General features: G+C 42.2%; 4 protein-coding genes across 21 annotated transcripts; 2 read left to right on the forward strand and 2 right to left on the reverse strand.

The window, feature by feature from the left end:
- The first annotated feature begins 4,334 nt into the window (after positions 1-4,334).
- LOC117053884 (apolipoprotein L2-like) lies at positions 4,335-25,802 on the forward strand. 4 transcript variants are annotated; one of them, XM_033162196.1, is made up of 6 exons: positions 4,476-4,484; positions 16,224-16,299; positions 17,134-17,215; positions 17,901-17,940; positions 18,799-18,928; positions 24,239-25,802. In XM_033162196.1, the coding sequence occupies exons 3-6, from the start codon at positions 17,210-17,212 to the stop codon at positions 25,122-25,124; spliced, it is 1,062 nt and encodes a 353-aa protein (XP_033018087.1). In that variant the 5' UTR covers positions 4,476-4,484; positions 16,224-16,299; positions 17,134-17,209; the 3' UTR covers positions 25,125-25,802. The 4 variants fall into 4 exon arrangements, with proteins under 4 accessions (XP_033018084.1, XP_033018085.1, XP_033018086.1 ...); XM_033162193.1 differs by lacking the exon at positions 16,224-16,299 and having other exon boundaries at positions 4,335-4,484; XM_033162194.1 differs by lacking the exon at positions 17,901-17,940 and having other exon boundaries at positions 4,338-4,484.
- Positions 7,646-12,103, reverse strand: MB (myoglobin). Its single transcript, XM_033162197.1, has 3 exons — positions 11,918-12,103; positions 9,575-9,797; positions 7,646-8,944 (listed from the first exon to the last, which is right to left on the reverse strand). The coding sequence occupies exons 1-3, from the start codon at positions 12,010-12,012 to the stop codon at positions 8,798-8,800; spliced, it is 465 nt and encodes a 154-aa protein (XP_033018088.1). The 5' UTR covers positions 12,013-12,103; the 3' UTR covers positions 7,646-8,797.
- A 3,295-nt stretch (positions 25,803-29,097) lies between the features above and the next one.
- Positions 29,098-39,510, forward strand: LOC117054106 (apolipoprotein L6-like). 2 transcript variants are annotated; one of them, XM_033162583.1, is made up of 3 exons: positions 29,098-29,177; positions 36,017-36,112; positions 38,542-39,510. In XM_033162583.1, the coding sequence occupies exons 2-3, from the start codon at positions 36,096-36,098 to the stop codon at positions 39,434-39,436; spliced, it is 912 nt and encodes a 303-aa protein (XP_033018474.1). In that variant the 5' UTR covers positions 29,098-29,177; positions 36,017-36,095; the 3' UTR covers positions 39,437-39,510. The 2 variants fall into 2 exon arrangements, with proteins under 2 accessions (XP_033018474.1, XP_033018472.1); XM_033162581.1 differs by lacking the exon at positions 29,098-29,177 and having other exon boundaries at positions 35,950-36,112.
- A 12,829-nt stretch (positions 39,511-52,339) lies between these two features.
- Positions 52,340-222,031, reverse strand: RBFOX2 (RNA binding fox-1 homolog 2). 14 transcript variants are annotated; one of them, XM_033162568.1, is made up of 14 exons: positions 221,798-222,030; positions 189,583-189,633; positions 116,694-116,918; positions 97,757-97,900; positions 87,435-87,488; positions 77,825-77,917; positions 75,141-75,201; positions 71,103-71,156; positions 70,890-70,982; positions 69,648-69,780; positions 65,860-65,899; positions 56,181-56,269; positions 54,317-54,389; positions 52,340-53,737 (listed from the first exon to the last, which is right to left on the reverse strand). In XM_033162568.1, exons 1-14 carry the CDS (start codon positions 221,966-221,968, stop codon positions 53,693-53,695), a joined length of 1,326 nt encoding a protein of 441 aa, XP_033018459.1. In that variant the 5' UTR covers positions 221,969-222,030; the 3' UTR covers positions 52,340-53,692. The 14 variants fall into 14 exon arrangements, with proteins under 14 accessions (XP_033018459.1, XP_033018457.1, XP_033018465.1 ...); XM_033162566.1 differs by having other exon boundaries at positions 97,757-97,903; positions 221,798-222,028; XM_033162574.1 differs by lacking the exon at positions 77,825-77,917 and having other exon boundaries at positions 221,798-222,031.
- Between the last annotated feature and the right edge of the window lie 9,603 nt (positions 222,032-231,634).

Raw genomic sequence — 231,634 nt, forward strand, 5'->3', positions numbered from 1 at the left:
AGAGACAGGCCAGCTCTCACGTAGGCAACAGTCAGGGCCTGAGATACTTCATGGATTCAGGCCCAGTAATTTTCCACTCATATGAGAACACAGAGGACTGAACTGCCATGGGGCTGTCCAATCTCAGTTCCTTTCCTTGGCAATGGCAGGTAGATGAACAGTGTGCAGTTTTCCAGGGGCACCAGTTCCTGAGGGCTGAGCAGCTTTGGGCCCTCTCAATATCTTTTGGGAGCTGGGGGACCCCAATGTTGAGGAGGCAGCGAAGGCTGTGCGCAGAGTCGAGCGCGGAGCCGAGCATGACAGAGGAGGAGGAGGGTGGGAGCAGCCTAATGCCAGTGGTGGCACCAGGAAGAGGAGGAGGAGTATGATGTCACACGCAATGTTGGCCCCCAGCCATCGCCCTCACAAGCTGGCACCTCTGGAGGTTTCTAACAGTCAGGTAATGGGTACAGAGTGCGTGAGGGCAGAAAGCATTCTCTGTCATAAGCAAGATAGTCAGAACTGAGGGAAAGCGAGTGGCTGTCTGTTAGAGTCAAGGGGGGGGGGATGAAGTCCTTCATTGCACAAGATCTAAGTCATTTGTGGAGTTCGCTGCCTCCTTGATAGGTCTATCAATGCCTCTTAGAAATGAGAGGGACCAAAGAAAGGAGATACAGGAATCAACACAAAAATTGAGATAAAACAAGGGGGTGGGGGGTTGCTCAGGAAGTACCATATTTTTCTTGGGTTGCTTCCAGATGGGTGCTCATTGTGTGATGGCTGCTCTTCATGCACGCATGCATGCAGGTTTGCTTGTTTGTTGCAATATCTACAAGTCCTTAGTATCAAAATGCCTGTTTGTATAGTGTTCCCATTTAATATGGATTTCACCATTTCCTGGGGGAATCTGCTGTATAAGAAGCCTGCACCAACAACCTGTTTGCGATAAGAAGGAAGTTAAGAAGAGTCCAGCGGGATCAGATCAAAGGCCCATCTAGTCCAGCATCCCATTGCACAGAGAGGCCCACCAGGCCCCTCCGGGAAGCCCCAGGCAGGACGTGAGCACCACTCCCCTCTCCTGCTGCTGTCCCCCAGCAACTGGCATTCAGAGGCATCTTAACTAGTTGTCATTCATAGCCTTAGCCTTCATAAATTTAATCTAATCCCCCTTTAAAGCCATCTAAATTGGTGGCTGTCACCACATCTTGTGGAAGCGAATTCCATAGGTCATCTGTGTGCTGTGGCAAAAAAGGTATTACCTCCTGGAATTTCTCAGGGAGCATAGGCCAGAATGTTGCTTTAGGACCAGTCTTTGCAGATCACGGGTACCAAGAGTAAGAAAGAAGCCCTAGTGCAGGGGTCAGCAAACTTTTTCAGCAGGGGGGCAGTCCACTGTCCCTCAGACCTTATGGGGGGCCGGACTATATTTGGGGGCGGATGAACAAATTCCTCTGCTCCACAAATAACTCAGAGATGCATTTTAAATAAAAGGGCACATTCTACTCATGTAAAAACACGCTGATTCCCAGAGCATCCGTGGGCTGGATTTAGAAGCCGATTGGGCCAGATCCGGCCCCCGGACCTTAGTTTGCCTACCCATGCCCTAGTGGTCCCCAGAGATCAATGAAGAGCAAGGCAGGATCAGGGCTGCTGGAGTGAAGGTCAAATGCAACAACACATGGTCCACTGAACCAAAGCAAGCATCCAGCCACATTGCAAGGAGGCCTGGCTTCTGTTTCTAAGAATTTATTTTGAGAGACAACATACTATTTACCTTTGTTTACATTTTCTGATGCCCAACTTCTGCTCATCTACGAAAGCTCATACCAATAACAAACTTAGTTGGTCTCTAAGGTGCTACTGGAAGGAATTTTTTTTATTTTGTTTCACAAAATAACATTTGCTTGTATATACTAACTAACTCTTTGGCATGGTGCTGAGAGGGTTCCCTTCAACTCAAGTAATGTGAGAACTGGCCTTCAAGCCTTGTTTAGGTCGTATGAAGGTGGTTTCTATTTCCACTTGACATTTCAAGCCCTGGGAATCACACAAAACTTTGCCAGTGCATTTCAATCCATGAGTTTAATGGTCAAGCGCTATAGTCCTTGCAGTGTGTGTGTGTGTGTGTGTGTGTGTGTGTAACATGCTGCTCGTCTGAGCTAGCACCATTTTATGCCCTGCTTTTTCATAGGTCTATAGTTTCAAAAGCAAACTGAAGTGCAGAAGAGAACACAATCGTTTCCACTGCTACCTTTATGACTTTGTAGTAATCTCAAATCTGGCTAATTGCCCAGCCATGACTCAGTGTTAGAGCTATCGCAGCCTGTGAAGCTGATCTCGAAATGGACTGGAGCCACACTTAGAGGTCATCTGTGGTGCCTCAGAACTAGCTTATTTGGGTGGGTCTTGAAGGAGAAACGAGCAGAACAATTTCATTTTTGGGGACACGTTTGTTTGTTTGTTTGTTATTTATGAAGCCATTTTTAAACCACCCTTGATCAATCAAGGTGCAGTACAAATAAGGCCAAAATTCTCATGCTACAACCATAGAATGTAACAATATGTAATAAACCATAAAGGATAATGAAAGCATTGTTAAAAGGCAGTAAAAACCACAATACTATAGGAATAGGAATAGGAATAATTTATTATTGGCCAAGTACATTTTCCAACATACTTGGAATTTGTTTCGGCTACATTGCAATGTAAACATACAGACACTGTTCCTCTCACAATACAAAGAAGCAAAGAAACCCCACCCATATTTTACCTCCCCTTAAGCTATACAACTACGAATTTAACAATTTAATGGCACAAGGGAAAAAACTATTCTTGTGCCTGGCCGATTTTGTATATGAAGTCCTGTAGCGACGTCCAGGTGGAAGTAAATCAAGCAGATGATGACCGGGATGTAAAGGATCTGCTACAATTCTCTCTGCTCTCTTCCTAACTCGGGTAGCATATGTAGTCTTAATTGTGTGCATAAGCTTGATGGAATAGAAAAGTTTTCAGCTGGCATTTACCAGTTGAAACAGAAGGTGCCTGCTGAATTTCTCTTGACTAAATATTCCACAAAATTGGGCTGATGACACTAAAGGCTCCGTTGTTGTTGTTGTTGTTGTTGTTGTTGTTGTTGTTGTTGTTGTTGTCAAATGAGCCTCACAAATTCAGAGAACAACCAATGGTGCTCTAGCAGATGATCTCAAGCTCAAATGAAAGGATTCAGACAATCCTGGACCCAAGTTGTTCACGGTTTTGTAAATTAATACAAGGGCTTTGAACTTGGCTTGGTAGTTGATAGGCAGCCAGTGCAGATGCTTTAACAATGGTGTCACATGTTGTCACAAACAATGAGAAGTACCACAGTGGTGCTAAACAGCAAAAGTAACAACAAAACCACTGCACATCGGCTGAAATAATAATGACAATAATAATAATAATAATACCAAAGATATTGTAATGAAAAATCACCAAAATCAATACAAAAGAACCATTCAGCTTGAGATGTATTCAAACAGCTCAGTGCCAACATAAGTTTTCAAAAGTTCACTAGGACAGAAAAACAAAGCTGTCGGTAGTGGGATGTAGTCATCTTGAATTCTTTCACAGAGGGGCACTTAAGAAGAAGGAAGAAGACCTGCCTTCCGGATTACAACAGGTTTCGCAAAGGAAGCTTCATCAGTTCTGTGTAGATAATGGGTCAAACAATCATAACAGACTGTACAAATTATATAATGCCATATATTATCAAAATATCGAACATACCTTCAAGTATATATGATTAATCAAACATACAAATGATGTAGGCACAGCTTGGTCATATACGTTACATGTATATAAGTGTATTTGGTTCCATTGTTTGATTTTTCATTACAGTATCTTTGGTATTATTATTATTATTATTATTATTATTATTATTATTATCATTATTATTTCAGCCGATGTGCAGTGGTTTTGTTGTCACATGTTGTCAGCCAGGTGCGCCCATCAGCAATCTGGCTGCGGCATTCTGCACCAGCTGGAGCTTTCAAACCAGGCCCAAGGGCAGCCCAGCACACAGAACATTACAGTAATCCAGCCTTGAGGTTGCCAACACAGTGGTCAGGCTTAGCCTAATGGTTAATCCAGCCCTGAGCGTATGGAAGAGGTGCAGGGGATTGCAAAAACAGCTGCTGACCTCCACATTATACAACAAGGACTACAGCGTGCAACCCTGCTGCTCACAATGTATAATATTCTTAATATAGTCACTCCTACGTGGCGGCTGCCCCATTCAGACTGACAAGAGCAACTGCTGTAGGTGCAGAATTTAGCTCGCTTGCAAGCCGAGGCCTGCATCCACAAGGAGCAGCTGCTCTTTCATTCAGGGAATGGTATTATGTTGAGCGGACAACAGCAGGTCTTTATTTAAGGCACAGCTCCTTCAGCAACAAACAGCATAGCAGGGAGGCAAAAACCGGCCATCTGTCAGCAGTGACCGGGAGAAAAGTTGGAATGCAAAAAAGGTAAGGTGACAATTTTATTGAACTGGGTTAAGTCAGTGGTGAAATATGCAAGCCTCTGAGTTACACAGAACAACAGATCAAGTGAAATGAAGGCATTCTGGCAATTTGATATTTATTTTCCTTTCCCACCACCACCACCATTCCCCCTTGGAGAGGCAGCTGGAATCTTTTTTGCCAAGCCTGTTAAGATAGGGTTGCCATATGTCCGGAATTTCCTGAACACAGCAATCAGAAACAGTTTCCGGGCAGAAATAGGTGAAATGTCCGGGGAAATCCAGATGTCTGGCAACCCATGTTGGAAGTCTCAATTATGGTGGATTTCCTTAGAAATGACTCAAAAAGAGATTTTGCCCAAAACAGCTCAAAAAAGCTCCGGATTTCCACTTTTTGAAATATGGCCACCCTAGTTAAGAGCATAACAAGAGCCCTGCAGGATCATACCAGAGCCTATGTAGTCCAGCATCCTATTCTCAAACTGGACCTTAGACAAGCCCCTGTCTTCTCAGAGGGGGCTGCCAGGCCTGTCTGTTGCCTCTGCTCAGAGACCAGCAACTTTTGGCCCCTCCGCTCCTTGAACTCTTTCAATTCTGGTTGGTTATTGCAAGAACTCTGTAACTAAGGTCTAGAGCTTGTCGACACTTTGCTGTACCTAGAAAGCATGGGTCTAAGCAGTTTCCCACCTGGCCCACTCCTTTCCACTCTTTTGTGATAGATCAGAACAAAGGACAATCCAGGGAAAACCCAAATTGACGTTTGCTCCGATTCAGCGCTAAAGAGCAATTTTCCCCAAGGGAAAGCAGGAGGACCAGAGGAAGTGTGGGCAAGTCCCTCGTTGTTGTGTTTGCTGTTTCTCTCTCTCCTCCTCCTCCTGCCCAACCTCTTTTATTATGGTGACCACATGTCCATCTTGCCATAAGGCAGTCCTCTATTGAAACAGTCCTCTCTCTGAAGGGCCACCTGGTCCAAATCTGGGTTATAGATTTTTTTTAAGTCTACAAAGTTAGAAGAGGGGCTCTGAAGTTGTCCATCAAGAGCAGCAGACTGAGCAGGTGTATGCAGTCACCTGGTCACAGTCTTCCCCACAGTAGTGGAGATGCATAGTGTTTCTATTCAAGTTATTACAATTCTTTCTAAACTTGCCATCTGTACATATAAATCTCCAAGCTCCTCATACGGGCTTTCTTTAAATAAGAAACAAAACACAGACATTGAGGAAATTTGGTTTATTCAATTAAAAAACACACCACTTGCCACTCAGTGTATCACATACTCAAGTGTGTAGCAACTCCCAGGGATTAGGGGAAGAGATACTTTTACATACAAGAGATACTTTTACATTTCATTAGCAGGGTCAGCATGGAAGACCTTGAAAATTGACTCCTTGTTCTTATACATGTCTACTCAGAAGTTAGCCCAGTTGATTTCAATGGGACTTATTCCTAGGTAAGTAGGTATAGGGTTGCAGCTTAATTAAATGGAACTTAGTCTGAGTAGACATGCATAAGATTGCATTAATGGAGCTTCTCTATCTTTTTAGAACCAATGTACTGAATCCACTGAAAAGCCTCTCCCCCAGGGCTGCATTTTTATATTATTATTATTTTGATGATTTGGTCAATCAGTTAAAACCCTTTTGGATCAGCTAAAGGATGCCTGCAATTCTTTGGCCAGATTTTTTTTTAAATAAAAGGCTTAAGTTATTTTTAATACAGCATTACAAACTACAAAATAACACAACCAGCTGGCGCCATCTTAGAAAACGCATAGTGTGTTGTCTCGCAAGCAGGAGAAAATGCTTCTGCTAAGATGGGGACTGTTACAGTACATACTGGTACATGTGTTATCTTAAAATAAAGTAGGTTTATAGCCTCAGAACTCTTGTTTTTATCCATATCCAGGTATACAGTTTACTCATCTGTTAACCAATTGACTGAAATACATATGGATAATCAGCTAAAATGTCTTGCGTGATACCTTTAACTATTATTCCTCAGTGTTCAGTGTTGCTTGCTTTCTATAGCTCTCATCCACCTAAGGCAGATATAATAATAATAATAATAATAATTTATTTGTACCCTGCCCATCTGGCTGGGTTTCCCCAGCCACTCTTGGCAGCTTCCAACAAAGATTAAAAATACATTAAAATGTCACACATTAAAAACTTCCCTAAACAGGGCTGCCTTCAGGTGTTTTCTAAATGTCAGGTAGTTGTTTATCTCTTTGACATCTGAAGGGAGGGCGTTCCACAGGGCGGGACACTTACCTTTGCCTCATATAGCCCCAAGTTACCTGATGGCCATTCTTGGGGAATTCAATAGTGTTGACATGCCAGAGAATTGGTGCTCCAGCCTCCCTGATATGGCAACCTTCCCTGAGCACTGTGACATCATATGATATGATGACATCATTAGGACACATGTGAATGGCAAGGATGTGGGCAGCACCTGCAGGATCAAGACCATGCAGGTAAGTCTTGCAAGGAACATCACACACCCCATTCCTCGTTTACCAGAAACAGGCAAATCTGTGGATTAATATCTGAATATATCCACAATTTTCTGTATCAAATGGCTGCAGAAAAAAAAAATGCTGCTTGAAAATGTGAGTTCTCTCTGAAGGCACATGCAGACGGGCACCAAGATGCTGGTCCACCCCACTCACATAGTTCCCCCACCCCCAGCCACTTTGCAACTTTCTTAGAACAAGTTCACAATAGGTTGACCCCAGCCCCTGGTCAGTCTAAGAATAATTAGTTAATCGGTTCTAACTCGGGAATTCCTCTCCACAGAGGCTCTCAGATTTTGACCTAGTGATGTCATCCATTGTTTAGCAACTCTCTTCCCTCTCCCATCTGTTGCCAGATGGAACTGGGATCCTGTTTGGTACAGCAGGGAAGGAGGATGAGTGGGAGGGTGGACCATGAATGAATTCTACCGGGAGCAAATCCTGCTAGTCTTTCTATCTCAAGAGTTATTAAAACAGCGAATAGTACTGAATCTAAGCAGGAACTGGCAACCCTATCTTCTAACCGCCTTCTGAACAGCCTCGCCCAAACATTTTTTCACAGCTATTACTAACCACAAGGCGACCTTTCTCTATTATGACATCAGACGGAGGATAATATCTCGGCGGATTTCTAACAAAGACAACCATCTCTTATCTCTGTTGTATATAATCTTTATTCTACTAAGCCCAAAATTACAACGATTTGTGCTGAAGATTAAAAAAAGAAGAAGCCTCAGTTGACAGCCCAAGCTACACATTACAGTGACAGAACTTCTGACACCATTCATGTATTATGCAACAGTGTGATTTAAAGAACCAATAAGCAGGGGGTGTTGAACTTCCCACCCACTCCCTGTCTATCTGACCATACCTTTTGCAAGAAAGGATCATTAGAGTTTGGCAACAGGGCCTAGCTGAAGGAGGAAAGGACTCTGGTGGACGGACCACTGGGCAGTAAGAGTGTTTGGCATGAGATGATTCAGCATTTCATGCCTACATGCCCATTTGGTCTTATAAACTTCACTTCCAACCTTCAGCTTTACGTGACTTCTTCTCTATACAGCTTTCGGTGAATGCTGAAGGTACACCTCTTCACCCCGGCTTTTCACATCTGAAATGTGTGCATAGGAGCCAACTCCTTGGTGCTGAGGTCCCCCCCCCCCAATAAAATATTTGAAGGAACTGCTCCCCCCCCAAAAAAAGTTGATGGTCATTGTCATTCAAATTATGTGCGTGCTACAACTTGTGATCGTGATTGATACAGGGAGGGGCTTACCTGCCCCAAGCAATATTTTATTGAAGTCAGCACCCCTGAATGTGTGTGTTTTCTGGGCCTACACTATTCCTGCGATTATAACCTGTTTTAACTGTTTTTAATTTTTAATTTTAAACTGCTGTAACCCACCCTGAGACCTGCCTGTGAAGGGCAGGCAATAATAATAATAATAATAATAATAATAATAATAATAATATGAATGAGAGGGTTTCTTTTAAAGATGTGGGTCTTCTGTCATGGTGTGTAACTTGAGCCTTATATAGCGAGTATATTTTTTTCAAGCTGGTGCATAACTAATTTTCTGCCATGAAAGGAGAATATTCTTCTGCTAGATTTATCACACACCCAAAACATGCTGCTTTATTTCTCTTCGTGACAGGGATGAGGAACCTGTGGCCCTCCAGATGTTGTTCGACTCCAGCTCCCTTTGGCCCTCGCCAGCGATGGGAGTTGTGGTCCAGCCACATCTGGAGGGTCACACACAGGCTCCCCATCCTTGCTGAAAGGGAACATTGGCCCCCCACGCTCACTATTAGCCCTGGAAGCCATGCTCCTTGTATTTGCTGGCCATGTCGTTGCGGAACAGCTCCAAGGCCTTCCTCATTGCCGCTTGCGAATCAGCCCCAAAGTCTGCAGAATGTTTTTCAGCAATGACGCCAACAATTATTTCGCAAATGAACTGTGCGGAAAGAATGGGAGGGAAAGAGAAATGTAAAGCTGGCAGCTTTCAAGGAAAGTACGTCTGAAATATCAAAGCAGGGAAGGTTATTTTCTACATTTCGGTGGGCAGACGTCGGATTTTTGGATCTACTTTGGCTTTTTATGAGAACCCCAAGATCTACCAACCAAAACCAAGAAGAAGAAGAGTTTGGATTTGATATCCCGCTTTTCACTACCCGAAGGAGTCTCAAAGCGGCTAACATTCTCCTTTCCCTTCCTCCCCCACAACAAACACTCTGTGAGGTGAGTGGGGCTGAGAGACTTCAAAGAAGTGTGACTAGCCCAAGGTCACTCAGCAGCTGCATGTGGAGGAGTGGAGACACGAACCCGGTTCCCCAGATTACGAGTCTACCGCTCTTAACCACTACACCACACAAGTACAAAAGGAATGGGAAAGTTCCCTGTCTGAAACTCTGGAGAGCACATGGACCAACATTCTCACTCAGTAGAAATCAACTTCCTATAACCCAATGTTTGTATATACAGAGAGAGCAGAAAAGAACCTCCCATCTCTCTCCTGCTTTTATCCTGGTCAATCAAGGGCATTATTCCACTACCCCCCCCCATACAGACATACACTGCTGCCTACCTCAAGATACTTGACCGGGATTTTGTGTGTGTTGGCGTGGGTCTGTGACAGGGGTGCAAGTTCTGCCTCGTGGTTCCCTTTCTGCTTTAGGATTTTGCCCAGGGCTGTGAGGACAGTCGTCCCATGCTTCTTGAGCTCTTCTGAACTCTTCATGTCATCCACTGTCTTCAGGTTTTTGAACTTGTCAAAGCGCTCCTGGGTCTCCGGGTGCTTCTGAAACATCCTGAAACAATTGAATTGAATAGCCCAGTAAATGTGGAGTACCGGTAAATGAGTGGCGGTGATTAAACTGGCTATCCATCAAAGATGCCACCTGTAAGACACCCATAGCTACCTGTATCATTTGTGTTCCCTGGTATCAGAGTAACTGGGAAATTGTGACAGGGTGAGAGTAACCCCTTCATAGGAAAACGGGAGTTTCAATCTTCAGAATGTCATTCGAATAACATTGCTGGGAATCTCCTGCAATTTAATGGGGCCACATTCCAAGCTTTGTTGGAAGAGAAATGCCCAGTTTCTGCTCCAAAGCCCTTAAAAAAAACCAACATGGTCATCTCCCTATTTAAACTACTATTCATGTGCCTTTGAAGACAACCTAAAAACTGAAGCTAGTGAGGAATGCAGCCACACAGCCATATTAATGGGCACTTCTGCATGATGGCAGGCAACACCAATTTTGCAGGATCTACCTATATGTTACCAGGCAGGCCCAATTCAAGGTGTTAATACAGAAAAGTCCTTAACAGCCTGGAACTTACATATTTCTTGCAGTGCTTCTCCCCATATCAGCAAGCCAAACCCTGAGAACAACTGGGTGGGGGATGCATACAATCCCACCGATGACTGTAGGACATCACACAGGGACCCAGAGCAGGGCCTTTTCCCTGGTTGCACCAAAGCTAGGGAACCCTCTGTCTACAGACTTTGACACAGTTGGGATTTTGCCCTATAGCAAATATGCTCTTGTTCCCCCAGGCTTTCAGAGGCCATGTTTGCCTTGTCCGTTTTTGTCGTTGTCGTCTTCTTCTTCTTCTTCTTCTTCTTCTTCTTCTTCTTCTTCTATCACTCATAGCCAGTAAGAATGTCTTATTCCTCTGTTGATTATAATTGTTTTATTGCTGTGGTTTTAAATGGCATTTTAGGATTTGTACTTCTGGTGTTCAGATTAGGCACACAGGAACATCGGAAGCTGCGTCGTATCACAGCAGGTCCTTGGCTCATCTAATTCAATATTGTCTACACTGACTGGCAGCAGCTCTCCAAGGTTTCAGACAGGAGGTTCTCTCAGCTACCTGGAGATGCCAGGGATTGAACCTGGAACCTTCTGCATGCAAAGCAGATGCACCACCACTGAGCTATGGTCTTTGAATAACACATGTAAACCACTTTGAGGTCACCTTGTATCTGGCTGGCCATGATGGGGAACCAGAATGTAATCTAGATGGACTTTGACCTAATCCAGCAGGGCTCTTCTTAAGCTTTGATGTCAATACTGCCTCCAGTGCCAATGGAACCAGGATCTTTCCTTTAACCCCAAATTTTTGTCACTCACCCTGCTTAGCTCCATTTCATTACAGGTATTCCGATCATCCAAAGCATCTTTGCTAATAATAATGGAACTTCATCCTCAGGAAATTGCTTACAGGTACTTTGTTGGATCCATGGCTTCCTCCTGTTTTGCTTGCACAAAGCTTGCACAGCGGTTAGACTCTCCCCAGTTTTTATTGAACATTCATTCTGATTTTTTTTTTATCCTAATGTGCCTGTGGCGTGTTTTCAATTTTTTCCTGTTATTCATTCATCCCACATTTTTCAGTGCATTTCCTAACCACAAAAAAATTATGTTTTCTTTCATTTTTAAAGTGGACATGTTTGTGCTAAGGCCACACAGTCCATTAACTGTGCAAACATAAATGTGCAAAATAAATGTGCAAAATAGAATCCCTCCTGCAAAATAGTAACTATCTGGAGGCATACCATATATCTGAACAATTTTCTGTGCCCTTTTCCAAAAACCTCAGTTGGTTTGACATTCAGGAAGTAATAATGCAACTATGGTTCTAATCCTCTCTTTTATTGTGTGTTAATGACTCAGTCAGTAATGTCAATTACAAAAGCAACCTATATCTTATAGCAGCAGAGATCTATTTTAAAAGCTGATAAAAAATGGAGGCCAATAGGAATTAAAGCGTTCAGGTTTATCTGCAGAGTTATCTTCCCCTCTGTTCCACCCACATAATATAAGACACTTTGCAACGTTCCTAAGCTGATTCTTAAAAATGCCACTATGCTAACTTTGCAAGAAAGCTGCTTCTCAGATTTCGGTCACCGGCTTCTGCTTACCTAATGATAACTTCTTGCCCATGAGCAGGGAGGTCTGGTTCCACTTTCCCCCAGATGTCTATGACCTTCTGCCATTCCTGATCGCTGAGCCCCATAATGTCGCTGCTCAGGAAACAATGGAAAGTGAGCAGTCCGGCTATATAGATACAAGCAGCCTGTGCGTCCTTCCTCAAATGAATTGCAAGCAGAGAGATCTGTGGGCTTAAGAAGCTGACCTACAGATTGGCACCTGTCATTTGACAGCTCAGGTCTAGGTCACTCTGGTCAATCCCTTCCCTCCCTCCCTCTCTCTTTTCAGTCAGGTGCTATTGTGGCAAGCCCAGAAGATGAAATAATTGCTGTGTCTGGTACTGGGCTGGCATAGATCCCATGCCCAACAGAAAGGGCATCGACAAGGTTCACTGCCAAGAACTCGTTTTACTCAGTTTCCATCCTGAGGACATGGGAGATGCCACAATTTTGAGTTGCATATTTGAGGACCAAACAACAGATTGCATAGCGGCACTCGGTAGTGTGCATTTAAATGGTTCCCCCCACCCCCACCGTGCCTTTTCCCATACCTAAATCAGACCCTAAGTTGTTTACTAGCTTTATTGTGGCGTGTGGAGCATACAGATACTTCACACTCACAAACGCACACAGAAGGGGCTAATAGCAACATTTGATGAGGAAAATTTGCGCATGAAGAAATGGGTAAATACCCGCTATGTCAGAGCCTTTGCTCCGAGAAATGTCAGGCACTTTGCAGCTACTTTTAATTAAAAATAAAAACTTCAATCACTGATCCCCTGCCCTCAGAACTAGAGTTTCAAGAGTGCCAAGATTGCCCATGCTCTTCAGCAGGCACCCACTTGTCCTTGAGTGCTGTCTCAACAAGGACTGATAGAGTGAGAGTTCCCATCCTGTGTGTTTTTGCCAACTGTGCGTCACCAGCCACATTCACACCATACATTTAGAGCACTATGATGCCATTTTAAACAGTTGCGGCTTCCCCCAAAGAATTCTGGGAGCTGTGATTTGTTAAGGCTGCTGAGAATTGTTAGACCACGATTTCCCTCACGGAGCTACAAATATCTGGAGCGGTTTAACAATCAATCCCTTTTTCCAGGAAGCTCTGGGGCCTGTAGCTTTGTGAGAGGACATGGGGAAAACTCTCAGCACCCTTAACAAACTACAGCTCCCAGAATCCTTTGGAGGAAGGCCATGACTGTTTAAAGTGGCATCGTAGTATTTTAAATGTATGGTGTGAATGTAGAAAACTGTCAGAGGAGTAAGACAACAGAAGATCAACCTTGTGTACTTGGTAGGTCTAGATCTGCATTCCCGCTCCTGAGCCAACACCACAGTTGGCCTCTTGTTTTTTCAGAGGCCAGTTGCCAGTTGCCCAGGTGCCTCTGTCATGATTAGCAAGCCTCAGGAGCAACTACAAAACGTTTCCTCTTCCTTTGAAAGGGGTGGGGACACCAGTACTAAATATATTTAAATCAGGCATAGGCAAACTCGGCCCTCCAGATGTTTGGGGACTACAACTCCCATCATCCCTAGCTAACAGGACCAGTGGTCAGGGATGATGGGAATTGTAGTCTCAAAACATCTGGAGGGCCGAGGTTGAGGAAGCCTGCTCTAGCCCCTGATCCATGGTCAGGGGCAATGGAAACTGGAGTCTGGAGGGCCACACATTCCCTGTTGCTAGAGGTACCCTAAAAACAGTCTTGAAGCTTAATATCTACAGGCTATTGTCTTATTGCTGCTAATCCCAGTTTTGCATCTGTACATGATCTACTGCCATCTGGCGGCCCTAAGGGGGAATTGCAGCAAGTGCAGACTCATTTTCGTTCATTGCAAAATTCAGCCTAGAATAATTTATGACGCCAGTCAGCTATGCAAAAAGAATGTTTATGGCTGCACCCTGTGGTGTGATGAAAGGCTGCAGGGCTAGTATAAAACACTGGAAGCAATACAGTCGATCTATATCCGCTTCTATGAACCAGGAGGATCTAAAGTCCAGATTGATGGAAAGTCAGCAAGGGAAGGTAGCAGGTGGGCTAATTAACATCTGATTAACAAGATGCGAATTGCTATTAGCGTTAACATTAATTATCCCTGAGCAAATGTGTACATGTCAAATGAGACTGGGTAGCACAGACCTTCGAGTCAGATTTGTATGCAATAGAAGCTTAAATGTGAAAAGCCCCCTAATATTTCTACCTGGGAGAAATGGCAGGGAAATGGTAGCTATTTTTAGTAGTCCATTATGCCCAGCATAAATTCTTCTAACCATACTGCATCTAGGTAATCTGTTGAGGAACCACAGGCCTTCTCTTTTTATATTTCTACCACCGCCACCCCTTTCATCACTCTCTCTCTCTGTAGCTTGAGTAGGGCTACAGATAAGCATGGCTTAAACTGCTTCAGCTTTTGCCTCCATACATTCACAACACTTTCTATTGGACCCCCTTTCATTTCTAGACATTTTACCCATTATGAAGAGGCCTGCAGGATCTCTCCCAAGTATCGGGGGGGCAGACAGTGTGGCTGGATGCATGCTGCATACAGCCTAAGCACTTGTCTGATCAGCCAGAATACGTTTCAGAACGAAGAGGTGTATTATATAAGCAGCTTATTGCATTTCTCATTGTTCCCACTCACATATGGAAATTACTCACAGAGTCATGACATACACATTTACTGTACTGTAATTACATGTCTGGCAATTTGCTCTGTAAGAAAAATTAGCACACCAGTGATAACTTGGCCAAACTGGGTTCTTTTCGTTCTGGATATGTCATCATTTTTTCTCCTTTTTTCTTTTGAATGGGGCTCTCCCACGCACACATGCGCAATTGCCCTCCCTTGCACACGTCATCTTGGAATTATCTTCTTGACTCTTGCTGTGGTTTTTGTGCTCAAGGTTTAAACAGAAACATTCATAAGGAGATTATTTCTCCCCGCAGGTTGCTTAAACAAGCAACTCTCTCTCCGTGGGAATCCTTCCATCCTGCAACCTAGCAAAAGCTGCATGTTGCGCTAAATCAGAGGTAGCCAACGTGGAACCTTCTTCTGCCTGTTTCAGGACTACCACAAAGCCCAGTTCATTGGCAATGTTGGCTGGGGCTGATAGGAATGGGGTTCAATAATCACATTGGCTACCCTTGCACTAAATGCACAGCATCCAACTATGTCTGTTTCCTTGCCTCTTTAACTATAGTTGCAGGACCCCCACAGGTTTAAAATGCACAAGGAAGGCTGAACCCTTTGCTCCCCAGTTGTGATCCTTATAGCATTGTGCCTTGCCTCCGCCCCTCCCTGTGTTGCATTTGGCTTTGTGGAGGAGAGTTCCCACTGGCGTCAACTGAAGTGTATTTTTCCAAGCCTCATTGCTGCTCAGGGGGCCTGTCTTTATCATCTTGGAAGGGGTGGGTTATTAACTCTCCTCACCCCTGGGTTGTGATCCCAGTAAAAACCACCCTCATTGTGGCATACACGACTCTGCCCTTTCCATATTATCCTACAACATCCCGTGAGATGGACTGGGCTTGAGGGTTGGTGTCTGTCCCAAGATCATCAGTAAACTTCATGGATGAGTGGGGGTTTTAATCTGGGTCTCCATAGTTCTCGAATGACACTCTAACCACTACACAACACTGCCTCTATTTGCTGGTAGTCACAAGAACTGCTATATGTGCAGGCTGGTAGCTACCTCCCCCTTTTACTGCAGGATTGTTATTTAGGGACGGGGGAGAAATTTAATTCCGTTCACTTTTAAAGGTGAACTTGCCTGATTTTAAACTTACCTGATTTGCACTTTCGGAAATACTATGTGAACTGAAACCCTTTGAAATATTTGCACTTAGGTGAATTTTGCAATGCAGTTCTTCTCTAGCCAAGTAACATATACAACAATGCATATAACTGAAAAGTATGCATATATTAGTGAAGATAACATACAAATATCCATTATACCAGGGAAATTGTTTTGTGTAATGTGCATATATTAGGGAAAATCACATACAAAAATGTGTGTACTAGGAGAAACTCACACTAAATGCTGTTGAACCTTCATAAGGCTATTTTAAAAATAAATAAATAAATAATAAACTCGTGTGAAAATGTGGAGAACCAAACTCAAGAGTCAAAGAATGACAGATTCAACCCTACTGGAATTAAGAAGGCTAGTACTGGCAGCCTAATTGTATTTTTCAAACCTACTGCATCCTCCTGTGTCTGACAGGCCTTTGATGGCACTCAGTTGTCTGCTGTTTGTGCAAACTGCAAATGTCAATATTCTCATCTACTTATTAACCAGGAACACACCTCCTCCGGCTACTGCTAGACTGCTCTGCACATCACTTTAGCAGAAGTCACCCAGGCAAATCAGAAAGGTAAGCCCGAGAGGGTTGTCTGGGTCCCGTTCTGTTGATCTTGTCAACCTAACAGCCAGCAAACAGATTTGGTGTTGCCTTGATATCGTCCAACGGACAAGAGGTACGGAAAAGGGCAATCAGAACGATCAGGGGCCCGGAGGGTTTTCCATGGGGAGAAAAAAAGCTATAGAAGACAGGTGTCCTAACCAGGTCTACACAGAAGTAAATCCATTGCTCAGCTGAAGAAGTGCATTGCAGCATTTGGATAAGGGCCAATTTAAGATAGCTCTGTTTTGGTTTGCATATTGTTTCAGAAAATCTGAATGCCTTTTTGGAAACTGGATCAAATTTCTGCTCCATCCCTAGTCTTAAGCCTCTCATCTAGTTCCTCCATAACTTTAGGATTTATTCATCTTAGGATGCCTATGCACCACCATCACAGTTAAAACTTATTTTTTTCCCCAGTTTGTCTGCTCTCCCTCCACTGTTGGAGGCAGTATACCTCTGAATGGCAGCTGTTGGGAGCCACGAGGTGGCAAGAGAGTGCTCTTGTGCTCAGGTCCTGCTGGAGGGCTTCCCACAAGCATCCCGTTGGCCACTGTGAGACTAGGATGTTGGACTGGATGGGCTCGTGGCCTGATCCAGCAGGACTTCCTACGTCTCACAGATACAGCTGGAGTGTGAGGAATCTCCAGGTTCAGATGTGTGCAAGGAATGCCAGAGACCAGGCTAAAACTGAATTCAGTAATTCAATTACATTTAAAAATGGTTGGATGACAATTCTGCTATTGCTGAAATTTCAACATGATCTGCCTTCGTTGTCATTTTCTGGACTCTTTTTTTCCTTCCCAGGCTTGAAATATACCAAAGTCGAGAGGTTTTCGCCACAAGATTCCTACAAGAATGGCCTCTGAAGGATGTCGGATTTATGAAGGTAGGTCTCTTTGGGGGGGGGGAGTATTAGCTCAGGGATGGTAGAGAAGATACTTTGCATGCAGAAGGGCTCAAATTCAATCCCTGGCATTTTCTTAAAAGGATCAAGTGATGGCAAAGAGCTTTCTCTGCTGTCAGTCAGAGCAGGTAATACTGGGCTGGACAGGCAAATAGACTGACATGGTGTATAGTAGCTTCCTATGTTTGTCTTTCTGTTGGGGTTCTGGTTATTTTCTTTGCCTAGACTGGGAGGGTGTGAATGTTCACAACCTCCTGAGGCCAGAGAGATTGAGTTGCCCCACCCTGTCACCCTGATCTTATTTGACTCATGTCAAAGGCAACAGGGTTTCACAAACATTCCTCTGTTGCAAACAAGCCATTTGTGCAAAGAGCATGAGGAAGTGTCAATTATTAGTAGTACAAGTGGGCACGGCAATGAAATGTTGCAGTGTGGCATTCTCCTGATCAGAATTGCAGCTACAGAATGAAGGGGTCTGTCAGTTTCGATTCTCTCATTTTCTCCATTTTCCAGTCTCCTCATTTCTGCAGCGATATGTGATTCTTTTCTTTAAAAAAAAAACTTCATGAAAATTCACCAGCATTTTATTGTGAATTTCTCCTAATAAACATATTTTTGTATGCAGTTGTGACTAATGTACACATTATGTTTTTATATCTGTGGGAAGCCACCCAAAGTGCTTGAGTCAACCCAGTCAGATGTGCAAGGTACAGATATGAGGATGATTATTATTACAGGCAATTTTCCCCAATGTAAATAATTTTTTGTGTTATTTTCACTAATACATTAACTCCCATGCGAACTTTCTCCCAATATACGCATGTTCATAAGCATTGTTTGGTTGGGAAATGGCATCACAAAATTGAGAGAAATGCAAATTTTGTAGGATGGCTGTGTTTTGATTCCCATATTGCTCCTGGAAGAATGAATTAGGTAGGTTTGCCTTGAAATGCAAACTGAATCAAAGTTACCCCCCATCTCTAATTGCAGCTGGCTAGTCCTACCCTCTCTCAGAGGAAGGCCTTGCTGTTCTCCCACAACTTTTAGTTAGAATCTATTGGTTGCTTCAGTCTTTGCACCAAACTTCCCTTTGCTGTGCTTCATGTGGATTTGGAATGGTTTCAGCCACTATGTTTTCAGCTGGTTTTATTTGTGTGTGTCTTTTGCAGACCCTTTTGTTCTGTGATTTATTTGTAATTACAGTGGTACCTCGGGTTAAGAACTTAATTCAATCTGGAGGTCCGTTCTTAACCTGAAACTGTTCTTAACCTGAAACACCACTTTAGCTAATGGGACCTCCCGCTGCTGCTGCACCGCCAGAGCACGATTTCTGTTCTTATCCTGAAGCAAAGTTCTTAACCTGAAGCATTATTTCTTGGTTAGAGGAGTCTGTAACCTGAAGTGTCTGTAACCTGAAGTGTCTGTAACCTGAAGCGTCTGTAACCTGAGGTACCACTGTCTTTTTATTGTATACTAGTTCCTCCTAGACTTTGTAAGTTGCAATGTGGTTATGATGACCCTCTGCATAACGAGCGCTTTGGCTTTTCTTTTTTGTCCTCATTTAGAAGATGCTGAGGGCGACAACCACACCATGGGAAGTGCAGAACTTTGGCCAGACAGACTAGATTATGAGGAGCAGCAAAGTCATCTTGATGAAGGTGAAGACTGCATGGAGAACGTGGCCGAAATTGAGAGGTAACCCATCAATAACATATATGCTTGCCACTCTCAGTATTGTTTGGTGTGTTAATCATTGGCCATGATTGCAAAAGTATTTAACAGGGGTGTTTTTCCTTGAAAAGGCATTTAACAGGTTTAACTACACACAAGCAGATAACACCACATGGCTACTCCCAGTCATAAAGTGAAAAGAAACTGTTAAAGTCATTAGGCAGCAAACAACCAGAGTAATAAAAATGTTTACTTTACAGACTTTACAGCAACTACTCTGGGGTAGGGAGACACTTTTAGAAAATAGCATGAAATGGAGGCAAACAACTCCACCTTCCATTTTATTGGGTGGCTCTGTGTCCTATTTCACAGTCATCCATCAGAATGGCTGTCAGATGGCAGTCCTCTGTCTGACAAAGAGGCAAGTTCCTTGTTTGTTGTGTATGTTGCTCCTCTTGGCAACTGTTATACTGCCATATGATCGGGCACATTCGGGCACATGCTTCTTCTCCAAAGACTATGGCAGGGATGGGAAATGTGGGGCCCTCCAGACACCATCAGACTACAGCACTTGTCATCCTGAACTATTGGCCATGCTGGCTGATGGGAGCTGGAGCTGAACAACTGGAGGGCCCCACGTTCTTCATCCATGGTGCAATGAATTCAAAACAAGGGCAGCAAGGGGAAATGACTGCAGAAGTGGCAGGACAAGGATGCTAGATAAACTGCTAAAATGCAGCCATTGGCAGTACATCCTAGAACATGGGTAGGCAAACTAAGGCCTGGGGGCCGGATTTGGCCCAATCACCTTCTAAATCCTGTTGGTCCAGGAATCAGCATGTTTTTACATGAGTAGAATGTGTGCTTTTATTTATAATGCATCTCTGGGTTATTTGTGGGGCATAGGACTTCATTCATTATTATTATTTTCAAAACATACTCCGGCCCCCCACAAGCTCTGAGGGACAGGGACCTGTCCCCTGCTGAAAAAGTTTGCTGACCCCTGTCCTAGAAGAATTCAGTGAAGGGCTGTTTGGCAGGTTTGGCTCAGAGGCTCAATCCAGATGAAACCTTATCTGAAGTTGTATGCTCAGCCTTGGTCATTATTGGGCTTTGGTCTATATGGGATGTTTCTGTGCATGTGACTCATTTTGTTGTGGAATCCTGGCCTATTTCATTCATTTAGTTAATTCCCCACTTCTTTCAGTTCGGTCCAAATTAACTCAAAAGGAAACTCAACAAAAAAAACCTGCCCAGCTGAGCTTTGGAGAGTGGCATTTAATTCTCCGTGGTATCCAGCTCCTAGCAAGCTACTTTTAGGTGGCTTCTTCCCATTTGGGTCTTGAACCACTTTCCTATCCCCACTTTAGAGAGGATTATAGGATTAATTTCAGCTCAATTAATCTCTTAAGAACCAAGTGCTTACACAAATACGTGCAGAGCAAGGAGGTGGAATAACTCAGAATTTTTTTTTTTTAAGTTGCAACAATCCTTATTTTGGTTTTACACTATTTCAGGAAGACCGGAAGCATCAAAATGCCTGCTTTGAGGGGACTGCCTATTATGCAGCATAACAAAGCATTTCTTCATGTATTCCACGAATGTCGTCAGCTAAGTGACTTTGACATTCCTTTGAACTGATAGCAGTGGCAGTTTGCTGATGATAACTATTCTGCCAGGCATATAACTCCCTGGTAATATCCCAGAATGCACTCTGTTTACTCTTGGAAGCGCCCTGGGACATCCAAACTTAGCTGTATGTTTTGATAAGTGTGATCCACCTGCACAATCTCTCCCAGTAACAAATCAAGTTGGGAGAGGGGACAGATTGTCTTAGCAGTCTTTGTAGAAAGGGACAGTTGAGTAGGATAACACGGGTGTCTAAAAGAGGCACAACAACAGCACTTACTGTTATTTTTAAGCATCCTATGTGAAGACATGTTTACAAATGTACTGCCTCCACTGACTGTGGGGGGGGGAGGAATAAAATATACATTAATTGTTGCCATTAAGTAATTTTAAACTCTCATCTAATGGGGGGGGGACCTTTAGACAACAGTGGCTTCTACCTGCATTGGAAGGAGAGTGGACTTGATTACTCTTCCAAAGTTCCTTCCAACTCTATGACGCTACTTCAAAATGTAGAAGCCATCCCTCCTGCATGTGGGAGCCCTCAGGAGCCTAAACTGTTGTGTGGGGCTTTAGAGGTCTGCCCCAAAGTCCTGCCCTAACAGCAACACTGGGGACATCCAAAGCTCTTAGTGCTGCCATGGCAGCAAAATTGTCTTGCACTAGAGTCCAGTTAGCATGGCCAGCGCATTTGAATGATTCAAAATGAGCCACGTGTACCAGCATTCCATCTCTTCCAGAATACATATTGGAAAGCCCGTGTGGTGTAGTGGTTAGATTGTAGCATGAGGACTGGAGAGATCCAGAATCAGGTGCTCGCTTAGCCACAAAACTCACAAACAACCTTGAGCCAGGCTTAATCTCTCAGGTTACCATAATTTACAGCAGGGATTGGCAAACTTTTTCAGCAGGGGGCTGGTCCACTGTCCCTCCGACCTTGGGGGGGGGGGGCAGACTATATTTTGAAAAAAAAAACAATGAACAAATTCCTATGCATACTGTGCACACCAGTCAGGCCCCACAAATAACCCACAGATGCATTTTAAAAGGACACATTCTATGCACCAGGCAGGCCAGACAGTATTATAGATGATAAAAATTTAAATTAAAAAAAACAAATCTTACCTGCACTGATGATAGTCATTGTTTGGATGGGTGGTCCTCACCTGGGTTTGGTGCTGCATTGCGGCCTGCTGCCAGCACCTCTTCCACGCTTCGGGGGTGGGATGGGGGCCCTCCCACCGGCAGCGGAGGCAAGATCACCACCGAACCAGCAGTGGAGTGAGCTGTGGACTGCAGGAAGGTCTCCAGAGGCCTTCCTGCAATCCAGAGCCCTCCCGCCAGCAGCAGAGGCCAGATCGCCGCCACGCAGCCAGCTGGGAGAGCTCTCAACTGCCCACAGGAGCACCAGGGTGGCAGCAGCGGTGGCGGAGGGACAAGCAGCATGAAAGGGAGGGCTGGCTCCGGAGAGGCGCTGTTCAAAATGGCACTCAGCCAGCTCAGCCCAGACCCCTTCCTCCGCTACGCAGGGTGGGGAGAAGCCGGGAGGAGGGAGGGAGGAGGCACTGCAGTGTGAGAGAGGGAGGGGGGAAAGGTGCCAGAAAAAAATGGTGGCACCAAAAAAAATATTAAAGAACAGAATCCCCACACTGATCCACGGACCGTCCACAGGCTGGATCCTGAGGGCAATTAGGCCAGATCCAGCCCTCGGACCGTAGTTTGCCGACCCCTGCTTTACAGGGTTGTAATGAGAATAAAATTGTGTGTGAGTGCACCGTGTATAAGAGTATAAGATGGCTGCTGGATCAGGCCAAGGGACCACCTATCTGATAGTCCAGCATCCTGCTCTCACAGTGGCCATCCAGACACCTATGGGAAGTCTGCAAGCAGGATGCAAGCACAGTAGCACTCTCCCTCCTGGAATTCCCAGCAGCTGGAATTCAGAAGCCTACTGTTGTGTACATGTCATCTTGGCCACCTTGTAAGAAAAGCAGAATACATGGCAATAGAATAAGTAACAATAAATATTTACCCACAAGAAAAATATCATGCAAACACATACCTGCAAAGGAGAGACGACAAGAAAATGGGACATTTTTATTCCCCTGCATAGAGCCACCAAATAGCCCCATTGAAGACACTGATAATGTTCTGTGGTTCAGGGGAAACTTGGAAGATGGGAAAATTGGAACTGCTCTGCTTGGAGGGAAGAGCTTAATGGATCCCCTGCCCTCCTTTTAAGAGGAAAGATACACTGAAATATTTTGTTGCAGGTCCCACCTAGAATACTTCTAAATTCACATAGTAGCACACAGGTAGGTTCCTTCCTTCCTTCCTTCCTTCCTTCCTTCCTTCCTTCCTTCCTTCCTCTCTCTCTCTCTCTCTCTCTCTCTCTCTCACACACACACACACACACATACCACCTACCCCCTCCCCAATGTTTCCTCACATGCTTCCATGTTTTCCAAACAAGTTTGTGTGCCACTCAGGGCAGACTATTGCTTTAGAAAATACATAAATGTTTATATTGTATTATATTCCCGCATATGGGAGAAAACCGCATTTTTTGTAGGACTGCCCTGAAAGAGCATTTCCCAGAAAAGAAATGGTTGAGTAGTTTTGAGAGTTCTCCATGTTTCCATGAGGTCATTACATTCCTATCCTTCGTGCAAGAAAAACTTTGCTATGGAGACATCAGGCTTTTTGTGGAAAAACAAAAACAAAAAACAGCAGGTGCCTGCAATATGCATTTTTATGATTGCAGCTGTTCTCCAGAGTAATGAACACTTACCTTACTAAAGAAGTTAAACACAACCATTGCTTGCACTGCCTTTCTTGTATAATCTCAACCACATTTGCAAAGTTCCAGCAAACACGAGTTGGTGGGAGGGGAAAAAAATTATGACCCTAGACTTCAGTTTTGCCTTCAGCAAATCAACAAAGCCTCACAAATCTGTGTGGGACTGTTCATAAATTATTATGGAGTGAGCATCTCTCTTTTCAAAAGAGCGGCAGCTGGAAAAAGAACCATCAGTTGTTCCTGAGGTTTTAAAAGAGAGAAAAGCTTAATTCTACAAGCAATTACCCTTCACTTGATGAAGCACATATGTAATTTATACTTGGATACGCATAGAAAGCGAACATGAGAAGTGACATTTATTTAGCTGTTTGTAACTACTTTTCTATGGCAGAGCAGTAGCAGAGCTTGATATTTTTCATTGGCATCATATTTGTGACTCTGACATTCCTTTTATTTGACAGTGGTCATCATCTTACCCTTGCAAGCAACATGGGGCATCCACACTCAGCCATGTATTTTGATAGGGCTTGCCTGGCTCTATAATCAATTCAAAGAACAAAAATGATGCAATGAGATGTGAAGTTGTCCAGCTGATTTGGAGCTCTTGCAAAACAAACCCACTTCCCCCAAAGATCAGACTTCTGTGATATGGAAAGTGACTGGAAAGGGCACTGGGAAGTGTGGGATAACCCTTGCTTTGATACATAATGTGATGTCCCTACAAACAAATCCGAACAAATGCTCATTAAATGGGCAGCATCATCTAATCTCTGCAAACAAATCAGACTGAATGCTCATTAAGCAGGCCATCCAGAAGTGACTTCAGACAGACTTGTGCAAAAGCAGTCCTCCTAAAAATCAAAAAGGTGTCTGTGTTTAAAATGTATTACTTTAATTTTTGACAGATTGGAAGATGTGCCCTGGGAAGAAAGAGACAGTGAATATTTTGCCCGATTTCTGAATGAGTTCCCTACCCAGAGAGAAGAGATTGAAAAGTGTATCAGATCCCTTCGGGAAATGGCCGATGACATTGACCAGACCCATAAGAAGTGTACCATTGCCAACATTGCTGCCAACTCTACCAGTGCCTCCTCTGGCCTCTTGACCATCCTGGGACTCACCTTGGCCCCCATCACGGCAGGTGGGAGTTTGTTCTTGACAGCCACCGGGATCGGTTTAGGGGCAGTGGCAACAGCGACTGGCCTTTCTGCTAGCTTATATGAGAGCGTGAATAATTCACACGAAAGGAAAAAAGCTCAAGAGCTGATGAGTGAATGTGAGAAAAGTCTAAGAAAGGCAATGCATCCCGGTTTCTGTTTTGGATCGCCCCCAAATAGCGGGGCTGTGGGGGAAAACATGAAACAACTCGTTTCCAATGTTGCCGGTCAAGTTCCTGACCTGTATAAGGCTGTGAAGGGAATCAGAGTGAATGTAAAGGCATTGAAGCAAGTCCGCGCCAATCCCAGCTTGAAGGCTTTAGCAAAGCGAGTCACTGCTGCAAGTAGCAGATCCCGGGGTACAATCCGAGGAGCCAAGCACGCCAGAAAAGTCTTTGCAGGAACCACCCTTGCCATGAGCAAAGGGGCCAGGCTGCTGAGTGCTGCATCAACTGGGGTGTTTCTCCTATTCGATGCCTATGGCATTGTTCAGGATGCTAAACATTTGACTGAGGGAGCCAAGGCAGAAACGGCCGCAGAGATAAGAGAGAAAGCTAGCAAACTGGAAGAAGAACTTCGTCACCTTGGCAGGCTCTACGAGGAAATGAAAGGCCTTGTGTGCGAATCAGAGTGAGCAAAGAAACAGACGGCATGTGCGTGAACTATGCAATTCTCTATTAGTTTGTATTTGGTCGTGGTAAATATGTGGAATCGTTTCTGACTTGCAACTTTCTACTTCACATTTCTTCAAGAAACTCTGGCCCAATACAGATGCCCATTTTGCCATGTGTCAACATTTTCTACCATAGATCTGTATGGTTGTCTGAAATAATGAAAGCATGTTTTGTGTGTGGTTGTGTGTTTGCCCTGCTGTAGATTCTAGTCTGGGGGCCTTATGAGGCAGTAAGTCTTGCCCACATTAACCACTCAGTAAGCTGGTCATCTATATTAGTGGTAACATTGACAGCCCCTCCAGGTGCTGTTTTTATTGTGCATTCATGGTGATTTGGACTTATGATGGTATTGGGAGAGTTATACATGATCCCACTGTTTGTGCCTGCAAAAATTGGGGGCGAACATATTGCTTCATTTCCAATTGGTGCATGTCCCATACTGCTGCAGTCCTGTAACTTATTATACCACAAATGTTCCAGGGTTTGTTTTGCTTGTTTGTTCTGATTTTGCTGCATTTTGACACAAGATTCCACACCAACACCCTGATGGCAATAATGCAGTAACATTGGGGAGGCATCACAGAACAACTAATAAAATGGAATGATGGATGGGTGGACCAATACATACCCACCAATAATGCATTATTATTGCATCAATGGCATGTTGCAGAATATACACTTAAAAAGAAGAAGTATGAAGTGGCATTAAGTAAGGAAGGTGTTCCTACTGAACAAGTTTCCCATGGGTGGGGCTGTCTTTCAAGGAACAGCTTTCCTTTCAAGCTTTAAGCTTCAGGTTTCTTTTCCAAGTGTTGCTTACATATTTTGAAATATTTTAATATCTGCAGTGTTTCAGTTATTATTTAATAATCTTTTTTTAAATAAAAATTTATTAGGTTTTAACAATAAAAATACACAAATAACAAATACAAACACTACATAAACTACACAAAATAGACACAAACAAAACAATTATTTACTTCACCTCATCTTCTTTAAATCCTAGGCTTGGGACTTCCTCACATCCTCTGTTTTGCGTTCATTTCTAATCTTCTTTAGTAACTTTGTAACATTGTAAAATCTACTTTCTTACTTCTAATCTTAATTTCAGTTATTATTTAATAATCATGTATGCAGTGGTGTATGAAGGGCGGGGCATAGGGGGCGGGCTGCCCCGAGTTCCAGGGGAGGGGGGTGACACTCCCTGGCCCCTCCCACCACCCCGTCCGTGCATGCGTAGTGCATCCGAGTCGGCGCTTCTGTTCCCACGGCGAGCCAGCGAACGAGCGGTGGCTTGTGGTGCTGCCCCGGCTGTGTTGCTTTACAGACGGGGCAGACCCACGAGCCAGCAAGTGGTGGCTTGTGGGGCTGCCCCATTCGTAAAGCAGCACGTCCAGGGCAGCCCCACAAGCCACCACTTGCCAGCTCGGCACAGGAGCAGCAGCGCCGGCCCAGATGGAATTTCTGGGCATGCGCAGTGCATCTGACGTCGTCGTGACGTCACGATGCATGCGTCACGTCATGACGCCCTGCCCATGGGGGGTGCCTCCGCTCCGCCACCCCGGGCAGCGAAGAGGCTTCCTCTGCCACTGCATGTATGTTTGGGTGTGATTTGATAGGAGCATCTTTTTCATAAATAAATGAAACCCATTCATTATTGGGGAGTAAGAAAACTGGCTGTTTATTGGTGCAATGCACTGTTCCTTTCCCCACGTTCCATTTTAAGACTGGAATCTGATTTGTAATCTACATCTCATATTAACCTCAGGACCTCTCTGGATGAGATGCGATGAAAGCAGCCGAGTTTCCAGTAAAAATGCTAGCATAGACTTCAAGACTAAGGAAATGGTGTGTCTTTAGTTACCGGTATATCCAGACCTGGCTGCTGCAACATGTTCATTAAGGCGGCTATTTTATAACTTCCCTGGGCTGTCATTTTGGCAGGAGGCAATTCGAGAGAAAGCACTTACACCCCAGTTGGCCTGGGGCCATCTTTCTTATCTGTCCCAGGCAAAGGTTTGTCCCATATACCCCAGTTTTGAAGGGTTAGAAGTTAGTTCTGCTAGTTAAGTATTGTGTTTGCATTTCTACTCCAGGTGTTTCCATTGTTTGATTTAATTTATTTCTGCAGTTTTTATTGCTATTGGGTTAGGGCTTCCCTGGCTTTTTATAGCTGTAATTGTTTTACTGCATTTTTCATCATCCTGTAACACTGCTTTTATGGATTGCGGTTGCTGCTGCCTTTATACACTGCTAGAAAGGCAGGGTATATAAAATCTTTTCCGTTAGTTAACAAATTGGCCTACACAGCACCCATTGGAAACAGCTGGATGAACTATCTTCTAAGTCACTCAAACAAATTACATCAAGGCAAAACAAAATATAAAAATTTCTTCCAGTAGCACCTTAGAGACCAACTAAGCTTGTTCTTGAGCTTACATGTGCATGCACACTTCTTCAGATACATGCACACGAAAGCTCATACCAAGAACAAACTTATTTGGTATCTAAGGTGCTACTGGAAGAAATTTTTATATTTTTTATTTTGTTTTGACTATGGCAGACCAACACGGCTACCTACCTGTAACTACCTCAAGGCAGTCAAGGGTGTCTTACGGTGAGCTTCTGCCTCTTTGAAGAGGCACAGGTTATATCATGTGACCTTTGAAAATGGTTTAGGCCTCTAGGGCAGATGTGGAGAAACTCAAGCCCAGTAACCAAATGCTGCCCACCAGGCCTCTCTTATCTGACCCATGTGACTCTCCCCAGCCCATACACCTGCACACCAGGCCTACTTGATGTGCATCTTTAATTGTTTTTACCTAGTTACAATGTGTCCTTGGAATATCTGACTTTTGGAAGACATCTGAAAAGGCAGTCGTGTTTAAGAAAGTTTTTGATGTTTGGTGTTTTATTGTATTTTAAATATTTTGTTGGAAGCCTCCCAGAGTGGCTTGGGAAACCCAGCCAGATGGGCGGGGTATAAACAATACATTGTTGTCGTTGAAAAGGTCAGGGATAGCTGATCTGAGCATTTTTCCATGGAAAATACAGCAAGCAAGCAGTTACAATCATTTTGCCAGTATCCGTCTCAAAAAGACTGAACAGTAGGTTTGCAACACTAAACTGCGTTCTTGAATCAGGTAGGTAGCCGTGTTGGTCTGATGCAGTCGAAAGATATATAAAAAATTGTCCAGTAGCACCTTAGAGACCAACTAAGTTTGTTCTTGGTATAAGCTTTCCTGCACACGAAAGTTTATGCCAAGAACAAACTTAGAATCATAGAGTTGGAAGAGACCACAAGGGCCATCCAGTCCAACCCCCTGCCAACTTAGTTGGTTTCTAAGGTGCTACTGGACATTTTTTTTTTTAATTTTAAAAATATATTTCGACTGCGTTCTTGAATGTTGGAAGTGCTGTCAGGAAATGCGCGGGGGGCGGGGAATGGCGGATTTTCCTGTTGGAATAAATTGGGATTTCAATCTCTGCAAGTTCGCCTCGAGGAGCCGCAGCGACTTCCCCGCAAGAGGGCCGCTCCTGTGGAATCCGTGGGTCCTCCTGGATGCCCATTTGTGCCCCAGCACGGGTTTTCCCCGCGCCTCCGACTGCGCACGAGCAGGCAGCCTCTCCTCTTTCGCACCCGCTGCATCCCCCCTCATCCCCGGGCTCTCTCCCTTCATAAACTCGTCCACCAACCTCCTTCCCTTCTCAACTGAGTTTCCTGCCCGCCCCACACTCTCGCGGAGACCCTCTCGTCTTTCAAAACAAATACTGTACAAGCGCACCGTCGACGGAGCTTCTGCTGCTGGACTTAACCCCCCTCTCCTCCCTGCGTCCAAACGGTAAACATCTCCTGCCATTGGATTCCTCTCGCGTGTTCACGTGTGCCGACAAGCCCAAAGTCCCTCCGCGTTTCAGTTTCGGTTTCCCCTCTGACCCTCTCTTGTTCTGATCTGCCTCTGACAGCTTTGAACCTCCGTGTCGAAGAAAACAGGCATCCGGAAATCAGAAAGGTGAGTCTAATAGCATATTAAGTTTTCGAGGAGAATTGCATGACTATCCGAGAGTTGGGAGATGAGGGGAACCTGCCGCAAAACGCTGCAGGACAGAGCCCATGGTTGGTTCTTTTTCATTGCGCCAGCCAGCTATGCCTCCTCCTTGGAAACTCCATTTCCACACGCGTACACACAGCTTTGTTGTTGTTTCCCATCCAACAATCAAATCGAGATTACATGCTCGTTTCGCATGCTTAGTCTGTCGCTTTTGGTCCTTCTGCAAACTTTGTGACTCCCCCCCAAACCTGCTGGTACCTTACTCTTGTTGTGTGCTGGGGGCGCAATTTGGCTTCATGGGAATCCACACCCTGCACCCCGAATTTAGCAGATTAGGGTGATTGGGCGACAGTCAAGAAGAGCAGCCCTTTGTGTGTGTTTGCTTTTGTCTTTCCTTGTTCCTATCAGCAGCCACCAAGGATGAGAGGGAAGGTGTATGTATGAGAGAGACAGAAAGAAAAAGAGAAAGAGAGAGAGTGAGAGGTGTTTACTGGAGAGAATTTGAGATAAGCTTTCATTTTCTATCAGCAAAACCGAGAAAAGGGTTGGTGAGTTGATCCACCTCCAGCTTTCTTATAGGCAGGTGTGGCACCTGTGAGCTTGTTGTTGTTCAGTCGTTCAGTCGTGTCCGACTCTTCGTGACCCCATGGACCAGAGCACGCCAGGCACGCCTATCCTTCACTGCCTCTCGCAGTTTGGCCAAACTCATGTTAGTAGCTTCGAGAACACTGTCCAACCACCTCATCCTCTGTCGTCCCCTTCTCCTTGTGCCCTCCATCTTTCCCAACATCAGGGTCTTTTCTAGGGAGTCTTCTCTTCTCATGAGGTGGCCAAAGTACTGGAGCCTCAACTTCAGGATCTGTCCTTCTAGTGAGCACTCAGGGCTGATTTCTTTGAGAATGGATAGGTTTGATCTTCTTGCAGTCCATGGGACTCTCAAGAGTCTCCTCCAGCACCATAATTCAAAAGCATCAATTCTTCGGCGATCAGCCTTCTTGATGGTCCAGCTCTCACTTCCGTACATTACTACTGGGAAAACCATAGCTTTAACTATACGGACCTTTGTCGGCAAGGTGATGTCTTTGCTTTTTAAGATGCTGTCTAGGTTTGTCATTGCTTTTCTCCCAAGAAGCAGGCGTCTTCTAATTTCGTGACTGCTGTCACCATCTGCAGTGATCATGGAACCCAAGAAAGTGAAATCTCTCACTGCCTCCATTTCTTCCCCTTCTATTTGCCAGGAGGTGATGGGACCAGTGGCCATGATCTTAGTTTTTTTGATGTTGAGCTTCAGACCATATCTTGCGCTTTCCTCTTTCACCCTCATTAAAAGGTTCTTTAATTCCTCCTCACTTTCTGCCATCAAGGTAGTATCATCAGCATATCTGAGGTTGTTGATATTTTTTCCGGCAATCTTAATTCCGGTTTGGGATTCATCCAGTCCAGCCTTTCGCATGATGAATTCTGCATATAAGTTAAATAAGCATGGAGACAATATACAGCCTTGTCGTACTCCTTTCCCAATTTTGAACCAATCAGTTGTTCCATATCCAGTTCTAACTGTAGCTTCTTGTCCCCCATAGAGATTTCTCAGGAGACAAATGAGGTGATCCGGCACTCCCATTTCTTTAAGAACTTGCCATAGTTTGCTGTGGTCGACACAGTCAAATGCTTTGCGTAGTCAATGAAGCAGAAGTAGATGTTTTTCTGGAACTCTCACCTGTGAGCTACTGGGGTTGTTTTATTAGGAACACCTAGGCTGCAGCCTGTGGGTTCTTGGTGGATGTGAGAGATCTGTTGCTCTCCAGGTGCCATTGGCCTACAACTCCCACCAGCCCTATCCAGCACAGCCAACAGTCATGGATGATGGGAGTTGTAGTCCAGCAACATCTGGAGGGCATCAGGTGCCACATCTATGCTATAGGCAAGTGGACCAGGCTGGTGGGAGAGTTTAGGTTGGCAATCAAGTTCATTGCTACACATGTAATATCAAACTGCACCTCCTTAATAAATACAGTAACCATTTCCACATTATTTGAACAGGTTGGGGGGGAGTGCATTCTGTTTATGTACTGAGTTATCAACCAAAGCTGGAGCTTGTCTCCCTAACTTTTAATTTTGTAGGCCAAAACAATGCTCTTTGAATTTTGTAATTCTGAATATGATAGTATTTTGAGTGAGATGCTGGGATACAACAGAAGAGGAGAAATATATGGCAGTGAGGCTGAGTATGCTCAGAAATGGAATACATGGGGAAAAACAAGGAGTTCCACATTTCTTTGTGTGGGAACAAAGTGTGGCTTCCTTGTTTAACTTCCTCAGTGCCTATTTTACCTCTATTTTCCTCTGTCAGATGCTGAAGCTTCTGTGTCTTCTGATTCCAGCAGCCCGAGGCTGGGAACGTAGTTGTACCTGCATAGCCGCCACAGCAGCCCACCCTGTTACTCATGCCAGGGCCTCCCACTTGTGATGATTCTCCCATGAAACATGCAGCCTGGCCCTCTTCCCTCATAGAGATGTGAAGGCCTGGAAAAAAGCCAGAAAAATTCGGGGGGGGGGGCGGTTTCCCCCCAGTTTTTTCCTGAAGCCTTTTTTGTTTTTGGAAAAATAGATTATGGCATGTTTTATTTTAACATGATGAATAAAATTTTTAAGATAAGGAGTTCAAATATTTTATAAATCATTTCTAAAAAAAATTGTACGGTATCAGATTATTATAATTTCTGTGAGGACAAGCAAGTCCTAGGTTACAAACTCAACTCTCCAATACAAGAACAACATATATTTCTTCCTTTAGGAGGTGCTGTTGTCACCAGAAAAGAAAAAGGTTTCAGTTTTGTTTTTGCATGCATGTGGTATGCATTGGTTCTGTTCCTCTTCTCTAGGCCTCAAAGCACTGGAAGAAAATATAGAACAACAAAAAGGGCCTGAAAGTATATACTTAATTACAGCTCAGAAAATGATTCTGATTAAATTTCATGCCCATTTATTGAAACTTAGTCCCACTTCCTTCTTCAGTTCTTTTTATGAGAATTTTTTTTAAATATTGTGGAGAAGAAATATGAATAATTGTTTCTTCTGGATTTTTAAAAATTGTTTTGTGGAGTTTTTTTTGGTTCCACATAAACTAGTAAACAGTTCAGGAGATTGTTGCTCCATTTGTTACAAATACAAATAAATACTATTTTAAAAGTAAATTCTGTTTGTAATAATTGTTTGGATACACTATATTTTTAATATGCTAGTTGTGATAATTTTATGCCCATTAAAATTGTCCATAGTTATATTTTAGATTTCTAAAGTAACAGAATGACTTTCAATCTGGTAAAAAAAAAGAAGAAGTGCTAATGCAGCATTTTTTTCAATTTTTCCGAAAAGTTTCGTTTCCCCCCCGGAAAAAATGTTTTTTTTTCTGAGCTCCTGTACAATGAGGCCAGCCATGCCCTCCCCCAGAGTACTCCATTCCATTCCCCCTCCCTGCTGATTTTACATTTTTTCCCCTTTAAATGACAGTAATTTTTCTGTGCTGACTGGCCATGATCATTTGTCATAGGGCTGTTTATGGAATTTCTTGCTTAGCCCCCCTCCCCCTTTTTGTGCATATTTCTAAAAACTTCACCACCATTTTGCTCATAAGTTGATGCTATGGCCAGTCAAATAAAGTTTGAATTGACTGACTGCTGATAAGTTCCTCCTGGGCATGAGTGTTGCTGTTTTCACAACATTAGCATGGGCACCCTCCCCCGAGTATGAGAAATGGAATATAAGAAATTTGGCACTGATCTAAACCATCCTGGCCTCTCCACCCATCATTTGAGGCTTCTCTTTGTGTGCCTTCTCCATGTGAGGTCTGGAAGATGGCAACACAAGAACAGGCCTTCTCTGTGGTGCAGGCATAGGCAAACTCAGCTTTCCAGATGTTTTGGGACTACAACTCCCATCATCCCTAGCTGGTCAGGGATGATTGGAGTTGTAGTCCCAAAACATCTAGAGGGCCGAGTTTGTCTATGCCTGCTGTAGTGGCTCTCTGTGGAATGCTGTACCCCAGAGAGTTTCACCTGGCACCTTCATTATATATTTTTAGGCGCCGGGCAAAAGCGTTCCTCTTCAACCAGGCTTTTGGCTGATTAATATTCTACAGCCTTTAAAATTTGTCTGTGGGGAGGGGGGTATTGTTTTGCTGTTTTGTTTTACTTATTTACTTGTTTTTATCCTGTATTTTATTCTGTGCACTGAATGTGATGTCGGGTGTGCAGCAGGTGGGCATGGTTTGGGGAAAATGGCTTCACAGGTCAAACTAGGACTCATGCTGGGCCAAATTTGGCCTGTAGAGCAGAGGTTCTGCGCACCTGCTATAAATGTTTTGAATTATAACTCCCTTCATACCCAAACAATAGCAACTGGTGCTAATGGGACTTGTTGTCCAAAACTTATGCAGGCAGTAGTTTGGAGGCTTTCTGGGGTATAGCTTTTTAGGTCCATTCCCCACCTAAAGCCTGACATTCAGTTTGACATGATGGATCAAGTAAGATGTGAACAAATTGTAGCTGAGCTGCACAGTTATTATGACACTTGTTTCGAGACATTTAGATCCCTGCCCTAAGATGTTGGCCTTTGACGCTACTCCCCATGAATTCACTCAGTATCTTCTGCCAGTTCTTAATTAATTTCCTAGGGATTATCACTGGTTTAGATTGAAAGTAAAACAGGAGCTTTGGCAACAACCGTTTTAAGTGTGTGGATTTGCATGAGCCACATTAGCTTTAATTTCCCCCCACTCTGCCTTAATAGATCTAATTAGCTTAATGCAATTGTTTTCTAAGAGATCGGGCCTGGTTGAAATAATGAGGATTCCTCCTAGGTACTTTCATTCTGTGTTTAAACATTTGCACTGGCATACTTAATAGTTTCCTGAATCCTAAAAGAAAAATTGCTTGGCTTAATTCTTGATTTTGTGCAAGTTACCTTTGAACCCAGATGTTACGTCATACAGTGGTACCTCCGGTCACAACAAGGGGCATCTACTTCCGGGTTAGCGGAGCGCGTAACCCGAAGGATTCATAAGGGGGGGACGGTATATAACACGAGGTACCACTGTACTGCAAAAATGAAAGAGATGCCAGCAGGTCTATAGCATTGTTGGCAAACAAACTGATTTTACTTCATACTGCCCATGTGGACACTCCTTTATGCTAGGATTCCCTCTTAACAGTGTTTGCAAATGGCTTTACCGATAAAGCAAAGAGCACTGGGGGCAAAGGATAGCCCTGTCATTCCCTCCTTTGCATGGGAAATATCACTGGGCTGAAATACTAGTCAGTTAAATGGGTTACATAACCTTCTCCAACCAGGGGAGAATTTTGGACCTACTGAGACTGAAGGGAGATATAGTTCAAAACAGGTATACTACCTTTGAAAATCTTTAATAAAAATATTAAAAAAAAACAAAAACAGGTATAGAGCCTCCCAAGCTGGGGGAGTCTGGGTTACATGATTATGTTTCCAGTCAGTCTGTAGGCTCAATTTCCCAATTTTAAAAGTTTTGACCTTTAAAACATATCTCAATGTGGGGCCCAGATACTTGAAGGACTGCCTGTGTCCCATGTGGTGTAGTGGGTAGGGAACAGAGGGCCTTCTAGAGTATTGGCACCTCAATTATGGTATGTTCACATTCTCCACCTAGCACAGATTCCATTGTCATTTTGGTACCAGGAAAAACATTTGCTTTCCTATTTTTTCAGACATACAGTGGTAACTTGGGTTACAGGCACTGCAGGTTACAGGCGCTTCAGGTTACAGACTCCGCTAACCCGGAAGTAGTACCTCAGGTTAAGAACTTTACCTCAGAATGAGAACAGAAATCGTGCGGCGGCGGTGTGGCAGCAGCGGGAGGCTCCATTAGCTAAAGTGGTACCTCAGGTTAAGAACAGTTTCAGGTTAAGAACAGACCTCCAGAACAAATTAAGTTCTTAACCCAAGGTACCATTATAGTTTTAAACCTGATAGCCCCTCTCCTTTCCTTTTATATTTTTAAAGATATCATTCTGCTTTCCCCCTTTGTTTTTATGATTATTTAAATCTTGGAGGAAGCCAGTTAGTGATCCCCAACGGCTTGGATGCATGGCTCGTATGCACAAGGAACTGCATGTTTCTTATTGTGTGCCCAATTTTATGAAACTTCCTTCCCGTTGAGGTCAGACAAGCTTCCTCCCTACTGAACTTCCAGTGACTTTAATTAAAATGCCTGCTAGATTTTTTTTTTAAAGTCTGAATTTATGGTTTTAACTGTTTTATGTGTTGTGTATTTACATACCACCTAGAGACCATTGTAGGTAAGAGATACAGAGGTACCTTGGTTTACAACCATAATCCGTTCCGGAGATCTGGTTGTAAACCAAAACAGGTTGTAACCCAAGGCGCGCTTTTGCCAATGGGGCCTTCCCCCCCCCCAAATGGGTTGTAATCCAAAAAAAGGGACATGCACTTCCAGGTTTGACGTGGTTGTAATCCAAAATGTTTGTAAACCAAAACGGTCGCATACCAAGGTACCACTGTTTATAAATTGTTTAAATAAAAATAAATTTGCATTTTAATTGCTTTTGCACACCCCCCCTCCGAAAACGTACCATGGCAATTCTTACCGAAGTGTAGTGCAAAAATATTGATAATAAATGCAAATTTTGGTCAAAAGTATTTTCTAGCTTACAGATATGGCCGGAATATGAAGTTCAAGTTAGTTTCATTGGGAGATTTCTTATCTTGGTTCACCTTCATCCTTACTATCTAGTTGTTTTCCTTTCCAGACTAAAGTACACTCAAGCTGAGAAGAGTGGATTTACCATTTAGTAACTGTGAGGCACCTGCCAAAATTGCTTCTGGAGAATGTCAGAATTCCAAAGGTAGTTCTCAAGCTGCTGGTATTCTAGTTACCTTTGTTCATTGCATATAAAAGGAGCCCAAAGCATCTCCCAGAATCCTCAATGATACATTGGGCAATAGATATTGGTCATAATATACAGTTGTACCTTGCCTTTTGAACATCCTAGTTCTCAAACGCTTTGGCTCCTGAACGCCGCAAACCCGGAAGTGACTGTTCCGGTTTGCTAACTATTTTTAGAAGCCGAACATCTGGCGGGGCATCCGATTGGCTGCAGCTTTCTGCAGCCAATCAGAAGCCGCACTTTGGTTTCTGAACGTTTTGGAAGCCGAACGGACTTCCGGAACGGATTCCATTCAACTTCCAAGGTATGACTGTAGATATGGAAGCATGGGAACGATTGTGGAATATGGATATAAAATTTATAGCATGCTGTGGTCTAAGAAAAATTTATATGAAAATGATATATCGTTGGTATCTAACACCGAGTAAGTTGAAACAAAATAAAAAAAAACCCTTCCAGGAAGGATTTTTAAATTTTTCATTTTGTTTTGACTATGGCAAACCAACACGGCTACTTACCTATAACTGGAACTGAGTAAGTTGGTAAAAATGTATAAATCTAAATCAAGTAAGTGTTGGAAATGTAATGAGAAAGAAGGTTCTTTTTATCGTATGTGGTGGTCTTGTAGTAAGGTCAAAGCTTGCTGGGAAATGATATATAATGAAATGAAAAGGATGCTTAAAATAACTTTTGTTAAAAACAAAACAAAACCAGAAGCTTTTCTTTTGGGAATTATAGCGACAGAACTACCTAAAATGTATAGAAACTTATTCATGTATGCTACTACAGTGGCAAGAATGTTACTTGCCCCAAAATGGAAAGAAGCAAAAGTCCCGATAAAGGAAGAATGGATACAAAAACTTATGGAACATGCAGAAAATGTGAAACTTACCCAAAGAATAAGAAATCAAGATAACAATTTTTTAAAAAATAAAATAATGTAAATGGTTTATTGAATATTTACAGATAAATTATAAACAGATAAAAACATTGGCAGGATTATTGTAACAACCTGCAGTGTTAATAAGCGTCTATATTTAAAGAAGATGAATAAATGAGCAAATTAATTTGGATATGCAGAAGAATAAATTTAAGGAACTGCAGAAAGAGGGGGATGGAAGTCAAGTTTTGAAATGGCAAAATGAATGTAAAACTAGTGAAATGTATAAACTTGAAAAGTGTGTGTGTGTGTGAGAGAGAGAGAGCGAGAGAGAGAGAGAGAGAGAGAGAGAGAGAGACCCAGTAAACTAGAAAAAAGAGTAAACGGAGAAAGACTATTATCTGATCCTGTTTTGAGTCCTGCATACCAGGGATATTGTGCAGAGGAAAAAGAGGGCAGCCCCTTTCCCCATCTTCCAAGGGGTGTTAGCAGCCCCATTTAAGGCGCACACTATGTAGTGCCTGTACTGCTTTTATACTAAGAATAGAAAGAAAGCAGATCACAGGCCATGTTCTATTACAATATATAAGTACTACTACCCTGAAAACTTTGGCACCCACTTCCCAATCTTTGGCTGGGTTCCCCCTCCCCCCCCCAAAAAAATGCTCTCCTCAGATTTAGATCAGCTATAATTAAAAGCCCACACCAGTAGCAAGCAAATATGAACTAAAACTCCGAAGTGGACTTCCAAATCAATACAAGTTAACTCAAGTGGCTGAACCCCTGCCATTAAAACACCAGGCGAAATCAAAACAGGAAAGTATAACAGGGGGCATTTATAATCATTCCAAATTGCATAGTAGCACGCAGGAGGGCACCCTGTTCACCAGGTGCTTCCGTGTTCCTCCAGACCATGCTAGGTGGGACATCCCAGGGACCATAGCATCAGACCCCACTCTTTTGCAGATAGAATGGGAGACCCAGCCTCATAGATCTCCTCTCCAGCATTTCAGAAACGCCCAGAGCATTAAGCTGCTCTTATGTCAGGATGTGTGCAGGGAACAGATTGGGGGAACATACTGATCTAAAGGACTCGTAGCTTACCCACTCTCCCAAAATAAGCCCCCAAACAGGAGGGAAGCAATGCCAATTCTGGAGCTCATGAAGTGAATTTTGGGGGGAAATTAAAATGCAAAACAAAACGGGAGATGAGCACTGCACCACCGTCACTTCCGCCTTCTAGCAAAAGCCCAGCAGAGCATTGGATGTATTGGGAAATCTGCCTTTTGTTCTCCTCCCCCTGCCACTTTTTAGAATTTCAGCCAAAAACCATTTTCCATGTTCAATTAAAATACTGGATTCTACATGTTTCTGTAATTATATACATCATACACATTAGTTTTATGTCTCAGGAAGCACTGATTTGTAGGGGATGCAGGAAATTGGGTTTTTTTTGGGGGGGGGGGCTATCTTTTAGCCTCCTTTTAATATGTATTTATATTTGCAGAAATGCAGGAAACATTCCTTCAGAGAAAGCTCTTGATGAAGCTATTGCTCATTTTCTCAAAGAATTCCCTGTCAAGAAAGAAGAGATTGAGGCGTGCATCCAATGCCTTCGGGAAAGGGCAGACGACATTGACAAGACCCATAAGGATTGCACCATTGCCAGCATTACTGCCAGCTCTGTAAGTGGAGTTTCTGGTATCCTGTCCATCGTGGGACTGGCTTTGACCCCTGTAACAGCAGGCGCAAGTTTAATCCTGACAGCCACAGGCATGGGCTTAGGGATAGCGTCAGGAGTAACTAGCATTTCTGCTGGTGTGTCCGAGCGCATTATTCATTCAATGGAGCAGAAAAAATCGCAAGAACTGATAAACGAATGTGAGGAAAGCCTAAGAATGGTGCTGAGCCTCGAGAAAATTGGTTTCAACTATCAACTGCCCCCAGATGACGCTAATCTGGAAGTAGCCAAAGCGGCATTCGCTTCGGGTTGTGCTGTTGTTAAGGGCATTCCACGTGTGGTTGACAAAGCGACAGACCTTGTAGCACATGTAGAGGCATTGGCGATAGCTAACGCCAATCCTGCTTTGAAGGCTTTGGCCAAGAAAGCAAGTACAGTAGAGACTGTAGCCAGGAATGCAATCAAGGGAATTGATCAGGTTGATGAGGCATTTAAAGGAACCGCCCTCGCAGCGAGCAAGTCTGCTAGAGTGGCAGGGGGTGTGTTGTCTGGGTTGTTTCTTGCAGTGGATGCTGTCTGCATTGCTAAGGATGCCATACACTTGTCAAAAGGTGCCAAGACCGAAAAGGCAGATGAGCTCAGAGCCAAGGCTAATAAGTTGGAGGAGATGGTGCAGAATCTGACAAAGTTCTACATGGAACTGAAAGAAGAATGGGACTGAAATGGACCCCAACCACATTGTGTTAACCTCAGCCCAGGCAGCAGACATGATTATTCCTCCTTCTGGATAGTAATAGTAATAATATTTATACCCCGCCCATCTGGCTGGGTTTCCCCGGCCACTCTGGGCGGCTTCCAACAAAAAATTAAAAATACATTAAAACATCAGTCAATTCAGAAGGAGGATGGGGAATCCCCAACATAGAAGCATATTACAGTGCCAACCAAATACGCCATATAATCCCATATATACTAGAAGATGAGACAAAACAATGGATACACCTAGAGCGGGACACAATTGAAAATATCTGTACCACAGCATACCCACTCCTCCCAAACAAACTAAGGAAAATTCCCACAACACTTAACAGGTACACACAAACCATGTTCAAAGCATGAAAACAGAAACAGGCAAACTATCCCTAACCCCATCCCCACTAACACCCCTGGCCTACCACCCATTATTCCACCATGCAGCACAAAACCTCCAAATAAAAACCTGGCAAACCAAAGGCCTATATTGCCTAACAGACTTCTATAAAAATAACAAACCCTTATCAACACAAGAAATACAAGATAAACTAGAAGACACCCAAATGCCCTGGTTAACACACCACCAATTACATGCCCTCTTAAACAATCCAGCAGTAAAATCAGCAGCAACTAGACCCCTGACAACCTTCGAAAACCTCATCCTAATGACAAAGGGACACGGCAAAGGGATGGTATCCGCAATATACAAAATACTACTCAAAAATCCCACGAACTCCCTAGACACAATCAAAAAACAATGGGAGGATGACATAGGATATGAAATCAACCCCACCCAATGGACCAGAATGTGGTCTAAACCCCCCTTCAAATCCATATCAATGAAAAGAATTCAACCTGAAACTAACCTACAGGTGGTACCTAATGCCAAGAAAATTAGCGCTAATATACCCAGGAACCTCACCAAAATGCTGGAGAGGGTGCACTTCCACAGGCACATACTTCCACATGTGGGAGTGCCCCAAAATCCAACTATTCTGGACAACAACCATACAAGAAATATGTAAGATAACCAAGCAAGTGCTAGAAATCACCCCAGAATTGGTCTTACTAAACATCTTCCAAGACAATAGTGCCCACTTACACCACAAAGAACTCGTAACTCACCTACTCTCAGCAGCCAGAAACATTATAACCAGACACTGGAGAGACCTGTCATGAATAAGCATGGACCAATGGTACCAAGTAGTATGCGAAACAGCCCTACCAGAAAAACTAACCAGTAAGCTGAAACTGACACAGGGACAAACAGAAGAAGACGCCTTCACCCTGGTATGGCTCCCCTTCATCACACACACAGCCCAACAAAACAATGACAAAAATCTACCGACAGCATACAAATCAATATGGCTAACCTGATCAAAAACACTCACCCAACCCACTCAGACAGGAAACCAAAGACCACCACAGCCAACCACAAATGAACAATCGCACCCCACGCCAACCTCTACCTCTCTCACCACCAAAGGAGCACAAGTGAACAACAGAGAACCTGCACGAACCACGCTGACACCAAACCCTACATATATTAAGTAAAATAGAAACATCACCCAATGTATGTCTTTCAAGACCTGTGTTATATGGTCTTGGCAGCCTCTCCCAGTCACCAGTCTCGCTGATGCATTCTGGATTAGTTGTAGTTTCCAGGTCACCTTCAAAGGTAGCCCCATGTAGAGCGCATTGTAGTAGTCAAAGCAGAAGATAACCAGAGCATGTACCACTCTGGCAAGACAGTCTGGGGGCAGGTAGGGTCTCAGCCTATGTACCAGATGGAGCTGGTAGACAGCTGCCCTGGACACAGAATTGACCTGCGCCTCCATGGACAACTGTGAGTCCAAAATGACTCCCAGGCTGCGCACCTGGTCCTTCAGGGGCACACTTGCCCCATTCAGAACCAGGGAGTCCCCCACACCCGCCTGCCCCATCCCCCCAAAACAGTACTTCTGTCTTGTCAGGATTCAATCTCAATCCGTTAGCCGCCATCCATCCTCCAACCTTTCCGCTTCCAGGATCATCAGGGAGCTTGAAGAAGCAGTTCAGACTATAGCTAGAGAACAGTTCTTAAAACAAGGTCAATTCTAACATCATGCCCCATCTCTAAAATTAATTCCCCAGACATTTTATCATACCTGGTGGATGTGTATAAAAGCTAAAAATTTATGGATACAAATGCATACACACAGAGAATTTTGAAGGTTAATGTTCAACTGAAACCAGAGCTCCTCCTGCTGGGACTTAGGGATATACAGTTAGAAAAAGATGATAAACTTTATTTCAATGTATGATTACAGTGTGAGACTTTTAAGTGCACACAGATGGAAAGAATAATCATTACATACAGTGGAGGAATGGTTGTTAAAATTATTGGACTTAGCTGAAATGGCAAAGTTTATGTGTTTAATCAGAGAAAAATCAGGTCAACATATACTAAAGACTGGAAACTTCTCACACACTTTTTGCATGAAATAGAAAATGAACTTATGATATCTGAGGATTTAAGATAATATTGGTTTATAGAAAGTAGATTTGCAGTCTGTTATCTTGGAGTAGATATCTTGAATACATTTCTACATACAGATGAAGAATTGGATGCTCTTTTTCTCTTTTCCTTTCATCTTTTTCCCTTTTTGATCTGTGTTTTTATTTAGATTAGTTTTTTAAGCTTGGTAAAAAGATACCTGATATTAATCTTCATATTTTCTTTCAAATTTAAATAAAACATATTGAAAATAAAATACCGGTAAACCCCCAGCCTTTTGCCCGGGGGGCGGGACGAAGAGATGGGACACCTGGTGAAAAACCTTTCCCCCCAGGCCTTTAAGGTGTTCTAGTGTATAGATGAGGGTTTTAGGCTGTTAATTTATTTTAGGCTGTCCACTGCAATGTATTTTCCTGTGATTTTATTAATGATCTACTGTTTGGAGTCTGCCATCCTGAAGGCTTTAGCTGAAGAGTTGCTAATCAAACGATGGAAGCAAATAATTACGTGACTGGGAACAGTAAGAAAATACAGCGATACTCCCAGCATGAGCTTTAACATGTTCATTGTAAACTTGTTCAAAACTGGGGGGAAATAAAATCATGTTTTGATAAGTTAATTGGTATTGCTGAGATTTTTTAATTTATTTATATTTTTGGGCTGCTTAATGCCAAAATAGGCTTCTAAGCAGTTTACAAAGAGTTGTGAAGCAGAAACTGTCCTGAAGAACAGGGTAAGTAGGGTTAGGCTGGCAGAACTATACACAGGAAGCACTGAAGACAATCCAAATGTTTGTGGACTACAATTCCCATCACCCCTAACAATGAATGGACCATGCTACCCGAGGCTGGTGGGAGTTGTGAGTCTTTAGCATCTGGAGCACCACAGCATTGCACAATTCCCACAAGCAAGCGCTTCTTTGTAGGCGGAAAGCATGAAACTTACAGGTAGCTCTCACCATCTGATCTCAGTCCATTGGTGCAAACAAGAATTGGCTCTGTACTCCAGCATTCTGCATCCATAGCTCAAACTTACAGGAGTTCCCCACCAAGTAGTATGTTCAGCTGGTCATATTCATTTGAAGCACGTGGCTGTAGTATCCCTTGAAGGAGGATATTGGTTTCAATGGCCACTACTAGTGTTCAGGGGCAGCAACTTGAGGTTAATGCCTAGTTTTAGGGAGGAGGCACACTTCTGTAGTAGAGTGTGCCTCCTCCCTACTACTACTACTACTACTAGTACTAATAATAATAATAATAATAATCCCTGTAAACAGAAGAACACAAATTGCAGGTGATCATAGTATCAGTCACAGGTGGCATAAACTATTATCAGCATAAATTGCATAAAACCAGGCTTCACGTCTTGAGAAGACAAAGGGCTTACTTATTAGGAAACTAAGTGCCCCTTCCTTCAACTGGGCTCATTTCCTTTTAACCTCCCAAGAGACACTCCCAAGCTTCCAGAGTCACCGAGTACATCTGATACAATTTCTGAAACTAAAACAATGAAGGTGTTGAGAGAACAGCCAATATAGGCAGGGGAAGCTGGCTGTAGCATTTTTTTATAAAACCACAGGTCACTGAAGGCGGCTGGGGAATGCAAGACCAGGGGGTGTTGCTGGGACATTCTGCTCAAAAGATGCTGGGTCCCCCAGGGACAACTGCCAACTGCTTAACACGCACAGTTGATCAATTCTGTGAGATATTTATGGAAAGCAAATCCTTCCATGTGGATGCAGGCAAACCAGGAGACTTTGGAGACAGCACACTATACACTATTTGCCCAATACCACTGTGTTATTAAGAGCATGGGCCACATACCATGTCATGCCTCTGGGTCAAATGCAGTGGTGGCCCTGGAGAAGTGTGGGAAGCAAAGCCAGATGCTGGGGCAGGAAAATGAAAAGAAGGGGAGAGGAACATAGAAAGCTGCCACATACTAGGTCCATTGTGCTCTGTGTTGTCTCTATACTGACAAGACAATGGCTCTCGGTTTCAGGCAGACACTTTTCCAGGGCTACCTGGAGATGGCAAGGATTGAGCCTGGGAGCTTTTGCATGCAAAGCACACCTGCAGCCCTTCCCCAAGTTTGTAAATGGCTATTTCTGAATAATTTGGCTGCATTTCTTTTATTTTTTAAAAAGCGACACAATAATTTATATTGAGTTGACACATAACTGAGAAATCAAGAGAATTTAAGCATGGGAGTTGGTAAAGTGAAGTGTTAAAAGCATGCACTATGAACTGGGAGACTTTGGTTCAACCGACTGCTCAGCTGTGACTACTTTGGTAAAGGTAAAAGACCCATGGACAGTTATGTCCTGTCAAAGGCAACTAGGGTGCGGAGCTCATCTCGCTTTCAGGCCGAGGGAGCTGATGTTTATCCGCAGACAGCTTTCTGAGTCACATGGTTTGCATGACTAAACTGCTACTGGCACACAGAGGACCGTGACAAGTGCCAGAGCACATGACAAGTGCCAGAACCCTTTACCTTCCTGCTGCAGTGGTACCTATTTATCTACTTGCACTGGTATGCTTTCGAACTGCTAGGTTGGCAGAAACTGGGACAAAGTGATGGGAGCTCACCCCATTGCGCGGATTCGAACCACTGACCTTCCCTCTGCTGTTAATATACTAGGTGACTATAGGTGTGATCCACTATCTTTATATCTGTCTGTTTTCACATGAACTTGCCCATTAAGATATTCTTCCAAGGGTCCCCATCTTCAGAGATTAGATGGGTGAAGACTGGAAGCAGGGCTATACCTGATGGTTCTAATAATGACCACCCAGTTGAGAGGAGGCATCAAATGGAGGTGGTGTCTCAGCAGAGTGGGCCCTGCTGCTTCCCATGACTTTCTGCCACAGGTTTAAGACACTAGATGCATAAACAGGAAGCTGCCACTGGCTGGTAGTAGCCAACAGAAAGGCCCACTTTGTGGTGGAGTGCCAGAGGTTTTGGTCTTGAGATCCAAGGACTTATGGTCCTGTGCTGGAGTTGGCACAGCAAAAATGGAGGAATCCATCCATCCTACCTTCCACTAAGTCAGGCATGAGCTGTTGTGATATTATTACAAGCCGAGCTGCAAAAGCCTCAGCAGCGAGGCTCACATGACTGTGTCTGTTTTATTCTGTGGGAAAGCCACTAGTCCTTCCAGCTTTCCCACACACATGATGTTTTTCTACTGTACTATTGTATTTTACTTTCAGTTCTGGCTCAAGAGATGCTGGACATATTTTGCACAGCTCTGACTTCATGAGCTGGCAAGCAGAGACATACTCTGCATTTTATGTGCAATAAAGTAGGTCTTAGCCTTAATGGCTTGTGTGTGTTGTTCTTCACGCTGGAGAGCAATCGCATATTATCAATGTGCCCCTGGACTCGAGTAGCCAGGAGGGCACACAGGCTTCGTCCCTACCTGGGGGTCAGTCTCACAACTTGCCCCCCGGGACGTTTCATAACATGAGCTGGCCAGCCCTGTCACTCCCCTCCTCCCTGGCATCATTTAAAATTGTTCTGCCCATCAACAAAAAACAACTACACTGTAAGGTGCAGGACTCTCTTGCTTTAGGGGATAATATTTTCATGCTGTTCTTGCGTCTTTGTTGCTGTTAATTGCAATGTGTTAGTCTCCTTTTACCGCTAGTTTACTTGATGCTTGTTGTTACATGCAGTTTTAATTCTTATTGTTAGCTGCCTGAATACTGAGGCATAGTTATCTTTTAAAATAGGTAAAACTTCAACCCACCTCCAGCTGCAATATAAAGTTACTACTAGTCTGGTCATAAGAACTAAAGACTATGTAATTTCAAACAGTTTGAGCCTGTAGGGATGTACTATATAGATATATCAAAAATTAGTGTGTTTTAGTTGGCTGTTTCTAGAGAAAATGGATTTGGGTGATTTATATTTCCATCCATTAATAAAAAATCTGGTATAATCTAAGAGTGTAGCACTCAGCATGCCTTAAAGAAAGCAAAATGAAGCTGGGGGGCGGGGAGGGTGGGTTATAAAGGCCAGGAAGTCTTGCCCTGGCTCACACAGGAGAGAAGATACAAGCTGCAGAGTCTCCAGACAATTCTGATCATGGATTTGCTCATAGCAACAAGAGAGCCAACTATCACAGCCTCTCTGATTAAAGTTCTGCCTTCTGCTATAGCACGTATTGAGAACTGGCAGTGCTACTTCATAGGAAGAAAAACTGGTTTCTCTATCAATTTGGGGGAAAACAATAAGATTTAATACTAGGTTTAGGAATAAAGCAGTTTCTCTTGGTGCTTGCACTTCACTGTGTTTATACAACCACATAGCACAGAAAAAGTCTAATAGTAATAATAATAATAGTAATAATAATAATAATAATAATAATAATAATAATAATAATAATAATAATAATTTATAGATAGTTATATCCCACCTTTTTCCCTGACAGGACTTAAGACTGCTTACAGATAAAAACAAGGCACTACAGTAAAAGAGCAAGGATTTTTGTAATTGATGGTTAATGTTGGACTGGCAATAAGAGGCAAAGTGCTGACCCTCATGGTCCCTTCCAACTCTATAATTCTATGATTCAGTACACCATGGAGTAGGCTACAACTGACGTAGAAATCCCAGTGCAGAGATGGAAGCTACATTTCCCAAGGAATGTTTGGGAACAGCCGATGGGATCAAATGCTAATTGTATTTCTGTGTTCTTAGAAACACACACACATGGTTTTCCAATGATAATCCCAGCAGACAATTTTTAATTACATCACATTTCTGGCACCTTATTTGAAATTTTAAAAGCACCATAATTTGCATTAGGTACACCAATCGAATTCACAAATTCAACAATAGAAAAGACAGATAGTGTGAAAGCAGCCGGACATTCAACTGGCTTATGCCAACAGCTCTGCTCACATGGAAGCAATGTACATAAAGATTTGCAGCTCCAGAAGGGGGTGCACCTCTCCATCAAAAGGCATATGGCTCAAAAATGCATGATGGCTACTATGAATTTCGGATCTGAATTGGTACCATGTAGTCTGAGTTTGTGTGGAGGAGCCTCCCTTGCTGGATCAAGGCTCTTATCATGCAATCTAATCCATAATCTTGTGTTTCAAATTATGGTGCTTTAGGTTTCTTGAAAAAAATCTCTTTTTGTTGTTGCTACATCTATATTATGCTTTTTTTCAAAGTGACTGATCCAGCAAATCCATTCTTCCAACCCAAGTTTGTCACAGACCCCAAACTATTAACTAAAGGAGGATATGCTATCTATATCTAATCAGCCACCATGTGGCACTGCTACCAAGCTCAGTGCACATTGTAAAGGATGGGCTAGCAGTATCTCCGGTAATTGCAGAAATAATCCTGCCTTAAAAGCAGTTTCCAGGAGTGTAATTTGCTCTTGCTTTCTAGTTATTAAGCTTATCTACTTGCAAAATGCTAATGTTTTAGAGACTAATGCTTTATAGCTGAAAGTACCTTCTACCTGCTCATCTCAGACCACCTTGCAAAATGTAAACGCATTAACCTTCAACAACTGTTTGCAAGAGGTTAAATGCATGAGAGCAGGGAATTGACTCCAAAGCTTTTCCAGGACATAAATCTCCTCAGAATTGCTGATCTCCATACCCTGTGTAGTCATTGCTAAGCGCTGAGGTGGATTCACTTAACTTTTTTGAGACACAGAGGCTGTTTATCAACTCAACAAAGGGCAATCTTAGCAAATGCAGATAACCAGCTATTTGTATCATCCTCGCATGCAATGAGACAAGCATTTCCAGAGTCCCATTACCCCATATTTCAATTGTGATGTGGAGTCAGACATGATCGTATGTAGTTGCCACATAGAGGGAGAACATTGGTCTTTCTGGTCCAGTAATGCAAATGGCTCTCAAAGGTCTCAAGACAAACGCCTTTCTCCATCCTGCTGCCTGAGACTATTGAACAGCAGGTGCTGGGAAGTGATCCTGGGTCCTTCTGAATCAAGTGCTTTGCCTATGCTTTACCATTTGAAGCGTAGACTCTTCACTATTTGTTCTTCACATAGTTGCAACCGCCCCACCATACACAGTCAATCTACTGCAGTAATGAGATTTGAAAAGGCCCCCGAAAACCAGCTCAGCATCTCTGATCCAATGGTGTAATGCCATAATAAAAGGATAGCTTGAAGAGTCAAGTTAATGGCAGTTGTCAGGATTCAAGAGATGCCAATGACTAGTGCCAGAGGAGGAATGAAGTTCATCAAGGTTCTGATAACTTGACAAAGCACTTAACAAAAGTCAGGCAAGAAGCCTTTTCCATGTGTCTTGTGTGCAAATTTAATGGTGTGGCACTGCTGCTCTCACCCAACTTCCTCATGTTGAGCATGGGCGTCTGAAGACGGGAAGCCCATGCATATAGAGCCCTATATAGGCATCCCCTTAATTGCCCAAGAATTCCAAACTGAATGGAAGCCCATGTGAGCAGCCTTCCACATTTCAGACATCCAGGCTCAGGGAACAGGGAGGCATGCAATGTTGGGTGGTAGGGACAGCAACAATAGCTCATTTCCCCTTAATTTCACAAAGGAGACTAGAGCTTCGTTCAAATCCTGGGAGTATCCTTAATGATACTGAAGCTTCAACCTTTAACTGCTGATGGCACTGTTGTGTAAAGGTTCAGAAACAAGGAAATACCAGGATATGGTTTACAGTGATACTAGGGAACAAACCACTGAATAGCTCAATGGCTAACAAACATGTTTCCTCTATCCCTGCACCTCTTTCCTCTCATATTTTCTATTTTCCTTCCAAACTGGAAATGCCAGATGTTTCAGAGCATCAAAAATTAGCAAGCTGAATCATCACAGAAACATATCTGATTTATTTTGATTGCATAGTCTGGCATTCTGTCAAAACCTCGTATGTACTGTATGCTTGTCCATTTTGTCCAAGTCTGGCTTCTCTGAGCTTCACAATTCATTCCTTAATGGGATCGGATTTGCTCTTTAGATCAAAGCAGAAAAATCCCTCCAGATGTTGCTGGATTACAACTCCCGCAATCTCTGACCATTGGCACAGGATCCCCATCACTGTCATAAATGGAAACAGGAAGTGGAGACTCGTATATGAAATCTATTGAATAAAAACACTTTAGTCCAGGAGTGGTGTTTCTCTCTTTTATTTAAAAACAGTGCTTCATTACCATTTGCAAAGGGTGAAGAAGGGCTCCTCCCTTGCTTAGAGTTTATAAAAGCCAGCAACATGATCAATAATTTATACACATGGATAGTAATACAAAAAAAGGAATAAAAGCTAAAGATCTAACTACTCCGACCTTCACAATTCCAGCTACTTGATAATAATAAGAGTAACCCAATGAATACTGTATGGTTTGAAAGCTACTGTACAATATGATACTTAACCAGGGGGTAGGGGTAGGGATGTTAGAGACTTCTACTTCTCCAGTGTCAACAGGGAAATGAGACCCTGGACAAGCAGCTTGGGCACCCTGGGAATTGATCCAGAGGAGGGTACAGCATCTAACTACAATGCATCCTATGTCCCAAGGTGATCTGGCAAGGGAGAGGTGCAGGAGACACTGCAAGAATGGGCAAATCAGTTTGGGGCATTTCAGGCCTTGCACTGAAGAACTCCAAGTATTAAATCAACTTGGGCAGTTGGTAAACTCTAAATTGTCTTGGTACTGCCCTACAGTCCTGCCTGACATTTGCCACTGGGCCAGGGTTTTGCCCCAGCTATTTACAATTAAAAAAAAACAAACTAACCCAAATTATATCTCCAGGATTACTTTTATCTCTTTTAGACTTTAGGCAGGGTGAGCTCCCCAAACTGCAATGCATGACTATTTTGAATATATAACTAGATTCCTTGACAAGTTGCTTATTAAAGCAGCAAGAACTGGACTCCAATCTTCCGCCACTGAAAGAGAGAGAACAAAGCAAGATGCTTGCAATCATTCCTTTAAAAAAAATGGGGGGGGGGACCTATTAGCTAAGTGGCATGATGAAGACTACCAGCCAAATGAATACTCCAGTGGACGGCTTTGGGGCGGGGGGACCTTGGCAGGAAAGATGGCAACTGCTGATAGGCAGTTGCTGTTTTATTCAATTTCCAGTCCTCCTCAACTGGCAGTGTTTAGTTTCAATTTATCTGGAAGTCCTCCTAATATGTACCTGGCCACAGCCTGGAAATGTCAACTCGACAAAGTTACTGCAGAGGATTACATTATTCCTAGTGTTTTCTTTTTTCACCGTTAGTTATGGCAGACAGCTCTGAAAACTGACATCTTACTGCGGTTTGCTTCACAGAGGAGAATCAGCGATGCACTGTCTGTCTTGGGAATAAACTGACCAGGGGAGGGTGAAGGAGAAGAACACCCGCAAAATACACGGAAAAGACCAGTTTCACTCGACAACCAGAAATCAGCTTGCCTCATTAACTGGAGGTTTCATTTCTTTTCATTACAGAATAAAAAGCAATTTCAAAATAGGAAAGGGAGGCAGGGAATGGGCAGAGAAGGGTGGGCTGTTCAGACAATATCATCATCAAAATAGTGTTTTATGCAACAAAGAATCAAGTCACACTGGTGTATACTACAAACATGTCTGACATTCCCAAGAGCATGACAAATAAAAACACACAAACACAAAAAACCTTTACACTGGTTCTTCACCTTGTTCGTTAGGGTTTTCGTTTTCCTATTTTAAGACCAGTGCAAACCGGCAACACCCTATTTTAGTCTCCTTGCCCACCAACCCCAAAAGAGCTAAGGATCTCTCAGATGCTGGCATGCTGGAGCACTGACAAGCAGCATTATATCTCCCAGATTCCCTTCCAACTCCCTCTTTAGGAGTGGGACACAGCAAAGGATACTTCGGCCAAATTTGGTTTCTACCCTTGAAATGTGAAGTGTTCCTCCACGTCTATTCTAGTATTGAGGGCTGCTCTTAGGAAGACCTGCAAAGCTTTAACTTTGTACCCACATCTAGGAAGGTCAACAGTATAGTATCTTACTAAAAAGCTGCAATACAACAAGATCGGTTCGTTAAGATATTCTGAGGCTTCGGAGATACCAGTGGATGGGAATGTATTGTCAAAGTGACATCACTGACAAGCACAGAAGAGGGGAAGCCTTGTTCTTTCGTTTAACAGGGAAGTGCCTTGATCAAAATCAGATTTCAGGGCATGCACAGCAGCTTAGATAAAGGTCAAGGTGGCCGATGCTCAAACCAGGAATTATGTGTAATGGGATGTGCTGGTAGGTCCACTTGGCCTTTCATGACCAGCACTCAGTGGTGCTCAGCTTCCTTAATGGAAGAATTACATAGCCTGGAAAATCCATTTGCATCCAAACCATTTGATATTTCAAATGCAAGAGAGATATGCAAACTGCATCTTTTCTCCTTAATGCTAACAGAAGGCTCCCCTCATATATGGCTGGTAATGCAGTTCAGAGGTATTTGCTGTGTCTCATTCCCCTAGCAGGAGCCCGATCCTAACCCCCTCCAACTCCCCCCCCCCCAATCCACTTTGTGATGGAAACAGACTACCGGAGAATATGACACTAGAAAATTTATGCAAGTTGTAAAACCTGACCTTCCTCTTAATTTTCCTTGATTTCATGTTAGCCCTGACACCCCACTCCCCTATTCCATATTTTCAACCTAACTAAAATATTTATATACAAAAACCAACAGAAATTGTCATAAACAGCAACAAACCAAACTTTGGCTTGAAAAGCAAGACAACAAAAACAAAACAAAAACAAAAAGTGGCCAATAGGCTGGCAGTTTGGTGTCGCCTTGTTCCAGAGAATCAATATGGTTAAGAGTCTCTAGCTTAATTCAGATCTCTCCTGTCCTTCTTGCTTCAGGAATCCTGTTCAGCATACTTGGTGCTCTCTGGCAAGCGCTAAGAGAGGAGTGGGAGCAGAAGATGCAAGTTATGTGTGGGCTGGGTCAGCGAACCTCCTCAACAGCGGCAACAAGGTGTCTCGGTTCCTAAGCTGGCATCACTGGTGGTGAGCAGATGATGGCAGAAGTTGAGAAGGCTTCAGCTACAAGTCCACCCCTAGCTGCCCTTTCAGGGGCGAAAGGTCACCCAGTACCAATGTAGGCAGGCCAAGGAGCCAAAGGGAATTGTGCTTCTCTAACATGTAGGGTTTTTTCAGGACAAAACTGCAGAGAGTCTGCAAGAGGTGCTGAGAGAATCAAGAAAGCTTAGAGGGCAAAGCAGGACCTCATCTGCCCCTTTTAATTTCCAAATGTTGGTGGCAGATATTTGGGAGCAGAGGCTTGGTTGTCATCATACTCATGGTTCTATAGCAATTTACAAGATAACCCACTGCATAATAAAAAGGACATTCCATGATATTAAAAAAAAATGTAAAAGAGGGGGATCCCTGGGCTAAGGGTCTTTTTGAAGACTTCACAACCTGCACTTCATATCCAAGCTGAGCAGTATGGACACAGATTTCTTTCCAGAGAGGCAGAAGATGACCCACTAAAGGCTCTGTGTTACATAATAAGTCAGAAGTCTCTTCCATTTATAAATCATGTTTTGAAATATATTTCTGCTTGTCCCCAGATGCTGAAGCTATACAAGGATTACTTTAAGTATAGTTTTGCAACACAAAATATCGTTCCCACTGCCTCTGCTGCTTTTCTAGGTTCATAATCCAGGCCACATTCTTCTCTTCATGCAATTTTTTTGGTGGCATACTTGCAGCAAAGCTAAGTATCTTAGGGTGAAAAGAAGAAGTATCTTGGACACTGGGTGACTGATTAGCTCAGAGTGGCACTGGTGCAAGCTCCCCCCCCCCCCAATCGTTCTTCTATAACTTCAGGGTGTGCACAACATGGCCATCAGATTCCTTGTTATTGAAGATGTAACTCTCCACCATGGCTTCAAGTTCTGCAGTCGTTGTCCCACATCTGCTGCTCCTCCAGAAAAGAAAAGGGGGAGGACAGGAAGAGAGGAAGACCATAGCAAGTGAAAGAAACTAAGGACAGCCTGGGTAGTGGACGTCAATCACTAAAGTGGGTGGGGCTTATGTATAGAAGCAGTAAGATCACAAATGTATTTCAAGTCTTGTCCCCCTAAAACCATTAACAGACGAAGTCTTTGGGCAGTTTTGAGGAGTCTTGTCTTGAAAACTCTTAAAATCTTGACACTTCTAGAACTGTCCTGAGCCCATGTTTGTCAGGTGATGATAAAATGGGAACATTTTACGTTTCCAAACAGCATGCAGGTTCCAGCTGCAGCCAATCAGCACTGCCCTTTGCAGGCAGAGGGGCTATTCCTTGTGTATCGCAGGCCTCAGGCACCAGACCCAGGTAAAATAAAACGTCTGCATGTTCCTGATTTAGTTCCATGATATTGGTTCCTAATGGTGCTCCTTAGCACTATTCATTTCTTTTTATGATTGGTAGGATAAGCTATGCATATACACACATGGAAATGCATTATGTTTACCACAGTTTAAAAAAAAAACAAACCAAAAAAACCCAAAAAATGCACAATCTTTGGAACAAAAGAATTAAAGGCAGAAATTTAAAGGAAAAATACATATTCAAAGAACATAGTGAGGTATAAAAAAGTATTTCTCTTGTTTTTTTTTCTTTTGTTTTCCTCCTCTTCTTGCTATAGAGTTCCTCTACTAGTAAATATTGCAATAGCCAGGCCTCATGAACTGGGGGGGCTGTCCCACTTGCAGGGGGCTCATGTCACTTCAGTAAGGGGCGAATCGGCTGTAGCCACCTCGGTATAAACTTGCCTGCAGAAGATAACAGACAGGGGGAGGGGAAAGATGGTGGTTAGGTGGCAGTCTCCAGCATGCGTCTATGAATATTAAGCCCCATTTACACTTCTTAGATCAAGAGCAGACAATCTGTGACAATGATAGACCCTGCCCTCCTAGCCTCCTAGTTTCTCTTTATTGTTGGTCTGTGCTCTTCTGGTTCCTAAGCCAGTTCCTTTGAGCGTCACAGCATGGATCTCTGGGAGCCAGCATACAGAGCTGAGTCTACATGACTTTAAAAGCTAAACCAAAACTTGGTCTCAAGGAATGGAAGATCATGAGCAGACAACTTGTATAAAAACCTGGGAACGCTTGAAAGCAGAAATAAAGGAAGCTGGGGGCTGTTATAGCTCAGCTTCCAAACAAACCATTAGGAACAATTTACAGCCCCTCTGGCAAACACAACTCAATAAACCAATGTTCTGTTTGAAACATGGTACTTCTGATGCTTCACTTACAACACATGACATTATCTAGAGACACTATTGCAGGCCAAGGTCTCTTGGTAAAATAAAAAAATTTAAACTGTGAATGTGAGAGAAAGGGCATACTCACCACAGCGCCAACTCCATAGCTAGCGGCAGGGGCAAGGGCGTGGTAAGGGTCTGCTGTGTACACCCTGCCATAACTGAAGAAAGAGAAGGGGAAGGGGGCAAAGTCACTTCATAGACTTACAAGACATCTGCTTCATCAGAGAAAAAGGAAGCTGTATGGTCCCTTTTCTCAGCTCTCCATATCCAAAGAGGCAACTTATTTCAAGAACGAATTCTTGAGTTGATACACGAGACCACTAACTCTAAATACTCAGAAATAATGAGCACCCAAATAGTAAAATTAAATTAAAACTTTGTCCTTAAAAAAAGTCATTCTGGACTGCTTTTGCCCACGGTAAGCATGTGTTTTGATACCTGCTATGAACAGTTGCCTTTTGTTCCAACATGAGGGGGTCATGACTTTAGATTTCAAGAAATCCTTAATCCTGCAACCCATATAACATGGCTATAACTGATCGTTCAGGTAGGTAGGCAGGCAGGCAGGCAAGTGTGAGTCTTGCAAGGAATGAGGCAGACACCATGCTTGGCATCTTAAGACACCCACCTTAAGTGGGTTCCCAAAATTCAGAGCACACACTAATGCAAAAGAGGTGGCATTTAGGCACATGTTGAAGGAGTGCCAAACAGGGCAGTGCAATGGGAGCTTGAAGTAAAAGGTACAGAATAAGAGTGAAAATTACACAAATTGTACTTCCAATGCAAATGCTTTGTTACTTTGTAAGCCACTCTTAATTATGAAAAATTGCTCTGTCCTAGCACATAGTGCTTATGATCCAAGGATCTTTAACCACTTGACAACTTGCAGCCATCCCACCAGCAGAGAAATGGAGGCATGCAAAAGAATATTTTCCTATCCATTTAAAACTAGCTGATGGCTAGTGAAGCCACAAAATGGCTGCCATTCTTCTCCGCTCCCCCCCCCCCAATGCTGCTTCATGCAGGACTTGCAGGGGGCAGGGGTGAAGATACATAAACGGCCTGTTTCAAATGACAAACAGGTTGACATTTTGAGTCTGGTAGCTAATAAGGAAAGTGATGAAATAGGAGGGTTGATCCACACCACCATGTTTTTATAGTGACCTCTTGCAATCAACACAGAGCAATAACACAATCGTTTTGCATTTCTGGTGATCTTTAAAGAAAAGAAGCAAGCACCATGCACAAAGCACTATCTGTCATGGGGAATGAAAGGTCTGATAATTTTCTACTGCAGACCAGGAATTCAAAGGAGGATAGAGCTGGGTTGCTGCAACTGCACAATGCCTCCCAGTGGCTATCTGGGCACAATCTAGGGACAAGTCATTTATTTAGTCACAGACAGCTATTCACAAAAACACATGAGAACCCACCCCTGAGATCTCTCTCTCAGTACCTGCAGTGTTTCCCATCCCATCCCACATCTGGTCCAGGACACAGGATGAGGGTAGCAAGGCTGGTCACCAGTGGGGCTAAAGCTGGGCCTGATTATTGTTCTCCTTCGTTAGTACAACTTGCGTGGCGTCCACAATGCAAGCAATATAAACTAATGCACCCTTGCACAAATTACCACTGTCCTCTCCAGCACCCAACACATGACAATCACAAAGGCCAGTGCCTTGCCAAAGGACTAGGAGCAGAGTTGGCTGCTTTGCTCCTGACACAAAGCCTAGCTGCCTCTTTTGGAAGAGGGAGGAAGTGATGATGCAGAACTATATGCTTAGAATGCACTCGTCACGTAACAGCTGCTAGCTACGCTGCCCAGTTGGAAGTGGTGCTTTTAAAGTTTGCATCCAGGGTGTGTTGGGAAGCATGGGGCAATGGAGGGCTGGGATGGAACAATACCCTTTGATCCCCAGGTACACCGGAACCACCCGCTCCTTACATACCCATCGCTGTAAGCCGCTGCAGCGGCTGCAGCAGCAGTGGCTGCCGTTGCGGTAGCAGGCTGTGCATATCTGTAGGCTGCATATCCGCCCTGCAGGAAAGAAGAGAACTGACTTTATAGATACCTATCCCCTCAAACAAAGTGGAGTCATACATACAACACATAGAGAGGAGGTGTTTCAAACTGCATCGACTCCGATGTCACATTAAATCATGGGAGGCTGCCCAACCTCCTTGCATATTTTGTCGTTCCCCCATTCCCCAAGTGGCAGAGGGGAAATTCCGTATCACACATGTCTCTATCAGACAATTCAGATGGAAGGGACTCTGCTATAGTAGTCTCTGCAGGAGGATGAATCAGCAAGAAAAACAAAAACAGATGCTGTCATCCCACCCCATGACATAACCACTGTAAAAAGAATTCCTTGGGAGGGAGCAAGTGTCACAAATTGTTATCATTTTAACCAGAATAATGCAGAATAGCTCAAGAGATTCTCCTACTTTATTGCTGTTAGTTTGAGGAAAGGGGAAAGTTTCAAGCCCAGATCCTCAAGAGAGGCACCAAGATGCACACCACCAGCTTCATGGCCCTAATCTTCTGGGCTAGCCAGAACCGAAAGGGTAGGTAACCCAAGAGACAAGCAACCAACAGTCATCCCTAAGGGAAGCAAACGTATAATGCAAACTGCATGGACACACACACACACACACACACACACACAAGAATTGTCCCCAAGTAGGTTTGCTTAAATTGGATGGAGGCCTGAAATTCATCATTACAGGCACATGTACAAGGTAACGTCAACATTTGAGAGGAAAATTCTATACATGAAAATGCATGTTGAAATGAAATCTCAAAAGCAGACAAGATCAAGCCCTATGTGTCTCCAAAGAACTAAAATGCCATCATATTGATAGACTTCCTTCCTGCCATCTCATTCTCCCTCATTTCTTCAGTCAATTCAGAATACCTGTGTGTGTGTGTGTGTGTGTGTGTGTGTGTGTGTGTGTTTTATCCAGTCTCTTCTTGCTATGCCAAAGTCTTCTCACTTAAGTCTCTGCAGCAGCACTTAGGACAAATACTATGACTGAGTCTTAGCTTGTAAGACCCTCCACTGATCCTTTATGAACTACCATATCTGTAACACACTGTCTTCATCAATGAAAACCAGCTTGCTTTTCTTATCCCTCCATTAAACCCTCCACAAATCCTTTACATCTTCTATAAACCATTTCCTGGACTACCACTACCCCATCTCTTCTCTGTGTCTGCTGCTAGTCACATTTAAGCTCCCCTTACCAAGCCTCATAACCCCATTTTCTCTCATTCATGCAACTACCTGCCCACACCCCCAACTTCTCCCTTGCACAAAACTGCCTGCCTATCTTAACCTTAAGTCTTTAAAGAGGGACTTAGTTCATGACTTCGTGTTGTACAGCCACATGTTGCTACTGTTACTAATATTAGTACATATTGCTTAAGAGTAAGACATTATGAAGAGTTACAGGTAGGTAGCCGTGTTGGTCTGCCATAGTCAAAACAAAATAAAAAATAAAAAAATTCCTTCCAGTAGCACCTTAGAGACCAACTAAGTTAGACACTAACTAACTTAGTTGGCCTCTAAAGTGCTACTGGAAGGAATTTTTTAATTTTTAATTTTGTTTTTACATTATGAAGAGACATGTTTTCTTTTAATGCGTGGCTCAGCTGTACAGTATGATTTTATGGAACATTTGTGCTTTGCTGCTGGATCTTTTATTTTACTTTAAATGTTCTTGGAATACAATTTAATTTTTAAAACAGTAGCATGTTCTGGGCCCCCATTGCAATCATGAGAAGGAAGCTTCTTATTGCATCTTTTTATTTATCATATTTATCTTCTTATTGCAATTTTACTGGACCAATGACATAATTAAGACAAATGATGTAAAAACGGCTTGGAAATGATATCCCATGGAATGGAGAGACCTGCCTCTTTTCTGAAAGTTCTACCTCAACATTCACTCAAATGGCTTATAGAGAACAGAAATTATAACAGCAAATCATCAAGCTTGAAACTACTGTCACCGAGTTAAAAAATCCTCTGTGTAAATAAAGAAGATATTGTGCAGGTTCTCAAGCTTGCATTATGCCAATAACCCAATAATGCCAATAACTCAAAAGATTTCGGAGAAACTAAAAAGAATACTAACATTGCTGCAACCAACCTAGGGTTCATTCAATAAAAATATGCTATTTCACCTCACTTGTACTTTATGTTCTCTGGGATCAAAATGGCAACTACTAGCAAAAGCCAGGTGCATGTTTTGTCCCATCTATTGCATAGTATCCATAGCTGTGCAGGGACAATTGTAATTTTCATTTTATACTTCTGTCTTTTATTGGAGTTACTGTATTTCGAAGTGGGGGGGATGCAAGGAAGAGGGCAGCCTAAAACAAAAGAATGCAGATGTGTTAAAAGTATGGAACAGATTTATTATGAATGCAAATTCAGTATGAACATAATAGTATCTCCTCTCCACCTAGCTATTACAGGCAGAGAAGGTCATAGTAAATATTGCAAATTTTTCAGTTGTTCCACTTCTGCAGTGTACAAACCCTTTGGAAATGCCTAATCTTCAAAGCTCTATTGGAGGGAGGGAGGGGTCCTTCTCCCTGATTCACATGCAAGTTGCTTTACCTATCTATGGTGCATTAAGATAATTCCAAAAATAGGCACCAAAATAGTGCTACAGCAGAGTGGAGAATTGCTCTATTGCATCTCCCTAAATAGGGAAATGACATGACACTAAGCCTCCCACAGTAGCTCTGTTTTAATTCTTTGTTAATCCCATTGTGCTGCTCACCAGCAGCTAAGAGAGAAATTTACAGTGAGCAGCAGATCAAAGTAAGCTTTGATACACATTCGCAGCAATCATCCCTTTTCTTCCCTTTTTCAAAAATCAGGCTGCAGAACTACCAATGCATCTGATATTCAGGAATGCTCAGATTTAGCCATTTCCGTCTTTGGCAACAGTGACGGCTGAGCAGCTTGCCTCAAAATGTGCCCAGCGCGCTCCTTTCCCAAGTTATTTTTCTACTGACATTTCAGATAATCAGTTGTTGTTCGGCAGGATTGTGAACATGAGGACAAGATGCAGTTTGAAAAGAAGGAAAGGTTTTCCCCATTTCAGTCTCTTTAACTTGCATTTCTTGTAAAGGAACAAAACAGAGCGGAATCAGGGTGGGAAAAGGGAATGGTGTAACATTTATTAATCAAATTTGAGAAAGAAAATGAAAACTAAGCATGCCGACATTTGGAACTAAAAAACAACCAGCAAAATCACCACGTTCAGACTGATATTGGCTAGTTCTATCTATCCCAGCATTCTCTTGGGACAGCAGTTTGCCCTAGACTCTACCACAAGCTTGGTGAAGTACACAGCCTCAATAACTAGAGCGTGCAGCCACAAAGACCTGCTATTACGGAAACAGTCAGTCACCACTGGAGTTAACATTGCATACCTTAAACAAGTCCCATATACACCCCAAATAAATAAATAAATAACCCACCCTGACCCTGACCCACACCACAAATGTTAATAATTATAACAAGCAATAACCCATCTGTTATATCAGAGAAGGGAACAGAGACTCCACTGAGAGATTTAGAGCGAGATCTTAACATTTCTTCAGCTGACAGCACAACGAATGAGGGGGAAAGGAAAAATAATTCAGTGGGAAAATGAAGTTTAAAAGTCTTGATGTGTATTTTCTGGTAAGCATGCACTTATGCAGAGGTGAAATTGTTAATACAAAATGACGGATGTGTACGTGTGAATGACTGCATCAGTGTTGATGCAAAGGACTGCAAATCCTTACTATGGATGTGTTAAATGAAGTCCAGAGCTGGGATTAAATGAATCTCTAACATGCCCCTCACTGAAAAGGTAGGAGCATGTACAAGTAGCTGTTTGTGTTGATGGTGCTTGCTTGAAATTTAGCAGGCCATGATGCAACAAGGAAAAAAAATAGGAATGTTTTAGGTGTGTGTCTGTGAAACAGACAAGTAAAATCCTGGTGCAAGATTCTTCACGCAGCAGGACTTTCTGGACTTTTGCACTACTCTGAAGTTATTTGAAATTCCCTAGAGCATGCATAGGGAACCCTGCAAAACACCACCCTCCTACAATTTTATGGCATGTCCACGGCTCTCCCAGAAGAGGCCTGCTGACTAGATCACATAGTATTATCCTGTTCTCCCCACCTCCTACCCTCAAATATTATTTTACACTTCTCTGCAGCTACTCACAAATAACCCTAATCATCACAGGACAGCCTTAAAAGCAATATTGAGTGTTCTTGTCAACCAGTGAAAGGGACAGATCATGACCAGCTGTTCCATATTTCTCTGCAGCTGGGCAGTAATGAGCATATGCTTAAAATTATTTAATCTCAATTTCTAGGTGATTTGCGCCAAATCCTCCAAATTTCAATTAGGTAAAGAACATAGACCGCATTGTCATCACCTTCAAAACCAATTGAGTTTAACTGTGAGTATGCGATGCCAGATTCCCTTCTGCCATAAGCAAGGCAGCCACAAAGCCTCTATCGTAAAGAGGAAGCAAGGCAGGGGAGGGAAGCAATATGGTCGTGGCTGCTTAATGAGCAAGTGTATGTTAAAGGAAAGGCTCTTCACATTGTATGGCTTATCTGCTTCAGCATGAGGTCATATAAATGAGAGCAGCAAGGACAGGTGCTGCTTTAACAAAGTGGGAAGCTGTCTTTAATTATGCTTTCCCATCCCATGTATACATAAAGAGCCCTACAAACTTGGGTTGTAGGGTTCTCATCTATCAGTCACATGGGATATCCTGAGCAATGTGGCAAAAATACACCAAGCTCAATTATTCTGCTTTCTCTGGAGGGCAACTGAAAAAGCAGGAATATAAACTGCAGCTCGGCAACCAAAGGCATAACGAAACATCTCTCTGGATTTTTGAGTACCCCCCACAAAACAGCTGTGTAGTTTCAGTGCCTTTTTCAATCAATACAAACATTAGTTCAGCCAAACCAAAGTTTCAGTGAATACTGAAACTATTATAGGGGTTTTTGGGTACAGTAACAACTTTGCCATGTTAACTTTTTACACCTCTTCACTTTACAAGTGTATGGGACAGGTGCTTTTCATAGAAAAGTCAGAAAATGATGCAATCGTTTATTTTGCCAATATGGAAGGAAGCTTTTAAGTTGAAGAATTGTCTGACAAGGACCATGCTTTTACACACACACATACTTCTTGTGATTATTTTTGCAGTGTGGACCCTTAAGGCCTAGTATAAACTACATGGCTCCAGAGTTGATCACACACTGATATTCATGACATTGTAGAGAAACACACACACAAACCACAACCATGATCCAAAATATTATTTCCGCTCCTCTCTCCTCTTGTCATGTCTTACTGTACCCTCAAGACAATGATGCTATAAGAATTTTGCAGATACTGGTGCTTTAAGGTTCTGGCATACTTGAGCACCATCTTCTACTTCTTTTTTGTTTTCAAATAATAGTAATAGATTCCTTGCAACGCCAAAGCTGCACGTAATACATTCTTTCATCCATGTGCACAGTCATGACCATTCCAGAGTATGTGCCCATGTGGAAAAAAATATAATTTGTGAACTGGAGGTCACACCATCTGCATACAACAGCAGCAATTCCTATGAATTTAGCAGCAGTGGGTGGGGCAACCTATTGCGACCACAGGAATTGCCTATGACTCTATCTGTGAGCTGTCAGGGCATAACTTGGGAAAGCTGAGGCTGCTTTCGTGGAGAAAAACGCTGAGTGTAAAGTAGCTTAAGCCATGTTCAGATACAGCATTTCACCTCCTCTGGGACACTTAATCCCATTTGTAAGGTTTTACGGAGTTTCAGAAATGTATTTACAGCTTGGTAGTGGTGGTAACTTTCCTGACAAACCAGAGCCATAGCATCAAAATCTTAAGATGACAACAATGCAGTCGCACCTTGTGTTACGAACGCTGCGTGTTGCGTTCGTCACGGGTTACGAACCCGCAAGTACCGGAACAGGTTACTTACAGGTTTGGCAGTTTGCGCATGCGCGAAAAATGACGTCACGTGCATGCGCAGGCGCGACAAATCGCGTTGCGCACATGCGCAGACGCGGCGCTTCCAAGTTGTGGACCTTTCAGGTTACAAACGGGGCTCTGGAATGGATCCCGTTCATAACCAGTGGTACCACTGTACTCTGCAACACAACATAAATGTGAAACTAAGTGAACTGGAGACAATCACTCAGGGTAAGCAGCAAAGGACATTTGCTGGAATTCTATTATGTGAACCAGCTTCTTGTCTCTACGGCACCACCAGGACACCACTTATGCTGTTGACAGTTGCCAAATCTCAGAAAATAACTCCAGCCAATTGTTTTGATTTCCTTCCTTCTTTCTTTCTTTCTTTCTAACCCTCAAACTCAAGTGTCTACTTTCAAATTAAGTATCAGCTAACAGAATGGGATGTAACCAATGCCCAGCTTTTCTTGCAAAACAGTCAGCAGGTATTCCCTGTATGAAGCATGATTATAGAACAGGAAAAAGAGAATAAAAATGTGCTTCTGCTGCACTGGTTGTGTATGGGTGATAAAGAACTTGCCTGGTTGCTAGCCTTCTACAGTGGTGCCCCGCTAGACGAAAATAATTCGTTCTGCGAAAATTTTCGTCTAGCGGGTTTTTCGTCTTGCGGAGCGGCAATGACAGCCGCGCTCCGCAAAACGAAAAGAAAAAAAAAAAGACGAAAATTTTTCGTCTTGCGAGGCAGCCCCATAGACTTTTTCGTCTTGCGGGGCAGCCTTCCGCTAGACGAATGCCTTCGTCTAGCGAGTTTTTCGTCTTGCGAGGCATTCGTCTAGCGGGGTACCACTGTACTTTGGTTTAGGAAAGTTGCCCTATTTGTTATGAATGTATGGTTTGTGCAGCACTGAGATGTACTGGAGTTTTGATCACATGCTCACAAATGTATGTTGGCCTTAAAAAAAAAAAGACTCTGTTCCCATCTCTAATTTGATGTTGGAACTGTTAGTATTAATTCAAGGTTGTTGTTTTTTCACTGCAATCCACAATCTGATTGGTTGGCAGGTCACACTGGCACTCCTACCTGAGGTATTTTAGCGCTAATGATTGGTTCCTGTAAGACTATTCTATAACAGAACACAGGAAGAGCAGTTCAAAAACACAGCTGTGGAAGGAAATAATCACACAAAAAGCCCAAAGGGCTTACCAGCCTTTTCTTTCCAGAGGATGCAAGCACGCTTTTCATATATACGATTGGTCTTTTAAGTCAGCTGTTCTTGCAAAGTAAACCCATGCTAATGGAAGCTGTTACTTCTCATACCTATCCTCTGCACCCTGGGGCTAGTTACCTGCATTTTTAATGCCAGAAAGCAAGAAACCTTGTGGGACAGCCTTTATCATGAAAACAAAGTAGCTAAGCAGGATGATTGCCTCAGAGGGAAAAAAAGGGGGGGAGAGGAGAAGAGAAAAAAGGACAGTAAAATTTGGGAACAGAATGAGAAGCCAGTTTTCTCTATTTGCTCTTCTCTGCCTTTGTATCATCCCCTCTCTTCCTTCTTCAGTTTGTTGCCACCATCTAAACTTCACGGGGGTGTCTTTGCAGTCCAGTGTCCAAAAAGGTTTCCTTCACTACCTTCCTAGAACAGCTGCACAACACTTGATACCCTCGTCATTCCCCTTACAATAGCCATTTTCCCAGAGGGAGGAAAATGAATAGCTAGCAAGTTGTTACAAGTAAACAGCACTCGTTTTGATTCATGCCAATTAAGACAGCAGAAAGCAGATTGCTTAGAAGATATGACTGAGATGTAGCCATACATTTCAGTTCAGCTGGCAATGAAAAGCAATGGGAAAAGCTTGGTTAATCTACCTTGAGAGACTTCATTTACTCTACTTCTGTTCTCTTCCTCAACCCCACAAAAGTATGGAATCTACACTGTCCATAGCTAAATGACCCATCAATGCCATTTTAGGCCTCAGGCATATTTCAGTGCCAAGGGTACTATGCAATAAAAAGAGGCGTGCAGATTCTATATACTACTAAAATAGCTGCCTGCCAAAAACAAGTCAGGTTGGGGGGGAAAAGCCTTTCAACAAGAGTGGGGAAATTACCACGCCTGACACCTTTCTTGTCATTCGCATCTCTGGCTGTGCAAGGGATGATGCTAAGCAAAAGATGCTATTCATTTGCTTGTCTCCTCACTGCGTGACTAGTATCCAGCTGTCTCCTCTGTATGTGACAGCAATTTAGGAGTGCTAGCGGAAACCCGGGGTCATCCTTTTGAATTTCTACACAAATTACATATAACATAATCTGGCCAAGGTAGGAAGCAATGTGTACATAAGATCCACATGTAAGTGATGCCTGCATTGAGTTGAAATATCACCATCAAAATAGGATTTTCTATGTTTAGCCAGAGTGTATCCCATTTGCTGTAGCTAGCCTACGCAGGACAAAAGTCACCTCATGAAGTTGACCAGAAGCAACTGAAGGCTGCCCCATCCATCACCAAGGGATACATTTAAACAATGACATGATTTTAAAAATGAGGCTATTTTCTTTAGCAGGAAAAATACTACATTCTCCTGTCCTAACTATACTATAACTACAAGGTCTCTGTGACATCAAAGCTGGACATATGCTGCCACTATTCAAATTAATACAAAGTGGGTGATACTGGGCTAAGTTTTATTGTCAGCAGCTGCATACGGGGAGATTATTTTAACCTCTCTTATAAAGTGAGTGAGAGAGAAAGTACACCCCTAGTTATTCTGTTTATGAGCCAGTTATCTTTGAGCTTTGCCTGAGATGCACATGTAAATCAGAGTCCAATAAATTCTGTGGATCAGGCTGGCTTCTTGAATCACATGGAAATGCAAGACATCACATAAGTAATGAAAAGTTTCAAGAGGTACAGTAGGATGACGACCTTTTACCTAACACTTTTGCTCAGGGGAACTACAGACAACAAACTATGGGCCAGAAGGTACCATTATATTCAAGGAATGAAGGAGCAATGCTACCTTTAAGTTACCCTGATACTGGTCAAGGGCAAACATTCTCTAAGAAGGCTTAGCATTCACATTTCTACACTGCGTAGGCTTTGTAAACCTTGAGTTTTCTAGGCTCCCTAAATCAATAAAACATTCGAAAGGTCCCAAGAGGGGAATGTAAAGAAGTGATGGAAAGGAAAGATCTGAGGCCCAATCAATCCTGTTATCTATTCATTTTTTATTTTAGGGTTGAAATTATGCCAATTGGAGATGCACAGACAAGAAGTTTTAATTTGGTAATCATCTCTCAGGTTGATTAGCAGCATATACCATACCTGTGTGAAGAGGACACTCAACCTTGTAAATTGACCCTGGCAATGGTTAGAAAACCTAGAGGCACAGCAGGTCTTGCGCCCAGGGGCAAGTGCAGTGACAGAGAAACATGCTTGCATTCTTAAATATATAAATGTATATATCCACAAGGAAGAAGAAAATAAAAGTAAATTATATTTGAAAAACAAACTAAAAACATCAACAACAACAACAATAACAAAAAAAAAGGCTGGCTTATCAGGGGGGTTGGGGATGAAAAGGTTCCGGTGTGTGTACTTACATAGAGGTCAGCACCGTAAAATCCGTCCTGGTAAACCACACTGCAGAAAATCCACACAAAAACAAAACAAAAACAAAAAAACAAAACAAAAAGAACAGAAAACACATTCCGGTTATTGAGGACGGCAGCATGCACATGCATTTTACACAGGCAGGTGATGTATGAAACCATAACCTGGGCTTTCGGGCAGGAGCAAATCAGCAAGAGATTGTGTGTGCGCACGCACGCTAGACAGCTCCATGTCATCCTCCACAGCATGCAGGCGGGCAGGGCAGAAGGGGAGACAGTATGCAAAGGGGGGATGGGGAAAGAACAATCCTTGTATCGTCATACAAAATAGAGTGTTGTCTTTCTTTTCTTTTTAAAGGACCCAGTGCCCTGAAGATGAGAAACACGACTTGAGAAACCTTGCTTCTAGCTGGTAACCTGGACCAGGGTTTTAGTTAACCCTCTAAAACACATGGACAAACTGGCTTCATGTAATGGGCTTCAGATAGTACCAACAAGTTCTTTAGGAGGAGTTCATCAAGGGCTGGAGTCCACCTAGGTCAGAAGCACACCAAAAGTTGCGTATAATTATGCATCTTGCACCCTTGTGCGATCACTTTCTGATATCCATACATCACCTGTTATATACCCTGTACATTAGACATGCGAAAAGATTTGGCTGATCACACAAGCATGCAAAGTACTTTAAAAGTACTGATTTAACACCTGGGGGGGGGGGAGAGGGGGAAGAGAATCCAAATAAATAAACTCTTGATCCAGGCAGGCTCAGCTACATGTAACCAAGAAAGAAATACCCACAATGCATTGCTTTCAAAAGCGGAGATAATTAGGCGGCTGATCTAAGGTCCAAAAATTGAAAAATAAGGGGAATCCCTGATAGTAACGACACATTCCACAGCAGAGAGCAGCACCTGGAGAGTTTAGGTGAACAGAAGATCTCATCTAACAGCCACTAATTAGTTTCTCCCAGCACCTCCAGAAGCAAAAACCCGGAGATGTGAAAGCCCCAACACTTACTGCAGTATTCCATAGAGGTAGGGCAGGGGACCAGGGGAGGACAAGGAAGGAAAAGAGGGTTTGCCACAGCCCTGGTTATGAATGCATGCTTTAGCATTGCACAGCTTTCTCCTGCTTTGTTCCTTTGGATAAGCTGTATGCTAAATCACTCATATTAAAAAGCATTAGTTCTCCATATTTGAGATCCTTGGGTGCATGTCTCTGGCTTACCAGTTAATGTTATCACAGGCTAGGAGGAAGGAGGCAGTGTTACTTGTAATTTTTTCCATATGCCGACTGGAGTACAAAATGATGCCAAGATTCTCCCACTCTGATCACAACATACCCACCTACAGGAAGTTACAAACAACAAGGCCAGTATAGCTTGACTGTAAGTCTGCCTTATGATCATCAGGCTTCTACAGTGATGAAGGTTTAAGTGATCAGGTGGTATCCAGACTCATTATGGTCATAATCCATTCCCTATGGACAAAGTGGCACTTTGATCTACAAAAACACAGCTGATGTGGACAAACAGGCTTGATGACACTAACTTAACCAAGAAAGTAACACTGACTCGGCAGCAAGAAGAAGGCCATATGGTAACTACAAGGAAGAAAATCAGGGGCCTTTCATTGCTGGGTTGAGTTTATCAGATCCATCTTGTTAACAAAGTATGCTTATGGTTATTTCAACGACACCTTGTATAAGTGTGAGTTACAGAGACTCTAGTGGTTTGCTAAATTTCAACAGTTTACCAGATGGATAAAAACACTCAGCTCTTATAAAGGTTCATTTCAAAACACTTGGGGGAGGAAATAAAAGTTATGTACTACCTAGCAGCAAGTGATTGTGCCCACAGAAAAAGCAACTTATTTGCTTCACTAGCAAAGCTGTCTCTCCCTCCCTGGCCTGGTATACTGAGACAAATTGTACCATCAAAAATTCTCTTTTCTCTACCAGAAGGAACCAAAACTCTTTCTTTGTCATCTGCTGTACAGGAGTTTCCTGATTACAACCACGACAGAAGGTGAGTTATTGGCCAATTTTACAAAATTAACTAGTACAGTTATGGGCAGTTTGAGGGAGCAGCTTGCTTACTATTGTCTTTCCCCAACCAGTGTATAATTTAACATCACTTGAATAGATACAGTTCTATCTATATCCTGAGACCCATTTTGGATCGGAACTGTAACACTGTGCTGGATTTAAATATTCAATTTAAATCTTATTGAAATCTTGAAAATGTTATCCCATGTACTACCAGGGACAGCATCTTTTCTAGGAACATTCTAGCCGTTACTATCAGGGATAACAACAAGCACAGCAAACGACCTACACATGAATCAGTGCAAGAGGGATGCTACAGGGTTAATTCATGGGGGAAATATCAGAGGACTGCTCTAGAAATTCTTCCTGTACAGATCAAGAAGGATGCTCTACACAGGTATTTGCTACTAATGAGAGTGGCACAGTAAGTAAGTTTTAATTATACCATCTTCTATTGTAAAAGAAATGAAAATCTGGCAACTGCATATTGCTCCCCTTAACTCATTTTAAATTCTGGGCACAACAATCCAATCTTGTCAGTTATTAAGATGTTCCAACTAAACTACCATGACCCAGAGCATTCCTATATATCACTATGACAGCAGACCAGGAATGGGGAACTTTTTTCTGCTGGGGTCCATGTTTCCTCAGTTATAATCTATGCTAGTGAAAAGAAAGCAGACTCCCCATTTTTCCTACTTCCATTCCCAGTGTTTCCCTTTCCGTGCCATTGGCCGAGTTACATGCATTTTATTCAGCTGCAATTGCCCACCTCTGAAGCAGGCTATTTGGTATATAACTGCTCCCAGTCAGATGAAGAGAGGAACAGGCTCTAACTTGCCCTGTCTAGGTGGTTTCTCTCCTGCTCAGGTTTCCTCTGAGAAAGGGTTTTAATCTGTGAAAGATGCTTGGAGAACAGCATTACAGACAAAGCAGCCTCCTCAGGGTGCAAAGTGAAATCTTACAACAAAAATGTCTGAGCTTCTGGCATCCTGTCAAGGCTAAAAAAAAACCCCAACAACTTTATTTCAAAGGTGTGGGCTGCTTTACTTTTTAAATAACAACAGAGCCGATGGTTGCTACAGATTCATTATCACACTATAGGAAATAACCAAAGGCCAAGGAAGTAAGGCCACACATTAAGACACACTTTGTATCAATGCTTTTCGTTTTGCTTTTTTAAAAACTAGACTTTATACACTTTTCGGCCCTTCCATTATCCTATCTTAAAAATAAGATTTGATAGATCTCTATTTTAACTCTTCTCAAAATGTCTCCAACCAAGAAAGCAAATCCATTGTGGGTAACTGAATGTCTCTTCTGTGTTCCTGTTTCCCGTTACCTTGAAACTGAGAAGCAATGCTTGCCACTCCTGGATAACAACGATACTGGACTTTTAGAGAGCAGAAGCTGCCTCACTCCAGACTCTACACCCTTTCCATAACTCTTATAGGCATATTACTTTACCAATGCAGCCAAACTGCTACCACATGATAGTGGAATTGACACGTTAAGATAAACAGCTGCCCTTCACTGACGCACCCCCAAAAGACGGTTAAAGTTTTTCCCAGTCACAAATGTTAAGATTTTGGACTGCAATTGGGTGCAGAGTGTTCTGGTGTTGGCATATCCTGACTCTCACCATCCACCGTGTCTCATTTCCCCCCCTCTTTAGGGGTTCAGCAGAACTCCCAGGTTCTGCGAAGAGCTGTGTGTTGGTATCCAACCCTTACCCTGGGTAAGCTGGGATGGCTGTTGGAGGTACTGCTCGCACTGCGCCATACACTGTCCGCCCTCGGCCCCTCAGATGAGCTCCCCTGAATGCGGCTGCTGTGGTGGCTGCAGTTGGGTAAGGGAAGCCGGGAACTGTGAAGACAAGACAGACAAGGAAAGATATGAGAAGGATCACTACGTCCGCCCAGTTAACCACAGCTATCTTTGACTAGAACGATACGCAACTCCAGAGCTGGAGAAATGTTCCGCACCTGTCCTGCAAAGGAGCATGCTTTGAGCCCCAATGACATTGCATACCTTTCGCTACACCATGGCCTTGAAGGGGAGGCAGGGTTGCAGAGAGGCCTGGCATGCAAGGGATTAATGCTGTGTCATGCCTCATTCATCACAAACTGCAAACTGTTTTCCTCCTCCTCCACCCCATTTTAATAATGCCATGCAATCTGGTTAGAAACAGTCCGAGAAGCACAGAGAGTTGCCACTTACACAGGCAAGTGACTCTTCCGCATACTGGGGGCAGGCAGGCTGGCTGGCTTTAAAAGTCTGTTATTATGAGCCTCTTAAACTGGTGGGCTGACAACGAGATTGTGCGCGCGCGTTGTGTATTCTTCCCACACTCAATTTAAGTACAGAGAGGACCTAAGAATCTCCTGTAACACAGCCAAAATTGATAGCGATGTGCCAGTTTACCAAGAGCCCACCTTCCGGCATAGGTGACCATTAAGTGGTTTTGTATATATTGGGCCCTGTTTTATTACACTTCATGCTGGAGTAAACTGGCTCAGGGCAAAACATGTCTAAACCTCAGAAGGCAGCTGGGAACACAAGGCGATGACAGAAGGCGCCAGTCAGTCACAAGGCACAAATCCAACCCAAGGTGCTTCCAGGCGCATGCCACAAGGGGGCCTGAGATGGACTCGCAGTTTAGTAGCTTGAATAATATGTACTTTGGAGTGCAGCCTGTTTCACTTCCAGTTCTAAAGCAATTGGTTCCTTCATGTACATTTCCTCCCTTATGATTTACAGCACTCTTGTAACTTGGGGAAAGCTCAGTCACAAGCAGGCTTGCAGGTGTGTTGCAAGACGGAAAGGGTCACGACCACTGCCCAGAGAAGTGCTGTCACTTTCTAACAAGGCCCATCCTTTCAAGTACATATTATACAGACTGAAAATAAGAGGACTAACAGATCACTGTTTACTCAAGCACAGTAACAATACAGGGGCCAATAGGGGCTACTTACTGATTAAAGGAATGTAAGTGTTAATACCCCCCCTTCCTGACAGGGGCACTGCAGCGTCATTGCCCAGCGAGACATCTGCTTGAAAACTGGATGCTAATTTAGTTTTAAAAAGAATAAAAAATGTAAAAAGGTTATAAAGAAACAGCAGTTTGAGAACACAAACAAACACCACTGCAGTTAAATAGCAGAAAGAGACGCATCAACGTTTTCTACCTGCATATAATTCAGGACCATACACTGCTCCAACCACAGGGCTCAGCTTCCAACCTGAAAGAATAAAGACAGAGTGAGCATCAAGATCTACCCCAGGGGAAGAGCAAACAGCTCAATATATGCAGTGTAGCTTCTGGTGCATATCCCCCTCTTGTTTCCATGCAGATTGCTGCTGTGTATAAAGACAGGCTAGGTTTTCCCAAATTCTCACATTCTGGACATAGATGGAAGAAGCAGAAAATCAACTGATTCCTTCTGGAAAAAAATATGTGCAATTACTTCCTGCAGTTCAAGTATGAGTCTTGCAGTGCATTAACAGCCTTTATTCTTTTTAAGGTAATGGCTGGAGTAAGGGAGCAAATGAAAAAAGATGAAGTCTAAAGCAACTATTACAAGCTGTTTTACAATAAGAACAAAACAAACGATTTGTGAAATTAAGGCCTGGGATCTTTGAAAACCTGGTGCTGAGCTCCCAGTGTCAAGTATGATGAGGAACATTTGAAAGAAGAGAAATGCCTGTCCTAATAGATCTGGCTCACAATGCAGTTGTGGGAGCTAGCATTTGGTGCAGACGTACAGCACACTGACTTAACTGGAAAGGGCCACCTCTCAAACCAGGCTTTTAAACTATGGGGGTGTCAGTTTATGATTGCTGCTGCCATGCAGCATATGTTGGTTAGAATCATACAAGTTTCTGAAATTCTGCACTATAATTCCTTGTGCTAAACTAGAGACGCTATTGCCTCAGAGCTCCTCTACCAAAAAGATTTACCATTGTACCTACCTGAAGGGTAGATTTGCTTTCCCAGTGTAGCATCACTGGGTTGGGTTTACTTATGCCTCTAGTGGACTTGTTTCAGTGGCTCAAAGGTGGGTGGGGTCATTCCATACCAAGTGATCCAACTTTTTTAGCTCATGTCATACAATCTTCTTAATATTTTGTGCAATTGTTGAATGATCAGAACTAAGTTTAAATATGGATTTTGTTGTACTCCATGAAATGAAGTACAAACCAGAATTCTTTCAAAGTGTTAATTCTATAATGCAATAGCAAGCTATCACCTGGTTCAAACAGCATTCTACAAAATAATGTAGCAGAGATCAGCTGCTAACTCACGCTATGTTCCTATAAACTGAATGAAAACTTATGGGTCAGAGCTGTGCAAATTATGTGCAGTACACATAGTAGTACAAATTTGAATTTGGAGTCTGGCTTGTTTTTATAATACTAGATTAGTAGATTTATGATGTAATGCTAGAGGCCAGGAGGGGAATATATCAGTAACCCACACAGTCCCATACTGCTACCATTGAAGAGCCACACCTGTATAATAAAGCACACTAATGTTCCATATTTAATGTCAAGAAAGTCCTCAGCCAAAGACTTGAGGAACTGCTACTATTCAATGTAAACCATACTGTGCTGGATGGACAAGGGAATTCTTGTACATCTTTGTGGGGAGGAGCCCCAGCTCCGTGTTGGGAGGACATGAACTACAATCATGACTCATCCTTGATATTTCCAATTAAAAATTCTTAGCAGGTAACACAGCTGGAGGAAAAAGGCTTGTGCTGAGCTCAGAGAGCCATTACCAGTCTAGCTCAGTACAAAATAGTTCCTTATAGCAATATTATAATATTAGATGCAGGGGGGGAAACAAATTTATTTTTAGTGCAGGTAGAACACAGTTCTGTCTATGGTTCACAAAGTGTGAGGCAGCCTTCCTATGAATACAAGAGCATTTGCACTAAACACATCTGAGCTCCTACCCCAATCGCTTCTAGTTCAATCTGTATGTGCAGAATGCTAGTGCCATCTGTCCTTTCTCCCATTAACCAGTGTAGTAAAAGGACGGAGAACACAAGCCAATGGCCTTTGCAAGTTCTGGCTGTTTCTCTGTAGTTCATATCTGTAAGACCTGCTGTTAGGGTTTCTTTGCCTCCAAGTGACATACTTTATTTTTCTGTATGGCTGTCACTACTTTAAATGGGAGAAGCTGTACAGTGGTATCTCTACTTACAAACTCAATCTGTTTTGGGGTGCCGTTTGCACCCTGAAAAGTCCATAAGTAGAGTATCGTTACTGCATGTGCGCGAAGCGCGATAGAGCGCTTCTGTGCATGCGCGAAGATCGCTTCTGCACATGCGGCGAACCTGGAAGTAAACACTTCCGGGTTTGCCGTGTTCATAACCTGAAAAGCCGTAATGTGAAGCAAACGTAACACGAGGTATGACTGTACTGCAGACTGCAACCCATTTACTTTGTCTAATAGGACTTAAATGGGAACCAGTGAGAAGTGAGCAGGCCCTAACATTTCATCTGCAGAGTCTCGTTTTGGGTTTCCCCCCCTTTATGTAATGAAAGTATGTATGATGAATGTGGGGAACTGACTTTCTTATATAGATTACAAATAGTTATATGTGCACATGCACAAAATCATTATTTTATTTTTAACTTAGGAATGCTTGCAATGCTATTTGAGAATGTATAACTGAACCACAAAGGCATATTTTCTAAGTAACCCCTATTTCACTGTAGTTTTTACAAGATTCCATTTTTATTCCTTGCTAAAGTTACTTACACTTCAAAGATCTGCCATTCTTGAGAATTTATATTAGGCTACTGGCAGGGGTATGCAGCTATATCATCTCAGCATAACTAATTAACATGCCGTTGCAATGCATTATAATATATAGCACACCTTTGGAACAAAGCCTCTGTGCTGTCACAACAAGAAAGCTGGTATGACTAAGGGCTTAACACAAGAAAGTGGGTAGACAATGTACAGCTGCATTAAAACTCAGCTTTTACAATTCTGTGACAAACACAAACACCATCCCTATCTAACCGGACAGCATACAGATTTAGCAAATACACACTTATCAATGAACCTTGTTTAAAACATGCTGTTATTCAACCCAAATTGGTAACTAGCATTTCTCACTTAATGGTGATTGAGCTTAATGGTGACTAAGCAAGACCAAGAGCTACTTTTAGGAGACAGCAGGGGTGAGAATTCGGACCTTTTTGCCTCCAGTTTTGTTTTAGCCACCTACAAGTGCTTTTATATTGGCTGTTGTACTATGGACTTATAGGTCAACACCAATTATTTTCAGGAAGATCAAAGTTCATGTGTTTCATCTCATGCCGTCTCTTGAGAATTAGTATAGTTAAACGGCAAGTGCTAAAACAGGTGTGTTGCCATTATCAAATGTTGCTGAGGTACAATATTTGGCAATAAGCTTTCGTGTAACACCGACATGGTCAAATAAGAGCATTATAGGAAAGGTTAATTCACACAAAGAGACTGGCAGTCAACGGGCAAATTCCTTCTTTGTAGGTTTTGTAAACCTTGCTAGGACAGAAAAAACTGGACTTCACCCTTCTAACCTAGCATTCTATGATTTCTCCCAAGGTCTTTGTGGATATGTCTGCATGAAGGATAAGGGAAAATAAAGATTTTTATTTTGAATTACAGATCTGCATGTGTATTTATTAGGCCCTTTCCTTGTCCGCATCCTTTCCCACTATTAAATATTGGGCCCACTTTTAAAACACCTCCCCATTCTAAAAGCAGTTTGCAGGTTTGGTGAAGGAAGCTGCTGGGCAAACAAGTGGCTAATAAATCTGAAATGTGCATATTATCATTTGTTCACGCATATCAGACTGCAGTCACTGCCTTCCAGTGATGGAACTTTTCATGTTGATCATTTCCCACTAATTTACCAGGGAATAGCAAGGGCAACGTTTTTGTTATTCCCTACAGTTTGACTTGTTAATCTATATTTAACATTAAGTTTCCTTGCTCAGAACTAATTCTAATACCATTAAATAGCAGCTGTCGGGTACTCTCTTACCCTTTGAAAAGCAGGCATCTTACTTCAGTGTTTATACACACCAGTCACAAAAGATTTTGAAGATGCTATTCCTCCAACAGAGCTTTCTATTATGCTGAAATCCAGGGAAGAAAGTACAGTCCCAATAGCTTAGCTCTTCCCCCAGAAACCTTGTTTATTACTAGCAGAATTTCCTCTTACCGTTTGCATACGGTGTGACCATCTTCTTATTAGTCATCACACGGGCGGTGGCATTATTAACCTAAAAGTAAAAAGGGGGGAAGGGGGGAAGAGGGGAGGAAGCACAGGACTTTAGAGAAGATGGTGAAAACTTCGTGTTGTTGTTTTTTTTAAAAAAAAAACTTGTTTAAAAATTCAGCACATTTAATTTTACTTTTGCAGGTTGCCATTAAATTAAATATTAAAATTGCAAACCAATCTAATTCTGGCATTAAAGAAAAGGCCAAAAAGAGCACATTTTCTCAGGCATCCCTGCTACCTTTGACTGAACTGGGCTTTTGAGGCTCACTGATCCAAAGGGCAAAAACTCCCCCTATTGCTATTTTCTCCACGTCCAGCTTGACTGTCTCATATTTTAGTAGCCTTTCACTGAACTGCAGTGGCCTACTAATATTACAGAGGAGACATCTATTCAGGCGGAAGGAGAGCTTGGATATCCCAGGTGCCTTGGACTAATTCCCTCTACTCTGGATTCCTAAAGCAAGGCTGCCTGGCCTACATCCCAGTTTCAGGATATCCTGAGTTACTGATGGACCCATCTCCAATTGCTGACTTTTGAGGAGGAGGACAAAACAAACAAACTCAATTTAGAAACTGATAAGGTAGGTCTCCTGATTTCGTAGTGCACTCACCCTCATTTCTGAGCTCTTTATAGCCCCAAGCCTTCTAAGCACTGCAGCAAGTGTGTGTTACAGCAGAAATGGTGCTAGAAAAAACATGGGAACGGTGGGCAAAGCCAAATTACTGCAGCCCCGTGTCAGACACAGCCTCAGAGCTCTTGCAAAGAGGGTGAAGGCTGAGCTAGAATCAGTGACATTTCAAAATCCTAAGCCATAACAGAAGAAAAAGCCACAAGGCCGATTTCAAGATCAAGTCTTAGATGCCCTCTGACGTTTAACAGAAGAGTGAGCTCGGGCAGGGAAGAAGGGAGCCTGGAAACCCATTACTCTAATTTTAGCCCCCAAACAGTATAAACATCATACATTTAAAAAGAATGGGAAACAACAACGATGAGACTGAGAGCATGCTGTTAAAACACACATAAAAAAAGAAAAACAACAACAACAATCGATTAATGGGGCTAGGGAGGGGAAGAGGGAGGAGAGGTCTCACAGACAATCATTAAGATGGAGCGAGTGCCTGAAATCAGCTGCTACAGCAGAGTGCAATACAAGCACTTAAAGGAAAAATGGCCAAAACCAATCAGAAACCACCAGTCAGCAAAGAGAGACCAACAGCTGCATTTAACTGAGTGAAGAAGAAAAAAATGGCAAGGGGAGAAAGGAAAAATGAAAAACAATCACAGGTTTGGAGAGAGGCAGAGCAAGAAAAGAAAAAGGGGGCAGGGAGAGAATAGAGAGGGGAAGGGCATGGGTGCATTAATAAAAACCAGCCAAACTGGAGTTCAGTAACTCTGAGTAAGATGTGCAAGGGAAATCACCAGGAAGTCAGTAATCAAACAGCTCAGACTTATACAAAACGGTATGTACATCCAAAGTCCAGGCGGCATTACTCAACAGCATTGAAAATAAAAAGGGGTGGGTGGGTTGGGGGTGGGAAGGGGAAAAGGAAAGGAAAGGAAGGGGGGGGGACAACAAGTCAAATCACATTTTGTAGTGTTAATGTGAAATGGCAGATGGATTTTTTTCTTTCTTAATTTTGTTTTGCATTAAAAAAAGAAAAGAAATAAGCTTCTCCTCTAGCACTTTTGTTTCACTTACCGCCAACTCGTACCATCGCCAGCATTGTGTATAGTTACCATGGAAAGAGTGAGTCAAGTGAAGGGCCCTAAACACTAAACCATTGAAAAGGGAAATAAAACAACAAAAACAAAACAAAAAAACAAAACAAAAAAGCAAAATATGCAGACATCTTACTCAAAACGGCGGCTTTAAGTTTCCCCCCCTATATTTCGTACTTTTTTTTTCTTAAAAAGGGAGGGAAAAGAGAAAGGGGCCAGTTAGCCTTCAATATGAGGGAATATATTTTTCTCCCCACTAATTAATCAGTTACTTCCCACGTGGATAACAACTATTCAACATTTATCAAACTCTGTGCACATTGTAAGAGCTAATTTTGAGTGCATATTTACTTACTGAAATCATCTCCAGAAAAATTATTCTAGCAGCCCAAGGAAGTTTCTTCCTGTGTTGTCAATCCCTTCCTGCAATTAATGTAATGTCACACTCATATGAAGGAGAACTGGCCTCTGAGGAAAAGGGCAGATTCTGGCTGGCCCCCTTCTTTGTTGTTAAGACACAAAGTTACAAATTGGACAGTGCTCTTTTCGTTAGTTTTGATCAGGATTGGCAATAAAAAGTCGGAGCCTCATAAACTGAAGCAAAGGAAAATCAAGACAGCAGAAGGTCAAAAATTTGGAGTGGGTTGGAAACAAACTTAAGAGAAAGGAGAAAAAGAAAAATACCTAAAGTAACAAAACATATATAGATATATATTTGAGTGGGTGTGTTATTTTTATACACCTCAGTGCAGGGGGGCAGGGGGAGTGAAAAACACAGAGACACAAACACACGCACACGCACACACAAGACAGGAATCCAAATGTGAAATAAGTGAGGCAAGACACAAAAAAAGAAACAAAAGAATAAATATAAAGAAGAAATTGAATTACTGAAGACATGCACCTCGATTTTACGGCCCTCTACCACGGTGCCGTGTAATTTCTCCCTGGCCCTGTCTGCATCAGCACTATTCTCGAAAGTTACGAACCCGAATCCCTGCATGCAGCGGGAGAAGGGGGGAAAACATGCACATCGTTATATATTGAAATACTGATATCTAGATAAATAGAGAAAAAAAATATCACAGTATGAAATTGACATCAGCACAACTTAGCAATACTCTCCTAGAGTCACATTTTTGGTTCATGCATGTTTCATGAAATAAATTTAATTTATTTTTAATAAAAAAAAGTTGTAATCAGATTTAAAATAATAACAAACATAAAGCAATTGAGGCCAGACCAAAAAAAGTACAGTTACTCGAGACAAATTTTGAAAAGTAAACTAGCTCCTAGTTTGACAGAACGAAATTTATTAAATCCTAGTTGGAAATTCTCTTGCCACACGGAACCTTACAAAGGCATGACTCTACAACATTCTCAGTAGTTGACTGTTTATGGCAAGGATACACACATGCAGGTGCTTTAAACAAGCCACTACAAAAAGGGCGTGTGGTCCTACAGTTTAATGCTGTGCAAGAAAGTCACACGCTTTGCAGCAGTTCTGGAGAAATTGCCGTTTTGGACTCGTCTTTTATCAATTACTGCATACCTATGTGATATTATCCACCTTAAAATATATAGATTGTAAAGCTTTACACTATACAGTGGTACCTTGGTGCTCGAACAGCTTGGCTCCTGAACAAATCGGCTCCCAAACACCACAAACACAGAAGTAAGTGATCCGGTTTGCGAACATTTTTCAGAAGCCGAACGTCGGACACAGCTTCCGGCTGAGTGCAGGAAGCTCCTGCAGCCAATCGGAAGCCGTGCCTTGGTTTTCGAACGCTTTCAGGACTCGCGAAACGGATTAAGTTCAACAACGAAGGTACCACTCTATATGCTCCTATAAATGGTAGAGCAACCAGACCTGGCAGAAACCTTGTTACGATATTGATCCATTTGTCTTTTCAGTTCAAGCTTTGCATTTCCTTTTCCTGATGCAAAAGCCTTACAGAAGCTATCTCATTTAGTTGTAAAATGAACATTGTTTAAAGAAATGCCGCAGAATATGCATACGTCATCATTAAATGGGCAACTACTTAATCTGAGGGGAAAGAATCTGGGAAACATTATATGGGAAAGAGCACCAAAGCTTGGGACTGATCTGAAGAACTGGGTAGCCACCTATTTTAGCACAGGACAGCTTAACTTCATTTCACCTAATTTCACTCCTTTCTATGTTTCGGTCACAAAGCAGACCATTTCCTAAACTTAAGGTACTCATTAATGGGGCTGAACAACACTTTCACAGGGACCAAGCTAGGAAGACTAAATTAATTAAATGAGAAGCTAGTAGAAAATGATACCATCTAAAAAGTAGCTGAAATGATTTATTTATTTATAGCTTACTTTAGAAAGCTCAGAAGTAGTTGAGGATCCCACTGGTCTCCTCTCCAGGAATTGATCGCGTCTACTTCCATTTAGCTTCAGCAGTGTGGTCTGACCATTAGTTGCTCCATTCACAAGAATGTAGACATTTGGCTTAGCCCATGGCTAGATAAAATATCATTGTGGCAGTTTTACAGCCACATTTTAAACACAGTAGTTTTCCCTTAATCTTTTCGAGTTCTTTCACCCCAGAAACAGGGAGAAAGTATATGTCAACTATAATGGAAACTGCTGATACTGAAACAGGAACCTAGGTAATGAAGGCTGCAATCCTGTACATACTTACCTGGAAGTAAGTCCTACTTAACGCAACTGGATTTACTTCTGAGTAGACTTGCCCAGGACTGTTTAGGTGGAGCAGTACACTTACACTTAGTCTGAGGGAAAATCTACCTTGGCTTTACATGAAACATGAGATGCAGTGGCTAGAGAGCCATTTTAATTTTTCACTAAGTTAAAGTAGTAAGTGGGTCATCATTTTAAAGTGCTCTTGAAGATGTTATAATGAGAACCTGTTAGGGCTCAAGCCTTTTGCCATCCCTGAGGCAACTGTGTGAAGGATTTATTTCTCTATTTTTGCTTCACAGCTGGGTTTCGTGCCCTGTATTTGTAGAGTTCAATGGGAAGCTTATTCATGGGAAGGAAGGGATAAAGATTTTTTTTTATAAAAAAAAATCAGTTGATAAATTAAACTGGGTCACTGGATTCTCCAGCAAAGAAATATTATTACCGGATATTTAAGCAAATTCTTCTCAAAAGGGCTTATCCAGACATGCAAACCCCAAACTTTCATGCAATGTTTTGAAGGTGTTAGGGTTGAGGGTGCTGACAGCAGCTTCCCCCCATTCTCCTGCCCTCTAGGAAATCTCGGCCCCTGACAGACATGTGGTCAGTTCTGAAGCTGTTCTGTGGCTGGCAATTGCAACTCTACCTTCATGGGCAATTTTGTTCCCCACCCCCCAACTGCAGTCCCTTGGAGGCTGCTCTCAGAAAGTCTACTTCTGCTCTAGTGCTTCCCCAGTCACATTCCATCCTACTAGGAAAACAGACTGATTTCCTTCAAAACAGGAATTGCTGCTTGTTGGGGAACTTGCTTTTGCTAAGAAGCTGAGATTATATTGGATATGCTAGCTGGGGCGGGGCGGGGGGCCTAATCTGAGTGTTCCGATAAGGTATCTGGCCAAACACACATATACCAGGAACTTAATGAATACCATTAATTAGTTTTTAGTTTAGTTAGTATGCCATCCTATACACGTAGATCTCAAGGTGGTTCACAACAGGAAACTATTATCTGCACAATGAGATAATCTTCTCCAAAAGGATAGTCCAATGAATGGATTCCAGAGTCCTTTGAGGAGGGGCAGGAATCACATATTATAAACAGATGTACATACTAATCTGTCACATTTACAAACTTTTTTTCACTGCAATTGTTTTAATTTGTTATTAGTTTGTGCTTTAAAGAAAACAAAACACCACCAAACAGCAAAGAATATCTGTCCATAAGCATGAATAAGTTTCTTATGAACTGATATTTTGTGATGTTTGAAGGACATCTCAATTAGTGAAATATATGCATTCCTTTATTGGGTGAAGATTGCCCATGTACATCACATGATTGGCTTTGCTACCAATTTTAAAGTTCAGTTGTCTGTGTGTGGGTTTCACCCCCCCCCTGGTTTTTTTAACAGCACTTGCTTTTACTTTTTATTATTACTGGCTGAAAACTATCCAACTAATGCAACTGTAGATTACTAAATGCTCATAAAGAAATCTCTCCTATAACCTGAAACCACCTGCAGCCCAGGGACACCCCCATTTTCTTTAAGGAGCTGTTCAAGGACCCAAAAGACACGCAAGTAACCATCACCCTTTTAGTCTGGCCTCAGATTCTGCAATAAATAACAAGCAACAGGATGAGCAGTGTAAAAATAATAATTATACAGAGTTTTTAAAAATGTTTCCATCTCTGAAGAATGAGAAAGAAAATTTACCATGTAACCGTAAAGGGAGAAATCAAAAGCAGACGATTCTCCTGGGTGTGGCCAGAACACAGAAATTAAGAAAAAATAATAATAAAACCAAAAAAATAAACAAAAATAAATAAAAACCAAAGAAAACTAAACGGAGCCCCTTGAAACTCATGCATTGTTAACCCTTTTTTTTATTATGTTTAGAACATTCACCTCAGAAGCAGCATCTTTATCTTATGGTGTTGGGACGGATTTTCCATAATTTCATTTTTAAAATATATCTATATATACACAGACACACTTTAAAGACTCAGTCAACAGCCAGAAGCCTGGATAAATAGTCAAAAAGATTCCAGGCATTAGGGTTACTTGCTTCCAAAACTTATATGCATCTTTAGCCATCCTTGATAATCCATCTGAGATGAGTGATTGGCGTGAAGTTCCAGGTGGGTGAGGGAAGAAAAAGGAACCCTACCGCCTTTTAAAGTAAGGATCCTACTTTCCAAGACCTGTAGTGAAAAGACTGGATCTCCCATCCAATACTGCACTGCACTGATTGAATTACGTGCTGCTGTAAAGCTATTTCATTAGAGTGGTGGAAATAATTCTGAAACACACTGGGCTTTGACGGTGTTGCTTCAGCTGAAAGCAAGGCAACGTGAATACCGCATAATCAAAGGAAAGTGCTTCTGCTAATGCAGACCTAACATTAGCAGAATATAAAAACACAATTGAAATCTGCAAGTGATGAGGGAAGCAGAACTTCACCAGGGGCATAGTCTGTTGCAGCAAAATCCATAGTGTCTTGTAGCACCTTAAAGACTAACACATTTTTAATGTTATAAGCCAGGAGTCACCAACCTTTTTGGAACAGTGATCACATTTTGAATACTGAGGGCCCCAGTCAAAAAAAATGGCTGGCAAGGGGGCATTACCACAGCACAAAATAAGGAAAATCCCCACTCCTGACATAAGAAGTCAGCTATGTCCTGATTGTGGAGCTTGCACACACTCACAAAGGGTGTTGCTGTCTAATAACAACAGGGATCATTCCTCAGTTACCAGGAAAATATACAAGATGGCCACATCACACACATTCTCATTTCACAGAAATTGCTTATGAGGTGCCTGCACTTTTGTTTTTTTACTTCTTTAGAAACTTTATTTCTAGGAGGACTAGACACTCAGAGATTGGGTAACCCGCCCTAGGGCATCAATGAAAGCTCTCAAGGGTACCATGGTTGATGGAAGTTTTAATCTCTTTTTAGTCCGTTGTTATTTTAACTTTTTGAAAGTTTTAAACTATGGTTGTTCATTTTTCTTATTAATAATGCTATTGTTTTAGCTTTTTTCTAAGCCACTTTGAGTGTTTATTTTTAGAGTCATGCAGTGTATAAATTTTATGAAACAAGGGGAATAAATAAACCCCTCCTATAAGGTTTCGTGGAAAACGGTCCACTTCATCAGATGGAAAAAATGTTATCCTGATTCACAGGTAACACATACCAATTGTGGAAGGTGGAATTATAAACAGCGAGGTCGGATGGAGATTAAGTGCAGAATAGTTCAGGCTGAGATGATTACGTTAACAACAGTAGTTTGTTCAAAGAAAGCAGTTGTTAACTTCACCGTTTACAATTTCACCACCACTTTTTCTGTGGGGTGTGTGTGTGTGTCAGAGAGAGATTGTCATGGACTAGCTGGATGCAGAGGCATGCTGGTGGGAGGCACCAACTAGGGAACCCCAAATGTAAGAAGGCTCAGAACCAGGAGATTGGTGGTGGGACAACAATGACTGGTCAGAGGGAGAAGAGGTATGAAGAGGGTGGAGCAAAGTCAGATAAGGAGTCAGAGTCTCTGACTGCTTGGGAAGAAGACAGAGAGATGTGGGAAGGTGGGGACCTTCAGTCCATGCAACTGTCTCATTGGGGCAAGATATATTGGGAAGGGTTACTGTACTCACTAGGCCTGAATTGTTTTGGTTCTTTGAATAAACAGTGAACTTCACTGGCACCTTGTGAGTTACTGCTGACCTGCTCTTGACTCCTGCCTTGACAGAAAGAAACTCTTATGCCATAATAAATTTATAGTCTTTAAGGTGCTACAAGACTCTTTTGTTTTTATTGTATCTATTTCAGGGGTAATATTGACTAAACTAGAACGCAGCTTAGATGTATGATGAGGGAAGATTATCACTGTTGCTTATTGAATTTGTCAGTCATTTTATCTTGCCTAGGGCAAGCCAAAGTAATTTACAACGAAACAAGTTATGTTATTGAACCAACCCAATTAAAAACCCTTGAGCAGAACAGTGCAAGATCATTTGTTTCCCTGTACTAGATACTTTCCATAAGTAAAGAGGCGTACAACATATCTGTTGTATCTTTACTTTTTTATAAAATGACTTGAGCGTAAACATGCCTATGCCCCACATGCTATACTGCCCGATTACATCAAATTATCAGTAATCAAGGTAAACTGGTCTGATGAACTCTCATTTGATGCATGCAACAAGCTGCAGGAAGGCAACCAAGTAATTCTCAGGCATGGTTAGAAACCAAGTAACATGGAAACAGGAACCATGGCACAACAGTTTTTATGAAGCCACAGCCTTTACTGAGCAAGGCTAAGCCATCAGCACACAATGCATCCCTACTAGTCATTCTCTGGTCATGAAATACACATGGACCAATCTGAATATTCAGAACAGTAGTCCAGCAGGGCCATATATCTTGCACATACATATTTTTGGTTTGGTCCAATATACATACAGTAGGGTTCTGTCATGTGTACAGAACCTAAACAAAAGCTACTATTTTAAGTAGTGCTAACAGTGTCTTGCCAGTCTCTCATGCACTTTTTGTACAACATGTAGCATTAGAAAGAATTATCCAAAGCCAAATAATGATTGTTCATTCATAATTACCAGTGGGAGATGCAATTACCTGACCCTGTCAACTTACATCTTCACTGGGCCAGGGTATAGAATATCAACACATTTTTCCTTTCCAATTAAATATAGGTGAATGCTAGCCACATTTAATTGCTTTATTGACTTAAGCAGGTTCATTATGACAAAGTTTGAGTGTTCTAGATCTAAAGAAATTTGGATGTTTCAAAACCTAGAGTAAACTGAGGAAAATCAAACTTATTCTCATGGAAACCAAAATATTCATTTGGGAGGAAAAATCAAGTGTTTTCATTGGCAAACTGGAACAAACCAGCATTTTAAGACACAATGGCTATGATTTCTGGTAGGCACATTACCAGGGGAAGTTTAACAAGCGGAATGAAAATTACTAAAACTATGAGGCACATTTGGCTGAAAACAAAGGAAACTCTTATTTCAATTGTTCAAAAAGTTTTTTTCTTAAGAGATCTTTCAATACTCTCCTCCTTAATTGTGCATATTGTATAATTCAAATGTTTGGTGCTCCTGTGAAGCATCAATATTTATACAGTAAAAGTGTGCATAACTAGGTTCTCTCCAGTGAGAACCAGTTTTTAATAAGATTTAACACATGCATGAAACCTTCTCTTAGCATGTCAGCTTAACAAGAGAAAGAAAAGCTATCATCTCATCTCGGATGGACCAATGGGTAAGATGCATTTTTTTTCAGAAACTTCCCAAAATTTCACAACACTGGAACAATTCTGGCAGAGGACCTTTGCCACAGTTATGAAGGGATAAAGATATGCTCAGCCCGTGGAGGACCTTCCCAATTACTGGATGGGGACACACCTAGGGTGATTTGGAATTTACATATTCACCTTTTTAACATTCATTTATCAAATACATATTCAAAAATATACCCTTTAGAAACCCAGGGGAGGGAGGGATAATATTGAGAACACAGCACAATGCAGGCAGCAGGAGCATCTGCTTTCCGATTCCCAAGAGAGAGGAGGAGAGAGGTTCCATATCGTTAGGTTAGAACAGAAACCACAGGGTAGGAGAAAGGCATTCAAGTTTTGGCATACTTTTTGCAGAAGAAAGGGGAGTGACAAGTGAAAGGGCCCTAGATATATTTGTGTTCCACCACTGGGGATTCTAAGCTACTGTTTTTTGTTGTTGTTGTTTTTGGTTGGTTTGTTTTAAAAAGAAGGGCAAATCCCAGGCATCCCAATTCAATATGCCATGACATAACCAACAAACATTCTTTGAGAGTTTTCGGAGTCTCACTTAAGCTATTCGCCATCTTTGAGAGAACAGGCCCCAGCTTGGAGCCAACTGATAAAAGACTGTTGTGAATCCGACAGGCAGGTGTTAGAAACTCTACCATCAAATACAGAAGAAACTAGTTGGGCTAAATATTGCCTGGATGAAAGAAAAAGGGGCAAATACCCATAAGTTAATTCATAACTAACAGCTCTTGTTTTAACTGAAAACCAGAAGTCTTGGTTTTTCTTGGCTGCACTGTTGAATAGTCATAATTAGAATTCTGTGATTTATAGAAGATTCTGGACATAAGAACAGAGACTGTCATGTAAGTTTATATAAAATGAGTAAGATTATCACATGTGTTTATAAAATTAAAGCACAGTATCACATGAAGGCCTTGATAAGTGCATTGTTCTTTCTGACACGCTTGCTTTAGGCATTTAAAAGAGATCGTATATGGGAGTCAATTTCCTCAAGGCTGACAATAATAACTAAAGCACCACTGATTCATAAACAATTTTGGCCTATGCTAACTTCAGAGAGGAGAGAAATATATTTAGAGATGCAACCACAGCAGATTGCTCATGCTCTATTAAGAGTTGCAATGGGAGGGTGCTTATTTTGCAGGAGGCTGCATTACACAAATGAAATGCCTGTGGTTCTCTTTCCAGCTTGTTAACTCTTCTCAATAGTCAAGTGGCCTATGGCTAATGAGGGGCAGTAGCCCAGCACTGCATCCCTTCCAGTTCTGAGATCAGGCAAACATGTGAAATAGGTAAAGAAATAAAGGGCTCTATGCCGCCCACTATAGTTCTGCACCTCTCCACAAGTTCAACACATGTTGTGTTGCATTTATGTTATATAAACTGAGCTCAAAGATCATTTGCCATGAAGGGTTTTAATTTTGTTTACAGAATTTACCGAAGGTACGCAGAATATTATAGTGGTTAATATTTAAATATCATCCCTTTTCTGGTTTTCAGATAACACATAGAAATGAATTTTAACATGCAAATTTGAACCCAAATATAAAAATCTAAGTGGGGCTCTACTATACTGGGCCATGGTTTTTTTAATATAAAAAAATACTAGGCGGTACACCTTTGAACTGTCATGTGATGGGGTGGGGGGGATGGGACAGATGTTCATTTTTAATTAAAAGTGGAAAACTTAGCATTGATTAAGTCAAGCATAGTATAGACATGCACTGTGCAAGCTTCCCCCACAGAGCTCTGCCAATGCACCTTGCTCCTGACCTGCAACACTCCCTGCTATTCCAGTGCTGGACCTACTGGGCAGAGAGAGAATCACATCAATTCTTCAGTGAGGGGACAATGGTTTCATGACGAGAACCAGTTAGGACAAGTATCACTCAAAATTGCTGCACTTGTGACCTAATGTTTGCAATTTGTTCTCTAGATAGTTCAATTAGTAGTAAGCCTGAAAAACTATCATTCAGATGCATCTTGAATAGCTACACAAGTAGCCGTTCCAGAAAATTAGAAGCTTATACAGATACCGTAATTTGCTAAAAGTCAACATTTTTTCAATGTTGAAGGGTCCATTATGCTAGCAGAGTGGGTGGAAATTTTTCTTTTACACAAGATGAAAGCTCTTATCCCATATAATTTATTTATAGATTGTTATTTTTAAATGGACAGAAGCCATCTGTCCCAAACACCAGGAACTTTGAGAAATCAAAGGAAAATCTGACTCTTGATAGCTTCAGTGAACCCTTTATTGCTAGAAATTTTGGGTGCTTGATCTTTCTAAAAGAATATTTTGAAAGGATTTGGGAAGAACTCTATTGGCTACACTCAAAACCTGCAATAAGGTATGGCAATTTTTAGGCGACTACATGACGACCAGTTCCTGTTCTGCATTATTCTCTATGCAGGAAGCTGTCCTATCTTGTCAACTTGGGGCGGGGGTGGCAGGGGAGAGGGGAGAGAAAGAGAGAAACTGGGTATAGAAACAAAACTTACCTTGGAGCCACGTTCATTAAAGATTATCTCTACATCAAGGATTTTGCCAAATTGCTGTAAAGACAGAAGAGAACATTTACCCCTTGTCAGCTACTGCATTTATCCTCCTTTCTAAGAAAATCTTCATTTCGCTAGCAAACTTTCCTTTCTAATATGCAGTTAAGAATGTTCAGTTGTTGAATTTCTTCTGGTTGTCAGCTTTTATTTAAACCCTATTCAGCAACCACCCAGAAGCATGTTGGCAAGAAGGGGGGGGGGGAGGACGGAGATGCATGACCATACTGTTCTGGGGTCTTTCTTGAGGAAGGGAGGACTATAAATCAATTGGATGGATGAACAAATGCTGTCTCCATCCTCAGCATCTCTGCATGTGCCAGATCGCCTTGCACTGTGAGGAAAAGCTTATAGGAGTTTCTAAGCACATTCAGCTAAATGCACTTATGATCAGTAACACTGCATTATTGGGGTTCCCAATCGAGAGGAGGATTCCAAGCTTGTTCACTTGAACACACTTAGAATTAGATCTCCCCTTTCAACATGGGAAAGGTGTGAAGGAGGGCACAGGTGGGTAAGATGTGGGTGGGGGCTGCTGGTTCACCCTGCCCCCTCCTCACTTTTAAGCCCACATGTTGTTGTTCAGTCGTTCAGTCGTGTCCGACTCTTCGTGACCCCATGGACCAGAGCACGCCAGGCACGCCTATCCTTCACTGCCTCCCGCAGTTTGGCCAAACTCATGTTAGTAGCTTCGAGAATACTGTCCAACCATCTCATCCTCTGTCGTCCCCTTCTCCTTGTGCCCTCAATCTTTCCCAACATCAGGGTCTTTTCTAGGGAGTCTTCTCTTCTCATGAGGTGGCCAAAGTACTGGAGCCTCAACTTCAGGATCTGTCCTTCTAGTGAGCACTCAGGGCCGATTTCCTTGAGAATGGATAGGTTTGATCTTCTTGCAGTCCATGGGACTCTCAAGAGTCTCCTCCAGCACCACATACTTTGAGGCAAAAGCCTGAGTAGGACTTTAGCTGAAGCAGTTGACTACTTAATATGCTTTGAGCTAGTTGCAAGAGCAGAGATCTATAAAAGCAATCTCATTTCACATTCCAGGTTAAGATATTGCAGAGGGGTAGCCAGTTTGTCACTGTAAAACCATTGAGTCTTCCGGTAAATTAAAGATGAATGGGTTTATTGTGGCATAAGCTTTTGTGGACTAGAGTGCTACGGGCAACATAGTACTGTAGTGTGGAGTGCTCCTATTCCAGTCAGTCTAGCCCTCCCCCTCCATGATACTCCATTCCATTCTGCTTCCCACAGGTTTTCTGTTTTTCTCCCCAGCAGTCAGCAAGCCACGGTCAAAGAGCATGCTCAGTTCCCAGAGTCAACTGATACCGGCTTCTTCCACATGGGTGGTACTGCTTTAGCATGCACAGAGAACAAGTGGATGCATGCAACACTACATGGGTGGGAATGCTTCAGAGCTTTTGTTTCTGGGGCAAGAGAGTGAAGGAACAGGTAGCTGCTGTTGGGTGGTGAGAGTGTGAGGGGACAGGCAGGTGCCTTTTATATATGTCTCTCTTCCTGCATCCTCCTTTTCCAGCTACTCCACTCCATAAATTTTAGGCTGGCTAGCTTAGCATTAGTTCTAGGAAAACTGGTGGAAAACACTATTAGAGGCAGAACTACAATGCGTATAGAAGGAACAAGTCTCCAGGGCTCTTCTCTGAGGGAGGCTTGGAGGATGATGACAAGAAAGAGGGCCTTTTTAGTTGTGGTTCTCTGTGTCTGTGGAATGCTCTCCCAATAAATTCTGATTGGCACCTTCACTGACATCTCTGCAGTGACAGCTAAAAACTTACCTTTCCCCTCAGGCTTTCTGATAAACTAAGATGATGATGGGGTTTTTTGCTGTCAGTATGCTGCCAAAGCTTCCTGTGGCTGTTACAGAGAAGAACGTTTTGTATATTTTTATTAATTCTTTCTCTCTCTCTCTCCCTCTCTCTCTCTCTGTGTTTTAATGAATGTATTGATAGTATAAAGTATTTATGTTTACATTAAGTATGTTGCAACTTGCCTGGAGACCTTACGACAGGGGTCACCATACTTTATGGACTGGGAAACATTTTGGATTTTGAAAGAGTGCTGTGAGCATCAGTCACAAACTGGCTGCCACAGCAGGCATGATATAACATAAAACTAGAGAGACAATCACCCTTGGCATCCTTATGCTTACCATGGGAAGTCAGCTATGTCCTACTAGTCTATCAAGCTGACATACTGACATGTAGCTCAGTGGCAGAGCATCTACTTGGCAGGCTTTGGTTTAATCCCTGGCATCTCCATACAGGGCTGGGAATGTCTGTGGCCTGAAACCCTGAAATAGGCAGTGTGCATACCCAATGGCATGACTCCGTATAAGGCAGTTTCCTATGCGCCTGTATCCTTAGGCTTTGTATGGGTTTTTCAGAGCCAACCCAATTCAATTAGCTCTATGTTTTCCTCAGGCTTCTCCCCCTCCAACGTTCCTTTCCCTCAGGTTTTTAATTTTTGTTCCGTTCCATGCTTTGCACCATTTCTTCAGTCACCCTGCTTCTTGTTTCTCTTCCTTTTAACTTCCCTACTTCATGGGACCTCTTTCCTGTGAGTTTTCCAGCCTCCTTATTTGCATTTCTCTAGCCATATGTAAAGGAACTTTTAATTCAACTTAAGTTGAATTCCACCACTATCAAGTTCCCTCAGCTGAGGGAGTGCTGATGAACATTCTAATTATCACATTAAGCTGAACCAATGGAGGCCAGATGCTTTATGCCTCAGAGTCTCTTAGTGTGTGGGTTACAACAGGGCAAATGAATGCTACGGTAGTAGTCCCCTTGGTATTCAGACGTTCTTGCACGACTTCCAGATGCTGGTGTGGCTCTGCCATTTTTAAATTGCTTCTCCATTAAACACAACCCTATGCGCTATTTCTTTTACTCAAATAAGCCACACTTCCTATACTCCACCTTAAACCCCCGACAGGCATTAAAAACAGGGTTGTCCTAATAAAAATGCTTTCTTTAACATATGTAAGGACAGTACAGATATAGTTCCATCCTGACAGTGCAATTCTATAGATGTCTACTCAGAAGTAAATCCCACTGAGTAATTGTAGGCCTCGTTTCTTATCCAAAGGGGATATGAGCATATGGTGCTTCATTAAGCATAATGATTTCAGAACTGACTGACTGACTCAAAATGTATGAGTCATAGCCACACACAAAAAAATAAATAAAAAGAGGTCACCGTTGCCTGTCTTATAAGCTTTATATCTCTCTCCACCCCCAAACTCCCTGTCCATCTGAATGTAACTATTACCGGCTTGTTGTCAACTCTTCTAAATTTTACAGTAAACAACATGACTTTCCCTAGAGGCATTGAACTAACTAGGCCAGCAGTATTCACTGTTTGGACAGTGCTGAATTAGACATTGAACTCATACAGTAAGAAAGTAGTAGCTAGATAGTGGGGTGGGGGTGGGGGGTCCCTATGGCTTTAATACTATCAGGCAAGTGCTGGGTGCTGCCTTGCCAGCTTAAAGCAGGACCCCAACCCCGCCCTGTCGGACAGTTATTCAGGTGCTAGCCCCCTAAAGTGGGTTTAATGTGTTGTCCTTAGAGCTGGGGCCTATGTTCCGAAGGAGACCATTCAGCTGCTATTTGGCAACAACAACAAAAGCGAATTTACCCATTCATCACTTCAGCAATTCAATAGTAATTACAATGGAGCAAATTTTGAATGCAACTATTTTCAGCTCCACATCTGAATCATAATCTTCAGATTAATAAGTGCACTCCTTAGATGACCCTGGTGGTCCCTTCCAACTCTACAATTCTCTGATTCTCTCATTCGCTTGAGGCACGGTACACTGTTTCCTCTACAATAGACCAGTCCACACCGGAAGGCAAGGTACGATTGGAAGTTTTACAAATAACTGAGATGACACACAGCCTGTAAATACGGAAGTAGTCTCAAGTGTGTGAAAACAGCTTAAAATTCTTGCTAGCTTCAAGTCAAATAAATGGTATATTTCCAAAGGTAAGGTAAGAACGTCGTAGATAGGACCCTAGCTTGTTTTATTAGACACTGGGTTGTATTTTCACATAGCTTTCTCAAAAACAAATCTTGTCTGTATATCTTGTCAACAAACATCATTAAGTCTTAGGGCTCTCAACACCTGGGACCAGAATTTTATACCTCTGAATTTAAGTGCATCCTAGGGTGGATTACATTAAATCAGGGCAATTAAGTCAATGATTTAAATAGATAAGAGTGCAGAAGTCAGATTTAAATGAATGAATTGAATCTATTTACCAATTTTTAAATTCATATATTTATTGAACAAGCATATATACTAATTGGTTCATATATTGACTGAACGTATCAGCTTGCAAATAAATACAAATTTTACACTACTTAGGAGGAGCATATTCCCAAACCTTTGGTCATGCAACCCACATTTTGTGCTATAGAATTTATAAATGCCAACAGACATGTGAAATCAAGTGTTTCTGTTTGTGCATATGCAAAGATACTAAGCAACAGAACTTATCTGAAATAATACCCTAAATTTTCCAAAACCAAGGACTGATACTTAATGGGTAGAACAGTGTTGCTTCATGAGATGAATAATAGGCCTAAATTTGCAAGCAATTTCATCAAGAGTCTAAATAAAATAGTCATAGTTTGCATCATAATAATAATATAATTTACTTTGCCTTTAAAAAAATTAAAACTCAGGTATTGTTGCTCCCATGTAATTGTTTTAAATAAAAAAGCAAGCATTAATGTGATGCTTGCATTCCTTTTCAGTAAGGCTTTCAACCTGAAGTTTTAGATAGTGTGGCTGCCTTTAGTGGGATGTGTTAGACTGCCTTTTTGTATGTGAATGTTTTTAGCTTTCATTTTGTTTTAGTTTTCTATTGGTTTTAATGTTCGTACTGTTGATTTGAGTTTACTTTTCATAAAAAGTGACTAATAAGATCAATAAACAATGAAATTGATGGTGAGGATTACTTGTTTGACAGTTACCTCCTGCTCTTTCAAGGAGAATTTGACTACATCTAGAACAACAATTCCTGAACACAAGAACCACTCACCAACAGTGCCTTCATCTTACAATGGTTTAGTCTATTAGCCCTCATTGAACTCAATCCTGCCTCCAGGCCTTGATCTGGCATTTGATTCAAACAGTATGGAGCATCCTGATGACATTGTGCTCCAAATTCTTAGATGGCCACTTTCAACAGCTTCAGATACAGATGTTAACCTCAATGGGAGACAAGAGGGAACCATGTAGGACTTCACAGCTCAAGAGCCAAAGACTGAACAGAAGTCTGCTTATGCCATTCCCTTGTAGCATCCCTTCAAGTATGAGGGGAACCACTGTAACACTGTACCTCTGACCCCCAAGTCACAAAGCAGCTCCTGGAAGATACCAACAATCAAGAGTACCAAATAGTCTGCACTGATGATGGTGAGAACTCCCTGCAAAGGTGAGGGCCCAGTTAGAATGGTTCCACAGTTATGGAATTAAGGGATTCTTAACTGCTCTAGGGGATTTTCCAGTCAACATGGCTGGTGCTCCCATCAAGGCCCTAGTTTCAATATGGAGTAGCAAAAAGGAAAGGACCATTTAATTCCTATGTGTGCTTTTCAGCATTGTAGAGACTAACTGGCCCCTTGCTTTTCTGAGGAGCTTTGCAACTAGAGCAGGGGTGGCCAACTCCCAAGAGACTGTGATCTACTTACAGAATTAAAAACTGGCAATGATCTACCCCCTTTTTTGGGGTTCAGGTCAAAGTTGTTGAGCTTTTTGGGGAGAAGGAAAGCCCTGTTTTGGGGGGGTGCAGGCCAAAAAATTGAGCCTGTTTTAAGGGGAGCCAGTGATCTGCCAGTGATCTACCACAGACGTCCAGTGATCTACTGGTCCAGTGATCTACTGGTGAATTTGACTGAACACAGGTGTGAGCACATAATTGTGGCTACTGTGTGCACACGGTGGCAAAGAAGCCCTGCTTTACCACAATGAATTGTGACTTCTGGCCTACAGTCAGGAACATCTGAGGCTTTAGAAATCAGCTGTGGAAAATTTGCGGAGCACTTTGAGATCAGCCATCATTGTCAGTCCTGATGGTCTTTTTTAGATTGCATGACAACATAAGCTGATGCTTTATGCTCCAGGGCAAAGCTGACCTCCAGGTTGTTGCTCGATCCTTCAGGGACTTTTACACTCCTCCCATGTAATAATATTCTCTCATGGCCCATTTTCCTGCTAACTACACAGTTTCTCTCTGTTCATGTATTTTTGGAAAATTCACTTGAGGCAAAGGCCTTAAGTCTTTCATAGATGACATTGAAACAATTGAACCTGACACTGGGAAAGGCTGGGAGGGGGGATATTCTGCCACAGACAGCAGAAGCTGCAATCATAGGTCCCCTACAGGATAAAGGGCTCGTTTAATATGATTCACCCAAGGGAAAGCTCTCTTACTGCAGTAGCAGCGGTAATAAGAACACCACAACCAGGGTAAATATTTCACTGTCCCATTTTATAGTTCCAGACTGTTTTTATGTTGTTCCTGCTGGACGAGCAGGAAATCAGAACTGAATTTCTGATTGCTTTCTTGCTCCAAGTGTAGAGCCTACCCCAAGCTTCAAAATGGCACATGCTCATGCATGTGTACCTAAGATGTAAAAAAGCAGTTTTAGCAGGCTCTATCCCTGTGGCTGATGTCAGAGCCAGGAAAACCAAAGCTTCCAATTAAGTAAAAGGAAAGATGAAACCCACAGGCACCACAGTTCATGTGCACTTCCCCTTTTACTTTTATGCCACTGGAATAACCTTCCAGACAAAACATTTATCCTAAGTAGAATGACGGTAAATGGTAACCAGTAATTTGGTGGAGACGGGAAATACAAAACATTTTTCTAGTCTAATGTAATCTGGCATTGCTCGGGCATTGGTTTAGGACTTTCCTCCCACCTGTGAATGCTAAAGGTAATGTGCTACTTTAAGGCTCCATGAAACATGCACATATTTATCAGAATAATTTCAGGTGATGGCTAGGATAGACAGAGAACATTAACAGGTGGGTAGCCGTGTTGGTCTGCCATAGTCAAAACAAAATCGAAAATTCTTTCCAGTAGCACCTTAGAGACCAACTGAGTTTGTTCCTGGTATGAGCTTTCGTGTGCATGCACACTTCTTCAGATACACTGAAACAGAAGTCACCAGATCCTTAAATATAGTGAGGGAGTGGGGAGGGGTATTGCTATATTTAAGGATCTGGTGACTTCTGTTTCAGTGTATCTGAAGAAGTGTGCATGCACACGAAAGCTCATACCAGGAACAAACTCAGTTGGTCTCTAAGGTGCTACTGGAAAGAATTTTCGATTTTGTAGAGAACATTAAATTATTGAATTTCATTCCATCTCTTTACCAATATACGATCACTTTTTTCAGCCTGAGAGGGAGTAAGGATGCACTGGGACTCATCCTTAAGCTACAACCGATAGGCACAAAGAAATCCCAGAGGCATCACTATTGCTAAAAAAAAGCATGGTCTTTTCCTTGAGCCCTGACCAATGAGGCGAACAGGGAACTGGGAGGCAATATCAGACAAACTGTAAGGGTGCCACATACCCATTGTGACAGACAGGGGGGAATAAGTAACTTTGTCAGGCCAAGAGTGAAATGTCTCCCCAACATTACTGCATTAAAAACCCCCAACCTCAAACCTATGTCCCCAGGTATCAAAAATCTGGAAAACGTTGTGGCAGATAATCTTTGCTTTCTGAATGCTGGGGAATTTAAAATATTGTCTATATTCTTTTAGTTGTATTTCCTTAAAGTGGGAGCGGGGGGTGGGGGTGATGGTGGGAGAAGTGAGACCTCTATGCCTGCTACAATATTTCACATGAAATTGTTCACAGAAATTTAATACTTCTGAGTCTAAGGATCTGGCAACTGAGTGGGGAGAGCTGCATATATGTATAGGGGAAGTTTGTTTATCTGCCTTCCTTGGTGAAATCTCCTAATTCTGATATCATTTCATTTGAGTCAAGAAAATTATATTCTCAAGACTCCTCCACCACACAGGACCGTAAAGCTCCACACCCATTTAGCAGTGCAATGTTCTGTTTAGTCATCTAAACAGAAAGTAGAGACTCAAATGAAGGACACATAGAAATCAGAACTGTAAACACTTCCAAAAGCAGCCCTTCACTTGTGAATGCACTAACCCTTGGGACAGCATAAAGAATATGTCAGGCTTTGAAATGCTAGCCCAAAAGTCAGATAAAGACTATATTCTGCCCATGCCTTATAGGTGTATGAATTTACAGTGACTATTGGTAACACACAAGGCAGCCCCAAGACATACATTCCCAGTAATATATTGCAATGTCAATCATAGATATAAGGCATAACTCATTGCTGCTGTAGGTCAAGGGGCTTTAAAAAAAACCCTAGACAAAAAATATAAAAGTTTAGGCTTAGCAGCCACAGCAGCCCAAAATATATTCTGAGAAGGCAAACTATTATCTCCCAGATCCTGAGAACTAGAAACCAGTGTTAGAAACTGAGTTATGAAAGCTAGGAGCTAAATGGCACCTTAAACCTAGGTTATGGGCCAGGCGCGCTTCTTTAATAAAGCTGAAAATGAATGATCTGCAGCTAAAATATTATGTTCATTTTTCACATGGTCTAGTCCTTCCCCTGCCCAATCCCCTAATATTCTTAAGAGGGTATTTTCTCCAGCCTTAAGAGAGTAGCTAGAAGTGGGGAGGCTGAAAAATGTCCTCCTTTCCTTCCATTCTGTAGTTTTAATCTGAAATCTTAGGCACAGAACTGCACCCAGAGCTCAGGAACTGCTCGTGTTAATGAAAGTCCCTGTCACAAAATGCGCCTAGAACAATGGGAGTTTTGAACACTGCTAGGAACTGAGGATGGACCAGAGCACTATGCCCAACTGATGAACTTCGCTACCAACAGTGACCCCTAGATGCTGGAAGAAGAAGAAGAAGAAGAAGAAGAAGAAGAGGAGGAGGAGGAGGAGGAGGAGGAGGAGGAGGAGGAGGAGGAGTTTGGATTTGATATCCTGCTTTTCACTACCCGAAGGAGTCTCAAAGCGGCTAACATTCTCCTTTCCCTTCCTCCCCCACAACAAACACTCTGTGAGGTGAGTGGGGCTGAGAGACTTCAGAGAAGTGTGACTAGCCCAAGGTCACCCAGCAGCTGCATGTGGAGGAGCAGAGACGCGAACCCGGTTCCCCAGATAACAAGTCTACCGCTCTTAACCACTACACCACACTGGCTAACAGAACGCTGATCTAAATTGAGTACTCCTCTGACCCAACTTGGTTCATCTTGTCTGTCTGTTATAAGGATTTTGTAGACAGGATCAGCAGCAGCAATTTTCTCCAGAGACACCCATTTCTGGGACTTTACTGTTGTAACTCCTCACTACTGTACAGTGAGCACCATTCTGGTGTAGTGGTTATTGGCGGAATAGGACTGGGAGACCCAAGTTCAAAGTCTGGCTAAGCTGTGAAGCTCAGTGGGTGACCCTGAGCTAATCACTGTCTCTTATCTTACACTCTCAACCTTTGGTGAGCAACTTGGTCAACTGTACTTTAGAAATTCAGTATTTTTCAACAGCATTTTAGAAATCCAAGTGTATGACATTCAAACATTCGTTCTCCTCTCTCTTTCTCTTTGACATGGCATGAATTTCTACATGTTTAGAAATTCAATTATTAACACTACTTTTTTATTGCTTGCTAAGGACAAAAGCCATCAGGTTCAGGTTGGTAGTTTAAAACAGACATGGCTGAAACATGCTTGCAGCCTGAAAGCCCACCATCCCAAAGCCAAAATATGGAAATTAGGGTATACTCTTTTTAATTGGATCATAAGGAGGAACATAATTATCAGGAAATGATTGTGTCCTTCAGAAGGAAAACATTAACTCCCGGTTACATATTCACAGCACCTGGATCCTCCTTGTTTTATCTCAAAGAACCGGATCCAGACCCCTGAGGAGAAAGGGACAGAGTGCACACCGGGGGAATTGCACTTTGCCAACTGAACACACCTGAGGCACAGGTGTACTTAATTCTTCTCTGTTTGACTGCAGTGACTTTGAGGGGGGGAAACTGCAGTCCCGAGGCACCCCCTGAACCCAAACAGGGTGGGGCCTCGTGAGACTATATTATGCTTTATGTTTTAAATTGTAACTCATTTTAAACCTTCTGGGCGGAGGGGGGGGAGATACAGCGCTATATTAACATACCCCAAACATCTGCCGGAGATCAGGATCCCGAAAGCGGAAGGGAATGTTGGAGACATGCAGCCGCTTTGGAGTAGATTTGCTCTCGGTACTCTCGTTGCTTTGTGTCTGTGACGGCTGGCCATCCGTCTGTGCCCCTCCTTCTGTCTGCTGCAATTAATTTAAAAAAAAAGTGGAGAAGAAATCACAAAATTCAGCCAAGATTCATCCGTTTATTAGTTCATGTCTCAGGTATTTACACCACCCTCCTTGACCTAGTATCTGAGCACCTTTAAAGTATGTTTGATAATAACAACAAAGCTCAACAAGCAATCCTTTGTTCATGCAATGGTTGAGAGAAGAACAAAAACAGTAAGACAATCTCCACAGAGCAGGTTATTGGGAGATCAGTTGCATCAGTGTAATTTGGATGTGGATTGAAACAGATACAGTGCCAATACATTTACTGCAGAAGTAGATATCTATTAAAAATTTTTAGACCAAACCTTTCTTGAGGCACTACTTTCAACCTGTGGCATTTTTTATATATGGATCTAATGTTGCACCCATATTAGACATGTCCTGCTTTCTTACCTTTAAAATCCTCTTGCCGTGCTTCCACTAGCATTTAGCTTTCAACATGTCAACATTTCAAGTTTTTAATTATAGCAAACAGAATCGTCAGTACACAGAACTTATACGGCACTTTAACATGGTCACAGCATTTTACATATTGCTTTTTGCAACAACCCTGTTAGGTAGGTCAGTATTATTCCCAAACTGGAGGTGGGGGCATTCAAGCTGAGAAAGTGTGGCTTGCCTAAGTGAGTGCAAGGCAGAGGTGAGATTCTGGCTGTGGTGCTCTGATTTGTAACACACACACTCTCTCTCGATCACTAAGCCATTCTAGCTTTAAATAGTTCAAGTTTATTTTACCATCATCTCACAACTAATGGCTATATAGGGCCTGGTGTACCTTCTATGGCTGCTGCTGGGATTACTGCATCAGTTTGCTACCCCACTGCTCCTGAGACTGCGTGCAACTACTGCCAGACGTAAAGAAGCTGTGAGGGCCGCTAGCAGCAATATATCCTACTTCTCCTTTTCACTGGCTGTGCTTCTCTTGATGCCAGGGCTGCCTTAATGGACAGTAAAAGACCTTTTATACAGGAACTATAGCTTTACAGCCTAGCAAGTGGGTTTGTGAGGTGCCCTGCTTCCAACATCTGGTGGCAAATTATTCTCATCGACAATTACTTCCACTGTCTCTCTTCCCAATCAAGTCTTTTGTTGCCCTCTCGACATTTATAATGATTCCCCCAAAGGACTCTTATAAGATGCCAAATTTTCGTTTCTTCAGTGGAAGTGGGGGGGGGGGGAGAGACCTTATAAGGTGATGGAAGCCAAGCCACATTTATATCCAGCCATAGGAAAAAGAAAGTGCACTCTCTTTGAATTTTGTGGTTTTACATATGAAGACATAATAACGATCATTTGTGCCTTAGCAGGTCTTCAAATTAGGTAAATACAACCTCAGATGAATAACACACGACATATTACACCATCTCATGATGTATTTAACAGAAATAAAGCCAAAATGTAAAAGCCATGTGTGAAAAACTAAGTACACCTTATGATTCAATAGCTTGTAGAACCACCTTTAGCAGCAGTAACTTGAAATAATGTTTTTTGTAGGACTTTATCAGTCTCTCACATTGTTGTGGAGGAATTTTGGCCCATTGTTCTTTACAAGTTGCTTCAGTTCTTTGAGGTTTGCTGGCATCTGTTAATGCACAGCTCTCTTAAGGTCCCGCACAGCATTTCAATTGGGTTGAGTTCTGGACTTTGACTGGGCCATTGCAACACCTTGATTCTGTTTGTTTTCAGTCATTCTGCAGTAGATTTGCTGGTGTGCTTGGGATCCTTGTCCTGTTGCATGACCCAATTTCAGCCAAGCTTTAGCTGTCGGGCAGATGGCCTCACATTTGACTCTAGAATACTTTGGTATACAGAGGAGTTCATGCTTGACTCAATGACTGCAAGGTTCCCAGGTCCTGTGGCTGCAAAACAAGCCCAAATCATCACCCCTCCACCACCATGCTTCACAGCTGGTATGAGGTGCTTGTGTTGATATTCTGTGTTTGGTTTTTGCCAAACGTGGCGCTGTGCATTATGGCCAAACATCTTCACTTTGGTCTTGTCCGTCCAAAGGACATTGTTCCAGAAGTCTTGTGGTTTTATTCAAAGGCAAATTTGCATACCAAAGTCGCACTGCCATGTTCTTTTTAGAGAAAAGAGGCTTTCTCCTGGCAAACTTTCCAAACAAACCATACTTGTTCAGTCTATTTATAATTGTACTGTCATGAAGTTCAATATTTAACATGCTAACTGATGCCTGCAGACCCTGAGATGTAAATCTTGGTGTTGTTGTTTTTTTGCAATTTCTGTGAGCATTGCAAGGTCTGGCCTTGGGGTGATTTGCTGGGACATCCACTCCTGAGAAGACTGGCAACTGTCTTGAATGTTTTCCACTTTTGAATAATCTTTCTCACTATAGAATGATGGACTTAAAATTGGTTGGAGATAGCCTTATAACCCTTCCCAGTTTCATGGGCAGCAGCAATTGCTTCTCTAAGAGCATTGGTCATCTTTCCTTCTTGGCACTGTGTTAAAACACACCTGAATGCTCCAGACCATTATAGAGGTGGGTAAGCAAGGGCATTTGATTAACAGCACCTATCTGCTATTTAGCCCCTTAATTCCTATGGCAGCAGTAAGAGTACACTTAGTTTTTCACACATGATTTCTCCATTTTGGCTTTACTTCTGTTAAATAAATCATGAGACGGTGTATAATGTTATGTGTTGTTCATCTTAAATTGTATTTACCTACCGGTAATTTGAGGACCTGCTAAGGAACAGATGATTGTTATTATGTCTTTGTATGTAAAACCACAAAATTCAAAGAGAGTGCACTTTCTTTTCCCCATGACTGTAAGATCCTGTTAAAATTGGGTGTACGATACAATTATTATGAGGGTGCAAAGGACCACGTAGCTCTATGCCAAGTGCTGTAAGCCATGAAAGCCGACATTTCCCTGAACAGCAGCAAGTTAACCTGCAGTGCAGACAACCCTTTAGTTATTAATAGGATTTCATAACGTGAATTAGTTCTCCATCCTGCTTCTCCTTCTCTGTTACCAATAAGGCTACAATGAAGAACAGTGTCTTGCTCACGTTCGTAAACAACATAACAATCCAGTTTCGTAGGGCAGCGTCTCAGATAACCATCAGAATACCTCACTTGAAGTGCAGCTTTTGGCTTATGTTTACTTCTAAGGTGTTTTACTTACTTTAAAATCCACTGAGAACAAAAGATCCATTGTGTGTCATGCTCTTTTGCATGTACCGTTTCTAAACTTATTGTGCATTACAGATGACACCGGGAACTAAACGTGGTGAAAGGCTCTAAACACTGAAAGAGACAGAAAGCCTTCTTTAATCTTTGTTTGAACCCTTCCTGCAGGAGATTTTGTGTAAATCTTATTACGACACGGTTAACCCGCACCATTAGGGAACCCAGTTTTGGTGAGGTTTGAAAAAACGAGTTCACTGACTGATGTGTGCTGGCAGGAAGAAAGCGAAATCAATAATAATCTAATCAGTTTTTACCGCAGTTACAGCTAAGGAAAGCACAATGAAATACTTGCTGGCATGCAGGTGACTTAATACTTCATGCCTGATTCTTCTTGTTTACAACATAGGGTATCTCATCTTCATCGTTAGAAGCTGAAAGGTTATTTTGTAGGCCCACTGGTTTTGATATGCTTCCAATTATTTTAATAGACAATTATGTTAATGTGGGGGGTATTCAACTAAGTTTTACGCAGAACAGACCTCCTGAAATTAATGGACCTAACTTAGCCATGTTCATTAATTTCAATGAGTCTACTGTGGGTAAAATTTAGTTGAATAGCACCCAATATGCTCCCAGAAATTTGCATGTTTAGCTATGCACTTTTTTAAAAAGTAAGTTTAAAACCATGAAAATTTATCTTTAAGAAGAGCTGCTGGTTCTTTGTGGATTTGGTAAAATAGGTTTCAAAGTCCCTGGCTGAACTAAGAAGCCCACTGGAAGTCAGAATTCCTTGAAAGAAGGGCTGGATGTCCATCTGTCAGGGATGCTTTTGCTGTGATACCTGCATTGCAGGGGGTTGGACTAGATGACCCTTGGGTGCCTTCCAACTCTACAATTATATAAAATGTGACAAGTACGAAAATCCAACATCTATCACCATCTATTATGGTGCCAACTTCTACTTTTAAGAATCTAGTACGAAAGGGTACATTATCAGAAACTGACAACTTAAATTATGTTCGCCAAAATACTAAAATGATGCTTTCATGTGACTTAACTGAAGCTAGATAATAAGGACTATGGAATTCCCAGAAGAGGTGAAAGAGGTCCCTCAGCCACTCTTAAAAGCAGCACCACTAGGCTCTACTTGTCAGCTGCTACTCTTTCTCATTCTCTTCCAGATATGACCTTGGACTTGTGTATAAGCTTTTCAGGGCAAACAAAAGCATATTAGCAGCAAACATTCACAAGGCAACGTGCTGAGCAAAGCAAGAGCAGCTTTCAGCTTTGCTTCAATCAGGCAATGAATGCAACATAAACTCCATCTGAGCATCTGCAGTCACACAATGCAAAACAAGACACCAAACAGCTGGGATAAACTAATTTCATTCAACCAAGAATCAATTTCAACCAGCCCCAAATATCAAATACACACATGAGTTTCCTGACAAAGGTACACCTGATCACATCACAAGTATACTATTTACAGTGGCTTCCAATTCCCTCCTCACAACACTGACAAAATTATCTCCAAACAAATGCATGGTGCACCCTGAGGGGAGAATCAATGCAGCTGGCTTGTGATTAAATCACACTAGGCTGTTTGGCAGTTTTATTTTTGACTTCGTCAAAGTCCTCTACTCCCCAGGGTAAAACTGTCCAAGGAGGAGGACAGAATGCATGACATCACATCCATCATCTGTGCAGACAACCACTAGGAAATAGTCTCCCATTAAACAACCCTTGAATATCATTTCTTCCCCCATGGTCCAAGGGGTCTCTCTCTTTAAAGTGCTTTTTTTGCACTCTGGAGCATGGCTAATGCAAATTTCCAAATTCTGAGCAGCTTACAGCAGATGGTGAAATTGGCAAGTTGACACAGCCTTCCAGATGGCCACAGACATACAGCCCATCATTCCTGCTCCTGGTTACAAAGGGTGCAGACAGAGTGAGGAAACTGGGAACATGGCTAAACTGGTGGTTCTCAGTGTAACAGGGCTCCCATGGGTGGTGTGAATAGTTGGTGGTGGTGTCCCTGCTCTTCCCAAACCTCTCCCAGTGGATACCTTTAATGGGCCTGGCAGCAGGACCCTATTCACTACATAAGCTTAAAAGGTGAAGTGCATAAAATTACCATATTTTTCGCACCATAGGGCACACCTTGTTTTTAGAGAAGGAAACGGGGGGGGGGGTATTTTTCTGGTTTTCCTCCTCTAAAAGCCCTGTTTATTTGAGGATCAGCTAAAAGTTTTGCAGCTTTTTTTTTTGCAAAGGGGGAAAAGCAAAGAGGAAAAGTCCCATTTTTATGGGGTTCAACTCACATTTCTGCAGCTTTTAAAGGGAGCCTTTTCTACAGTTTCCAGACAGATAATCTAATCAGCCAGTCACATGTTGCTGGGGAAACAAACAACCTCCCTCTGCAGCACATTCAACAATGGAGGCCTGGGCAAGAGGGCGGGGCTGACAGGGAGCCGGGACTCTTATCTCTCTCCCAATCTCTTGCTGATCAGCTGCTGAGCATGTCCTTTCAACACCCCCTTTTCTCTTTGTAAAATAAAAAGCACGATCCTCTTTTGACCCCTGGGCAATTCAGCTCCAGGGACCACCATTCGCTGTATAAGACGCACAGATATTTCCCCTTACTTTCTAGGAGAAAAAAAGTGTGTCTTATGGAGCGAAAAATACGGTATGTATTGTGTGTGACGGAAGTGGATAGGGAGGTGCGTTATTGTTTTTTTCCCTCTCTCTCTCTCATAACCCTAGATCCCAGTATCACCCAATGGAGCTGAAATGTGTGAGATTCAGGACAGACAGAAGAGAGAGAAAGGGTGCTTCTTCACACGTTGCAGTGTTAAAACTGCAGAATTTGCTATTACAATTTGCAGTGATGACACCAACTAAACTAGTTTCAAAAAAGGGCATTGGACAGATTCCTGAAAGATATGGTTGTCCATGGTTACTAGCCATGTGTAACACACGGGTGGCACTGTGGTCTAAACCACTGAGCCTCTTGGGCTTGCTGATTGGAAGGTTGGCGGTTTGAATCCCCACGGACGGGGTGAGCTCCCGTTGCTTTGTCCCAGCTCCTGCCAACCTAGCAGTTCAAAATCACACCAATGCAAGTAGATAAACAGGTACAGCTGTGGCAGGAAGGTAAACTGCATTTCCATGCGCTCTGGCACTCGTCACGGTGTTCCGTTGCACCAGAAGCGGTTTAGTCATGCTGGCCACATGACCCGGAAAGCTGTCTATGGACAAACGCTGGCTCCCTCGGCCTGAAAGCGAGATGAGCACCGCAACCCCAGAGTCGCCTTTGACTGGACTTAACCTTCCAGGGGTCCTTTACCTTTACCTTACTAGCCATAATGGCTATATATTACCTCAACTACCAGACACAGTATGCCTCTAAATAGTGGTGCTGGGGAACATGAATGGGAGAATGCTATTGTACTCCTCAGCAGCTTCTGGGCTTCTCCTATCCATCTGGTTGGCCACTGTGGGAACAGAACGAGGAATATTTGGGTCTTCTTATGTTCTCTTCCTCATTCCTTGTCTTGTTAGCATGAAGAGTAAATGGAGCAATCAATGCTTAATCCCTTGGGGAAATTTTGCATCCCTAAGCCCCATAACCATCTTGTGGGTGTATACTGCCATATTTCTTTTCAGTGCTCCTAATCAGAGGCAGCGAGGACAAAGGATTCACTTCTGTGGATGCACCAGGTTGTGGCACTCCCTGCCTCAATATATTTGTCTGGTTTCTTCCTTGATGTCTTTCTGGCATCACTTTAAGACACCTATTCTGGAACAAGTTAAATTTGTCTGGTTAACTGTATTCTTTTTATCTGCTGTCCTATCTCAAATTCTTTTTAGTAATTAAACAAAAAAATTACTATCATCATCATCTTGCTTTTAAATGCCCTGGCTTGGATTGCTAGCTGCCTAAAGCACATTTCAAAAGCAGAAAGGTAGGATAAAAATCTTCCTTCAATAAACAAACAAACAAATAAGGCTCTGTTCTGTCTTAATCAACAAGCTGTGATTTTGACTGAGGAAGGCTAATTACAAAAGGATTTGAGAATCCCTGCTCTAAACAGCCTGACCTAATCTTGATATAACATTTATACAGAAGTAGCCAACCAGTTCTGTTGCAATAACTTCTAAAGACTACAAACCAATGGAAATATAAGACTACGTAGAAGCTGAAATTTGTGCCCCAATTAATGTTGTGTTGTATATTGAAGAAAGCCAAGGTCTCAAATAGGAGGAACGTGGGGTGTCTCCCTTTTCCAGATTTCCAGTGCACATTTCACTCCTCAGAGCATGACAGACTTCTGAAAGGTACATTTAACTTCAGACTTCCACAGAGATTAAAATATCACATTAGAGCTGCCAGAATACACCTTACTCTTTATGAGGTCATTAAAACTATAATAAAACACCGATTACCACAAATTAAGTTTTTTATAAAAATTGACTTCTGCCTCTCAGTTTCTAATTTCACTTTAAGTGATTGTTCACTAGACAGATGATGAATATAATAGACCCATCCTTCTGATCTATTCTGAAGACAGCTTACACAGTGGCCTGGCAGGAGAAACCACCTCAAGTGTGGCTGATTAATGTATATACTTTAGAAAACAACTAATCTTCCACTAAGAAGTTTCGGCTCCTTCAGGCTAGCTCTCTGTCAGTGCCTCATTATAAGATACAGCTCTTTCTTCTCTCAAGGTTGCATACGACAATTTGATTGTGTCTGGTGGGACCCCATGTAAAATAAAGCACATTCAAGAAAGCTATGGAATTACAGAGTTGGAAGTGATCCAAGAGTCATCTAGTCCAACCCCCTGCAATGCAGGAATCAGAGCTAAAGAATCCCTGGCAGGATCCAACCTCTGATTAAAAACCTTCACTGAAGGACACTCTACCACCTCTTGAGGCAGTCTGTTAGAAATTTCTTTTTGATGTTTAGTCAGAATCTCCCTTGTCATTTGGATCCATTGGTTTGGGTCCTACCCTCTGGAATGCATAGAAGACCTAGAATCATTGAATTGTAGAGTTGGAAGGGACCACAAGGGTCATCTAGGGATTGCACCTAAAGCCAAAATTACATATAGACAAAACACATCAGATTCAATGGTAGATGGGATTGTCAAAGTCCTTTTTCCAGGAAATCTGCCCCGTTTCTGCTCTCTTTTTAATATATTTTTTTGCCAAGTACATAAAGCTAAAAGCACACAAGTTAAATGTGCTTATGTTGTAAGCACACTGTATATCTATATCTATATACATACTCACACAAACACACATATAAACAAGAGGATAGGAGCAGCAAGATGGTAAGCAAGAGAGTGGGGAAGGTGAAACCAAAATGGTGACAGGAGCATATAGAGAAAAATGAAGAAAAGAAAAACAAATGGCTAAAAGTAACAATAAAGAATGGGAAAAGCCATAGGGAAAGTGAAAAAGCGGAGAGAAAACAGGAAAGGAACAGGAATCAAAGACAGACGTGTGCTTGCTTTCTCGAAGGAAGGACAGACTGAGGTGACATGGTGCATCCTGGGAGTCACCAGCTTCCCAAGACATTGTGCCTGCCTCTGGCCACTTAGAGGGGCCCTAAAGCCCAGCCTAACAGCCTCACTCGCACTGCACAAATAAATGAGAGCTCCCTAATTTTTTTTTAAAGAGAAAGACAGAAAGAGAGGAAGGAAGGAAGGTCATTAAAACTCACTGTGGAGAAAACCAACACAGAGCCTTTGCTGAGATACTGCTAATGTAATGGCCAGATTAAGAAAACTGAATGGAAAGGTGACTGCTTATCATAGCATGCAAAGTTGAATCAAAAGTTATTTTACACATTCCAAATGTCTGACTAGATTGTGGCCATGAACAAGAATATGGAAAGTGGCTGTGAGCATATGCAAAGTGCTTTTGCCTCACTACTTGCTGTTGCTCATTGGGGGAAGGGCTCTGAAGTCAGGGACAATGTTTTCCACTTAAGCCCAGAGCCCCGGGACCTCTCAATTAAGCAATGCCTAAAGGAAAGGCTGTGTTATGTGAATGAAGAGGGGAGCAACAATGCATTAAATGCAAACAAAAGTGTTTGCATTTTTGGAGCAATCAGTACCCTGTACAAATTGTCACACATTTACTACTTTTCTCTCCTTGAGAATAACTGCCTACAGAAAATATGGGTGCAGAAGTCAGAATGTTTGGGAGTTAATCACATCTAACTGAAGAAGAACAGGTGGAGTTTGCCAACAGCTGCATCTTGCTCCAATCAAATTCCAGTGTGTTCTGTTGTTATGAGTGCTGCTTCACACATTACAAAGTTCTTAGCACAGGCACAACATAGCATAGAAACCGGAAAGAGCTGAAGAAATCGGCTGAGAGAGGCAAAGCAAGTTAAGTTCACAGTAGCCTGGAGGCCCAGTTTGAAATGCCATTGCAGATCACCAATTAAATTTGGCATATCAAGTCTACTCCCCCTTGGATAATACCCCTATACATCATGATTCCTTCATATGATTTGGCATGACCATTATTTATTAGTCAGAACATCCAGGACTAAAATATTGTGCAGCCTGCAGCTCAGGAATGAGATGGGTGATCTGAAGAGAGGGCAGAGTATACATTTCCCTCACTTAATTTTATTGTGTTACTATTCTTTGCTTTAAGAAGACAAAGCATCCTGTCAGAGCAACTGATGCATTCTGAAAACAGCTGACTAAAACACAGATGACAGAACTAGATGAGATGTTTTCTGGACATCCATACAATTCATAATCCTCAGAAACCTGCAGGAATCTATTTCAAACATTGCCATCTATACCTTAGCTACTGCCAGTTCTCGCACTTATGGGATCATAACTGTCAAATTACAGGGATACACATGCATCAGCTTAATTGGGAAGTTTCAGCCATGGACAGCTGACAGCAGAGAAATTATTAGGAGGGGGAATATCTACACAAATAGGCTGAAAGTTGAGAATAGAAAGATTCCCACTGCAAGCTACTGAATTTCTACTCTCACGTCAACCTCTCAACAGAGACAACACCTAATCTTTACATCATGGTCTGCAGATCAGGAACATACCACTAGCTTGCACTGTCTCCTGCTCTCCATGATTTGCTGTAACCATGATTTCTGAATCAGATTTTTTTAAATAAAAAAAGGCTTAGTGAAAACCAGGACTGCTTTAAAACCATGATGTTAAACCATGGTTTCAGGTGGATTTGCAAACCAGAATTTGGGGCAATCCTGGTTTGCAGAAACCATAGTTAAATCAGACTGACAGACTTTAGTACGCTATACTTAAAAGCAGACCACGGAAGAGAGGGGGAATTTGTGCATAAGCCAACACTGACTAATGTGAATTAATCTAGATTTCAGAAGTCTCTGTTAATGTCATGCAGACATATGATTAAAAATGTTGAGGTTGGAGTGAAGAATTCTACTGCTGTCATTTGCAATTATTCTGATGTCAAATTCACCACAGTAAGTTCCCTTGAAGACAAGTCTGGGAACTTCTTGACTGTGGTGTTCATCATAAGAAGCTGATCTAATGTTCTGAATTACTATGATGATGTGGGAAAGGGAAAGAAAGACAAAGGAAGACCCCCCCCCAAAAAAAAACCCACTACTAACAAATCCTTCTGTATTTCGTGCTTTCTTTCCCCCTTCCAATTTTTGGGGTTCTCACAAACAGGCCTGTGATGGATGGTTATATACCTAGACCAGATGGTGCAGAAAAATATCCTGGCAAGGCAGCCTGCTAAGCACACCATGGGGTGCTTCAGATTTCCCAATATATGAATAGTCATCAAAATATCTTATGGTATACAAACTAATTCAGAATTGCAAGGAATACACATTAGAGGGGATCAGGGGCCCTTTATTTGTTTATATTAAGGATAGTAACCACATAGGTTCTGAGCTTGTTTGTCCCCAGATGCTTGTCAAAGAAGGATGCTGAATGTCTCCGTCTTGGCTGCAAGATGACATTTAACTAGTAGGCCAGTGATGCAGAGTTGCTGGGAATGCAAACATATTGAAGGGTTTTTTGGATGGGAAACCAGAGCTTCGTCCAGTGATTGAATGATTAACTTAACAGGCACATATAAGAAGAGTATACTATGGTAACTATGTACCCTTGTGATGGAAATAATAAACAGTTACCAGATATTAAACACTGGGATTAAATCCAACAGCTAATTCAGAAATAGAAGCTTCGCCAACAATGGCACTGAGGATAGAACTACATGTTCAGCAGAGACTTGAATTACCAGACTCTGCTCTCTTCTGAATATGTAGCTCTGCACAGTGAAAATACAACTGCTGACAAAAAATAAAGGCATTAAGATTGGGCATAGATACTTTAGAGCAGGTCAGGTGAGGTATAGGGGACTCCTTGGTCCTGAACGGGGTAACTGTGACCCTAAAAGACCAGGTGCACAGCCTCAGAGTCATTCTGGACTCACAGCTGTCCATGGAGACACAGGTCAGTTTTTTTGTCCTGGGCAGCTGTTCACCAGCTCCATCTGGTACACCAGCTGATACCCTACCTGCCTGCACATTGTCTCACCAGGGTGGTACCTCCTCCAGTTATATCCCACTTGGACTACTGCAATATGCTCTATGTGGGGCTACCTTTGAAGGCGACTTGAAAACTACAACTAATCCAGAATGTGGCAGCTAGATTGATGACTGGGAGTGGCCACCAAGACCATACAACAGCAGTCCTAAAAGAACTATATTGGCTCCCAGTACGTTTCCGAGCACAATTCAGAGTGTTGGTGTTGACCTTTAAAGCCCTAAACAGCTTTGGCCTTGTATACCTGAAGAAGCGCCTCCACCCTCATCGTCCAACCCGGACACTGAGATACAGCTCTGAGCGCTTTCTGATAGTTACAGGAAATCAGGCAGAGGGCCTTTTTGGTAGTCATGCCCGACCTGTAGAATGCCCTCCCATCAGATGTCAAGGAAATCTGTGGTTTTTAAAAAACACCTGAAGGCAGCACTGTTCAGGGAAGTGTTTAGTGTTTGATGCTGGGTTGTGTTTTTACTATTTTTTGTTGGGAGCAGCCCAGAGTGGCTGGGGCAACCCAGTCAGATGTGTGGCATATAAAAAGTTGTTGTTGTTGTTATGCAAAGTATACTAATTTAATAAATAGTAAGTTGGCTGCAAGAGTACTTTGACACAGAACCCTCAGGCTACACACTGAATTAAAATTCCACATTGCAAATTAAAGTGTTCGCAATACGGTTAATATTATTTAATATACACAATTAACATATTTAATTGAATATGTAGAATTAAATACATTGAGTCCCCGACAGAATAAAAAAAACTGGGAATGTATAAATAATAGTAATAATAATAATAATAATAATAATAATAATAATAATAATAATAATAATAATTTGAAGGCTTCTAGTCAAACTAGCTGAGCCTCATGTGAAGCCATTAAATAAACATAGCCTGTGAAGAAGAAGAGTGCATGATGCTGGACTACCCTCCCCTAGACATTCTCCGAACAGTCCTGGTGTGGAGTTATCTTGGGTTAGTCTGCAGTTGACTCCCCACCCTTCACCTCAAAAGTGAATAAACTGGGGTCGGAGGGAGTTGGGGGCGCGCGGTTAGAAACAACTGGCTGTTTTTTAAAAGTGGAGCCATATCCTGGATAAAGAATAATCCAGGCAATGCCCCACACTGGAAGAGTTTCTAAATGAGAATACTGAATGGGGAAACATGTTGAATAAGGAGCAAACCAGAAAGGGCAATGCGAAGTCCAGGGACAAAGCCTGAGTGCATTTTCACAGACTGTTCGGTCGGAAGGGCACCAGAAGTTGTCTGAGCAATACATGAGTGGCTGTGGGGATAGGGTGGCAGGGACGACAACTGGGATTTAATGTGATCTCACCAGGCCTTGCTTCTCTTTCCTCTTCATCATCTTTTTACCCCTCATGAGGGGAATGGGATATGAGGCTGTCTGAAATAAGACTCATAACCGGCTAAACAAACAAACAGATGATAAAGACAGCCTTTGAGGATGTGTTGAGGTCTTCTTCTCTAAGTCTTTTGTCAAGGATCCCAGGAAGAGACAAGACTTTATGGACTTTATCTGGGTCAAGAAGGTTAAAGTGCCAAGGTGCGCCCAATAGGTAGCGAGGGACAAGGCAGACGAGCTCCACACTCCTTGTGCCACCCCAGCCAGATGGTGACCCCAAAAATGAGGAGGAGCTGGTAGTGGTGGGGCGGTTTTGCAACCTGCCTGCCTTCTCCTCCTCAGTTCCTCCTCCATCTGCCCCAGAGTCAAGCTACTCCCAGGTGCACTGTGCTTTTGCTCCTGCTCTAGAAGCCCTCCTCATTTCAACTCCAAGGAGAGCCAGTGTGATGTAGTGGTTAAGAGTGGTAGACTCGTAATCTGGGGAACTGGGTTCGTGTCTCCACTCCTCCACATGCAGCTGCTGGGTGACCTTGGGCTAGTCACACTTCTCTGAAGTCTCTCAGCCCCACTCACCTCACAGAGTGTTTGTTATGGGGGAGGAAGGGAAAGGAGAATGTTAGCCGCTTTGAGACTCCTTCGGGTAGTGAAAAGCGGGATATCAAATCCAAACTCTTCTTCTCTTCTTCAAGGTACCCAAGCCCCAAGGTGGACCAGCTAGCCAGCTCTCGCTTCCCTAAGTGCACCCCAATCTCTGCTGGGAAGGAAGCGCCGGCTGTGAAAAGCAGCCCAGGCAAAGCCTGGCCTGGAGATACGGAGCAGGTGGCACTTGACCAGATTCCCAGCCACTTCCTTACCGCCTCCCGCAGCTCAAATCAGGGGACTTGGATGGATTGGGGGAGGAGAGAAAAGGCTTCACGTCTACATCACTCTCGGTCCCGGCCGAAAGCCCACTAGCTGACTGCTTACCTCATCCCCTGAAGCACTAGCTTTCCTAATGAGGCAGGAAATCCGTGGTACTTAGCAAGGGCTCCCATGCGTTGGATCACCCTGATTTAGAGAAAGACTTGCTCCTGTTTAGTGGCAACTTTAGGACTGAAGAAGCTTCATGGCTTAGGTTATATGTGAGTAATTCCAGAAACTGCTCGCCTGCTCATTGTTCTCTGTAATCTTGGCTGAGAAGTGTTCTTAAGGTCTGTGTTTTTAAGGCCTATTTGCGTGGCACAGAATCTTGAGTCAAACATTTTAAGCCAAGAGTGTGTTGCTCTGGAAAGATCTCTGGGAAATTAAAAACTCGCTCCTAGGGACTTTAGATTCCAGGCACATATTTAACTACTGAAGGAACATTTTAAAAATGGAGAACTTGTGACAGATCTGATACAAGACAAAAACATTTTAGCACCACAAAGGAGTTGAGGATGTGGTTATCCAAGGTTTTTTCTACCAATGGAGATAAATTGTCCCACATTCTTAAAAACAATTAAAGCTGAGTTGTCCCTGGCAGAGCAATTCCAAAGCAAAGATTGCTGAAGAGGCATTAAACCTGAAAGCCACAACCCTACATCATGTGATAAAAAATATGAAGCATGGGTAGCTGCAATAATATTCTTTTTGAGATCTGCTCTACTGCTTGTGCCTGAAACCTAGATCTGCATATAAAAGATCCTTCCAGTGGGATTGATGGGCTCATGGCTCAAAAACCAAGCAGCAATTCAACCAGTTACGAGGCTACAGACTTGGCGATCCATCATATATCTCACCTACTCCATTGTTTTTCCGTTAAATATGATTTGGCAGGCAGCTAAGGAACAGTTATGGTGTTTCCAGAAGAAGGATTTCCCCCAGTGCCAGGTATAGCAGTCACAAGATATACAGGGACTATGCCAATTTCCATTCTAAGGGTCCAAACGTTACTAGAGAGACCAGCATGAATATCAGGCTGAATTAATGAGATGCACATAATCTGTTTTCCTAATGTGTAGTTTTCTTGTGATACTCTTTCTCTATTTGGAGTTGGCTTAAAACAGCCATAGGGAAAACAGTCAGCATGACAAGGCCTTAGGCTAAAGGCTAGGAAACAATGCCATCATCCCAAAGGATCAACTGGAATCCTACACCCCCCCCAAAAAAAATTGCTTTCCTGCACATGTGCAGTTTATACACCCTACATTGCACTGATTACAACCATGGGATGCAAGAGCCAAAACAATAAAGCCTAACAATTTATGAAGATATTTCAGACAAGGCTCCTTCAGAGCCTTCAAGTTCTGTGAGTTCTCCCTCCTCTACAGCAAAATTTGTAGGTGAGATCTCATCAGGCTGAAGGCACTAGCTGAGTCTCCCTGGGGAGAGCATTTCACAAACAAGGAGCCACCACAGAAAAGCCCCGTTCCCTTGTAGGAGGCGCATGAAGAAGGGCCTCAGGTGATGGAAGCAGGGTCTGGGTAGGTTCATATAGAGAGTGGCAGTCCTTAAAATACTGCAGTCCTGAACTGTTTAAGGTTTTATAGGTCAAAAGAATGTGCAAAGCAGGCTGTAAACAGCAGCACTATCAATGCTGCATTGGGGTTGTCGGTGGGGAGAAACTACACCTCCTTGGGGATGCTTGTTCCATTGTGGAGCAATATTTTACCCTGCTCAGTGATGGCTCCAACAAGCATTTTTCTTGTCTTTGTGGACTACCAACAAGCTTCACTCTCACTACATCACCAAAATACAAGTACAACTGTCATTCTTTTGAAAGGTTGTCATTCTGATCACCTCAGCTCACCACATGACATGTGCAGGCTCCTATCCTCACTCTCACCAGTACTCTAAGCAGTTGAATTAGCTGATGAGACGCAGTGCTCTTTCATGCAGTACACTGAGATTGCCTCCTAATATGGAAGAGGAACAGGAGGCTTGGCAGCAGCTGGTGACTAAGGTCAACGCTCCCCATTATTCATTCCCTGCTTCATTATATTAAATTAAATAAACGTCTGGACAAAGATGAAATCAACATAAACGCATACAGGCAGCTCAGAACTGGCATACAGGAGATCCCATTTCATTTGCAGGATTCATATCTTCCATTGCCACACTGCAGGCATCAAGCATTTCCATGCAAAAGATCTAAGCCTGTGTTGTACTTTCAAGCTTGGGAGCGGATAGTATGACACCATTAGGCAGGACTTGTGTCCTAGGGCCCTCGTATTTACGGGACCGCCTTTCCTGGTATGCCCCGCAGAGGACCTTAAGGTCCATGAATAACCATAGTTTAGAGGTCCCTGGCCCCAAGGAAGTCAGACTATCCTACACCAGGGCCAAGGCCTTTTCAGTGATTGCTCCGACCTGGTGGAATGCTCTGTCCCATGAGACTAGGGCCCTACAGGACTTAACCCATGGGTAGGCAAACTAAGGCCCGGGGGCCGGATCCAGCCCAATCGCCTTCTAAATGCGGCCCGCGGACGGTCCGAATCAGCATGTTTTTACAGGAGTAGTATGTGTCCTTTTATTTAAAATGCATCTCTGGGTTATTTGTGGAACCTGCCTGGTGTTTTTACATGAGTACAATGTGTGCTTTTATTTAAAATGCATCTCTGAGTTATTTGTGGGGCATAGGCATTCGTTCATTCCGCCCCTTCAAACTATAGTCCGACCCCCAACAAGGTCTGAGGGACAGTGGACCGGCCCCCTACTGAGAAAGTTTGCTGGTGCCTGACTTAACCTCCTTCCACCGAGCCTGTAAGACGGAGCTATTCAGCCTGGCCTTTAATTTGAACTCAGCTTGATCTTTTATTCCCCTTCTCTTCCACCCTCCCCTTTTTATGAAGATTACCCGCTCTGGGACCCCACAGCTAATTCTCCCCTGGCCTCCTCTCTGGCCCAAGTAGGATTAATTTAGCCAGCTAGCCCTGGTGACTATCTAATGTTTATTGGATGGATTTCCCCAATTGATTTTTGAACTTTGAATTTTATTGTTATTCATGCTTTTATACTGTATTTTATGCTGCTTTTATGCAGTATTACAATTAAGTGTTTTAAATTTGTTGTTAGCCGCCCTGAGCCCAGGTTTCTGAACCGGGAAGGGTGGGGTATAAATAAAATTTGTTGTTGTTGTTGTTGTTGTTGTTGTTGTTATAGCTACCAATAATGCTTTGCCTTACTTTTAGTGCATCTGGATTTGGCTTCCAACAAGAGCATTAGGTTTAAACGAGTTAGTTCAGTACCTTATGAGCCAAAATGCCTTCTTTTTCAAGTCAACCGTTTATTTTATTTTAAGCAATTTTATTTTGTTTTAAGCAATGTCAGCAATGTTTTAAGATACTGTTCCATGATCCCACCTGCTCACCAAAGATAAAATGCTACCTAATGCTAAGCATCCCTATACACCTCAAACTGGTATTTTCAATCATATCCTTCCATTCAAGGCCACTGCACTCATGTAGGACTTACTTGGGAGCTATGTGTATGCTATTAGCCAGCCACGTTACAAGAAAACTGAAAGCATTAAAAGATTAAATCCATCCTTTGCACCCAAGATTCCCACCATAATGCTCTTTATTAGGAAGTTAAGACTTAACAAGTGGCTTAACAGATGGATAAAGCTTTTCGTTTAGATAATCCGCAGGCATATTGCCCAGTTCGAGACTACAGAATTATGTCAAAAAAGGAACAAAGTAAATGGCTTTGTAGCAGTCAGAGAGTCTTGTCTACAACATCATTTCTCAATTCCATCATGGTGCTACCCTCAAATCTTCACATTATGTCATTCAGAGGAACAAACTCTACCGATTCATTTTCCCCACCCCAATCTAGAAATTCCCCCCTAAAATGTTCTTATTCTTAACAAGCAAAGGCAGCCACAATCAGGAGGTCTGCTCACCAAATCCAGCGGTCCATTCTTTTAAAAGACCCATTTAATGTTAGACCAAAACACAGAAGAGCTTACAGGTCTCCTTGCGTCCCTTTGAGTGAAGTTTGGATCCTCCTCACCTTCTCCTTCACTTTGTCCTACTTAATAGAAACAAGCAGTGGTGGCAGAGAGGAACTGAGGTGCATGAGATTAGGTGCAGTAAGGGTTTGGACACCCACATTTGCAGGTAAGTTAACCTAGAAACTTGGGTATCGTGATCCCATCATTTCCAAGCCACATTGGTTATACAGACACCTTGCACACTGATGCCAATCAGACCCATCTGCATTCACTCCTGCCTCTGCAAGCTGCACAAAGGGAGAGATGGCAAGAGAACGTGATCCATATAGAGAGTGGGTGCAGGATGTGAAAAGGTCCCTATATGAGGGCCCATCAGCCACATAAAAGTGGACTGGAGCACAGGTCAAAGAATAAAACAAGTTGGATTGATTTTTCTGTCACCTTCTTAATTCATTCAGCCTGGATTGATTTCAGATGAGTAACAAACATCTGCCCTTTTCAGTTCTCTTTCCAATGCAGGGAGGAATTCTCTCCTTTGGTCATCACAGCTTTCGCCAGGGAAATTAAAAATAAAGCTTGGAATGCAAAGGTACTCCCCACCCCAACCCCCACCGGCCAGACTGAATGTCTAGTTTTTGCAACAAGAGTCCTATCTATCAAGTTTGGAAAAAATACAAATGCGAGAGATTAGGCATTCACATCTGAAATAAGTAATGCTGCACTGCTCAGTCTTGCTACACATACCGTAAGAGATCCATTCTGTGTGGTGGCTGTGTTCGTGTTCTGTTCTCCGTGCGCCTGTGTACTCCCATAGATTGTCAGATTGTGCTCGCTGGTCTGGCCTGCATAGTCCTGAGTGTGGGGTACTCCATACTCTGTGGGGATCCCATTCTGTGGGGGAGGTGGAAATGGGATTGTTGTGAATGGCTGGACCATCGTGTCAGGAGTGGCTGTTGGCTCCTGGTTACCCTGCGAGTGAAAAAGAAAACAGCATTTAATATACCATCCCCAAAAAGAGCTCTTTCAACGACCAGTCTTTCAAGGGTCCAGATAAATTCTCTTTCATTTCTCAACAACAAGAACACATACACCACAAAGAAGCAATCAATCATTTCTTTAGCATGTTTAATGTGTACAATGATTGATAAGATCAAGTTTTCAAGATCAAAAGATCTCCCCCCCCTACAATCCTATTAACTGCAGAGAAGCATTCTATCAAACTGAAGTACTGGGTTCTTACTCATGGTATCAGAACAAAGCTTTTTCTTTTTTTAAGAGGAAAATAAAACTGCAGAATATTAGAGCAGATTTGTACCCCGACATCTCATTAAACTTTAGAATGGGTATCAGTTGATACATTCTTTGTTTACTAGTGCAGACCATTCCCTCCTTCACTGTAGTTCAAGGTAGATTGTTTCGAGGTTACTTAAGGAACGCCTCCACCTATTTGCTGCATAAAGTGCCCTTCCATCTGAGTCAACTCACTACTACTCATTAAGGTGTCCTTGTCAGCAAGGGCAGTTGTAATGACTGCTTACCCCTAACCCTGCAACGGTTGGGGCAGGGAACCAGAGAGCGCCGTGTGATCTTCTGTTTAGTAGAAATAAAACAAAATTTCGCCATCTATATTAATTTGTTTAAAATAATTATTTTTACTTTTAGTTTTGCAACTGTAAGCTGACAATGGAGTTTCAGAATGACAAAGATAAAAACTTTAAAAATAATAACAACATTAGTTAAGTTGACTTCATTATTTCACAACAAAAATCTTCACAGCAGCAGTCAACTAATTCTGTTTTTATGAATGAAGTGTTTTTGCTGTTCTAACAAATCGAAACCTTAACATTTGACCAAACCTTTTAAAACTGCCTGAGCCTCAGCAGAACCTTCCATCAGTCAAGCCTCATAAGGCTGAACCCCTCTGGACTTTTAGAAAGCATTTTTAAAATCCTCAGGTTAGGTAGGTATTTGAACTGATGTGGTAGTGGTCGGTTATAGCAGATGTTTACATGTTTTTATAAAATGTGCTGGTCTTACTAGATTATTGCTTAATTGTAATGGTTTTGTGCATGTCATGTTTAATTTTTACCTTTTTACGTTTTGCATGTTGGCATATTTTATCTTTTTTTAAAATTCTGGGGTTCTTCAAAAACACTTCAGGAAATAAGAAGCTGCCTTAAATTGAGACTTTGGGCCCATCTAACTCAGTAATGTTTACAGCAAGGGAGGTGAACCAGTGGCCTTTGGGTAGAGATGTTCTTGGGCTCCAAGTCCCATCAGTCCCACACAGTATGGCCAGTGGTCAGGAATGATGGAAGCTGAAGTCCAGAAACACCTAGAGCAACCTTTCTCAACCTTGGGTCCCCAGATGTTTTTGGCCTACAACTCCCATCACCCCTAGGTAGCAAGACCAGTGGTCAGGGATGATGGGTGTTGTAGGCCAAAAACATCTGGGGATCCAAGGTTGAGAAACACTGACCTAGAGGGTCATGGGTAGCCCACACCTCACACCTGGGAGAGCGGTTGCCAGTCAAAACAGGAGTTTCCCCCTCCTTCCTGGAGATACGTAACTGCTACTGAACCTTTTGCATGGATCACTTGTGCTTTATTGTCAAGCTATATAACCTTTGGGCTAGACAGCAGAACACATTTTAGAAATAAAGGCTCTGAAGATGCCAAATGGAAACCAAACACATAATCACAGTGCCAGTTTACTGTAATGGCACTCCTTGCCTGCTTTTCCAAGAGAGGAAGGTATGAACAGCAGCGTTGAGAACACTGCGCTTTCTCTCTCCCAATCATAAGCATCACTACTTTCAAACAATGCATTAATTATATTCATCCCAATTTGTGGTAACCCACAGAGATTGCCATGCCAGTGCACTGGGCTTCTAGTAGCACTTTCCCACAAATGCTGCTTCAGATGTATTAGATGTTTGACAGCTATTAAACAGATATGCTAAAAGCCACCCAGAGAACATCAGCAGAGTTCTAGCACTTTAGAATGATGGTGAAGCTTTCTCAAGCACATGATTTCCATCACCCAACATGCACTCTTGAACAAAAAGAGGTTTTCTTAGAGTCCGCATACTGAAATCAGGAGAATGCACAAGGTATTCTTCTGAACTTAATGCTAAGTTGTGAGGAGACAACCCTAAAAGGCTGTGTCCCTAGTACAAGTCATTTACAGTGACTCTGCTGCACAGGGAACCTAAAAAGGATGTTAAGGTTTAAATTCAGATTAGAGAGTTAGTTAAGATCCTTCTGCCTTAGTTCTGAAGCACATAGAAAGGCAAAAAATCTCTTGAACAGAGACCACCTCTCCAATTCTTGCTATTTATTCTTGGACCATAGTAAAAATCCACTGGCCCTGATTGGTACATAATGGTCAGGAAATAGAAAAGCCTCCAACTGCAATCCTGTACTCACTTACTTAGGAGCCAGCCCACTGAATTCAGTGGGACTTTTGAGTAGACATGTGTAGGATTGCACCATCAGCCACCTATGGAACTAAGGAAAAGCAAACTTCAGCTTAGGCATTATTATTCCTCTCTCTCATGATTAGAAAGAAGCAGCTTGGCCCTGCAGACCTGCAGTAGCTGTCCAATGTAACATGGACCAAAGAAAAGCCACACATGAAAGACACAAGCAAACATGTTGACTCCCATGCTGGTAAAATTGGCTGAAACTGACACTTAATAGGATATAGTTTGCTGATTTGTCATGGATGGATTCTTTAGCTGTGATTCCTACATTGCAGGGTTAGACTAGATGACCAACTCTACAATTCTGTATAATAACAACAGCAGCAGTAACAACAACATATATACACGGTATATACACATATACTGCCCATCTGATTGGTGGCATACCATATGATGATTATTTTTTAAATAATCATCATATGGTATAGCCCTTCTGGAACTGTGTCACCAAACAAGATGGCAGAGGACTTTCAGTCTGAATAGTTCTCCACAATAAAGGGAAAGGGGGGGACTAGAGCTAGGAGTCCAGGGGGAACCACCCCAAAAAGGCTGCATCATAAGATCCCCACAACATACATCAGCCCTTAGTTATACTGCACTCTGTTTAACTCAGATATTTTTAACGTTCCTCCCTCTGGCAACCTAGAGAGATTAGGTTGTACTGTATTTGCAGAAGTGCTTTATAAGTTATTTTCTCCCAACAAAAAGATCAATTTCAGGGTTGGAAAACAAACATGTAGTTTGTACCATATGAAAGACAAGATTGTTTTCTATTTCCCAGGAAAAAGAGATGAGGAAACCAACGTATCCGTTCCTTCACAGCTTACCTGCAATGCCCTTCATGTTATTATAAAATACATATCCGTACACCTACTATGAAAAATACAGCAGGCTGTATAAAGCACCCTCAGTGTAGATGCAAATAATATGCCTACTCGCAGATCTGAAGCAGCACAGCTTGTTGGAGCACTGAGAAACATAACCCAGAGACAGGGAAATCGTGCTTTAGCAAAACACAGAGGATCACTGTTGGTTTTCTCCAAAGGGAACCACTGTACAAAATAGTCTTGCAGAAGAACACATGCAGAAGCAGGAGAGGGCTTGAAATGAACTAAAGAAACATTCTATGTGCATTATCAAATTGCCTGCAACTCTCATTTTAGGCAAAATGAAACTATGTTAAATTCAGAATACATCTAGCTAACGCCAGGTCATTCAGATACTGGCTGAATTCCAAATTTGTTCTGACACTAGCATATCTGGCCAGTGTCCCCTGGGAGTCATGTGATCATGCATGCCTGTAGCAGAGAGAAGGAGAAGGGCATTCAATGATAGCAGCACACAGAGGCATACAGAGAGCCTACACAATGACAACCAGTTTTATTTACTGAATCCCTACAGGACAAAAACGCCATGTTTTCCACCTTCACATAAAGTGCTGTTTCTGCATTTCTAAGCCACAAATATAATTAATTGTTTTCCAGCTGCCAGTCTCAGTAGTATCTTCTAGCTTACCGGTATATATGAAACAGGCTTCCCTTCCGCCACTTCCTTTTGTTCACACTGCAGGAGTGGGAAACCTGTGGTCCTCTAGCTGATGCTGAACTGCCACTCCCACCAACCCCAGCCAGCATGGTTAATGGTTAGGAATGATGGGAAATGATGTCTAGCAAAATCTGAAGTGGGAGGCACAGGTTTCTCATAACTGTTCTACAATTTGAGCTAAAAAAGTAATAACTAAATGTTGAGACATAGCTGGTGGATCGATTAGATTTATATACTTTCTCTCGTATATCAAATGCATACATACAGTGTAATGGTGCTCTCAATATTCCATTCAAAGTAATAAAATAAGGAACAAAAAAACCCTTTCAATTTTCAACTGAGTATACATTCCATAGCATTTTAAAATTATGAGGAGGGAAACTGACCTACATTGGCTCCCAGTACGTTTCTGAGCACGATTCAAAGTGTTGGCATTGACCTTTAAAGCCCTAAACGGCATTGGCCCAGTATACCTGAAAGAACGTCTCCACTCCCATTGTTCAGCCAGGACATTGAGGTCTAGTGCTGAAGGTCTTCTGGCGGTTCCCTCACTGCGAGAAGTGAGGTTATAGGAAACCAGGCAGAGGGCCTTCTTGGTAGTGGCACTCCCCCCCCCCATCAGATGTCAATGAAATAAACAACTACCTGAGTTTTAGAAGACATCTGAAGGCAGCCCTGTTTAGGGACATTTTTAATATTTGAGGTTTTATTCTGTTTTTAGTCCTCTGTTGGGAGCCATCCAGAGTGGCTGGGGAAACCCAGCCAGATGGGCAGGGTATAAATAAAATTATTATTATTATTATTATTATTATTATTATTATTATTATTATTAATGCAATCTTACTCTAAGTAAAAAAATGTAAAGGAAAATAGTTTATTTATTGTTTTGATTGTTCTAACCAGTCTGCAACTGCACTTAGGTCTCATCTACACTTCCAACTGTCCTGTGCCTAGAAAGTACGGGACCAAGCAGTTTTAGCAATGCCTAAAAATTTCTGTTTCCCCCACCACTTTCCCCAGGAAAACCTGCTCTTTAGCAATGAATTGGAGCAAATTTCAGTCCCAGAAAACCAAATTGATGTTTGCTCTGATTCAGTGGTAAATATCAGATTTTCCCAGAGGAAAGCAGTGGAACAAGCACAAGTCTGGACAAGCCCTTACACTCTATGTCTTTCTTACACAGTATTTCTTTCTACAGCCAATTTCTGCTAAAAACCTGGTTGTTTTTTTCCTACACCAAAGCAGCACTGAGAATGTATGGGGGACCTCACTCCCAACAAATATAGCAATATTGTAAATCAAGGTTTGCAGCTATAGTCGAAGTTAATGCACGAAATGCAACATGAAGTTGTTAAGAAGAGGTGCAGCAACAGTGGTGATGCTATGTTTTTATTCCTCTGCAGAGAAGGAAATTTGACTAGCGATTACTAGGTAAGACAGATGTGCACATGGAAAGTTAGGAAGCATTCTTAAGATGGGCTATTTCTCTCTTCCAGTTCTTCAGTTCGTACTATCATTTTCCAACAACTTACTGGTATCTCAACTCTGGACAATCTTGTTTGACTTGTCTTCATTCTGCCTACACGTCAGCAAAGTGCTGGCTAACCGCTGTGCTACTAAAGCAGAACTATTACTAAAATGGTTAGATACTTTCCATCATTTGAATTAGCATTTTAATTTTGTTTTGTTTTATCCAATCTTCTCAAGGGAGGGCGGAACCATGTGCCATATATCAACATATACTAGGATCTTGTCTTTAAAGGAAATTCCTGAACCCCTCAAACCATGGTAGAAGCACTTCGCAGTACTGTATAATTCCAGTAGTAAACTAACAATAAAGCAATAGTGCAACTATTCACAAAGTTTTGATGCTGCCTATAATGATGTAAGTGGAATCTCTGCAGTTGGCCATAACTCAAGTCAATGTTTAATCCAATCAGTTATTATTCTTCCCTTACCTTTGACTTCTTAGTTAACAGAACTGTAAGTGAAGGTATCTATGAATATTTGAAATATTGCAGTTATAATATCAGCAGTACAGACTGGAAACAAGGAGAAGCTGTCCAAATAGATGCATCCGAGTCATCTCTTCTTCAGCTACACCAGGTTGCCCCTACCCCTTGAAATACTAGTGACACATAAATATACAGGTTTGCTTCTGCTCAGAAATCAAATTCGGTGGTCACAAAATCAACGTCTCTTAAAAGGAATAAATGTGGGGGAAATGCAGAAATGTACTTATTTGCTCTGTGCACAGCTGATAATGTTGCAGTTTGTTCTGTTTTTCTGGTTGGAATTTTGTGTTCACTCTGTTGCCTGACAAACAAAAGTTGCAATCAACTCTGTCCCACCTCACGAAATGCATGACCTAATTCAATGGCCACGAGGCTCTAGCATTCAGTTACTGCACATGTGAAGTCTTATCACCACCTTTCACATGTCAGGATGGAAAATGGCAATTCAATAACCTTCTCTTCTCATCAGTATCTCCAGCACTCATGTATGCTTAACGGTAGGTCCTTTAAAGTAATTCACTGGCCATGAGTCATACTTTAAAAATGAGTCTTACTTTTAAATGTTTGGAGAGTGCTATGTTTTTAGGGGGGAAGTTATGCTGCTCTGCAGTTGCTTTAATTCACCAACAGTCATTGGAACAGAAGGCGAATCAAAGCAAATACAAATAAATAAATAAAGCTGTGGGTTGGAAACAAACTCCCTCCCTCAAAAGAGCCCCAACTTATTAACTATTCAGTCCCAATACAGGCCTTCTACCTTAATGGACATTGGGCCCCAGGCATTTTGAAGTCTCTCTTGAATGGTTCCAGATACTAACCCACTGGTCTATAAATATGGAAGTGTCTTCAGCATCAAAGGTACATGAGCTAGTTTTGGAATAGCCTGCCTTGAGAAGCTGCCCTGACCTTGATGGATGTCATCTCTCTGAACCAACCTTTAGTTTCCAACGCACTCAGTTTCCCCCTACCTGCATCATACACAAGGTTTGTGTACCAACTCATAATCATCACCACAAAGCACAGCTAACTGTTGTATATTTGTTTCTGTTCATTTTTGCTTAAAAAAAAAACCTCTAGGGAATTAAAAGTCTAAACATACTGGTAAAATTCAAGAGAAAAGTTGTTTTGTGGGGCGAAACGCAGTTTTCCTCAGTGAGGCTTCTCAGCACAAAAGAGGTGCCTGTTGTCGTGGAAGTTTGCAACTATCATTTTTTGTTCTGTGCCATGGCTGTTTTTTTGCCTGCCAACCACCTTCATACTGATCCTGCCAGAACTAGCAGTAACAAGTATGGAGATTGAGGCACTTTACTTATTAAAGTTATAGCCTGCCCTTCCTCCCAAAGGAGTCCAGGGTGGCACTTAATGTACAACTTTCACACGTCTGGCACGCTAGCCTGTCTACATGCCAGTCACCAAAGCACTACTCATCATTGCAAATAATAGGTAGCTGGAAGTACTTTTTACTGCAATCCAGCAATAATACTAACCAGATACAGTGGTACCTCTACTTACGAACATGATCCGTTTCAGGGTGCAATTCGCACCTTTAAAAGTCCGTAAGTAGAGCATCGCTACTGCACATGTGCGAAGTGTGACAGAGTGCTTCTGCGCATGTGCGAAGCGCACAGATCGCTTCTGCGCATGCACGCACGGTGAACCCAGAAGTAAACACTTCCAGGTTTGCCACGTCTGTAACCTGAAAAGCCGCAACGTGAAGCAAACGTAACACGAGGTATGACTGTACAATAAGAACAAAGAGGAATATTTTGCCATTATCCCCAACATTTATACAGAAAGATTCCATGAACTTATGTACTTCTTTAAGTACACTGACTCTCCATACAATGGGGCTCCTTGGAACCATGAGCAAACCATGAAAGGTTTTTCTGGTATTTGCCAATGCAAAACATCTACCACTTGGTTGAAGTCACTATTACTCATTTAGCTTCAACAGTGTGCAATAAACTGTACAGAACACAGAAGCAGCAGGGTCCTTGTCCCCAAATGTTTGCAGTTTTAATTAAATAGAGGAGAAGGAAGAGTTTGTTCCAGGATGAATGTGTGTCAGTACTACAGCCTGTTCTAGGGGGTTATAACCTATCCAAAGAATAGGTCAGGGTCAACCACAACTCGATTCTACAACTTAATTGGACAAACCCTTACTACATACAAATTACTTTTAGGGATCTGGCATTTCCATAGTTCTGGTGTATTGCTAATCTCCAAGCACTGGACAAAAAACAAAGCCCCAACAGAAATCATAGCCATAAAGCAAGACTAGGAAAACAAAAGATGATGACATGAAGAATTGTGTACAGAAATAGGCAATTTGTGGTTCTTTACAAAAACAGCCAGTGTGGTGTAGGGTTAGAGTGTTGGACCAAGACCCAGGAAACCAGGGTTCAAATCATCACTCTGCCATGGTGTGCACTGGATGTCCTTGGGCCAGTCACCATCTCTCAGCCTAACGTTTCTCACAGGGTTGTTGTGAAGGTAAAATGGGGAGGGGATGAACATTGAGCACCTTGAGCTCCTTGAAGGAGAGATAGGGGATAAATGTAATAATCAATCAATTAATGAATCCCAAAATCAATCAATGATCACAGAGCTTCTTAGTCAACATCTAGTATGGACCAACATCTCCAAAACATGATTAGGTATACAGGTACAAATGCTATGACAGATTTAACAGAATTAATGGGAAAGATAATTCCTGATAGAGGGTCAACAGATTATTTAGAACTTGGTCACTAAGACACTACTGGAAGTCTCATATGATTCTTTTAACCTAGGCTCTGTGCTATCTTTTGGTGTAAGAAACAAAGAGCCCCTTAATACTCAGTGCATCTGTTAAATTTCATATATATCAAACAATCATTTATATCTCTTCATGTTGCTAGAATCAACATAGACTGTCCTCCTGTCCTTCCTACTTTTATAGAGAGCAACTCCAAGTGAAAATCAAGGATTAGGCAGAAACCTCAAGAATCAGCAGCCAGTTAAAACAGGAGGTGGGGAAAGAAAGGAATGGGAAAGAGGGGGAAGATAAGCATATGGAATTAATTGGTGAGAGTGTTGGATGTCTTGGAAAGGGCTGCTTAGCTTGAAAAAAAGATGTGGGCCTGCGCTCTACAGACAGACATTACTCGGTTTCCCTTCTGGGGGAAAGGTATGCAAGTGCAACGTAGCACATTTTATGTAAAGCCTCACTCCTCTTGGAGTCTTCAGTTTGTGCTCTAAAGCTTTCATTCCCATGTTACTGTTGCTGGAGGCTGCATATGCAGAGGCATATGCATCAGTCCCAGCACAACAAAAATGCAGCACAAAGCAGAAGGGATAATAGGAGCTAAACTACCCCAAGGCAATCACTCTCCTTCCCTGGAAACAATACCGCATATCTTTGTCATAGAGGAGCAATGGAAGGGATGACAGGTGGAGACTCTAACTGCTCTCCAATAACCACACACACACACACACACACACACACACACCATGGAAGAGGCATGCAGTTTGGAAATACAGGCAACTCCTCATTTGCACAAGGGTTGCATTCCAGCTCATTGTGCACATTGGCGAAGTGCACATAAGCCCACCCAGGGTCAAAAACTGTGCGCAACAGCGGTCGCATGCCAATCAAACGCATGAAAAATGATCACCGCCTGTACTTCTTGATCCAGCATTGTCAATTGAAGCCCAAGTGGCCATGGTAGGTCAATGCAGCTTTTACCAGATTTAGTTGGTCAACCCACTCTTGGACAGAGATAGTCTTGCTACAGTGAAGCAAGCTCTAGTAACCACCTGGATTACACTGGATTAGTGTCATACAGTCATACCTCGTGTTGCGTACACTCCGTGTTGCGTACGTTCGAGTTACGTACCTCCGCGACTCGGAAGTCCTCCACGGAGCGCGAATGCGCAGAAGCGCAAAAACCCGCAAACTTCTGGGTTTTTTCTTTTCTTTTTGTTTTGTTCATTCATGTTATGTACACCCAGGTTACAAGGCGCAACCCAGAACGGATCGCGTACGTAACACGGGGTACCACTGTACTTTATATATGGTGAAATGACTCAGAAGCTTTAACACTTTGTCAGTGAGTGCTGTTCATATTACATCTACAGTATTTTGAAATAATTAAATTGGGTGCCTATTTGCTTCCAAACACAAATTTACTTTAAAACCCTAAAAGACTTGGGACCCATATACATAAAGGAACACTTCTTCCCATGCCAGCCTGCTCTGATATTGAGATCTTTTGTAGATGCCCTTGTCTATGCACCACCTTTAATGGAGCTCTGTTATGTAGTCAGAAGGGACAGCGCCTTTTTGGTGGTAGTATCCTGACTCCGGAATAAGACATTTCCATTTGTCCAGGCATTCTGGTGATGCCTTATTTGGAACTGCCTTCTCTGCTCCCTGGTATTAAGCTTTTAACCAGCCTTTTATCTTATTGTTTATTGTAGGGTTTTATACTGTTATATGCATATACTATGCGAATAGTTGCAATAGTAAGATTTCTATACTGCTGATAAACTAAGTCCTCTGGGCAGTTTACATACCTACTTTTAGAATAAAACACACAATTCAACTGTTTATTTATTTTTAAAAAAACTAAAATCCAAATCCTGTACATACCAAAAAGAGTCTTAATGTAAGCACAAATGCAAACACTATAAAAACCAAAAGGGGCAAAATAAATTAAGTGCCAGAATGTAAAAAGCACGCGCGCGCGCACACACACACACACACACACACACATATATATATATATATATATACACATATATATATACATACACCACCCTACAATCATCTGATGAAGGGTTGTTAAGAACTATTTTAAGTGAACAAACAAAACTTAACTTCCAAATCTGTCTCACATTCTACCTGTTTTCTTACTATCCTTTGTAATTTCTTCCACTACCAGCTGGGAAAGCAGCTTTTTGGACACCCTCTTTTTCATCTTTTGAGGGAATGAGTACAGTAAGCCTGCAACTTACGTGGGGGCTACGCTCTGGGGGACGTGCCAAAAGCCAAAATCACGTATAGCAAAAACACACTGGGTTCAATAGCAGGTGGGTTTGCCAAGGTCATTTTCCTTAGAACCCCTCCCCCTTTTATTTTATTTTTTTGCCACACATACAAAGCTGAATGCACACAAGTTAAATGTGCGTAAATTGTGGGCTTACTGTAAAACAGTACAAGTGGTATTCAACTGCTTAGTCGTGCCCATTAACTTAGTGGATTTTTATTACACTACACCAGGGGTCCCCAAACTAAGGCCTGGGGGCCGGATGCGGCCCAATCGCCTTCTAAATCCGGCCCGCAGACGGTCCAGAAACCAGCGTGTTTTTACATGAGTAGAATGTGTCCTTTTATTTCAAATGCATCTCTGGGTTATTTGTGGGGCATAGGAATTGGTTCATTATTGTTTTTTTCAAAATATAGTCCGGCCCCCCACAAGGTCTGAGGGATTGTGGACTGGTCCCCAGCTGAAAAAGTTTGCTGACCCCTGCACTATACCTTCCTTTCAATTTTCTAATGTCGTACCCCTTAAAAGTATAGCTCGTTCAAGGTTACACACAGTTTTGCCAATACATTGCCGGAGAAACTCAAAATCAGCATCAAATGTCTATTTGGGGAAAATATACTGGTCTGCACTTATACCACATAGTTAATGGCAGCTGAAAGGCCTTGAAAACTTCCAGAGAAGATAATCCCAACAGAAGTTATCGAGGCCTTTCCCTCAGTCCTGTTATCTGCACAAGGGAAAAACTTTTAGTTCAACTGCATTAGTAACAATTCATTCTGTTAAACTTGTACAAACTCTCAACATGGATGCATATTTAAAGTGGTTTAATGCTTGCTTGTAAGGGTCACTGAGCTTATCTGGCAATTCTGTCACAGTTTCCAGCTCTGCTGCAATGATAATGTAACTTCGCCTGAGAACTGACTTCTATTCGAAGCCCCACAGCTATCCTCAATAGCCTCTTTTCAAAAGCAGCAAAAGATACAAATGACTTCTTCCAGATAAACAGCATCACACTCTTCGGAATACAGATACCCTGGAAACCGAGGCTGATGCATCCAAAACCTACATCACTGTGAAAGATCACGTACAATCATTTGCCCACCAAGAACACAACCCAGGCATAGCCTCAGCCTCAAAAGGCTTAGCTGAACTGACACCCCCCCTCAGCTTCCTGAATCCAAAAGACCATCTGTGATAGCTTCTTCAACACACCAGCCTTCACTTTAGAAACCACCATAAATTCAAACAATTTATGTTTGTAATCTGATGCACTTCTTAGTCTATCTGCATGATAACTCACAGCATCCCAGTAAGTTTTCATGGCTAAACCGGGATTAGAACATTCTAATCCTGTTTTAACATTATGATAAATCTCTTTAGTCAGCAGCTGATCTAGCTGCAGTCTACTTCTCCAGGAGTCTATTATGACAGTGCTTGATTCTGAGAAGCTCTACTGACCACGATGATTTTATAGTGTTGCACCCAAGCCCTTCCTGATGTGAACACAGTGGGGATTCCAATACAGTGGTACCTTGGTTGTCGAACTGAATCCATTCTGGGAGTCCGTTCAACTCCTGGAACCATTCAAAAACCAAGGCACGGCTTCCGATTGGCTACAGGAGCTTCCTACGCTCAATCGGAAGCCAGGGAAGCTGCACTGGACGTTCGGCTTCCAAAAAACTTTCGCAAACCGGAACACTCACTTCTGGGTTTGCGGCATTCGGGAGCCGATTTGTTCGGGAGTCAAGCCATTCGACAACCAAGGTACCACTGTATACAGTTGGTCTTAAACTTGGTGGTAGCAGGCAAAGGCTTGGGATATATGCCACTAGCACTCTAGCCAGACCCAAGAGACCCAACTAAATACAAAATAAGGCATAATTAGCTGTATGATAAAGTCTGAAATCCTAGAAGAGATTTCAGCTGAGAATGAGGTTTGCATTTTTTGTCTGACTAGGCAAGGGACCAGCTTCAGACATCCTCTGTTGATGCTTCATCTTGCTCCTTGAATCTTGCCACTCCACTAACTGCTGCCAAGACAGCAGGAGCTAGACCTCACAAGCTAGGTCAGTGAGTCAACACACCGCAGGATACAGGTTTGGAAACAAGATTACCTGTCAGCCAACAGAGGTACTAAGATGGGGGTCTTAACAAAAAAGTTGAGCCTTGGGGTGAAAGGAAATACCGGTACATTAAGGTACTACTTGGGTGGTAACAGAAAGAAGAGCAGCAAAATATGTTTCCTCCAGTGATAATAAAGGGCCAACATGCAGACCCATCTATCACCTGAGGCACCAGAATTACCATCATGCTGTACAGCCTTCATGGCATTTAATATTTAAACAGGCCAATAAATATTTCAGGACACAGCCATCCCAATAAGAACTCTATTAGGATAAAAGCATATACTAATACTGGAAGGCCACGACCGCATTTTGTCCAATGCTCCCTCTTTCTGAAGCCTCCACTGGGAACCTGAGAAATCCAACAGTTTGTGATTGTTGCAGCTTCAGTTACCTTCCAAACAGCAGAGCCGGCAATGTGCTGAAGGAAGAGTTGGAAGACCCAGCCCTACCATATTTGTGGAACAGACACCTAGCAGTTCGAAAGCACGTCAAAGTGCAAGTAGATAAATAGGTACCGCTCTGGCGGGAAGGTAAATGGCATTTCCGTGTGCTGCTCTGGTTCACCTGAAGCGGCTTTGTCATGCTGGCCACATGACCCAGAAGCTGTACGCCGGCTCCCTCGGCCAGTAACGCGAGATGAGCGCCGCAACCCCAGAGTCGGACACGACTGAACCTAATGGTCAGGGGTCCCTTTACCTTTTAAAGGTAATTAGACTACCTGAGCATTCATTACAAGCCAGTTGCTAGAAGAAAAAGTTCTGTCCATTTGTTATTCTGCACGTCCTTTTCCAAACTCAGAAGAGAAACACCACATTTTCCTTTCATTTTCTAAAAACTGCAAGATCAATTAAATGAATTATAAGCCCTAGGAGTAACTGTACTCCAGGCATACTAAAACCCAAACTGGTAAGGTTTTCTGTATTTGTAGACCTCATGGTTGGAAGTGATTAGAAGTAAAAGACTCCAATTCAAATTATACTTCACGCACCCTGGATTTGAGATTGGGAGAAATGTTGAACAGGCCTTGAGTTTACAGCTCCTTCCTCAAACACCAAATAAACTGAGAGACCCTGAACTCAAACAAACACAAGGTCCTTAAGTTAACACAGCATTCCCCCACCCTCAATGGAGAGATGGGAGGGGACAGAAGGGTTGGTGTCCAAACATTCCTTTTCCATTTCCAATATAAAATTACAGGGAGGTTTTTAAACTTTGTTTAATACATTTATGTGCCGTCCTTTCACAACACAAAACAGTTCATATAAAAACAAATGAAAACAATATAAAATCAGCAACAGCTACACACACACAGAGAGAGAACAAAACAAGCACCAAACCAACCGAATGCCTTCTACTGTAGTTCATTTCATAACCAAAGACTCTAATCCTTGCGGCCAATGTTTTATTTTCGTTCAGTCAAGAAATGTAGACAGAACAGAAGCACAGAAATCATGGAGGCTCCTACTGAAAGAGGCAGGTACATGGGTCCCAATCTATGAAGAACTTGGATGCCAATTAAAAGCCAGTGCGACAATGCTAATGATTATGTCTCCAAAGCACAGCATTCTGCAGCAGCTGAAACATAAGGGACATCTTTAAGGGCAGTCCCATGCATTTCACTAATATTATCTGAAGAGGCCCCTATGCCATTGTGACTGGATATTACTGCTTAGAGGGCTTTTCTGTGAGCAGTGACGCATTACCCTCTCAGCCTACACACCGATTGTTCACGAAAAACTGGAGCACAAGAGGGAGATCCAAGTGGCCAAAGCTTTCAGAACAAAGCACATTATTTGGGGTAATATACAGGAACTGAAAGGAACAGACTTTGTGCAAGGCAGGGATAAAGGGAGTTGCTATGGATGCTGGAGGCAGGTCTCGAGAAGGCTGAACAGGAACTGAAGATGTCTGAAGGAGCTGGGAAGTCAGATAAAGCTATAGATCTGATATGATGCAGCAGCCAGAATTCAGAGTATCAGTGAATAGGAAAACTGAGTATTTACTGGGTTGTATATATATTTCTGCAAGACACATATTGCAATGATGAATTAATCACAATCTCATACTAGACAGGTAGCTGGAAAAATTAACAAATTAGGTTATGTGAAGATCTCCTTACAGATGAATTAAAAACTGAAGCAATTTGATCACACCTTTAAACAAATTACCGTATTCATATGTGCAATATGTCACACATACACATCTAAAAAATGATCTAATATGCCATTTTTCTCTCTCCTTGGTGCAAGAATAAATAACATAATTCAGAGGAATCACGTTTTTCTTTACCTGGCTTATGAATGTCAAGCACTCTAATGTTTATCTGAACCAGCTTCCAGAATGATAATGAACTTGGGAAGTTACTCATTCAACAATACATTATATGTGTATCACCAATTCCTTTCTGAAGTTCTTGCCTGGCACTATCGCCGTATGGAAAGATGTGTGACACCTTAAAGTAACCCTGTACAGTAGAGAATTTCTCATTTGAAGTCACTGCAATCCTCTGCAGTCTGTTCAAATAAATACAATTCATATCCAGATATTGGATGGCATTTCACAGCTTAATCGCTAGCTATTCCTTTCCGATTCACTGCTTACTATTAAATAACAAAAGCATACCTAATTTTTCAGACAACCACCCCACTCAGGTTATTCCTCAGGGTCCTCCCAACTCAAGCTCTTGTTGGATTATTTTTTGCCAGATGTGCATATAATTTATATTGGAGCAAAGTAATTTTAGTCCCCGCATCAGAGCTGCACTATTTCTGCACTGGGCTTTAGTTTACAAAATGACTAATAGGCTTCCTTATCTATGGGGAAGAAAACAAAAAGAAATTGCTGTTGCACTGTCTCCACCTATCATCTAGCTATAGCTCTTATCTCTTTAGCACATCAGTACCTAACACTGAGAATTCTAAGACTCTCAAGAAAGATTCATTCTCTCACACACAAAAACAGAAGCATTTCATTCCAGCACAAGCAGTGAGGAAAACTCAGTATGATTTTCGAAAACAGTGCCATTGTCTGCATTCTGGGGCCATTTTCCTTCCTATCATCTGCATCACATCAACCTCAACAACTGCTCTATACTTTTTGACTGCTTGTTGCCAATAAAAAGAAAAAGAACAGCACTGTGTGCTGAAAAACACACTCCCCTGGCTTCCTGGTCCTCTACTCTTGAGGGTTTGGAAGATGGTCTTCTGTTTGTAGCCTTCTTCCCAGTTTGTACCTTAAACCCCCAAATAAGAGCGTTAAATCTTCACCCCTAATTTCCCATTCTCCCAGGGTTTCTTCAGACATTAACTCCTACAGGGTAAGCACTTCTGCTTAAGAACTTGCATGCAAGCTACATGCCAACTGTTCCACGCAATGATCACACATGCCTTTTATTCTGCTACATTTCCAATTCTGGAAAGCCACAGCCAATAGTGGAATCACATATGGTATTCTTTATGCAGTTTGCACGCAATTTCTCACATGTCACTGTTAACCACATAGAACAGCTGTGATGTTTGAAGCAGCCCTAAACAGTGTTGATGTGGAAAGAGAGAGTCATGCTATGATTCGATATCTGTTGGTATTTTTCTGACCTTCTGCTTCTTATTGTACTAAATCTTAAAAGAGGTAAAGATAGACATGTATACACACATACACATATGGAAAACACACACTTTCTGCACATTTTTTAAATTTAAATTTGACTAAATAGCCACATCTGTGCCAGTGATATTCATTAGGAAATTGTCATGGACCAACTGAAATGTAGGGAACAGTTTAGAAGGATTGCAAGCCTAATAAAATATATATTTTAATATATGGCAAGCAAGCTGTTTTCCATGTGTGCATACAAGTATTCATGCAGGCACATGACAATTCCCTCTGTGCACAGTGTTAGAAATTAGCCACAGTTTAAAAACCTTTGTCTTAGTCCATAGTGTAGACCAGAAAAATGCTCTTTGAGGACTTGGACTATGGATGGTACAACAAAGAGGGAACAATTGGGTCTCCATGTACTGCTACACTACTGAGCTATGCATATCACATTCATGTTGTTGACCCTGCCCACATGGATCCAATATTTATATAAATACTTTAGCAGTGCAAGAGAACTCAACAGGGGCAGTATTACTACACTACTAATGCTATGTGTGATTATGGCTTCAGTAAATTTTCGAGGACAACATATATAGGCGCAATGGTACTCTCACACAATGCTAATATTAAAATCACCTCTCTCTATGCTGGTAGAGTCTTTGTACTGATTCTGCAATTCTTCCCCTACATCTCTCTCAAGTTCCCATTAACTGTGCCAATGTTTTTCCTCTCCTCTTCTCATCAGAATTACCTGTACCTTGCTTCTAACTGGTTATGCGATCATTCCCTTTGCTCCCTTCTCCCACACTCACCTTTGAATCTACATAGGTGCATCACTACTGCATACAAAATGAGACCTGAATCCATGTTCCAGTTCCACTTCCTTAGATTGCAGTATGTGCTACCTCTATATTAAGAAGCTGCCACCCAGACTCTGAGGAAAGGGCACCTTACAGCTGACAGATTTTTTTAACCCAATTTATTCTTATTTACCTGTGTTACGTCCAGTTCTGATGCAAGATAGGAGAATGAAAAGTGCTAAGAATTGTATTGTTTGATGTAAGAGGTGTGGTGACTAGAAACCGAAGCAAAACTGGCTAAAACAATGGTTCAGTCTACAAGCAAAACAATAACAGGCACTGTAGAATGATTACATAAATCTTAGTTGATTAGTTTTGTGAGTTTAAGTCAATTAATTAATTCTGCACGTGAGAAAAACAACAGGTCTAAGTAAAAGGGGCATTTGTTTTTAGACCGATATGTCACAGCAGACATCATACTAGATGAGGGATTTGCCTCTTTTAAAATGGTTCTTACCTGCAGTTTTTATAAGCAATGCTATTAAAAATATTTTAAAATGCTTTAAAATCTGCTTACTCATCAAGAAAAACTTTATAGTTGATTAAAGTATTTTATGGTCTCTAATGCAGAATCTTGTTACTGTCATCACAGAATTAAAAAAAAAACCACTGTCACTATCAATCCACAATAGATTACTGATCTTGACTTAACATGCTTTTTAATGTGATTTGTCAGAAACACTGGAAAGTACTTAGCATTCCATAAAATATACAAAGACTTTAAAATAAAAAGTGCACTGAACACACAAGCTTGTGCACAAACTTGCTCCCAAGTATGCCTCACATCCCGCCCTGCACAGCATCAGGTTGTGGCAGATATTGAAAGAAAAAAACCATAGAATTGTAGCGTTGGAAGGAAATACAAGGGTCATCTAGTCCAACCCTCTGCAGTGCAGAAATATTTTGCCCAATTTGGGGCTCAAAGCCACAACCCTGAGATTAAGAGTCTCATGCTCCATCACCTGAGCTACAGAAACCAATTGTTGTGAAGCACTTAATAAGTTTCTGTGTACGGTTTCCCCAACGCTGTGCTAGCTGAGGCTGATGGGATTTGTAGTCCATAACATTTTGCAGGCACCAGATTGGGGAAGGTTGGTGTCACTTTTTATTGCAGACTAAACCAGAGCCTTCCTATACACTCTCTAGTTTTTAAATAACTAATGTTGTATTCTGTGGCTACCGTATAATGAATTCTTTTGCAAGTTAAGAGGAATTATTATTTCAGGTTGGAGTAGAGCAGGTCAGTGTTCTCTAGCTGATACAGCAAAGCCTAACCAAGCCAAGGAAGAGCATAACTAAGAGCCAGAACTAATAACTCAGCTGACAGAGTCCATTCTCCCCGCAGACATGACACCAGCAAGATCAACCGGGTAGGGTCGTTATGCACCTTAAAGAGAACCCAGAGAAAGGAAAAACAATTAAACAATTGCTCGTGGCAGGGTTAGAAAACCCCTAATTCCCACACCAGGGAATGTTTGACCCTGTAATAACAACTCGTAACGTGCAACTAGCTCATACAGACTGGGAAGTAATTCTGCACTCCTACTGCAGCTCCTGTCATCTTGCGTGAGCATCATGACTTGGGTGTATATGGCTTGGCTAGAAAACCACATTATCCCTCAGGGTAGCAGTGAGAATGGGGGAAGGTTCACCAAAGTAAAAGATGTGGGAGGTAAGACAGTAGTGCAGGGGTCAGCAAACTTTTTCAGCAGGGGGCCGGTCCACTCAGACCTTGTGGGAGGCCGGACTATAATATGGGGGGGGGGATTAACGAATTCCTATGCCCCACAAATAACCCTGAGATGCATTTTAAATAAAAGGACACATTCTACTCATGTAAAAACACGCTGATTCCCAGACTGTTCGTGGGTCGGATTTAGAAGGTGATTGGGCTGGATTCAGCCCCCATGCCTTAGTCTGCCTACCCATGCTCAAGTGGCTTTGCTGAAGAAATTTGGAGGGAAACGTTTTGGGGGAGAAAGAGGCTGTGTTTGACAAATGGAAAAGGGGGTGCTCTTCCAGGCACAGGTTTACATTCTATGATTTTACTCCCATTCAGTCAGAATACTTGGTATTAACAAAGAATTCAGCATCTTGAAGAACTCTGCATCCATTTTAAAAAGCAGCTTCTGGGAATGTCAATGCAAATATTATGCTTGAAAGGGTGCATTCAATGTATGGTAACACCTCAGAAACTGCGGGGGCAGAGTTATACTTCCACACTTCTTAGAGTCAACAAAAGTCAACTTGACTTAGACAATTTGGGTGACCTTGGCACATACACTTTTCTCTTTTTCTTTTTTTAAAGATCAAAATATATTGAAGCAATCAGGCAAATAGAAAGAAATAGCAAAAAGCATAGAAGCTGGAGAGGAAGAAGGAAGCAGCTGCAGCTGACAGCAGATCAGCTCCCCATTGGTCAGAAATGCCCAAATATACATATCATGTCCTCCAATTACTTTTCTCACAAGCAGGCCAGGCTTTCCAATTAGAAGATGCACAGTATTAATTCACTGTAATCTCAGCCATCACGAAGAACTCGTGCTTTTATCAGTATAGCCAGAAGATGCGCTTCCACAGGGAGCCATCATGTGCCTTTATCTGTAAATGACTCTGGCCAACTCTCCACAGTCCATTAAGCTAATAAATCATGTTGGGACCTCTTCTTCAAAAGATATCGAACCAATACTTTGCATGTTTGCAACAGTATTAATCTAATGATTGCAACAGACTTTCCAGCGAAACAGCCAGAAATAGAACTCTGATCTACCAATCCCCAGTCCTGAGCTCTATCTTTCTAAGCTACCTTATTTCCACAACTAGAAATCTATTAAATTGCTACGGCTTATTCTTGGGACACAGATTTGAGCAAATGGCACTGGTGTATCAGATTCCCCTTTATACAACTTCCCAGCTTAGGCTCATTAAAAGCAGCTTCCGACTTCCTGAGACTATGGAGCAATAAGGGCATAAAACAATCTGTCCAGATCCAAACCAGTTTAAAATCCCCAGTAAGGAGGGATTTCAAGGATTCCCTCTAGGATCTGGCATGCCTAGGCCACCTGTAAGCAGTTTTCTTCAAGCTGCAATTAACAGGTTTTAATATATCCCTACATTTCAGGCAAGGGTGCTATTGTTCATTTCCTCTTAGAAAAGTGGCCTGCAGGTATGGGTTTTTTTCCCCAGCAGCACCAGCATGCCTTGATTACACTTCTCCCAAATCAGCTGGATTGTTTGAATTTAAGTTATTAAGTCAATCGCCTGCACTTAACCACAATATCTAAACATTTCTAAAAGATGAAGTCAAAGTAGTATGATCATTAGGAAGATCTAGTGTGACAGGAAGAAAAGGGGGGAACAGTGTTGTCTACACAAGGGAGCCCTGTAGCACATGGAACAGATATAAACCCAGATGGTTCAAAACAATGCATGCCACATGCTATAGCACCAATTAACTTTTAGCAAAACCCTATGCCATGCCAGGGACCATTGGTAAAGTCGGCTGAAGGTCAAACTCAGACAATGAGATGATTTGACAGTGACAATCTTTACTGAGAAGGAAGCAGATTAGTGGGAATTCTGCCATCAAAGCAAGAGAGGAAAATGAAACTGCATCAGGATAGGCCTTATTTCAAGTATACATGATAACCCATAAAGGGTGAATTATAACACAGGAAAGCGCTTGAGAGTGTTAGCAGATATAAGGGGGAGCTCTGAAAGAACAAGAAGAGCATGTAATACATTACTTGTAGTGTGGGCAGGCAGACAATGAGAATAATCCTGCAACATATTGCAAGGGGAGGAGCAGCAGCTGCCTTGAATGTGTGCATTTTAAGTATAAACAAAGGAGATAATTTCGTATAAGAGAATGCTTACGGTTAGTACACGGTAACCATCACACTTGCAACTGTCCCCATTCTACATATAGCACCCACCCTAATCCCATTATAAGGCTAACAAAGATGCAGTCACTGGCCTGGCTACTACTGTAGGGTGAGCAGGGGAAGATCATAAAACAGATATGGGCAAACTGAGAAGATGGAGGGATGGTAAGCACACACAGCCTCTAATGAATCAGAACACTGCCAAGCAGAACGCTGCTCAGATTTAAATCAAATCTCCATTTAAGGAACTCCTGCATTCGTGCTTTTATAAAAAGCAGGCTGGGATTGCAGTGTCTGGCTACAGTTGTTTGTCACAGACTGGCGTGGGGCTTGGCAATGAATGGGTTATAATGGAGGGGGAAGCAAAGGAAAGAGGGGGGGGAGAATGGTTGGAAAATATGAAGCAGCTGCTGGTTCGTTTAAAAAAAAAAACCGAGCAAGTCTGAAATCCATAAAACCAACACTTCGAGTTCTGGGCACAGTGCAGCTAGTCGAGCACATGCCAACATAAACGGTGCTAGCTGGAGCCCCCACCCCCCCTGCCCCAAGAATGGGGGTGGAGAGCGGGGGGGGGGGGTGTTGCTGACAGAATGGAGTCAAATCATTTCAGAGGGCTTACAAAATGGAGACAAATAATACTTCAAGGAGATCCTGAACTTCCAGAAAAGAGAAATGCCAGCCGCCCTGCCCTCTCGGAATGCTACTACCTCTTCCCCACCAGGAAGGGCAAAAGTGCCACTCCCCAGCTTGCGGCTCATTCAACATGACATAGCTTTGAAAGGAGCAGCTCTCCTCCGTCTGCTTTTAATTACAGTGAGCATCCCCTCCCCCTACCTAAAGAGTAGGAACTGTAAGCAGGCAGGAGCCCAGGTGAAAGACTCCATTTCTCCAAGCAGGAGGGGAGGGGGAGCAGACAATGGAATGAGTGATTCATTGCACAGGAACACACTCCAGAACGGGCTACTGCCACATGGGCTTGCTGAACAGCTTTAAAGGGGCAGCACACCCTTTTCCGTTCTCCTGGAAGCTCAGTACCTACCCCCTCTTTCTCATCTCTGATTGGAAACAGATACTGAATAAAACGCCAGCAAGGCACTGGGCTGTCCAAGAAAGGAAGGGAGGGCTTTTTTGTTCCCCAGACGCTAGTAATTTCAAAGCATAGCCAAAAAAAGGAAACTCCTTTAACATATATAATTCCCTCTCCACTTTCCATTTCATCTGCAGGACTATCTGGGCTGAGTTCAGGCAAAATTCACCTGAATGAGGCCTAAGGAACAAATCTGGGGCACTTTTGTGACGAAGGTTTCACACATAATTAGAAACATGGGGCTCTTATTTTTAAAGCATTCCCAACCAACAAATGCTATTTTAGTACCAGCTTCAGTTCTCTGCATCTATTTTAATGGTACTTCACTGATGAAGTGTACTTATACATTAACACACTGAAAATGCAGAAATACAAATTAAATTGTCAGTTTGGAGTGCATGTGGCAGATTCTGTAACACTTCCCTACTGCCTCTCAAACCAGTCTTAGACATATGACCATATTGTATAGGAGTGAACCAAGAGGCACTCACTCCATCCCCTCCCACTGGAACACACATCCCCAGAAGAGACCATTTTTTATACCAGTAGTAGTACACCACCAGCGTGTTGTGCAAATGGTACTACTCACAAAAAAATAGTATCTGAACATCTTTGGACACAGAAGCATTATCCCATTCACCAAAGTAATTAGAGCAACAAATATGATTAGAGCAACTAATTTGGTTCTTGCTCATGTAAACATACTCTGAAAAGAACCAATCTAGCTGGTGTCATAATACTAACCAAAAATGCTTGTGTACATGAGGCTCCAGCAACTGATGCATTCAAGACACTCCAAAAGCAATTGATTTCACAAAGCCCCATTGAGACATGACTTGTGATCAGCAGTTCTGAACACAACAGCCAAAGTCTGGATTACAAGAATGTGTGTACCTTCAGGAATTATTCCATAATAGAATGCCACCTTAAAGCCTTTTTGCAGCACAGTGCCCTCCAGTTGATTGGAACTACAAAGCCCATCAAATCTAGTCATCATGGACAGGGATGATGGGAGCTGTAGTCCAAAACACCTGGAGAGTATCATGTTGGGGAAAGCTGTCCTAAAGGTTAAAAAAACCCCACTTAGGACGAACCAAGGAAGTCAGTTCTCTCATGCAGCCATGCTAACTCATTCAACCAAAACACTGCTTTCTTAATGTGGGTTTTCAGATAACCATTATATTTATCAGGTTGTTTGTGCAATTAAAGCACAAATGTTCAAAACCATATTGGAAATTATATACTGTATACTGTGGTCCTAGACTCCCATTAGCCCCAGCCAGCAAGGCCAATGCTCAGGGATGATGGGAGTTGTAGTCCAGAAATACGTGGAGGACTATAGGCTCCATGCCCCTGTTATGTATACTAAGGTTAGGGTCACAAAGCCAAGGGTAGTTAAGAATGGCCTTTATTGAGTCTTAATATCAGCTTCTACTTCCTTCTCTCTTTTCTCTAGGACAAACAGAACAGACTTTCCTCAGCCTATGCATGTGGGAGTCCTCTAAGCTTCCTTGATAAGCTTATAAGCCTTTTCACTTTCTGTGCACATGACAAGAATATCAAATATGCCTATCTTTACTCCAGGATTTCTTGGACAGTTTTATATGTTAATCATGAGTTCAGACCTACGAAAAGCAGCCATACAAATGTGGAACCATACATACAGTGCATAATGCCTATGTATGGGGGGGGGGGAAGCAAAACACATTAAATAAACCAGGTTTCATGTATGCCTAACAACGCTTATATTGAAAAGAAAAAAATCTAACTACAAAAATATTGAGAAGGCCTTTGGAAGATGTTTCTGGGCAGCCTCCCCAATGTGGTGTTGTCCAAATGCTTTAGACTACAACTCTCATCAGCCCTAGCCTCCATAATCATGCTGACTGGGGCTGATGGGAGTTGTAGTCCAAAATATCTGGAGTACAGCAGGTGGAGAAAAGCTGTCCTTGAAATTGTTATTTGTCCCAATACAAGTATCCTAGATTTTTTTTAAAAAGATTATAAATACAGCAATGAGAGTCGGTAGTAGGGAGGAAGAGCTACAACGGGCCCATGAATGGCTAGATATTCCTGCCTTTGAACCACTAAAATCAATGCTAGTCTGTGGGCGGAGGAAGTCAAGCTGGTACCAGGCTTGTAGCAACCTCCTTCTGAGCCAGTCATCTGAAATATAGTGCTCCCTGAAGTCGGCCATGCATGATCTCATCAAAGCATAACAGAGACTTAATTTAAAACAACAGTGATGCATATATGTGTGATGTTACAAAAGGTACATGTCAAATGATGCAAGATTTCAAAGAATGTATCAAATTTGTATGATTAAAAGTTTTCTAAAATTTGGCCTTGGGAATATCCCCCCCCCCCCCAAAGGTACCCATCTCTGCATGGCACTGCAGGGCATTATATAACTGCAAACAGTAAAAAAAGTCTGGCTCTAATGATGTTGCTTACTGACCTCCTCTGTTTACTCCCCCCCCCCCGTTGAATTCTCTTAATTCCTATACTACCTTTCTATGTCAACTTGGGAGGATTCCATGCTTTTTCAAAAAACAAAAACTAAACCTCCTTCCCACTTGCCAAGGCTCTAAATGACAAGCAGCATCAGATAACATCCCTTGCAGAGCAGGAAAAATGACTGCTCTTCAACACCGGGCAAATTCCCTGAGAAATCCTCACCTGCCTTCAGTGCCAACGCTGTTTCCTTGGGAAATTATATGCAGCTGCCTTCCTGTGCCTATGCCTAGCTGAAACATACCTCACAGCTTGGAGGGCGCTCAGCTTAGACAAGACACCTGGGGAAATGGTTGGGGTGGGGGTGTTTACCTTTGTTTGTCCCAGAGAAGTCATTAAAATGCAGGTTCAGCCAAACCTGCAAGAAGACCTGCATATGCCCCCCATTGCACCGCTGCTATGCAGGGGGTGGGGGTGTTAAGATAAGGTAGATTTGATGAATAAAACAGAATGAACCTCAAGGATCATATCACACTATGGCCACTACATACTGCTGCATATCATTAGTTGGTTCCCGGAGGAAACCCAAGATGCTAAGAGCAAGAATGAACAAATAAATGAATAAAAAAAACCAAATACCCCAAACCTAGTATTATTGATTCAAGAAAGGAACGCATGCCAGCATGGAAGCAATTCATTCTGAAAAGAAACTCAGAATCCAATCCTCTAGTAGCCTCATGCAAACTGCACCAGGACCCCAGGGAGAAGGAAGCCCCTCGTGCCATTGCAATTTGGTAGCAAAGCCCTCCGTACCTCTGCAGTCCCTCTCCCCCCCTCCCCCTCCACGCCAAGACAAAGAGGTAGACAAATCCCCACAGGGTCTTTCCTGAGCTGCAGCTGCACAGCACAGGAAACAGGAATTTGCTATGGAGCAGAATGAACAGGGATGGCTGCGCGCACACATACACACACACACTCCCATGTACGGCAATCTTCCCGCAGCTCAGAGCGAACGTTATAAGAAGGCACCATTTTTATTTTTATTTTGCTCTCTTCCCCCCCGCACCCTGCAGCAGGCAAAGCCGCTGCAAGACACTCCCGATTCTCTGTGCTCAGAGTTGTGCGGGGATGGCAGGGGCCGCGGCACCACAGAAACGCAGCCTTACCTGAGTGACCATTTTCTTTTTCTCCATAAACCAAAACGGGTGGGAGGTGTTGGAGAAAGGGGAAAGAAAGACCCTTCCGCCAGGTGGGGCTGTGGCAGAACCCTTTGCCTATTTGCTTTGCGCCCCGTCTCCGAATGGCGACCAAGAGGGAGCGGGGGGTTCCCCTTGATCCTGGTTTTCCTCCCTTTCTTCTCTCGTGTTTCTTCCTTTCTTTTCTCTTCCTCTGTGGCTGTCTCTCCCCCGCCCGCCCTCTCTGCAGCTCCCTCCCATATCTCAGCCAGATGGCGGCTGGAAGTCCCTCCCCCGAATGCCTAAGGTAATTAATCAGAGCCAGGGCCCGCCTCCTCCTCCTCCTCGTCCCCCGTCCCCGCCTGGACGGTTGCAGAGCCAGTTCGGAGTCAAGCAGAGGGGCCTCTGGGATACTGCTGGCATCCTCTTTCCGGGCTTTGCGCGCCTACGGGTATAGGATTACTCGGGCCGCGGTGGGGCCGCGGGCGGGCGCCAGAGCCTCGATCAAGTCGGGAGGCGTAGGCAGCACAGCTCCGTGTAACAAAAGAGCTCGAAGCCCTTCCAGCTGCCCGGGCACGCTTGCACATGGCGGGCGGAACTCTCTTCTAACACAAAAGGAATACCTGCAATGTCACCTCCGCGCACCTTGGACACGGGCAATGTCGTCCTAGAAGATGAAACCCTAACTGAACTCGGCGCCCATTAGGGCGGTATGCTTTTGCTGCTGCTTCTCTTCTCTCAAGGCAGAGCTTCTTCCAGAGTAACAGAGAAAGAGAACTGGCAATGAGGGGGAGGGAGAGAGAGCGCGCTTAAATCTGAAAAGGAAGCAAACGCCCCGGAAAATATGGTTTTGCTTGGTGTGGTTTTGGTTTATCCAATATAGTTTTTGATGCTGAAATGAACATGGCTACAGGGCTCCCCCAAGAAGATGCCTGACTGGCTTCTGCTTTATTTGCTTACATTTATATGCCACCACACAGTTAGAGCACGGTTGGTAGCATTCAATAAAAATAATAATAATTCAGAATTGTAAATATACCTATACAGTATCCCACCACAGGTTTTGTTGTGTTTTTATGTTGTACACCACCCTGTGATCTTTAGATGAAGTGCGGTATAGAAATTTAATAAATAATAATTCGTATTCTCGTGCTCTTTTGCGTTTATTTGGCACCACGGGGAAAAAAAATACTGTCTGTGTCTGATTATGTATTAGATCCAGAATTACAGTTACCCTAGTAACTTGATATATGCGCACATCCCCAGAGGGAATCCTGGTTCTTTTTTAAAGTTTATTATTCGTTTTATTTTATTTTTAAAAAAGCAGCTCATATTATGAACACTGGAGCTCAAACAGGGCAAAATTAATGAAAAATTATTTATTAAAAAAAACAAAGCTGATGCATATGCAATCTGTGGGGCTCTCACCCAAACACCATTTTTTTCAGTAGAGGAAGCAGAAAAATACTTTTTGTGTGTGTGGTGTATGCACACACACCCGCGCACACACACACACACACACCCCTCATATATCTTCTAGTTTAATGTACAGTATCAAAACCTCAGCCTGCACCACACCACCACCATTTCCTACAACTGTGGAATAATGACATGCAGAGCAACCACATATTATAATACCAGCAGAAAGAAGTAGGAAAAGGCATTACAGATGCTAGAAATCAGCTCCGAATAGTGGCAAATGCAACCAACAGAAATGCTGTACATACTACCATTTTACATATATGCTCCTTCCTCTCCTTCCTTGGGAGCACTGTCTAGTTAGTCCAGGGGTGGGGAACCTTTTTCAGCCTGAAGGGCCACAACTTTCCAGGGACCATGTGCCAACAATAGGTGGGGCCAGAGGCAAAAGTAGTGGAACAAAGAAATGCAAATTGCACCTTTTGTACAGTGGGCTGGTTTCTGCACTTTCCCCCTTCTATCCTCCATCGAGGCAAGCAAGAGACATTAGAAGTGTAGCAAGGCAGTAGACACAAGATCAGCTTCACCACCAAAGGAGAAATACTAAGGTCAGGGGGAGGGGGCCAAAAGTGCTAGTTGTCTCACACCATGAAGCAGTCCTGCTGATCAGCTGAGATGTGCCTGAATATGTGGATGGTGGTGGGCAAGATATTCTGCTGTTGTGGTATGTAGATAGACCCTGGATTCAAACCAGGGGCATCCAGCATGTAAACCAGAAGTTGGCTCCTCCTGCATTCCTTGTGCTTGCTCCTACAAGTTATGATTGGGTAGTGGGTGAGGGGGCATGGGTGGAGAGACAAATGCCCCATAATGTGTGTGATTGTAGCATGGCTGCTGCTGCAGCTAGGAAGCCATTCTGCACTGTTCATGGTTTTCTTCTGCCCCACCCTGCCCCCATCTAGTCCAGCATCCTGTTCCCACAGTAGCCAACCAGATGCATCTGGGAAACCTGCAAGCAGAACACAACAGCCCTCTCCCTTCTGCAGTTTCCATAAACTGGTATTCAGAAACATTACTGTCTCCAACCAAGAAGGCAGAGCATAGCTAGCAGCCATTGATAACCTTCTTCTCCATGAATTTGTCTAATCCTCTTTTAAAGCCATCGAAGCTGGTGGCTACTGCTGCCTCCACAAGTTTCATAGGTTAACTATGCACTGTGTGAACTACTTTGTTGTATCTGCCCTGAAACTTCCAACATTCCAATGATGGCCATATATGTTGCAGTGTTATAAGAGAGGGAGAATAAGTTTTCTCTATCCCCTTTCTCCATGCCATTCATAATTTTATAAACTCCTATTGTGGCAACTCTTGCTCGCCTTTTCTCTACACTAAAAAGTCCCAAATGCTGCAACCTTTCCTCATAGGGGAATCATTTTGGTTGCCCTTTTCTTAAACTTTTCTAGCTCTACAATATCCTTTTCGAAGTGAGGCGATCAGAAGTGCACACAGTATTCCAAAAGCAGTTGAACCATAGATTTTTTTAATAACAATTATATCAGCAGTTTTATTTTCACTTCCTTTCCTAATGATTCCTAGCATGGAATTGGCGTTTTTCAGAGCTACCGCACACCGCGGTGGTTGACATCTTACATAGCTGTCAACCCTCCCTGCTGTTTCCCAATGCTATAATAAGAGAATTTTCCGCAAAAACAGGGAAAGGTTGACAGCTATGCATCTTCACTGAGCTATCTGCTATAACCCCAGGGTCTTATCACCACCAGTTCAAACCCCGTGTGAAATTAAGATTAATTTTTTTGTGCCAAAATGCGTAATATTGCACTTGTTTGCATTGAACTGCCTTTGCCTTTGCTATATTACTTCCCATCCACCTCTCAGTCTGAAGAGGTCCTTTTGGAGCTCTTCACGATCTCTTTTTGTTTTAATGACCCTGTGAGAACTGCATCCACAGGATCGGTCAAGGCCATTTTGGAGGGAAACCAGTACGTAGTGGCGGAAGAAGACAAGCACACACTTCATGAAATCAAAAAGTTCTGCAACACCGTCACTGAAGAGATGCCTCTCATGGTGCTGTGAATGGATAGTGCTGTGCAAGTTCCATCAACAGCAGTGCTCTCTGAGATTTATTCTATTTTCAGCTCTGCCTAACGAGCAAACATACTCAGACTCAACTCCAATTTAAGTGCATTATTAAAAGGTAACGCCATGAATTTTAATCTAGTCTGAAAGTTAATGGAGTTACAGATAACTGTGGCAAAAATACTAGCATGAAACCTGCTGCATGGGACCAGTTGGTAAAACACAATATTTAGGCCCCTATATTTAGGGGGAAAGAACCACAGAGTCAATTCTACAAAGGTGATGTGATTCACACTGGGAGGTAAAATTCAGATTGTCTCTATAAATAATTGTTTCTTGTGGAAAAAACCCCTACACATCACAACTCTGCCTTCATCTGTTCAAAAGATGAATAGCATGTATCCTAAAGAAAAGCCTGCATCTGAACCGGCAGCCTTGACGTGTGTGCTTATTCTGTCAAAGTACATAAATCTATAGTAGCTTTTAGCACTATGCTAGATAATTCACAAGTAAAAAACAAGCAAGGTGGAAGCAATTTTTATACTCAAGCTTAGGAAAAGACACTCACAAGATGCAGGGTTTGTGGGGTGGGGTGGGGGTTGAGGGGGAAAGGCCATCAACTGAGCACCAAAAGTATCGAAGGGCATAGCACCCTGTTAATTGCTTTGCTCCCTCACACCTTTAAAAAGACACACCAGTATGTTGAACTAAGGCAACTCAGCTTTCACACTCACTCTTTCTATGTTCACATCTTCAAAGCCACTCCCCCTTCCTAACAATTCTTTTTTTAAAAAAAGTCCAATGTAAAACAAAAAAAAGAGCAAGACCACCAATTTTACTGCCCTAGTATCTGCCATGCAGCTACCACTCCCTTTGGGATAGATCTATTCCTTAGACCAGGAATGGGAAACTTCTTCTTTGGAGGGTCACATTCAATTGGCTGTAAGCCTGTTGCGGGTCACTTGCTGATAATGCCATGGTAGAGCCTGCAGAGGGTGGGCATGGCCACTCTTCTCTTTCTCTGAAATTCTGTCACTGTGTGTTGTCAGAGTTCCCCCAAATGGCTTTTCCCTCCACAGCCACCCTCCTTCCCTCAGTCTCATATTTCTTCTCTACTTCTCCACTCTCCTTCTTTCCAGCTCAACATCCCTCTTCCCATGAAGCAACGGTCTCCACATCCCTCTCTGAGTCTCACACCCAGGAATTGGAAGAGAAAAGGGAAAGTCCTTAGAAGCAGGAGTGTCCCCATAACAACCAGAGAGCAGGATAATGTCAATGGCCTTCCCTCTGGTAGCTCACCTGGTTCACACCAGATAGGGGATAGGTAGGCAGGCTTAACAAGGTGACAGCAGCAGCACTGCTTCTTCCAATGAGCAATGGGGAACCAACACTAATTCTCCATGATGCAACACAGCATTATTCAGAAGCACGGTGGGCAACTGCACCTGATGCTCATCAGAGGAATGAGAGAAAAGAGGACCCAAAACAGGATTTCCAGCAGGGCCAACAGCCCAAAGATGCCACCCACTGACACCAGGTCTGTTATATCTCCAGCTTGCCTAATGCTACCTACCAAGTTTATGGCAGAAGTGAGGTATGAGCCAGGGACTGATTTCTAGCTCAGTCTCTTACACACTATTAGGCTATACTGACTGAATTTATTTTTTCAATATCTCTCCAGTACATAGATTAGGCTAATTAAAAGACACGTGTTTCCCTCAAAAGTAGCCACTTGGATGGAACAACAGAATATGGAATATGGAATTAACATCATATCTGGGTCTTCAAGAAAGGCCGTTTTCCCCTATTTGACTGTGATTAACAATGCTTTACAAAAGTTACAACCATCTGTTATCTTCACCATCTCCACCCCCATATTACAACATTGCCCACCCACAGAGGGAAAAGGGAGAGAAGGAAGATGGAGTACTTATGTTTAATGTATTGGCTTCTGTATAAAATTTAAATCTGTCAAAAATAGCATAGTATGTCTCTGACTACAGTGCAGGTACCGGTAATTCTTTTTAGTAATGAATGGCAAGGCCTAGATATCTGTGACTCATTAGTCTACAATTGGTGGCGGGAAGAGAGAGATTTTAAATTTCTATCATTGGTGAACAACTGTCACCATAAAAGTAATGTGTAAGTGCCAAGATTTCATGTTCTGAAAGCAGAAAGAATAATGGAATACAAGCTAAGTATATGGAGAATTAAAGGCTGCATTAATCCATGTTTCTTAGCTGCCCGCAGAACATCTTGTAAGGAGATGGGAAATTTCCCCAAGTGGTTGCAATACAAACTCCTATTTGATTAAATTCGGTGGTTTCTTAACCAATTTTTCATATCCCAAACAAATCCCTGTGTACCAATACAGAAATGACCTGACCCCAGATAGGTTCGTCCTGAGAATTCATCATTGCAGAGGTGGGGTGTCCTTAGCTTAGGTATGCTCAAAGAAGTTATTGTGTCTGCATTCCCAAGCCCCTCCTTCATGCAAAGCATGTGGGTCTATTATGGTTATAGCAAGGCTAAATCACCCCACTTCCATCATCAACTGCAGTTTTAAGGGCAATTCTGAACCTCTTGCTTGGCCTCCAGGTAGACTAGGACAGCGACTGCTAGATTTATTTCTCCCAAACCAACATGTGGGTTTCTGGAATGGTAGTCTACATTGTTTACAACATGTGGAATAATATTAACCTTAAAATGTTGATTTTCCTCCTGTGCTTAGAATCAAAGCAATCCATTTATTAAGGTCATTTGAGATAAAGCCATTTCATCCTTCTCTCTCTGGGGACATTAAAAAAATGTTTTGATTTCTGATGAAAAGGTCCTTCATAAATATTTTCCCTACAGTCTGAGTTACAAAACCCATAGCATCAGACTCACCTGCATTGATGCAGCATAACTGAGAACTCCCCAAAATGTGTCTGTGAAGTCCATCAGCATGAGGACAGTAATTTCAAGTGCAGACAGCAAAAATCTAATCATATTCCAAACTTTTAACCTGATGCCAATCCCTCTTAAATCTACTGACTACTAACAAACAGCCAAAGGCAAAAATGGGGTAGCACTAAACACAAGAAATAATAACATTGAAGGCAAAGTGGAAATGCCCATTTGTATCATTTCTAAAACAGTAAACTTTCCTCATGACATAGGAAATGCCCAATGTGTTTTTTCAAGACCTTCTTCAAAGGCACTTCTCAGCAATACAGCTTTCCTAAAAGATATCCAATGCACAACCAGCCACTACTCTTGAACACAGTTCTCATATCCAATCTACAAATTCTACTGGGAGAATAGAAAATAACAAAAGGGAGGAGGAGGAGGAGGAGGAGAAGAAGAGTCCGACAAAAGGCCCAACTGCCATCCAAAGCTCTTGAACAATTGGCCATGGTTTTATATAGCTTTATCCACTGCTTTTTATTGTTATTGCTTTTATTCCTTTGGTTTTATTTTCTTATTGTGAGCTGCTCTGAGACCATGAATGATAAGGGCAGCACAGAAGTCTTATTAATAAAAAATAAACAGTAGATTGAAATGGGGTAATCTTAGTCTTTTAGTGCAGCTCAAAGAATGTTTCTGTTAGTAAGTTAGAAAAAATTCAAGTAGTGCCAATAACGTTATGTACAGCTTTCTTTTCATAGGAAGGGAGTGTTACCTCATCACATCACATCACATGCACTTCAGAGCTCTGCACTACCAGCAGAACAGATACTCCACACCTAGCTTGGACAGGTACCCTCTGGTCTATAGTCTGAAAGTACATGAGGGCAACACCTTGTGGAAGCTAAGTAGGTATGGGTCTGGTTAGTGTTTGGTGGGTGATCACCTTGGAACTATTGGGCTCCATAATAAGGTTGCCAGATTTTTTCCAATGAATTTGGGGGCAACTTTTCAACTTCCTACTAAATAGATGGATTTTGTCAGGGAACTGATTTGTAAATCCAGGGACTATCTCCGGGAAACAGGGACGTCTGGTAACCTTACTCCATATGAAAGGTGGGATATAAATGTAAGAAAATAAATACATGAACTAATAACGGATTACTGATTCCCTGTCTTTAACATATGAACCCAGCTGATTTATGCATAATACAAGGCAAGATTCTTCGTAGCATAGCAGATAGAATGTTGGGAGGGTATTTTTATATGCCTCTTAAGAAAAGTGATGTACATATTGCTGGCACATTCAAGCAATCTTTGTGTTTGAACATTCTCCTCTCTTTCCCCACCAACCTCCTTAGGCCTGCTAATGCAAAGGCCTGCAAGACTTGTTCATAACAATCAGCTAACCATCTTTTTATATTTGCAGGCTTTCTCATATTGCATTTCAGATATTTACTCGTGTGCAACAGTGGTGGCTATGTGATGGGTCATCTGTGAGGTGCTAAAAGATTGCTGAAAAAGTCCTCAACAGTGTATCTAATACAGGCAAGCAGAACAAACCATAAATTGTATACTTATATCTGGAGTACTGAAGGAAATGCTCTCTATTTTTAACTGCTTTGGGTAATCAACCCATTCTCTTAACCATATTCATGAAGGGTTTCACAGGGATAGGATAAGATTTACATTTTAATGTAAATTATCTACATTTCTGCACTGGTTCAAACAGAGAGGGAGCAAATCTCCAATCTGTATTTAGGAATACAGTACACAAAGCACATTTATTAGAATAAATGTTGACAACCAAGAGATACATTTAATGTAGAATCACGTGACCTTAAGCGCATAGTAGTCTAACAAAATTCTATATACTAATTTATCTTCTGAACAAAGACACAGGTTTATAGCTCATATTTTTGCATGTCGGTCGTATTATTACAGATAATGTCTACCAGAAGTCTTCCATATGCTTCTGTGTGAATTCTTTCTATTCCAAGCTGTAGCCCAAGAGCTCATCAAGCACTTTGTCGTTCTGAATAGAAGTACTCCATGACTCCTAAACAGAAACACACAATTCTGCATTCTAAGAATAAATGCAATCACAACGGAAATACTATGAAGGATGTGGATTCTGGATCTAGGCAGATGGTAGATTTTGAGCAGCAGAAAACAGATATCTAACTGGTGATGGGAACATGTCAGAATTAATATTTAAATATGCAAAAATCTGGTATTAAACTTCAAAAATGCTTCAAGATTAACTGATCACCCAATTATTTACACAATGGTGAAGGTTGTTCAAAACTTCACTCCTCCATATACCAGTGATTAATCATTCCAGACAGCTTCAAGATCAGTAAAAGAAAGAACTAAAATATGGAAAACCCAAAGCACTAAAAGTTTCAAATAGAAGGAATGCAGAGATAACATAATCACTGAAGTGGTTAAAAACACGTCCCTTTAAAGCATAAAGCGGAAATTTTATCACCACTATTCAAGTGTGTGCAACTGCTACCAATAACTATCAAAATATACAAGATAGACTTCAGATATTGACTTCTGTGGGAAATATAAAAAATAGTAACAAAATGACATAATAGGTGATTGCCTCGTCTTCTCAGATATAATCAGGTTGCGAAAATTATTCACTATTTACTGGGTATGAAATACCAACCAATCACTTTAGAACCTCTCCCTTGTTACAAACATATAGTTCTTCTGGCCCAGTTCTTCACAATGATTACACATTATATTGAGATAAAACTGTTATCACAGGAATCAATACCTTACTGTGGAGCAGTGGCAATTCTGATGAACAAAAAATTACATTGTGGTCCCAGTCATATCTACTCATAAGTAAATCCCAATGAATTGAATGGGATTTGTTCTAAAGTAAGTGTGTAGAGGTTTGGAGCCTTAACAGTAACTACTGTAATTAAACCAGCATGTCACATGTGGCATTGAAAAAGAAGAAGAAAAACCCCCAATTTAGACTCAGAAAGAAACATGCCTGGTAACTAAAGACAGTTCATATAGTAGCCACCTTAGTATCAGCTACTATAATACTTATTCCAAATAATATGGAGCAAAATGAATGGTCATTCCTATTAATACAAAAACTGTCATTCTCAGACTTGCTACATGAGCAGGAAATTTCTAAAAAATGATGTCTGTTCAACATACAAAGAGGCTTAGGATACGAGATTATTGACTAAGCCTTAGGATTGCCAAAAGAAAAAAAGTTATTAAAAATAATGAATGTTATCAAACATTCCCATCCTTATGATTGTTCTTACTCTTAAAAATGTCTGAAACACTTACAAGAACAAGTACATTTCACTATGTTTTTATCAGGACATTAACACTGGACTTGTGTAGTGAGGGATAAGGTGAATCAGAATAGTTATAGCACATCAGCTTACTAGGAATGTGTTCAAAATAGAAATATCACTCTTCTGGTTGCTGGAGCTAGAAAGGAGGTATCTTCAAGTCACATGCTCCTTAGTGATGCAGCACTCATCAACCAATAAGAAAATCTCAAGAATGCCATATGGTGGATTTTAATGTTAATAATTTCTCACTCCTTAAAAATGCACATATATATCCTTGGAATTTATATCAGACAACCTCCTCCGTAAAATGTAAATTTCTCCCATAAGACTCTGATCCTCAAGCTTTCAACTCAGATGCCAACTTCAGCAAAAGGTAAATGCAGTACTTTTGAAAAAGTGTATCTGGATCAACCAAAACAGCTGAGCCTGGAAAAATATCAGCCTCCTCTCAAAGCAATGCAGGGAGCTAACAACGTACAACTGGAAACATGAACAACATTCAGTTGTGATCTTTTCTCTACTTACCTGGACAACGGGGTATTGGTAATCCATGCAATATACACCATACATAGCCAAAGGCTTCTCCAGCTGTATACCAGGCAGACAAAGAAACGGGAACTCTGAGTCTGCGTCTCCCCTCCTGCAGTCTTCAGCACAGGTCCCTGGCAGTGCTGTGCAATACTTGGCTCAGGCCTCTGGGTCTATACGCAGGTTGATACTAGCTCAGCTGAAAATATACATGAATTGCCCGAATGGCTTCAGATCAGTCTTTCTGCCTTCCCCCCCTTGAGATCCAGCACAGCTAAACCAAGGCGCAGATAAGCGAACGGAACCTCGTAAGTTAGGAATCCTAAACTAAAGACGAACAATTCTCCTGCAGTTCCCAGAAGCACAGAATGACAATCAGGAAGAACGGAATGCAGTAATGGGCAAAGAGGGAGAAAGCAAGTGAGCACATAGGAGCCAAAGAGATATATGTTCTGGGCAGTAGGTGCGTCAGAGGGAACATAATCTGGGACAGCAAAAAAGTATATGAAGCTGTGTTACCCTCCACCCCCAGACCTTTTTTCTTTTTCTTTTTTTTTACTGTCCCAGGCAGAGACAGGTGCTGGGATTAGCATAGCAAATCCCCCCTCCCTTTTTTTGAGGATGCAAAGGGAGGGAAGAGAGAGAGGCTACAATGATATCTGCAATGAAGTTTTTTGCGGGGGGGGGGGGGTTAACATAACCAAATATACGTATCATTTAACACTTCTCTCTCTGCATTTAACCCAGACAGAGACAGCTGCTTGAATCAGAACTGAAGTGAGAAAGGGAGAGAGGAGGAAAGAAAGCAATCTGAATCCACTGAGAGGCCTTGAGCTATGCAGGATGCATGCTCTCAGCTGTTCCAGTCAAACTTAGGAGGATTAATGCTGACTGTCAGCATAGGGGATGGGAGATGGTGAGAAAGGGGGCTAGGTCTGGAAAAGCCAGCTGCTCTTCCCATTTTAGAAAACTTCCTTGTACCATTCCAAATCCACACATTCCTACAAGAGGATGCTGGAGCTCTAACAGACATGGACAGATGCTAAATTAATCTGACAAAGACCAGCAGGTTCAGAAGTTGCTTTGCGAACCATGCATGCCATGTGTGTCACTTGTAACCTGAGATCAGACCAGTAATTCTTAGAAGGCTGAAAGTAGCCTAAAGGGAATAGCGAAGTGTGGAAATTATACCTTCAGTAACAGAAGCAATATACTTTTTTTTTACTGTGCTCTTTAAAAGAAGCGAAAAAAAGGAAAATAAATTCCCATTGTTTGACTTTTTTTTGCATACTCTACTGTTTAAACAGCCTGTGTGCCCAGTTTCCCAAAATCTGTGGGCTTACTGAACTCTTTGAAGGCAAATGGAAAACCGAAGAACTGAGGACAAACTCTCAGTACCACCCGTGCTCCCTGAACTCTTGCTATAAGCATACCATTCTGCACCTATTGTTCAATGGATTTTGCTTTCAATTCTTTCAGCACTGTTTCTCTCATCAGAAAACTGACAGCAACAGCAGTATTCCAACATATGCTGATTTGCTGAAATATTAAGCAACTGTGCCATTAAAAAGAAGTATGGAATTGTTTTCATGTAGCTTCAATATTCAGCTTGGATGGGAAACAATGGGTTGTAACCAATGATAGTCATACTTAGAGTAAACCCATTCAAATTAATGGACATCACCACCACAGGTTCATTAATATCAGTGAGTCTACTCTATGAGTAGAACTTAGTTGGATAAAACCCATTATAGCAACAATGAGTTCTTCATTCAGAACCATCATACACAAATCCATTTCTTGTAAGTAACACATACCAGCTATCACATGAGTAATCTTTGCAAGTTGTCATAAATAATTTCCATTGATATATTGCCTGTGAGACTCAAAACCTTTGAAGTCTTCCACACTTTTCAATGCATTTCCCCATCACTTTTCAAACCACAAAAAATACATGGTTTTCTAAAAAGCCTAAAGTTCTGGAATGTGCTTGGAATCCCTCCCACAAATTACTGACAGCCTGGAGAAATCAGGGAGCAGGAGAAATCAGACAAATATTATTTTCCTTTGTCTTTTGCTGATTGGCTGCTGCAGTTTCGGACAGAAACCATGGAAGGAGGGAGGGAGACCAGACAAACCACGGATTACAAATGTTCCCATAGGAAATAATGGAAATCATCAGCTCGTTATGTGAACACTTTCCTAATCGAAACAAAATTAAAATTTCCTTCCAGTAGCACCTTAGAGACCAACTAAGTTTGTTATTGGTATGAGCTTTTGTGTGCATGCACACTTCTTCAGATACACTGAAACAGAAATCACCAGACCCTTATATATAGTGAGAGGGTGGGGAGGGGTATTACTCAGAAGGGTGGTGGGAATGGGTGATTGGCTGATAGGTGTGGTAAACCTGTTGACAACTGTTAGACTGCAACTGGTCTTACAGGAAAAAGCAATGGGTGAGATTGCTAAAAAAAAAAAAAGGCTTTATCATGTATAATGAGGTAAGAATCCAATGTCTCTATTCAGACTAGGTCTCTCCACGGTTTTAAGTTTGGTAATAAGTTGCAATTCAGCAACTTCTCTTTCCAGTCTATTTCTGAAATTCTTTTGTAATAAGACAGCTACTTTGAGATCTTGTATAGAATGGCCTGGGAGATTGAAGTGTTCTCCTACTGGTTTCTCTGTCTTGTGATTCCTGATGTCAGATTTATGTCCAAACAAAAATAAAAAATAAAAAAATATCCTTCCAGTAGCACCTTAGAGACCAACTAAGTTTGTTCTTGTTATGAGCTTTCGTGTGCATGCACACTTCTTCATACCAAGAACAAACTTAGTTGGTTTCTAAGGTGCTACTGGAAGGAATTTTTTTATTTTTTATTTTGTTTTGACTATGGCAGACCAACACAACTACCTACCTGTAACTAGATTTATGTCCATTTATCCTTTGGCGTAGGGTTTGGCCTGTTTGTCCAATATAGATAGCTGAAGGGCACTGTTGGCATTTCCTAATGAATGATTTCCTGGGATTGCATTGCATTTGGAAAGTGGTACTTGCAATGTATCTCAAATTGGATAAATGGGAAATAATATGTAAAGTATTGCAGAATATTCATATTCTCTTTCTCTCTCTCTCTCTCTCTCACACACACACATACACACACACACACTACTAATTTCATTTACCGGTACGTCCGATCATGGATCTAAACTGGCAGTGACTAACCTGGAAAGTGATATTTGCATCAGGGTGGAAATCGTGGAGAGTCACCACAAGTCAGTGTAGATAGTACTGAGCTAGACATACCACTGGTCTGATTTGGTGTAAGTCAACTTCCTAAGTACTTATGTTCCCAAAAATAATGCTCATCCAATGAAGCTGAAAACAGAAAAAGGAAGTATTTCTCCACAAAGAGCAAAACAATCTTATGGCATTCACTACCACACAATATGATGATGCACCATATATAATTTTATAAGATTTGTAAAAGATTTGAGGAGGGGGTACTATCTGTAGCAGACAGGAACAACAGTCTATTGCTTGCAGTATGCAAGTTGATTTACTAATATTATGTTTTATTTATATTTTTAAAATATGCTCCATTTTTCCTACAAGTAGCTTGTAACAGAAATAAAATACAAATAGCAATTCATAATACAGAAAAATTGAAAGGGCAACTTAGCTATACATAGGGACAATTCACATCTTATGCTAAGGCAAACCATGACTAAGCATGAATGAGCAAGTGTGGCCACTTTGCACCACCCCAGAGCTAAGCCATTTCATTTGAACCTGGGCCCATGGTTTCTTCCCCCCCCAAAAAAAAAAATCTACTAAAATCAATAATCCAAAAACAAACTTTGAAGAAGTTGATATCTAGAAAAAGTTGATACTAGAAAAAGTTGATATCTAGAAAAACAGACATTAATGAGCAGGATTTGGCAGGAGAGAGCACAGCCCAAGGAATATGTTCTGCTGTCTATCAGTAGGCCAGAAGAAGACAACACAGATGGCAGGAAATAAACTATATTAAAAAAAATAGGGGAATGAGCAGATAATGAGGTTTAATCACAAATTCCTTCTAACATTCCAATTCCAGAAGTGACCTTTATAGGAAAGCGAGTTTCCTGAACTCAGGATGCAGGGGGTGCATTTAACAGGTAGTGTTAATCAGTTCCGTTAATAGAGAACATAGGATGTTTGAAAATGAATTGGCAACACCAAAAAATGAGGTAGCAGTTTCTACACACTCAAGTGGTTCCCTAGGTTCACAGAGATATTTATAAATGATAAGCATTTTTTAAAAATCCAAAAAGGCCTGGCAATAACCTATGAGGTTCAATATCTTACATAATGTTGGTGGCTGTTGGGTCTATAGAGATAATAAATTCTAGCTTTATTGTCTAGAGATGGAATTTCCTTCTTCTATTAAATCCTTCTTTTCTTCCCCAGAGGTAAAAGTGAATTGCCCATAGAAAAGAGAGGAGAAAGCCCTGATTTTAGCGTAGCTGTGACTGGACAGCAATATGCCCACCAAGCAACAACCAGAGAGTAGCAAGGTCTTATTTAAAGTGAAAAAAATGAGGGAAACAGCTGCACGTAAGTCAATGGATCGGACGGCTTATGCATGCAACGGAGTTGTGTATTTGGACTGCAAAAGGGTCTCAGGTGACCATTTAAGTAGATTGACCTTTTCTGTAACCGAAGGGTGTGCAATATGGGGAATTTCTGGCTTGAAATCCAAACCAGCCTCAGACCCAATACAACTGTGACCTACAATATTAATAGCTGAGAGTATTCAAGGTCAGTGTGACACAGTGCACTGCTTGAGGTGGGCTGTCACTGTCACTTGCACTCCCTCCTTTTCCTCCATGCATCCTTGTCACCTATTCCCTCCTCCTGCTACTGCCTGCTGCTCCCTTGCTGCTGCTGCTGCTGCTGCTGCTGCTGCTGCTGCTCTTCCCTCTGCTACTTCCATGAATCTGAGACCTTAATGCAACACTATAAGGAAGGGGCGCGGGTGGCGCTGTGGGTTAAACCACAGAGCCTAGGGCTTGCCGATCAGAAGGTCGACGGTTCAAATCCCTGCAACGGGGTGAGCTCCCGTTGCTTGGTCCCTGCTCCTGCCAACCTAGCAGTTCAAAAGCACATCAAAGTGCAAGTAGATAAATAGGTACCGCTCTGGCGGGAAGGTAAATGGCATTTCCGTGCACTGCTCTGGTTCGCCAGAAGCGGCTTAGTCATGCTGGCCACATGACCTGGAAGCTGTACACCGGCTCTCCTGGCCAGTAAAGTGAGATGAGCGCCGCAACCCCAGAGACGTCCGCAACTGGACCATTAGGTCAGGAGTCCCTTTACCTTTAAGGAAAGGGCACTTTCTCACAGCAAGGCGTTGTAGATGAGGTGGAATTTACTGCCACCAATGTATATTGTCAAAACACTGGCAAACACTTGCGTAGAAGTCTCTGTTAACTTAAATAAATTTTACATCTTTCAGTGCCACTATGGTCACTTCAACCACAACTCCTCACTCTCAAAGAAGGAGGACCTCATTCTCAGAGTGAGGAGTGGGGTGCACAAAGAGCCTGCTTAGTGCACTGCCAGCTTCAATGCCACTCTCCTGCAGTGAAGGGAGGCATTTTCTCAAATGTATACACTCCATGTATTCTAGTGGTTGGCTTGAGGATGACTGCCTTAGCCCCAGTGCTGAACACTACTGCATAGTGGGCTCTACTATGCCCACCTGTACCTCCTTCGGCACCAGCAAAAATTCTCAGAAAATATATCCTAAAACATAAACAATGCACTGTTTACTCCTCCTGCTCAGTTCCTGCTCGCACATGCTCAGCCTCTTCCAACACTGAAGCTGCTCCCTTAAACATGCCCACAGATGCCAGAACTGGACAAGCACCCTCCTTTCCATTTGGAAGAGGAGAGATGCAAAGAGCTTCTCTTTCTCTGAGAGTAAACACAGAAGTGCCTTTTTCCATAGATGGAGTGATTGATGGAAGGGACATTGTTGTTGTTCAGTCGTGTCCGACTCTTCGTGACCCCATAGACCAGAGCACACCAGGCACGCCTATCCTTCACTGCCTCTCGCAGTTTGGCCAAACTCGTGCTAGTCGCTTCGAGAACACTGTCCAACCATCTCATCCTCTGCCGTCTCCTTCTCCTTGTGCCCTCCATCTTTCCCAACATCAGGGTCTTTTCTAGGGAGTCTTCTCTTCTCATGAGGTGGCCAAAATACTGGAGCCTCAACTTCAGGATCTGTCCTTCCAGTGAGTACTCAAGGCTGATTTCTTTAAGGATGGATAAGTTTGATCTTTTTGCAATCCATGGGACTCTCAAGAGTCTCCTCCAGCACCATAATTCAAAAGCATCAATTCTTCGGCAATCAGTCTTCTTTATGGTCCAGCTCTCACTTCCATACATCACTACTGGGAAAACCATAGCTTCAACAATACGGACCTTTGTCGGCAAGGTGATGTCTCTGCTTTTTAAGATGCTGTCTAGGTTTGTCATTGCTTTCCTCCCAAGAAGCAGGCGTCTTTTAATTTCGTGACTGCTGTCACCTCCTGCAGTGATCATGGAGCCCAAGAAGGTAAAATCTCTCACTGCCTCCATTTCTTTCCTTTCTATTTGCCAGGAGGTGATGAGACCAGTGGCCATGATCTTAGTTTTTTTTAATGTTGAGCTTCAGACCATATTTTGCGCTCTCCTCTTTCACCTTCATTAAAAGGTTCTTTAATTCCTCCTCACTTTCTGCCATCAAGGTTGTGTCATCAGCATATCTGAGGCTGTTGATATTTCTTCCGGCAATCTTAATTCCAGTTTGGGATTCATCTAGTGCAGCCTTTTGCATGATGAATTCTGCATATAAGTTAAATAAGCAGGGAGACAATATACAGCCTTGTCGTACTCCTTTCCCAATTTTGAACCAATCAGTTGTTCCATATCCAGTTCTTGTCCCACATAGAGATTTCTCAGGAGACAAATTTCTCAGGATTTCTCAGGAGGGGACATACCAGTACTTGTTTTGCAGTCCTCTGTCTCTATTCCGCTCATTTAGAGATGGCAGCCATTTTGTGTTATGGCATGTCCTCACAGCAGCCATGTCCTGGCTGCTCCCCATGGCACTATTTCAAAATTCCAAACGTGACCACTGCCCCAAAATGTTTAGCGAACCCTGCACTACGAAGGAGAGAAAATTTTCTCATCTTTATCCCACCCCCAGGACCCCACCTTGTCTCTGTTATGCCCCGATGAGGTCAGACAAAAGCATTGAGATGAAGGACAGTTGTTTGGAATGTTTCAGACATGTAGCTTGTCATACTTTCTGGATTACAACCCTATCGCCCGTCCTACAAAAAGAGAGTTAGGTTCACCTGAAGTCTGCCACAGTCATTTCTTCATCTATACTCTGAAGGAGGAGACCCCATATCAACAACTCAGCAGTATGGAGCTCCCTAGTCTGGTACCCGCTGCCTGCCCAATTCAGACCTCTAATCTCTCCAACTTTGATTTAATGTAGCAATTATGGGTAATGTGGTTTGAAGGAGATAAATGCCCAATACAGGACTAGCTGGCACTGACGTTCATTCCGCTCATAATGCGAAAACAGTTTTAATTAAAATCCCCTTTATGATAAAGGAGCTGCTTGACTGGATGTTTCTGTGCAGCCCTGATATGGAGCTTCCTCTAAAGCGGATTAGAAATCAAAAGTTTTCCCCTTTCTTGCTACTGGCAACACAAAAATAACTGAAACACACTCGCTATGTTGCCCCAAATGCAATTCCCTTAACCCAAGAATTTCTGGGATCACACAAGCCTGATGCAGACAACAATCTTTCTCCAACCAAAGCACCAAACTCCAGTTCCTAAAGGTTAGGAACAAAGGAAATAAGGATGCAATCCCCATTCCACCCTCCCCCCCAAAGTCTAACAGTCTCAAAAAAGATTGTACCCTTTAAATGAAAACGAACACAATATTGCTCTCTGTTCACACACATTGTAGGCAGAATTGTGTACAGTGATACCTCTGGTTATGTACTTAATTCGTTCTGGAGGTCTGTTCTTAACCTGAAACTGTTTTCAACCTGAAGCACCACTTCAGCTAATGGGGCCTTCTGCTGCCACTGCACAGCCAGAGCACGATTTCTGTTCTTATTCTGAAGCAAAGTTCTTAACCTGAAGCATTATTTCTGGGTTAGTGAAGTATGTAACCTCAAGGGTATGTAACCTGAGGTACCACTGTACTAGGAGATTACAACCACCAACATGTAGCAATATAGAAAGCCAGATTTATTCTATTTTAAACAAAATACTCTGTGTCCAGATAGATGGAGGAACTTAATTTGGCAGAACTATATGAGTCTCAGTATTGATTGGTTTAAGAACTGATCTATCACTTCCTATTGAATTACAAAAAAAGTAGATGAGAGATATTTTGTTTGATCTCACACAAAAACATTGCTTACTTATTATTGCTGCAGTCACCATTTTTTATGGGATATACTAAAATGAATATGTTAAGTCTTGCCTGGTAGGAGCCATCTGTCACAGTGAAAAATCAGCCCCATGCATTAATATAAAAGGAAGTTCAAGCTTTTCTGGCTGGAAGACAGAACAAAATGGAAAATAAAAGACCCTGAGTTTGAATGTGCATCTTCTGCTATTCTCTTCTTAAGGTTACCTTAAAACAAAAAAACATGTGTCAACTCACCTCCGTCAATTTAAGGAACTGAAATTCTGCCAAACTTTTGAGGTATGTCATTCCGGGATCTATGTGCTTTGCCAATATCTTTATGAGAACTCTTAACTATCAGTCAATGAAGTAATAGTCTCTTCTTGAGATCATTTTATTCCGTAAGTACCTTATTTCAAGACACTGCTTTATGAGACAGCTCTAATATTCCAGGCCCATTGCCTTCTTCAGGCAGAGGAACAACCCAAGTGACCAATCAACCCATCTTTTCAAAGTATCAACTGAACTAAGCAACCTTCTGGTATAGTAGTTAATTGCAATGACCCAAATAATGTAATACAAAACCTGAGTGACATGAGTTGGTCACTAGGGTGCTACTAGGGTGCTAGTAAGCCAGCGTCCATAAAACCCATATTCCTTATTTCTATGAGAACAAAGGGGAAAGCAGTTCAGAAACAACACTATGAAGGCATAACACAGTTAGGCTGGTGAACAGGAAAACAGCTTGGTGCAATTAACAAGATTAAAGAGGGATTTAAAATCAGGGGAGAGAGAGCGCAACGGGCAAGATTGATCTTTACAGGATTAAAGCCAGAATCCAACTAAGAGTCCACTGGTCCTGAGATCAACATCACATAATGGGATTAAATCGAGAGCTGCTTTGTTTTTTTGTATCTGAATGCACAGCATCTGCACTACCACCACTGTAGTTAAACAGCAAAAGAGTTCCACGGTGACAAGGCAGGATTTGTGACATAACACGGCCAACTACAGCCACACTCCTGCAGAAAGGGATAGGAAACAAGTTCACAGAAATCAGCGACATGGCACATAATGATCTGGCCAAACATCTAAAAACACAGTAGGCTTATCAAGGCCAGACAGTCATGCCAAATTTGATAGGATTTCCTCATAATGAATGGGAGAGAGGAAGGCATCCACAGCTGAAACTGGGCATGCAGGATACTAATAGCATCTTCTGATTATTATTTTTTTTAAATCAAATAAATGGCATATTAGGGGGTTATCCTTTATTTCATAAAAAGATTTCCAACATATTCTCGAAGTTCCCGCATTCAGTTTTTGAAAAACGAAAGGACTGTATCTAACATTAGTCCTACACAGAATGGACCCGCTGAAATTAATGAGCATGATGACCTTAAGTCCTTACACCATGTTTACTCTGCAAAGCACTAATAGATACTGACCAGTGTGCATACTAATATCAATATATGCCTCTAATGTGCCTAGCAATGAAAAAAAACAAAAACAAAACCAGTCAGTTTCCTCTTTTAACTTTTCTCCACAGTGGAAACCGGTAATCTGAACAGATATTTGAGAGCAGCAAGGATGGGGAAGGAAAAGAATATGAAGTTAATGAGTGTTCCTATCACAAATACTTTCTCCTTTTTTAAAAAAAAAAAATATTATGCAAATAAATTGTTCTGCATTCACTCAAGGTTAGTAGGCACAGGGGGACTAAGTATATGTTCTCAAAGCACTAGATTAATGCCCCCACCTCTCCATTCAAGACAACTTTGGACATAGCAAAGGCAATGGCTCTCATGAAAACATAAATATGAGCTTAAGTCACTGCAGGGGTGCCTTCTAACAGGATGGACAGTAGGGGAAGCCTGCAATATGTAACAGCATCTTTGTCAGACAGCACTGTCAAGCAGAAGCCAGAAAGAGCAAGGCTCATAGCTGTCAACTTTCGGATTTGAAAATAAGGGATCAGCAGCCTCACCTATGACAGTCACATGGCAGTGGTGGGCGGAGCCAGAAGCAAAAGTGGGCGGAGCAGCTAGAATGCGGCATCCGCGCTCTTCCCCCATTTTTTCCACGCTCCTCGCTCTGCTTTTTTAAGACAGAAAGAAATGTTTGCATTGCTGAGAAGGAACCAGAGGAAAGGGGTGGATTCTGTGTGTTTGCGTGCGCGCTTTAACACCAAGGTTTGAGGGGTGGGGGTCATGAGCAGACTCCTCGTTCTCCTCAAAGGGGAAAAAGCAAGGAGGAGCAGCAGCAGCAACCGAACAGACCCCTTCGCCTGCCTCTTTGGCGTCTGCTTTCCTCCCTCCTTCCCTCTCTCCTTCCCCCCCCCCACCACTCGGCGCATCTCCCCCCCTTGGAGTTGGCAGCTCGTTGGCCCAGCCGGAATCTCGCGGCCGTTGGCGCTGAGGGCTGGAGTTCTCCTACCGGAGTTGGGCTGCCCGGGTGGTGGGTGGACTGCTGCTTGGTCTCGCCCCGCCGGCCCTCCTGCAAGGGTGAGGAAGAGGAGCGGCTTGCCAGCCAGCCAGCCTTTGCGCGCTCTGCATTCCTCCATAGAAGGGGCCGGCTCTGCCGGGCGGGAACGCCCAAGGGCCCGGCCAGCGCGGCGCGCCCTGCCCTACGGGGGCGGGGGGCGGGCAGCGCGTTGCTCGGCAGGCCTGCAAGGCGCACGGCAGGAGCGGAGCGGAACAAGCTGTTGCCCCAAAGCACCCCATCCACTTTCTCACGCAACCTGGGAATATACGGGTTTTTGCGTCATCCGGGATAGGAGCAGGAAACGCGTTTAAATACGGGGGAATCCCGGCCAATCCGGGATACTTGACAGCACTGGCAAGGCTGCAGTCCATTCCCTTGAAAGATTGGGAAGTGCCATGGCTCAATGGTAGAGAACATGTTTTAATTGCAGAGTTCCAGGTTCAACCCCTGTGATCTCAAGATAGGGATGTCTGAAACCCTGAGGAGCAATTTCCACTCAGTGTTGATACTATCAAACAAGATGGTCTGATGCAATTTAGGACGGCTTCCTATGACCCAAGTTCAAAGCTCCCTGCAGCTGGGCCTCTTCCAGCTTGCAGGTAAAAGGAGTTGAGGAGATAAGTAGGAGTAAAAGTATCATGAATGGGTGGTGTGTGGGTAGAAACTGTGGCAAAATGGTAGAAAGATCATGTAAAAGAACCTGCTTCACTTGCAAACTAATTATTAAAAACATCTGAAGTTACATAGTCTTTCCACTTTACCTTAGCAATAACTTATCTTGGCTTGAGAGGTAACATATGAACAATAAAACTCTTCCCTTGCTACAAAATGGTTTCCCTCTGTTTTTTCAGTATTCAGTATATGCTAGGACTAGATAATTGTCCATCCTTACTCTGAAAGGTCTATTAAACCATTTTCTTTCAAATAAACACTTCTGGTGTCAATTTCACTTGGCAATGGAAATACAGGGAAATATATGCATCCTTACCTGACCAACTAGGATACCATGTCGTCACAACAAATATCCATACTATATTTTCAGAGCTAGAGTACCCTAAACAAAGCCTGTGCAAAGTTCAAACGGCTACATGCTGCACTCTGTTTAACTCTCCCTGTAATCATCCTTCATTTTACTAATGGTACTTTCTGCGGAAGGGCAAATGAAACAGCACCGTGAGTAAGATGTTGCTAAGACCCAGTTTGGCAGACTTAGCTTTCCAGTCCCCTGGGGGGTGGTGTTGATGAGCTCAGAGACTAAGGGGAGTGAGAAAGAAAATATTGTAGGCAGTCCAAAGATGTTCAGAACTGAGCTTGCCTCGCATACAAGATACTGTAAATGAAAAGGTTACAGCAGAGCAAAGCAGATACTCCTGGAATATGTTTTCACTATCCTTCTTTAAAGACCAAAGCAGCAGGTCTAAGCCAAAGCTACATTTCACAGAGCACCAAGGAAAGAAATTATTATAACTGACAAACGTGCATGTGAAAGGAAAAGCTGGAAAAAGTTTGCACAAAGATTTATTTGCTTGTTCAAAAACTGGGAGGAAAATAAATTGTTACACCAGAATTACATTTTTAACTTCCCCTGCCTTTATGGGGCTCAGGGCAGCATACATGATCAATACCGCTTTCTTTTCTCATAACAACCCTGTGAGGTACAGTAAGCTGAAAGAGGTTTCGGAACTAAATACAGATTTGAACTTTGTCCAATATTTTCTGCAGCAGTCTTCCTAGTCCAATATTATCTACATCACACAGGACTATAGCCTACATTTCGGAGTGTTTATTCAAAATGCTGGTTGTGTTTACTGGCCCAGGGATGGAAAGAAGATAAAGTTCCTACCAGAGAATGGCAGGTGAAGTCAATGGACTATGCTGAAATGGCTAAAATGACCAGAAGAGTCAGAAATCAGGAAGACCAAAATTTTAGTAAGGAATAGGGGAAATTTACAATTTATCTTAAAGACCATTGTAAACAGTTAAAATTGTTAGTAGGCTTGGAATATCACTTGTAGTTTAAGGTTGAATTCTGGACATAATGGAAGAGGTAAAAGACTGAGGAGGAAATGATTAATACAGTCATACCTTGGTTTACGGCTGCTTCAGGTTGTGCGATTTCGGGTTGCGCACCGCGCCGAACCCGGAAGTACTGGAACGGGTTACTTCCAGGTTCAGTGCTTCGTGCATGCGCAGAAGCACCAAATCACAACCCACACGTGCACAGACATGGCGCTGCAGGTTACGGATGCTGTGAGTTGCGAACACGCCTCCCGCAAGGAGGCTACCGAGCGCCGCACGGAAGGGATGGAAAAGGGGTGTCGGGCGGCGGCTTGGGAGTCTGGGTGGACTACGCATGTCCGCAGCAGCCTGGGCGGACTGTGCATGTCCGCAGCAGCCTGCAAGACTGTGCATGTGGAAGGGCTGCCGGGCAGCAGATTGGGAGTCGCACTCGCAGGGGTGGGTGGCACAGAGTGGCACCCTCCCCAGGCTGGAACCCAGGGTGCACCGCCCCAAACGCCCCACCCTCGCTACGCCACTGGTGACAGCACAGAGATGATGAATAAGTATCTTTTCAAAAGGACTACCGGTAGGTACCTAACATGGCAGATGGCTGGCTAGGATTCAACACAACAATGGACCTAGTTCCAGAAAGGATCCTTGAGTTCAAACAAAAACCCTAGCTGTTCACCAGAATGCTGGTGATTCGAGCCCACCCAGGGTTGGTTGTGGGCAGGATTCCTGCAATGCAGGGGGTTGGACTAGATGACATTCTGGATTCCTTCCAACTTATGATTCCATGATTCTATACAAGTGGAAATTTACTTCTAAAACTAAGAAGTTTGAAAGCCAGTTTGCAATATGATATTGGGATTTACTGTTCAAAGAAATCGCCATCAAACTTTCCAATGGCCTATGCAAGCAGTTCTTTGCATCCTTTGCTACCCAGACAGGTAGCTCAGCATTGAAGTACAGGCAGACAATATAAGTCAACCTGGTGTCAGGTGCTAACAACAGAGGACTAGTATCGCTAGTGTCATGCAACACAACTGAAGCCACCAACAAAAGACAAAATGTAGAGATAAGATGGATCACAGGCCTGATTCCTCATTATTGGATTATTGAAATTGCACCATCAATACATGTGACACTTTACAGAACACTATAAGCAAAGCCAGCCTTTTTGTGCCCAAATAAAGTTACGGGTACACGCATTGTGGTAAAGACTGGTATTGTTCTCCACTTCTACTCATGTAGTAGTTTTCAGAACGTGTGAAGCTCATTATAAGTATGGAGAATCTCAACTACTATTATTAACAATGGCAAATGTCAAGCCCTCATAGTTGCAGTCATGTATACAGCAAACTAACAGGATGAGGGCAGAAAGGAAGAATAACCTTTCCTGATGCAGTGCCTAAAACTGCGTAAATTAGCAGGTTTTTTTAGGTTTTTGCATCAGGGTGATTGATAAGCATGAAGTCTACAAATCAAGTTCCACTTAAAGGCAAAGGAGAAGTGGTTAGTAAAACAAAAAATCGGCAACCCAAGCAGCCAACGGCTGAAATATATCTAGGAAAAGTTTCACTATCTTATGTTTTTACAACTCAAGCCTGAAGCCTCTACCCTGAGGCCTCCAGTTCCTTTCTTGCTCTGCTCCTCCCACTGCACCTTGCAAAAAAAAAAAGGAGGGGTGATGTAAAGTTCTACAAACCCAAATGCTGATTTCAGAATAAATTATAGAAGTTGGAAACATTTACACTGGCATGCATCATATTCATTTACAATATGCTTTTTGTGATTCCAGAATTTATTTGGATCTAGAAACCAGGCTTCAGTTCAGATTCTACTCTGCTTAGTGCCTTTTCAGTTTCTTTGCTTTAAACGTCTGTGCAATCCCTTTGAACACCTTTATATCTATGTGTAATTTTTATTTCAATACCAATACCAAGACTCAGAAGTTCTATGACTACTTATAACAAGCTAAACAATGCTTAACATGTTTTACAAGCGGGAAATTACATGCCACATAATTAATTTTGAAAGCAGCATAAATTCCATGATACAAAATTTAGATTGCCGCACTGAAATAATGACCAAGTTTGGAGAACAGGGTATTCCCCACTCTGCTTGTTCTGAAAAACAAGAGCAGATCACATTGAATTATCTATTTATAACTTAACCATCTACTCTAACAGATCAAGTCTGGCTATGTAATTCAGCATCAGCTAACTGAAGAAAGGTTACACATTTGTGTGTTCCATTCTGGTAATTCTAGCACTGTAGACAAGGTGTCCTTGCATCCAGCCTCTGACCACATGCACAACAACAACTGCAGTTTACCTTTGATTTACTTCCTCCTTGGCTAGAATTCAATCATTATCTACATTTCAGTTGTCAAATCCCCTTCTTTGCTAGTAGCATCCACCAGTCACACCAAAACACCCACCTAAGAAGAATCTGTGTCACTGCTTGACACCTATGGAGAAAATAAAATTGTCTCTCCTACCTACAGGTGCCAGAATATGGCAGTTTGTAAAGTTCCTGCTCGCTCACTCTCGCTCTCTCCACCAAAAGCACTGTGCTCAACAATAATTTAATTACACATCTCCATATTTTTAAATAGGGGCCAACTAATACCTGGCATTATGGAGGGGCTGAAAAAAAGAGAGCAAAGCCCAAAAGAGGAGTGTGCACATGGTTGCACAGAATCTTCAGCTTTCCACTCCTTATATGTGCAAACCGTGTAAGCTCTCACACAGATCTCTACTCACCCAGAGGTACATCATGTCAGTCTGGGCAATTCCAACCCAGTAGTTGATGGGAGCTGATCCCAGGGAGGTGTCAACAATGCGTGGTCACCAAGGTGCTTTTGGGTGGGTGGAGGATGGGAGAAGAATCAAAATAGGTCAGTTAAAAGCTCTCCCCCTCCTGCTTCACTTGGTTCTCCTGCTTACGTTTTTCCCTCCCTCTCTCTGGGAGTTCCCAGCCCTGTGTGTCTGTCTTTACTGGTGTGTATACAGCTCACACTCTGCATTTGCCTCTGGGGAATTTTGCTCTTGTCATCCTGCTTCTAAAAACACAATCGCTGCTTCAGATTCTTGAAAAAGGCAAGGCAGGGTGGGGTCAGCAGTAAACACAAGCCAGGTCCTAATGCTGGAGTGCAATTACTTTAAAAGAAAGCTTCTTTTGACGTGAATGAAAACCTCACTCTTTGAGGTCGGTGGAAGCTAAATCTTCTCTCCAGCGCCTTTCAAGCTCAGCTCCCTATACAGGAATCATAAAATAACCTAGAGCACACAGCCGAGTCTGCTGGTCTTGCTATACCCTAGCTGAGCCTACCCCAGTCAACAACAGTAGTCACCGCAGAAAAGCTATTTAATTAACTATTGATACGTATTTGTGAATTTGCCACTCACCTGGTTAAAGCACAGAGCAAACCACAAGAGTCTTAGAGCTAAGAGAATTGTCTGTGCAATCAGCCCTAGAGCTACCAAGGGAGATGGACGGGGAAAACATTTTGGCAGGATGAGAGGAGAATACAAAAGACAAACAAAAGGTTGCGTTTTGCTTTAGGAATTACTCTGTGGTAAAAGGTTTTCAGCCTTTCAAAAAGAAAAGAAAGTACCAGGGCTGGCTTTTAATTCTAAGGAGAACCTCAGATTCCAAATGCCCTGGGATCTTCTCTGCTTAGAAGTAGCTGAGGGGAACTGCCTCTTGCAGTGTGCGCTCGCGTCTTAATCCACAGTTTCAAGAGGATTATCGGAAGTGAGCATAAAGGAGACACTCGTTCTTGAGGTGTACAGCAGGACCAGGAAGACAAGATTCAACAGGCCCTTTGGTAGCACACTGTTTCAATCCCATCCCCAGTGCCCAAAAGACAAGTGTCACCTCATCTCACTAATTCCATTTCAAACTACTGCTCCAGCAAACAGGAGAAACAGGTTTGATTGGTTTGATTCCCTCCTTAGAGGGAGACATACCATACTTTTGATTGCAAGGCCCCAGATAGCAAATATGCACAGTCTAACAAATCCTGTTCAAACCTTGGCCTCCTACCTGCAATTTCTGCTACATTCAGCTGCATTTTATAAAATGCAAAACAGCAATGGGTAGTGTGTTAACCAGAAAGCTGGCAGTTCAAGCCCACCCAGGGATGGCTTGAACTCACTTTATTCAAAAAGTTTTTGGGCTCAGCGGGAAGAAAGGACATTGGCTGGTTTCTAAGCTGTATAAAATATTATGCTGGGTGGACATGGGTACAGCTAATGGGCTGTGACTTACCGGTATGTGGGAGTCAGGCTGGCAAATTTCTATTGAAGAGGCAGACTAGCAGCCATGTGGGGCAAATTCCCCTTCAAATCAATTTCAGCCTTGACAAAGGAAAATATATTGAAGGGGTGCACGATGTTGGGTTCACATTAGCCCATGTGGTGGACCTGTGGTAAGGTGGTCACATTATGGGAGGAAGTATTCCACTGTAATCTCCAATATAATGTGACTTCATGTTTCTGGAAAGGGTAGGTGGGTAGCTTGTTTTAATAATTGTTTTGTGGTATAAGAACATGTTTTAAGAACCCTGAATTCGCTCTTAAACTTGCTTTTCAGTCCCCTTCAAAGTAGGGCTGGAATCTAGAAATCTGATGCCGAGCCTCAGATATAAGGATATATGAATCATAGAATTGTAGAGTTGGAAGGGACCACAAGGATCATCTAGTCCAACCCCTTGCAATACAGAAATATTTTGCCCAATGTTGGGCTCAAATCCACAGCCCTGAGATTAAGAGTCTCATGCTGTACCAACTGAGCTATTCCAGTGTCACTCATCAGAAAGATGGGTAGAATCATTAACCTGGGAGTAGAGATAACACCATGTGTCATGAAACAGTTCCGGTTGCAGCCCTGTGCTTTTAAAAATATATATAGTTCTGCGCTAAAGGAACGTCAATTTCATATCTAATCACACACCTTTTATAGTCCTCATAATTACAAAAGACAGCCTGGAACAAAACAAAACTGAGAAGAAAATCAAGAAACACTAAAGCCAACAAGGAAAATGCTGTAACACACAAGATCTCGCTTTTTCTTGTAAAAGTAGTATCAATCTGATGGGACTGAAGCAATCCTTCATATCATTTTCTGCATAGATAAAGGTTGAAGCAGGTAGTATTCCCCCAAGCATCATTTGGCCCAAGTTGTTAACCTCACCCGAAAATCTATCATATTAAATTGCATAGATATTCTTGCTAGTAGGCACACGCTCTTGCTTGATCAGCATTGATGGTGAGCATTTTCATTACAGCTTACTGAGCATAAAAGGGAAACCTTCACTTACAAGTTTTTTTTGTCTCTGTGTATGTATATGTGTATATACATGTGTGTGTGTGTGTGTGTGTATGTGTGTGTGGGACGTGGGTGGCGCTGTGGTCTAAACCACAGAGCCTAGGGCTTGCTGATCAGAAGGTCGGCGGTTTGAATCCCTGCGACAGGGTGAGCTCCCGTTGCTCGAGTCCCAGCTCCTGCCAACCTAGCAGTTTGAAAGCACATCAAAGTGCAAGTAGATAAATAGGTACTGCTCCAGCGGGAAGGTAAACGGCATTTCTGTACACTGCTCTGGTTTGCCAGAAGCGGCTTAGTCATGCTGGCCACATGACCCGGAAGCTGTATGCCGGCTCCCTTGGCCAGTAAAGCGAGATGAGCGGCGCAACCCCAGAGTCGTCCGCGACTGAACCTAACGGTCAGGGGTCCTTTTTTACACACACACACACACACACACACACAATTTGCATGAAACATCCTTCCTTTGTCAGACATGACCTGGAATTTCCACAATGCCTCCTTAATATATACTAAATGGTCTTAACATGTAGCAGGAACAATGCCACAGGGGAAATGCCCCAATGTATGGCGCTTTGAAAAGCTGAGCATCGGGCTGCCGAACTGCTAATTTCTCCCCTCCCCATCACTGATGGGGGAAGGAGGAAACAAGCGTGGAGTTTGCAAGTGAGGCCAGCAAACAGAGCTTCTCCACTTCGCTGCTACTGTTTGCAAAATGCAGCAACTTGGTGGAAGCAAGAGCAGTGACGTGGAGAAATCCACCCACGGCTATCACTTGCAAACACCGAGGCCAAGCAGTCCAATGTAGCCTAGCCACTCTATCTTTACATGGGGACTGCCTTAAAACACTTTTCAAAAGCACTGTTTGAAACAGCTAGCACTTCTCTTGTGAGGGGTTAGAGCAGTGTTTTTCAACCTTTTTTGGGCAAAGGCACACTTGTTTCATGAAAAAAATCACGAGGCACACCACCATTAGAAAATGTTAAAAAAATTAACTCTGTGCCTATATTGACTATATATAAAGTAATTTTTCAATTTTTCCCACGGCCACACCAGGCAACATCTCGCGGCACACTAGTGTGCCGCGGAACAGTGGTTGAAAAACACTGGGTTAGAGGGAGGCACTTCTGTCCACTTGCAGGAGAAAGGTGTGAGCTGCTTCAAAGAGTAGTTTTGACAGGATATAACTGCTGTTCATCAGTAGATGAGCAGCGATTAAATCCCACTGCCTAGATGATGAACCATTAAGAGAAGTATGCTGCTGCTTCCTATTCACTTATAAAAACAATTATTGGTACTGTTATTCTAACTAAATTTAGACCTGCATTGGGTATGAACATACAAGCAACAACCGATTTACATGCATCCAATGGCAGCACCATCCATGCGCAAGAGGAAGCAGGTTTGAGGGAACCTCAAGGTCTTCATAAGAGGAACATAAGAGACCTTGAGGTTCCCTCAAACCTGCTTCCTCTTGCACACAGATGATACTGCCTTGGCCACATAAGGTAAAGGGACCCCTGACTGTTAGGTCCAGTCGCGAACAACTCTGGGTTGTGGTGCCGATCTCGCTTTACTGGTCATGTGGCCAGCATGACTAAGCCGCTTCTGGCAAACCAGAGCAATGCAACAGAAACGCCGTTTACCTTCCCGTCGGAGAGGTACCTATTTATCTACTTGCACTTGATGTGTTTTCAAACAGCTAGGTTGGCATGAGCAGGGACTGAGCAACGGGAGCTCACCCCGTCGTGGGGATGCAAACCGCAGACCTTCTGATCAACAAGCCCTAGGCTCTGTTGTTTAGGACCAGAGCACCACCCACGTCCCTGTTGCCTTGGCCACAAAAGGATCCACAATCAAGAGAACCGAGTTTGCTCTTTGTATGTATGTTGCACCGCTCCTCACACCTTGCCTCTCTATCCTCCACCCCTTTCTTTTTCACAATGGGTGCATGTGTGCAAGCAACAGAGAAATGAGTAACAAAGCTATATATTTTAAATTTTGTTTCAAGACACGCACATCCCCATGTGCTTTTCTGAGCTTGGGCCCAAAGCTTAAATCTAGCTGTTCTCCTAAACTACTGGTAGTTTGTATAAAAGTTTATTCACAATTGGGGGGGGGGCAACATTGCAGACTTTTGGCCTCTGTGGAAAAAAATGTACATCTGGCACCAAACAAGTGACAAAGCCTGGCACCATCTGTAATGTAAATAAAGCAAACAAACCAACTACATTGCAACATATATGTATGATTTTTGTAAGGTTCCTTCATTTTTGAAGATTAATGTCTTTCTACGACGGAAGTTTCCAGCAAATCTTTCACGGAAGAAAAATTAATCCCACTGATAAAAATATGGCCATACAGCGGTAAATACACTAGAAGACACAGATAAATAGTGTTACATGTTATAGAGGATAATCTGATAAACCAAAGCAGACTTCATAAATGTTGGGAGAGATGTTGTGCTGGCCCCAAGGGTTTGTCCATGAAGCGAGGTCCAAGTCCAGTCCTGGGTCTAGGGGTCCAAAGGAGGTCAGTCCGGCGGGGAGCAAGGCAGGGAGCAGGTCAAGGTCCAAGGCAGGTTCAGGTTCAGGCACAAGGTTGCAGGTTGAGCACACGCTTGCAACTAAGTTGCTCACGCAACTTGGGCTGGGGGTGGCTGGCTTTTATCTGGCCCTATGCTTAGGGCGGTCCCGATCCTCCGGAGACTCGCCTCTCCTCCGGGCCTGGAGGCGAGCACTCCTCCTGCAGACACTTAACTCCCTTCGCCTCTCTGCCCTGAGCCTCTGTAGCTCAGGAGAGGCTGGTGGGTTACAGGACCCAGGGGATGCCTCAGCTTCCTCTGAAGAGGCTGGGAGTGGAGCACCTGCAGGCAATGGGTCCTCCCTCCCATCAGGAGCCAGAGCAGATTCTGCTGATGTCTTCACCTGGGGATCCAGCACAGGTGGGGATCCTTCAGGCTCAAGCCCTGGCCCCAGCTCAGCTGGTTCTGGAGGCGGGGAATCCTGTGCAGGCTGGGATCCCTCAGGTTCAGCATCAGAGTCTGACTCCCAGGCCATCACTGATGTATTAGGATTATGCTAAGAGTAGAGGACAACTTTCCATTCCTTGCTGGTTCCATTTTCTTTTTTTTTTTTTATAAGAATTTATTGACCTTTTTCTTATAACAACATATACCCACACCCACACCTACAATTAAACAAATACAAAACAAATACATTGATAAAACAAATACAAACAGTGTCAAGTTTTCTTGTTGCATCTTTTCTTTAAAAAGAAAATTTCTATTTCCATATCTTGACCATTGACTTCCCCTGCCCTTTCTCCTTCGAGTTCATATCCTTAATCTATTTTATAACCATTTCTCCTGAAATTCAAATTCAATTATATAGTTACACACAATTATATATTCAACATTTAACTAACAATGCATCATCGTAGTAATATCTCATCATAATTCTTCTTCCATTGAAATCTTCACCAATCATTTATATCATATCTATCTCTTCTATCCTTTAAACTGCTGCTAATAACATAGTAACTCAAAATATCTCCTTTCATATTCAAACAAAAAAAAACAGAAAGATTGTTGACAGTATTCACCCTCCGATTTCAAAATTCCATGACAGGCTACTTCAAATTTTACTTAGTGTTTCACCCCACACCCCCTCTGTCCATTATTCTTCTCCTGGTGGCATCAACACTGAATTTCCCTGTGGCTTCCCTCTCCAAGCGTCCACAGATCCAGGCACAGTCCAAAACTCTCCTTGCCACGAGCTCCAGGATGTCCATCTCGTCGTCTCTCAGCTTCTCCGGTTCTTTGTAGCATTCCTTTTCTTCTTGTAAAAACCATAATTCTCTGTCCCTGGCCCCCGAGCTCACACCTCGGGGACTGGATATAACAAATCTTACCGTCGCCTTGGGACTGCCACCCCCAAAAGGCGAGTTTCTTCTCCGAAGTAGCTCACTCATTTCTCTCCATCTTCCCAGACACCCTCTCAGCTCTTTGGCAAGACTTTCTTCCAAAGTGTTAAAAGTTTTAAAAGCCTCCTCTGTGGGCAATTGGTTCTCTTTCAGACCCCCACACAAGACTTTGACTTTCCTGTACAGCAGTTCCACCTTCAAAGCAGTGAGCCTCTGTTCGTCCGTTAGTCCAGAGTTCAGTACCAGTTCAAGGACGAAGCCCAGCATACTGGTAGAGGGGGAGGAAGTGGGTATCAAATTTCTACTCCTGCCTCTCTGTTCATCGCCATTTTCCTAAACTGGAGCGCAGATACCGCAACTTTAAATGGAGATATTTTCCACTAATTTACTTCCCAAGAAAAAAGTTTGCCAGTCTCATGTATCAATTTTAAGCACATTGTAGCAGTCCTGTAGCAGCAGTTGCTCAAATTGGTTAGCTTCTTTAACTCGAAGGGAAGAAGGCAGGCTGCCTCTCCTTCCCCCGGATCGTTCCAAAAGCTCGATTTCTGGTCAAATTAGTTACTCACGACCACCGGGTTCCTTTGGCTCCATTCTTCAAAGGTAGAACTAAGACGCTCACCGCGGGCTTTGTCGCCGCATTTGCATCCCGGTTGGGGCATATCCCCGTAAGCCCGGCTCCGTTGTCCCTTCACCCCCACTCCCCCTTTACAGGGGGGGCAAGGGAAGGGTTCGGAGCCTCCGTGGGCGCAGCCGGGGAGCCCAGGGTGCGGGACGCTCTTCCCGCACCCCAACCGGAGCCCCGCTTTGCGGTTGCGGGGCTCCTAACCCCCGGGATGGATCGGGCGCCTCGCAGCCGAAGCAGCCCCGACCACCCGCTATGGCGTCGCCAGCCGGAAGTCCCTTGCTGGTTCCATTTTCAACATATTCTACATGTTCAATCTACATTGAGTTATTGTCATTCCTTTTACTACACATCACTTAGAATTAAGTGTTCTGTAAGGACCTTTATAAGCCTTGGACATGGAGGTGAAAGGAGGAAAGAATTATGTTCCAAAATTCATTTATCTAGCCTTCGCAATAGGTTACAGAAGTGTTGTAGAAATAAAGTGTCAGTTTATTTATGTTAGCAAACTTCCACAGGTTTAAAGTATGCATAATTCATCTATATAGTAACATCAAATTTATGTTATTTATTTATTTCACAAAATTTATAACTACTGCTTGATTATTATTATTTAAATAAATCTCAAACTTAAATGGCATTTTACAGAGTGGCATAACAGTAGGAAAGACTGGTGCCTGAGTAAGAATTTGCACAGACCAAAGGGAGAGGAGAAACCCTTTAAAGAAGGGAATATATATGCCTGCAATCAAACAAACCAACAGGTATTTATCAAATACATAGAACAGTGAAGGTAGAAGGCTGAATTTTTACAATTAATATAATATCTTCTTTTATTCAATGAAACGTGCATTTCTGCTCTTGAGAAGGAAGAAAACAAATTTCAAATGACAGAGTAAAAACACAAATCTTTAAAGGCATTGAACTGGTATGGGATTGCAGTATCATTTTTGTTTGCAGAAAAGAAAAGAAATGAAAAGAAAAGAAGATTTACTACACTCAAGCACTACAGAGAAGAACTGTTCAGCTTCCAAAGAATTAGGCTTATAGGGCAAGATATAGGGAAAGAGCTGTGCTAGCATTAATTAAAAGTAACACAGGTATCCACGAGATACTCGTGACACTTGCACAACCACATTCCAACAGCGTACTGTAAGTGAAAAAGAAGCACTACTTGCAGAGGGGGTTGTATTTTCCAAGTCACAACACATTGATGTTTCAAGTGTTGAGAAACTGAGATATTCTCACAAGAGAAATGCTACTTTGATGAAAGATATCCCTATCACTCGTTATGAGCAAGGAATTGAACATTTAGCAAGCAAAAAACCTCAAAGGGGCTTTAAGATGTCTAGATGCAGTACACTATCTAAATGTTGAAGTTAAATGGCTCCTTTTAAGGCTTTGTAGAGAAGTAAAGACGTGCGTCCCAAGCTCCTAAGCTGCTAATAGGGAAGAAAGATAAAAGGCTGGGAGATATAACTTGACAGCTACATTTTAGTTTTCCCGTTATAATTTTACAGCTGTCCTCACAAACACTCTTGTCAAAAACCACGCTACAAAGTAATGCAAGTGCAACCTAGGACTTTTTAGGCAACAGAAAGCAGTTCATCACCATAAAGGGCCAAAAAGAGTTCAAACAGTTAAAAACTGTTAAGAACGAAAAAGCTATCTTCTGTGTGGGTGGCGGCAGTGACTAAGGTCACTTGTTTATGATTGGCTGTACTCCTGAAAGGGAAGGTGGAAGACTGCACAGGTCACAAGACCCTCTTTGGTAAATAGCAAAATGGCATCTGCTCAGGTTTTCATTTAGGCTGTCAGATGATTCTGTTCCTTTTACCAAAGGCTTTGGGAGAAAGAGACTTTGACCTTGGTTAGAAAGAAAGCCGTTATCCTCTAATTACATCTTTTTTGCAGCACACAATCCAGCATGCAATTAATATTAGCCACAAAGGAAGAACTTTTCCAATGCCAGAAAATTAGTGCTATAGACCACAGTCTCTGGAATATAAACCCACCCATATCACCCTAACAAGATACTTAATCTGTGAAGCAAAAAATGCATTCCATTCAAAAAGGAACAGCTGGTGCTTTAAATGAACACAAGTCTTCAACACAGACTTGAGCCATCTGCAATGGAAGAAGATTCCAGCTTCTGTTCCAATGAGAAGCTACCAAACCATTATTACTGCTCAACAGGTAGCTGCCAGAATAGTGGAAAAATCTGGGGAGTTTTTATTGTCTCATTCCTCCTCTGTATTCATCCTAATGCTAGCAGGAAGGCTGAACTGCTACTCCTTACAGAAAAGCACGAGAATCCCCCTGTATCCAGCATTTGTGAAAAGGGGACAGAGCAGAGACAATAAATTGCTCTTTTATGGGGAAAGATTTGGCTTCTCAAGTGTGAAGGAGGGCCAAGTTAAGTCACTGTGTTTTCTAAGAAGTTACAGTCAGAATAGAGGAGAAAGAACTTTACAATTTGCTGTCTTTCTCCAATTCCAACTATCTTGGCCTTACTAGGTAGCTCTAAGACAGGAAACTTTGTTGTTTGTTGTAATACTAATACTAATAATAATAATTTATTATTTATACCCCCTCATAATTCCCACAGATAAGACTCATTTTACTCAATACTCCACCAAACCCCCGCTTTTTCTTTCTGTATGTACTCAAAACACATTTACAAGGCTACCTAATTTTAGTGCCCATTCCCAAATTCAGCTGCTACCCTATCACATAAGCAGCCACCCAATGGTATTAACATATTCCTGCCCTAATAGCCAAGATATACTACTGCAGAACAGAAAAACACTATTGTCTTTACCACTGTGCACAAGCCTTGTTCCCCCCTCATGATCCTTGTAGACGAATATTTTAGAACTGAATCTGTTTCCAGTAGACCCTGTGCAGTTCCTGTGCAATGAGTGCCCTCTCATGGCAAAGAGTAGTCACAACCACAAATATTGCTCTGGACATGTGGCAAATAGAAGTCCATTCACAACAGAATGCATCTACATTTTTCCATACATTAAAGAAAGGTGCTTTCTTTTTACTTCCCAAAACGTAGTCCAGCTGGGAACTAAGAGATTTAAAAACTAAAAACTCAGCCACTACTGTGTACTTAATCAATTGCAGAGTTTGTGGTGTAGCAATAAACTGCTGGCACATTTGCAAAGCTAAGCAGGGTTTGGTATGGTTTCCTATTGGATGGGAGACTGTGTGTTGAGATTCCTGCATTGCAGGGGGTTGGATTAGATTACCATTGGGGTGTCCCTTCCAACTCTACAATTCTATGAGTCTTTCTGTATCTAGAAATGTATAGTCATATGGAGAGATCATTATGTTTTAGATTCTTGCAGTAAATGAAGGGTTTTCCAACCAAGTAAAAGGACCAACCTATGAAGACAAAACAAGCATAAATGAACACTGGGAGCACTGGCCAAGCCTGAGGAGCCTGATTTATATCAACCTGCAATTTCCTAACTATTAAGAATATTAGATATTAACATCTGAACCAGAGACATGAAACTGGCAGCCTCTTTGTTTTCTAAAATAAAAATAAAAAATACAGTGGTAGCTTGGTTCTCAAAGTTAATCCATTCCAGGAGTCCATTTGACTCCTGAAACAATTCAAAAACCAAGGCACAGCTTCCGATTGGCTGCAGGAGCTTCCTGCACTCAAGCGGAAGCCACGTCGGATGTTCGGCTTCCAAAAAACGTTCGCAAACCGGAACACTCACTTACGGGTTTGTGTCACTCGGGAGCCAATTTGTTCGACAACTAAGCCGTTCGAGAACCAAGGTACCACTGTATTTCATTTATTAATTGCTTCTATGAAGCACCTTAAAGTAATTTCAGAATTCGATAAAACTTGTATGGAACAACTGAAATATAAAAACAATTTTAAATCCAATGCACATACCGACTTTTCTTGCGGAAAGACTGTAGAGCAGCTGATTTGCAGGTTCCAGGATCAGTCCCTAGCATGTGCAGCTAGGGTTGGAAGCACTACCTGAGACCCTGGAGAGCTTCTGCCAGCGTAGGCAATTCTGAACTTGATGAACCAAGAATATGATCTGGTATAATGCTGCTTTCTATGTACCTATAAATTTGTTTGTATCAGGCATACATAAGGTTCCTCCACTAGAGGGTATTCAGTTAACAACAAAAGGTCAAGAGGTATCACCTAGCAAAATTTGCAATTTACAAAGATAAGCACCACATAGAAAATTTGTAAGGCAATGCATGTGGCATGGACAGAACTAAAATAAATCTGGACAGCATCTGCCCAAGTTCTATTCTTGACATTGCTAAGCATTCATAGTGAGACCAAAGGTACCCTCTTTGCAAAAATGAGAAAGACAACTTTGAGATTTTAGCAAACTTCAGAGAGAGAAAAGACGCAGAATGTGGTTACTCAAAAAGTTTTTAATACATCCTCCAATATAGAAATTCTCTACAACCAACTACCTTGTAAAGTACTAGTCATTTTAAAGTTCATATGAATCAGTCATGAATACATACCACTCTCTGCTTAATATATCAGGATACTTGAATTGTAATTTCATCTATTAAGAGTGCATTTTCAAAACACAATGAGGATTTAACTTTATTGCACTTGGCCTTTTGTTTACAAGTCAGAAGGGAATATTTTTCCCCCTCCTCCAGGTAATGTTTATGGGATTATTTCTGCAATACTATTATAGCCTGCATTGTCCTAAGGGCCATTACATGAGTGATTCTCAACCTGCCTGTCATCTTAAAAAATGTAGCCAATAACCTGACTCTCAGAATGGCCGTTAATATGCTATTTTAGATGTTTTGGAAATGGATGAAATAGGATATTAGGGTGGAAGGAAAATATGACTCTGCGGAGAGAATGATGTAGGTTGGTGAGACTGGATTTCATGTGAGTAGAAGAAACTACAGTAGGGAAGAGAACTGTGTTGCAAAATTGCTACATTATTTGAGATCATTTGGTTGCTGGAAGTTATGGGTTTAAAAGCCAGGCAGAAGTAATCTTGGGATGGAAAAGGATATAAATTCAGATAATTTGTTCATGACGTTTATATCCTGTCTTTCCATAAAAATGAGGTGTCTAACTATAAAATCTAATACAAAATAAATAAGCACCTTCACAATAAACCAAAAGAAAAATAGCTGATGGCAGATAAAAAATGAAAAGGTGGTAGCCAGTTAAAACATAAAGACTGAAATACAGAGCAGCAGAGAAAAACCAATAATCTTAGAGGCCAAAAGCCTATTTAAATAAAAGACAGACATTTTTACAGTTAAAAATGCTGCACTTTATTGTGAGTGGCAAAATGTCATTGTTAACTCAGAGCCACCATCACAAATAGGAATGCCAAGTCATTTAAATATTCTTTGAAATACTGTCCATATTCCTCTTTTAACTTCTCTGAATGTGCAAACAAGGGAGCTTTTTGATAGATAGATAGATAGATAGATAGATAGATAGATAGATAGATAGATACATGACAGATAGATAGATAGATAGATAGATACAGATAGTTAGATACTATACATTAAATTAATTTAAATTAAATTAGATTTGGAACTCCCTGACTATTGACATCAGGCAGGCACCTTCCACTTGACTCTTTCTAGACCTTGCTTAAGCCTAGGACCATCGTACCTACGGGACTGCCTCTCCTGGTATGCCCTGCGGAGGACCTTAAGGTCCATAAATAACAACACTCTGGAGGTCCCCAAGCCTCAAGGGGGTTAGATTGGTTTAAACTAGGGCCAGTGCCTTTTCAGCACTGGCCCCGACATGGTGGAAGTCTAGAGATGTAAAATTTCTGGAAATTTTGAAGCTCAGGAAAAAACCCAGTTTTTTTCTGTTTTTTTCGGGGGGAATGGGAATTTTCAGAAAAATTGAAAAAAATGCTACATTATCACTTCTTTTTTCTTTTCCAGATTGAAAGTCATTATGTTACTTTAGAAACAAAAATACAACTATGGACAATTTTAATGGGCATAAAATTATCACAACTAGCAGCAGCCACAAAATTAAAAGGCATCTGCTTCTTGGGAGGAAAGCAATGACAAACCTAGACAGCATCTTAAAAAGCAGAGACATCACCTTGCCGACAAAGGTCCGTATAGTTAAAGCTATGGTTTTCCCAGTAGTAATGTATGGAAGTGAGAGCTGGACCATAAAGAAGGCTGATTGCCAAAGAATTGATGCTTTTGAATTATGGTGCTGGAGGAGAGTCCCATGGACTGCAAAAAGATCAAACTTATCCATCCTTAAAGAAATCAGCCCTGAGTACTCACTGGAAGGACAGATCCTGAAGTTGAGGCTCCAGTACTTTGGCCACCTCATGAGAAGAGAAGACTCCCTAGAAAAGACCCTGAATGTTGGGAAAGATGGAGGGCACAAGGAGAAGGGACGACAGAGGATGAGATGGTTGGACAGTGTTCTCGAAGCGACTGGCATGAGTTTGGCCAAACTGCGGGAGGCAGTGGAAGATAGGGGTGCCTGGTGTGCTCTGGTCCATGGGATCACGAAGAGTCGGACACGACTGAACGACTGAACAACAACAAGCATATTAAAATATAGTGTATCCAAACAATTATTACAAACAGAATTTACTTTTGAAATAATATTTATTTGTATTTGTAACAAATGTAGCAACAATCTCCTGAACTGTTTACTAGTTTATGTGGAACAAAAAAACAAAAAAAGCTCCACAAAACAATTTTTAAAAATCCAGAAGTAACAATTATTCATATTTCCTCTCCACAGTATTAAAAAAAAATTCTCATGAAAACTGAAGAAGGAAGTGGGACTAAATTTCAATGAATGGGCATGAAATTTAATCAGAATCATTTTCTGAGCTGTAATGATCAGTATCAGTTTCAGTCTCTGCTTCTGCATCTACTCTGCTGTGTCTGTCATTATCACAGTTATTATAGACTTCTAAAAACTGAATGTTTGCTTGGATTGAAACAATTTTTCCAATTTTTCGGGGAAAAACAAAAAAGGCTTCAGAAAAAACGGGTTTTTTTTCCTAATTTTTCCGGGGGGGGGGGTGTTTCCGGGCCTTCACATCTCTAGGTGGAACGCTCTGTCACAAGAGACTAGGGCCCTGCAGGATTTGACATCTTTCCGCAGGGCCTGCAAGTCAGTGCTGTTCTGCCTGGCCTTCGGCTTATACTCACCCGGACCCCTTACATTGGATTTGGTATATAATTTTTCCCTTGGCTTTTTTGCTGGCCCATGTAGGACCAGCATGGATTGCTGGCTTGGGTGAATATCTGATGTTTCCTCCCTTTATGGTCTTGATTTATGGGCTACTACTAAAATGAGGCTGCATTTTAAGCTGTATTTTAAGCCGTATTTTAATTAACTGTTTGTTGTTTTGTTGTTGTTGTTGTTTTTCTACTACATTTTATTGTAATTCATATTTGGTGTTAGCCGCCCTGAGCCCGGCCCTGGCATAAATAAAAGTTCATTTATTTATTTGTCCAGAATGTTCTCCATGTGCTTTACCTCTTTTTTTTTTTTTTTTAGCTACCCTTCATTTTAATCATAATCAATTTTTTTAAAATACCTGCTTTTACCAATTTGGGGGGGTCTGGGGGCATGCTTGGAATTTTGAGGTGTGAAAGAAGCCAGTCACAAAATGGCTGTTGCCATGGATGTGCTCTAACATAAAATGGCTGCCACCTCCAAAAAGACAGTAAATCAGATGAGATGGGAACATAAAACAGTTTAAAAATATGGAGTGGTGGTCCCTTTCTTTTTTGGGGGGGGGAGACAAAAAAAGTTTGGAAAACTTTCTTCTTTTCCAGACACTACTACGTATTGGTTGTTATGTTATCTGTTGCTGGTATTACAGCTGGAAAAGATAATCAAACCCAGGAATAATTTTGAATTACAACAGCAGCCATGCAAAGACATTACTGGCTGGTTAGTATTTCTCTTTTTGTTTACTTACTATCTTTGTGGAATGGAAAGGATCAGAGATGTAAGGAAAATACACAGAAAATACATTAAAAACTCATCAGAGAAATAGTTGAATACTGCCCCAGACTAGTGTGATGTTGGAGGGTCAATGTAATATACAGGCTTGTCTAAATTAGATGAGTTTCAGTACAGGATAATAAGGTTTCTGCTTTTGCTCTCCCCTCCCCAAGCAATCCCTGCTGTTGGCCAATGTTAACAAAATGATGCCTCTAAATGCCCCTCCCCAAAACAACTTCAAAACTATCAGGGGAAAGGTTGTACAGTGGTGCCCCGCTAGACGAATGCCTCGCTAGACGAAAAACTCGCTAGACGAACGGCATTCGCTAGCGGAAGGCTGCCCCGCAAGACGAATTTTTTTCGGCGCGAAAACCTCCGCGCTGCATTGCCGCTTCGCTAGATGAAAAATTCGCTCTACGAAGACACTCGCAGAACGAATTATTTTCTTCTAGCGGGGCACCACTGTATTAATAATGATGGTGCCTCTGCACTGGTTTGCTTGCCCAAAAAACAACTTTGAAACATTCCCTGCTGTGAGGCATAGAGCAGAAATGAAAGGATTGCCATAACTCCCCCCCCATGCAAAAAAAACCACCAATATTCGACTGAGGCCCTTGTCAGCAGGCAACAAAACTAACACAGCAGCGATAGGAAGATCCCCATGTTTCTTCCTTCACCACCCCCATTTCAAAAAGTTTCTCAACCAGCTGCCTGTCAACTTCCCAAATAGCCAGCAGGCAGCAAAACAAGTGATATGTGATCCCTGTGTTTCTTCCCTCACTTCAATTGACACATTTTTTAAAAAAAGTCCTCTCAAGTTACTGCCTGACAACTGCTCCATGTGGCTGGCAGGCAGCAAACAACAAGAGTAGCAAATGTGTGTGTTGAAAGACTAGAAAATAAGAGAAAAGCAGAAAAGAGGGAGAAACAACAGCTCTTTATGACCCCGGGGGATTCCTACTGCCTGGTGTCCAAGCAACTCTCTTATCAACTGCAGCTCTGACTCATTCAGTGGCTGAAAACTCTGACAGGTGGGAGCAGAGGCACTGGCTCCTTTCCCAGATTTTAACTTAGAAGGGTACCTGCACATTTTGCTTCATAACTTTCTAGGAAGGCTAGAGAATTGCTTTTCAAAAATGAAAGCTCCAAGTTCTGGGGTCTCTGCTGGTAACACCACTAAAGGCCTTTTAAAAAATAAAATAAAATGGCCTTACAAACCTGACCAATAATGCATATTGTAAAAGTTTTGTTCAAAATTAACTTACCTTGGGGGGAAATGTGGGCACATATGTTTCCCAAACCTATACTTGCACTTGAAAAAGCAAGTAAATCTAGTATGATATATGCTATTCCTGATAAGCTTCCTGCTGCAAAAGAAAGACAGGGAGCTCTGAAAAATATAACTACCTTAATTCACATTTTCATCTAATACAGAGCTAATTTAAGATAGCTTGGTCTGCTGCACTCCACCCACATGGCACAAGACCTAGTGATAGATTACACATGGCTATCTATATCCCATCAGATCTCTCCTGTTGCTACTGAGAACTTGCTATCATATTAGAAGCTCCCAATGAGATTAGTTAAAAGCTTTGAAACCTTGTTAATGAAAGCCAAGCCTGAAATGAATCCACATAAGAGTCAAGCGAGACTAAATGCACCTCAAGGCCAGTCAAAAGTTGAACCCATAGAAAAGATGAAAAATATTTTTGTATAAAGTGGATCAACTTGGAAAGTGACATTTAAAAGTGAAGTTACTTCTGCAGTATGTAAGGCTCATACAGATAAAATGTCTCTTGTTTTTATTGTGTGGTGTCGCTCTCAGCTCTTATGTTTTTAGGTCTTAAGAGAAGTTTTTAACTCTGCATATGACAAGGTGAATTTGAAAGTAATTACTAGCTTTTTCAATCATGTCCTGTGTTGGACTCTGTTGTGGAATTTTAGGGTTCTGAATCAATAGTCAAATAGTGGATCTTATTCTAATTGCCCCAGCTAAAAACCTTGCAACCTGTGCTGTCACCTGCTCATTTTGATCTACCAAGAGAAAGGACACTGTGGCAGTGGTTGGGCGACCCGGAATGGGCAATAAAATGTTATAACGGGTGTATAAGTTAACATCGTTAACACCCATACATGCATTGAAGTCTCCTCCAATGATAAGCAGTGCTACAGGATAAGTGGATTCGAGGAATTCTATACAGCCGTACATTGTGTTGCGTTTGCTGTGGGTTGCGAATGGCGCGGGTTACAAACGCGTGTTTACTTTTGGGTTTCGCTGCGCGTTCTGCACAGGTCACGCATGAGTAGAAGCGCGATAACGCTGATCGGGTTGCGGACTTTCGGGGTGCGAATGGCACCCCGGAACAGATTGTGTCCGCAACCTGAGGTACCACTGTATGGCTCTCTAATTCTGTCCAAATAGCATTTATCGTGGATTTTTTTTGACAGGGTGGTATATACACATTAATCAGCATTAGACAATCTCTCCGTACTTGACACTTGACTATGAATACACTCCTGTCACTAGAGTAATAATACCAGTCTCTAAGTAGTTGTGCTTCTTTCCCTCACCTACTAATGACATGATTTAGTTAGTATTCTAATGTCACAGTTGTTGGAGTTTGGTAAAGATACTGCAGCATTTTTGCAGAAAGAAACCATCTGGTAAGCCTGCTGGTTGAAAGGATAAAGAAATTTTAAAGGTTTATTATTCAAGGCAAACCAAGCCATTCTAATATAGGTTTTACATGGAGCTAACATGGAGCCGGGAAGTTAACACAAACACATTTTATCTCATACTGACTAAACTTGGAGAAGAAGCAGGAAGGAAGTAAAGCCTGAGTAAACAATCTATTTATCAACAGGTAGTTAAGGAGGAATCAGCAAGGAGTTAAATGATGTAGTTATTTAGCTGGGTAGATGGTTTTTTAAAAACAAGAACAGGCTGCCTTTCTATCAACCCTCACTGGTTCAGGTAATCTATTTCAAGTGTTGTGGCTTTACTCTCAACACACTTCCTTCACCATTTTTTAAAATTCTGTCCCCCATCTTCCACCATTCTTTTTTAAATTTTTACCCTTTCCCACAGCCATGTGTCACATTTAGTCTCTATTACCCTCTCCCTTTTCCATGCCATGATACATGGTCCTAAAATATAATCCTGAGGGTTATGTGAAAAGCATCTAAAATTATTAGGAGCAAGCACTGGCAGAAAGCTCCAAGTTCTCTTATTTACCATAAATTTAAAAATGCATTTTACATAGAAAAGCTAGTTATGGCAGCCATAGTGAAAAGCGGGCATGAACTGCTTAACAAACAGGATTTTACTTCTGTGTCACCGTTGTCACCAGATGACTCAGAACAATAATGCAATAACTTTAAAGCTCCAGGGAGTCTCAGTGGCTAGCCACCTATTGCTTCCAAGCTCTTGCTTCCCTTTCCTAGCCCCATCCTGCAGACATGCAAGAAAGCATTCCCATCATCACAGTGATGGGCATCACCATTTCCTGTCTTCATGCACTGGTTGTATCAAGCTGTTGCCTTGGCAATGGCAGCAAATCACATTGACAGCAGCATTCTTTTCTATCATTTTCATAGGAATTGCTTGCTTATTATCCCCAACATGGTATTCTTCCTGGTGGCCCTATAGGACATTCTTGTTGATAGAAGGGCTATGAAGACTCAAGAGTGCCTCCTTCTGCACAGGGTCCAAGTATTTCAGCTCTATGAACTCAGTGTCCTTTTTCTGGAGGTTAATCTGAAGTCCCATGCCTGGGATGGCCTATAAGCCATTTGATATGTTTCAAGAGGTCTTCTCTGATATGACAGGCAGTATAAAAACTATGTAGGCTATTGCATACTCTGGGGCGTGGGGGGGGGTACCAATCAATCACTGGGAAGTTGCTGCTGCACCTGAACAGCACCAGAGTCCCTTGGGTTAATCAAAGGCAGTCTTTCCACATTCTTGAGGTGTCAGGGGCAGCCCCGTCTTATCCATAGGGGCTACTGGCACAGTGCGCCAGGGTGCCGGACCCCCCAGGGGCGCCCCGCGAGCCCGCCGGCATACGTGTGCGCCCCCTCCCCAACCCACCCACCCCCCGGGCGGGCGGGCGGGCGGGCGCTCGGGCGCTGCAGCCGCTGCCCCATGCCGCTCCCGGGCGGGCTGCGAGCCAGCCGCCCTCGCCTCCCATCCCGCGCGGAGAGCCCCAGCTGGAGCGCTGGAAGGGCGCGCAGAGCCCGCGCCGCTCCAGCGTCACGCCCCTCATCCCCCGCTCACCCACCCCCCCTCCCAAGGGGCAGCCAGCACGGGAGGGAGGTGGCCCCAGAGGCGGAGAGGCGGCACGTCAGGGGCGCCGGAGGGATCACCGCCATGGCGGCCGATCTGCCTAAGACGGCCGTGGTCAAGGGAATCTGTTGAATGCTGTGCTCTGGGAATGTGAGGAATTGAGAGCCTCCTGCAAATTCAATGTGGCCTCCCTAAAGGCATCAAATATCACAAGTCAATTCACAACTGAAAATCAATGCATAATTGTTTGCTGCTATCCAGGTTGGGCACCAGCATAATTCATGGACAGGTTCACCTGAAATTCTTGCTGTTGCTGGACTACAATACATAGTAACTTGTCCTGATGTTCAATCAGCATAGGCCAAATGATGATATTCCATAAACATGATGGGTTACCTTTTGGCCACAGAAAATGATCCATCATGTTAATCAAGGAAGAAACACCAGAGCCCCAGCTAGAGGGAAGGAGCTTCATTATCACCAGCATCCCATCTCTACACCAGGATCCTATCTCTACACCAGGATCCTCTACAGCTGCCCTAGGAGCTCCAGAAAGACTCCTTGTTGAGCAGCCGCTTACTTCATTCTCACTCATTCTTAGGCAGCTACTGGAGCCTCTTGTTCCACCTCACCTTCTTGCAAGGCTACCCCATCTCAAACCAAGCGGAAATATATCCCCCTTGCCATAGTACATAGTTACTTACTTCCACATTCATGGTCAGTTTCTCATGTCATCATTATCCCAGCAATGGTGTTGGTAGCTGTCTTCTCTCCTGTTCTCTAGTCAGCAAAGAAGTACATTCTGCTATGGTGTACTTTCAGAAGCCCGAAAGGAGATGGGTTCAAAGACCTGATCCATGTGAAGGAAAAGCCAGCCATTCCCTTTTTCCTCCTATGGAGCTACTGTCCACCCCTTGGAATATTAAAATCACAAACCCTGACAAAACACTCTTTATATAGTGATAACAAGCAACAGTGTTGAAGGGGAACAAAAGTAACTCTTACCTGACTGTCTCTTCCTGGATATCCATGATAACTGGCAGTCAGAGGCTCATTCTGCAAGAAAGCAGATATTACCCATTTTGATAAAATGTAGGAAAAGAGAGGCTATCTATTAAGAAAAGAAGAGGAAAAAGACTATAATAATATAGAAAAGGAACAGATAAATAACACTCTGCCTCTACAGCAGCATATGCACATGTCTTCATGACAATGTCAAGTGACGTCTGGCTGTTCCAGCAGCTTCAAGAACAAAAGTTCATACTGCATTTTAGACAGTTGGGAATGTTGCTGAACAATAAGTGACAAGAGACAGCAAAAACCTTCACCTTACTTAGGCAGAAGAGAAAGGGGGGGTTATAGGCTATCAGTTAAAATATGGTAAGTAGAATGAAGTCCAAGAGAAAATGGGTTCTCCCCCCCCCCCATTAAAAATGGGTTCTACATGATTTCCAACCTCCTTGCTACTTCTGCTGTAACACTAATTGAATCTCGCACTCTATGGGGAAAGGGGGAAGTTACTGGCAGCAGTGGTGTTTCCCCAGGAAGTCTCTGGTGCTGCCAATTTTACAGGTCAGCAACTTGCTGGTGTCTCTTGTTGAATTATTCTCTACAGGAATTGCTATTGTGGGAAACGAAAGGAAGCAGGGTGAGAAACTGTTACAAAGAGTTAAACTCCTAGGAGGACAGCAGAACAATCCCTTTATACCTAGTACAGAGAAAATCCCTGTTAGCCAGTAGGGGATCCAAAAAGGAAAAAGGAAGCAGAAGTGCAGCCCAAAGCAAAACCGACTTCATTGCATACACTCAAGGAAACTTTCACAGAGGGAAAATGGCAACATTAACCATTTGAACATGTAATTCTCCTTGCTCTTCAGGGGCATAGAAACACACCACACACAGCGAACAGCAGAAACAGGTTGCCTTCCAACAACAATCACACAGCCCAGCAAGACAATGCCACAGTTAACTTCAATTCCCTCCTGGCTCACTTCTGCCAAAGCTGAATTGTATTTCAACTGCTGTTACAAGCATACAAGCAGCCATTTCCAGAGGAATTCAGTTAGAATGAAATCAGACTGCCATGGGATATTTCATTGTTTTGTTTACTGCTAAAGGGCATTTCTATTTATTTGATCTCTCCTATATAGAGGGGAAAGGGGGAGAAACAAGGGCACAGAGATTTAAAGTTTGCTACATTTTACATTGACTGCACTAATCATTCCCACATGGTTTTTCAACATTCGCTAAAATCTTACTTTTAATATACAACAATATTAAATTATATAAACTGTCATGAAAGATACAGCATAAACCTATGCTCATAAATTCACTATGCATAGTGAAAAGCACCACACTGTTCTACATCGAGTTCTGTTTATATAATTAAAAGGTGACCAGTCTACCCGCTGGTCTTTGCTTATTTTCTTAATCAATCCATTTCAGTTACTTTTTATATTGTAGCAACATACTGTCCTTCATTATATACCTATTCAGCTGGAGATGTGAACATGCCATTTAGCTGCAATCACCATTTTGGCTGTGGTTATCAAGGTTCCAACTAAATCCACAGTGGCCTTTGGGACAGAAGCTTCCACCCCCCTGCGGACAGGGATAACTAGTTTTAGGAGTCTGATGACCTCCTGGTTAGATTGCTGCCTTTGAAGGTGGTTCAGAAAGTGCAGCCAATGCAGAATGCAACAGCCAGATTGATAATGGCAATCAGACAATCTGACTACATGGTACCCATTCTGTCTGTCTATGTGTTTCTGGGCCCAATTCTAAGTGCTAGATTTAAACTAATGAGCTTAACATTCCTCAGGACCCCAATACCTGACAGAAGAGCTTGTCATGAACCTATAAATACCCTACAATCAGCATCTGGGGCCCTCCTCTGAGTGCTTCTTCCAAGAGCAGAGCATAATGACGAGAAAGAAAACAGTGGGACCATTTAGGAATGCTCTTCCCAGTGAGGTTTGCACAGCTATGTTTTTATGGGGTAAGACCTTCCTCTGCTCCACATTTTTTGATGGAACATGTGCTGACTAGTTATCCATTTTATGGGCATTTTGTTAATTGGTCCTGTTGCCAGCGATTACTCAGCTATATTTATGGGGCAGGTGGTTTCAGTATTGTTATGGGAATTGTTGTTTGGATATTGTTTTGTTTTTAATGTTTTGTAAATCAACTTGACTCAGGTTTTTAGATGCCCTTTTCAAAACAAAAAAACAAGAAGTTTGTATCTTAATGATTGCATTCATTTTATCGCCCACCCAATCCCCAGCGGCCCAGTTGAAACAATTCATTAGCAGTTTTATATTATTTGTGGGCCATGTACACACAGAAGTTAATAGTGAGACATCTGTCATTACTCTACAATAGTGAAACCCTTTTCACAGGGTAGTTTAGCAAATACCAAGAATATCCTGAAATACTTTAAAGCATAGGTTTCTGCTGGGTGGGCTTTTGGTGAGAAAGATAAATAGTGAATAGTATTCGCATACACCAATTTATCCCTTGCCTGATATTTAATTTTGTTACCTCTCCCAACCACTGACATTCATCAGCACATAGGCAAACTCGGCCCTCAGGGACTACAATTCCCATCATCCTGAGCACGGTCCTGCTAGCTAGGGATGAGGAGTTGTAGTCTCAAAACATCTGGAGGACCGATTTGCCTATGCCTGTCATCAGCATTGAACAAACATTACCTCTAGAATCTATAAACTGAAACAGGGCTGCTCCAAAGGCATTGATGCCCACCAAGTCCCAATGGATGCCATCTCCATAGGGTAAAGTCTAAACTACCTGGTCAAATTAGAGCTCCACTAAATAAGTGCTTTGTAAATTACATTCCAGCTACCATCTCACTTGCTCAGCAGGGTGGTTTTTTTGTTTGTTTTTGGTATGTACGTTTTTATTCATAAAAGAGACAATAAGTGCTAAAGTTCCATTGGAAGAGCCCAGGCCTTGTCATGCCCATTTTCTTCAGCTCTTTTGAGAAAGCAGACTCATGTATCCAACACCATTAATTTGGTGGGAAAAGCTTTGCTTCCTCTCAGAGACTTCTGGGAGAGGCCTCTGAAGAGAGAGCAACTGCATGATAAAATGTTCTTCCAAAGGACATTTCTTTAAAAATGGCAAGGATTGGGAGAGGACTGCAGCTGCTTTTTTGCTGGGCTGCTGCCCCTTGCACTTCACTGGGTGCTGCTTCCTAAGCTCCATACCTCCAAGGGATTATATCAAGGGATACAGGGCTGCAGAAAGAGGGAGCTGAAAAGCCTCCATGCGCAGTTCCCAGCCTCTGTCTCAAAAAGAAGAAGCAAGCTTATATCTGTTCACAATATTCATACAATATTGCTTCAGAATACAATCGGTAATTTTCAGAAATATATGCAGTTTCCTCCATGACTAACTGAACTTGCTTTATTTCAGGCAAACAAACTAGTAGTGAACTGGGATGTGATGACATCACTCCCTCTTCCTTCCTGGAATTCTAAACTATGCTGCTATTGCACTCAGTTCTAATCTCCATGGCAACCCCACTCCTCCCTTCAGGGGAAAGTGGGGGGGGGAGCCCAATACAAGGCTTCTCAGTCTCCTTGAAAGTTATTCTTCTAAACAGTAACCAGAGCTAAATTTAGACACTTTTGAGTATGGAATCTTAAAAAAAACAATGAAATATGTTTCCAAGTAAATAAATCTAAATCAACAACCTCATGACATCCTTTTCTGGATCAGATGAACAACTTGCAAAAGAATCAGTGTGACCACCTCCTAGCTCCTGTCCACACCCATTTCTCAGCATGGTTTGTGTAAATATACAGAGACAACTCTCTCACACACTTCTCCTGCCCCCACACTCCAGCTTCAGGAAGCCTGGACATTTCTTCTCAGTTTTTCTGAAGATCACCATGAAATAAGGTATTTTGCTACAAAGCATACATTTGGTGGCAATTTTAAGCGTGCTTCTTTAGAGCAGCTGTACCTATACTGGTTAAATTTCATCTGTTATATAGAACTGATGTGTTCCCAGCCTAGGAAAAAACCAAACTCAGGCAAAATATAATGCACCCCACACCAATATATTCCCAATCCAATAGCAAAGTAGAAGGATTTGTGTTAATTTTCTTTATAAGACAGGCCACACCGTGTTTAGGATTCCAAATCAATCATATGGATGCCCCTCATGATAAAACTAAAACAAATTCAATAGCTGAATATACAATTGCAATACAATTAAATACAGTAGCATGATCCCAATACTTCGAGTACTGGATAAAGCATCAACTGTAGCTAAAAGAGGTCAAGGATAAAAGGTAGAAAAAGCAGATTAAAATGGTAGGAGACAACTAGATGTATTTTCAATTTACATACTACAGTACCAGGTCTGTGATCTTTTCTTTATAATGAGATAGCAAAGAGCCCAGGAGAAACTTACGAGCAAAATTTCAGAATTATCAGAATTATAGTAATTTGGATCAGTTCACCTTGGCAAAACATGTCAGACATACATAGCTAGTAAGAAGGTCAGTAAGATAAACAGAAAAGCCAGATTTTTTAAATCATCTGGGGAAATACTACAAAAAATGGGAAAGGGGGATAGTTTATGGCCTTTAGCCCATACTATAGATTTCTGGCTTGAAACATGGATATTCCATTTCAGACATTCTGTCATTTCTTTACACTGTCAACTGGCAGGTTACCAGCACACACAAAATTACCCACAACCTACAAGTTTAATTGCTTAATGGATTACATATCTGCACCCGACAATTACTATGAGTAGTGTGGCACACTTCCTAATTTTTAATACCTTTCCCCCCACAATTCTCTTTCCATATTGGGAAAACCCACAAATGAAGAAGATATTTAACTGATTAAACCACCAGTCATCTTAACTATGGTTTAAATGTGAATGTGCAGTGTGTTGCTGCATGGGGAGAATATTGCAGTCACTGTGTGTGTGTGTGTGTGTGTGTGTGTGTCCATGCCTGCTGCTGCAGCACTACCAGAAGCTAAGCCATGGTTTAGCTTAGTGTTGCATCCAAACCCAGGCTCATGATTTGTCCAAACAAACCATGAGCAGTAAACAATGTTTATTCTTGATTTACCATTCACAGTCTATTTGGAGGGTGACAAACCACAAGCTCAGCTTCTGATATCCCACTAAAACAAATCATTGAGCTCCCAGCAGCACAGTAGCCGTAGGACAGGCATAGGCAAACTCGCCCTCCAGATGTTTTGGGATTACAATTCCCATCATCTGACCACTGGTCCTGTTAGCTAGGGTCATGGGATTGTAGTCCCAAAACATCTAGGGCGAGTTTGCCTATGCCTGCCATAGGAGCAGCAGAGGAGCAAAGTGACTGCAATATTCTCCCCATACACCAGTATGCTATGTGTTCACCTTTAAACCATAGTTAAGCCTAACTATGATTTACATGGATTTGCTAACAAGGCCATACAGTGCTCTCTTGTCTAACACTAACACAACCACCTGACCGCACAAAAGCCGTCTCGGAACATAACTTGCCAAAGCCTTCCTAATTCTGGAGTCGCCGCTAATATTCTCAGTGCATTGCTCTGGCAGCTACACTGCACTGTGGTAGACAACGCAGAGTCAAGAAGGAGACAGGAAGACTCACATGGCTGGGCCCGGTCCTACAGTTAGACAATTTCAACTAAGGGTGGCTAACTTGTAGTTCTGGGCTTCATCTGTATTTTTTTCTGGTCCCCCAAGACACCACCAATTTTGAAGGCAAACACAAAAGAAACATAGATGAGAATCATCTGCTGCCTAGGTTATCAGAGATCATCTTATGAGTGGAGGAACGCTAACCCACCTCTTCTGCATGGATCATCTTGGTGGTGGTGGTGGTGGGGTTGTGCCTGTTTGTGTCTTGTGTGCATGTGAAATGTGCATGAGAATTTTGGCCATATGAGCATGCAGTCCCTGGAGGGTTGGTGAAGCATGAATGCAGCTTTCAGGCAAAAATAAAAAAGGGGGGGTTAGCCGGCCCTCATTTTAACATTCTCTCAGCCACATGGGAGCTGCTCCCATATGGCAGGAAAATATCTAAGATGCTTATCAGTTTCATTTTGCAGATTTAATTCCTCTCCCATACAATGTGCACAAACTGAATTTTAACTAAATAAAAATAAAATAAAAAAATCCTTCCAGTAGCACCTTGGAGAACAACTAAGTTTGTTCTTGGTATGAGCTTTCGTGTGCATGCACAAAACTTAGTTGGTCTCTAAGGTGCTACTGGAAGGATTTTTTTATTTTTATTTTGTTTTGACTATGGCAGACCAACACGGCTACCTACCTGTAACTGAATTTTAACTGTAATACTGACCAGTACTTTTCGGCTAAATAGCAGTCCTATCAATGGGTCATAGTGAGGGAAGACCCTCCCCCCACTCCAAAATCTGGTAAAGAACTAGAGTAAAACACCCTAAAGAAATAAATATCTTTGAACACCGGAAAAAGGAGGAAGGCTTCATGAGAGTTCCAGCAGCAACGGCTGGCTTTGATTAGGTTTGTTTGATTGTGGGCCGTACAGGAAACGCTCAGGAGGCCCACTCAGTAAGCGCCACCCTAGACACACTGGCAGGCTTTGTGTTCCAGCAGCAACATCTGGAATCAGTTAAAACCAAAATGCTTTCAGTCCCTTCCCAAAAGCCACTAATTCTTTTAAAACCACTATGCCTGGCCTACTCCACTCCCTCCTGGAAAGCTTTCCTTGCACTTCTAAACAAAGGAGTCTGTGAAAGAAAACCACACCCTGACTGCTCAAGTCACTTTCGATGACCCTCAGTTCAGAAGGACTGTTGTGAGGTGATAAAATAAGAGGAAAAAGCAAATGTCAATACTGTGTATGCACTTAGGTTACTTTCTTCTAGTGAAAAGAGCATCAGTACAGCATGGGAACTATAGCATCTTTTAAAAATTATTATTAGAGATAAAAAGAAGATGCAAATTAAAAGTTCACGCACACTTCAAGACTGACTCCAGATAAGCAATATTTCCCTACATCAAAAACGTAACTGTTGTGGTCTTTGCAAGCCTTCCATGTTCACAGTGGCGTACTTCATCTTGGAATACTTCATGCTCACTGGAGAGGGGGAAACTAGTCTCTCGGATAAAATGCACATGTGCACATTAGCTTATGTGCACACAGACACTCTTAAATTAGATTTAGAGACATTTGCAGCAGAAACTACACCCAAATGGAGCAGCCAGAACGCATCATGGCAATAGCAGCCAACCTAAATGCTGGGAAACACCCAAGCATTAAATCTTTATTGGTTGTTAAGAGTTCTTTGTAAGCATAGCCAAGAGTTTGATTCAAAGCTCTAGAGACTGAACTTTCTTTCAACTTGTTTGTTTCTTCCACTCACACAGACAGCACAGTTCTTCAGTCTAGAAGGGAAGAGTTCAGCTCCAGAATGTAGTTATCTATCCATAATTATTTTTTAAAAAAATTGTTGGATTCAGCTTTCCTAAAGTCCTAAGTGTGTCTGAAAGGCATCATGAATCCCAGGATAATAGTAACATCCAAGCAAGGTCCCCATTACTTCCCCTCAGTTCTTCTCTGTTTGTTGTTGTTTAGTCGTGTCGACTCTTCAGACCCCATGGACCAGAGCACGCCAGGCACTCCTGTCTTCCACTGCCTCCTGCAGTTTGGTCAGACTCATGTTGGTAGCTTCGAGTACACTGCCCAACCATCTTCTCTGTTAGTGAGGATCAAGTCACTAACGGAGTTTACCCCTTAGTCTCTTATTCAACCTGCTGGAAGATGAAGCTGCCAGCCAAGGCAAATCAGTAATTTATTTATTTTATCCATTTTAACTATAAACAACAAGGTACAAAAAAGGAGCCTATATACTATCGGACAGAAGCTTATGTACAACCAGAGTAATCATATTATGAAGATATAAATGTATTTCTCTGTTTCAGGTAGTCAAGAATTTATTCATGTTTCTTTGCTGGACCTGGGGGTTGAACATTATATTTGCAAGAGTTTCAGATCAGAGCATATTGAGATGACTGTGCTCTGTAATAATCCCTAGTCATACTAATAAAGACATACCAAACCAACACAAACTTGTCCACTTTCTTCAGTCCTCCTGCCAGTCTCAATGTATGTGTTATTTTTCCCCACCAAACTAACTTAGTAGCAGGGTGGATAAAAATCGATGATTTAAAAATCAGATTTTTTAAATTTAAATTGGATTTTTAAAATAAAATGCTTTGGAAGGAAATATCTTTCTAAAGATAGTTTTCTATTTAAGTTACATTATAGTCCAAAGGTTATCATCGGAAATAAGGATTCATTTTAAGTTTTTCTTGTGTGCTAAAACTCAGTCTGTTGTTGGGGTTTGTTTGTTTGTTTGTTTAACCACATCAGTTAATGAACATGGATACATACGCTATAATGTTATTGTTTTAGTTAAAAAATTGTTTAAATTGTTTTTAAGGAAATGATTATTTTTCTCCTTCCAATAAAGTACAGCAGAAAAGTCCAAATATTAAATCTCACAATAATTTCATAATTATCTGTCAATGTATTTCTAACAGTATAACCAAATCAGTAATTTTTTATATAACTGTAAAAACTACTCTGAAATTTATTATTCCAAAAATGAAACCTTCAACTTGTAAATATTAAAATTAATACCAGCAAGAGTCTTTGTTAAAAAAAAAATTAATCAAGTCTTACTGACTAGTGATTTAAATCATGATTTAAATTGATTTGATTTAAATCAAATCCCCCTGCTTAGTTTAGTAGAGCATGGACTCTTAATCTCAGGGCCGTGTTTCGAGCCCCACGTTGGGCAAAAATATTCCTGCATTGCAGAGGGTTGGACTGGATGATCCTCATGGTGCCTTCCAAATCTACAATTCTGTGATTCTATCTGTATGCAGATTGCGTCCTCAGACCCCTCTTTATGCTGGAAATATGACAACATGATCAAGGCAAATGGACAAAATGAAACTGAAGCAAGTTCTCAGCAGTGAAGACTGGATTATAACAGCAGCCATGACTTCAACTAGGATCTCACTCTCTGCTATACTTCCATGGTTAATCAGTGACAGGGCCAGATGCACCCAAAAGAAAAACGACCATTTTCATCAGTTAAAGGCCACTGACACTTGGGATGTTCGCTGCCAAGTCACCAACCAGGGAAATTTAGCAAGAAAGGATGTTGCCAATTCTCCATGGGTTTTCCAGAGACAAATTGGTACTTTCTTCCACTTCCATCTGTGTCCTTAAAAATATGTTTTAAAAAAATACATCCCAACCTTACATAGCTCTGAACATTATAGAAATCAGATTTAGCTGCTGAAGTATGTGAGGATTTATAGGGGAAATCCTCTTAGGGAGGAGCAATCTTCGTTGATAAGACTAGAGGCTTAAGATGTTAATTCAGTCACTGACACATATATGATTTCTTTTAATAGTGTAAGTTAAAAAAAAAATAATCTCCCACATTGATTCTCTCATAAGCTCATAGGGACCATCCGGCACCCTGCATCAGGGTTCTTATAGGTTGCTGAATAATGCTATGAGCTCATTCTATGCCAAGTCCATTTCTGACGGTGCTTCATCCAAAAGTGTGTGCTTGCGCCACTCAAGCTTGAATGAAACCTTACTATCAAGGGACTCATGGTTATACAAGTACTGTTCGAATACACTATCATCACAAACACAATAGTCATATTCTTGTTGAAGTAACACCCATGTTAAGTAACCACAAGCTTTTCTGCACACAGAAAAGACCTCTATGTTTCTTCACAGACACATTTACTTTCACTAGAATTTTTTTTTTTCCATTGGCCAAATCATTTTTATTAGATTTTCCAATCATAAAAATCACATCATATATTTAGAAATATCAATTAATACATATAGTCCAATTAGTCCAAATAAATCCAATAATTGCCGAATTGTTAATTTTTTATGACTTCCCTTGCTTCAGACAATTAGGATTTTGATCAGCTTCTTAATTCCATCGCCTTCCGTAGTCCCGATGTCATACTTTCACTAGAACGTAAGGACTCAAATCATTCAATTATTCCACTCAGTTGTGAGTGGGTGCAGTTATACCTTAAAAGTGTTCCAAGTCAGTAGCCCCAATCAATTCATGTAAGGTTTAGGCTCATTTACACAGGAAAACAACCACACGGATTTGAACATACCCCGATATTTAAAAACAAGTTGCATGGCTGGCCGTCAAATCAATACTCTGGTTTTAGATTTATATGAATAGGTTTAACCAGGGATTGTTTTATATTTGAAATACCTTGTGGTGTTTTGACTTGTTAGATGCCTTGAGATAATAATAATATAATAATAATAGAATAATATAATAATAATAATAATAAAATTCAATTGCATGGGCATTTCAGAAGGGGAATAGCTTTCGCAGCAAACCCTTATTTTTAAACAGTAGCTAGGCATTCACACTTGCTGTTCAGTATGGATTCAACAAAAACTTTCAAGTAATGGTTCAGATTTGGTTAAACAGTTAAAGTTTTGTTTAAAACGAATGATATGGTTGAGACTGTTGTTTTTTTTTAGTTCAGGTTTGATCTATCTTTCAAAATATTCACAAATATTTACAAATGGATAGTAGCCAAATACACTTTAACAATATAGGTGTCATATTCCAAGCATGTATCATTCCATTCCATTCCACTGCACATTAGGTATGACTTGAAGTTTCCACTCTCTCTAGCAGGCCCCATGCCCTAGGAATCCCAAATAATTTTACAAGCCTTTTAGAAAGGCAGCAGTTGAACAGGGCAAATGGGATCAGCCATTTTGTATTAAATTATTATTATTTTATTATTTATTAAATTTATATACCACCTTTCATCTGAAGATCACAGGGTGGTTTACAACATAAAAACACAAAATATGTAACATAATAGCAAAAAACAAAAAACAAAACCCACAAACCAAATTCCCTCCTTCAAATATCATTTTGAGTATAGCCCTGGGTGGCAGACCCTGTTTCATAAAGCAGGGAGATATTTCAGTCTTCTAGGTGACGTTTTCTTAAATTACAGCCAAAGTGATGTAGACATTACAGAAGGCAACTCAGTGAATTTAAACTGGGGGGAAACTACAACTCCCTCCTTCAAATACTAGTCAGTATTTGTTCCTAGCTGCTGGTCATTAAATTCCTAACTAATGTGAATCCAAGTGGCAGCAGTTATTTCAAGCCCATTCCTGCATGTAGAGATCTGTAAAATCTAACACAATGATCATTTCACCTGCACTACCTAATACCAAGACCCTTAAACTCCATTGCAGTATAGACTACTATTGTGATTTGAGTGCTCTTTCAGAAAACCGTTCGTATGATGGTGGCAAACAATTTGAAAGAGCTCCAGTGCAACTGCATCACATATTGAAGGAAAAGGCTAGAGGTGTGGTTAGTAATAGATAACACACTGCTAAGTTTGTGCATGCTCTATTTCACTGAGTTGTTTGCCAGTCAACTCTGGCCTGAATCAATTGCTTTGCCCTTCTATGAGCTGAGCCAATTATACTAGATGCACTTGACAGCAGAGCAAGCCAAGTCTCAAATTAGTATCTGCCATTGTTTGTTCTGATAAGGATTTCCCTCTTTTTCATTTGTAATAGTCATCAGATGGCAGCTTAATCATCACTGCACCAGTATTATACACAAATAAGCAGGCAGAATTTAAAATGAAATACTTTACAAGGAGGTATATCCTGTGATGCGACTGGAATAAAAATAAATATATTGGGAAAGGAAATGCACCCTGAACACCTTCCTCCTCTATTTCTACTATCCAATAACTAAAATCATTTTTCCAGCTTACTTTGGATATTATGGACTATCACTTCATTATATGTTCAAAGAAGACTAGGATCTAAAGGAGGAGAATATTGAGACAGGCTAAAGCAAACACACACACCCCCCTCTGAATTATCGCTTTGTGTTAAGAAGAATTTGTAAAAAATGTGAGCTAAGAGCAGTTGGTGGAAAGAAAAGTAGTCCTTGCACTCAAACTGGCCAACAGCAGGCTACCTTCCCCCATAAAATACTATTCTCAAAGGAACCAATGAATCAATTGTGCCATGGTCTGGCAAAATGCCCCAAAGCCACAGCAGAAACTTAATATGACGGAAAGCTGATTAGTGAATAATTCACATGCCCCAATTCTCTTACAGGTACTGTTAACGCAAGCTAGAATCCAATATTAACTAACATTATTTACCCAATGACAATCTATGGCCAGATACAGAAACCCAAAATACTGTTAAGATGTCTGTTTTTGTTTCACCACACCTCATCCATTCTTAACAGGGGCCATATTTGACAAAACAAGCTTGCCTGGTGTTACTTCCCCACCCCCACCCCCCAAGCATCAGCTTGAAACATACTTTTGGGGTGGCATATCCACAGGGCAAGAAGTTCTTTTAGACTTCTAACAAACACAGGAATTTCTTTTACATTTCCCTAACATACAGGTGAAACTTGAAAAATTAGAATATCATGGAAAGGTTTATTTCTTTCAGTAATTCAACTTAAAAGGTGAAACTAATATATGTGATAGACTCATGACATGCAAAGCGAGATATGTCAAGCCTTTATTTGTTAAAATTGTGATGATTAAGGCGTACAGCTGATGAAAGCCCCAAAGTTCTCATCAGCTGTACGCCATAATCATCACAATTATAACAAATAAAGGCTTGACATATCTCGCTTTGCATGTCATGAGTCTATCTCATATATTAACTCCAGTAGCTACTGTATATTCTGGCATATAAAACTACTGTTTAATCCAGGAAAATCTTCTCAAAAGTCGGGGGTCATCTTATAAGCCCGGGTGGAGAATCTGCGGTCGAGTATATCTCAAACTCTATATTTTAACTGGAAAAGTTGGGGGTCGTCTTATACGCCCGGTCGTCTTATACGCCGGAAAATACGGTAATGAAAACGATAAATTTTTCGAGTTTCACCTGTACTTCTTGATTTCTCACATGAGATATGTTTTGTTGTTGTTCAGTCGTCAGTCGTGTCCGACTCTTCGTGACCCCATGGACCAGAGCACGCCAGGCACGCCTATCCTTCACTGCCTCCCGCAGTTTGGCCAAACTCATGTTAGTAGCTTCGAGAATACTGTCCAACCATCTCATCCTCTGTCGTCCCCTTCTCCTTGTGGCCCTCAATCTTTCCCAACATCAGGGTCTTTTCCAGGGAGTCTTCTCTTCTCATGAGGTGGCCAAAGTACTGAGATATGTTACAACAGTCTATTAGTCCACCCAACTTTAAAAAAAAAAAAAGCTCCTCGCAAAGAAAAGTGTCTTATTAAAAAAAAAAACCTATGGTAAGGCTTCTCCCTATTTTAAAATTTCTATGCTATCCTTCAAAAAATAATAATTCAAAGGGGCTTACCTATAAACACAAAACAAAAATAACTGGGTAACAAAAGCATAAACATAAAACAGCAGATAAAAGCTGGTAGCAATAAAAACATAGCTTAACAATAAAGACCTGAGGAAACAAGTCTGCCAAAAAAAAACAGCAAAGAACAGGCAACCCACTGTGCGGAAGGCAAAAAAACTGTGTGTGTGTGTGTGTGTGTAAAGAACCAGGAGGTATTCAACCACGTGATTACTCACCTGCTATCTTTAGACACAGATTTAACACTTCTCCTATTTATGTGAACTAGCCATAACTGTAGTTGATTGTTAATGCTTGCAAAAGTAAGTTTTGGACATTCAAATATGCTAGAGTGTATGGAAACATTCATTTCCCTGACACACCCACAATAAACATGAACAGATCTTCAAAATCTCTTTCGTTACAAACCAATGTTTCATATACAGTATGGGAAATTCTGTCTAGCCAATAAAAGGTAAAGGACCCCTGACAGTTAAGTCCAGTTGCGGACGACTCTGGGGTTGCGGTGCTCATCTCGCTTTACTGGCCGAGGGAGCCAACGCTTGTCTGCAGACAGTTTTCAGGGTCATTTGGCCAGCATGACTAAGCCGCTTCTGGTGAAACCAGAGCAGCGCACAGAAACGCCGTTTACCTTTCCACCGGAGCGGTACCTATTTATCTACTTGCACTTTGACGTGCTTTCGAACTGCTAGGTTGGCAGGTGCTGGGACTGAGCAACGGGAGCTCACCGCATTGCGGGGATTTGAACCACCAACCTTCTGATCGGCAAGCCCTAGGCTCGGTGGTTTGGGATGCCAAATTCAGATATTTACTTCACCTTCCTTACTCAGCTGATTTCAGTTCATATGTATGCTTGAATGACTCATCCAATTCTACTGTGGCTCTGAAGAGACAATTTTTTAAATCCAGTGGCTGTAAACACCAGCTCCAATATATGATCCATTCCACACTCTCTCCTTCACCCACTAATGTCATAAAAATAAGCTGGAGGTCTTAACAAAGCCATTATTTATCCAGCCTAGTTAACAACTTTAGTTAGCTTAACACACTACCTGAAAACCCCATAACTATGTCCTTTAGATAAGGCAGGCATATGCATGGACAGCAGCATAGGAAAATAAAACACTTGTGCCCTATGTTCTGAATCATTGCTGGCATCCCACATATCCTCTGGCCTGAAATTCTTCACACCCACAGTGACAATTCAACGTAATGATTCATTGATGAGTATATAAAACCAAAGTGACACCAAGCCTGAGCCAGTAACCTACACTTTCCCATTTCTACCTGTCAGGAAACAAGAAATCACTCTTCTACTCATTATTGTGCATATCATACACATACAGAAAACCTCCTTAGTTTCTGTCAAATATGCAATGTGTGTAAGAGAGAACTGCTGCTGAAGGTACAGATGAAGAAAGACCAAGTTAAAATACCTATTCTTCATCTTCATAGCCTTCCTAAGTGCTGAAAAGGCAAAACAAGGATTTGTCCAAGGCCTGAAAGGCCTGAGGTTGCAGTTCATTGAAACAGGACTCTGGATTTCATTTTGTAAGCACTAATAAGTCCTTGTAAAGCAAAACCTGTAGAAGTGAGCTTCCACACCAACTTCAGGTAATTCTTCTGCCTCTCTTTCAGCAAACACATCCTGAGGAAATTCTTAAATTCTTATAGTGGGTTGGGTGGGCGGGCCAGAGAGTAAAGATGAAAAAACTGAACAGACTTTTAAAAGCCTAACAGGAAATGGATTGTTTGGAACCTTAAAATGAGCCACTTAAATGCGTATTTGCTAAATATGTACTGTACCGTTCAATATATTCCCAGGAAATTTCACTAAATTTTAAAAAGCTGTTAGTTGATTTAACTAAATAAGTGGAAAATCTGAAAACAACCAAGACAGAACAGGAGAAGGGCAGATAAAGACAAAGCAAATGTTAGCACTGAAACTCTCTAGCAGTTCAAAAACTCAAGGAGAATTAAAAAAAAAAAAGTTAGTCTCCTGTTGCCAAAACGATATCAGAGAAAGCAATTTCATAAATGAGGCCTTATAGTCAGTCATCACCAGACCCATCTCAGAAAGCCTCTAACGAAGGCCTCATTGCCTAAGCAGGCTGATCCGGATTCTATAACAAGCAAGTTACCAACGTAAGAAAGATGTCAGTAGTATCTATTCACAGGCTGGATATGTGAATCACTGTCACTTTCTTTTGCTAAGCAGCATTAATTACATTATTAGAATCAACAGACATTTATTTATTTAGGATTTCTATGCCACTTTAATCATCAAAGCCTAAACTATTTCACAAAATCACTTAGGGAACAAATGTGCTCGTTTTAAACTGTTTTTAATATTGTGTTTTAATATTGTAACCCGCTCAGTGTTAGAAACTCAGATGTATAAGCTAGATGCCAAATAAGTGAGTATCTTTATGATTATTAAGAATTGTGGTAAATGTTAAGAAATTAGTTACAAAGTTACCAAAGTATATTGATATAGAATGCAGCTGAGAGGACGGGGGAAGTCCCCTTTAAAGAAGAGAGGAACTAGAATATAATAATGAATTATATGTGTTGGTTTGGGTATGTATGGGTTTTTTCTTTGCTATTTTTATATTGTTTAATGTGTTTATGTTTCTTTTTTTCTTTGCTTTATTCTTTGTTAGTTATTTTTGTTTAAATGTTTAAGTGTTGAATTTATGTGTTGTTTAATGCAGAAAATAATAAAATCTGTTAAAAAAAAAAATAAGCTAGATGCCAAATGGCTCCTTAAACCAGGGCTATAGTCGCCAAACGGAATGGATAGTTGCTGTTTTGGGGCCAGACAGCTCGAAAGCCACATTTTTCAAGACAACTTTTTGGTTCCTTTCCTGATTGTGCAGATAAAATACCGCAGATAGAATTCTAAAGGAAGTGGTAATAGTGTGTGAAAACAGGCAAGATCCAAGGATCCCTAGGCAGAAGGGCAATATATAAATTCAATAAATAAATAAATAAACACTAGGTTGCAAGAGTTATTTCTTGAATCATTTACAGCAGTGTTTGTTTATTTACATGGGCTTCTGTGGATATTTTCTATTAGCCTTATATCTGCTTCTTCTGTTTTTGTTTAATCATCAAAAAGGAAACTATGGAATCTCCCTCATCAGACAACCAAAGAATGTTGATCTCGACTGAAAGAGCAACCTGCTTTATACACAGAGGAATAAGACGCCATGCCAAAGCCTGTATACATATAAGAGAAAACTGTTATTAGTGGCCTGTTCAAATGCCCAAAATATATTGTGCTAACCTCAGTTCTCACAACCTATTATTTCCACAGTTAAGATAATAGGAATAAACGTTTATCAACATCCACACCTTGCTTTAAATAGAACAGCAGCTCAGAGAGGAGAATTAGGAATAGCAAGAATTGGAGGACAGGCAAAACAGTAAGTTTAACACAGAAAGTTTCTATTTTTAAGAGTAAGTTTAGAGGCACATCAGTTGAACAAATCATCTGTAGGTTAAAAGAAAACCCAAGCTTGAAATGACTGGCACCACACCTTAAAGAGAGATAGATGTGAATCTTCCAAAGGGATTTACCCATGAATTGAAACATATTACAATATGAGCCAAACCTTATGAGAAGATGACATGTCCAGCCACTTACATAAACACATACATGTGCACACAAACCCTTGAAACCCTTGCTCTCTATGACTGTCAGTGTGTCAATCACACAGCTAATCATCTGAGGATACTCAATCTCTCCCGTCTCAGAAATCTCCTCGACGCATGGCAGTAATTGCCTTTTCCCATTAGCCCACAGTGACAATGGCTGCCATAGCAACTGGCAATGATTTTAATAAATCCAATCTGCCTTTTCAAGGACAGCACATGCATGCCAGCAGTGACAGCACTACAGATAGGCTCTGTAAGGGGGAAGGGAAACCAACATCCACAGCAAGGTCAGAGGTTTAGCATTCAAAGGTGAGCAAAAGAACTATGGAAAAGACAAATGCTTTCTTTTCTATACAGGGTACAGTGAGAGCAAATTATGAACATATTCTATAAGACTCTGTTGTTTTTAAAATGCGTAGAGTAAGCAAACAGCCTCTGTTTACAAAGAGGTGTTGGACCCTACGAAGCCAATATACCATCCATACAACATTTGCATTCTTAAGTCATACTGAGCCAGAGCAAATAGTACTTATTCAGTAAATACCAAATGGATTTAAAAAAACACACCAAAAAATTACTCAGCATTCAGACATGGAACAGCATGAGGTACTATCTCAATCAAAGAGTTTGCAGTCATTTCATTGTAATGCATGAAGAGACCATAAGAGTTAACCCACTTTCAAAGGTAATGTCTTCATAATCACCAAGTTAGATGCCCCTATGACCAGTGAAGAACAAGAATTCAAAGTAAGAAGCACATAAAACAGGGGTGCCCAAACTTTTTTCAAAGAGGGCCAGATTTGATGAAGTGAATATGTGTGAGGGCCGACCAAAGTTGTTGACTTTTTTTAGGATTGAAGTTGTTGAGCTTTTTTGAACAATTTTCGGGAGCCGAATGTTCAGCGTGGCTTCCGATTGGCTGCAGGAGGTTCCTGCAGCCAATCAGAAGCAATGCTTTGCTTTCTGAACGTTTTGGAAATCGAACGGACTTCCGGAATGGTTTCCGTTTGACTTCCAAGGTATGACTGTACATATTTGTGATGTAGGTACTTCTCATTTAGTAGAAACATCCTTCAGGTATTTCTACATGTAAAACTTTCACCACTTTTAAGACATCTTTTCAGTACATCTTTTTGTATCAGGATATGTAACTGGCTTAGGTAAAAAACCTGCCATTGCTTAGGTAAAAAACCTGCCATTATTAAAGTTGCATTAGTAAATACTCTATTTTAATGGCTGTTTTCAAGTGGAGGGGAACCTACTCAAACCTCCTACCCCCCATACTTCTGCAATCCTGGAGGAAGTTTGGATAGTATCCATACTTCAGCATGGAGCTCTCTGTTCCACGCACCCAAAGTGCAGAAGTGCTACCACCAGCAGTAACCTTCAAAAAGTTCCAAAATGAGACATCTAAGGGGCAGGGAGAGGGTCAGCCAGCCACTGGAGTCAGCTCCACAAACATCATTTGGTGGCACTGGGCCTGATCCAGAACCAACTGCTACACTAGTTCCCCGGATAGCATAGCACAGAGGAGGGTTTAGCCTGCCCCCAGCTGCCATGAACTAAAGTGGTGTGGATGAAGCTATGGCTACACCATTCCATCATGCCGCTGGCCCAGTCAGGGTTAGAAATTATCTGTAAACTACGAAGGGGGAAAGTCCGTTCAAAACTACTGTTTAAGAGGATGGCATCTGCTTAGTGATTTAAAGTCATCATTTTAAACCGTTCCTTATACAGTACAGAACACAATTCAGCTATTTCATTCATAATTCCCTGTATGTTTCTGCAGCATCCTGAAACAACACTTTTCATAGGGGAAGAAACAAACCACAGGAAATACTACATTAGTTTGCTTTGCAGAACTCTTTCAGACTTATAAGTCGATACAAAAAGCCACTTCCTGGTTCTGAAGTCTCAGAAGTAGTCGCAGCATTACACCACGTGATGATTTCCCTACCTTCCTGAAAAATTAATGTGTGGCAAAGCATTAACAGAAGTTACGCATCTTGCTTCTTCAATCTGTACCAATCGTTTTGCGTGGAACACACAAATAAGAAGGCAGAACTTTTTCCAAAAGCAGATATCCTCCCACCCCAGGCACAGTAACAGTTTTCTTTATGTGAGAAATTCACGGGGGGGGGGGGAGGGAAAGAGAGAGAGAGAGAAGAGAGAGAGAGAGAGAGAGAGAAGAGAGAGAAATGGCACACACAGAAAATGTTTGCATATTCTGCTCCTGACTACCGTATATACCGGCGTATAAGACGACTGGGTGTATAAGACGACCCCCAACTTTTCCAGTTAAAATATAGAGTTTGAGATATACTCGACCACAGATTTTCCACCCGGCGTATAAGACGACCCCCAACTTTTGAGATGATTTTCCTGGATTAAAAAGTAGTCTTATACGCCAGAATATACTGTACATCATATCTGACTGAGGAGGGAAATATTTAAAAGCTACAAGCTAAGATATACCGGTACTTTCAGTGTTTCCATCAGAAGTAGGACGGGCTAAGTGGAGAAAAGCCCCACCCACCCCCCTAAACCACAACCACAGTCACCAAATGATATGCCTGCCATCATAGTTACAGTCTCTGACCATCCCACATGATACTAAATAAAACCTAAGTGAGACCTTGTTGGGTCAGCACTTCTGGGCATACTCCCTGATGGTAGTAATTACTCTATGTATCTGCAAATGCCTCCTAAAATAAGCAAACCCCTAAAAAAAGCCTTTGCATCTCTGACTTTCAGGAAGAGTTTCAGCTGAGTTCAGATCTCAGGACCTGAAAAGCCTCTAGGGAAAGATAAATTTGTTGACATTACAGAGGGACATTACATAAGGGCACTTATTTAGTCCACTTCTGTTGTAACACAGAAAGGAACCTGAGCATATACTGGTACTGAAAAGAAAGCAAGTGGGTCCCAACTGCTCTTTTTCTGCTTTTTATAGCACAGCACTAAACAGCAGTTTTGTTATGCTCCAGACAAGCACCATAGGAAAAACCTGACACAGCCATAATGGGGAAAGGGGGGGGGGTAAATCCACTAGGCTTTTAATTACCATCCCCAGAAGATACTTCTCAGATATGTCATGCACAATACATTAATTGCACTGAAAGGGAAAATACCAGCAAACAACCAGAACGTGCTCAGACGATTAGAATGGTACAAGTTCTATTATGTACATGACACCCAAGTAAAAATATTTTTTATAAAAAAAATGTGCTCCCCGATCAGGCTAGATATGAAAATAGTTCTAACAACCAGATCACATAAATAGCAACATCAAAGCCCATATAAATCTTCCCCAATGAACACACCAAAGTTGTAAATGTTATGTGGACCATATAAAACAACATCACATATAAAAACATATAAAAACAAACATATAACAACAACAACAACACAAGTATGCCCAATTCTTAGGCCGATACACTATTCAAATGATCTAAGTATAGAGGCACGTGTCACAATTCGCCCCCCCCCAAAAAAACCCATTACACAAGCACCACATCCTAATGAGTGGTCCCTAAAGGTCTGGATATATTTCAAAATGAGAACAAGCACCATGAAATATAGGCAACGGTCAGGTAAAGGCCTGTGGAAACTTCTGATGCAGCTGCATATAAATATTTTTTTCTGCACAGATAGAAATTTAGAGTATAAAGGCCTCTCCCTACATTTAAAATGAGAAAAGGGCTGTGTGGGGGACAGGTCTGCTACATACACAGAGGAAAGTCTAGTTGTCTTGCTCTCAAAGAACACCAAGAAAAACAAAAACTCTAATGTCTTCAACAGCAACTGTGCATTGCCTTGAATTTAGAAGCGAGTGTACTAAAAAGAGAAAAGGAGAAGAGAATGTGTTAAATCTCAGAGTGCAACAAAGTGGTTCCAATCCTTGGGCAGTGGAATTGTCTCGTGACAACTGCACTTCAGAGTCACTTCAATGCAACTATAAAATGGAGCTCTCAAAAAAACGCTCCAACGAAGTGGAACTAGTTGCCTCTAACTGGCCCATTTACTTCATTACTGGATGCTCTTCTTACCCCTTAGATGTAATCACTCAAAGGAGACCATTGCACACAAGGTGTAATAATCTAGTATCTGAATAAGCAAGACTTAAAGATTGCCAGATTCATCACAAATACCTACTTATCAGCCCGTCACAAGTCAGGCGGCTCCTGACAACTTTTTTAATCAACTAGACAAAAGTGCACACATTTTGACAAACAGGAATGGACAAAAACAACAACACTACACTTATAATTTGTCCAGCTCTTAACATTATTATTGCTGTCAGATGCATGCAACTCCACCATTATCAGCAACTATACCAGTGATTATATTGTGGTTGATCATTGTGGAGGAGATGCATGATTGTATGAAAGTCCTGAGCACAGCTTCAATTACTGGTGATGGGGGAAAGAGCAGTGAATGAAGTCTTGAATTCAAATCCATAGATCACTCAGGCTGTTCTCTCAGGACAAAATGCAGATGTGAACAAGTTTTTTTTTCCCCGAGAGAGACTTTGTGGGTACAGAACATCAGTGGCATAGCATGGGTTGCCAGTGCCCGGGTCCATGCAGTGGGGGCAAGCAGGGAGGTAAACGCATGCATGGAGTACGCATGAACATTCAACTGCCTAATGGCATCTACATCACCCAAGAGATTGCATCTGGTTAACATGGAGAAGCCGTTTTCGATGGAGCCCAACAAAGGAAGAGTGCAGCTGTATTAAGGCAACACTGGTGTTGAAATTTTGTCCACCTAACTGTTTTGCGACGAGAGCAACCACCCCTGTGGCTCCCCCCACACTACGCCACTGCAGAACTTAACAAAAGGCAGAAGACAGAATTTACAGAAGAATGATAGAAAAACAGGCAAGTTGCTACATTCTAGCAAAATGCTCATAAGGAAATGGGTACTACCGGTATATTTTTTAAAAAAGAAAAACCATCATAGTGAAACCAAATAGTGGGTGGTTCATTTTAAACTTGAAAGTTTGTGCATTAAAACAGTATCAGCTAAAGCTTTAGTTGATTCAGAATCATTGTTGAGGACAAACTAATCAGTGGGGCAATATCTCAAAAGGCACAGATACTAACTAGGGTTTGTGTAAGATGCAAGCGTATTTACATTTTATCAGTTAAATAACAGAATGATCAACTAAGCTTGCCTATTAATTAGGCTACTTTACAACATATAACTTCTTTTGTCCCACAGGTAATTAAGTGCAGCTTCCTTGTTTCCAACTTGGTATCATTTCTATTAACACCTCATTCTCTTTGACCTCCTCTTCCTCAAGCTCTGTAACCTTCACTCTTCCTATTTTCTCAATACTTGCCAAAAGCCCAAGTATTTTGACTTTTTACTACCAAGGAGCAGGTTTAGATTATGCAAAGATGGTTAATTTATACAATGTCTTATGCCTGCACATTTTAATACCCTTGGTACAAATTGAGTGTTTTCTCTCTCAATGGAATATAAATGCAGCCCTGGTTTTATCGAGCCTCAGGATATCCAACTCATATATTGAACAGAAAGCAGATATACAGTCTTCAGAAAACAGAAAATGAAAACATTTTTGTGGAAAAAAAACAAGCAAACATTTTATTCAAGCACTGGAGATTTAATACTGATTTAATACTGAAAGCAGTGGTTATAACCATACACTTCACAGAGAGAATAAAAATGCATATAACATGCAGGTTGTTCTTCATGGTGCAATAAACACAGCATTATGTAATAATAAAGATTTCAGGTCCATGCGACATACAGATTCATCATTTCACTAACGTAAGGGATCTCCTCACTACAGAGGCAAAATATTCCATTTTTTTCATAGTATCATCATCATGTGAGAACTAAACAATACAGACAAGAGGCAAGCAAATTCAAAGAGGGCAGATCTATTCTGTAAAAAGGCATCATGTAACACTATGTCCCACTTCACTAGCACCTTAGAGACCAACTAAGTTTGTTCTTGGTATGAGCTTTCGTGTGCATGCACACTACATGAAAGCTCATACCAAGAACAAACTTAGTTGGTCTCTAAGGTGCTACTGGAAGGATTTTGTTGTTGTTGTTGTTGTTGTTTTGACTATGGCAGACCAACATGGCTACCTACCTGTAACTCCCACTTCACTAGTCTTCCTATAATACAATCCAACATCAATTTGACAATTGCATCTTCCATTATCTGAAAGGAAAAAAGCTAGGCCACATCCATCACCAATAAGTATGCCTTGAGGTATACAGGTGAAACTCGGAAAATTGGAATAATTGTTTTCATTAGCTACTGGAGTTTAATATACGAGATAGACTCATGACATGCAAAGCGAGATATGCCAAGCCTTTGTTTGTTATAATTTGTGATGATTATGGCGTAGGGCTGAAGAAAACCCCAAAGTTGAAATTGTTAATTTGGGGTTCTCATCAGCTGTACGCCATAATCATCACAATTATAACAAATAAAGGCTTGACATATCTCGCTTTGCATGTCATGAATCTATCTCATATATTAGTTTCACCTTTTAAGTTGAATTACTGAAAGAAATGAACCTTTCCACGATAGTCTAATTTTTCGAGTTTCACCTGTACTAGACAAAGTCTGCTGCATTCAGGAACAGGGCCTCTGCGCTTGGTTTAAGACTAAAAGCCTGTCATTTGGGGATTAGACGCTGTTTAAGTTTGTTGATGTTAAAAGTATCACAATAACTCTTAGTTCTCAGGAGTCACAAGTAGCAGCAACACAACTGGGGGGGGCGGGGAATACAGGCAGTAGGTCCTGTAACTCTGTGCACAGGGCTGTAGTGTATCCTTAAGTTTAGGTGATTCTGGTACCACTCATAATACTGGACATGGCAAGGCCCAAAACCTTCCCTTTGTAACCAGTGCCATTTAATCAACAATTGTGCTTTGAATTGGGAGCAGTGCACAAACTATGAAAAGAACTCCGGTTTCTTATTTTCTTTTTAATCAAGAACAAGTCCTTCTTCACACAAGCAATTCTTTGAAAAGCTTTTGAGACTTATGAGGAAATTAGAAAAGGGGGGAAGTTCAAGAGAGGGTGGGTTTTTTTGTTTTGTTTTTAAAGCACTGAACTGATCAGTTCCCATACAGCACAGCAGGCAGCAAGGCACAGCAGCAAGCTGTAGTAAGAAACCAAAAATGCAGCCAATGATGTATTGTAAATGGAACCAAGTACAAATGGCAAATTCATACACTCCAATATGAACAGAAAACAAAGGGAACCCACAAAACCTTTACAGAACTCTTATGCATGCTAGGAGATGCTAGGTGCAGGATTGGTGCTTAGTGCAGAGACCCTTGGAATGATACGTTCAGTGGTGACTTCATATCTGTGGAACCCTCTCCCCAGTGGGTAAGTACTTTTCTTTTCTTTCAGGGAACAGATGAAGACGCGCCTCCTGCAGCAGGCCTTCAGATGAGAGTATCAGTGACTTAAATAATTTAGGAAGAATTTGATGATCATGCTTCTTAGAAACTGTACCAATATATCTGCTTTCAACTTTTACATTTCATGGATACTGTTAAGCATGCATTTTATGTTGTTTATTATGCTGCAAAATGCCCTGTAGTCTTTGGATAAAGGGTAGTACACAATTGGCTGAATAAACAGACAAATACATTTTTAAAAGAAACTGCTTCTCCAGAATGGGGTGGGGGGTGGGGTGAAGTAAGCACACATGCATGTGTGTATTTCAGCACAGCAGGCCCCCAGAGTGCTGAGAATATTATAAGATGGCAACAATCCTGAAGGCTGCACAGTCCTTCTGTGGCTCCCTTTCTCTGGTTGGCTTGGCATGCAAGAACACTGCTCTGCACGCAGCAATTTGTACATGTGCACCAAAATCGTTTTGCAAACCGTGGTGCCTTATCCATGCATGCATATCAATCAACCTACCTGCACCTATGTGCATATATAGAGTCTGTGAAGTGACAATGCAAAACTAGATTGTGCATGGATAGAATACCAGAGCAGCACTTCCACTATCCCTCTGGAAGAAAACAGCATTAGGATTACCAAGTGGATGACTCTCTATGACTTCGCCCAAACCTCCTCAGCGTAATCTGCCATTTAACACAGCTTGAAAGAAACCACTTTCAATGGTCAGTCAATATGCTGCTGCTATTTCTTTCCCTCTTCATCCCTGGCTGCAAGAAATAAGTCCTGGATTCATATAGCAGCCATGATCCGATTTGCTCCAATCCCTGCTCAAGCAGCTTTATACCACCCCACTAACAAGATCAGTACTGGCCAAACAGGGTTTATCCAGGCTGATCAGAGATGGATTAGATAACGAAACCATAACTGCCTAAAGCTGTCTGCTGCTGCAACTGATAAAGAATGAAACATATGAGATATATTGCACAATGCCTCTAAATTAGCCTCTTGCACCTAATTGTTGCCTTCATAGTTCTGTTATGGCCCAAAAATTAAAGTATATCATGTACTGTATACCGGTAAACAACATTTGTATAGCAAAATTGTTGTTGTTGTTGTTTATCAGCCACTAAACTATTGTAGGATTACATGCTATCTCCACACTGTCTGCAATATGAAGTGGTCTAACAGAGGACAATAGGAATGACAACCCACTGTAACCTTTGTGATAAATATAGACGAAGTCAGAAACCTATCACAGCATCTATAGAGCATATGCATTCTTATTAACTACTGGTTTATATTTTTAAAATGTATCCCAAAAACGTTTGTCCCCAAACGTTCAAGACAGCTAACCATCATAACAATTAAAGACACTGTACAAATAAAATAAAATAAAATCTACAACAAAATTCCTTAATGGAAAACAAAATGCAGAGCAGCAACTCAAGAAAATGTCATTTTGAGTAGCAGAGAAAGAAGGGGGTTGTAACTAAATTTCATGGGGCAAAGTCGTCCAGAATGCAGGTGCCATCACCAAGAGCCTCCCCAACCACTTCACTTCTGCTGAGCCAGGACAAAAAGTAGGGCCTCCCCAGAGGACTGAAGCATGTGGGTAGGTACATAAGGAAGACAGCATCTTTTAGATACTTCAGTCCCCAAGACACTGAAGATTGTGAAAGTTAGCATGATCACTTTGGATTAGATGCAAAAAAAACATATTGGGGGATCCCAGGAAGATGGCACAATATGGGTGTTATGTGTTCATAAACTCCAGCTCCTACGAGAAGCCAAACTGCATTCTATATCAATTGAAGTTTCTGGATTATTCTGGAAGGCATTCTTATAAATGATATGTTACAGTAATCCAATCTGGATGTTATCAAGGTATTTATGTCTATGCTGAAGTTTGTATTCCCCAGGAAAGTGAGTTGTAATAGACGGAGTTCCACATTTTAGGCTGTAAGAAGCGTCGATCAGGAGGAAATTGCAATTAGTACTGCACAATGGGTTCTCACTTACACACAATCATTTTCTGACAGTATTTGTACCATTATTGTTGTTCCATCTCTATGAATATAGCATTGCCAATGTCATAACTACTATGGCACATTAGCGAAGAGTTCAATTCTCCGTCTTTATTCCCATTCCCATACAATTGAGTATAGCAGGTGATGAGGGAACAGTGGCGCCACTTGATTGTCCATGTATGCCTTTTACCCTCACACAGCAGGGTGTGCCTCATAGCCGATGTGGTGCCCTCCAGATGTTGTTGCACTACAATTCCCATCATCCCTAACCATTGACCATGCTGGCAGGAGCAACTGAGTTAAAACTCCAGCAACATTTGGAGCAAACCACGTTGGCTACCACGACTTACAGAATACTATTTCCAGCATGATACATCTCATACACATGCCACTACATATGTTGGACATGCTTCTGGTTTCATGAAAAGTAAGTTTTTATATGTTTAGTATTAAAAACTGTAAATCAAAGCAAAAACCATTTTTCGTATGGATTCTAAAATGTGTATATGGAATATTAAAACTCCTATGATGTGATTAGGTAGGCCACAATCATGGACATGTTTGCATACCTGTAAATATTTTTTCCAGTATTGCAAGAAAAACTGGGCTACTGAGACATTTAAGGCCCAAGGGGGATATATATATATATATATATATATATATATATATATATATATAGGATGGGAGGTAAAGGAAAAGTTACATTAAAATAGTTGCCATAGGATATTAGTTTCAATTTGAGAAATTTCAAATTCATTGCAAACTTAAGTCTCTTGCTACAATTTTCTTACAGTTTGCTCGAACTGTTCATGTTTTGCTTGCATGAAACAGATTGACACCACATGATGCTAAAGTCACATTTACACATGAAGTGTGCAAGGGTGTCCTATACAGTCGTACCTTGGAAGTCGAACAGCCTAATTCTCGAATGTTTTGGCTCCCAAGTTCCAGTTTGGTTTCAATTTTCAAATGTTTTCGAAGTCGAACGGACTTCCAGAACAGATTCCACAATTATGTGGCTAATTGCATACTGTATCAGGAGGTAACAGAGAATCACACAAAATGGGACAAATTCCAGAAGCTAAATGGAACATTAGTGTGCCTCAGCAAGAGAATGAGCATCCACTTGGGGCCTAGAGTCATAGAGGCAATCAAGAGCTGTAGCAGATTGCAATGAATAAATCACAAAGTTTTCAAAGAGTGGGAACACAGTCAGTGTCAGCAACAGAAAGGAGCATCAAGCACACAGTTACTTGTCTAAGCAGCACTCAGCAAAGTAATACATTTCTGTAAAGAATAGTTTCAGTTTAGCGTACCGTATTTTCCTAACTTGGCAGATCAGAAAGAAGTGTACACAGCAATTCTCTTTTTAAAACAATTTACCTCATAGTCTCTAAATAGTTTAAGCAAAACATGTGGCCAGAGAAGAAAATGCAATTCTTTTTTTAAATAAAGGTTTACAAAGCCTCTAGAAACAAAGGGCACCAGCAAGAGATTAAAAGCTTTCTACCCTCCTCCAGACGCAATTTTCAAGTTTCCCCCTCTTAATTTACTAGATGCACCTCTATACAAACATTTTCATAATACAACTGCAAGTACAAGCTAAGTATCCCTAACAATTAGAAACACCCATACCCAAAAAGTAACCGAAAGATGTGCTTCTTTCTTCCATCTATGTATATTCAAGCATAAAGCTATCAATGGCTCATTAAGTCACTACGGTTATATACCATACTGGTCTAAATATAGGCCATACATTCCCCCAAAATCTGGTTTATAGAAACCTGAATGCACCCTACAATTGCAGTCTTATAAGTACAGAAGGCAGGAATGAATATGAGACCTTGGGAACTGCACGGAACTTCAGCTCTTTTGCAAAGGCTCCCCCACCCTTCTCAAGAGGTAGCCCTGGCTGCCTAGTTAGTTATTCACTGCGAGACAAGTCTAGAGGCTGCATGTGTTCTTTCAGATTTTAAAGAGTACCATGTGGTGCCAGCAGAAAATTTAAAAGTGTGTGTGTGTGTGTGTGTCTTTCCAAGAGATCTTGTTTTAGGGGGTGTGGCCTATATTCAGGGACAATTTATTTTCAGTATTGCCTCCAGAATCAGAGGCCTCTGAATATTAGTTGCTGGAAAGTGCCAACAGGGAAGATGCTATTACACTTACAGTACCGGTAGTTCCCATTTGTGGGCTTCCCAAAGACATTTGGGTGGTCACTGTTAGAACAGGATACTGGAATAGATGGGCCTTTGGTCTGATCCAAGCGGTTGCTACTGCATAATGTAATCCAATACACAGTACACTAGGAGCACCACTCAGCACCATGAAGAAAAGAGACACCACAAATTATAGGTCAGTATTTAGATGAAGTGTTCCCTTAACTTATTAGACTGTCAATCTATATCACCTCATACTATGTCTGTTGTTAAGAGTTTAGTGCGAACCAAGGCTTTGCTCATTGGGTGGCCTTCTGCCAGGCACTCTCTTTCAAAGTCAGTCTGGGATTTGGAATATAATCTGGCTCAAGGACTACTTGCTAGGCTAGACTGCAAATTCTTTTTGCATACTAAATGATTACCTATTAATACATGCTCGATATTCCTCATTCTCTCAATAACCAGCCGTATTTTTCCTATACATTAAAAAAGCCAAACATCAGTTTGTTTCCCATCATCAGTGAAGGGAGTTTGCATCAATTTGCTTTTCCTGAACTGCCCTAGGAACAAGTGAGGGGAGGCAACTGATTAGGAGACCACAACTAAGTTTCATTCCTAGGAAGTGAATCCTTCACTAAAGAGGTTCTCTCTTTCCCTGCTGTTACACGTGATGTCTAGGTAGCTATGATGAGAAACAACTGCACTTTTTCATATGCAGATTAGTTTACTAAGGATGGAGGAGTCTATCCTCACCTGTAGATTTAAATAACAGACTGCAACCATTCTGAGCTAGCAAATCTGATTCTTAGGAAGGGCAACAGGATGGCCCCAAGTTCTACCAGAAAGTAAGTCCTCTGGCCCACCACCCGACACACAGCATTTTTTTCTGGCAGGTAGTTCTGGGGCTGGCCTTTGTAGACAGCACTGTGCAAACAACAGCAAGAGAATTTCAGGAGAAAGAGACAAAGAGGGACACCTTGCCACTCATTTCCCCAGAAATAAAATAGCTGAGATAGGCACAAATTAAGCTAGCATGTCCTCCTGTTGCCTAGATTATATTTTATCAATAGAAAACAAACACCTCATTTTAAAGTTAATGGTGCAATCCTAACTCCCAAATATAATAGCTGAGAGAGGTTAGCCGGAGCTGGAAATAGGCTGCCATCAATGACTCAGGCTGCCATCATACTTGTTAAGGGAAAGCCCTGCTAGAAGAAGTTACACCAGTGTAGAGGGCAGAAAATGATTGCATTAAGGGGGAGAAGTGGGATAACCAAAGTTATGCTGCTTGCTAACTCCATTCACTGATTCACAGAGCTCTACGAAACTCAACGACCGAAAATGTGGATGTAATTAAATTCAGTGCACAGGAATCAATGGAAAGGCAGAAAATGAAAGTCTACACTGCATGCACATGCACACACACACACCCTTGCTACATACACCCTGGGCAGAATCAGTTAGGATGCAAATTAATTTACCCCCTGACAAATCTGCCTGGTTAGGATGACTCTGTAAGTCTATATTAGACCACTGTTATCAATGCTGAGCACTGGAGTACCAAATGAGTCTTAATGAGTCTCATAGCTCAAATAGACAAAGGCCCAATGTGTCCTGTGGCTCAAATCAGGTACATTGGCGAAAGAAATGAAATGTGAATGAATCCAGGGATTTAAACAGGAAGATATTTGTATTTATAAAGATATTCTTTGCTTTCTAACAAATGAAAGAGGTCAAATCCTGAAACAAACTGAGGGAGGGAGAACTGGTACAAGTATGCATTTGTAAAATGACATTTTAATAACTTTATACAAAATATATTTGTACATTATATAGTTAATATTAGTTATATCAAGGACGGCTGTGCGACATAGTACTATTCCTTCACCACCAGCTTGTTAATGTTATGTATCTGATTTCTCCTGTGTCCTTTAATTGTTCTCCACCTACAACATATATCAGTGCCTGCAATTCACAACCATTCATACTTTGGTAGCACCCCACTGCTAGTAATGCAAAAAATAACTCTACCAGCACACAACATTCATTTCTTCTTCCATGGACAGTCATGGAGAAACTCTGGTTGGTTGCAAGCACAGAACTGCCAGACTAGACTCTGAAATAAGGCTGCAGATAAGCATATTTCTAAAAGATGCCCTTTTCTCTAAGAACCACATTCTGTTCTACAGCAGTACAACTCCACAGATTATAACAAATACCCCCCCCCCATCTCAGAGCATCATAGCTCAATACAACTGTAAATAACTACTACCAAAGTCCATGACATTCCCTTATTTTTGAAGTTTCAGACTGGCATCTCTAGTAGATTACCACAAAACTGAAGGTACCGGTAATTGTTTCCTCCTCTCTCACTGGATGAATGAATGAATGTCCCTGAAGTGAATACTTAAGAAGCAGTGGAGTAACTTCATCTGCAATCTGTATGTCACATCCAGGTCAGGGTGGCTATTCTTGGGGCAAGTTTGATCATATCTAAGTTGCATTTACACTTCAGCTGAGTGGTATACAGTACTAGTTTATCTGGGTGAGTGACAAGTGTGAGTGAAAGCTGTGCAACATCTTGATGAGCAAATGTTTTTTTTTAATGAAGAGTTTAAAACTTGAGCAGCTGTCTTTGACAGCCCCAGAGATAAAACAAAGTCCATACAGTGCAATCCTAGGCATGTGCATTTACTCCCAGGTAAACCTGAATTGGACTGCAGCCTCAGATACAAGCAAAATCTCCAGAGCCGCTTCATAAAACTCTACAGTCCTTCCACAAAGCAACAAGAGGCCTAATAAACTTTCTTGTGGAGCAGATCCAGATGAAAAGCTATTTGTCTCGAACTGCCGAAATGGGTGCGATCCAAAACAAAAAAACTTTGTCTCTTTCTACTAGGCCCTCCTCTCACTTTTTAAAACCCGAAGACCAGCAATGCATATTCGTTTGCAAGTGTCAATCGTGACGGTCTACACGTAGGTTGACAAGCCGTTCCCTACAAAAAGGGTTTGCGCACACATTGATGGTGATGGTGATGTTGTTGTTGATGATGATGATGTTGCTGCTGTTACACTTGAGGCAAGCCACCACCATATGCTTCCCCCAGCTGCCCTCCCAGACGAACCACGGAGCTGCTGGATACCCTGCCCACACCCCTGCTGGGCCCACCACGTTTGCGAAAGCCCCTTATAGCTTTCCTCCCCACCCTCCCACCTATCCCGCTATGCCTAGGATCCTAACACCGGCCCGACGACGGAGGTCAGCATCCTCCCAAAGCGGCGCTCTTCCCCCAGACTCCCGTGTGGGCGAGGGACAGGATACCCTCCAGTCTCACGCGCAGAAAGCCTCGTGCGCGCGCGCATAAACGCACCCGCGCCCGGGGCCTCCCTGGCAGCGCCCGGGCGAGAGCGAGCGCGCCCCTCAAGGCCACAGGGGGGGGGGGTAGGCGGCCGTCCAGGGTGGCGCCACCGCCTCCTCCTCCTCCTCCTTCCCCGCCGCCTTCCCTGCTAACCTGCATGCCTCCTCCGTCCGCCTCCGCCTCGGTCCGCAGCCTCTTACTGAGGCCGCTGTCGGCTACGTCGCCTCCGGGCATGGGCTGCTCCAGTTCGGGTTCCCGCTTGATCCCTCGCGGGGCTGGGACGCCGGGCACGAGCTGCTGGTGCTGGGCGCCGCCGTCCGCCATCCGAGCCGGACCCCCGACCGCCCAAGCGGGAACCGCAGCCGTCCTCGCCCCCTCGCAGTCACCAAAGCCCGGCCACCGGTCGAAAGAGCCCGGCAGCAGCTGGAGCTGGAGCTGGAGCGGCGCTGCTTAAGGCCCAGCTAGCCCGGTCCGGCCAGCACCAGCGGGAGGCGAGGAGGTGAAGGGGGCGCGCGGGAGACCGAGGCTGTGCCGAGAGAGCGCGGCGGCGGCGCCGACTCGGGCCCGCCGGGCAGCGCCGAAAAGAACCGAGGGAAGGGAAGGCGAGAGAAGGCGCACCGACGCGCGAAGCGGTGCTGGTGGTGGCAGCAGGCGCAGCAGCAAAAGCCTTCTCCGCCGTAGACGTAGAGGGGGGAGAGAGAAAGGAGAGGCCGAAGCCCCTCGGTAATTTTCGGAAACGCCGTATGGGAGCGAGGACGCGACTCGGCGCGACCCCCTCCCCTTTCCTCCTCCTCCTCTCCCCCCCCCCCCGCCCGCTCGGCAATCTTCGGGAATGGGATGAGGTGGGCGGGGCCACGACTCCAAGAAAGGGCGGGGCCTGGGAGAGGTCCTGGAGGGCTCGGACTTTAGAAGGCCTGTTGGATGGGCGGGAGAAGGGAGCCTTTAGGTTTTAGGTTTTCCCTCAGACCCGGAGGGAAGGGGCCCCCCACCCCCAGTAATAAATGCGAGGCGAGGCTTTCGGGTCGCCCCCAGGCGCTGAAGTTTCCCTAGCTCGTTTCCTCTGCTCACGGAAACAACCGTTTGTGGATTTATTCCCAGCTGCTTGACAAGGAGCCCCGCGCTGGAAAGCTGTGTTAAACGAGTTGCCTAGTTTAGAAAGGCGTTCTTCCTTCTTTCCAGGCCCGCTGTTGCTGCTGTGTGAGGTTGGCGGCTGGGCTCTGTTTGAAAGAGAGGCTCTGTGTTTATTTCATCAGGGCTGAGGCCCGAGACGAAATAAATTACGCGCAACCCTAATGTATACACATAATAACGAAACCATAAAGCGAGCCCGTCAGGATAAACACAAACAAACAGCTACTGAAAGGTAAAGCAAACCGTCGCCCACTAAAAACAAAAAAAGCACTTAAAACGCCTGAGCAAGTAAGTCCGCTTTAACATAGCGCTTAAATATCAGCTCCTGGGGTTGTTCCACAAATTGGGTGCCATCATGGAGAAAACACTCCTGGAGCACCATGAAGTAAGTGTCCCCTAACTGGGGTGTGTGGATACAGGCAGTGAGGAGCCCCAGGCCCACCCCTATCCTCTATCCAGCCCTTGGTAAGACTCTTCAGGCCACGTTGCTCACAGACTCTTGCTTTGTGCCAACCTTGTTGGTTTTGCCTAGCTGAAATTGGCCCCTGCATGTGTGTGTACAAAGGTAAGATTTACAGTACTTTCATTGCTCCAGCCGCTTCTGCCTCTGACCCTACCCCTGGTTCAGGGATGATGGGAATTGTACTCCAGAAACAGTTGGGAGGCCCATGTTTGGAAATTCCTGCCCTAGGGAATGTGGCCCTTAGACTGAAAAAAGTCCCCCAACCCTGCAGTGAAGCCACCTCCACAGATACTAAGGCACAGGCAAGCTGATATAGGAAGAGACACTCCTTTGCCTATGCCCAAAGACACTCCCACTATTGTTTATTTACAACTCCTCCCCCTTGTTTGCACTCCAATATTGAGAGCTAAGCCCAGGGGAAGACAATTCCACATGCACATAAAGAGCAAAAGGGAAGTGTGCACCGTGTTCAAAAATGGAGATTGCTTGTGGTGAACCATGGTTGATAGAGGCCCATGGGGAAATATTTGCCATTAGTTTCCCATTCTGGTGTTACTGTAGTAGCAGTACAGGGTGGATGATGGGTGGCAAGCAGCTGGCTTCTCATTCCAGGACTACCTGTAGCCCTTTTCCTAAACAGCTTAGCTGTGCTGCCCCTGTGAAAGCTGAGCCTACTTCTCTCACCTTTGTCTCTTCTTACCTTCTCTCATTGCTTCTGCCTTTGTCCCGCTTCTCCTTCGCATCAGATTCCTGGACAGAGTTGACAAACACTGCTTGCTCTTGAGATCTATCGGTTGCCCTCACCTTGTCCAGATCTTGTCTCTGGGTTCATGTCCCTGGGCACTCCTGATCCTGCAGCGACAGGGCTAGAACTATGGGCACAAGCTGCATGTGACTTGGATCTTATGCAGCAACAGAATAACACCTGTGCAATAATTGCAGTAAAAGCATCGTCTGGAAAAGCAAGTTTGACTCATGCTGCTTTTAAGTCTATGCCATTTGTCTTATCATTCATAGGTGAAAGTATAATCCTTACAGACAGATGCAACCTTGAAGAAAAACATGCCACATTACTTTTGCTGAATTTTTTCCCCAAAGGAAACATTTTGGTATCTTTAAAATGCAGAAATTCAATAACATCTGTGCCAGGTACAGTTACAAAAGCACAATTCACAGTCACTGTTGTAAGTTCATTTTCTTGTCCCAAAGGTGTAATGGCAAATATAACTGTCAAAGAGCCTCCTTAACCTGGTGATTCCAGATCGGGGGTCACCAAACTTTTTTCAGCAGGGGCCGGTCCACTGTCCCTCAGACCTTGTGGGGGGCCGGACTATATTTTGAAAATAGTATGTGAACGAATTCCTATGCCCCACAAATAACCCAGAGATGCATTTTAAATAAAAGCACACATTCTACTCATGTAAAAACATGCTGATTCCCGGACCGTCCGCGGGCCAGATTTAGAAGGTGATTGGGCCGGATCTGGCCCCCGGGCCTTAGTTTGGGGACCCCTGTTCCAGATGGTTAATTTGTAGTAAACAAGAAAATGGCTTAATTTCCCCCCAGTATCTTTTTTTTTTAAGTTCAGATTTTATGCAGGGTTTGATGAGCAACCACAATGACATTTGTCTACTTCCTGAGTGGTTAGAGTCAGTTTGCAACCCCATGAGATGCATGAGTAATACAACTTGCCATATACAGCTTTGCTTGAAATTACATATCTTTGGCAATCACATTTAGCTTTGGCATAATTTTTCTGTGTTCCTCATTATGCCATCAGGCTCATTATGCTCATTATGCCATCAGAAAGAAGGAAAGAGGAATTATGTTCCTCATTATGCCATCAGAAAGAAGACCTGAGATGAAGGCATAGTGGTTTAGTGACAAGACTTTCTGGGGTAGTGAAATCACTTGGTTTAGGCTTAAGATGATGAGAGAAGAACCTGTCCACAACACTCAAGGAGTGCTTGGCTCTGATTTCCGGTAGGAGAGCCAGAGGAAGATTCCAGGATTGTACAAAAGGTAGTGGCGCCCGCCCTGTGGAACGCCCTCCCATCAGGGGTCAGAGAGATAAACAACTACCTGTCATTTAGAAAATACTTGAAGGCAGCCCTGTTTAGGGAAGTTTTTAATTTGTGACTTTGTATTGTATTTTAATGTTTGTTGGAGGCCGCCCAGAGTGGCCGGGGAGACCCAGCCAGATGGGCGGGGTATAAATAAATTATTATTATTATTATTATATTATTATTATTATTAAACAGAGGAAGTGACTAGCCCAAGGTTGTCTAGTGGCCTACCTGGCGGCAAGTCAGTATGTCAAGTCCGAAGTTCAAAGACCAGGGGTCAGGTCACACAACCAAAGTCCAGAGTCCAGCAGTCAGAATACAGTGCAGAGTCAAACCCAAAGCACAGCCCTATAGAAATCCAGGAGCATCCCAGCCAAGGTCCACCAATATGGGCAGTTGAGCAGACACTGCGCCTCAGCTCTGTTTCCCTTTTGCACTTTGCCTGCTGATTGCAGCATCTGGGCTTGATGAGGAATGTGATCCTCACCTACCCCAAGCCTAATCCAGCTGAGAAATCACACACCTCTTCCCAGAGCTAGTGAACCACACTTGACCAGCTAGGGAGCTGGGCTGTGGCCCTTGCCTGCCCTCAGCCTCCTGAAGCACCCCTCCTGCTGCTCTCTATGCCTCAGATGCTGCAGCTGACATTTTAGTTGGCCCCAAAAACACCAGTGAGTAACCAAGTATGGTCCAAATATGGACAACATTATGTCTCGGGCCCACTTCTCCCGTTTCCCATTCCATTGCTTCAACCAGCTCACTAGTGTTTGCTGTCATGGTATGCCTTCTCTCTTCTTCAGTGTGTCCACTCTCTCCTCCTTCCTTGCAAAATGTTTGTGCCTCTCCCATAGACACAATTTTTATAAGCACATCATGTTCGTGTGTGTGTGTAATCATTGGCACTGCTGTGGGACTCCAGCCCTTCTCCTTGGGGAGGGGGTTTCCACATGCAGGCCCTCTAACCCCTGGGCTATGGGGTGACCTAGCTGTTGATCTGAATGACCTTCATTCCTTCCCTTTTGGCTGTGGGTCTGCCATAAAACTCTGTTTGATCTGTCAAGGGTATTTGAAACCTTGTCTAAGAAGAACCTGGAAGCTTGTCCCTACAAGAGTCAGTTGTTGCCATCCCAATCTCTGAGCCATGAAGTGAAAGTTTGTGTGTGTGTGTGTGTGTGTGTCTGTGTGTGTAAGTAAGAGAGAGAATATAGTTATACAAGTCCATCCTTAGATACATGAATCTGTTTAATTTACAAATAAAAAAATAGCAATTCTTTTACTGCTTGCAGTTTCAACAGAGAAACTAGCTAAAAGTTCAGTTCTGTTTCTTTGCCGTAGTTTCAGATTTATTTTAGTTCAGAGGCTCTCAGACTGAACTGCCAGTGGTCTACAGGTTTCATTCAGGTGGTTTATGGCATGTGTGTAAAAATATAATTAGAAGTCATAAAGCATCTAACACAGTGCATTACACTTGCTTACTACAACAGGCAGGGTGAGAGACGGAAGGACTGTACATATTAGGAGAGTGTGTGTGTTTTTCTCGTTTCTTGCTGCAGGGTTGTTGTTTCTCTAAATATTGAATCCCATTCATTGGTATTTTGTTATTTTATAGTGTATTTATGACCACATACCCAGTGTTGTTTTGGAATTCTAAGAAACGGACAAAGCCAGTGGTTATAAGCAGTGCAGTTTTGAAAGGTTCTCTCTGGCATCTTGCTTCATAATGGCATCTAACTGTATCAAAATATCGAAAACCTACTCCTTGATATCAAGAACCATCATGCAAAATTTGGTTGAAATATCTTAAGAGGTGTCCAGATGCATTGCAAACAAAAAAACTTTTCAAAATACATACAATTTATTTTTTTATTAATGTTCATTGCTTTGGGAGTATTTAGACTGAAAAGTATTATATGAAGAAATCATAATAACTTCAAATCTATTTCCTTATCAGTAAGCATATACACCATGCAGATACACTTCTGATGTGCGTACAAATTGTGACAAACCTGGGCTCTTTCATGTCTCACTACTACTATGGTAAAGATTATTAGCAAGATAAATACATCTTAAGCATTCTCAGATGCTGTATGAATGGCCTCAAGCCTCAAACACTGTCTTTGAAGCTGTTCTTTACCTAGCAGTAACCCCATTTTATGGCTACCCCAACATGAGCAACACCTGGTCCTCTTTCATTCCATTTCTCGTTCCCCTTTCCCCAATCCCCCTAAAAAGACTTGCTAGTAGAGGTGCCTAAAAGCTCTACTTTTCTTTCTCAAAGGATGAATAACACACTTAACTTTTCAGACATCACAGTACCAAGTTAGGAATCCCTTCCTAGCTATTAAAATATGAGCCAAAGACTCTTCGTGGTTCCTTAGTGAGTCAGGCAACATTTTCTTTGAGGACTTTCATGTTACATTGCTCCCAAGTGCCAGACTGCATTTATATGGTTCTGAAGGACTGCTTGGAACATTTTTGTTTCTCTTGGCAATTTTCCTCATGACAGAATATGATATTCCTCTTTCTATGTTTGTAACCAGCCTAGGGAAATTTTAATGGGGCTTGGTACTAAAGATTTAGATTGGGGCACCCTCCATCAGCCCAGCCAACTTGGAAAGTAATCAGAAATGATGGGAGTAGTCCAACAAAATAGGCAGGGCACATTGGCTACTTCAGCATTTCTCCTATTTGTCCGCTGTTAGTATGTGATCTGTTCCCCAACTATTATCAATAAAAGGTGCATGAGGAATGGTTGAGGAATTGGGTATGTTTAGGCTGGTAAAGAGAAGACTGAGAGGAGATATTATAGGCATCTTCAAATATCTAAAAGGCTGTCACATGGAAGCTTCCCCCCCCCTGCTCTGGAGGCCAGGATCCAAACCAGTGGATTCAAGGTGAAAGAAATGTGATTCCAATTAAACAGGAGGAAGAATTTTCTGACAGTAAGAGCTCTTCAACGATAGAACAGACTCCCACACTAAGTGGTGGGTTCTCCTTCCTTGGAGGCTTTTAAGCAGAGGTTGGATGGCCATCTGTCACATATGATCTAGTCGAGTCCTGTTTTGCAGGGCATTGGACTAGATGACTCTCAGGGTTCCTTCCAACTCTACAGTTTTAGAATTCCAAGCAGGAGCTCAGCCCAACTGCCCATTAGCTATCAACTGCCAAATCCTAAGAATATTCAGAGGCAGGACAAACTAGAGCGTGTTATAGACAAGGCAGAGAGGGATAAATCTTACAATGTCATCTCAGACCCCAAACTCACAAGATGGATGTAGAACCATTTGGAGATTAAAAGGCAAGAGTAAGCTGGTTTTCCATAGACATATGAAAGCAGCCCTGTTTTAGAAAGCTTTTAATGTCTGATGTTTTGTTTTGTTTTGTTCCTTTATATTTTGTTGGAAGCTGCCCATAGTGGCTAGGGTAAAAAATAAATTATCATCTTGATAGACACGCCTGAGAGCCTCTAACGCCAACATCTGTGCTCTTAGATCCAGCTTTAAGATACTGCCCAGCTTAAGGCTCCTGATTATATATTTAACATAGAAGCAAATAGAATAGTGTACAGAGCAGAGGATCTGTGCAAACCTTTCCCTTCCTGTTTTTCCACTTAGAAAACTGGCTGTGATGGTGACAGAAGATAGAGATCCCATGGGAAGAAAAGCAGCTAGAGAGCTTGCTTTTGAGCAGAAAGGGGTGTGTGGGTGTGTTTTAATGGCAGCAGTTCCCCACTCCCCCATGTAAACTCTAGTGAGGTGGATTCATTGGCACATTTGATGTCTGACAGGAATCGCCTACAATCAGGACACATTGCAAGTTGAAAACAGTTCTGTTGCTTCAGCAGCAGCACCAGTAGAGGTGAAATTGACGCTTTCAGACAAAGGATAGCAAAACTCCAGTACTATTCCCCATCTTCAATGAAGCCTGCTACAGTGAGACTATTTTGTTTGAAGGGAATGCCTACAGTACCTTTCTTATGTCCATAGCACTTCCTGAAAATTGATCACTGAATGGCTTGAGTTGAGGAAACAGTGATGAGCAAGAATATTGGAACCCCATTCATTTGTCTGTGGCATGTCAAGTTAGAAACCAGATACCCTCAAGTCCTACTTTCTTTTTCTTGGAGGAGGATGGGAAGAACAGTGGACTGGTCCCCAAGGTGAATTGCTGGCCTACAACTTCCATCACACCAAGCCAGCACAGCTGATGGTCAGAGATGATGGGAGCTGTATCTAAAGGGACACAGGCTGCCCACCACTGTATTGTTCCTCCCACGAGTCTCTGGTCAGGAAAACCATGCGACTAATAGTTGAATATTAGGACTGCTGGCTTTTCAGTCTCAGCTGGGCAGGCTCCTCCTCCCTCTGTTATGAGGGCTATGAAGCAGCCACTATATGAGATTTGGGAGGTCTGCTTGAAAGCCTTGGAAGACAGCCCCACAACATGGAGTAGTTATCAGAATTATACATCTGCTCTGAGCATGCTCAGAACTATTCTCTTGAAAGCCATATCTCATAAGCTTTTAGCATGTTCTGTTCAGCGGAGAAGAAACGGGGAGTTTCCTATTTTGAGGAGCTATTTTTGTTCTGTTTAGCATTTGTTTTGTGACCTTGCTGGGGAGCAAGCTAGCAACAGTGGACATGGTATTATGAGGCTTTCTATTTTTTAATTAATCACTTCAAATTTTTGTGAATTGGATTGAGAGGAGAAATGGTGGGTGAGTTGTGTATGCTGCAAGGATTTCCTTGCATTTACCCACTGAACACTGCAGCTGCTGCAGAGGAATGGGGGGGGGGGGAAGAGCACAGGTTGATCTGAGGCATGTGCAGTCCCAGCATGTTTCAAGAAAAGGTGTGTGAATTTTCATCGGCACCAGTTCTGAAGTTGTTGCTAAGCTCCTATTCACATAATAGCTGTAGCCACACAAGTGCTTACGTTTTCAGCATATCTTCTATCATCCTACCTTAGATTTTTACAGGAACTTAAGCAGAAAGCACCAAATTCCCTTCAAGGTTAACTGCTTTTGCTTGAATACTGCCTCAGAGTCATCCTCAGCTAGGCTCATATAATCATAATAACCACATTAAAGTAGGTATCAAAGTTCTGATTTTCACTGGTCTTCCTGTCACTTGACTCAATGTAGGCTACCCAGAGAAAAGCTGTCCGGTTAAAAGTAGATTATGGTGGTACCTTGGTTCTCAAACGCCTTGGTACTCAAATGCCTTGGTTCTCAAACACTGAAAACCCGGAATTAAGTGTTCTGGTTTTCAAACATTTTTCGGAAGCCGAACATCCGATGCAGTTGTTGGCTATTGTTTCCAGGGCACCTGCACCAATCAGAAGCTGCACCTTGGTTTTTGAACATTTCAGAAGTCAAACGGACTTCCGGAACAGATTAAGTTTCACGCTTTTGTTTTTGCTATTTATTTTGTGTTTTGGTTTTTTCGGTTAATTTGTTTTTGTGACTGTGTGGAACCCAGTTCAGCTACTAATTGATTGTGTTACTGTGGAAAGGGATAAAAGTCCCCCATCCAAGCAATATAATCAGTGCAGGTGATAAAAATTGAATTATTTTTTCCTTATCTATAATACTGTCTTATTTATAGTACAGTACATTGATTATTGCTTTCATTTTATGGATCAATGGTCTTGTTAGATAGTAAAATTCATGTTAATTTGCTGTTTTAGGGGTTGTTTTAAAAGTCTGGAATGGATTAATCCGTTTTGCATTACTTTCTATGGCAAATCGGCCTTGGTTTTGGAACGGACTTCTGGAATAGATTAAGTTTGAGAACCAAGGTACCACTGTATTATATTGTAGGCCCCCTTGTAGAGTATCAGTTTTGAACAAGCCATCCAATACTAGTAGTATATCCTCTATAAAATTATCCAATTGGTACTTTAAAATGAAACTTCACCCAACACCTAGTGTTGGATGAAGGGTACTGAATGCTATTGAATGCAACTGACAACTAACAATCAGTTTTACCCAACTATCAGGCTGCAAGTTGATCTATGTAGCTACATCACTGGAATTTCAATTTCCCCTTTAGCCATCTGCTGGGGAAGTTCGAAGAACAGCACATTTTTTACTGAAAGCTTGACATTCATCTCTTACAGCAGAGCTACATATTCAGATTAATTATATGATACTTACTGTCTTACTGGAACTGTACCACTGTAAAATGCAGGTAGGTTGCTGTATAATTAAATGCTTTCGTATAAACTCCCTACACAAATAAAACAAACACATTGGACTGACAAGCTAGCCTTCTACAGGAAGGGTATAAAAATTGCAGAGATCATGCAGGAGATTTGGGATTTTTGTAC

Source organism: Lacerta agilis, chromosome 10 (genome assembly GCF_009819535.1).
Source record: "Lacerta agilis isolate rLacAgi1 chromosome 10, rLacAgi1.pri, whole genome shotgun sequence".
NCBI lineage: Eukaryota > Metazoa > Chordata > Lepidosauria > Squamata > Lacertidae > Lacerta > Lacerta agilis.

What these genes read in the sequence shown, in the direction of transcription:
- RBFOX2 (XM_033162566.1), bottom strand. Translation starts at nt 221,968, where the DNA reads ATGGCGGACGGCGGCGCCCAGCACCAGCAGCTCGTGCCCGGCGTCCCA. An exon ending in TGGTCCTGAATTATATGCAG is followed by an intron (nt 70,983 to 71,102) that starts GTAGAAAACGTT and finishes AAACTAAATTAG; the next exon opens with CATCCAGTTTTCAAGCAGAT. An exon ending in GCCATCCCAGCTTACCCAGG is followed by an intron (nt 65,900 to 69,647) that starts GTAAGGGTTGGA and finishes GATTTTCTGCAG; the next exon opens with TGTGGTTTACCAGGACGGAT.
- LOC117053884 (XM_033162193.1), top strand. An exon ending in AGGATGTCGGATTTATGAAG is followed by an intron (nt 17,216 to 17,900) that starts GTAGGTCTCTTT and finishes ATCTGTGGGAAG; the next exon opens with CCACCCAAAGTGCTTGAGTC. An exon ending in AACGTGGCCGAAATTGAGAG is followed by an intron (nt 18,929 to 24,238) that starts GTAACCCATCAA and finishes AATTTTTGACAG; the next exon opens with ATTGGAAGATGTGCCCTGGG.
- MB (XM_033162197.1), bottom strand. Translation starts at nt 12,012, where the DNA reads ATGGGGCTCAGCGATCAGGAATGGCAGAAGGTCATAGACATCTGGGGG. An exon ending in GGGCAAGAAGTTATCATTAG is followed by an intron (nt 9,798 to 11,917) that starts GTAAGCAGAAGC and finishes CAATTGTTTCAG; the next exon opens with GATGTTTCAGAAGCACCCGG. An exon ending in TCCCGGTCAAGTATCTTGAG is followed by an intron (nt 8,945 to 9,574) that starts GTAGGCAGCAGT and finishes CTTTCCGCACAG; the next exon opens with TTCATTTGCGAAATAATTGT.